Raw genomic sequence first — 262,176 nt, 5'->3', positions numbered from 1 at the left:
TTTTCTGACAGTGTCAGAAATTCAGTGTAATCAGCGCACAGTGTGTTTGCTGCTACGACCTACGACTATTGACCAGCCAATAAAAATGCATCATGAAATAAACGCGACATGGCGCTAAAACTTAAAACTGCTTACCTCAAGCTCTTTTCTCTTCTTCTTTCACCGCTTCCTTTTTTTCAGCACACATAAAAACTACAACTGCCAAAGTGTGATTCAACATGGCCTTTTGTTTACCACTATAGCACATGCTGATGACGTTGCATTCTTCTATAGAAACTTGCATCGTAGCCTTCGAGTCAATAGGTGTCATCATCGTACAGTCTACATGCATGTCGTACCCAAGTTTGATAGATCCATGTCACACAGTGTGATTTGTAATGATCTTATAGGATTGCTAAAATTGTGCAGTGTATCCCGGGCTTTAGTGGGAAATACTTCTTAGCAAACTTTTAGGGTGACCAAAACAATCACTCTAAGATCGGCTGAACAAGGTGGTCTCGCCCCGATTGCAAACGAACTCTGGAGCAATCCAACCCAATGGACCAACGAACCAAGCGGTATCATAATTCATAAAAGCAAATGTCTTATATAAAAAGCAGCAGTGTCTGATTCCATGAGTGAGCACATTAGTTATCGCAGTTGAGAACCAAAGAGCACCTCCTCATCTTAAAATGCTGTGTAATTGCTCTTCTCCATGCATTGCAAGAATGACAAAGCCTTGCTTCCCACTCTAACTGCATTATATAGACTATATAATAATGCGGGAATGACGACTACATTCGTTTAGTGTTTGCGTGTATGTCGACAGTCACAAATATATGACAATAAGCTTGTGCCTCGTGGACCGAACCTGTCAGTCATCTTGATGAATGATGCAGAGGAAACGCTGACCAAAAAGAGTACAGTTTTACTCGCATGTGACTTGCATAAACACATTTTGGTACATTTTGAAATGTTGCCTTGAGAAAGTGAACCGAACCAAGAAGAAAATGCAACATTGTAAAAAATTAAGTCCCTGTTTTGGAACAAAGTAAACGATCTACAGGTCTGAAAACGGCCTTAGTCAAAATGGTGTCGACTTGTATTGTTCTCAGGTGAAAGAATTCAAAGAGTAAAGGTTTAGCGGTTACTTTTGGTTGTTTTGCTTTGTTTGCAGTGGCTAAAGGCAGCAAAAGAAGTAATTACGGTAAGAACGGCGTGATGGAATATCTGAAAAACCTCCATGTTTGTAGTCAACATTTCATACTGGATGACCACAAATATAGTGGTTTATGTTGCCTTCGTGCACCATTAGAATTCGAAATTCCAGAATGGTTAGCAAGCTGACTATAGATATAGCGTGGTGAATGTTTCAATGAATGGGACGCTAAATATGTTTAATAGGATTTTTCCAATAAATAAGCAAGAATAAACCTGGTGTCCTCCATGATTTCTTTTCTTTCAACAAAGCACATGAATGTGACAAGCTCACAATCACAACTTCAGAAGTGGGAACGTGAATGCAGCATTAGGCCAAATGGAGGGGAATACTGAAAGAAACGGACGTTCTGCCAGTTCCGTCAAAGCAAAACGTCGTCGCATACAGGTAAGGTAATTTTCAGTGATAAACTTACCTTTACAATAACTGTTCTGTTAATAATTTTAGATCTTTGTCAATCTAACTGTCCGTGGGCAGGAACACAAAAATGCGGAAGCAATCTTCACGAAAGCCCTGGAGCTGTCAAAAGTCTTTTGCTGAAAAATAAACATGAATTTCTCGGTCCAGCTAACACAGAGAATGGGTAAACATTGTTCATTTACATATACTACTGACATTGTAACAAAATAGGATGAAAATCGGTGGTTACACTTTAAGTCAAAACATCTGACAATAATGGCATCATAAATTTTCCTTCTTTAGCTCAAAACTATATGATTTTCTAATAGGATGGTTCAACATTGTATTAGGTTAGACTTGTTTTATTTACTCACTTCAATTTTATGTCACAAAGTTAAATAGACTTTACACAATTTCTATGCCACTGAACTAAAAAAAAAAAGAAAGTAAATAAATAAATTACTTGTATTTTTTTTTTTTTTGTTCAGTGTACATGCATAATTGTGCCTTTCCAATCCTAAAAATAGTTTATGCATGAAAGCATATAAATTCTAATGAGAGCACATTAACAGAGATTTTAACAGCACAGTTTAGGATAAGTACACCCTTGCCTATAGTAAAATCGATTCATTCAAAGCAACGTCACATGTGCAGATGCACATTTGTGTACATTCTGTTAAATTTTTTATACTTTTGATTTGACTCATTAAGTGCCTTGAATTTATATTAATCTGTGGCTCAAATGGCTTAAACAAGTTGTGACACAAGAGACTAAGCACTCGTTAATTTCTCACACTGAGTGATCTTGACGACAGCCTAGAGGCATTCAGGACTTGTGTCTTCTGTGTGTGTGTTTAAATAATTTTCTCCTTCACTGCGAGGCCTTTAGTAATGTAGGACATCAAGGACACGAACCACATCATGTTCTGTGCGCTTATATAATAATTGCAATGTTCTTTGTATTTATAGAATAGGGAGTAATCTATTTATATTGCATAAACACCATGACTGATGAAATGGGTCGCAATTTGAATAAGCAAATGTAGCTGTCACCTATCAAGAAAAAAAGCAGAAAAATACCACTTTCCTCGAGCAAGGTTCAAGACTTGCATGCATAATATAGCAAAAAAATGGAAAGAAAACAAAAACAAACATTTAAATGTAAACTATGTGTTTTGCAGCTGGTTAAATCCTGTGTTCTCAGAACTATCTTTGTGTCCTCTAAATTGATTTCAGGTCCAGGAAAACAATTTGACCTTTTTCTCAGAGATTAAGCCTTAGATAGCTGTTTATTTGTTGCTGATAACAGATTAGATGATGTGTGAAATATTGATTCTTTTCTTTTAGGTCTTTGTTTGCATCAGTTTAACTCACAATGATGTCTCATTTGTACTGATGTACGAGCTTCAACTCAAGCTAAACCAAGAAATATAAACCAGCAAACCTCATGTAAATAATATGAAATGCATAAGAACAGTAAGAACACAATAAAAACAGTGATGAAAGACAACTTCAAGGTCTCTCCATCAAGGTTTTTACCACACAAATTCAGCTACAGACTTTTATACTGGGGGTCAGAAGTTTTTTAGAATCTTTTGACTCACTGTGGCTCCTTTTATAAAAGTGTGGGTGGATGTCAGCCAGCTGTCATACAGAGAAAAACATGAAAGGTTTTTCACAGCCTGTCTCCTTTTATGCAACAGATTAACCTGGTTCTGAAATAATAAGAGTAATAATGCCCATCATTGTACGTACTGTCAGGGTTATGTTCAGTTTTCTCTGTTTCATTGTGACCCAGTTTCTCAGCGTGTTTGATTGTTGTATTCAGTTCACCTGTTGTCTATTAATTAACTCATTAGTTCCTCATTTGTTTTAGTATTTATACTCTTAGTGCTCCTGCAGTCTTTGTCTCTGTCAGTGTTAAGGTGCGTTATGTATGTTTCCCTGAGTTTTCTTGAGTTTTGTGGATTACTCGTCTTTGTGAGCTGCTTTTATATATAAACACCTGTGACATATACATGCATTACAGAATCATTGTTATTTTTGTAATTTATCTGAAACGAACACCCACCACAATGTAATTTTCATCACATCTCGAAAGATGTATAAATCTGTTATTAGCATTGATGATAATAAGAAATGTTTCTTGAGCAGCAAATCAGCATATTTGAATGATTTCTGAAGGATCATGTGACACTGAAGACTGGAGGAATGATGCTGAAAATTCAGTTATGTCATCACAGGAAAAAATACATTTAATATATTAAAATACAAAACAGTTATTTTAAATTGTTATAATATTTCACGATATTACTGTTTTTACCATATTTAAAGAAGAGACTTCTTTCCAAAATATTAACCCTCAAACTTTTCAACTGTAAAAATGATTATGACTGAACAATATTCATATGATGAAATAATGATTTTTTCTGTTCCTTTCCATCTCTCTGTCTCATCCTCTCTTATTCTTGTCTTTCTCTCACCTTCGCTAGCACAAAAAGCCTTTTTCTGGCTCCGGCTCCTCAGGGAAGCTGTCAGCCTCATGTGTCTCTTTGCTCTGTCATCCATTAGCACCTCGGCAAGCACCAACCGTACCCTGTTCCTGACATCTCATAGTGATCTGTGCTGTTTGTGATCAAGCTCAACACTAGCTGAGGTCATTAGTCTGAGTCTTATGACATTGTGGACTTGGACAGATTTATAGTATGACTGGAGTGTGTTGTGTTCACAAAGCTTCAGCTGAACTTAATTCAGTTGTAGACAGTGGTTTACAAGCTTGAAATCTACTATCTAAAACCTACTCTATCATATTTAATATTCAAATTCCTATGGCCTCTAAATGATCATCATGATCAAAACTAAAACCTGTTGTACACAATCTACCACATGGCTTCTGTCATCTGATTGATTTTTATAGATTTTTATATAAAGTAAATGTTAGAATACATTTTATATTTTAAGATGAACACTTACTGAACTGAAGCAACTTAATTAATTAATTTATTTTTTAAAATCATGTTAACGTGAGTATCAGATATGATACATCAGGCTATTCAGGACCATCTCTCAAACATCACAGTATTGCATTGCATTATATGTTTTGCCTATAACCATTTGAATATTATAATAAGATATATATGATTAGGAGTGACAATTGATATTTATATGCATATTATGCAAGTAGTCTGCTGTTAAAGGGTTACTTCACCCAAAAATGAAAAATTGTCATCATTTACTCACCCTCATGTCATTCCAAATCCGTAAGACTTTCATTCATCTTTAAAACACAAATAAAGATCTGAGAGATTTCTGTTCCTCCATAGACAGCTACGCAACTACCACTTTGATGCTTCAAAAAGTTCATAAAGAGATTGTAAAACTAATCCATATGAATCAGGTGGTTTTGTACAAATTTTCTGAAGAGACTTGATCGCTTTATATGATGAACAGAATGAACTTAGGCTTTTAATCACATATAAACATTGATCAGCGAACATAAACAGAAGCTCAACCGAACCTACTTGACGCGCAAAAACAAACCTCGCATAGTTGTGTGAACTGTCAATGGAGGGACAGAATCTCTCAGATTTCAATATCTTCATTTGTGTTCCAAAGATGAACAAAATCTTATGGGTTTGGAACGACATGAGGTTGAGTAAATAATGACATAATTTACATTTTTGGGTGAACTAACCCTTTAATCTCATTGATTTACATTACAAGCATTTCAGAAATTAATCTTACTTTTTGGTCAAATAAATATCAGCAACTGTACTAAATAGCATAGAGTTGGAGACTCTGAATAAAATAAGGTGTTTTTTTCCCTCCTCGAGTAATAAGTGCCATAATCTCAACACATAATCTCCCACTATATGAGCAATAAAAGTCTGATGTATCAGATATGATAATCAAAAAAAAAAAAAAAAATCAAATCAAATATGATAAAAAAAAAAAAAAAAAAAGAATTGTCTAAAGGTTCAATAAACTGTTCCATTTGTAAAAAAAATATTTTTTTCAGCCATATGCCAGGCTTTACAGGGTTGAATTAAAATAGCATTTCAATTTAAATTAAATAGTTAACTTAAATACCTTGTGTAGCAGAATCCTAAAACTATTCCTTTAAAGTTACCTGTCTTTTATCTCTTTCTGACAGAGCTGCTAGCACTTACAAACACTTGTTTCTTAAAGTTTCTCACGTCCCTGTTCTTTTGTCAGCTGTGACATGATGTGCTACTAAATCTTTGAGCATGTCTGTCCCACAGTGCTCCACTCCACCCAAGTGACAGCTCTGCTCCACTAACCTCCCGTTAAATGAAAAGCACATTACACACTCCTCCATACTCACGAAACGACAGGAATTGTGCCACATTGGCAACACTGGAGTAGGAGGCTGATTTATGTGGAACAACTGAAGATCACAATATACCGAAACTGTCAGCAAGCTATCAGTAAGAGTGATAAAGCTGAATCTTGAGACAAATTCCATCCCCAGATAGCAACTTTGTGTCGGCCCATATCAAGCCCACATCTGCCATGCATGGTATGATGATCTGGGCCACATGTGGCGTGGACTGATGACACTTGGGCGGACCACACCTGTTTGCCAGATCTGAGCCACAAGCAGGCCATAGCAATGCCACATGTCAGCCAAGAGCAAAGAAATAAACCAGAACTGGACCTTATCTGAGCCACAAATCTTTATATATTATTTATAGAACCATCTCAGCATTTACAAGCCTGTTAACAAGCAGAATCACTGAAGGAAAGAAGAAAACAAAGAGACAAACAGAAACACAAGAGCTACAACTGACTTCAGCCACAGCCTTAGATGAAATGAACTGAAGATAAAAGACATGAAATCTTTCAAAATCTGATTAAACAACTCCTCAAACAGCATTACCATCTTAACTTATTACTAACCACTGACTTTATTTCTGTTAGAAATCTACAGTTGTACTTATTGAGAATGAACAGGGGTTTAAATATAATGTTTTTTTTTTCTCCATTTGAAGTTACCATAATGGTGATTAGTGTTTCCATTAGTTGGGCTCTTAACTCTAATGAGTTCATCTTCTCTGCCAGTGTGTTTGGCAAACACATTTGCAGTAGCAAAGAAAGACAAAGCGAAATCAGATGATGATAGTGATAGTGATGGTGATCATGAAATAGCATGAGTAATTGATGTCTTTTGTATCTAATAATTGTTGTGCAGTTAATGCATTTACATTACAAACCCTGCTACTGCATCACGTTATATTGCAAAAATCAGTTAGATTAAAAAAACACAAAATTATCTTAAGATGACACACAAAGACATCAAGAATCAGTACATGAATCTCAACAATGGTGACAATCAAAAGTGTCATTCCGCAATGCAAAAAAAAAAAAGCATTATATTTAAACCCCTGTTCATTCTCAATAAGAACAACTGTAGATTTCTAACAGAAATAAAGTCAGTGGTTAGTAATAAGTTAAGCTGGTAATGCTGTTTGAGGAGTTGTTTAATCAGATCTTAAAAGATTTAATGTCTTTTATCTTCAGTTCATTTCATCTAAGGCTGTGGCTGAAGTCAGTTGTAGTTCTTGTGTTTCTGTTTGTCTCTTTTTTCTGTTTTCTTCTTTCCTTCAGTGATTCTGCTTGTTAACAGGCTTGTAAATGCTGAGATGGTTCTATAAATAATATATAAAGATTTGTGGCTCAGATATAGTCCAGTTCTGGTTTATTTCTTTGCTCTTGGCCGACATGTGGCATTGCTATGGCCTGCTTGTGGCTCAGATCTGGCAAACAGGAGCAGTCCGCCCAAGTGCCATCATTCCACGCCACATGCAAGAGAAATTCTGGTTAGATAAAGTTGATTACTTATTTATAACTCAATCATTATGTAGTGATCAGAATCAAAAAAATTTACATTTTACAGAGTATGATTTAGGGAATATTTGAATGGCAGATTCCCCTGCCAGTCTTTGATCATTTATTTTTTTAACGATCATTAACTGTTATTTTCATTAATGGTAAATGTGTGGCACCCTGTGCTGCCAGATTTATAGTTGTAGAATAATAGTGCGGGCCCAGTGAGGGATTCCTGGTGGCTAAGTGAGGGCTGCCCATGCAGGGCCAGCGCTATGGGGCCAACGTTTTGCCAATAAGCACATTCTCAGGGGCCCTGCGCTGGCAGCCTGCTGGGGGCCCTTACGCTAGCCCTAAGTGGGCGCGTAAAGGGTCAGTGCAGGCTTGTTTGCAGGGTGTCCATCATTGAAAACTCAAAGTGAAATGAAACCAACCGTCACTAAAATCTTATAATGGAACAAAAACAATCAGAAAATAAATAATAAAATAAAATAAAAAATAAAAAAAATTCCAAGATGACACACAACGACATCAAGAATCAGCACATGAATCTCAACAAAGGTGGCAACCAAAAGTGTCATGCCGCAATGCATGCTGGGAACAATAGTACAAAACTCCCAGTATGCATCACAGCATGAATATATTATGCAGATGAATTGTCCTATTATTAGACTGTCAGTTTATTATTACAAAACCGACCGTCTTTGAAATCTCATAACAGAACAAAACCGACTAACACTGAAAACCGACCGTCATTGAAATCTCAATTGAACTCTTAAAACAAAACAAAACTACCCGTCTTTGAAATCTCGTAACAGAAAAAACATTGCCAAGATTTCGTAATAGAATACCGAAGCAGAACAGAACCAACCATCATTTAAATCTCATTACAAAACAAAACCATTGAGGTCTCGAAAAAGAACAAAACTGACTGTCATTGAGATCTAGTAAAGGACCAAAATCAACCATCATTAAAAATACGAAAAGAAACCGATTATCTTTGAAATCTCGTAAAGGAAAAAAAACCTACCATCATTGAGGTCTTGTAAATAAATAAAACCAACCATGATTGAACTCTCAACACGAAACAAAACTGACCGTCTTTGAAATCTCGTAATGGAAAGAAAAAAACAACAACCATGGTCGAGATTTCATAATGGAACAAAACTGATTGTCATTGAAACCGCCTAGGCTACACTAATTCGTGCTGTACTAAAAAGAACTGGTTCATAAGAGTTATTTGTTCAAATGAGTGACTTTGAATTTCCACCTGAAACAGTTGGTCTTCTGGGTACTTTTGAAATACTCATTTCAATATACTTAAATTTGGGACACACTAATTCTTATTTTGAATACTTTTTAGTAGGGTTTTAGTAGAGCTCCACAGAACATGTCATTTCCTTTCCAAAAATTGTATTCAGCTTCTGGCACATCCCTACTATATAGAATGGACAGTATGTGAATTGGGACTCGGCACATATCTTTGATTCACTAAAAAGAACCAGTCCATAAGAGTTATTTGTTCGTTATCGGAATACACTGCTCATGCTGTATGTTTTTGTTTCACTAAAAAGAACTGCTTGAGGCATTTGTTCGTGAATCAGACTTGTAGTGTGGAAGTTTGTTTTGTCCGTGAGGACAACTTAACTAGGCATTATAGCATTTCATTATTTTTATGGCATCATTCAACAGGCTTCAAACTCACATACACAATTCAGGTAAAATATGGTTTCTTCTGCCCATGGCAGAAAAAATCCAACAGCAGATGTTGTGGTGTACACATTAGTATTCTGACCATCGGTATTCTCTTTCATGAATTTTCCCAAGCAATTTAGTTAAAGTTAACATGTTCATAGCTAGCTACCTTAGAAAACATCTTGTTGCTCAGACAACTGAAGTTACTCTTGCATCCCCTTGAGTATTGTTAGAGTCACAGTAACACAAGAACACACTTTCAAGCATTTGTGTCTGTGTTTGCATACAAGTAGGCTATGTTTCTGGTCTAAAGTCTGCCTGCATTCAAATACACAATTGTTCAACTGTTGTTGTATAAAAACATGCACTAGGCAGATGTATCTTCAGTGTCTTGTGCCATGGCTGCCGCATTTTAAAGATCTTCAGACTGCATTGTATTTTCTTCTGCTGCGCTGAAAATAACGTGCTTTTTAACGCAAAAACGCGTCCTGTGTAAATGCACCCTAATGCTGTGAAACAGAAAGATGTGTTACCTAAAACAGCATTTTATTTTGTTGTAAAGGATTCACGCTTTTTGATTTAGGTTAGCACACGGGAGGATGATGAAAGGGTGTGCACAGGTCACTGGAAATATTGTGAGATATGGCAGAATAATATTCAGCAGCACCTCCGGCAGTTCAGCTACCTTTCTAAAAGTCAGGTAAATGTCAGGGAACAACGGCAGAGCAATTTCACTGACATGAGCTTTGTGTTCAGTGAAAGGATCCTTCAGCCCATGTCCTTTCTCTGATCACTCACTCCTGTCTGCAAATGCTATTTTATTTATGAAGCAGATGCAGTGATACTGTAAAGGAAGCCGTGATTTACATGTTTGTGGGTCAACATTCTTGACTAAAGGTTAAAGGCCAAACCCAAACCGTTCCTTTAACCTACCTAGAGAGAAGATTGGTTAATAATAGTGTGGTTTAATTAACACCAAACCTTAATGCTGAATTATGCATTATGATTTTCAAACAACATAAAAAATTGATTGCAATGTTCTTCCAGCCAGGAGGTGTTGATTTAAGAACACCAACCTTTCTGTAACACATACACTGAAATACTACAATTTTAATTAGTGCTGAAAATACTAAACTGAAATTGTATTTTCTTGTAAAATGTACTCTAATAATTTTTTATTTACAACTTCAAAAAATAATTTTTTACAGTATAGGCACTCACACAAAGAAAAAAAGAGACTTTACATGCGATTGATTTTAACAGAGTTTGTAATAATATTGCTAAGCTAAAGATGCAATTGTTGAATAAGCATATAAGCTACAGCACACAAAAAATGGGAAAAATAGTGAGAATTCTCTTGCTTTGTTTACCATATTGGATGGCTTTTTTCACTGAGCTCATCAATAGGAATTATGGGATTGACTTCTCCATGAAGGAAACACACAATGCTGCCAAAAATTGTACAAAAGTGGAAAAGTACGCTTATGATGCCTTATGATTCTGTAGAGCCTTTGTTATCAGACTGTATCACACAGGCAGGGGCCTGATTCACCAGCATGTGCTCAGTTCTGGAATTGGACACATGAGCAGAATTGTACATAATGAGTTTCCACTGATCTCTCATTGAATGACGGTGAATGAAATATGAATAGGGGTCAATGAAGAAACCCGAACTGGGGTTCATCATGCCAGTGATCCAATCAGCTCTAATGGCTTTGAGTCGAGTAGATCGACATTACAAGCAGGTGTGTCTGTGTATGTGTGTATGTAGAAGCAGAAGCAGATGTATCAGAGTGACCTTTGTTAGCTGATTGCTTATGTCTGAATGTTTTTTTTTTTTTTTTTGTATTATTATGCATTTATGCATATATTATGCATTTATGTTATTTTAAAGGTTTTGTCTTTTTAAGGGTTTTAATGTGCGCTATATGGACAATTTTTTATATTAATTTAAATATTTTATATATAACAATTTTATATAATATAATATAATTTTTCATGTTAAGTTAAAGGTGCATATGGAAGATGTTTTTATATTATTTTAAACATTTTATATTATATATAATATAGTTTTATATTATAAAAATGAACAAAATTCCATTATTATAAGAGTACATAAAAACATCAGTGTACCAATTTACTATGGTAAGCCTACAATAATGATTTATACATTTATCCAAAAAGAAGATCAGTGCCGCAAATAACTCATAATGTATTTTTCAACCATAGAAGGCGACAGAGGACAGAAAATCATACAACTGAGTGATTAGAATCCAAAAACATTTGAAAAACCTATGACAAATGATTTTCCTCTTTTGAAAGTTAATTTGGATAAAAGCATCTGCTGAATGAATAAATGCAAAATGGCAAAACTCATAATTTGACTGACATGAAAAGCAACCAATCACAACTTGTCTTTTTTTTCATGCCATTTAGGGTGGCGTTTGTCTCAAATAGTTCACTATGGAAAAAACTCGCATCAGTGCCAGTCCATGATTGGCTGTTCAGAAAACACTGAAGAAATCAGGAGCACTCCTGCAATCATTCAGGAAATGGAATGAATGAATACTGCCTTTAAAGAAGCCATATTATGCCCTTTTACAAAGTCTCTTTTTGTTTTTGGGGTCTACTTGAATAGGTTTTCATGCTTGAATGTTCAAAAAACACATTATCTTTAACATATTTTACATTGTTGCAGCACCTCTCTTTCCAGTCTGTCAGTAACGCTCTGTTTAGTTCCTGTCTCAATTAAGCTCAATGTGCTCTGATTAGTCAGTTGGACCAGTGCGTTGTGATTGGTCAACCGCTTCGAGCGTTTTTCGGAAATGTCTCACCCTTACCATAACCACGATTTTGGAGTGTTTAACTCCATTTTTAGACATACACTCGCAAACTTCCCCATAAGCGCTTCCCCTCAGAGGAATTCCTCCTGCAATTTTAAACTTTTAACCGCATAATACTTGTAGCTACCTTAAGCTAACTGTTTTTTTACACAGTTAGAGTTTTGTTTATTTTCTCCAACAGCCCAAGCAGACACGCAGGCCTATAGAATGGTGAGTAAAACTAATTTATATGAAAAAAAAAAAAAACTATAAATAATAAATCAGCTCCATAGCAGATTCCAAAATATCAAGGAATGAGGGCGTTCCATTTAAACCCATTACAAAGATTCTGCCAGTAGTGGGCACTTGTGCAACGTAAGCTGAGTGAACGAGATGGAAGGAAGTTAGTGAGTGAAGGGCATAAAAAATTGGACTTACACAGCCGCTACTAACGCAACTCAACCAGACCTCTGCCATTTTTTTGCATATGCCTTGGGTGGGAAGGAAGTATTTAAATGAGAAATATTGTGACGTGTTCGTTCTCAGAAGAAAACTCAAGACTACAGTGGAGGCATTTCAGGGAGTTCAGAAACAGTGCGCACTGATATCTTTGCCTGATGGTTTCTGCTGTTCTCATGTGTCAGGGAAGTTCATCTGGGTGTGAAGACAGCAAAGTGCTTTATCTTGTCTAGTTTTATCAGACATTCACGCTTTGCTCTGCTGTTTGAAGTCTCTGTCACCTCATGTGGAAAACAACTTCATAAAGGAGCAAAAGATGTTTTTGATCGATTCCGAAACACAGATATCTTTTTTTTAACGCTTGATCTCTCTCTGTCTCTTAGTGTTGTAAATTTGAATTTCCCTGTCCCCTCCGTCTCAGCTCAGCATCGTGGATTACATCCTCTCATAATTTCGTGGGGAACTGCCATGGAGCACTATTGAGATGCAGAGGATGTCTTGACATTAGGCTGATAATCCATACAGCACACTCCTCTGTCAGACTCTGTTCCCTCTGGAGGCATTGTGGGAATGATTTGCTTGCTCAGCTTGTCGGATTCAGTTCTATCTGCTGGAGAGCATAGTAATGAGGAATTTGCATGCACAGGCCCGATGGGTGACCTGTCCTTTCTGCATGCCAATAGTCCTGAATTGACGAGGAGGAAACCTTTCAATTTAATGCATCCTTACTAAATAAAAGTATTAATTTATAGCGATGAGACATGTCCATCCACTTTATTAAATGCCTTAATTAGCAACCATGTAACTGTAAATTAATTAATTTATTAATTTAATTAAAATAGCAAGATCACAGATGCTCAGTTGTTAATTTCCTTGTTTCTTTTGGTTTCTTGGTTCATATTTAATCTTTTCATGGGCATACAAAAAGGTATTTTCCTATCATTTGCAGGGCAGATGGTTAGGAGGTTCAAAATAATTACTGTGAGAGTCTAATCAGCTCTAAACCCAATTTCACAGATCAGCGATCAACAGGCAAATTGGGGAGTGTTGTGATGCAGTAAACTTCAAAGAGCGTCGGTTACATAGTTGAAAGAGAGCTAGGGAGAACACTAATCAAAAACAGCCAGGAATATATCATTCATCAAATATGCATCACTGCTTTTGTAGTACCATGTCTCAACACAAGGAATGTCAGATAACACTCACAGCACAAATGCCTTGTTTATGCAATTTTGTTGAAGACTTTTGACTGGGATAGAAATTAAATTTTGCCTGCATGGTGTTTGATGAAGTAGACTGCACTGTCAGGAAAAAATGGTACGTTTACAACAGCTTTTGGGGCATTATAATTAAAGGGAAAACTTTGTACCTTTTCTAGATGCATATTAATACCTTAGAGTATAATATGTACCCTTAAGGTACTACTGTGAACCTTTTAGGGGTAAATAAGGTACAAATATGTGCCTTTGAGGATTCTGCCACAGTGATAAGCTGTTCTAAGCAATATGTGATTTCTTGTCAAAACAGTAATTTGTGCCCTAATAAAACAATCAAAGCAATCTGGTGTTCTGCATTATAATAATGAAATAAAATAACAGCTGTATGATGCTATTGTGCTGGGTTGCCATTATTGTGATATTGAGCACATTATTATTCTGAGAGCAAAATATCCACAATATCCCATAAATCCCATCTGTGTGCAACCACCCAGCAACAGCCTGGAAACCAGCATAAACCTTAAATGCCCTTGCAAGCATACATATATAAACATAGATGCCTCATCAGCGGCTGTTTCTATGGGCCGCTATACGTAAGCTGTCCGCCATATTGAAACGGTCAAAGCCGATCCGTAAACATTCGAGAGCAAGTTGACTGAGCGTCTCATTTTAAGAGTGTATTTTATTTTGCATGCATATGTTTTTGAAGAGCCATCTTTATAGTATTGTTTAGATACAGTAAAACCTCTGAACAGAACATGCCTCACAGTGACTCTTGAAAACACTAGGCTTCCATAACGGATTGATTTACTGTATACAGCTCCCAAACGCGTAAAAAAGTTTTGGCTACAATCCTCACTAGCCATCATTAATGAGGGCAGGTGGTTCTGGTCAGGGAAATTGCTTCAAGAAATGCTGCTGAACATTGCACTGGGTAAAATATTGCTTTTAATGACCTTTAGATGTTTTGATTCTTCCTGGTTTGCTTGCAGGGTGCATAAACAGCATAATAACATTGCACCTTGTTGATTTAAAAGTGTGTTGTTTTAATCCCTTTGGAAGAAATTAAAGTCTATGAAAATCCAACATTAACAACAGGAATTCAAACATACCTCTGGAGTTTACTGGAATGACTAACACCCCTGACTGTAAAGCTATACAGAGACTGGTGTACAGTATAGTTGAGAAGTCGGTCAGGCAGAATACTGAACAGAGAGACCATCATTGATAAACAAGTGGAGCATTCAGGTGAAACATCTGTTTTATCACTTAGAAACATTCAGTTCTTAAAGCCGGATCTCTCTCCAGGCAGCAGCCCAGCAGAGGATTAACCATGGACAGGGATTAAAGATGGATTCCTGAAAAAGTGGTAAAACTGCTAAGCAGATTTGTGCCAAGACTCTTTGTCAATTCTTCTCCTGTGAAGACTATTGAGTCCATTAGAGAGATTTGACACTTACTGTTTTCTATAAATATGCTGAAAATATCTAAGCCTCCCTCTTAACAACACCCTCATAGTATTTGAAATCAGATTTGATTAATAAATAGACATTTTAAGTGTTTTAGGCATCTTAAATAAAATAAATATCACAAATTAAATCTTAATATCTCAATTATTTCACCTAGACGGCAATTAAATTGAGAACTTAGCTTAAGTCTCGTGCTTCTCTTCTGAAAAGACTCCAGTAATCTCATATGTGCCGCCTCTGTATATTTATTAGAGTTCAATCATGTCTTAAGCTGTGCTTAGATTATGAAGGATCCTAAAATTTGCATTTAAAAGTCAGAGATTTCAATATGAACTCACTGAACTTTCAACATTTCTTATCACATTCTTCCACAACCAAATTATCTATCCACATTTATGTTATAGCTCTTTACTCAACTGTCCCATTTGTCTGCATTTTAGGAAAGAGGTTTGAATTATAAATTGAATCACAAATAAAACATAACTGTGAAGTCTCCTGGGGTATGAAAAGGCAACCTTTAAGCAATGAAATCTTGCTCACTGTAATGCAGAGCAAGAGAAATGGTGACTCAGCAAGAGACAGATTTTCTCAAGGACAGATGCTTAAAGGAACAGTTCACCCCAAAATTAAAAGTTATTTTTTCTCATTATTCATTCACTCTCTTACATCCGTCAAACACAAAAAGAGGGTACTTGTAATTTTTCCCACATGAATTGTAGTTTTCAAACTTCAAAAGTGATGCAAAAGCAGTATAAAGGTTTTATTAGTATCCGTGCGATATTTTTGAAGTCGTCTGAAACCATACAATAACTTTGTGTGAAACATAGATGTTTCATTACAAAGACTCAAATGAATCTGAATGCTTTTTGAACTAACCATTTGAGTGAATGATTCAGTGACTCACTCATTAAGGCAGTCCATTGTTTCATTCATGATTGAATCATTATCAGTTGAGGGAATGATTCAATGGCTGCCTCCAAAATCACATACTTCTCTACTATAGTGGACATAACACAGTATGTGACAAAAAAAGTATGTCCGAATTCACAGTACTCATAAAAGAGTACGCAAAAATTATGTACTAAGCCATTTTTAAAGTGTGCATACAATGGAAACTTTACTATCCCATGAGGCCACGGCAGAGGATTTGTGACTGGCAGTTAAGCGGCACAACTGGTCAAACTGGTCATATGATAAGACAACATGGTGAATGTAGTACGTCAGGATTACATTCATACTACCCACATTCATACTGTATAAAGAACATACTTTTTAGCACTCACAGAATAGTTACTTATTCAAAATAAGTACCTACTGAAGAGAGTATGTGATTTCGGTCTCAGCCATTGACTCATTTATATTGTTCCTGAATTAATCTGTTTTTAAAAGAATCAAATGAATGAATGAATGAATCGATGAATCAATCAATCAATCATAAAGATGGCCATTGATCACCACCTAACTATGTAACCTGTAGAATGAGTCACTGAAAAAATATCTATTTTATGTTTCTTCTTGATCTTCACTCACTGGTATTGTTCTACTGGCATCAGTTTTATTGACTGAGTTAAAATATACAAAATATTAAAATTACAAAAAATAGCTTGAAATTAAACATTAGTAAGTTTCTTCACAAAGTTTAATCATTTTAAAGCATTTTATTTTGGGCTGCATTCTAAATTAATAATCAAATTAGCATCAGCCATTGTGCGATGATGCCAATGGCTCCACTGGTTTCGAATGTTAGAACTGTGATATGATTTATAGAAAATTTTAAAATTGCACAAAAAGGTTGACCCCCTGGGCTTAGATAGTATTCAGTTTTGTTTTTTCATGTGCAAATGCTGTTCTCTAACATGAGCACTCCTGCCAATGAGAAACACACAGAGAGAGAGAGAGATCAGAACAAGGTCAGACAAAGAAAAGAAAGATGAGATGGTCGGTGACAGATGCCATAATCCTTGTGCGTGCATGGACTGTACACACGTAAAAAAAAAAAAAAAATCCCAGTGTTATGACATGATATCCACATAGTATTACAGGGGTGATCACCTGTCTTTCTAAATGCTATCAGTCTGGAATACTGCAATAGCAAAGTTTGTAGTTTAGACAAATGTCATTGTCTAAATGTCACAAGGATGTGAGGCAAGAAGTGTTTGCAGAGGGATCAGGAAGCTCCTTGTATTCTTCAGAATTCTGCATGCAAACCTTAGTTTGGAAAAAAAGAAGAAGTGATATTTACAGACACGGCTTGAGCTGGAATGAAATAAACATGAGTGACATTTGATTGCTGTTTTCCCTCTGAGGGAAAAGATATTTTCGCTCTGGTAAAAGATTGTTTGTTTTGATAGGTACACCGTGGCTGTGATGTTCAAGAACTGTTTGTTCTATATAGGCTGTTCTCTAAAATGAGGTCCAGAAATTTCTTTGAACCATAATATTTCTGATAAAAGACATGTTTTGTGCTGACCACATTATATTTTTTTAAATGTTCTAGGGGGAGAAAAGGTCAGTGCAAATTGCCTAATAATAGCAAAAATCATTGCACCACACACTGTAAAAATATCCTGTTATTAATACAGAAAAAAAAAAAAAAACTGGCAGCTGGTTGCAAGAATAATTCTTTAAAAATACAGTAAAAATGTTAACATTTTTACAGAATAACTTATTTAAAAATTAATTTAAAACTGTAATTTATTAAACAAAAAAAAACAAACAAAAAACAAACAAAAGACAGCATAAATATTAATTTAACAACATAGGATGTAACATAAAACCCAATAATAACAAAAAAACAAAAGATTTTACAAACATTTACAGCTTTTCACCATAAATTATAAGATGATTTGTTCTTTTTTACTGTAAAACTTTATTTTATTTATTTAAAAATTTATTTTATTACATTAAATGTAGGTTATTATGTTTTTTCTATATAGTAAAGGAACTTACTGTTAAGTTTTTACTATAGCATTTTTAGTCTTTTACAGCTGTTCTTTTACAATCATTTTTTTTTTACAGAACACTAAGTCACTCTTGTGCTTTTTAACAAGAACAATTCTTATGTAAAAAATGATCAATTTTTTTCTCATAACAGCGTTGATGTATTGAAATGTTGAAGTATAATGGGATTAAACAAAAAGTGAGGGAAAAAAGGCACAAGTTTTTATAATAACCTCAAAAGCATTTATACTAATGCTTTAAATGAACATTTCAAAATGCACTTCATCTGTAAAACATGATCCTGTATGGAAAAATTTAAATGCGAAATTTAAACCAAATAATGATGTAAATGTCGATTTAAAACTCACCTGCACCTGTGGCCTTCAGCTAATGTGTTAAATAAAACACTTTCAAAAAATGCTTCGAAACGTGACATGACTGAATGAATTTATATGTGCCCTATAGTGAGCGTGGCGTGCTAAATTCTATAATGGGCGAGCAGGCATGGAAGATTTGATGATGCATATTTAATTGCGCTGTTTTACCTTAATGCATTTTTAAAATTCCATTTGGCTCTGGTCCTACATACAGCCATGAGATCTACCCCGAATAACCTTCAGTGTTTATTTTGTCCCTTTGAGAGAAAGAAACAAGAAAACAACAGAAACTACAACAATAACACATTCATTTTTTCATGCATAAAAAAAAATTAGTGCTACTTTTGAATTTTTTTCTTGAACATAGGTAATAACGAATTGTATGGATGAATTTTATGGGTCATTAAAGGGATAGTTCACCCAAAAATGAAAATTCTGTTATCAATTACACCCTCATGTGAAAACTCCCACTATAATCAAAAAAGCTGTCTACACTTAACAATGAATCTCTTATTGACATTGTGTTTACGCTTTTTGGTAATAATGAAGGGATTCACAAGGGTGCATAACTCTAACGGTTACATTGCCACAGAATGAACTCCACTCAGGGCCGCTGACAACGCTAAACTCCTTAACGCTTCTCCTTTGTGGTGTGTCTGTAGCGAGTTTTTAATCTGTTTTTTTTTTTTTTTTTTACACACGGGCAATATAATCATCACAAATATAAGCGAGTAGTTGGAAAGAGGCCATCTTTGTTTCCGAATTCCATAAAGATATGCTGGCAATTTTATAAACATTTGTAAAAAAAAAAAAAAAAAAAAAAAAAAAATTATATATATATATATATATATACACACACATATAACAACTACAAAGCATTTAATGTGTAAACAAGAGGATTTACGCACTAAATCCAGCATTAACTCCGGAACAACCTGCATATTTTTAAATGCGCTAGACAGACATCATTACATGAACCTGACAGCAATAGAGTACCTCAGAGATGACGTGTTTTTGTATGCAAAACCCGGAAGCGAGTTAGCATTTTAGGACTTGCAGTTCCATCGCCCTAAAGTCTATAGGGTTTTTTGAATGGGTTTTTGCTAAATCGCCTGAAATAAGGTCTGTGGTTAACAAAGCCTCTAAATATTTTCACGTTTTGATCTATGACATAAAACACACCAATTATAACCCGCTTGTGATTTTTTTAAACCTTTATTGTGTCTTAAAAACGGCGGTTGCTAACAAGTTGCTAAAAGGGACTTCTTCCTTTGGTGGGGACTTTAGATGTCATCATGACAAACAGGACATTTGGACAGCATTTCTCATGAAAAAGTGGATAAGTATTCATACACAGCGCAGATCATAATCAGCAAGCATGTTTTTAAATAAAGTTGTTTTTTAAATAAAGTTTGAGGAAGCTTGGTGGTGGTGACGTTGGTGTGCTGTAGTCCATTTATAGCCCACTGTTAGCTTTTTATATCTGACGACTTTATTTAGGCTTCAAAATGTATAAATGTTGTGTTAACTTGTAAAGATTATCTTGATAGACAAAACGTGTAAGTGTCATAACCCTTTGTTAAACACAGAGCTTATTTTGTGATTTTCCAAAAGTCTATGGGAAAAATGCATAGGCTTTCGATCGAGGGAACCCATGCGCTGCTAACTTCCGGGTTGGCCTACAAAAACACATCATCTCTGAGGTACTCTATTGGCTGAAGCCCACTTTGTTCGCTGTATATTTGCATAAAGTCGAGAACTGCCCAAACTTTTGACACTCTCAGCCGCTCCTTGTGGTCCTCTGTCAATCCCACAATTCACAGCGTGAGCGTGAATCTCAACTTCCATAGGAATTAATTGAAAATGCTCACTCTGCTACGCTTGCACTGCACCATATAGAGCACTCAAATAAAGGAAGCTCACCAAACTTTGTTAATTGACGAATTACTGCAAAAAAAAAAATTAAATCCGCATGTGCAACCTGGGCGTACAATTACGCGTGGTTACAAAAATCCGGCGGTGCGTGTAAAGTGAAGTATACTTTTGGCTTTAGTGAGTAGGCACTTTATTGACAGCTTTAGTAATTATAAAGGGAGCGTTCTTTGTTCGCTTTGTTTATAACCCATATACAATTTGAACAAAAAATGTTTTTTTCATGCTGCTCAGTTTACTGCAAAGTTTGAAGACTTTCCGTGTTTTCAATGGCATCTGCTGTATAAAGACACATTAAATAACAGTACAACCCACTGAAAAGATGTATGTATAACCCTCACAGCCTTGCTTTCATTTCAGGTAAAAATCAAAAATCGATAATTGAGTTTTCAAAGCAACGTGAGGCTAAAGACAAAAGCGTTGCTACCAAATTGTGCAGGTCACAACTGTGTGTGAAGCTGAAATTCTTTTCTATTACATTTCTACACCGACAGGATTTCTGTGCCCTACATTTCTGACAGTAATCGCTGTATGACGAGATGCTCACAGGCTTTAAATGCTCACAGATGATTCTGATGAAATTCTAAGCAGAGAAAGATCTCATGAGTACTGGCATGCAGATGTGTTGACATTATCTGCCAAAGAGATATTTTGGGTGACAGAATATAAGATTATGGGATGGAAAAATGGCTGACATGTGAGTGAAACCTATAGGAAAACATCTAGATTGTATTTTAGGCTTTGAATAGAACAGTTGAATATCATTCGTACAGTCTAAAATACAAGTTTCTACACAGTTGCTATGGGGACATGCATTTTTATTATGGCATGTATAAAGGTGCATAAAGGTTGTCAGGTTTTTGTGAAGTTTCCATCTTTCAACCTGAGAGTTGAGCAGCAAGTCTGAACACACATTCACAGTTCTTTAGAAAGTTGATTTTCTATCTTTTGCTTAGATGTTATCACCAATTCTATTTACAGTAGAACATTTAATTTAATTTCAGATCAAATCCGTTTGTTGAATGGATACATTGTCATGCAAATAATTAAGTGTGCTGGTATTAGATTAATTATTTGTTGTAGTCATTATATTTAGAATATGTCCCATTTCCATCTTCAGAGCTTCTGAACATGGAAATGGTTCAGCAACATTTATTGCTGAAAGTGCTGAATAAATATGAAAAGAACACATTAAAAGACGGAAATTGTTTTTCTCCAGGGGAATACTTGTGAGGTAAAATATGCACATTAAAATCTAGGACAAAATTCTAGGAAAAGGAATGTGTTTTGTACTGATGTTTTCCTCTCAAATAGCAGTATATTTTGGTTTGGTTTGACACACTTTCACTGACTTCATCTTTTGTCTGATTCCCTGCAAATTCACACCATGGTTTAGGAGTTGACTTGACGAGCCACTCTATCAAACTCAGCAGTGTTTAGAAAGCATTTAAATGCTCAAGATTTGCCGGGTCAACCTGACTTAGTTAACACCTTCTGGGTGCAAAAATCACTGACAACCATTTAAAAGCAAACAAACTGATGCACTTCAGCTTGCACAAGCTCTCATGGTTATATTTTCTGATTAGGTTTCCAATCCTGTACCTCATGTTCAGTAGGCTGCCTTACAAATGCATGATTTTTTTTTTTACATGTGCATCAATATGGTGGTAGGAATATGAATGGAGAAAAAACTGCAGGTGGAGAAGAGGGAGTCTTGTTTATACAGATAGAGAGAGATTTAAACTGTTTAAATCTTGTTAGGTCAATAGAGTGGTGCAAGGATGACGTCAAAACCCAGAAGATTAATTCACCAGTGATTCCCTCGAGAGTTTACTATGTTTTACTCATTATTTTTATGAGTAAAATAAAGCCTGTTGTAAACTTAACTTGACAATGCTTTGGCGTTTTGTTCTACAACGTAAACTGCAGACACTCACACCCCAAACTGCCTTAGTTACTTATTAGAAATATGTTTTTTAAAATATACATAACTGCTTCAAAATTCATGTGTGTTATTTACAGGTGCTGGTCATATAATTAGAATATCATCAAAAAGTTGATTTATTTCACTAATTCCATTCAAAAAGTGAAACTTGTATATTATATTCATTCATTACACACAGACTGATATATTTCAAATGTTTATTTCTTTTAATTTTGATGATTATAACTGACAACTAAGGAAAATCCCAAATTCAGTATCTCAGAAAATTAGAATATTACTTAAGACCAATACAAAGAAAGGATTTTTAGAAATCTTGGCCAACTGAAAAGTATGAACATGAAAAGTATGAGCATGTACAGCACTCAATACTTAGTTATGGCTCCTTTTGCCTGAATTACTGCAGCAATGCAGCGTGGCATGGAGTCGATCAGTCTGTGGCACTGCTCAGGTGTTATAAGAGCCCAGGTTGCTCTGATAGTGGCCTTCAGCTCTTCTGCATTGTTGGGTCTGGCATATCGCATCTTCCTCTTCACAATACCCCATAGATTGTCTATGGGGTTAAGGTCAGGCGAGTTTGCTGGCCAATTAAGAACAGGGATACCATGGTCTTTAAACCAGGTACTGGTAGCTTTGGCACTGTGTGCAGGTGCCAAGTCCTGTTGGAAAATGAAATCTGCATCTCCATAAAGTTGGTCAGCAGCAGGAAGCATGAAGTGCTCTAAAACTTCCTGGTATACGGCTGCGTTGACCTTGGACCTCAGAAAACAGTGGACCAACACCAGCAGATGACATGGCACCCCAAACCATCACTGACTGTGGAAACTTTACACTGGACCTCAAGCAACGTGGATTGTGTGCCTCTCCTCTCTTCCTCCAGACTCTGGGACCCTGATTTCCAAAGGAAATGCAAAATTTACTTTCATCAGAGAACATAACTTTGGACCACTCAGCAGCAGTCCAGTCCTTTTTGTCTTTAGCCCAGGCGAGACGCTTCTGACGCTGTCTGTTGTTCAAGAGTGGCTTGACACAAGGAATGAAACCCATGTCTTGCATACGTCTGTGCGTAGTGGTTCTTGAAGCACTGACTCCAGCTGCAGTCCACTCTTTGTGAATCTCCCCCACATTTTTGAATGGGTTTTGTTTCACAATCCTCTCCAGGGTGCGGTTATCCCTATTGCTTGTACACTTTTTTCTACCACATCTTTTCCTTCCCTTCGCCTCTCTATTAATGTGCTTGGACACAGAGCTCTGTGAACAGCCAGCTTCTTTTGCAATGACATTTTGTGTCTTGCCCTCCTTGTGCAAGGTGTCAATGGTCGTCTTTTGGACAACTGTCAAGTCAGCAGTCTTCCCCATGATTGTGTAGCCTACAGAACTAGACTGAGAGACCATTTAAAGGCCTTTGCAGGTGTTTTGAGTTAATTAGCTGATTAGAGTGTGGCACCAGGTGTCTTCAATATTGAACCTTTTCACAATATTCTAATTTTCTGAGATACTTAATTTGGGATTTTCCTTAGTTGTCAGTTATAATCATCAAAATTAAAAGAAATAAACATTTGAAATATTTCAGTCTGTGTGTAATGAATGAATATAATATACAAGTTTCACTTTTTGAATGGAATTAGTGAAATAAATCAACTTTTTGATGATATTCTAATTATATGACCAGCACCTGTATATTGTAGAACAAAACATCAATGTATCGTCAAGTTATGTTTACCACAGGCTTTACAGTATTTTACTTTTAAATGAAAAAAGCCCAATAGGAAACTCTCGAAAGATACATCCCTACTCCTACCACTCTATGGCTGTGTCCGAAATTGCATACTTTCTTGAGTAGCTAGTTATTTTAAATGATTACTTCACGACCACTAAAAAAGTATGTTTTATATTGTATGTTTAGTATGAATGTAATCCAGACGTACTACATTCATTGTTCTCACGTGACCTACTAGCGTCAGTTGTGTCGCTTCACTCCCATTCACAAATCCTCTCCTGTGGCCTCATGGGATAGTGAAGTATCCATCATATGCACACTTCTGAATCTCGCCGGAAGTAGTAGGTCATTCAGGTACTTTTTGCCTACTCTTTTATGCTGTGAATTCGGACATACATCTTTTGTCACATACTGTTTTTCGCATGTATGGGATTTCGGATGCACCCTGATTCAGTTGTATGATGTGCTGTAGCGACTCAACAGGAGCTATATATAGATGGTTAAGCCTCATGGTTGTTTGTTTTGTATTCTTCAATGAAATGTGCTGTTGTTGTTATGAAGATTCAAAATTTCAACTATCATGTATCATTTCCTTTCCTTTCAGTTTATGTGTTCTATTATTCCAGTCAGTGCTTTATTATTTTAACACAATGTGTAGAAAAAAAAAATATTCTGTTCTTTCTCAGTAGCTTTTGCCCTCTTTTTAATTCAAGTGTTAAAACACAGTTTAATCTTTGAATAGGCACCTTTTTATTTAATAGCCTAAATAAATTCCTCACAATACTTATCCATGTCTTCTTTTTTCTCTGTATTTGATGTTAAAAGCCACAGGAAAACACAGAGAAGACTTTGATTCTCAAATGCACTGTGCACAGTGAATCAAAGAAAAGAGCTGCATAATTTACCGAATACAAAATAAATAAATAAATGCAACAAATCCATTCAGTAGAGCTCTGTGTGAAATGACAAAAAGGCTTGTGATGGCATACTTTCATACTATTATTTTTGCAGGAAATTTAATATTTGCATGGAATACCAGAAAATCATTTGCAAACAAACTGCAGTACAACCAGAGCACTGCATGCAATAATGTATGTGCAATATGCTCAATTTAACCTTCCATTTCCAGTGACAGAAAGGAAGTAATATTTTGATCTCTTCCATGACTCGTCATTTGATCAGATTGCTTAATGTCAAGGCATTTTACATTAAAAAAAAAAAAAAAAAAAAATTCCACCCACATAATGATAACTGGAAGTCACTCAGAAAATGTTGAGGTCATGTGACTATTCCTTTTGTTTGACTCTGAACACGAACGTTTTGCGAGAGAACAAAAGCGTTGAAATATTTTTTCCCCTTCAATCATATTTTTTTTTTTTACTATCACCATGTCCCTTTAGGGGCTCCATAAAAATGCACCCTAAACTCAAGATATATTGGGAAAAAATTGCCCTAGTGTAATTTCAAATGTGATATTGATTTTAAACAACAGTTCAGTAAACAAAAAGTTAATATTACCTGACATTTTAGACGTAATATTGCCAATATTGTCTGTTTTTGCTCTATTTCTCCAACGAAAATACTTCTAAACAAGCCACAGCAAAAGAGATACGCGTCTCTGAGGCGAGCAACACACAGTGGTATTTCGTTACTAAACGAATCCGGGGTTTGGAACGAATCGGTTCAGTGATTCAGTGACCTGGTCACTTGCTTCCTTCCAGAATGATTCAGACATTTTGAACAAATCAGTGGAATGAATTCTTTACTCATTAAGACAGTGATTTGCCGCCACCTACTGGCGGTTTTAATTTCATAATTTCAAAAGCCTTATTATGGCTTGTCAGATTTTGTGTGGAGGCACTTGAAACATTTTCATTTTAGTTTAATTTTCTATCATAGAATAAACGAAAGTACTTTGACATTGTGTGATTTCACACAGAGTCACTGAGTCCATATTGGATTGCTTAAATGCAATATTACAGAAATAAGCACTAACAACAGCAAGCATGTGCATGCATCTTAAATGTATGGCATGAGGTATACGCGAATATAAATTATCAAATGTAAAACACATTATAGAGTTTTGAATGATTAACTTCTTTGATGATGTGGGACTACTATGAAATGTCATTTTGCCAAAAAAATGCATTATCAAATTTATAAAAAACAAAAAACAAAAAAAACAAACAAAAAAAACATAATATTATTTATAAAATAAAATATATTAATTCTATGTATATATTTACTTAAAAATTATCAATTACATTTATCAATTATTTTTGGCACTCGTGTTACAAAATAACATTTGTTTCATTATATTATTGATATAATTTGACCAAATGTAAAAATGTTATAGATGTCTCATTACATGACTAAATTTTCGGTATTCACCCAGATACCTCAAAAGACAAACAAAACAAACAAACAAACAAAAAAAAGGTTGCGTTATTTTTTTAATCAAATTACAGGCTTTAATTATATAATATAATTTATATCTTCTATTAAAACATGAGCAAATTATTGACAGTTATAGAAATACAATATCATGATCTTAGTAGCAATACACGTAATGTGTGTCAGTAAAAAAGTGCAATTGTATAATGGTGGAAAAGTAAAATTAACATGCTCATGTAGTTTCACACCACTGAGAATGTGAAGCGCGTTGTATGTTTGTACGTCTCTCCTGGTCTCAGCAGAGCATCAGGAAAATTAGGCTAAAGAGAGAACAGGTAGAACATCTCATTCATTGAGGACCATTATGCTTTACTCTTGGACTAAAGCAAACACATTACATAAATATAAACAAGTTCACAAATAGGCTCTGTATATGATATATAGTATAATGTGCACTACCATGTTTTTAAAAGAAGTCTCTTATGTTCACCACGGCTGCATTTGGTGATCAAAAATACAATAAAAACATACTATTACAATTTAAAATAATTAACTGCATGCCAATGCATCATTGCTAAAAAAAAAGTATTAAAAATGAAATCTTACTGACCCCCAAATTATCAATGGTAGTGTACATTGATCAAGTGCCACAACTTTGTTTTATTTAAATAAAAATGTACTTTTAATTAATTTACCTGGTTAACAGCATCTGGCCAGTTTTGGGTCTCTAAACAGAAGGCACTGTGTTTGGAGTAAGCAGCTCCACCCTTCCCTTTCAATGTGCCATCCAGGAAGTTGGAGGTGTAGAACTGAACCCCAGGCTGTGTAGTGCTCACCTCCAGGACACGACCCGTCCCAGGATGCACCACTCTACAGAGACCAACATGTACAGTAATATTAAGACACATTTAAGTGTTATATCATGAACTCAATATTCCAATACAAATGACACACCGTGCACATTTTCGCTCCAGTGGCGGTTCACCAGGTAAGCGCAGACAGAAGTTGTGATCAAAGCCTGGACCAGGCAGCTCTTTCAGTCTAGAGCCAAGGAGGACAGGCTTTCTCAGGTCAAACAGGGTCTTCTCAACAGATTTCACCTCCCCTGTACATAGTACAGAAACCACAAAAAAACTACATTTGACAGTTTCTGTTCTGGAGTGATGTAAGGTAAGGTTAAAGATGTTTTAAAAGATCTAATTCTCTAAAATAAACAATGTGATAATACCTGTGGGGATCATTGTATCATCCACAGGCAGGTATGACTCCGCTGAGATGGTCACCTCATGGTCATAAATGTCTGGTGTTCCCTGCAGAATGTGGGACATAAAATAGCATTTATTGATTGTAGGAATACACCTGTTGTGTCCACAAAAGACACTTTTTTGTGTGTTCAGGTGGCAAACTTAGAAAAGCATTTCTTATATATATATATATATATATATATATATATATATATATATGTGTGTGTGTGTGTGTGTGTGTGTATATATGATTTTGCCAACATTTGTCCCCAAGGACCATTTAGGGTTAAACAGACCTGAACCACCTAATCAAGGTCTTACTAGGCATACTAGAAACTTCCAGGTAGGTGTGTTGAGGAAAATATCCTCATATTCAGTTTCACTCGGAAATAAGTCACTGTACTGAAGTAAAGTTGGTCGCAACATCCAATTCACACAGACTTTAATCATGAAGTGTAAGACGAGGTTTAGAAACCCTGTGCATGTAGCCCTACCTGTCCAGCCAGGTTGAAGTATGAATGGTTGGTGAAGTTGATTGGTGTAGTGTGGTCAGTCTGTGCTTGGTACAGCACACTCAGTGTGTTCTTCTCCAGTGTGTAAGTGACACAAGCGTTTAGGTTCCCAGGGTAACCCTCATCACCATCTGGACTACTGTGATGCAGTTTCACTCCGTTATCCACAGCCTCTGTGGTCCACACGGCCTACAACACACAAATGTCCTTAAAGGATTAGTTCACTTTAAAATGAAAATGACCTCAAGCTTTACTCACTCGCAAGCCATCCTAAGTGTATATGATTTTCTTCTTTCTGATTAACACAATAGGAGTTATATTAATAAATATCCTGACGCATCCAAGCTTTATAATGGCAGTGAACGGAACCAACGAGTATGAAGTGCAAGAAAGTGCATCCATACATTATAAATGTACTCCACACGGCTCCGGGGGGCCTTCTGAAGCGAAGCGATGCGTTTGTGTAAGAAATATTTAACATATTTAACAAGTTAAATAGTAAAATATCTAGCTTCTGCCAGAACGCCTTCCATATTCAACTTACGAAGAAAGTGTAAAACTCTCGCAGTTCAAAATGCTTACGCTACGTACTACGCCTTCTGTATTAATATTATGAAAAAAGCGTAACTGACACAAAGTCAGTTACACTTTCGTCATAAGTTGAATACGGAAGGTGGTCTGGCAGAAGCTAGATGGCTTAGGATGGCTTGAGGCTGAATAAAGCTTGGGGTAATTTTCATTTTAAAGTGAACTAATCCTTTAATGAAACGCCTACAAGACAGATGCAACGATGTCTGCTGACTCACATGAAAGGGTAACACTTTAGAATAATGTTCTGTCATTAATGAATAACTATACAGGAACAAATGAGTATCACATTATTAACACTCTAGTAACTACTATTAACTAACAAGAAACTCTGATTAATGAATTAGTAAGTAAAAGTGCTCAGTTGAATGTGGTAGTTCACTATTAGCTAATCCGTAACTACTGTTTTTTCATACCTCCCAGAGAACTACTAAGAACTACTATATACAGGTTCATAATTAACATGAATAATGCATAATGTATAATTAATTCTAAAGTGAAGGTCATGGTAACCCACTAGTAATGAGAGAAGCATTACTAAATCCTTCAGAAGGAATTACTAATTATTTGGATCAGTATTCTAAAGTGAGAAACATGACTCTCTAGTAACTACTGAAGACACTGTAAACTTGTTTTGGACCAAAAAGGATATACATATATGTAATCATTTGTTTACCTTGTCAAATCCCTTCAGTCCTCCATGCAGAGCATTTGGTCCATTGTTTATAGCCAGTTTATATTCCTTGTCATCTATCACAAAGTGGCCCTTTGCAATGCGGTTTGCAACCCGGCCTACCACAGCTCCAAAGTAGCGAGGGTTTGAGAGATAACCTAGAGTGAAATAAAGGAAATCAATTATTATTTTCATTTAGTATCTCTGTAGTTATGTCTGGAGATAGATATATTGACAAGGCTGATTAATAGGCTGACATTTGGTTATTCTGAGATCATCTGCCCATAACTATGCCTGCTTGACTGATTACAGAAGTGGTTCTCAACCTTTTTGACTCCACTGTCCACAACAATATATTGACTCTCTTAGTTTCTGTAAATGAAAATGTCAAGATTCCAAAAGTTTAAGACCTAAATTAGGAAATGCTTAAAGGAATTGTTCACCCATAATTTACTCACCCTCAAGCCATCCTGGGTGTATATGACTTTCTTTCAGCCGAACACAATCGGAGTCTTGAATGTGTTCGGCTGAAAGAACAAAGTCATGTTATGGGATAATTTTCATTTTTGGGTGAACTATTCCTTTAAGGGTTCCCATTCTCTTTAACCAATGAATTTGCATGACTTTTACAGTTGCTAATTATTTACTGGATAAAATTTTTAAACATATCTTTATACCTAATAAAATATTTTAGAGCTTGGCATTGCTAGAAAAACGTATATTCTTTATAAAAATGGCCATGCCAAGTCCTAGTTGTTTAGGGGTCAAATTCAATTAAATAAAAAAATATATAAATAAGTCTTGATTTAAGTTGTTTAGCTCATTAAAAGCTTGTTTTGTCTTATTTTAAATCATTTTAAGTCATCTTGAGGGTCACTTAAGTAAGTTTGCTGAGGCCCCCTGGTCGAGAACCACTGGATTACAGAAATTATAGTTGTGTTTATTTCAAAATCTATAAAACAATCTTGGATAGAGCACATCTGTTTTCAATATTGTGCAATTGTTCAATCAGTTCCCTCAATTATATTTCATAAAGGCCATCAGCTACCCTGCTTTCTCAATATCTGTATTGGCTATTTTAAAAGCACAAATTGGGCAACAAAGTGAAGATTTTCTATTGGCCCAGCTTCTGCAATGCGGTTAAATATATGATGTATAACATTTTTAATTAGATTAATTCTGATAGTGGCTTTGCCTGCAATACACTGAACTTTCTTTTTCAAACAAACGCCTTGATTAAACTGCAAAGAGTTTTTTTATGTTTTACCCTATGAATGAAAGAATATAATAAGGACGTTTTAATCAGTTTGATCATTTTTTCCCCCAAAGACATTGTTTTATTACATTTATTTATTAGAACATTTTATTAATTACAAATGGCTTTTTCATAGGGAGAAAAATCTCCTAAATCCATTGAAATGAAACAAATGAGTCAATTGTTTAGACTAGAGTTAGAAAATGAATGTGGATTTAGCAGCTTAGATTATTTGGTCTTTGGGAGAATTTCATGAAAAATGCCTGACTACTGAGGTAGATTTTCCAAGTGGTACTCACTGCAGAGTCTATGAGGGCCAGCTCCACCTCTCTGGACATCCAGTGGGGTGGAGGGATATAACTCTCCACCTCTCTGGACGTTGAATGGGGTGGAAAGATAGAGTTGTGGGTAGGGTTAGGGTAGGATTAGGATGTGGTTGTACATTCTCTCCTCCTCGCTGGACGTCTAGCGAGGGGGAGCTAACGTAAGCTCCACCCATTTGCTCTGCAGCAAGCACTTTCTCACTCTGCCCGCAAAGGTTGATGCCTAAGTGTAACTACTCTGACCACATATGATGCCTAAGAATTATAGTTACCTGACTCCAATCAGAACCCTGCCTAAGAGTCTCACTCTGAGTCGAACGACGTCTCGTCCCTTTTTGAACACTATCACTTGGGAGTAAGGTCTTTAGTGTTCCCTAACTTGCTGCACAGCAAAAAAACAGGCAGACTCCAGACTATGCCTTAGAATATGCTTTATTCACAGCCAGAGGACCTCATATCAATCACAGAGAATCCCACCAGCAAAAAGAATACAACAGTTTATATAGGATAGGAGCATGGCAAAGTATTCTACAATATGATTAGTTCTTCATAGGTCAAACCCTTCTGTTAATAGGTAACGCAAGATCTGCCCAAATCATGTGTTTATTAATTCGTTGGTTACTCAATATCATGTTATATTTAGATAGTTGTCTAGTTGTCCCCAAGTTTCATTTCCCCTTTTGTTTTATTCAGATATGATTCAGACACCCACTGTCTTTGGCCCAAGTTTTGGCAACATTTAGGTTTCAAAAGCATATAAATGTTATTCCTGCAAGGAAAAAGAAATGTTAGTTATGATTAATTAAAAAAAAATCCATCACACTACATACTGAAATTTTACTGGATTCCAACTAGAAAACAGAATTAATCTTAAAAAGATCTAAAAAGCAAAAGCCTTCATTTGTTCTTCATTTATTCAACAATATCTCAGAAACAGTTGAGATATTAAAGAACCATTACTGTTCTTCTCATTTTCTTTTCTGTACTGAGAGGACACATCTGGCAGGAATAAGCAAAGAAATTGTTAAAACAGGTCAAGAAATTATTTTAGCTGTCTCTAATTAACATGTCAGTCGAAAATACCTGCCATGCACAATAAGAAAACGCTTGATGATAGAACTTGCCTTCTAAGTCATCGTATCCCAACACTATATCCGCACTTTGACCGCAGCGATCTGCTGTTTTGATGGACTTTATCACACAGCCCAGAGAGATGATCTCCACACACACACTGCAGGACCGCAGGATCCATTTTTCCACTGGACCCACTGCAGTGCCGAACTCCTCTTTACACACCTCGGTCATTATGAATTAAACTGTTTGCTCTAACGCTAGACAGGATTTACACGCCCACAATTGCAAAGGAAGTTACAACACGGTAGCGCAAATGAGTACACTTTGAGTTAGTTAACTACAAAGTACCGCCCACTAGTGATAGGTGCTTTCGAAAAAAGATTCGAATCATTTGTTTCGAACCAGTGATTCGGAGCACGTACAAACGTTCCAAAAGGTCACGTGATTTTAGTAAACGAGGCTTCGTTACGTCATTACTGTTTCGAAATGTTTCGAAATTTCAATGGTTCGCCGCTAGGGGGCGATGATCTTCTGTGAACCCACGAACCAGATTTTATCTGATCTCAATTTGTAGATATTTAATGACACATTTGTATATAATTAAAAGTCTCTTATTGATTAACCAAGCTCTACATAAAACAAACAAAACAAGCCCTGCAATTCAATAAAATAACATATTATAAAGACACTTTATATTTAATGGTATTAGATTATTTGTTTATTGCATCTAATACCTTTAATAAAACATTTGCAATTGTTTTGTAAAAGGGGATTTTATGTATGTTTGAGCCGAGATGCATTTACACCGTTCTGACCAGCAGCGTAAGACCTTTCGAGCGCTTCGAATCAGTGAATCATTTTGCGAAGCAATTGGTTCAATTGATTCAAAGTTACGAAAAGCTTCGTTTCTCCCATCACTACCATCCAAATTTCTTCTTTTGTATTTTGTTGGTGTCATACTGCCACTATCTGGATTGGGGCAGTACTGCGCATTTAAGTGGAATATTTGGCACATTTGATGCTGCTGTTCTGACTTTGTAATGTGCATTTACCAACCATTTTTAATTGCAATACTAAACGCTGATGTTAAAATACATTAGATTAATAAAATTAATAAAATCATAAAATTTTGCACGTTGGTGTAATATGTATATATGTAATATGTGTATATATGTGTATATATGTAAAAAAAAAAAAAAAAAAAAAAAAAAAATATATATATATATATATACTTTTTTTTTTTCATTTGCTGATGATTATCAGACATTAGTATGCTCATTCTCTTTTAAATGTCTATAAATTCATCATTTATTTATTTTTCAATAATTATTTTCTGACATTCTGATCTGGAGAGCAATGAAACAAGGCACATGTGCAAATGGATTTGAAATGTGTCAGTCTAAAAATAGAACAGTCCTAGATATGCTGTCTCTCTGGGGGTTCCTCCTTTAAATCTTTACACATCTTTTCTTCCAGTAATTTAGCTTCTCAGATAAAAATGCACTATGGTATCCTGTGGATATTGGGCTCCAAAAGTGTGAGATCACTGTAATGAAAATGCATGATTTAGCATTTCCCCCCCTCATGAAAACATGATGATCATGTTGTCTGGCATGATTTGAGGAGTATCTTGTGCTTTCGTGGAAGAAATCTGGTCATCTGTATAAAGAGTCACATGGTTAATGCCACAAATTTTCTTATTTGATTTGTGACATATAAATAAGGAATATTCCGTCTTCATTATATATTTTAATATATATTTTATTTTGTTTATTCTGTAATATATAATAGTTTATTGTAAGTATTGTATTGTAATTTTATTACCCACAAAGACAAACCCATCTTCGTTTGTTTCCCAAACATCTCTGATTCTCTGAATGAGTGCATATGTACAGTGAAACTGGGGCTGTTACGTCACGCAGCAAAGTTTCAACAGAACCAAGATGGCGGAAGACGGCGGACCGAGGAATCGGCATTTCTCAGCGAAGAACCGCAAGTGCCACAACTTTGATGAAGGTGACTGCCTCATTTCATATCGTGTGTGTATCATCGAAAGTCCGTTCTTCAGTGATTGTGTCTCACTGGTGCTTCTCTGTTATTTTGCGTTAGCCTGCGTTTAATGCCATGTTAAAAGTTAAAAACTGGACTTGAACTCGTATTATTTCTGGTCACGGTCAAATTTGACCAGGTGTGAATCAATTCGCGCCAGAAAGCGGATCGCCTCGTGCACTGAGAGCTGAAAAAGAGAGTTTTGACTAACATTCAGCTCTTGTTGACTCGGGTTACTAGAGTTAAAAGCCTCGTGAGACGCGCTTCAGAGAGTTGATACTTGTTATTGACACCACATCGGTTTAATGCGTGATATACACACTTTAAGCGCATGTTTATTGGTAAACTGTAGTGTTCTCGGTGAGTTCTTCAGTTATTTTTATGCTAGCTATTATTAGATGGCTTAATTTGCAACCTTGCAAACTTTGGAGCCAGACTTTTTTACTTTCTTGCTTTGTCATGGCCGTTCAGTATGCGTTATGTGTTAAAAACCAATATTATGATAGTTTGTGAGTATAATGTATTTCACAGTCATATTAAATTATTTTAGTATTTCACTGAATTCGGTAGTTTTGTGATTGACGAGCTCGGTTTTCAAAGAATTCGTGCGCAGCTAGAAACTAAATCAAACTCGCATTAGGGAAACTTTTGTATCCATATTCATCTCAAAAGCTGTTTTTTTTTTTTTTGGCATGAGTTGTGTGTTTTGCTTGCTCCCTGAAGCTTTAGGGTGGTGGATGTCCTGTATGCCTGTGTGTGTAGTCTCAGGACCTACCAGGGTAATTTGCCATGTAAATTTACTTTTACTTAGAGTTTCGCTGATGTGTCCAGTAAATCAACATGTTATGATGTTAAAGTGCACAGGACAATTATATTAAGTTACTTTTTATCTGGGCAAACACATCAGTCAGTTCATAAACTGATAAGATACATGCATGCAGGTGGTTGTTGTTTTAGATAATGGTGTCCTGTCTGTCTGATTTGTATGTCCTGTCTGTCTGAAGTTAGTAGTCCGCATCAATGATATTGGGCCTTTCAATAGCTAATACCAATGTCTACTTTACCTGTTAGTTGTTAAAACTAGCAACATTTTCACTTTGGAATTAATCAGAGTGAAAAAAATATATATAGTTGAAATATGTTGGTAGCATTAAGGTTTTCGTTTATTAACATCAACTTTAAATGAACAACACTTCTACAGCATTTATTATTCTTAGTTAACAAGATTATAGTGAGTCATTAAATCATTCAAACTGATTAAAAATTAAAATAGAGAAAGACTTAAAATAATATATTTTTTTAAAAATAGACAGAAATTAACATCAAAACTTATAGTAAATTACATGTTATTTTTTAACATGTAAAAAAAAAAAGTTGTATACAGATTCATAAGAGAATCGTGATCTCTATTTTAAACCGAAAAAAAGAAAAGTGATTCTCAACTTTTCCAGTATCGTGCAGCTCTAATGTATTATTACAAACAGTGTGTGTGTGTGTGTGTGTGTAAAGCAGTTCTGAATGAACTGTCCCATTAATTGTGTCCTTGGTGTGTGTTAGCTTAGTCTGACACTGCTTGACTCTGATCCAGGGGCTCTGTTCATCTGGCCGTGAGCCTGAGGAGACTAAAGCAAGGGGAGATGGTGTTTGTTTTGTGTTACATATGTCTTAACCAGAGGACAAAAATTACCAAATTTAGCCCTGTGGCTGAAGGGAACTAGGCTTATCACAGCTCATGGATAAAGTGCATGGGGTTAGAACAGAGACCCACACAGTCCTGGAATAGAAAGTGACCACAGTAATAAGCTGCTAGTTGAGTGCTTAAAAGCAAAGCTGCAAACATCAGAAAACTCATGTCTGAACAGCAAGGATTGTGTTCATTATGTACATTTTTCTTATCCATGCATGCTTTGTTTGGGCCAATATTGCACAAAATAAGTGCAGATAGTGACGATTATTTTTGACATTTTAAACAGTGACAAATTTATGGCTGAAGCTGCCATATATAGCAACTAAATGTATTCACTGTTTGGATTTACTGGTAAATAGACAAATACTTAAAGAGTCTATGACTGGATCATTATTGCTGTGATTATTATGTTTCTAGCATGTTATATGTTTGGGAACAGTTCTTTTACCCTGATTGGAGTGTGCAGATTTTCATTTCTTGAATGACCATGTAGGAAGATGTATCATGGCCATATTCAAGGATGCCAAAGCCAAGATTTATTAGGCTCAAAGTGTGAAAGAATTGTTGGGAGGGAGCATGAAGAATCATTTTCACACATGAATTGGCACCTCTGAGTCCAGACCATAATTTTCGGTCTTTGGGATGTGCTGGAGTAGACTTTACAGAGTGCTTGACTCTTGCATTGGCAATACAATGCAACAATTTTTGTTCAAGATCTTGTATTCACAAGAGTCATAGACTCAAAGTATTTGCCTATTTAAATCCAAACAGTGACTTTTTTTTGTGGCCAGGCAGTGTGTAAATAAGGGTTAGTTCACCAAAAAATGAAAATTCTGTCATCATTCACTTACCTTCATGTTGTTCCAAACCCATAAGACTTTCCATTCATCTTCTGAACACAAATGAAGATATTTTTAATAAAATCTGAGCCAGTTCTGTACTCTCCGTCGACAGCTACTTAACTGACACTTTGACGCTTCAAAACGTTCATAAAGAGACTGTAAAATGAATCCATATGAATTGAGTGGTTTATATGCTGAACAGTATTTTTGGCTTTTATTGACATAAACATTGATCAGCGAATATAAACAGAACATAAACCTGCTTGATGCACAAGAAAAAACCTCTTCCTGAAGCTCAAACATGCTGCATATCACAGAAGAATGAACCTCATTGGTTCTCGCACGTTAAGCAAACATGCTTGAGCTTCCGTTTATCATAGCTGATGTGTGAGTTGATGATTGTTTAGATGTGAATAAAAGCTTAAATCTGTTCAGCGTATAAAGCGATCGTGTCTCTTCAGAGAATTTGAGAGAACTTTTTCAATGGAGGGACAGAAAGCTCTCAGATTTTATTAAAAATAATTTGTATTTCGAAGATGAACGGAAGTCTTAAGGGTTTGGAACGACATGAGGGTGAGTAAATGACAGAACTAACCCTTTAAGTGGACAAATTACCAGTAATACCCTGCAAATAACTTTTTACTGGGTTTTTTTTTTTCCCTACAGTGATGACAGGTGTGGAAGATGTTCCATTGTGCCGGCCAGTTGAGGCATTGAGCTCATTGGAGGAGTTCAGCTCTGATACTAATGGTGTGGCACCATGTGCTGTAGCAGAAGAGCTTGAGCCGGAGGAGGACCCAGTTCCAGAGGGGGCTCGACCTGTTCAAATTGTGATCGCTAAAGAGGATGATCATAAGTTTGAGTTGGATACTGTTGCGTTGGAAAAAATCCTGATGCAGGAACATGTCAAGGATCTCAACGTAGTTGTGGTGTCTGTGGCCGGTGCCTTCCGCAAGGGAAAATCCTTCCTGCTGGATTTCATGCTACGTTACATGCAAAATCAGGTTAGAATGAACTCCCTTCCACTAATGTAAGCATATGGTAGTTGACAAATGGACACAAAGTAGGATTTTAGATTAAAATGGGTATATTTGTAAATAAGAACTTGTATGTTTTTAGATGCTAAAACTGGTCACCGTTAAATTATTTTTTTTTAGTCTACTTTTGATTAACCTAATTCTAAAACATTTAGACTTACATACACTGCAACCTCACAAATAAATGGAGCCTTTACTTCTAATTTTATACTTTATGCTCTCTCATTATATGGAGGCATCACACTACCCAACTGAAAAATTGAAAACATGAGTAGTTTCACATAAGCTTTACAAATTTAATTAATAAAAGGAGGTAAAACTTCAGCCCTATCTTAAAATCTTGAAATTTTCTTATTTACTTCCTGTTGGGGTTCTGAATATTTTTCAAGGGTCCTCAAAACATTGCTTCAACAATTGATGATAAAATGTTTGATTGTTTGTTTTGTTTGTAAATATGTAATTTCATTATCAGTCATTATTCAGTCATTTATGTAGTCCCTAATTAGTAAATAGTATTTCTATCCACATTTTTATTTGTTTCTATATTTCACAGTTCAATAATCCACCGGGAATACAGGATGCACTTATCCAAAACCCAAAAATAAAGTTTATTTATTAATCAAATTTATTTAATCAACACTCAAATAAAACTGAGCTGTACAATAAGGCAAACTTTTTAATAACAGAATTATGTTTCTACTCCAATTTGTTGGTGAAATATAAACATTTAAATGATAATAAACTGTAAATAACTTGTTTTCATGACAGATTTATTCAAACATATTTTAAATAATGAAGACATCACTAACAGGTTAAGTAAAAATTTAATGCAATATAGTGCGTATATCAAAATGCTCTTCTTTTTTTTTCTTTTTTTTTTCTAGTTAACTAACGAGTTTATGGTCATTGAATAGCTTTCATTATACAAGCTGTTCAAATGGTTGATATTTTTCCCCTTTGAAACACAGATTGAGCGATTACATGAGACATGATACATTTCAGTAAGTTGTACTGTTTCTTTCAACATACCTTCTGATGTTCATTCATGTTTATTTCATGCTATAACTAGTAGTAAAGAGGAAGAGATGATCAGTTCATGTGCTGCTTGAACTGAGGCGCTACAGTGATCTGTCGTGGCATAGTAAAAATTTATTGTTTGAATTTCATGACAGAATCAACAGAATTGGACATTTGCGCATTGTTATTTTAATATGAAACAAAATCTCAGCTTATTGCGAGTATTGGATGGCAGACGCGCTACAAAACCGAAAATTTGTTTTTGGTCAAACATTTTCGGTAGCCAAAATTTCGGTGAATCACTAAATATAACTATATACAATATAACACATTATTAAAATGTAAAATGCCCTTATCTCTGAGGACTTTAAATGAACATGTCAACTACCCTTATGCATTCAAATATGCAAGACATGAGAACTCCAACACAGTTAAAAATAAGTCTATCTGAATTATCATTCCTGAGAACAAGTTCCTGATGACTCCTATCATTGACATGTCTTAACATGTGGGCTACTTCCTGCATTTATAAAACCAGCTAGGTCACATGTGTGCGAGCATGCATGCTTTATTACATGCATTTCAGGACATTCATAAGAACGATTTCTTTTGTTTCTTTGTAGTCATCTGAGTCATGGATGGGAGAAGATGATGAGCCATTGACTGGTTTCTCCTGGAGGGGAGGCTGTGAGAGAGAGACCACAGGAATCCAGGCCTGGAGTGAGGTGTTTGTTGTGGAAAAGGAAGATGGAACTAAGGTGAATGGGCGTTAAGCTGAAGATGTGTATTATGTCACTGTCAAGATATGTTGACTGATAAGACTAATCTATGTGTGTCCTTAGGTGGCTGTGCTGCTGGTGGACACTCAGGGAGCCTTTGACAGTCAGTCCACCATCAAAGACTGTGCCACTGTTTTTGCTCTAAGCACCATGACCAGCTCTGTGCAGGTATGTAGAAGCACGTTAGTGAGGCTCATACGCTAGTAAAGGCTGTCATTACATGGGGCTTTGTCATTCATTGTAGGCTCTATCATATTATGTGACCCAACGACCTTGTTTGTTTTAGGTTTATAATCTTTCTCAGAATATCCAAGAAGATGATTTGCAGCATCTCCAGGTAGTAACTTTCTTTGTTGGTGTATATTGTTAGTGGTTTGTTAATAGTGTAAGTGAGATAGTAACATCATGTGTCTTTTATAGCTTTTCACAGAATATGGTCGACTTGCACTGGAGGAGATCCGTGAGAAACCATTTCAGGTAGAAAAGCTATTTCCATACTGAGTGTCTGTCATGGCCACAAATTAACTTAAACTCAGGACAAAAAATGACACACATGCCACAGATATTTAAAATGTTTCAGGGGTGACTTTACAACCATCATTGAACAATCAGATAATATGTTTTGATGGATTATATGGAATGTATTTGTGCTGTGTTCTAAATGGATAGAAAAGAAATATCCCCTCAAGAAATACTGAAACACTGACCTTTAAAGTGATAAGTTCAGACACTGGTGCCTATCATATTTAATATATATTATACATGTGTATATATGTACACTACCAAGTTTGGGGGCAGATTTTTTTTAAAAGAAGTTAATTTTATTCAGCAAGGACTTGATCAAAGTTAAACTGAATTAAATTAAACGGATCAAAAATGAGACATTGGACAAAAGATCGCTATTTCAAATAAATGCTGTTCTTTTGAACTTTCTATTTCTCAAAGAGTCCTTAAAATGATTCCACAAAAATATTAAGCAGCACAACTGTTTTCAGCATTGATGATAAATGTTTTTTGAGCAGCAAATGAGCATATTAAGAGTAATTTCTTAAGGATCACATGACACTGAAGACTGGAGTAATGATGCTGAAAATTCAGCTTTGTATTTTAATAAATACATTTATTTTAAACTAGAAAATTATTTTAAATTGTAATAATATTTCACAGTATTACTGTTTTTATATACTGTATTCTTTATCAAATACATGCAGTCTTGGTGAGCATAAGAGACGTATTTTAAAAAAATTAAAAAATTGTTCACAAAGTCTGATGTGATAAAACAACACAATTTTTTTTTCTTACCAGAGTAATTCCTAAAACCCTATGAAATCTGATAGTACAGTAGATTAATTAAAGACAGTTTTTTGATAATAGGATTATTTTCTTTATTCTCTGAAAAAGTTTACGAATGAGCTAATGACCTGAATAAATTGGGCATCGATTACAACCTAATCAGTCTCTGTGTAAGAGTTCATTGAGATGCATTTTGTTTGAACTAAAATATGTTTTTTTTTTTTTTCTAAATTTTTAGAAAAACAAAATGCATCTTTAGCGTCACTTCTCTTTTCTGTCTTTCAGAAATTATTGTTTCTGATCAGAGACTGGTGTTACCCTTACGAGCATGACTATGGGCTTATAGGAGGGAATTACTTCTTGGAACGGAGACTACAGGTGAGATGAAGCACAGAATAGATGAACACGGCATCAGCATGTTGAACAAAGTGTGAATGTTTTATTTGTGCTATGCAGGTGAAGCCGAATCAACACGAAGAGCTGCAGAATGTTAGGAAACATATTCACAGCTGTTTCTCCGACATAGGCTGCTTTCTGCTGCCACATCCAGGTCTGAAGGTGGCCATTAACCCTTACTTTGATGGCAGACTGAAAGGTCAGGACAGATTTCTCTCAGACACCGACATGGATGTGCACGTCTGAATTCTAGGCTCATCATTAACTTTTTTTTTTTTCTTCTTTTTGTTGCAGACATTGATGATTCATTTAAGAAGGAGCTGCAGAATCTAGTGCCTTTACTGCTGGCACCAGAGAACTTAGTAGAGAAAGAGATCAATGGAGCTAAAGTCACATGCAGAGACCTGCTGGAGTACTTCAAGGTCAGATTTGATTGCTTAGCTGCTGTCACAGCTGTAAACACAATCAGATTAGGTGTAAATTGTGTCAGGATTTAAGGGTGTGTTCACACTTGTCATGTTTGGTTCGATTAAAACGAACCCTGGTGCGATTGCTCTGTTAGTGCGGTTCATTTGAAAATATGTGAACGCTGCCATCCGAACCCTGGTGCGCACCTAACAAGCGGACCGAGACCGCTGAAAAGATGGGTCTCGGTCCGCTTCCAAACGAACTCTGGTGTGGTTCGAATGATATATGAACGCAACAAGGACCAAAGACATGTAATTGAACCAAAAACAGGAAGATGAGACCCTAAAGAAGGACAGAATCCTCACGCATATCGGTTTTTCGTCATAGCCGCGAGTTTGCCCATGACAGGCATCAGACACGCGTCTCCACGCAGAAGATCGTTAGTGTGTGTGACGGATGGATTCCCACCGCTGTTTTGACTCCCTTATACATTTTATAAGCTCTTTACGAGTTCCCAGCTGGCCAAAATACCATCATATGCAGGCTACGCACACACAACAAGCGCATTTACCTCAGCACACAGCATTGTTTTGGATGTTCGGTAAGTTCAGTCTCAGAATTGGCAATATGTCATAAAATCCGACCAATCAGGTTGTGAAAGTATCCGTATGCCTTTAGGTTCGGTATCTTTTGGTTCGGTAATAAAATTGCCAACCTGAACGCTAATCGGACCAGGACTAAATGGGTTTTTTTCTTCTTTGGTCCGGACCAAACGAACCGAACTACAAGTGTGAATGCACCCTAAATTGAAGAGGCTCTATTCAAGTGTTCCTGTAGAATTTGTGTGGCAAATGATGCAAGTCTTTATTGATAATAAGGCAAGAAACCTCTGTTTCATTAAGTAAATGATAATATAGTCAAGTAATATAGTGCATTAGCATGACAGTGGCCTGTTTACAGCTGTCAAGCAACATGAATGCATTAATGTCAGTTGACTTCAGTTGGTGACAACTGTGACTTCAGTTGGTGTGAGGTCACAGGTGTGCTTCTTTTTTTACAGTGCCACTGAACATGCCTCATCCAATCAGGTTGTAGATCCATAACATGTTCTGCTTTATGAACATCCAGTAAAATACCCATGTTTGCATTCCTTTATTTGTAGGCATATATCAAAGTCTATCAAGGGGAAGAGCTTCCACATCCTAAATCCATGTTGCAGGTATGTTCCTCTCCATCTTTAAAGTGACCTACACTGCTGTGTTTAAAAGATTTAGAATGGAATTTAAAAAAAATACAGTATAATTGTGAAATATTACATATTACATATACATAATTTATTCCTGTGATGGCAAAGCTGAATTTTCAACATCATTACTCCAGTCTTCAGTGTCACATGATCCTTCAGAAAAGTTCAACAGCATTCTTTCAAAAAAAAAAAAAATCTTACTGATCCCTAAACATGTGCCTCTTTTACTCAGGCAACTGCTGAAGCGAACAACTTGACTGCTATCGCTGGAGCGAAAGACACTTATAACAGAACCATGGAGCAGGTAGAGTTACTTTGAACCGCTATTATGACAGCATACATACAGACAAATAGGAGATAGTGTGAGCAAATGCATCCTGCATATCAAGGAGGTGCATTCAGTCAAGATTCTTCACTACTAAATGGATCATAGATGGAGAGGGACCTAAATTCTACTTAAATATAGCAGGAGCGTGACATGAGATGAGCTAGCCTATATAACTGAAAATAACTTGAGGCCGCTGCGCTAAAATAGTAGGTTTGGCCTAGATAACTCACAAAAAGAAAATGCCTGTTATGGTTTAGTTCCTGGCCGTTACCACCATAGACATTGAGGGGGACAAGTCCCCCCCCAATAATTAGAAATGGCAAAATTCCCCCCCCCCCCATGACAAAAAGGTTTAAAAGACACATTTTTAGCCTGGTGACTGTTCTGCCTCAGCGGTCTAACAGCGCTAGTCAATGTCAAAATGATTGAGATTGCCAATCAAACCAAGTAGGTGGGGTTTACTGTTCACAGAAGCAGAGCGTGAATTCCAGCACTAAGTGTCAGTTTACAGTTGAAAGAGAGCCAGGTAAGATGCAAATAATGAAACTTTGAATAAATGTCAGCTGTTTTGCGATAGAAATGTTAAAAGATCGACAGTAACATCCAGTAATGCAAACTACTCCTACTTTTTTTCTCAAAAATGGCCATAAACTATACGAGAGCGGATTAGAACCCGGAACCTCTGACACAGTTAACAAAAGTTCTACCACCAGACCATTAGGGAATTCAAATGCTAATTGCAGATCTATGTATTTATTAACTAACGTGAAGAATCTCGGGACTAACAATATTTTGTGTTGTAGATATAGTAGATGTAAGAATGAAACTGTCACAATAAAGATGAGTTCTCAGTGTACTATTAAAATTGATTTCTGGTCATCACAATGTTATTTTTTTTCTACAATTGTTCGAAACAATATTTTAGAATTTCCTTCACTGTACTGTTTCTTTACGCTTATGGTCTTGGTTTAGTAATATCTGCATCTGGTGATTAGAAATATTAGGAAATGTGTCTGAGCTAATAATTTTGTTTCGTGTATGTCACAGGTATGTGGAGGAGACAAACCATACCTCGCCCCAGTTGACCTCCAACGCTATCACGAAGAGTTTAAGAAAACCTCCGTTCAGAAGTTTTGCTCTGTGAAGAAAATGGGTGGTGTGGAGTTCTGTCAGCGCTACCAGCAGCAGTTGGAGACAGAGCTGGATGAAGTGTACACAAATTTTATGAAACACAATGAAAGCAAGAACATTTTCTATGCGGCGAGAACTCCGGCCACTCTGTTTGCTGTCATGTTTGTCACCTACATGGTCTCCACCATAACAGGTTTCATTGGTTTATCAGTAATCGCAGCTCTGGCCAATCTTGCGATGGGGGTTGCTCTGCTCTCGTTGTGTGCCTGGTCGTATGTCAGATACTCAGGAGAGTATCGAGAAGTGGGCGTGGCTATAGACCTCATAGCAGAGGCTCTGTGGGAACAGGTGAGTTATGCTTCCTGGATGTGCTTCTGCATGTTGGTTGGGACCATTCTACATTCTCTCCCCTGCCCCACACATTGTTGTTTCATTGTTGTTTCTTTTGTGTTCATCTTATCCTATAAACCGTCAAGCTCATCAAGTTCCTCTTTAGTATAGCTTACTCATGGAGTCCAGGGAAGAGGGGTTCCACCAATAAAAATGTTGTCATAGGACCCATGAATTTTAGAGCCAGTCCTGCTTCTAATGTCAGATTTACATCCTGTATCCTACTGGGAGTGTTGAGATAGGACTTGATTTATATGTGAATTCACATGGTTTGCTTTCATCTACATTAATCTCATCTGAAGTGCTTTTGAGTAGGGCTGTGACAATAAATCGATGCTTCTCGATTCGTGGATTGAATTTGAGATTTTCCGAATACATCGCTATTCTCTTTTGAAAAGATTCTGAGCTTAGTTTTTAGAAGCAGATTGCACTTTAGGCTAGTTTTTAACTGCACTCTTAAATGCTCATGAAGAGTGCTTGTGTGTTTGGCTGAATCTGAGAATGTACTTGCACCTCAGAATGCTTTTATGATGTAAGGTTAATGTAAACAGCCCACTGCAAACACCCTTGTAATTCACTTCAACCTTTTAGAACTTTGAATAATTTTATAGAAGGTTCAAGTGGTGTGTGTAAGGAATTGGAAGCAAGCAGAGTATGTCCGTTTCTAAAGCACGCAGTGCCATCTGCTGTTAAAAACTAAGCTCAGAATCGGTTCAAGAGAGAATTGTGATGCATTCGGAAAAGCTCAGAATCATTTCTCGATTCGCGATGCATCGATTTATTTTCCCAGCCCTGCTTTTGAGTTCTGAATTTTTCTGGGTATTAGACTAAAATAATATATAGGGTTTTGCATTTCAATTGCTTTTATGTATTATTACTATTGGTCTTTCTTTAAGGGATAGTTCATTCACAAAAGAAAATTGTCATTTTCTCACCATTGTCATTACACACCCATAAGATCTTTAAAACAGAAATTAAATGGATAGTTCACCCAAAAATGAAAATTCTGTCATCATTTACTCACCCTCAAGTTGTTCCAAACCTGTATGAGTTTCTTCTGCTGGACACAAAAAAGATCTTTTGAAGAATATGGGTAATCAAACATTTGCTGGGCCCTATTGACTTCCATAGTATGGAAAAAAATACAATGAAATTCAATAGGGCCCAGCAACTGTTTGGTTACCCATATTCTTCAAAATAACATCTTTTGTGTTCAGCAGAAGAAATAAATTTATACAGGTTTGAAACAACTTAAGGGTGAGTAAACAAACCCATAACCAGACCCATAACCAGACCCATAAGTCCAGGGTTCTCATGTTCTTGGAATTTAATTGTTCCAGACCAGAAAATATATAGAAGGTTTTACAATCTCATAAATTAATAAAATCAAGTCATGGACTCTTTTTTTTTTTTTTTTTTTAATGTAGTAAATATAATTTTTTTTCTTCAAATGCTCAACTTTCAAACATTGCTCTTCGTGTATGTACAGTAATTGCAAAAGAAGTGTTCCCCTTGTGGTTGTTATGGTGTGTTTTTAAAAAAAAAAAAAAAATCCATCAGATGTACATATCTAGAGACTTGTTGGTGGACTCCTTTTGACTTTGACCTGTAAACAACCACCCAGAACAGGCTAAAAATGTTCAGATAAGCACTGTTCACATTTTCTTCAGAAAAATCTAGTTCTTAATTGTTGCTGTTTTTTCTTTTTTGTTCATTCTAGGTGCTGAAGCCACTTACTGAGCAATACATGGAAGAAAATGTCCGACAGACAGTTGTGAACTCAATAAGAGCCACGCTAACAGATCAGGCGACACAAGCTACGAAGTTGAAGACCAACTGACAGTTTGCTGTGCCTTATCTGCCGTGTTTGAACAATCACCGCTTTTATGTTGTGTAGTTTTTGTGATGTTTGGTCATGTAGACTCTAACCAAAGTTTACAACATAATTTACCCTGACCAATATCCACACCACCAACATGCAGACTGACACTGTAACGGCAAAGAACATCATTAAAATGCTTATCAATTCAGGTTTAAGTCATCAGATATACAAGCAGCTTGGATTTCTCTTGGTTTGAAGGATTATCAGGGAAGCACTACAAATGTTTTTATAATCTGAAAGTTAATTTGGAAACTAGATGTTAAATCTCTTATATGCTTAACGGTTGAATTACTGCCGTCAGTGGATGAACTGTAGCATTTTCCATTTAGCCTTCTACCACATCCAGTTACTCAGTGTGGAAACGTACCAGCTTTTTTGCTGGATTTCTTGTGAGGTATTTTTAGAGCCTTTAAGGAACGCTGAAGTTGTAAATCCATCCAAGTCACCCCTCTACTGGGCCTTTTTCTGTACAGTGTTGTTTTAGACTGTATCATAGCCTCATGCATGTAAAGGAGTATATAAATATCAGCTGTAGATCATCTGAGGATTTAATTTACAATGTTTTAAGATGTGTATGAATGTGACGCTCTATTTGCCTTTTGTTGTACTTCTCTAAGTTTAGAGCACCTTTCATTGTGTCTTCTGACCAATGGGAGTGCTCATGAGATGACTTGATTTGTCAGTCTTTTAAGGTTATGCCATTTAATTTATTTTTTAAACAATTAAAATATTTAAAATTGGATTGTTGTCTGCATTGTTGCCTAATTGAGTTGCCTGAACGTACAAAGAAATTTTCAACTTGGACCCAGACATCAAACAGACTAGAAGTGTCAACTTGATCGCATTCAAGCTTTTGCTTATCAGTATTTTTATAGAAAGATGAAAGTGATTTTCTTCTCATCATGGGGCTTAAAAGTTAATTATGCCACACTTACGTGTTTACTACTTAATAGTATGTATGCTATTAACCTAGATAAATAAATGCCATGGAATTGTTGTTTATTGCTAGTTCATAATGCTTAATGCATTGACTAATTTACCCAGTGAAGTATTAACTATATAAATTAATTAAAAATAAACTTCAAAAGAGCCTACACAACTAATGTCAATTAGTTTTTTTTCTTCATTTTGTTCAAAATTTAGATATTTACTATTTTATTCAGCTAAATTTCACCAAAACGTGCTGGAATTCAAAAGTATTGCATCGCACCAGAGTGATAATAGATGCTTTTGTACCGGAGCTCTAATGTTACAGCCATTCAAGCGGAACTGGTTTGGTTCAAAACCATTTTTATAACGTCTTTTTTTTTTTTTTTTTTTTTCCCCAAGCGCTTAACGTTGCCAGCATTGGTCCTGTTACTATGGTGATAGACATTTTAAAACATTTTAAACAATGGGGATTGAGTCGCACAGTAGGCTTCTGTTGCAGTCCGTTTGGATGGTGGGAAGTAATGCAAGTAAGGTAAGGGTTTTGGAAGAAATGTCTCATTTTATTTCATTTCAGCATCGATAATGTGCTTCTTAATACAAGTAAAGCTTTGTTGCCTAAATAAGTTGCTTGAATGTCTTGCAGTACGAAAAAAATTTCAACTCAAATGGACCCGGATATCAAACAGACTAAAAGGTCTATGCGCAAGTGTAAACTTGATCGCATTCAAGACACACAGCAGGGCTTAGACAGACCAATTCCTGACAAGTTGGGCACCCATCAGCCAGAAGCCATCAGCAGTGAAAAGCAATCAAATGACAAAGACATGCTTTTTAGTGGATGGAAGAAAGGACAAGAACTCCCATGTGCTAAATCACAATATGCTGAAGTGGATACCCTTGAGAACAGGTTCTTCAAAGTGCGACAGAGTTTACAGCAAAATACAAATGGAAATGTCAATCAAGATTTTAATGAGGAGACAATGGAATCCCTGCACAGAATTCTAGCAGGAGCAGATCTGCTTAAAAAAGAAGAGGCTACGATGAGTATACTCGGGTCAAAATATGAGTTACAGATGGGTGATAACTCAAAAGCCTTACACCTGCCCTTCGGTTACTTGATTAGGTCTAATTCAACAAGATCTGTTGAATGTTCCTCAAATCCACCCAAAGTAATTTTGAAGGAAATATTAAAAGGCCGAGAAAGAAGCAGAGCTGACAAAAGTTCATCTTTCAAGGGCAAACATCTTGACTTCTTTGAAGTCGTGAAGGAACAACTGCAACAGAAGGACTTGGAGAACCAACATCTTGTCCATTTGTTGTTGGTCAAGCAACAAGAACTGAAAGACATGAAAGAGATATCAAAGCAAAAGGAGAGGGAAACCCAACTTATTACTGAAAAGCTGAAATGTGAGGAGCAGAAAAATACAGAGATCACCACCAGGTTTGATCATATCTGTGAAGATATGAAGAAGGAACTAGCTGAAGCCAAAAGTAACAACAAAACTTCAATGAAGCAGCTTAAAGCACTGATGGAGAAATATGAGCGCCTCAAAACACGTACCATCACGATGAAGGACCAGCTCAACCTGGAGCTCAATGAGAAAAAGAGCTGTCAAAAATCATTAAAGAAGCTTCAGCAGGTGTCTCAAGAGCTGCTAACCAAGCAGAAACGTCTAGAGGAACAAAGAGATGTAGCAGGACGAGATCTTGCTTTATGTAGAGAGACCTTGCAGATGATGGATGCTGAACACAAGAAGAACATCAGCATTAATCAGAGGCTTGAAGAGGAGGTATCAGCCATGAGAAGTGAATCTGCAAACCTCAGAGATCATTTACGTAAAGCTCAGGAGAAGAATAAAGAGCTCACTCAGACGACTCGCTCCAAAGAGTCTGACAATGAGAAGAATGTAAAGGAATTTCAGGACATGACTGAAAAACTGAACGCCGAGTTGGAGAAGTGCCAAACAGAAAGAGACAAAGCAAATCAGCAGGTGGAGACCATGAAATATGAATCGAAATTGATTCACAACAAGCAGAGAGTGGAGATACTTCAACTGCAGGAGCAGCAAAAAGCTTGTCTGCAGCAGTCCGATGGTTTGAGAAGAGAGTGCGAGACCTTGATGGAGATGGTCAATAAACTCAAGAAAGACAAGCAAGTCCTGACAGAGAAGCTGGAGAGCATTCATAAAGAAAAGATGGCGTCACAGATGGCAAGCATGAAGGAGGGAGAACGACTCAAAGAGGCCATTCGTTTGCTGGAGCGAGAGAGAGAGGTGCTGTTAGTTGAGATGGAAGATTTACGTAAGGATTATCTCGGCCTCAGCGACAGGATCACACAGAAAATGGGCCACATGGATGCAGCTGATCCTCCCATGACCATTACTGACATCACTACAAAACATCACAGAAACACACACAAGTTCTCACCTACTGATGATGGTATGATTTCCGATTCCTAACATATACAGTATACACAAGTCTGACACCACTAGTGATTTTTTTTTCTCTTCTATTTCAATGCGAAATGTATTGCAAATTATATTATCAAAGGATTTATGAATGTATTAGTATTTTGTTTGTCCCTCTTTTGCTTTAATTACAACAGCACAGGAGCTGCATGAACTCTGACCCTTTGTTCAAGGAGTTGATGTCACCATCATAAACTTTCTAAATCACAATTTAAGTAATAGGAAAACTCAAGTTAATATTTTGCACTAAGTCTTGAATTTTTTTGTGTATTTTTTATTTCCAGGTCTAAATGAGTGTTTTATATTAAAGACATTTATGTTAGAAAATATTTCTATTTCAAATAAACCCTGCTCTTTTGAACATTCTATTCATCAAAGCAACTTTGGGGAAAAAAAAAAAAAACAAAAAAAAAAACAACCTATCAGTTTCTACAATTAAGCAGCACGTTTTCAGCGTTTTAACCAAATGAACCGCTTAAGAAATGGCTGCTGAAAATTCATCAAAAAATCTGACTGACCTAGTACTTCTGAATAGTAGTGTACATGCCCATTAAGTAACAAAGACATTCATTGTAACTTGAATATGAATTCTGTGTTTGGAATGCAAATGTGATCTCATTGTGATTGTCCATTTTTCAAATTACTTGTTTCTTCCCTACAGTGATTCAGGATATAAGAAGAAAACTAGAAGAGGAGGACAAACAGCAAAAATGAACAAGTCATTTTGTCTTACTAATTGTGATGGACGTTAGCTTAGCTACTGGGGACATTTTTAAAATGTGACTGGCACTTATCTGTCAATGAGGCAGAAACTACATAGTAACTAACAAAAGTTAATGACAGAGGGAGCTGCAACAAATCTCAGTGGAAATTAACAGTCTGTACCAATGGTTGATATGAACCCAGAACCTTTACATGCCCTGTATCATCTGTGAATGGAAGCATCTGTTGGTTTTCTACCACCACAGCTATTGTACGCACATGTAAACTTTCATGTAACAATGCAGTCAGACTTCTGCATCACATTCTTCTGAATGCAAAAATTATAGCACAGATTTAAATAAACATTACAAATAACGAATACAAGATATTTATTATATTTTGAAGACAAAAACAATTGAAAAATAAAACAAAAACAAGGAACGTGCATGTTCTACAGTATTCTAGGGTCAAAGTGCTTTGAAGCGGTTAACAAGTATATGGATCCTATTCAGTCAACTACACATGAAATGTACAACAGTATTTACAGGGTGGCCAAAGTGGGGGATTCTTTTTGTTAGTGCAAATCCCCCTCCAAAAAAAAAAAACAAACAAAAATGAAATGTTAAAACAATGTTAAAATAAATTCATAACCAAGGACTGATTAAAAGCAGCAGTGGTGGTTAACATAAGTCTAAAATAGAAAAGATGTCAATCTTTCCGTATAACCAGCAGGCAGCTTTTATACCAGTTAATGTTGCTTGACGAGTTTAATCAGTGGTAATAACTGAACTTTGGCCTAAAGGCAAGCTTCAAGTGTCCATGCTCTCAGGACAGAATGATGTCAGCATTGTCATCTTTGGTCTCAATAACTTTAAACACCCTGTCCTTCTCTTGTTTCATACGCTTTTTGGCTTGATCTGAAAAGGGAGATTTGGTTCACATTAGAGGGGCATTACAATATCAAAAGTATAATTTGTATCACCACTATGCAGAGGACTTAATACACAAACATTAATAACGGCGATGTGAAGGACATCCACTTACTTGTTAAATCACTGCGGTCCAGCAGGATCTCCAGATCTTTGTCACTGATGACCTTTCCTTTAGTGCCTTTCACTGCCCTGCAACAGCATGAATCACGTCAGGACAGAGTCTATAATGATGCAACTTCAACACAAAGTATTGCCAAATTCTGCATTGTAAGATTAAATCTCTTGTGACAATTGAGATATACAGTATGAATGTCTGTACCCGTCATAGTCTCTGGACTTCAGCAGTTCTACAAGCTCATTTACATCCATGCAGCTCTTGGTCTGTTTGAGTTCTGCTTTAGAACCTTTAAATTTATCTAAAATGACAAATTAAGCGGGGAAAAAAAGTCAGTCACAACAAAAACTAGATCCTAAAAAGAAAAATAATTAAATTCAAAAGTTGGTAATGTGGCCATCTGTGCCATTTAATAGCTACATACTTTTGTGAATGACCATCTTCTCTAGCTTTCTCTTGGCGGAGGCTCTCTCCAGGATCTTCTCATCAATGGTGTTGGCCGTAATAAGGCGGTAAACCATTACAGGCTTTGTTTGCCCGATACGGTGACAGCGATCCTGTGCCTGCAAATCCGCCTGAGGATTCTGAAGATGAAATTCATAAATATGTGATGAGACCTTATTCACATAAAAATTATTGAAAGAGCAGAGGCTTTAGCCAACTTTAAATTGGTTTAAAAGCATGCAGAAAAAAAAAGGGAAGTCACAAGTGAACAAGTTTCACTTGTAAATTCATACCCAGTCACTGTCAAATATGATGACCGTGTCAGCAGCTGTGAGGTTGATCCCAAGACCACCAGCTCGAGTGCTCAGGAGGAAGAGGAACACCTCTGGATCAGCAGCAAACTTCTTCATCTGCATGAAAAATAGTCAACTGTACAATAAACAACCCACACTAACTAATACAATGGCAATTTGTATTAACCAAAAAACTGCTGCTTACATTCTCATCTCGGTCTGCGTAACTCATTGAGCCATCCAGTCGGCTGTACTCATAACCCCGGAGATAACAATAATCCATCAGAATATCCAATATGGAGGTCATCTGGCTGAAAATCAGCACCTGTTTAAAAAAAAAAAAAAGTTTTTATTTTTTTTATTTTTTTTGAAAGGCTGTGGAGACAATTAAGACTGTTTAATATGGTTACAACCAAAATAATAAATTTGATTTTATTTCAATTTCAAATAAATGCAGTTCTTCTAAAGTTATTCACTAAAAAAAAAAAGAAATTTTTATATTTTATATATTATATATATATATATATATATATATATATATATATATATATATATATATATATATATATATATATATATATATATATATATATATAAAATTTTATTTGTATTTTTTATTTTAAGCAGCACAACTGTTTTCAATAGATAAAGATGTTTCTTGCAAATCAGCATATTAAAATGATTTCTGAAGGATCATGTGACTCTGAATTTAAAGCATCTTTACTCATCTTCAGCTTTTCCCCCATCACAGGAATAAATTACATTTTCAAATAGAAATGTTCACACTTACTGTATTTTAGATCAAATAAATTTAACCTTGGTGAACAAAAGTCTTTCAAAAACATTTAAAAAAAATCTTGGACCAAACTTTTGAACTGTAGTGCAGATTCAAAATTAATGCAGAAAGCATTGAATATCTTTAAGAAACTCTATGGGAATATAAAGTTCTATACTGTGTGCATCATAAACATCCAATGTATCACTCAGTCCTACATATAATCAGCGCATACAAAAACTTTATACAGGCAATTAAATGGAGCGCACAATTGGCTTACAACCACAATGGATTTTGACACTCACTGATAGAGCTGTTAATCATTAAAATGCATGTATGAGAAGTGATCATTACCTTGTGCCCTCTTTTTTTCAGTTCAGGAAGCATTCGATCCAGGATGAGAAACTTCCCTGATGCTTCCACTAACTGCTCATCAATCTGTGCGCCAATGAGATGAAGATTATTGCACTCTTTCTATTGCAGTGCCAATGTGATCACTTTATACTAGATGTAAAATAATGTGTGGCGTACCTTGAAGTCTCCAGTGGTGGGGTCCAGAGGATACTCTATCAGGTAAGCATGGTTGCAACACCTCTTCAGCAGCATCAGTATGTTCTGCAGTTTTAAGTTGATTTGAGCATCAACCGGCACAAACACATCCATCACTGGGCTGGGGCTAAAGAGAAAGTAACCATGTCATGTCAAAAACATTTGTGACATTAAACAGCAGAGAATAGAGAAGAGGTCAAATTGGTAAACTGACCTTTCCTGACTCTCCATCTCTTTCTGAACTTTCTCTAGATATTTCTCAAGGTCTTTCATAGAGTCAGTGTCCTTTTCAGTATAGTCCACCACCTTCCTGGTCTTGCGTTTTGGCCGGCCACTGGACGTCAGCTGCACAGGTCCCGAATCATCCTTAAGTATGCGTAAGAAAAGACATTATTAATCATGAAATACCATCAGCTACAATCTAACTTTCAAACTTTCACTTAATAATTAAAAGGCCTGTTCACACAGAGATGAATTTTTAGCACATTTTAATTTGAATGAACGGCTGTTAATGTGTCTGTTCATTTAGTGCAGGGCTCTACGCTAACATTTTTCTTTAGGAGCACTTGTGCTCCTAATAAAAAATTTAGGAGCACAGTCAAATATTTAGGAGCACTTTCTGATCAATAACAGACACTAACTTTCCCATTACAGGGTGGTATTTGCCCCTTTAAATTAATTTCCACAGGTATTTTTACTATTATAAGAGCATTTTTTTCTAATCTTATTAAATGTATGCATTATATTTCATATTTAAGTTAATTTCTTAAAATAGAAAATTTGTTTTTAAATGTTAAACAATAATTCAGTTAGAACAATAAGAGCCAATCAGACTGTTACCTATCAAAATAAATCAAAAATTTTTGCACTGCAGAAGTGGCACAGAAGCTCCATCTGAAGTGGTTTTTAGACACATTTACATAGACTGCTTAATGCAGCTCATTGGTAAATAATGTTGTACGAATGTTTTTAAATATAATTTTGAATTTAGAAATATGTAAAAAAAAAATTAAACTTTCAAAGTTTGATATTTTAAGTAAAAACAGTCTATGTAAAGTGTAAATATGAAAATAAATGTATTTACATTTAAAAATCTTAATGTGCAAGTCATTCATTCAGTCTTCAAAACGCAGATTCATTCACTGTGGCTTGGAGATGCGCAACAGTTCTGGTGTGGTTTTGTTTAAATCTGTTTTCACGAAATAGAGCAAAAACAGACATTGTGTCTAATGTTAAATCACTTAATATCAACTTGTTTATTTTACTTCAATCAGATCATTAAGTATCACATTTGTAATCACGCCAATACTCGGAGAAACAAAAGTATACTCGCGTGATATTATTTAACTTAGGCTACATATTAGGCTTGCTGCGATCGACGGTGTTACCGGTGTTCAGCCGCAACACCGGTTATACCACTTGCCCACCATGACCGTGGCACCGCCCCCACCATCGTTTTTGATCTTTTAGTAATAAAAATAATTTAGTTTAGTTAGAGAACAGATATAGTTAAAAACTGAACACGTCTGCTCAATTCAGTGAGAGCTGAAGTAGTACTTAAAAGCATATTTAAGCGAGTTTGTCATTGTACTGTTTTGTTGTTGTGTTTTTTAATTAAGAATAATGAACTCACCCACCATTCAAGCAATTGCCGCCTCCGAATTGCAGCTACTTTAAAAGCGAAAGTAAAATGGCAGCACGGTATTCATGACGGTTGCGTGTGTTTTCATTAATTTTTGGTGGCATTTTTGCCCTCAAGCCCCCGTTAATTTCCGACCTTGCTTATGATAATCCAAATGTAGTATTTCCAGTTAATCTGGCTGAAACATCAGCAGCATGAGACTGTCTTGTAAATGCATTTCACCAGTTTCACCTTGAAAAAAATCTTTGGAGTGTACTAGTCCATCGCGCAGGTCTTTTGCACTTGCTCTGCTGACTGAAGCAAAGTCTTTGAAGGAAGGCATGAAAAGCAGCCGATTGCAGTGCGAAACATAACTGTTGTTCAGTGTAGATGCATTTTAGGAGGTGTACTTTTTGTTCCGATTGTATTATAGTTTTATTCACGAGAATCGATAGGGTCACTCGCACCAGTGCGCCTAAATATTTTTTTTTTTTCACACTCGCACGCAGTTATTTTCAGGTGCAAATGCGAGTGAAATGCTCGCACTGTAGAGCCCTGTAGTGTTAATGTGTCATGTATTTGATGTTTGATAAAGACCTTAACGAACACAAAAATCTAATTGGCTGTTTGAAAACATGTAAATACAGCAAGCCTTCCTTTCTTCTCTGTAACAAGCTGGTGTCAGAAACAAAGTTGCACAACGCTTTGTGTACTGGAGTAACCGGGTATCTCTGCTTTTCCAAAAGCCACACCAGAGTGAATTAGTATTTTTATTCAGCCATCTGTCATTTTTCACGTATTGGTCTGAACAAACTGTATACCAAATCAGACCATATTTTCACGCTGAATATTCGTGTTTGTGTGAACAGGCCTTAACACTGCATAAAACTCACCTTCTCCTGACCCAGCATCTTTGCAATAGTCTTGTTAACAATGGCCATGTAAAAGGCCTCCTGTTTGTTGGTGAGGGGTGCGTACACAACAATCTCTTTCTTAGGTGGAACCTCCAGTGTGACATCTGACTTCAGTCTTCTCAGAAGGAAGGGGGTGAGGATCTGAAAGATAAACATTTCATCAGAACCACAAGCAAAATAACAGACATTCTATACTTACAACAGTAGCTAGTTTACTTCTAGCTGAAGAGCATTTAAGATGATGTGTAGTTCCAGCAATGTCTACAAAACTTTATGAATGTCATGTGAAGATACCTGATGAAGCATGTGAAGGATCTTCTGCTCTCGCTCACTAGCCATAATATTTTCTGCATCTGAAGTGATGGTGCTAATGTCAAACCATGACTCAAAACTGAGGAGAAAAATGTTGCCAAACATTAAATAGTTTGCATTTACATGTTGAAAAAACAACAACAACAACAACAACACCAACACACTAGACTTCTATTCTCAAGAATAATCAGGTATCATAAATTCCCTTTGCATGAAAGGAGTCACATGTGACTTCTTACCTTTTCAGGTCATCAAACACATCTGGAAGGAGGAAGTTGAGGAGAGACCACAGTTCAGACAGGTTATTCTGCAGGGGGGTTCCTGTCAGCAGCAGTTTGTTGTCAGCTGGCAGCATCTTCAGCTCTTGCACCAGCCGACAGTTCAAGTTTTTAATCCTGTGGCCCTCATCCACAATCAGATAGTTCCAGTGGAAACGCTGAGGAGACAAACATAAGAACCATCCATTCATGCACTTCCAAACTGCTTTGTGTTTATCAGGATTAAATTCAAATTTATAAAATTCACCACTTTTTCATAAATCTTTAAGTGGCAGAAGGGAACATACAAAAAGTCTTGTCCTAATTAATTGTGCACAACAAGACTAAGGACCAGTGGCATAAACATAGTCAATGTTAACAGTGTCTTAACCCTAACTGCTAGTCGGTCAGACTAGTTAACTGGCCTTACTTTTTGGATTCAAATTAGGCTGGTCTATGTTTTTATGTAAATGACTAAGTAGTCTAAGTAGTTTATGAAATCGACTGCAATCGATTCATTTTTGTATGCAAGTGCCAAATATGCAACGGCAGATCTGTTTACCTGAAGAAATTTCCGGTCTCTCATGGCAATTTCAAAGGATGTAACAACAACAGGGCACATTCTGAGGGGACCCTGGTGCTGACGGATCTTTTTCACCAGGTTCATCCTCTCTTTTTGAGGACCATGATACAGCAGGACGGACACCTTAACAGAGCAAGAACAAAAGAGTCAATCAATAGTCAAATGGATGAAAGCTCTCAAATTGTTAGCTCTTGCCTTAAAGCATTAATTTCAATGAAGTTGAACTACAGTTAATGATTCACACCTCTGGGGTGAAGCGTTTAAATTCGGATATCCAGTTGGGAAGAGTGGACAAAGGAGCCACAACTAAGAAAGGCCCAAGGACCTTTTTCTCTACCATCATGGCAATATGAGCAATGCACTGTATGGTTTTCCCAAGACCCATCTCATCAGCCAGGATACCATTAATACCATTCTCCCATAACATCTGCAAAGCAGGCAGAACAGTTTATTAGCCATTATACAAACATATAAACATTAACAAGATCATTGTCTTGCAACTCACAAGTATAAGAGCATAAAGACAGATGGGTGTCGGGTTAAAATTTTATCAGCATACACACAATATCAAAGCATACACATATTCAATCACATATTGAACATCCAACCCTCTTCAGACACTCAGGACTACTATACTGCCCTCTGCTGGTCATCTGCTTATTCAGGACTGCTCAATGCCTCCAAGAAGCACTTACCCTGAGCCACTCTATGCCTTCCACCTGGTACCACCTCATCACACCCCCAGTGAAGAGTTTGGGTTGCTGTGCAGGTACCGGTTGGCCGTTCACGGTTCTGTCTGGATCCAGCATCTGCTTGCTGTTCTCCCGCAAAGTCTCAGACAGCCTGCCTTTAATATCTGAGTTTGTGTCACTCAGCTTCTCTATATCCTCAGCTTCCAGTTTTACTGATGTATGTGCCTCCTTTACAAGACAGATAAAGAAAAGTAATCTAGTTCATTAGTCTAACTGTAGTTTTTACATGGTTGCCAAGCAATGTTGCAACTTGGCCTTAATACAGACAGCACACTCAAAGGTGTGTTCAGTATTTTTACAACAGCTTCAAATGCTATTATTTAAGCAGAATTAAAGTCCAAAGTATACCCAAGTATACATTTTTTACACGTACGCTAGGGTATGCATATAGTGCTCATGACAAATTTTGTCAACAGCACAGTACGTGCACACTGTATGCGCACGTACTGTGCACAAGATGTTTTTGGCTTCACAGTCAAAGAAGTGGAGACAATAAATTATTACTGGATACCTCAAGAACAGTAAATCACCATGTTTAAGCACACTTGTGTGAGGGGGTTGAGATAAACACCACTGTAGTTTTTTAATCACTCATAACTTTGTCTAGTGTCTACACTGTTTCTCAAAGATTAATCTTTCTAGTGCATATTGACTAGGGCTGCCACCTAATAGTCAATGAGAAGAGGCTTAATAGACTAAATTTTAATTAGTTGGTAATGGCTTTAAGGGTTAGTTCACCCAAAACTTAAAATTCTTTCATTAATTATTCACCCTCATGTCATTCCACACCTGTAAGACCTTCGTTCATCTTCGGAACACAAATTAAGATATTTTTTGATGAAATACAAGAGGTATATGACTCGACCATAGACAGCAATTTAAACGACACTTTCAAGGTCCAGAAAGATACTAAAGGTCTGTGTTTACGTCCGAATGCTGGCTCAGTATTGGCCACGTGAGCAGCACGACGCATGCGTGTGATGCTGACGCAGGAGCCGGCCAATAATGTGTCGGTGTTTTGACAGAACCTGGGAGCGCTGGACGTAAATAACATATGAGAGTGACACAGAAGAGAAGATATTATTGAATAAAGTCGTTATTTTTGTTTTTGCACACAAAGTTCTCGTCGATTCATAAAATTAAGGTTGAACCACCGCAGTCACGTGGACTATTTTAACGACGTCTTTAGTACCTTTCTGGGACTTTAAAGTGGTAATTATATTGCTGTCTATAGACGAGTCAGATACCTCTCGGATTTCATTTCATTTCAATATCTTAATTTGTGTTACAAAGATGAACGGTCTTACTGGTGTGGAACGACATGAGGGTGAGTAATAAATGACAGAATTTTCATTTTTGCGTGAACTAACCCTTTAAATGAACAACTAACAGTTGACTACAAAAATCTTTAGTCGGGGGCAGCCCTAATGTTGACCACCTGTGTTTGTGCACGGCACGCTATTAAATGGAGTATAATTTGAAAAGCTGTATTTGACTGTGTGCACATATGCTAAAAACTATAACTTGGGTATAATTTGAGCTTTAGAGTTTGAACAGTGTTTTATAATACAGATTTTACAATGCCATAAAGCATAAAACTTTACCTCTTCCATTTTTGGTTTTTTGGCTTTTGACAGAATTTCCTTAAAGAGAGAAAAATCCACATCAGTAATTAAAATACGCCTACACTTTTCTGGTGTCATAAAAATCAAACAAAATTGAAGACTCACCTCTTTGGACATAACATCTGCGATTTTGTAATCCTCCCTTTCACGCTTCTTTCTCTCAACTTCACATGTAACAATAAACAGATTAATTATTGCACACCAAACACTGCATAAATACTTCTTTGAAATGCAATCTGAGGGGCCTACCTTTTACAGTCTTTTTATCATTGCCCTGCAAGAGACATAAAATTCAATAATTACAACTTTACTTATTTATTTAAATGGATCAAAATGTTGTAATAAAGCAGGATCACAAACTTACCTTTTGCTTCTGACTAGCAGCTTTCTTTTCCAGTCTCTCTTTTTTAAGTTTTTCCTATGTTTTTAGAAAAAGAAGTTTTTCATTTCTGAATCAAAATGGAGCAAAGTTTGTGCACAATGTTGATGTCAATACAACTGAAAACAAGAACTTTAGAGAATCATTAGATTTCTAAAATGTAGTGGATATCACACTTCAATAAAGAAACTAAAAAAAAAAAAAAAGGAAGCGGGTTTTAAATCTCTCCTGATCTTAAATGCCTTTAATTAAAGTCGCTATACAATGTTACAACAGGGGCAGGTGGTGCAGAGCAAAGACGGCATTTTATTGGCTCACAGTTCACTGCCCACAAACAACATCCGTACCAATCCGCCATATTACAATTCATTTCAGATAAACACCTTCATGTAAGATTTATATCCGGAAATCGTTAACCCCCCAGTGAGACAACTCTTTCCTGTCTTTTGAACAATACACACCTCTTGCTGCTGCTGTTCCATCTTTGTGAGCAGAAACTTTGAGTAAATGTTGCTTTTCTCCAAAAGGTGCTGAAGTCTTTTAAATCGCATCTCTTGAGAATCTTTTTCCCACGACTGTCTGGCCTGTTAAAACAGCATTATTATAGACCTTCCATGCGGATAAATTATGTTTAATTTTTAAAAACTGACTTTTATAAAAACACTGCAACAGATACAAAAGGCTCAACGGTCTAAGTATTTTTCCATTACATTTACAGTATGCTATTACTGGATAAGAACAAAATATCATAAGGATTGCACTCAAAGAATTAAATTTTGGAGTTGAACATAACTACATTTCCAAGCCTTTTCAGAATTTATCTAGACTTACAATCATAATTTCTCTTATACATATATATTTTGTGTGTGTGTGTGTGTGTAATATAATATATATATATATATATATATATATATATATATTTTTTTTTTTAACAACCCTAGCAGGAATCATATCGATATAAAGGTTATTTATATAACGGTTTACCTCCTCCATCATTTCTCTCTCTTTCTTCTCTCCCTCCTCCACTAAAAGCTTCTCCTCCTCCTCCATCTCTTTGGTAATAACCATGTCTCCAGGCTGGCTTTTTTCTGTAAAATGCAGGAGATTACTGAAGTTAAATCTAATGTTGCATGGACTTGCACAGACAGGTCTGCTACCATCTCTAGAGGATTTACTGTGAAGGTGTGTGAGATCCGTGTTTTACGTACCCATAGTGGTCTCTTCCATTGCAGTACCTTCTGGCTCTTCGGATTCATTAGGTTTGGGGCAGTGAGGGGAAACACTGCGTGTCTCTTCTTTGACAATGCTGCAACGTGAATGTGAAGTCAATTTTAAAGCATATGTCCCTGCCAACACCTCATTCTGCATGCACACCGAATGCACTTACCCACTCATTTCTGCTGCTTTCTGGGTAAACTGGGTGTAGAATTAAAAGTCTCTGAAACCTTATCAAATGTTTGTAGTGTAGTTCAGTACGTAAAGCAAATATGTCTAAATAACTACCGGATTAGCTAACATACAACAAAGCCTTACACAATAAAAATAGAACAGCGTTTTGTAACTGCAGAATAGAATGCAAATACCATAAATGTAACCGAATGGACGTTTTTTTTCTTTGCAAAACAAAACAAGAATTATACAAACACGCTTAAAACCACATGAGCTTCAGACACACCACCAACAGATTCACCGACCGCGAGCCTGTAACGTGAAACTTTGCAGTAGGGCGCGAGGCGTTTCGCGCCACTGTGGACGAAACCATTACAGTTCAAATTTGGAGGGGTGGACATCTAAACTTTGGTCGTTTAATGACTCGATATATTGCAATATTATAAAAAATATATATTGTTTTTAACCGTAGAATTACAATTTTGGAGACTCCTGAGGGCTTCTTCTTGTAAACAAGCTTCTAAACAAGTCTAAGCGTTTGATTTGTATTACCGTTAACCCCTTATACTGCGGTGCGTATGCAAACAGCCTAGTTGATATTTCCCGCGAAAGTACAGTTCATTCGGTGCAACAAAGTGGAGTTTGGATGTTGAGGGTGGCTCTATTGTTTGATCTATCCGCCACACACACACACACACACACACACAATTTATGTATAGAGCTGTTCAGCCCTAACACCCTGAAGAGAATTAGCTTTTTCAATCGATGAATCTGGCGCTTCAGATTCACTTTGTATGTATGTCAGTGTAATTTCTGTCGTTGAATAAAAGTGAAATCTTTTAAATTATCCACAAACCTTATTTACACATAAATTGAAAACCGCTATTCTAAAACCCATATGAAATTCCTGAGATAGTTAATGTGAATCATGATTGAAGCTCTTGGAAGTGGAAAACTCAAACCTGTTTGTTGTACAAAGATGTGTTGATAGTAAAAGTTTGAAGCACTGAGTTACCTTGGTCAAGTTCTGTCCGGTCTCACATTGCTCGCAAACATTTTATATTAATGTAAAATGAGCTATAGGCTGATATGGAGGAACATGGCGAAGGATGATTACTAAAAGCAACGAGAGCTGTTACTCCGCTTCATGTCGTGCCCAAAACACACTTCTCTCAAGGTAAATATCACTTACGTACAACCTCAAATGACGGCGGAAACAGCAATGTTAAAAAATCACCAATGTTCAATTAACAATTTTATTTATTTACAATAATAAAACAATTATTCCTCCCTTAAACAGACTTTTACGGTTGCCAAGCAACGTAGTATTTCGTTGGGTTTTTTTTTTTTTTTTTTGTCGTGACATGCGGTCACAGAAGTCAAACATTTTTGTATCGTCGCAAAGGCAAAAGTTTAAAATAATTTCTACATTGGATGCCCATCATTAAACGCAAACCTTACGATAGATAGATAGATAGATAGATAGATAGATAGATAGATAAACTCAGTATTTTGATCTTCAACAACTTTCGAAGAGACTTTGTGATCTCTAATGCTGTGGTCTGAATTAACCACAAGGTGTCAGCAGAGAGTCGATTTTTTGCTTTTCTTTGGTTCCTACTACTAGTTGAGTTCAAATTAGGTGAGCCTGGCCTTGGCTATTGAACCCATTTTATGTGTGGGCCAGTAGAGCATTTACAAGGAAACACCCTTATAAACATAATATACTTACTATTCTTGTTTTTTCTCATTCCGTAATTAATTGTCACCACTGCTGATCTGTATTAATTTAATTTTTTATTGCCCATTAATACTGTCCTTTTTCCAATGGTTTTATTCAGTAAAGTAATTTGAAGACTCTGCTTAACAATGTGTAACAAAGCGTGGATCTGGATATTAAACATAAATATTCTTTAAGTTAATCTAACATGTTCATTTAAAAATGTTTTCTGCAATCTTAGTAATGCATGATCAATGGACATAATTGAGCTTTGCTGAAAAACATGTCAACTCATGCTTTATTGCTTTTAATTTGATTTTGAGTGCACACTCAGTGGACTCTGAGCATAAGCCAACAGTAGTGAAACAAAGGTGGCTCTGAAATTCTTCACGCTTGATAAGAGCAGATCCATTTACAAAACAGCTTTTCGTCAAAGGAGAGGACTCCCTCTTGCGCACTGTCCCAGAGCAGTCTTATCTTTCCTTTGGGAGAGTGTGTGCTCTGCGTCACGTGTCTGCTCGGCAAATCTTCGGCCTTCCTTCCTTTCTTCCATCTTGAAGATTGAGCTGCTGCAGATGCCACACAGGAGCCTGAGGCCAAACCTGGCCAAATTATGCTTGAAATTCAATAGCTTCACAAGACATCCAGTGATATAGAAAGAATGTGTCTGGGAAGGTTTTCATTCATTCAGGTCATTGTAAAATGTAAAAAAAACAACAACAAAAAAACAATTGGCCCAATGACTTTTGATCACTTTACATTTCTTTTAAGTTAAGTTCAAGTGACAGCATATATGTGGCATTATGTTGATTACCACAAAAAAGAAAAGAAAAAAAAGAAAAAGTAATCGAGACTTGTCCAGGTTTACGATAAGATCTCATTTGTTAACATTAGCTAACATGCAATATTGAGTTAACTAATGTAACTACATAAAAACCTTACTGTAAAGGGTTACAGAAAAATCTGTACTATATATGCATCCAACATTACATAAAAAAAATTCATATTCTGACTTGGCAAACCTGCTAAGATGAATGTTACATTTAACAATATGGATTTATCACTCCAAAACAGTCAGTTTGAACTGAAAAACATTAAGAGTAGAATGTTGCGTAATGGGAAGCCCCACAGGACAAGCGGACAAATATATATATATATATATATATATATATATATACATTGTTACGAATTAACAATATGTTCTCTTGTTTTAGGGGCTGTTTACACTACACCGTTTTCAACTGAAACAGAAAACTTTTTATGCATTTTGGCCTTTCATTGACATGACAATGGCATCTTGGGAGCCTGAAAACACAAACAAGTTTTTGAAAATGATACGGTTATCGCTGTACCGTAAACTACAACACGTGAATTGTAAAAACGGTAACGTCATGCACATGCGTATTACATGTTCAGTCTATCGGCGCGTAGTGTTTCTTTACAAAGTGACATTGCCAACTACTGGCCTGGCAGCATAATACAGTGTTTTTAGTTTGTGGATCCGTGTGAACGGGTATCATTTTGACAACGTTGTCGTCTGTACGCGAAAAATGCAAAGTAAAAATGTAATGTGTTTGAGAACGGAAGTGAATGAGTAAACAAAATTCTGTCTCGTCTGCTTCATTACTTAGGCCCGGTGTCCTGACATTTCATTCTACCCGTCAGATTGTCCTACCTGAGCTTACTGCACGTGCGCACATCAATATTACATCATTTTTGTCATGATAAATAACACAAAATTACTGTATTTGCATTATTGTAAGGGTAGGTTTAGTGTTGGGGTAGGTGTAGACATTAATAAAGCACAATCTGATAAGTAGCATTTTTCGCTATCGATTTATACTTGTTCTAACGATTAATGTTATATCATATTGTGCTACCACTACTGTACTTGCATTATTATAAGGGTGGGTTTAGGGTTGGGGTAGGTGTAGATGTTAATAAAGCCATAAACCACGTTAATATCACGCTGGAAGCACAATCTGATAGGTAGCATTTTTCGCTGTCAGATTTTGCTACCCAATGTTTCAATGGGAGGTAGCAAAATCTGACAGGGTAGCACAAATTGTCAGAACACCGGTCCCAAATGGCACCCTAAACCCTCACGGTCTTCCTCTGAGAATGTACTTTCGTGACGTAATGCCGCTTTGACTGCCGGGTAAATTCCTCTGCGTAGCTCGCAGACTTGCGGGCTCAGCTAAAGTGTGCATCGAGGGAGCATAGCCTTAGGCTGAATCTCAAATGGCACACTTCTATGCACTTTTGGTCTTGTAGACTTACAATGGCTGCAATGGCACATTTTTGAACATAGTTTTTTTTTTTTTTTCACAATATTGACACAACCAAACAAAGACATATATAAAAACCTAATATTCAATGACTACGTACTGAAAAATTCAGTAGTCATTGCTATTTGCACTGAACAAACACTACATGATTTACATATTTTGGTGTAACACAAAGAACCTGACAGTGAGGTCAGCGGGTAATATCACCTTAGCAAATAATTGACTGAAATTTTAGGAGTGGCGATATCCAAACAATGCAGTGTAAGTGGAGACTTTCAGCTATGAATTCTTTCAGGATAATAACATGTATCGGTTGAAATGTGGTGGTCATACATGTGCAGGGCGTGTTAAGTTGGAGTAGTGGGGGATACATCCGGGTTATCAGGAAGGTTATCATGGACAGCTGGCTGCCCGTAAACATATGGAAACGACCTATTAACCCACTTCCTCCATTGCAGGTCTCTGTCTGCTATTTTAGGCTTTAAAGTGTGCTACTTTATTTTACTCTTCTCTCACAGATGTATAGCTTACAACCTTATATTTTCATTATGACCTGTAATGTGACATCTTTTGTTAAAAAAGAAGTACACTAGTACACTTTTATGGAAATAACATATTTAAAATATATACTGAATGTACTGTTTTTGCACTTTACATTTAAGTACCACTTAAGTACATTGTAATTTTAAAAATAGTTAAAAGTGTACTGGCAAATACTAACAAGCATGGTAAACTAAAATATACTATAATGCAATTGCACTAAAACTTGTAGGCCTATATCACGTAGCCTATTAAAATTTATTTGTAATTACACATTTGAAATGAAGTTGCAATTTAGTACATTTAAAATTAATTAAATTAAAATTAATATTAACTTTATAACATCAAATAACACCGTTAACATTATAATCAAGTACCTACTTGTGCTTTAAAGTACACATCAAATAAGTGTACTTTATAGCATGACAAAATATTAAAACATAATTATTTAAAATGTACTTAAAAGTAAAACATAATGAACTTTTCTAAAGTGTAATCAAATGTGTTAAGAAACAATCTTACCTTTTTTAAAAGGCTATACTTTACGATTTGAAGTACACTACAAGTCCAATCCAATAAAATTAAGTACACTTCTTTCTCACAAGTGATTCATTATCCTTAAAGGACTTTCCTGATGAAAAGTGGAAATGAAAGGGGGGAAAAAAAATCTGTATTAAAGACATCTAATTGCCTTTTTTCTTGTTGCATTTATCTCTGTTTAATGATGTGGAGGTGTCGGCCCACTGTAAGCTCACTTTGTTCCTTGTCTTCATTTTTTCTACTAGAGCGTAGCACCGCCATTGTCCTCATTGTTTTTCATTTTGTGGCAACAATCAGAGAGTTCACACGAGGGAACTTGTCTGAGTCTTTGTCACCAACACTTCAAGGTTTCCTGTACTCATCATAAATCATCCTGCTTAAAGACCGGCTTTATTGTCCTCTCATTCAAGATAAATATAGGTTTATTCACTGTTTAAGAGATCAAATGACGATGTGATGAAGACATGTGCTAATGCACGAGGAAAACATCATGCAGGTGTAGCCAGTGATGTCATCATTTTAAATGTGCATAGACAGCAGGGAGATTTTCTGAGATATTTTTATTTTCTCCTGTCTTTGTTTTATGAATGGGAGATCGTAAAACAGCTGCTCTTACCTTATTCTCTTTTCTGTGCTGTTGCCAACAAGGCTCAACTTGTTACCTGATAAAGACTTAATAAGTCCTGACAAACAGAGGTTAATAGTAAGGGCATTTTTTATCAGATAAGAACCTTATGAAATCAAAAATGGAGTTTTGTGGCTTTCTACATTGAGATCTAGTTCAGTTCTCTTCTAAATGCTGACAAAATTGCCAATGTTTTGCACTATTCTTAGTTTAATTGAGAAAGCTTAAATTACATTTATGTAAATGTAAATTGTAAATTGAATATATATATATATATATATATTTAAGGGTCTTTAAGGGTTAAAAGAACAATTGCCAAACGTATAACATGCTAGAAACATAATAATCACTGTAATAATGATCCATTCATAGATTCTTAAGTATTTGCCTATTAAAATCTAAATAGCGACTTTTTTTTATATAGTGTATATCTTTAATTTCACCAAGCTTTTGCTCACTAAAAAAAACCCACAGTCATCATGTTTTCAGGCCATTTCAAGTTTGAATTTGATGTGACAAAACAGTGGCTGAGTTGCTTACATACTTTTTAATTAGCCTTCCCATTAGCGCCATAATTTTGTTCATTCAGACACAAAAACAAGAGGCGGGATTTATCACACGAACCAATCATATTCAATCACAGCACGATGGAGGCATTGCCTCTTCTCATGTGACTTTCACCCATTCATTCTCAATTACCCCCATCAAACTCACTGCACTCAGTTTATTGGGGTCTGTTAAAACTCAGTGGTCTCAGGGGAGGCAAGAGACCCTTTTACTGTAAGTTTACCAGCTGGTGTCGCTGTTGGACAGTGTTACTTTAGAAAAAAACTAGTAATTTATACACTTTTAATGTCACATTTTGTAATATTTGCATTGTTTATATTTGTGGTATACATAAGTTTCTGAGGAGGCACTGCCTCCCTTGCCTCCTCAGAGGAGACGCCCCTGCTATTCCTGGTCAACATTTCATACGGTAATGTTAGGCAGTTTTGGTTTATATGCTGTTTAATGTTTATTGATTGTGTTATTTTATATGAGCATAAGCAATGCTTCTATCACTTGTTTCTGCTTCTTCTTTTCCTGTGTTTTGATCAGGAGATTCTGTACTATTTCAGAAAATGCATAATAGAGCCAACTACCATATACCGTAAAATGGAATACAAAATGGTTTCATTTTCCACTGTGGGGCTGATTACAGAGCTCTTTGGAATGTAATACAAACATGTCAGTTGTTGCCTTGGTAACGTAAGAGTTTACAGATGGTGTGAGATGTAAATAGCGACTGCATCACTACATGCATTCTACCAGCACAGTGAGAATTCCGGGCCGAGAAATCTGGTTTGTATAATTGCACCATGCCGAAGCTCAAGTGGAAATATAACTGGAACCATTCTTTACCGTTCTTAGAACTATTTGGCCCGACGGTGGAAAAGCAGCTATGGATTGCTGGAAAATTCTGTCAATGGCGGGGAAGCGTTGTGTCATAAATGACAGAAATTTCTGTCAATGGCAGGGAAAGAGTTAATATCTGAAACATATTTAAAAGAATAGTTCACCCAAAAACTGAAAATAAAAGGTTGTGAGCCATGCACATTACACTGTTTGAATTTATTCTGTGTAAAAGAGCAGCTTGGACATGCTGCACAAGATATTCTTTTATGTTCCACCAAAGAAAGAAAGTCATACAGGTTTGGAACGACATGATGGTGAGAAAATTTTATTTTCATTTTTGGGTGAACAAACAGCCAAAGTCTGATAGAACTAAGCAAGCCACAGTTATTTATAACACTTACTTTCAGCATTTTCTCAGCTTCAAGAGAGACTTCTTAGTTTGGGGAGAGATTGTTTTTCTGTTTTTTCACCCTAGAATTTCATGACGCTGAAGCTTTGGGAAACCTAATATTTTTTTTTTATCCATCAGATGCTATCAGAAAGGCATACAGACACGTTTATTAAAAGTGCAGTGTTACTTAAGATAACATAAAGAATAACTTAATAACTAAGGTCACAGATATCTAACAGAGTGTGTGAAGCCCCCCACCCCATCTGACCCAATTCCTGCAATATTCATGTAAACACTGGCCTGAAGTAAAGTCAACACCTCTGAAATGGAGGAAAAGCCAACTATAATCATGTCAGATTTGGGATGGCAGAAATACTGATAGCTCTCATGTTTTTCTTAGGAGAAAAACATCAAAACAACTACATTCCCGATCACCCAAAGTGGCAAGTTTTCTGGAAGTAAACTACCACTAATTTGGTTATTCTTGATTTAGGCAACATCCTCTTCTCTTTAATGTCAAGCACTTACACTGAAATTAGACTGATCTGAGCAGTTGATAAACATGTAAAAGGATGCCTACCCACAAAATAATAAAAAGGAAAACCCCAAATCGGGTAAACAAATCTCCAAAGAAGAAAAGTACATCCTTTCTGGCAATGTGCTGAAGGACATGTCACCAGAAGTAGGAAAAATCAACTATCAACTGATGCCCGCTTTCCATTTGATGTCTTTGTTGCACGGTCCTCAATTTGAGGAAATGAGATTAGAGAAAATGTTTGGGGAGTTTGGGGAAAAATGGTGTTTGGGGTGTGACGGGGGGTCTGTCCGGCTTCATCACAGCTGCAAAAGCCGAAAATACACTGTTCTGTCTGACTTCATCAAAGAAACTTTGATTTAAAGTCATGTGACAGAATATCAAACACAGTAAAGGTGCTCTGGGGCTGTATGAATGTTGTTGTGGAACATATCATTGGTTTTCATCAAAACAGGGAACACCTGAAACTGGACTATGAAAACCATCTGATACAAAGATAGAAAAATGGAAGTGTGTCAAACTGAATAAAAATTTGGACATCTGAATCAGATATGCCCTTACTATCAGCAAAAAAGTATTAATTCAAAAGATTGTAGGCCCATATGGTTCTGCTTACCCCAAATCTGCTTGGACTGTAATATTTAATAAACATGCCAAGATATACAGCTCTCAAGACATTTATAAACATCTCTGCTTGTTTTGCTCCCTGAGATGTCAGAATCTCAAGAGAATGATGGTCTTATACAGTAATAAACTGCTTTGTTGTTCCCACAAGGCGATGTGTGTGATTTGGAGAGAGATTTGAGATGATATGAACTAAAATCCTACATAAAGTCAGCCAACAAACGTTGTGAGATAAACAAGGACAAAATTACAATGTAATTTGGTCAAAACAATGTAATGTTATTTGAGATATGTTTAAAAATAATTTAAAAATATGTTTAACAGTATTAAGTAATTCTTGTCTTTTTATTATAAAAGCTATTTAAAGACCTCATATAAATTGAAAAACCTTGCATTACTTATACTTAAAAATTCAATTTGAATTTTCCCCTATTATGAACACTCTAAAAAATAACTGTAAAAATACTAAACAAATTTACACAGTTAAATACCATTTTCCATTGAAACAGTAATATATCGTAAAAACAATGCATTCTGGGTAATATTATTTGTCATTTTTGAGAAAATAGCCTATAGGCCTCTTTTCTTAAAACAACAAATATTACCCAGAATGTATTGTTTTTATGGTATATTACTGTTTCAATGGAAAATGGTATTTTACTGTGTAAATTTGTTTAGTATTTTTAGTTATTTTTTAGAGTGAATATATTTAATTTTTCCCAAACTGTAATTAAAACTATTAAGAAAATTGATTAAGCGTCCTTAAGCTAGAAGATGTAGAAAGTTTTTAAGTAATAGAAATCTGCATATTAAATATATGTTTTTGGATTATACAGCGGAAGTAAGCTAGTAAGAGCTTGTTAGAGTGCCCGCCCCTCATGCCAGAAACGCCGGTTCGAATCCCGCTTGGAGCGGGTCGAGTAGGACCGGTTACAAAAGCTGATACTATACTATACATTTTATAGATTTTAAGGAGTCTAAGGGGAGACTGTGCAGGTTGAAACAAGAACAAAAGATGACATGATTCCTCCCCTGTAATCTGTATCTCACTCCCCCTCTGACTTATTTTCCCTTTACTCTCAGTGATTATTACAATTATAAGCATCACACCTGTATCATATATCACCTTTTGATTTTTAGTTACACACTCATAGTTTATGAATCCATGAATCATTGTTAGTGACATTACCAGTGAAGCAAAACCAACATGTAAGAAAATATTCAATACGTCACTGCAGCAGATCTGAAAGTGATTAACCTCTCATACTTCCAAATGAACTTTCATATGCCCACCTCTACAGCAAACTAAGGTATGAAAATTACCAGAAATAAAGAACATATGTTACTCATGTGAGACTATATTGCTCATGCTCACCTTCCTTTACAGTTCAGATAATATCAAAACACAAGAAAGATTCAGACAGCTGACCACTTGTGTATAGTATTTTGAGTGAAATTCAATATTAATTGTGAAATCATAACTTAGTATTGCCTAATCATTGTGACCTTCTGGCTTTGAAAGGGCCCACCTGATTACACTTTAGGTTTCCATTAGGGAAATCCTACTCCTCTGCATATTTAATCTTCAAATAGATGATGTAATATAAGATCACTGTTAAAACATTCCACTCATTTTACAGACTCTCTCAGAGCTGTTTCTTATGACAGGAGTGCTTCTGTACCCCCATTGCGAAGCTATAGCCACACACCAGTGAAGCTCCTAAGCAGCATGAAATGTTCCACTACAATGATTTTCAAAGTCAGACTTATATAACAGTTCAAAATACAGAGCTTCAAATCTGGAGAGATAGATGTCTGCGGAATCCAAGACCAACAAGACATTGTAAAAATCACATTGCAGGTTCCCAAGTAAACATACATTTGTCCAACTTTTCTTTATTGTTGTACATCCTATCTGTGTGGCTCCATAAAACAACCAGATGTATTTGTGCACAGTCTACAGGGAGCATCTCACTTGAGACTTTTCAGAGATGTGTTCCGTGATTACATCTGGATTACGTAATCAGGTTCCAAAAATTAAGTACTTGTAATTAGATTACATTAAACTTATTTTTTTTCTCTTTGTATTTTTATATCAATATGGTACAATAATATCCTATTCAATTCAATGTGATAAATGAGTTAGGTCAAAAGTAATCTAAAAGTAATTAAAAAGTAGTCCGATTATATTACCTAAAATGTGTAATGTAATCGATTCAATAACTACAATTTTTTTTTTTTTTTATGTAATTTGGAATCAGTAATGGAACTTATAAGTAATCTACCCAGCACTGATTGTATGTTATTATTATTATGGTATTTTTTAATATATTTAAAGGGGTGGTTGATTATGATTTCACTTTTTTAACTTTGGTTAGTGTGTAATGTTGCTGTTTGAGCATAAATAACATCTGCAAAGCTACGACGCTCAAAGTTCAAAGCAAAGCGAGATATTTTCTTTTAAAGAATTCTCTGTTTAAGGACTACAGCAAATGGCAGGTAGGGACTACAACGAGCTTCTTCCCGTGTTAGTAACATCACTAACCCTAAAATTTACATAAACCCTGCCCCCGAGAACACGCAACAAAGGGGTGAGGCCATGTTATTGCAATACAGTACTTAACACAAATGCAATAGTATGTCATAAAAGCAAGATGACAACATAAGTTATAACCGTAATAAAACTAAACTATACCTGTTCTATTTTCATGCTGCATATATTCTCTGGCTCTGTAGGATCTTACAACAGTTCCCCCAAAAGAGTGATTTATAGATTATCATGACAGAATATGCTAATCAATGACTTTAAGATAGTTAACTCCACATCAGCTACATAAATTCATCAACTAACCATACAGAAATGTCCTGTTGCATTACATGTTGTCACTTCTTCTTGAGTGTCTCCATCATTGTCTGACTCAGTTTGAACATAAAAGGCTAAACAATTTCTGACACTTTCAGTGAGTCTGCGTGAGGTAATCAGCGCTGCTAACATGAGCTCTTGAAACTCCGCCCTCTTCTTGGGAGCTGAAACTCATTTGTATTTAAAGGGACACACACACAAAAATCAGAGCGTTTTTGCTCACCCTCAAAAAGTGACAAATTTAACATGCTATAAAAAATTATCTGTGGGGTATTTTGAGTTAAAACTTCACATACACACTCTGGGGACATCAGATACTCATTTTGTATCTTATAAAAGTGGCATTATAAAGTGCCACTTTAATATATTTATTTAAACATTTTCACATGTAAAATTACAATTTAATGAAAACACCTCAAAACAATGTTGTATTATTTGAGAAAATCCTTTAAAAAGTAGTTCTTTTGGACAAGTAATTTTTGTCTACTTTTTATAAAAGCTATTTTAAGACCACATATTATTTCAGAAACAAATTATTTGTATCTAAAAATTCAAATAATGATAGTCTATTGTAGATATTTTCAGAGTTGTGGTTTTGTTGTTTTGGAAAGTTCATGTGGGGTCAGGAACTAAAAAACAACATCTTTACAGTAAAAAGTCAAATTTTGTGTGATGGTTGACTGCATAACAAAGGTTTCTTGCAAGCTAGTGGCAATTAAATAATCATATTCAACAGGCATTACAAATCCAGGGAACCTTTCATGCTCTTCATTTGGTTAACAATGAGACTGCATTTGGAGACCTCAGCATTGTCCAGGCCTGTCTGAGGTAATTACCCATTCTTAGCTTCATCTTCTAGCCCAGGGCGATCTCTAACCACTCGGCTGTGCCTGTCACCCAACTAATGTCCTCACCTGTTCTTTACCAAAACAACTGAGAACAAGAATGGCTTCAGATGTCAGCAGCAGTGTCAGAAAAACAAACCTTATCTGTCATTGAAGATATAATTAGGCTGTAATAAACATTACAGAAATGTAACAAATTACTGCATTGTTTATTATCAGAACAATGGGACACTTCATTTAATGCTGCATTACTTTTCTAACTTTCCCTCCCACGTCTGAACTAAGGAGCGTCTGAGAAAGCCTTTCACTGTGACTGTGAAAACTGTAGTGTGTGGGTGCATCTGAATTCCATCTTTTTCTAGGAAAGGTTGGCCATATTTAATATTGGATAATGAAATATGAGCATTTTAATTATGTGTAACTTAGAAAAAGACACTGAGGTTTAAATAACCGTGACTGATAGTTATGTTGAGAGCAATTTGTTGATCAATTTTCTTTACATCTCAGTGTCTTTAATGTGCTCGAATATGTTTGTCTATTAGTGAGAAGACATTTTTCAGTTTCATGTTTCTTTGGTATTTTCTTTTAGTAAAATGTTGGCTTGTCAAAATCTTGTCTAAAAGTTTAAATAGGTTTAAAAAGCCCTAAAGTTTTAAGGTCACCCTTTAAAAAGAAGTAAACTTAAGCATACTTTGAAAATGGGTACTTATATATAATTAAAAACAATATGCTGTGCGATTTTGGCCACGATTTGGTCATCTGAGACAAATTTTGAGAATCCTAAAAGATTCCTATAATCCTAGGCAAAAATCTATAGTCTAGTTTGACATGTTCACCAACAGCCGATTAATGACCATTGCGATCAAATTTTATCTCAGACGAAATTCTGGCAGTGTCAGAAGATTTGGCGCACAGTCCTGCAGTGTGACTTCTCCTACGACAAACATCAAATTGTCTTCATTTTCAAGATAAGCCGCAATCAAAATTAACGCTATAGATTTCTTTGTTAGCCACCATTTCAGTCCCGCGTGTAATGCAGCTCACCGAATGTGTGTGGGTTGATGATGTAAAACTCCGGACAAGATTTCAAGCGCACGTCTGTTTTTAATGCATCTTGACTGTCGTACAGTCTGACATATAGGACAGCTGAGATTCCACAGTGTGACATGAGGATCATGATCGTACAGTCTGACAAGCAACAATCGTAAAGGACTATTATAAATCGAGCTTTAGTTTGAACTGAATATAATGTTTTCGGACACTTAAAATGTATTACAGTTTAATCAAACTTGTTCTTTTTGACCCACTTAAGTGTACATCTTTATTTGTAATTTCATTAATCTATTGTTTTTGAAATATGGTTAAGAAGTATATGTATAACAATTTCTACATCATAAAAAATTATTTTCATAATTTGTTATGACAACATTTTTTCTTTTGTCAAATCAACTTAAATAATTAATGTGGTTCAGATAACATAGTATTTTGAGTTTCTATTGATTAAACCAATCACCTTCATTGTATTAACTCCAATTTTTAATTTCAATGAACTCAAAATTTTAAGGGTAACTTAAGGTAACTTATTTTTTTTAAGTTAAACCAACAATTATTTTTTTTACAGTGTAGTTAAACTTGTATGTCATGTATTTAAATATATTTGCAATTACAGATTTGTAATGATAATGTTGCAATTTAGTACTTTTAAAATATAGTAACTTTAAATATATTGAATAACACACTAAAGTTACAAATTTTCAAGTACTTTACATGTGCTTTAGTATACTAATCAACACATCAAAATACTTCTATAAAACTTGACAAACAATTATTGAAACATAATCAGTTAAAATGTATTTTAAAGTAAAACTTCCAATTTGAAATTGTTATAAAGTGCACTTTTTAAAACGGTCATGAAAGTGTGGTCTTTTTAAGTACACTTAGGCTAATTGGCCTTTTCATTAATATTATATTATATTATCTGCAATGTTGAGCAAATTTAAAACCATTTGGATTTGAAGTACACCACAACACGTCTTTTTTGGCCCTATAGTGGCTTAAAATGGGGAAAAAACACAAGAAAATAAATGTAGAAAAAACAGAAAAAAGTCAGAGCAGACTGAAGTTCTGTGCAAAGTTTTGTGGATGTAGCTCAAAAGCAATAGTATGAGTTATGGGAATTTTTAGATATGTCCAATAATTTAAAAAGACAAACAGAACAGGCTGAAGGATTGTGCTGAGTTTAGTGGACGTAGATTTACCTCAAACCCAAGTTTGTACAGCAACAGTATGTGAGCTTTAATGAGGTGGATTCTTCTGAGAAGAACTCTTATTCATTGGTATATGATTGCACATTTTCCAACTTCTCCCACTATCTCTCCCTCTCTTTCTACACACACAAAGGTTTCCCCTCCCTCCATCTGGCAGTCCGTCACCCCTCCTCCAGCTGCTGATGGTCCTGCTGTAGGCAGTCCGCTCATTCTCCTCAGAGAGAGGACAGCACACACACTCCTTCACAACCAGCCTCCTTCTCTCACATACACTCGTGTATGAAACTATTCCGGCAATATGTTTAAAACAGGATATACCCAAAGCAGCACAGGTTTCTGGAACATTTGAACAGTTTGAGCACTCAGTTGAGGAGAAGAAAGATCAATCAGCATTACGGTATGAGGTGTGCTTGAATAAGCCACTAAGGAGGGTTTTTTCCTCTTGACACTGAAAGCTACTGAAGTTTTGCACATCAACAATGAGTCTTAAGAAGAGGAAACCAAGCATGGTGTTCAGCTGGCACAAGTCTTTTGCCATCCTTGCCCCGTGGAGAAAAGGTAAGTAGTGTGACTCAATACGCGTTCTTACACTTTGAATGATCATTGCTTCACCCAGTCGGCTCTATGCAACACCTGGATTTGTAGCACAGGTAGTAATTTGTCTGGCTGAGGTGTTGGAGGATATTTAGAAACCTGTAATTTGAACTCTAAGGTATTATCGGCTTGGTTGAACATGGCTAGGGTTATCTTCAGAAAAACATTCATCAGAAGAGTTCCTCAGGTAGTTGGACTGATGTCATTTCAATGACATCAAAGTTGAGCTCATATAGAAAACCCACAAGCTTTAGCCACAAACTTTATTACACAGAATGTTGTTTTTAACTACAGTTGTTAGTGTTGCTTTGGTGTTAACTGGAAAAACATGTGGCAGAGAGGCAGATTTGTGTTCAATTAGTAAGAAATTAAAATCAAACATCAGCTTAAATGAGAACCAATTTATAAGCCATTTGTTGTGTAAATTACAGAAGCATTTTGTCTGCAACTGCAACAGTTTATCAACAAATAACACAACCTATAAAATATCCATTACATAAATATCAACTTTTCAGTCCAGAAATGAATTGAATATATTTGACAGTTTATATATCGAGATATATATATATATATATATATATATTTCTGGGTCTATAAAGCACCAGTGTAGATGTAATTCAAAAGAATTTTTTTTTGTTAAACAGTTGTCTATAAAACCTTTTTGGTTGTAATTGGAACCCTGTAAAGCAGATATCAATGTGTTTGTCATTCATGTGATTGTTTACATTTTATACAGACTAAATTAGTTTAATAAGCCACTGCAATTCTCATTAAATAGCAGTTTTGATGCTCAGTATGTGTGTTACAATGAAGGAAGACAGTGGGAGGAGAGTGTCACACAGGTGTTTCAACCTCAAGCAAACCAACATTAGAAACAGAGTGATATCAGATGTGAATGTTTTAGTGGTGACAGATTCTTAAATGGGGCTCTTCTCCTCTACTTGAGTTATATTATACGTGACTCATAACTGCAACCAGGCACAGCTGCATTGAGTCAAATTCTTCATGCGTAGGATCAGCCAGTGTGCGAAACCACAGACACACATGACGCAGTCAGGTAATACGGATATGAAGCTATCCTGAAGGGAAAAAACTGAGAGGATCTTTCTTCACTGTTGTTGGTCAACTTGTAACTTGGTTGTGGTCATAAGTGTAAAACTTTAAGTAGAAAATCAAATCTTACTCTCAAAAATCTTTTTTCTCTGAAATCTACAATTCCATGGGTATTTTCAAAGCAAATGAAGGGAGAAGAGTGCGGTGAGTTTGCCTGAAGGCTTGACTGATGTTACTGCTCCCGCACATTCTTGCCTTATCCTAATGCTGTTAGATAATGAAAGACTGGCCCGTTCAGTTCACATTGATAATGTGCTTCTGGAAAGACTCCTTAGGGTCAAAACCATTGCCTTGGTGGAGCACAGGGAAAATGTTCTGGCATTGTGATGAGAGAGACAGAGAGGTGTGAGGCACTAAAGGTCTGCTGGCTTTAGATTAGGAAGAAGGGAGAAAAGGTGTATGGCTGTATTTCACACCTCATCAAACCTGACATCTGGCCTCTGTCACCTCCTTCAGCAAGGAGCAATTCAGGCAGAAAAAAGAAAAAGTCAAAGGAATTAACCTTTATTTACAATCTGGGAATTTGGTTTGAATATGGGTTTTTGCCCATAAAAGAGTCGCCTCACTGACGCTAGCAGTTTTTGGGTGGTTCTTAGGGTGTTGCTATGTGGTTGTTTAGTTTTTTAATGTGTTGCCCCTTGTGAAAAAGAAGTGCACTTAATTTTAGTGAATGTGCACTAACTTCAAATCTTAAAACTATATGTTTAACAAACTATACTTGCAGATAATATAATATTAATTAAAAAAAAAGGCCACTTAAAGGGGTAGTTTACCCAAAAATGAAAATTTGATGTTTATCTGCTTACCCCCAGGGCATCCAAGATGTAGGTGACTTTGTTTCTTCAGTAGAACACAAATGATGATTTTTAACTCTAACCGTTGCGGTCTGTCAGTCGTATAATGCTTGTCAATGGTAACTCCATCTATAAAGGTAAAAAAAAAAACATGCACAGACAAATCCAAATTAAACCCTGCGGCTCGTGACGACACACTGATGTCCTAAGACACGAAACGATTGGTTTGTGCGAGAAACCGAACAGTATTTATATCATTTTTCACCTCTAAAACACCACTATGTCCAACTGCCTTGCGCATCCGGTTGGTGAGGTCTGAAAACGTGTTCTGATGACGGAAGTGATGTCTCGCGCTTATACTTCAATGAGTGCGAGACATCACTTCCGTTGTCAGAGCGCGTTCAGACCTCACCAACCGTCAAACTCGTAAGACTTTCATTCATCTTTGAAATGAAGATCTTTTTAATGAAGTCAGAGATTTTTGTCCCTCCATAGACAGCTACACAACTGACACTTTGCTGCTTTAAAAAGTTCATAAAGGGATTGTAAAATTAATCCATATGAATTGAGTGGTTTAGTCCAAATTTTCTGAAGAGACACGATCACTTTATATGATGAACAGATTAAATTTAGTCTTCTACTCGCATATAAACATTGATCAGCAAACATAAACAAAAGCTCAACTGAACTTGCTTGGCGTGCGAGAACAAACCTCTTCCAGAAGCTCAAACGTGCTGCATAACACACGAGAATGAACCTCATAGGTTACGTAGCACGTTTGAGCTTCTGGAAGAGGTTTGTTCTCGCGCACCAAGCAAATTCGGTTGAGCTTCTGTTTATGTTCGCTGATCAATGTTTATGTGCGAGTAGAAGAATTTAATCTGTTCATCATAAAAAGTCTCTTCAGAAAGTTTGGACTAAACCATTCAATTCAGATTAGGATTCCGATCTCTTTACGAACTTTTTGAAGCGTCAAAGTACTGTACATCTTCAGATTCCATTCAAACATTCTATAAGTATAATTTAGCACAAAGTGTGAAAAAGAGGTTAAATGTTTAATATGAAAAATGAGAAATCGTAATACTGATGCTTGCCTTGAAAAATTATAGTATTTTATATTTATACATCCACGTAGGTGCCTGTGTTATGGCTTGTAAGGCCAGAGCTTCAAAACTTCAATACCATGTTAAAACAGTCCATATATGGCTTCTAGCAAACAGATTATTAGTTCATGTGCTCTCGAAGTCATTCAGTCTGGCCACCCAAGTGCTAACATGGCTCTGACATTCTCCTGGCTGTAAAAATAGAAGACCTGCCCTGGCCTGCCTCTGACCTCTCCACCCAGAATCACAATGGACGTGTCTGCAGACAAGACCATCCCTAAGCACCTATACTTATCCCACTGCATCCCCTAACAATATTGTCAACTAGCTTAAATTGATTTGAAAAACCACTGCACTTCCATTCAACAAAAAGCTATTTTTATGTGCTAAGAATAACTATTTTTTTGTTTACAAATAGACAGTTTCCTAAACAGAGCTCACCTACCACATTTAAGGCTTTATTCATGAAAGTAGACTAAATTAATGTATCCAAGACCATTGGATATCAGTCATGAGCAGTAAATTAATGAACGTAATGCACACCCTTATTATTATCATAGATTAAGATGTGGCTTTAATGGGTTTGAGAATACACACATGAAACTGAGATGTCAGATGTGATGATGTATATCACTACTTCCCATCACTACTGTCAAGAATGCATTATAGCTGTATATCAATATCAGCATACTGACTGATGATACTGATAATGTCATGCAGTCAAACTGAAAATATGGCTCTAATGTTGTGTTAGTAAAGCAGAACTCACAAACATAGCAGTGTTGAAATGTGGTAAACATGAGTGGGTGAGGCCAGATGGACTAAACATGTTCTTGTTGAAGCTTGTGAATTCTTCACATTTCATCCCTGTGAATGTTTCTATCGAAGGCCTTTAATGATTCTCGCATTCTTCATCTCAAATGAATAGCAGCAACATTTGATTATTGAAGCAGACTTTTCATTTCCCTTTCAGGACAGATAATTGACAAAATATGTTTTGAGTTGTTATGTTTCGCAGAAATTCTTCATATTAAATATTTAGTAGACTTGCCTTAAAAATATCACTGCCCTATAATATCCATCTGGGACATATCAGTGTTTTTAACCAACCAAATCTACATACAGCTGTAAAACACACTGGAGCAGATGATTCCAGGATTCTTGAATGTGAACGGAGTATTTTATCAGCTCAAAAATGTGAGGCACTTGCCAGTTGTACACAGTGAAAAACATTCTCTGCTGGTCTAGAAGAAAAACACTACTGCAGGTGGCATGTGACTAACAGTGCTGCTTTAAAAGAGAGAAGAAAAAAAATTAAGTGAATAAGAAAATATGCACAAAGCAACCTCTGAAGATTATGGAAGCTCATTTCCGCCACGTAGGAAAAAGAAATCATTCTTTGGTAAAAAATACTTATGACATTAAAGTACTACATACTATGTCATAATTTTGAGCTTAAAAATGAAATTATGGCATAAAAAGTCTAAACTATGAGATATGGGCCTGGTTTCACAGACAAGGCTTAGATTAAGCCTTTGTTGAATTAGGACGTTTAAGTAGCTTTTATAAATGCCTTAGAAAAAACATTACTGATGTGCATCTTGAGACAAAACAATGGCACTGACATATTTTAAGATAAGTCAGTGCACGTTGCTTTCAGTTAAAACAGCTCAAACATGTATTTTAGTCTAGGACTAGCTTAAGCCTTGTCTGTGAAACCAGACAACTAAGTCATAATTATGAGATAAAAATTATAACATAAAAGTCAAAGTTATCATACAAGTCAAAATAAAAAGTCTAAACTATGACATTAAAATTCAAAATGATAAATGATGAGATACTAAGTTATGAGATAAAAGTTAAAATCATTACATAAAAAGTCATAAGACATCGAATCATTAATAAAAGTCAATTATGACATGAAAAATCATATTTTCATGTTATGACTTTTGGTCTCAATTTCCACTTAGTATGTCATTTTTTTTTATCTCATAATGACTTAAAGGGTTATTTCACCCAAAAATGAAAATTCTGTCATTTATTACTCATTTATTACGTTTAAAAACATTGCTTCAGGAAGCTTCGGAGTGTAATGAATCAGCGTGTCGAATCCGCAGTTCGGAGCGCCAAAATCACATGATTTCAGCAGTTTGGCGGTTTGACACGCGATCCGAATCATGATTCGACACGCTGATTCATTACGCTCTGAATCTTCCTGAAGCAGTGTTTTGAAATCGGCCATCACTAAGTAAGTCGTTATTTTGTTTTTTTTGGCGCACCAAAAATATTCTTGTCGCTTTATAATATTAATATTGAACCACTGTACTCACATGAACTGATTTAAATATGTTTTTAGTACATTAATGGATCTTGAGAGAGGAAATGTCATTGCTCCCTATGTAGGCCTCGCGGAGCCATCGGATTTAAACAAAAATATCTTAATTTGTGTTCTGAAGATGAACTGAAGGTCTTACAGGTGTAAAACGACATGAGCGTGAGTAATAAATGACAGAATTTTCATTTTTGGGTGAACTAACCCTTTAATGTCATAATTTTGACCTTTTTTTACACAAATATGATACTATGTCATAATTTCAGCTTTTTATCTCATAATTATGACTCAATGTCATAATTTTGACCTTTTATCTCACAAATATGACAGTATGTCGTAATTTCGGCTTTTTATCTCATAATTATGACTTTGTGTCACATAGTTTAGACTTTTTATGCCATCATTTCATTTTTTAGCTCATAATTATGACAAAGTATTATGATTTACTAAAGCATGATTTTTTTTATGTGGCTTCCATAGAAGACTGTATGCAAAATGATGTGTCGATATTCCTATAGTGTTCTACCTGCCTTTTACTCCTGAAATAAACCCCCATCAGATATTTGCAGCCTCCCGAGTGATAAGGACCAGAAATATGTGGGGTTTGATTCCCGCCAACACTATCATTGACCTGTTTTTATTTTGAATGTATTATACACTGCAGAATGAAGGACCTTAGCATTACTTACATTCCTGGCTGCCAGGGGCTAGCAAGGGCTTTTTGATCTCTCTTTACAAGCGACCACGTCTGAGTGATGTTAATTGAAAACCGAGGGGGATTTAGATGCCGACTACTTGCTCCTACTGAGTGGCATCAAAAATGTCCCACCATCAGCAGTTCTGTAGTCTCAGCTGGAGAGCACGGGTGTATGAAAGACTGACCCAATGGGTCGGTCTAATTGACCTGTAGAAGTAAATTAGCTAAATTATTATTCAGGGGCCTCACATAGAGCACTCCAATTACTGTATGCTTGGGTTTCGTGTTGGGACTGTTTGTAGGCAATTATCGGAAAATATACAGTTTTTTCAGTCTCTTATGGTTTATATTTGCATGGCATGGTACAGAGTAGCCCACTACAGCAAACTCTGATTAGACTAAAATGCTGCTGTATCTCATGGATGTTTCTTCAGATATGTTTATTGTATATTCTTGTTTTCATCATGGACAGACACATTACTGTTCCTGGAAAATAGTTATCACGAAAAGGATTAGAGTAATACGGAACAGGACCTTTATGTGGTTAGATCGGTTTTTTTCCATTTAGATGAGAGAAAATTGAACAATGAAGTCTGTTTGTAGTTGATTTTACACAGGAGTTACGGGAGTCCAGGTGTTGTGTACACACATGGGCTTATGAGAAGGGACTGCAAAAACAAGGCACTGTTTTGAATGGAAAAAAACCTGGAGCAAAAGCAAAGGTGGTATGACCTCATGTAATTGAAATGCTATTATCAGTGTTTTCACAGTCACTGTCCAATATGAAAAAAAACAAAAAGATCACAAATTATTTTCTCTCAGAACACAAGGGAATGCTTATTATTAAAAGTGACACAAAAAACAATCTATCGACCTACGAGAGAGCTGGGAATGGCTAAAGTAGTTATTATTTTTATCTTTTTCAAGGCCTCATGAAATAACTTACCGTATGATGAGTCTGTCAAACTTTGGGGTCAAGGCTAGAAAGCTATTTAAACTCTTAATGTCTCAATTCCCTCACAGTATGTAAATTAGTGAAGCATATCCTTTTAAAAATATTCAGAATGAATATCCTGTGAATCATCTAATTAACCATTCATTTCCACTCCACTGAGAGCTTCTCGTCACACCTCTTTCTGACAATCAAGATAAAAGAGATGAGAAACAACTGCAAAAAAAAAAAAAAACAGCAAATAGAGAACTTATCTTCTTTCTGTACAGTACTCAACTGACATATGCATTTAAAAGTCCTCCACTTTTTCAGTTGAAGATGCAGGCACAGACGAATGAAGATATGATATGAATGACACCTGAAATGTACAGTATCAGATTTCAAATGCTATGAAAGAGCCGAGCCTCATAATACCCTGAAGCTAATGCACAGATCATTGTTCAGAGCTGGACAGAACTATATGACTCTTTGTAGAACACTGATGCTAAAGAATGCTTTATAGTGAGATAAGCTCTCTTCTTTCAGCGCAGGGAAGCATTTCTGCATACAAATGCTTTTAAATGATTTGAATAATGAGAGCTGAAGTATGCAGTGAAAATTCAGCTTTACTATTGTCTCTACACAAATGAGCATTTTTCTAATACCACTGCTTAAAAGCTGCAGATTGTGATTTTTTGTTATTTGAAATATTTTCCCATATCCCAGTTTAATGTTTAGAGACAAATATAGGTCCAGAAGATGGTTGGGTTCCCTGAGAAGTGTAAACATTGTGGCTCTGTGGTGATATTGTAATATTGCTGTTTGTTTGAGCATCCAGTCCAGCCAATAGAGTGAGTTTGGGTGGGGCTGTCTATTTGGCCCACCAATGGCAGACAGGGGGAGTATTCGGGGAAAACAGTTTCAAAACAATCATAATTGTTTTGCATTTCAGTCTGGTGGTAGTTGCGCAGAAAATACACACTTCAAAATAACTTCAATAGGAAAAATAATTATGGGATTTTATGAATTAATGGGATTTCATGATTTTTCAAATTGTGAAAGTACAAAATTATTAAAATCTTTTTATTTGTTTTGCAGGTAAAGGGGATATTGTTTTAGAGAATGAAGTTGTACTGACAAAAATGAAGCTCCTCAACAACTTCCCTGAGAAACTACTAAATGGTGAGGACTCCATTTCAACCATCTCCATTTCAATGTCTGAGCAGGATAACATACAGCCTCTCCAGGCTGATGAGGTGATCTCCATCCACAGCGCTGCTCCAGAGACAACTGTGACTGAATCAAAAACAGACTATCTATCTTCAATTTTTGCTGATTCTGAACTTCCAAGATTGTATAAATTTGAATCTGAGGACTCTGGGGTAGAGATGACTAGTGGAGCAACTTCCCCATCCACCCCAACTGGTTCAGAGCAAAGCTTTGTGGTCCACAGTAGAGAGTCTTCATGTGACTCTAGCAACTTGAACTCTCCTGTACCTGCTGACAGTCCTCTTGAAGACAGTTCAGTCTTTTTGGAAACTGAACAAATGTCTTGTAAATGTGCTAAACAAGATACTCTTACCATTCTGGGAGACAGAAGAGAGGATGAGAATGCTGATGATGATTTAATGGACCTCATAGCAGATTCAGAGAGGTCTGAGGACAGATCCCTGAGGAATACCATGGAGAACTGTAAAGATGAAATTGAAATTGTAGCAGCACAGGTGGAAACAACAGACAGTGCAATGGCTGAGGACATGATGTCAAGGAACCAGTGTGCCATTGAACCTTACGATGGCAAAACAGTACCTGAATTTCAGCAAAAGCCTTTGAGGAAAAGCACAACCAGCAACAGCCTGGATGAGTACATGGAAGAGTGCTGCAGGCTAAGTGAGGTATAGTCATAACAGTTTACATGTCTTTTATTGTTATTTACTTGACGTCATGGAGTTATATCTGCTTTTATATAAACAACAATGTTCAACGTTATTTAAATGTGTTATAAACAAGAACATTATGCTCTTTTTTTCCTCACTGCTATGCATTACACAGTATTCATTGGTAGAATTATGATTTTTATTAGCCTTTTCTAAGCATGATGTAATTTTAACGAAAATCAAAAACAAAGGTGTGTACTTTAAAAACAATAATAGATAGTAATGGAAGTAAATATCTGAAATGGTGTTTACCTATTTTACTGGAAAACAAGGCAAAAACACTGATTAAGAAAATGTGAAATGCTCTTCCTGTCAATCAAGTTCACAATGATCGTTTACCACTGCTAAACACAACATAATCAATAGTATGCTAATTGCATCTATAAGTTTTAAGCACTTCATTGACATTATGTGAACTTAAAAGTCCTGGGCTCTTACAGTGTTAGATGCAAGAATGTGAAATTAAGATGTTTGAGAGATACTTTAGTGAAGACCGTCAGTGAAATGTTTATTGTGAACATGGTAAACTAAATAGCTTCTGTTACAGTTTACACGCACACATCCTTTCTCATTAGCCATAATGAGGGTCTTTCCGTAACTTGACGTCATCAGCTCATCACTGAGCGTGTATACTATGACCAAAAAGGAAAACAGGATAAAAGCCTTCCTGTCAGCAGTGCCTCCGTCGCAAATGTTTTTTCTTTCTTTCTAAAGAAACAGCTTCTTTCAGCATTTTTGCTGATTTTTAAAGATTTTTCCCCCTGAAATGAAAATATAGCATATAAAAATTAGCACATCTCAGCTGGCTGCCAAACAACCCTTAATATTCATATTAAAGGTGGACTCAGTAGAATTTCAACTACACTGTTTGAAAGTTAGTCGGGCTGACACCAACAACAAACACGTAACCAATCAGCATTAGGGGGCGTATGACGGTCGAGGAGAGAGAACGAGCAAGAGGAAGATTTGAAAATAAGGAAAAAAAAAAACTGCAGAACGAGAGATGGGACACAATACAAAAGAGCTCAAAAGAATATCACTGGAATGAAGGTTTATGACTGGGCAAACACTTTAGGACCCGCGTTTATATTAGAAAAGCTTTCCAGCGCTGGAGAGAGCTAAGTGCGAAGGCCTGAAAACAGACGCAGAGGCTGCTTTGATTCCACTTCCAACACGGTTTTGATTGTCTGGAGCTGCTGTGCTGTTTGCAACTAACAACAAACACTTCGTATTTACTCTTGTGTACTGTACGTTTATTTTTTGTGCTTCCTTGTCATTCGTTCATCAACTGCGCTTTATTTTTCATGAAGCTTTTTGTTGCGCGTCAGCTGTGATAAACAGACATCCACTCGCATTGCGTGTGTAACAGTGGCCAGATAGTGAGTTTTGCAGTTAAACCACTGTGCACTGACAACAGCTAAAGAATGCAGTGTTTAGCGTCATTGTTAGTGCAATGGCCTTGCATGCCAGCAATGATCGGGCTGGGGTTCAAGACCGACTTGGAGCAGGGTGGTTGAGATTGGAGTGTGAGTTTTGGAGGCGGAGCAATGAAGAGAGGGGTGGGTTTGTTTGGGTTGATTTCAAATATCAACAGCATTGTTCAAAATCTACTTACTGCACCTTTAATATTATTGATATATTAATATTAAGTGATTCTCAACTTTTTTTTCGGACACAATACTGACACAAAAAAAGACAAAACAAATTTTTTAATACATTTTAAAATATATTGAATTTTGTTCAGATCATGCTGCTTTGTTTTGGAGACACTCAAAGCAAAAGCTTGTCTTTACAATTTGAGTGTTTGGTTTCTAAATGTCTCTTAAATTCTTTGTAAACTCTCAGCAGCCAACAGTACACCACACAAAACACATTGTGGTTGGCACAAACCTTGTTACGTAGGATTAAGTATTTTTTTTCAATGATGAGGGCATGTCACGCAACGAGTCTGTGATGGCAATGGAATAATTTAACATCAATAACAATTTTTTCTCTCTCAGGGGTCTGCTCTCCTCAACCCTATACCGAACCTATTCGGATTTAGATTTTTGGGTCACAACCCACCAGTTAAGAACTACTTTTACATGTTTAATTTCTTAGTTTGGTTGTTGAAATTGGCTTAACAACTGCAGTTCATGCTTTTAAGGTCAATCTTTTTTACTGTGGCAACCATGTTGCGTATCTAATGATGTAATTGCTGATTACCACCATAGCAGCCACAAAAGGTCATTCAGTGAGAAGTGTGTTACAGTACTGAGAGCTGAGAGGATGTACTGCGGGGTGCGCTACAGATCTCTCTTCTTTAACGTGGCCGCCACATCACACAGCACCTGTTCATCTGTGTTGAGAGAGCATGCAGATGGCTGCGGCGATTACAGCTGCAACAGTCAATGCCTCTCATCTGGACTGTTTCCCTCAGTCCACCATGCTCGTCCAAGCCTCCCTGGATGCATCAAACAGGTGTCAAATAGCTCAAATTACTCACATATTTATCCAAATAATGCCTCTTTGATAGCTCCTAGGTCTTTTGGTGGCCAGTGACTGGACTTTTTTTTTTTTTTGTCGAATGGTCAACTTTATGGGAGCTGCGATGACAGGTAGCCGGGGCGGTAAACTCGGCCCTCATCATCACCTGTCACCACAGCTAATAAGCTAATTCTCTTGCCTGTTAAATGGAGCTCTGTGGCCTGAGGAAGAGGATATTGAAAAGGGACTATGAGCTTTTTTTCCCATCCGCTTCAAACATGGCGACTTCAAAGGGCCTCTCTCTCCCTCTCCTTTCTAATCTGATTTGTTCCAAACTTATGAGGGTAGGAAGGACACAGAGCTACAGTGAAGATTTAAATATACAGCAGGTGTATGCCAATCACAATAGACTGATTGTTTTTCATATTTTCTTATTTAGTGGGAACATTTGCAGAATTCAGTAGAGTGGATTTAAACCTGGTAAAATGTGTTTTGAGCAAACAGTACTATGCTTTTAAAAGGATATTTTACTCAAAAATATAGATCCTGCCATCATTTAATCATCAATTTAAATACACTGCAAGTGTACATTCAATACAATTGAAAGGGATGCATTTTTTTTCTGGCAACAGGACAATTGTTTTTCCTATATATTTTTTTACACCCCACATTTTAAGCAGATGACGAAACATGCCACGATTGCACTTAATAAACCCTTTGTACTACAGCCATAACTCAAAACCCCTTATAATTTATTATTGATGGATGAAAGCGTAATCAAATTAGCCAAAATATTTCAGAAATTAATAAACAAGGGGTGGATGATGTACAACTTCCAGTTCTGTGGAGTCTTGTGAGCTCAAATGATGTGTGGCCCTGAGCAATCAGAAGGGACAATATTTAAAGATGGAATTGGGAATTATAAAACATTTAGACTCTTAAATGTTAATCAAATGCATGTGTTTGGCTGGTTGCCAGCTAGCTTGAATATGTTAGTCTCTCTGTATGTGGTATTATGGGACATTAAAAGGATTTTTGAGCCTCAGTTGAGCAGAGCGAAATATGGTATCAGGGAGGAATGAAGACAGCATAATTGCTGTTGCCCTTATTGAGCCTTTCAGCCACCCCCAGGACAGCTACAGCAGAGGAGTTGAATTCCTCAGCTGTAGCATATAAACACAGTCATAACGCGAACATTTCCATAATGTGAGTGTGAGGCTTTAATCTAATGATAGATGAGGCATGGAGACCTGCGCTGTGTGCACCACATCCAGCCTGAAACTTTTGGCTGACACTCCGGAATGTGATGTAACAGGTCGTGACACTTCAAGGATTTTCAATAGTTTTCAGATACACAGAAAAACACAGGATATCAACACATCTTCTTGGTCTAGCAGGACGTCTTTGGATAAATACACAAGGCTTGTTTTGTGAGACATCATATCAGCCAACAATATTAGTTCTCAGCTTTGTTTAAAGGCTCATAACCGCCAGTACAATAAATGAAAATATAGTGCTAACTTCAAGAAGAATACAAGCTCCATGTATCTCCCTCAGAATTGAACAGAATCACCTGAGGTCACTGTATTGGGTTGTAATGGGCCATAAATGATTCTTTAGAAGAAACTAACATTTTTATCCGATAAGAAGACATGCGCATAAACTATGATGGAAACACATTTACAGAATAAATCACTCGATATGCAACAAAAACTTGACTTTCACTCAACAGAGAATGTGATTGGATAACTGGACTAACCAGTGGACCAATTTCATTGCAAAGCATCTCAAATGTTGGTTTGATCATTCTGAAATGCCTGAGCCAAAGTCTGTCATCAAAACGATTTGATTTAATTCACTCCCAGAAGCGTCTCACACGATTACATTCCCAAAAACCAGGCATCTGAACGCAAGATAACATGACAGCGTTTATTGCGTTTCGGCTGAGTGCTCTGAGACGCAAGTCATTTATGACTTAGGGGAAAAAAGAGCAACAGTTTCTTTCCCGGTTGCAGCAACTTGCATTTTTATTACAGATATTATTCTATTAAAATAGCATCTAATCTGATTATCATTCCATTTCATATAATCAACTTCTATATCTATATGTTGAACTCGCTGTCATTTTCTGTGTTCTTGGTTATGACCGTAAAAATCCATATACCTTTTCCTATATCTCTGAATACACCCCACATCTGGTTCCTCATTCCTCTCCAGTAGTGTCACATTCAGTATTGCTTTAAAACAGACCCAGTGAAATATTTCAAATAATAAAGGATTATTTTCTCAGACACGCCTTAATGGGTTTATAATATCTTCCCTCATATTTGGTAATACAGAGCTTATGTAATTAGAAAAATATTGTTTCTGCAATCCAACCCAGAGGCATATGCACAATTGTTGTCCTCAGTTTGTTTTGATCTTCAGTGTATGGTTAAAAAACCACATCCTCACAGCAGAAAGAGCTACACCATCAATAACCACAACGTCACACTTAAGTGTTAACAGCTTTATAGAAAATCATCTCCATGTTATTTTGCGTGTGTGTGTATAGGAAAACATTCCCGTTTTGTTTCAGCATCTGTGCAGAAATGCACGTGAGAAACACAGATTCTTTATATTGAGAAAAGAAGGAGGGGGAGAAAGGGAGTGGTGCTTTCCCAAACCTTTGTGTCTTCCCTTCTCCTGGGTCACTGGGGATCCTGGGCAAGGGAAGCAGATAAGATCTGTCATGTTTCTGCAGTCATAAAGGCCTGGAACAATTACTTTCCTTTGGCTACCCCACATCAAGCATCAGTGCTGGTTGCCGCTTTTATGAGAAAGCACCTGGTTATGTGCCACCTGTCTGGCTACCAATACTACAAATGTGTAGAGAAAGACTGTTGGTAATTCACATGATCTAAGCAAGTCCAAGCCTGAAAGAGCCTCAAAGAGTCTTCTTCTCAGACAAGGATCTTTTTTCTTGTAGTGTAATATAACGTTCCTCACTCTGCAGATGAACAATTCCCAATAACTACACTAGTGGCTGAGTTTACTTTTAACAAGGTCTTGTATCATTTTTGGTGTAAAAAAAAAAGTTACATACAGTACAAGTGGACATTAGGGGAAAAAAAGAAGCAATAATAAAGAATCATCTTATATGACCCATTTAAAGCAAAGATGGAAGTTTGATAGTGCAGTGTTAATAGAGAAGCATGAGAAAAGTTCATGGTTAAGGGAGCAGGAGCGTGACCTGCCGAGGATCTCACACTCTGTCTGAGGAAACGAGTGATGTCAGCTCCTAGTATTTCATATCTCTGTCATGTCCTCTATTGTTTAGCCCCTGTGTTTCCATTAATGCTGGGCTTTGGGATTGGATTGGACGTAAGTGGCACGGAAAAGCTTTCGGGGTGGAAAAGCCCGAGACCTGAACTCACATCCTGCTTTTGTTGGGACACTTTTTGGAATGTTGATGATTGTATAAATATTTGTTCAATATTTCCTTTGAATTTTTTTGAAAAACGTGAGCATCTGCAACCAAAGATGGAAGGATGAGTCAACAAATAAACAATAGGAACTGGATCTAACACATTTCCAAACCAGTTACCTTCAGTTTCAAAGGCAAAAGAAAATTTAGATGCATTTATTTTCTCAGGCTTTCAGTTGTGTGGGGTCCAAACACTTGAGTCTACATTAGAATTCTTTGATTTTGTTCATAAACCCACACTGTAAAAAATTATTTTCATGATTTATCACAACATTTTTTCTTTTGTCAAATCAACTTAATTAATGTGGTTAAGATAACATAATATTTTAAGTTTCTGTTGATTAAACTAATCACCTTCATTGTATTAACAAAATTTTTTAATTTCAATGAACTCAAAATTTTAAGGCAACCAGGTAACTGACTTTTTTAAGTTAAACCGACAATTCTTTTTTACAGTGCATTTCATAATGTAACAAGTGTCAGTATTGGTGACAATTCCTCGTCTCCAGGAATGTGTCAAAGTGTTTAATGAAATGCAGCAGACCAGTTGGCAAACTGTATTTTAGACCATCTTGTTTGTCTAAATGTGTTTCCAGAGCTGTAATAAATCCTATTAACAATTCCACTGAGATGGTAAAAATACTTTTAGTGTTAAATAATGGGTGAAGATCATGGTGCTTACGTCATCAGTTTGAGAACCTCTGGTCCACCTGAACACATGCAGTCATTCTCCGGGAATGATCTTTATCAGTTACTGTGTGAACCTTTGCTTTGCTCATTAGCCCATCAAATGAGCCATTGACTTTCAAACAATAGGATGCAGTTCACACTGTTCTTGTTGACTTGTTCAACAAAAGTTGCTTAACCCCCTATAGTGTACATAAACATCTCTGGTAATCCCTTATTTAAAGCCTACCTATTGTCCAGAGAGGGGTGGAGGGGTCCTTAAGGGTGCAGTCCTAGTGTCCAGCGTGAATATTTTTACAGCACCCTTTTTTACATTGTATTATGAAAATTGAAATAAAATTAGTAGTTAACCTTAAGGATTTTTCTCTCTGTCTCTGTCTTGACAACCAGGTGAACCAGGCCAATCAGTCCAACCCACTGGGCTCTGGACTGGGGTACCTAGAGCACATCTGCCAACTCATAGAGAAGATCGGACAGCTACAGGAACACAACCTCCGACTACAGAAACAGATATGTGGCCTGCAGAAGGAAGGCCGAGTGATCAAGACTAAAGAGGTATTAATCGCCTGCCAGCATTCATCTCTATAAGCTTGGCCCAGAAAAAAAGGGTAACACTTTATTTTGATGGCCCCCTTTGAACATTCTGTTGACTATATGTAACGTTACACCTACGTGTCAACTAACTCCCATTAGAGTATTAATAGACTGTCTGCTTAATATCTGCTAACACTTTATTTTGATGGTCCCCCAACAGACATTAGTAACTTTGTAAGTACATGTCAACTTATTTTAACCCTAACCCTACCAGTCTACTAATATTCTACTAACACTCAAGTAGACATGTAGGGACCATCAAAATAAAGTGTAACCAAAAAATGTGTATGTAAATTTTTTGCAAACAAACCATACTTCTCAATTTGAAACTGGTTAAAGACACTGCTGTAGGTCTGGGTCAGAAAGATGACGTCTTAGAATTATGATTTGTTGTGGGTCAAAGCCCCATATTGATGCCTGGGGCAAGGATTATTGATTCATACTGCGTCAATGTAAATCCAGCTGTTTTGAGTGGGGTTTAGGGGTTTTCAGTCATGATAGATAAAAGTGTATTTAATAAACAGAGCTGCTGGGTTCAGCCCTTTTCGACCCGTACACAGATGGGGTATTCGTTTCAAAAGAACCTGGTGTCCCCTCACATGGATTTAGTTTGTTTTTATGTGTCCTATGTTGACATTATTCAGGACGAAAGTCTTTTCCTGTGTCTTTGTTTGGTAGGTCATTGAGAGAAGCTCTTTTGGTCATGAAATATGTTTTTGTTTGATAAAAGGCATGATAGAAAAGCAGATGAGCATCGATATGAACCTTACAAAAATAAATTTGCTAAACATAATATGCTTCAAAAATGGTAAACAGAAACGTTTATGTCATTTAGCAGTTATTTACTGCAAAATGCCAACATGTGAAAGAATTCTGGTAAATCATAAAGCTGTTCAGATTCAATTAAGTTAACAATGTGGAACCCATGAAAATCTGAACTCAGCACTACATGCTTGAACAAGAACAAGAGTGCATCTGGCTTGAATGTTATCAACCCAAAACCCCAGGAAAAATATCAACACGTTTTACAACGCTTTGTAAAGTTATGGATGTTTTTCTAACATGTCGCTCTTTGTTTTTCCCTTTGGATTTGTACCTCTCCTGAATTAGTAACATAACTCCAAAATGACCAGGAAGGCAGCTTGTCTTTGTTAAATGCGGATGCAAGTTAGAAAGCTGGGCGCGACCCCCAGAAATTGGATAAAGCCTATATTAACTCTTTCCCTGCCATCATTTGAAAAAAAAAAGAGTTTCCAGCCACCGCCAGCATTTTTGATCATTTTCATTGTCAAAATTTCATGGCCCCCAGAATATTTTGTTGTATAATATCTGAAAATACAATATTTTAAAAGAAAGAACAGAGCTTCTGCTTTAAAAAAAAATCTAGTTGCATGCATTCTTTTTTATCGACACTTGAATGTGGGTAAGTTTTATAACAAAAAACAACATTTTGAACAAAAAGCCGAGAAAATTTAGAATGATGATCAAAACATCATTTCCATCAACACCCCAAAGCTTCACAGTCCTAAACCTCTTCCTGGATCAACATTTCATTTAGTAACAGTTTTTTATTTATTTCCTGTTTAATGTTTGATGGTTGTGTTAGCTTACATGGATGTAAGCAATGCTTTTTGTTTGTTTTTGCTTCTTCTTTGCCTGTGTTTTGATCCGGATATTCGGTACTCTTTCAGAAGATACGTAATAGTGAAAACATGGATCGTCTGAAAATGTTGTCAATGTGTCATAAATTACGGAAAATTCTGTCAATGGCAGGGAGAGTTAAAAAAGAAATGAAAATGTCTCAAATTTATTCATGACATTAATTTATTTAGCTAAACGAATGAATTATTTTCAAAAATAATACTGAAAATATTAGGGAATACTTTCAATGCTGTGGAAGGTTTTAATGCCACTCAGTGTGTTCTTGCTTTCTTCTATTACGTGATTGAGAAATAAAGACATTTTTATAATTCCATCCTGAGTGAAATTTACTAACATATTACCCTCCCCTTTGCCAGTCCTTCGTCCCAGTCTCCTCTGTCCACTAGTCCTTTGCTTACTGACTAAATGCTGTGACAGTATATTGTGTAGACATCTTCCTGACCTCTGGACGCTGTGCTGTTGAATGAGAGCACTTTTTTTCACGGTTTTTCAGAGAGTCAGCTCTAAACTGGCTCTGTCAGGTCGGGCCCTGGGGCCAGAAAAGACTTTACATGGTCACAGTGAGTGAGCTCAGTGGGGGCCTGCACTTCAAAGTCATCAAAGAAAGCAGGAAAGAAAGAGAGGGAAAAGAAAGGAGGCCATTTTAAAAATGTTCTTTTTTACGGAAACCATGCATGTGTGCGTATGAATTATTTTTGCCTTAGTTTTAGGTTTGGGAATCACGTTTTTCTCAGAACTGGTTTTTTATTTATTTAACTGGTCAAAAGACTAAAAGATCCAACACAGTCTCACGACAGTGCATAACTATTTTGATTTGTTGCAACTTCGTATGAATCCATACAACCTTGTGTATGTTTTCGTACAATCTGCTCATCCCACTGAGGGGTACTAGGTTTATTTTCATCCAAATCCATACACACTTATTTTTCCCCATTAGATTGGGGAAGATTTGAGTGTACATACGCTAAAATCTACACCAACGTTCATATTTATGAAAACGGTCTTTGACGTGGAAAAGTGCAGCACCATGTCAGGGTTGGATTGACTGGTTTGGTTGACTGGTGCTCTTTTATATGTTAATGACATTAATTAGGTGACATTTACAAGACGGAGATCTGAAACCATTCAGCTGAGCACTGATCATTTGCGATTTATAAATTTCACTTCTGGAATAGAGGCGTATGCACATTTTTTTGTGTGTACGTTTGTTCTCGTAATCATTTTGTACGCAACATTTTATAAATGAGGCCCCGGGTTGATACAATCTGTCTTAAACTCATGAATTATATCTTTGAATCATTCAAACAACTTGTTCACTTGGTGAAATGCTCAGAGCTTTCGCAAAAGTAGAAGGAAATCATTAAGGAACCAAAAACGTTCAGTTGAATCTGAATTGTCAAATACTTTATTCCTTAAAATTTCAAGTAGAAAACCTTTGACACAGGAATTGTGTATGGACCACACTGCTTGATCTCCCTGGGTCTAAGCAACAGGCAGCAACATGCTGTTACACACATCAAAAGGCAGGGGAACTCCTGAAACGTGCCTCAGTCTCCACTATAATGGACCAAGCTGTCTCGCCAGTCTCCTCCCTGGCTGTTTTACCCACCCACCCCAAAACCCTCACAGCATGCTTTCATCTGTACTCATAAAAAGCATTCAGGACTCAAACAATATGCAGTTACCACCATTGTAGTGTCCTCTTACTCTTGTTAATCCTACATGTTGATCTCTTCAGTCATCAGCCGTGACCAATGCATTGAACAGATAAGCTCCACCACAGTACAGCAGGTTGAAGCATTTGGTGTTTTGGTTTATGGGACATTTAAGATGAATTCTTTCATCTTCAGTCCATGTTAAATGCTCATGCTTCTTTCTTCTCAAAAACATCAAAAATCTTTATGATGCACTGATACTTTCAGAGGAATCAGTGTTCATGCATGTCTTTGCTCTCAGTGGCAACAACAACATGAAATCCTCAGCAAACGGATCCACCATGGCATCATCACCTCATCAATCAGAAAGCGTTTACCATGCAAATATCAATGTAATGGAAACAATAGGATAATCTTGGATAAACAGAGTTTTGGGAAGCATCTTATCACTGAAAGGAAACAATGTCATGTGAATTTCAGAGACTTAAAACTCAAAGAAAATGGATCCTGTGCTTTCTCCTAAAAAGCATAGGTTCTTATTAATACACAATATTCAAAATATAAGTCGTATCTACAACACCGCACATCTGGTTTGGAAAAAAAAAAAAAAAAAGTGTCACAACAATAAGAATAATTGGTGGAAATGACACCAGCAGATTTCAGCTGTTGGATACATGAGGAAAATGCTTAAAACAATGACCCAGTTAAAGACATTTCCCATAGGAAAAGCAATTCAGGGTCATTTTGATTTTGTCTCACGATTTAACTATTGAGAGTGAAATGTTCCCCATAGGAATGAGAAATCACAAGTGAGATGTCTCTAATATTTGAATTGTTTCACCTAAATAGAGAGCAAATGGAGACTTGATTGTCAGTATGAACCTTTCTTATCAAATTCTTACAAGACCTAATTATCTGAGCTCTTATCTACATTCATTTTATAGCTCTGTACACATAATGTGTGATACAGCCATCTTCACTTGTCTCATTTTTCATTCTCATAAGATATTTTAGAAGTAAAACTTGATATTTAAATGAAATATGACTGATATCTTCATGAAAAGAGTAACCTCTGAGAAGCTGGATAAATCATGTCATGTAAGATAAAGAGAACATCAGATAATGTAGGATTATAAATTAACCCTATTTTTAATGTAACATTTATGTAGTAGCAAGGCTACCCAAAATATATTGAAAAAAAAGTGTGAAATAAAATTCTATTCAAATACATTTTTATCAGTGAATGGATGTGTTTGAGGGCTTCAGTAATTTTACACTTGTATAAATCTGAACCAGATGTCTATTCTACGGGCCAAGTATGTGCTATCATCCTTGACCCATGGGCGTGAACATCAACAAATTTAATTTAGATTTCATAAAGTGAACTATTTTAAGTGCTCTTCTATCCCAAATGACCATATTTTTTCATTTTGTTTTGGAGCATTTCATCTATACAAAACAAAGCTTTACAAATCTATGTGTACATTTACAATTTAGGCATATGCATTCATAAAATAGATGTGAATAAATAAAACTGCCTCAATGTTTGCCCTCTATGAGACAAGTTCTCAACTCAAACTCTTTTTCAGGACTTTTTCATACAGCACTGCAGCTGTGGTGCAGCCAGCCTGGCCTTCCAAGAGCTCAAGAGACACTTTCGCAGTGATCACTACAGCCCAACGGCATCAAGCGGCACGCTGTCTGACCTGACCACAATCCCTGAGGTCACGCGCATCCCCCTCAGGGCAGGCATGAGAGGTCAGTATGTAAACACACCTGGAGTCATACATACAGGGCTAAGATTAATCTGCGTTTACATGAGAAATACTGAAGGTTGGTTTGAAAAAACCATGGCTGAAAGGTCAAAAATGTTTTGAAGTTTGAATATTATATAGGATTATACAGACTGGCTGACAGACAGACAGACAGACAGTCTGTCTGTCTGTCTATCTATCTATCTAAACTCACGTAGCACTAAAGTCATGTTTTTCCTGGTTGCTTTCTTTCCATCTCATGTTGCATCAGGTGGGTGGGCGACCAAACATTAGTCTCTGGAGAAATGGGAAATGAATGCTTTAGCGATAGGTGGAATTTCTGGAATTCCATATAGAAAGAAGAAACATATCTTAGGGATTCTGGGACTTTTGGTGGGCGGGAAAACGGAGCTAATGTATGTTTTAGTGTGTTTATGCACCACACCCTTAAGAGTTTAGTCATAGATTACAAATTCTTAATAGTATATCAGTCATTTCCTCTCATAGAGAGAATTATATATGAGTATGTTTTCTCCTGTACAGATGGTGAGATGGGCTGCCAACCTGCTCTTCCTGTTTGGAAAAGGGGCCTGAATCGAAGAAGCTACACAGAGGGAGAGGCCAAGTACCTGAGTGACAGTGCTGAGGTCCTCTCTGCTCCTCACAGACGGGTGAGTCAGTTGAATTTTAACACAATGACTCACTTTGACAAACACATCTTTCAGCACTCAGGGGAAGGGGATTATAGTGAATGTTTGGTCAAGCCTCTCTGTCTCATGCATCTGTTTACTCATTAAATTACTCTAGATTGTGGTAGTTGAGTCAACAGAAAATGAAAATTAAGCTGTCAGGGATAGAAGTAGAGCCAGTTGAAACTGTTAGTCACATTAATGACAATTATTCAGCTTACTAAACATTATACTTTACCCCCAATATTAATATTCCAAAGTACTAAAATATTATACCTTTAAAGAACATAAAAAGGTGGTAAAGAAAAAGCCACATGATGAACTAAGAAGAAACATCAAATGTAAAGTGTCATTAGATATATTACAGTTTTTCACCATATATAATAAAACAAGTTTTAACCATATAATTTTTACAGTTTAAAATTATTTTATACTTTTGTGTGTCTGTAGATGAGTGAGAACTATACTTGGGGAAGAGTGAAGGAACTGGTGAAGAAGACCAAACTGAGGAACCAGAGCAGGCTGGGACTGTCTTCAGGCTCCTTGAAGAGATCGTGTCCACAGCTTTACCGGTACTCCATCCATGTTTTCATAATAATTCAGGAGTTTCAGATCATTAGCACTCAAAACACTGGTCAGATTTGATCTCCCTCTGAAGGCTCATCAGATGTTATTTTATAAATAAACAGAATATTTATTTATTATTTCTAAAAGCCCGATCAACATTATTTCACAGACCATTGGTTTTGATATTAAAAATGAATCAGAACAGAAATGATTAAGCTTTAGCACACTGACCTACAGTTGTGTTGTTCCCATTTGCACTACAGTAACTTCTGAGAAACCGTATCACAAACACAAGTAGTACTAATGGCTCTGCTCTTTTGATGTTATGACTCACTATGTGTCCATGTGATACAAGATAAGACTCTCATCACAACCGAATGCTGGTAAAATGCTGGGCATGCTAATCTCGTCTGTATGCTGCCTCCTCTTAAATACCTCAGCACTGGGCTCATGTGGTAGTCGGTGACTAGCACCACATTGTATGAATGAGCAGAGAGCAGAACACTGATTAGGTATTGGATCTCATTCAGTCCAGTAGTATTTTAGTGTTTTTATATATTGTTCTAGTATTTTGAATTATCTTTAATTATTTTAGTTTTAGTTTTCAATTATAGTTAAGTTTTAATGATTTTATGTGCTTTTGTAATTTTTATTAGTCTATTAGTCTTTCTTCAAATCTCCCTCTTGCTCACTCTCTCTCCTCCCCCATCATGAGTGGACACGCCCCCTCCTGCTGATTGGCTACAAGTGTGTTGTAGTGCTCAGTCAGGTCCACTTTAAACAGTGTTTCTCAGAAATTGCTTACTGCACCTTTAATTCATGCTTAACTAATGCACACAAAATCTTGAGTTCATGTATGACTCATGAAGAACTAAGCCATTCAATAATGACTGCCACATCAGCAACTACTAAAGAGTCTATCTGATTAATAGATTAAGATATATATGAATTGCCATTAATTAAATGTCATCAACGATATTGCTTACAAACATTTAGTATTAACTAGTGAAAATTAATGTGTTAATTACCATAATGGGTCAAAGCCATGTATTTTAACTTTGAGCTGTCTGCAACTAGGATACCAGATGAATAATCCTTCATGAGTCATACATGAACTCAAGATTATCTGTGCATTAGTTAAGCATGAATTAATGCATATTAGCGTTTTTTATTTTTCTATTTAGCTTTAATCTATTTTTATTTCAGTTTTAGTAATTTTAGTACTTGAACTTATATTATTTCAGTTCATTATTTCAACAATTCTAATTTTCATTTAAGTTTAGCTTAATTTCAGCTTTATATAAATTAATGAAAATTATTTTTTATGTTTATATGTTTAACAACCCTGATTCAGTCACAGAGCACCATACTTGCTGTTAGTACATCTATATTTTAACACTGAATTTTAATAAATCAGTTTATACTGCGACACTGTTTTTTATTCTGATTGGTAGACAAGGTGTTGATTCATTTTCTCCAAGGCTAGAAACTAGTTCCAAGTTTGCTGACCAAATTGCAGCTCTACATCACCTCCACATTCTTTCTGAACTAATAACAGACACTTTAACTGTGGCATAAGGAAGAGCGTTTTAAAGACGAACACCTTAAAAATGTGTTTTTCCTCTATAAAAACAACTTGAATCTCAACCTATTCCACAAGTTAGCTGTGATCCCACACACAGGTTGGCACAGACTCAGATGAATAGTTCCAGGGCTGCAGTGTCAGGTTGGAGGTATGCTGGTGGGAGTAGGAGAATTCCCCATGTATTTCACTCATTAGATGAGATATGGGAGCTATGCTAAATGCACTCTCCTCCCGAGAGCAGATATTTTCTGAGGAATATCCATATGGACCAGTAATTCATACAATACGCTGACTGTGAGAGAGACAGTGCGTAGACAGAATTTTTTTCTGTGTTTCTGCTTTCTCATATCGTAATATTCAGCGTGTTGCGTAAGTGCAATGCCATTTGAAAAATTAGGTCAGACTGTCTTCCATTAGTTCAGCCCAACATAATGAGGCATTAACATTCTCTTCGGTACTCTATGGAAAAGGTTATTCAAAACATTTTTAAAATATTTTGAGTCCCAATATTTAGCATGATAAGGAAAGCATGCTTGAAATCCACACCCAAACTGCGTCACAATTTCTTCACTATGATTAAGATTGCTAAAATGGTTTCAATCTTCTCCACAGCCCAGATGTGATGTCAGCAGAGCACCCCAGGACAAACAGAAACTCAATGATCGCTTTGGGCCATCAGAAAATGGACTACCTGTGGCCACAATAGTACTGATCAGGTAGGCCAAACAATACATCTTCTGCCAGTTCCAAGTACAACAACTATGAATATGAAGGTCAAAACTGACAGTTTAATAATTACATGTCTGACTAGTAAAGTAAATAGACAAACGTTATCTTGAATGCACTGCAAGTTGCTTTGGATAAAAGTGTCTGCAAAATGCTTTAATGCATTGTAATATAGCTGCCAGCAGCAAATTTGTGGCACATTATGTATGCATTGCATTAAAAAGACAGCAGAAGTATGATTTTAATGCCAATTATTGCAAATGTTATAATTTAACCTTAAATAGCTAACCAAAAAATTAAAATATTCGTCATTTATGCAACCTCATGTCATTCCAAACCCAAAATCAGAATATTTACCATCTACCATCTTCAGAATATTTTTAACATTTTCTCTTAATTTTCAGGTCGTTTAATCCAAGTCTTCTTAAAACATTTATAGAATGCTTTATATGATGAACAGACTTAATTTAGGTTTTAGTTCACATTAGGGTTGCAACTAACGATTATTTTGATAATCGATTAGTTGGTCGAATATTTCTTTGATGAACCGATTAATCGGATTTAAAAAAAGCCTAATTTTCTTTTTTATTGACAAAACACACTTTTCCACATCCTGCCCAATGCTGTCCTTCAAACAAATGTGCCAACTGAATGCTATGAAAACATACTGTGAATTTATCTATCTGTATCTATGCTATATGCAAAAGAGCTATAAAGCAAAAGGACAGTTTAAATCCCTATATTAAAAATGAAGATAATAATAAAGATAATGGATCACGTACCTTTCAAGCAGCAGGTCACTCTGTTTCCTCCACTATTTTTAGATGCATTTTGTCTATAGAAGTACGTTATTCAGTGCTTTAATTTGACGCAACTGGCGGAAGTTTTCCGTGCATGGTGGGCAGACGCGACCAATCGATAATGACATTCGTTGTCGATGATTTTCATTATCGATTATTATAGATTAGTTGTTGCAGCCCTAATTCACATATCAACAATGATCAATGCATACATAGAGCACATCAAATATGGTAAACGGAAGCTCAACCATGTTTGCTTGACTTTCAATGGTTTAATGAGAGAATATTAAAGAATATCTTTATTTGTGTTTCGAAGACAAAGCCTTATGGGTTTGGAATAACATAAAGCCAAGTAAATGATGACAGAATTTTCATATTTGGATGAACTATCCCTTTAAATTAGAGTCATTAGAGGCAGTTTCTATCAATAGGCCCAAGCGTAGTCGAGATATTGCCTCATTTTCTGTTTGTAGATGGCACTGTTGATTTCATTGCACTCTTTCTTACTTTTTTCAGCTTGGTGAGAATTTCACCTTTTGTAATGACTGGGTCACAAAATTTGAGTAGTAGTGACAAAAAATTAAGTTACCTAAGTAACCTAAAGGTCCAAGTTGGTCCTAAGTTGCTCATAGTACTATTCAGACACCTTAATCGGTGAGCCAAATTTCACAACTTTTTATATACAGTTATATATGGGCTGTCATGGACCCCCATGGCAGAGGAATAAGAAATAGAGGTCAGAACAGAAACAATACAAAACAGAAACAACAATACTCGGTCCCCAGGGATGTCCAGTGTCCATAGGAGGATTTGTGTTCCAGGTCGGTTGTTGTTTTAGCACTGTTTGGACAGTTAGGCTCTATCTCACGGCAGTGTTGTTTCAGTACAACTGATATCTCACACACAGAGAATGAGCAGCATGTTAACTCTCAGCTTTTGTTTTCTCATTAGACGTTGAGCAGATGGCCTGCGACGGGGCAGCTTTTCCAAAAAGCAAAGGACAAAGTGATGGTTTTTGCAGTTTGCAGATGGTTTTTCCAGAATGAGGAACAAAATGGAAGAGAAATGTACAAGAAAAAGATGAACAAGATTTGAGTAATGGGAGAATAATATTGGTATTGGGTGTACTGTATATAATACTAGGAGAGATGTTTATACGTTAATGCAAGTGTTAAGTTGTTGATGGAGCCTGTTGATGGAGCTTGTTTGAGTGATGTGACATTTCTATAAAGCACTCATTAGATTTGTCAGCTAATGAGGTACTATTAAAGACTATATAAACATGTGGAAAGATGCTTTAAAGAATGTGATTTCCGAAAAAGGGAATTACAGTTGATTCTTATGTATAGTGTAATGTAAATTTCTGTCTGGGACAATTTACCAGACACTGTCCTAATTGTAAAATACTTGAAATACACCCAAATTATAACAAATGTTGAACATGCATGCTATAAATTTATATAAATCATTTTGTACCACAATTATATAAGAATTGCCATGTGTAAGTGTGTATATACAGGCACAACAAATATGCATGTATGTATCCATGATGCATGGATCATACAGTATGTGTGGATAAGAGTGGGAGAGCGGTGCACCCACATGTGAATTCCTCCATCTACAGACATATATCGCTGTGATGACAGGGCTTATGATAACATTTGAATGACTTTATGGCAGTTCTGTACGTTGCTCACCTGTCTGATGTTATATAATGTGTGTAGCCTTTTGCCTCCCTAAAAATGAAGCAATGCCTAGAGTATGAACCTGAAATATCATCCTTAACTATGAATTAACAAGTGCTTCCTATGTGCCTGCCAAATTTCAGTACAAAGACATAAATAAACAGTATAAAGACATTAATTAAACCAAATAAAATGCAGTATACAGTGATCTAACCAAACTGAGCTGGATTAAAGCAGTATTACATACTGCAAATCGTACTGTCACATTCAGAACTCATTTAAAAAATGAAAACCAAGCGGAACAAATGGTTCCTGTGATTTCTGACATCAGAAACCCAAAACGTTACGCCCAGTAATGGTGAGTTAATGTAAGTAAGATAAATGCTGCTAACCCTAAACACCAGAAGAACTAATGATAGTAAAATGTATAAACGTTTGAAAATGGTTAAAATAAAAAAACAATAAAAAAGTTGGAAAGGTTCAATGGTCATAAAACTAAAGTTATAACTGGACCTCAGGGATAAAAATGAAATAAAAAAGTTATTAAATGACCCCTTTATAAACTATTACTAATAAAACACTACAGGGTGGTATCAGAGTGCAACAGTGCCCACCCCCTTTTTCAGTGGCGCTGGTTCTGGAAGATTTTTTTCCATTCAATTTTTCCCATAGGGATTTAAAAAAAGTCTTTATTAAAAAGTTATAAGCCATTAACCTAACCAACCAGCTACGAGGTGAATCACAATACTACAAACTTTGATTTGAAGCAAAAAAGTTTTTGATAAAGGTACAAGACTGTGAAAGAACTACAATCCTATGAAGCATTGTGAACAGCATAATCAAAAATGATAGAGAAATATAAAACTACTCATTCACAAATGTTGATGTTTTTATATATATATATATATATATATATATATACACGCACACACACACACATATATATATATTTTAAGTTTTATTGCAAAATATGCATATATATACAAACATTAAAGTATTTTGAGAGCGTAGAGAGATCGACTTAATTATGTCATTCGCAGTGCTTCATAGGAGTGGGTGGAGCTAAAGAGCTATTTTGGGCGGGTTGCTGTTTTCGACTCTCTGATTGGTGTAATCTTCCGTAAAGCATCATGGGTAATGTAGTTAATTCTGCTGTTAAACACGATTATTTAAAAAGTAAGCAGAAATAATGCAGGCTGACAGCTTCAGTAGAAGCAAATACCATGAATTAACAACATCCAAATGAATGGAGTTTTTACTGCCGGAACACGACTGATTTAGTCTATTGTTAATCCACAGTGAAAACAGCTGTCTTTGTTGACAGCTGGGTGGAGTGAGGTACTAAAATACTGATGTCTTAGATAAGGTCTGTTTTGCAGACCACTTGCAGCCTTGCGTGTGAAAGATGAAACATTTTCTAATCAAGCTTTTGTAACACGATATTGTTCTGGCCCGGAAAGTGTATTAAAAAACAAAGTGGCTTCCAGCATGTAGTACTGTCTTTTGATGTACGCTTGACCAATCGTTTCATAGTCACTGTTCTGAGTAATGATGTTGATCTGTGTGTAAAAATGAATGAGAGCTGATGTATGGCAGAATTTTTTTGTCTGTTAGGGACAAAGGACATGACAAGAGATTTTTACTTATCTTGTGTATTGTAGTGTACCAAATGGACTGAATAATTCATTATGCATATTGCATTGTTATTCAAATGTATTTTTAATAAATAAGATATTTCTAAATAAACATGAGTTGGTTTAAATGTGTTTTTCATCATGTACTGATTTTTAAAGAGGACCTTAAAAATTACAGTCATATACTGTACATACTCTGATTCTTATGAAGCCCCTAAAGGGACGATGGAAGGAGAGATGGAAGGAAAATGTTCGGAGGCACACCTTTCAATGTATGAGAGTTAATATTTAGTTTATAGGATATGCAGCGACTAAAGGACCAGGTGAAAAAACATCAGAATCCAGGTCATGAGGTCATTGGGAGTTGACAGAATGACAGCAAATATAAGCATTACTCTCAGTATGAAGTATCTCAGATTTCTCTCACTTAATACAGATGATGGCAGAGCTCAAGCAGTTGCTGCACAAACAAAACAGCTTAAAACAAATGGTTTAAATGTGATTTCACCACCACACATGTACAGTAAACAATAAATGTAAATTTATAGCATATGTGGGATTTGTGAAGTCATAGACTCGTAAAATGTATTATAAAATCTCAACACTTGAGAGTCAAGCTGTTTATCAGCATGGCAAAGTTGAGCGCCTCCCTCTGGTAGATAAGGGTAATGCATGAGTCAAAGTCAGTCAACTTTATTGTCATTTTTAGCACATTCTGTGGCATATATGATAGTAGTAATAATAGTAACAGTCTATGGAACATTTTACGAGCTAGGCCATATTATTAACATCAATTGGGGCAGTCTATAGAACTTGTTGAACATAAGAGCATAAGAGAAATATGAACTCTTTTAGTACCCTCAGAGGTTCAAGAGGGCTGGTGTAGCTGCACACATTCCAGCAACTCTAACACAATGGAGTCATAAAATATGTCATATAGGCCCACCCTCTGCATCTACAGATACCACAGAAACAGACGAATGACTCTGTGAAATATATAGTGGGATGTGTGCCAGATGATTTACAGGAACGCATACTTGTGCTCCAGTGAGGCAACACCGGGGTAGTATTTTTTTTTTGTCTTTTTTCTGTATTTTAATACAGAGGACATGCAAAAGTAGGTCACCGCAGGTGAAAAATCAAATAGGAAAACTACTGATCTGTGTTCAAAAAGAAGTCCATGACAAAACTGCAATAAATGTTGAATTCTTGCTGTATAACAACACATTATGCATGTGTTACGCATAGTTTTGTTATCTGCAATTATCTGCATTGCGAAACGCACTATGCAGTTACCATAATCGTGATGCCTTACTAATGCCTAAACTTAATCATTTTAATCACACTGTTGCTAAATGGCAAATGCCTTAATGTTGTGTAATTTGAAACAATATAATTACCACAAATAAAATAAATCCACATTTGCGGTTTTAAATATACAAAAAAAAAAAAAGAAAATGTTCAATTTATAAAATTAACCCCATAACAACACTGCAGCCAGATCTACAATGTCCTTTTAGTGTGTTAAAAGAGGTGGATGTTTCCCCCGTCCAGGGCACACAGCATAGTTCAGCAGGCCTATTTTTCATATCTGTCTTGAGATCAATTTCCTCCTTTGCAGGAGACTGTGATTCGTTCATTGAGCAGAACTGAGTCATACTGTGATTAATACACTACTGATTGGCAGAATAGTAGAAAGAGGACATACTTGATGCATCGCTATGACAACAGCTCACCCCTGCCTCTTGGCATTTCCTCAAGGATGGCTGGCCAGTTGGATGAGTTCTCCACAAATGTCACAAGCATCTCCCACTTCAGGCCATCACTGTCCTGAAACACACACACTGGCTGAGATCCAGCTGCAGACTGCTTTGGCATTTCATAGAGGGAGCAAATAAGGTTTTTCTCTGTAGCAACCATTTCCAGAAATATACACAGAGAATTTGTTGAGCTCAGAGTTAAATCCTCATTATGTAATGGGTCACTTATAATGTGACGTGTATTTATTTGTCTGCATTTGTATTTATTTATTTAAAAATTAATATTATGCAATTAAGTATAGTAGGCAGTGACATGAATATACCTCTCCTTTTCTATGATGAGCATGTTTTCAATTTCTTAAGTTATTTTGATATTTTTTTGTATGACATAACGCATTTCAAAGTGATTTACCTGTCTGGTGATCATAATTAAAATGGATATATGTAAGAACTGTCTGGTGATCATAATTAAAGTGGATATATGTAAGAACCTTCATGTATTAGTTTCTTTTCCCCAACTTCCTATAGGTTGTCTATGAAAGCCTGTAGACTGATTTTTATGAGAAGGAATTCGGGACGTTTTTGCCGGGAAAATAAAAAGGATGTGACGTTTATGCGCGCTCTCAAGAGCCTCTCTTCCGTTCTGTGACATATGAAATGATTGCTTAAATTTTCAGGATAATGCCGAAAAAGCTGTTCTGTACTGTAATGTCAATGTGTAATGCAAAGAAAATGGATTAATTAATTAGTTTGAATTAAAACGATAGTCTGTCTTAGATATACCCAGGCTTTAGTCTCAAACATAGGCTACTTTATAATCAAACTATTATACAGTGTAATTTTAATTACCTCACCTGTAGACAAGATGCCGGTGAATTGCAGAACTGGTGCAAACATATCCATATCGTTATGACCAGTTACTGCTGCTTTCTCACCGCTGCCATTTTGTTGTGTTTATTTTGTTATTGAGAGGAAACCGCGCAGCACATATTTACATATTCATCTAAATGTCGCTCTCAGCAACAGCGTGAAGAGCGTCGGGATGTTCGTTAACAATGTCGCTGCAAAGTTATTTCTAACTTCTTTTTACCCTAAGCAAAGAACCAAAATTAACTTATCGGGGCCTTGAATCACGTTCAATCTCTTGTACTTGCGGTCACGAAGAGCAGGAAGTTGCTGGCGCAGTTCACTTAACGGCCACCGGTGTCACTAATAAGGGTTTCTGAATTCTACATATATCTTTTTTGTTTTGTTTTTTGAAATAATAATAATACTCATATTTAAAATTATAGCCTAATATTATTAATGTATTTTTTCATTAAATGTATATCAAATGTATCACCATGCAAGAAGCCTTTTTTTTTTTTTTTTTTTTAGCATTTACAACAAAAACAAAACAAAACAGAAAAAATGGTATGAATGGACACCTGCAGGCCCACGTGTCAATAGGGACAAATATGTCAGCCAAATATTTACCTGATATTGACCAGCCAAATATTGTCCAAATATTGTCATGGTAGGCCTAAAGATAGCTTGGTTTGTCCAATGTCAAATACCCCACTTGGAATAGAGCACACAAGTCATTTGGTGATTTAAGTGGTGATTCCATGTCCTTTTTAAAGCTGAATTCTTCAGTCACAATTCATTTCAGTATAATGAAAAAGTGCAAACAGCACACTCTTTCCATTTTTTCTTTTCTGTAAAACGAAAGTAATTCAGAGATACTGTAGCATACATAGTGTCTCTACAGTGATACTATATTATACATGATATTTGTACAGTGATACTTACTCTATGAGTCAGCCTGAATAAATGTTGCTCTTAAATGCTGCTCAGCAGAATAAGTAACATGAGTAACTGTTGTATTAGTCCCATTAGTCTCCAGTGGTGGCGTACTTGACTGTAGTAAACATGTCATCTTTGCTCCGTGTCTCCCTCCTGTGGCGGTCCTGAAAGTCTCCAGTGCTCTGAGAGGATATTTCAACTAGACACATGGGCTGCATCCGAAATCGCATACTTTCCTTCTAGGAGGCAAAAAACAGTATGTGACAAAAGAAGTACGCCAGAATTCTCAGTACTCATAAAAGAGTAGGGAAAAAAAAGTACCTGGATGACCTACTTCTTCAGGGGAGATTCTGAAGTGTGCATATGATGGACACTTTACTATCCCACAGGAGAGGATTTGTGCATGGCAGTTAAGCAACGCAACTGACGCAAGTAGGTCACATGATAATGACAGTGTGGCGAAGTACGTCCAGATTACTTTCATGCTACACACATTCATACTATATAAAAGGTACTTTTTAGTGGTCGTGAAGTAATTATTTGTTCAAAATAAGTACCTACTCAAGAGTGTATGCGATTTCGGACGCAGCCATGGTCATATGAGTTTATGAATTTGGAGTTTAGAACAAGCATTGGCACATTTAAATGTTGTTTTTCTTCTTCTTCTTTTTTTTTTTTTAATAAATTGTAATAATTTGAATACTGCAATGAATATTAGTGTATTATTATAATAAATATTAATACTGTTCCAAAAAATATTTAATGACAATGCTAGTGCTTGTGATTGCAGATTTTAACCAATAGATGACAGTGTTGTTTTTCTCATTAGTGAAATACACTAATTTAGATAAACCACAATAAGTACAACATAAAATAAATGACTTACATCTGTACATTAAGTATTGTTAGTATTATAAAGTTAGCATTTAAAGAAACAGCGTTTCCATCAAAATAAAGTAACTATATTGTAAAATAATAAGGCCCACCTGTGTTTATTGTATGAATTTTTCCCCCATGTTTTTTTCTGTGCTTTACTCCAGTGAAAACAGAGATTAAGAACATCCAACATCAGCCAAATGAATTTGTTTCATAATCAAAACCTTTTTTCAAACAAAGGGAAGAATTTGAGTTTCCAAAACATGCTGTCCATGATTATGGTAATTTGTTACATCCACTTTCTTTCTTGAAAACACTATGTTTTAAGCCATATCCAACTCTACAACAAAATTTCAAGAAGAAAACAAACTCAGACTGATTATATAATGATCGGGACTGAGTATAAAAGCAGCTTCTTAAAATATGATTTGTGCACTAAAATTGCCAGCTGGAACACCTGAATGAGTACAAAATAAATCATATTCAAACACATCTGACTGATCTGTCAGGGATTTAATGACATATTAGGTCTTAAAAAATGAAGTTTAAACATCACAAATAGACAAATTTAAGGCGTCAGTGATATATCTATATAATGAGATATCACTGCAATAACCTTTCACTTCGCAAAATGAGATTTAACAAGATTCCTGTCCATCTGAACAAGTCAGTAGGTTGCACAATGCTCCAGAAAGCACATCGAGGTAATACTGAGACTTCTCCAGACGCTGTCCACCATCACTTTATGTGAGATCTTCTTTGAGCTTTTGTTCATTTATAAAGGCAAACTGGTCAGTGAAGCGGTCTGAAAATAGTTAGTTGAGAGCACAGCGATGCTCTGCAGAACAGGCTCATAGAAACAGCTTGTTTTTAGAAGTCTTTATCCCAGCCAGAGAATTCATCTGGAGGTTCTTCAAGCTCAGGGGGAAACATGTCGAAATGGCTGTGATCCAGAGGCCCTTTCAGCTGGGAAAATCAGAACAGAAGAAAATACAACAATGTACAGTAGGATAACAGGCTCTAATTTCTCAAGACATATGTAAAAACATAGGCTGCATCTTTACTATCCCACGAGGCCACGGAAGAGGATTTGTGAATGGCAGTGAAGCGACGAAACTGACGCTAGTACGTTACATGATAATGACAACATGGAGAATGTAGTGCATCTAGATTATATTCATACTACACAAATAAAGAACATACTTTTTTAGCGAAGTAATTACTACTCAAGAGAGTATGTGATTTGGGCTGCAGCCATTGTAAAACTGTTGAAGCTTTGCTTTACCTCTCTCCTCAGAGGAGACATCAGCTTCCGCCGTCTGAGTCCCTCCCAGTTGAAGCCTTGAAACCACCTGTGAGAAAACAATGGAAAAAACTAAACCTCCAGTTTAGAAACAGCATCCTCTCACATCTTCAGCCTCATCTGTCACTTTCCTTGTAGTGAGAAAATGTTTCAAGGGGACATATTGTACATTATTATTGTTCTATCCCCTGTGGTCCACTATTATTTTTAGAAAATGTTTCATTGCTCCAAAAACTAATTGAATTTTTATGCCCATTTCCACACTCTCACTGACCTTTAGAATTTAACGTGCCACTTTTTTGCTGCGGTTCCTTTAAAGGGATAGTTCACCCAAAAATGAAAATTCTGTCATCATTTACTCACCCTCAGGTTGTTCCAAACCTGTATCAATTTCTTTGTTCCTTTGAACACAAAGGAAGATATTTTGAAGAATGTGGGAAACTGAACAGTTCTGGGACACCATTGACTTCTACAGTATTTTTTTCCTACTATGGAAGTCAATGGTGCCCCAAAACAGCCTGGTTACAAACTTTCTTCAAAATATCTTCCTTTGTGTTCAGCAGAACAAAGACATTTATACAGAATTGGAACAACTTGAGGGTGAGTAAATGATGACAGAATTTTCATTTTTGGGTGAACTATCCCTTTAAGATGTATATGTAAGCGCTTTCTTCACATGTGAAATTAGATTTTTGCACTTTTTCACAAGCTGAAGGTTTGCAGTATTTTCTCATATAGTTTTTAACTGCTTCATAACAGCCTCTTTGCAGAAGTACAAAATGAGATGTTTTTGCAGTTTAATGGTCTTTTTGGACTGGGGAGGATGATTTGAGTTCTGCAAGTTACTGTATGTTTTCATGGACAACATTTTTTATGACCATCAAAATCTGAAGATACACTACCTTTAAAAAGTTTGAGGTCGGTAAGATTTTAAGTCTCTTATGCTCATCAAGGCTGAATTTATTTGATTAAAAATACTGCAAATACATTAAAATTGTGAAATATTATTACAATATAATATATACTGTTACAATATATACTGTTTTCTATTTTACTACATTTTAAAATATAATTTATTTCTGTGATTCAAAGCTGAATTTTCAGCATCATTACTCCAGTCTTCAGTCACATGATCGTTCAGAAATCATTCTAATATGTGATTTGGTGCTCAAGAAACATTTCTTATTATCACTGTTGAAAACAGTTGTGCTGCTCAATATTTTTGATACTTCTTATCAGTATTCTCTTTACGTGAAATAGATACTTTCACTTTCACTTTTGACCAACCTTGCTGAGTTTTAATTTGTAAAAATGATCTGACATTTGAACAGTAGTCTATGTCTCAGATCTCACTCGTCTGACGACGTATTGTTACCTGCACATGCATATTCATGCCTGTATCAAGAGCATGCGCCTTTATTTGCATAATGCTCTGAACATAATTTAGTGACATAATACAAAATGATGTTGAGCTCTTCTGTGCTTTGTGTGTATGTTACCTGAATCACCCCTGTGTGATAAGAATACTCAAGCATAATGAATATAAAAACAACAGCTTCTCAGTACAAACACACAAAGAGGTAGTAAAATAATAAGTGTGGTAAGTCCCAGTTGATTGTAATCAGCCCAGTGAGCATCATCAGTGCACATGCATTTTAGGTGCTATCACTCGTGTGACTGTTAAAGAATGGGCCCAGTGCTTCACCTTGCTGTCTGTGGCTTCACTGCGCTGTGGAAGATGGCAACAGCTGTGCCTCTCATTTTTGGTCACTAATTGCTCCCCCTGTGAATGCACTGGGACTAATTTGGCAGGCTGGCTCAGCTACCCATTGTGCTGTGACATACAAAGGAGCGAACAGACCTGCAGCAAAACACTCAACAATACACTACCAGTGATCAGACACATGGATTAGTGGTTTAGTGTACTCCCAGGTGAGTTTAATGTTCGTTAATGCAGAAAAATGAAACACTTACATGAGAATATGAGAGTGTAAGGCCTGCAGTTTACAGTCAGACAAATGAAGTTAATATTAACAAGATTTATGGGCAGGATTGGTGGAGTCATAGCATTGGCTACGGAGAATGAGTTATGACACTAACAGGTTCACAGGTTTTTCCTGGACTAAAATGCATGTTTGAGCTGTTTTAACTGAAAGCAACTTGTACTGACATATCTTAAAATATGTCAGAGCCATTGTTTTGTCTCAAGATGCACACCAGTAATGTTTTTTTCTAAGGTACGTTTATAAAAGCTACTTAAATGTCCTAATTGAACCTAGGCCTAATCCTGGCTTAGTCTAAGCCCTGTCTGTGAAACTGGGCCTAAACCTAATGAAATCAATATTATAAAACATTTAAGGAATAGTAATAATAATAATAATAATAATAATAAATAATATTTACTCATCCTTCCCTTGTAAAAAATAAGTACACTTAATTGTATTTAATCTGAACTTGTAGTGTATTTCAAATCTCAAAAGTATATTTTAAAAAACTGTACTTGCAGATAAAATAATATTAATTAAATAAAAAGCCACTCAAGTGTACTTAAAGATAGTACGCTTTCATGACTGTTTCTTAACACACTTAAGCACAGTTTTAAAAAGCACTCTAAAGTTCAATTCATTGCATTTTATATAAATTTAAACTATAATGCATTTTTATTTAATTGCAGTTAACAGTTTTAGAACAACATGAGGGTGAGTAAATAATGACAGATTTGTTATTTTTGGATTCTTTTAAGCAAAAATGTAAGCATCTTTTAATATTTGATAAAGTTCATGATGTAAGTTCGGGAGGAGCTTGTTCGTCCAAGGGGTATATAAGCATATATAGCTTACCATCTTTCGACAACATCACTCAAGCATCCCTCCTCCTCCACCTTCATTCATATTTCTATGTATTTTCTCAGGGGGGGGGGGATCTAAAAGCTCGATTTAAGAGCAAACCTTTAACCATGGACAGCATGCCAAACCTGTTTACCTATATTTTGCCACATGATTGTACGATCAAATGAACTTACGAATTGACCTACTTGTGTTTCTTGATGTCATTGATGCCATTCTTTTTATTCCCAAGCCGTTCTGCTGGATTGAGTCTGGAGACAGTGAGAAAGATGAGTGAGTTTCTGATTGCTCTCATACAGGCCAAGCAAGAGAAAAAGGCAAAACAATAAATATATAAACATACATTGAAAGGGACACATGGATACTGACACATGCAACCACGCAGAACCTGATTTCACCAAGTGCAACATTTTCATGGATCAACATATTTGATGATCCTGGAACAACATTCCAATCAACCAATCAGATTTGAGGGACAAGTTTACAGTTTATGTCAAGTTTAGGCTTAGGTTAGGTTAACCAGGGTTAGGTGCTTCTACATCAGTGTTATTCACCTATCATTTTCCTCTGATTTTAGGGATAACTTATGGGTAGGGTTAGATTTAGGGGTAGGGGTATGGTTAGGATAAAATTTTCTGACAGGAATGTTGTTCCAGGATCAACAAAATATGTTGACCCATGAACATGTCTAACTGCAAAATCAAAACGTGCTGCAATCACGGTGTAATGATGGGTCGGCAGAGCGGGGATCCATTCACAAGCTTTATTAAGAACAGTATTTACACAGGTAGACAGGGGCAAAGGCAGGTACATGAACAAGGACAGGCAATGGTCGAGGCAGGCGGCAGACAAACAGAATCAGGGTACAGGCAAGGATCAGGGCAGGCAGCAAACAATCACAGTCCAGGAAACAGGCAAAGATCAGGGCAGGCAGCAAGGGTCACAGAGAATAAACAATCCAACGGTAACAGGGTAAACAGTCCACAAGAAAACGCTCAGAGTTGATCACCGGGGCAAATCCAGACTTCGCGGTGAGGTGGTGTGTGTGTAAGTCCTTTATAGTCCAGGTAATGATCTGCAGGTGTGTGTGGCACTTGGTGATTGGTGTGGAGTGTGCATGTGATTGGAAGGGAGGATTATGGGAAATGGAGTCCAGGAACTGACAGGAACAGACAGTGATCGTGACACACGGTGAACATCAAATCTATTTTATTTTCATCAAATGAAAAGTGAAAAAAGTGAAAGCGTGTCTGGAGCATAGGATGACAGAGGCTCTATTCCAAAATCTACTAAACTGCCTACATAAGCCTACATTGGCAGCATATTAAGGCATCAACTGCACACTACAGACAAGACTATGCAAAATTATATAACAGCATTGCACATATCCTTCAAGCAAGCAATCCAGTGCGACAAGCTCAGAAAGAATTCATTAAAATTGGCGGACAAAGAGAGATGTGGTTTATAAATACTTGTGAAAAAGATGTGTGCTTAATGTGCACTTGTAGTGTACTTCAAATCTTAAAAGTATATTTTTAAGAAACTGTACTTGCAGATAACTTCCCACGTAAATATACTCTTTCATGACTATATTTCTTAACATACTTAAGTACACTTTTAAAATTTACATTTTAAATAATTGTTTTTATAATCTTTTGTTGTGCTTTAAAGTACACTTATTTTGATGTGTTGACTAACATACTAAATCACATGTAAAGTACTTGATTATAATTTTGATATTACATTTAAAGTTAATATATATTAAATGTACTATATTGCTACTTTATCATTACAAATATATTTAAATACATGACACAAGTTTAAACAGAAATGCACAATAATGTGCTATTATGCGTTTACAAAACCTCTGGTCAGTGAACTGCTGTGTATTTGAGATGAGTTTGAATGTCTCAGAACGAGAGAAACATACTTGCAAAGTCTCCGTATGAGATCCTCTGGACGCTTACTGATCCTCTTGGGAATGTCCACCTTCTCTATCCCATGAAGAACCATAGTGTAGATCCTGATCGGATCAGAGCCTGTGAATGGAGGGCTGACAGTCGTGTGGGAGAACAATCAAAAGTCATTTATCATGATTTAAGCCACTAAAACTGCTCAAATTAAACCATAAGACAGACAATACTTAAAATGTATTTCACTTTGTGAATTTCAGTTAAACATACATGATTAATGTCACAAAAATGCATAACTGTGCACAAGAATGTAAATTCATGCAGTAAATAAGCTATGCTAACAGTATGCATCAATAAGCTTTGAGAAGATGTAAACTTCATGTGGCATTACGTCATAAAGATTTTGTCCAGCTGGTTGATCACACTGCAACTGCATATATTACATAGTCCCATCCCCAATACTCTGTTGCTATGGTGATGCTGACTGAAGCTTGAGGCAATGGAATATAATGTGAAAGCCATGATGGCTAATCTCACACTAGAGGACCATTTGCTCTGGTCAAGCGAGCCCTGCCCTTTACAAATCGGATGTTGAACATGATGCAGAGCGTTTTGGCAGAGGCACAGGGAAGGCCGTGCCAATGCAGCAACAGAACTGATTCTCTGAAGGTCTGGGAAATCTGTGCTCTTTAAAGGTGAAACTAGTGGCACCAAACAGAATTACAAAACTGATTATTGCTTCCAAACACTTTCCATTGCTTGTGAAAATAATAAGTCCGTCCCAAACTCAAAGCATTGGTTGAACTAGAAGTTGCTTTAAAAGCACCACATATTCAGGCCAATATTCAGCCTACAAATTCAGTCCCGTGGAAGCATTTGGTGGATGAAACACATCTTATGAAACACACGTGATTACCTGCCGATTAGGAGCTCAAAGATGAGGATGCCCATGGACCAGCAGTCAGCTCCAAAGTCATGACCCTTATTCATGATGACCTCAGGAGCCACATACTCAGGAGTGCCGCAGAACGTCCAAGTCTTCTTACCTAGTCCGATCTTTTTGGCAAAGCCAAAATCAGTCTGAAAAATAAAAATAAAATAAAAAAATAAAAAAATAACAGCGTAGATAATAAGGATGCTCAATGTAAGACTAAGAAGTGGCTACATATTCCAGACTCCATGCATACTGTATATAGTACAGTGAGGTACAAAAGTCAGAGACCACTAGTGAAAATTATTGTATTTTGTATTACAAATAATCACAAATTATATTATCATAGCTGCGTGAAAAGTTTAATTGAAAATTATGAATTTGTTCTCCAGCATGATTTGAGAATGATCCAAAGAGCATCTTGTTTTTCAATAAAGTAAAAACATGTGGCCTCAGACTTTTGGACATTTCACCATGGTATTTAGTGGTGTATGTAAAATGACCATCTTGACATAGCCATCTCCATCCAGAAGAAGATTCTCTGGCTTCAGGTCTCGGTACACGATGCCTCTGCCGTGCAGGTAATCAAAAGCTTCCAGCACACATCCAGTACAGAAACGGGCAGTGTGCTCATCAAAGAAACTCCTAAATGAAATCAAAACATCATGAAATCCTAACTTAAGAGATTTATGTATTCTACATATCATTCAGCGATAGTCAGTAATAACCATGCAAGTGATCAGAATAAATGTTTATCAAAGACAGTGGGCTGTGATATGCAATATGCACAGTGTCAAAACAACCTACACTCACATGTCCCTTAGCACGCTCCACAGCTCTCCTCCCAAGCAAACCTCAAGCAGCATATAAACGTACTTATCATCCCGGAATGTTCGGAACAACCTGAAACACACAAAGGCAGCCGGAGACACTCGATTATTTGCATTCTGCGAAACAGAGTGTCTCTTTAGCATTTCTCACTGCTAGCGTTCATAGAGAACTAGACTTGCATGTAAAGCTGTGCTAGCTTTTCATCTACAAATGCCAGAGAGGCAATAAAATGAGCTAGAGCACACACTCCGACAGGAATATAAGCATGGTTTGAAATTCCCTGGGGAGTTTCCTAGAAACATGCAAAGTAGAAGCTGCTTTTCTGATACAGATGAAAAGCACAATGGCACTGAGACCACTGTGACAGATATAAGACAAACGTCTAGTGTGTCAGGATCTGACAATTCAGTCCTTCATGGATTTCTTGTATGACTCTGTCCGCTCTACAGCAACTACAGTATAAGTTTACTGAGCTCTAACACCACTGACCTTCAGTCGCCACACCTGGTATTAAGATGCGTTTTGGTCGATCGGATCACAAGTGGACGAGGGAGACACATTCCCGTTTACACTTGGTATTTTAATCCGTCTCTTTTGTCCACTTTTAACCACTTCTGTCCTGATTTCTTTGAGGGGAGGGTCTATGAGCGGGTATATGTATGGTCTTTTTCAGATCTTTCGATCTAATGCATGAGATAAGCTTGCAATAAGCAATTTACATATGAACGCGCATGGAGATGATGGAAAAACTAACAGAGAGCATCAGCTTTCGTTTCTGCTCTGACAGCCACAAGACCAGCCGAATGCTGTGAGTGCTAGAAATCAGGAATTGTGAGAGAACATTGTGCTTGGTACATTTTTCATCTTCAAACCAAACTTGGGTCATCAGTTGACAAAGTTTAAATCCCGCCAGGCTAGCGCGCTTCCCATAATGTTTATGCATTAGGTCAGTAGGCGGAGAGTGGGCGGTCTTTTGTGGCTGTCTGAACACATCCGACCACATGAGCGTCTACACTATGAAAGCAACCCAGTCAAATGTGTTTTCGACTACCTCTGGAAGTGGTCGAAAGTGGACAAGCTCTAAACATTTTAGACCCCCTTTAACACCTGTATTTAGTGTCATCCACTCGTGATTGGATCAACCAAAACACATTTTAATACTAGGTGTAAACAGGACCAAAGTGTCCTCTAAACAACAAATTTTAATTCCAGTGTGGACATTTAATTAATTAGATTAAATGCAGATTTAATGCATTAAGCACACTCAGCAGTTCCAATATTGTGTCTAAGATAAAGAAAAGAACAAATCTCAAGATTTTTATGGTTTAAAACATGTGCCAAGTTCGTAGAAATTTATCAATTGTCATGTTGAAAACTTTTATACCATTTTCAACAAAAGTTAATGGCTAATAAATGTCATGTGGTGTGACCATCATAAGTATATTTGCAAATATCATGAATAACGAATTAATAAATATCAGGAGGGAGGGTTGCACCATATTTAACATATGGTAACATTTAACAACCTAAACTGACCTTGCCTTGTCATAACACGTCAGATTTCGTGAACCTTTTTTTTTTCAAATATTTATAAAATTTTAATAATATTATTGCTTTTAGAAACAATAATCAAATATAATGACAAACTATGTTCATCAAGTGTAATTGAATGTATGAAATGCATGTTTTATGTATTTTTGAGTAAATTAATAAATCCAGACAAAAAATGAGCATCATGTCACTGACCCCTGAATGAGCATAATCAAAGTCAAGCCCATTTTCTATTTACAGCTATAATAGATATAAATAGTGTCTGTAGCCATAATGACAGTGACTAAAGTAAATATCAAAGTTGCCAGCTTCCAAAACACCGGAAAGTCTTATCATAATTGGTACAACATTATCTAATAAACAAGTCTAATCGAAGTACAAGTTCATCTGTCAGACCTTAATTAACAAACAACAACCAACAGTCTGTTTACCTACGTTTCTCCCATCAGCCCTGCAGTCTAGCAGCAAGCCATTCATTCAGTCCATTATATTGATTAATTAATTAATTAATTAATTTAGTGGCCATCAGGGGGAAAGTCTTGTTCTTGAGCCCAATCTGTGTACAGTAAATACCTTTATCACTCTTGAGGATTATATGAAATGAATCTAAATTGCATTATTATTCCTGTGTGTTTACACTTCTCCAATTAAAATATGTCAATATCTAACAGGAAGGATATGCTCATTAGTCTGACCTGACAATAAAGTTAGAATTGGTCTGTTGGAGGATGTCCTTTTCTGAATAGATGTGCTCCTGCTGCCTGGTGTCCACAATGTGCTTTTTCTTAATACACTTTAAAGCAAACGCAGTATCTTCTGAATCTTTAAGCTTGACCTAAGACACAAAATGCATGCAATAAACAATATAAAACACAATTATTTTTTACATGTCATTGCTGCAAAACTTTCCATTAGATTTATTCATGCATCAGAGTAAAATATATGCTGTATAAATGAAATCTAACCAGCTCCACTCGTCCAAAGCCTCCCATCCCTAGTGTGGCCACTACTTGAAGTTCTTTCAGGAAGGAGTTACTGGACAAACCAGATGCCTTCTCCTTCAGCCTCCTGAGCTCCGCTGCCTCAGGAGAGCGTTCGTAAAGAGGCGACTGAGGCCTGTAGGGAAATGATTGTGACTGTCATATACAGGAATAGAGTAGTTGTGTGCTGGCTTAGCTGTGTCTGTTTCCATTAGGTGTGTTCTTACATGGCATTCCTCCTCTCATCACTCAGAGAGAGCTGCTCCACATACTCCCTCAGATAGGCTTGTAGCTCCTCGTAGGTTCCCACCATCTGATTGAAGTTACTTTTGAAAACCCGGAGAGAGTGATTATAAATATCTGTTTTAGTTATAGGTAGAAAATAATTTTTCAAAGTTGTAAATAAAAAAAGATTACTTGAAAAATTTTTAATTCATTGTGTTACTTGCTATTTCTTTGTAATTATTTGTAACATTTACTTGCAATTCCTTAGTGAAAATTGTTTCAAAGTAAATCCTACACCATTTTTTTTGTCATTGTATGTTATTAGTAGGGATGTAACAGTAATCTATATTAAAATAAAGTAAAAAAATTGGTCAGTGATTCTTAATAATTATGACTAATCTAAAAGCTGTAAACAGCTATAAAATGTAAAAAAGCTATAAAATTATAATTTTAAAGTTACAATTTTCTATCTTTACCAAACAAACCATTTATTAGTGGCATGTATACAATAGAATAGAGTAATAACAATGACAATTACTTCTTCACATTACCATATTTGTTCTTTTTTTTTTACCTTTTTTCTTTTTTACAGTTGATTACTGCATTTTTCACTTAATTTGTATCTTTCTTCTATTGTTTTAAATTATTTGTTTTTTTGTTCTTTTATTTTATTACTGTTTACTTTATTATTTGCAACACAGAATGTTAAATATTAGCATATTAGTTTTTTTCTGTGGCATCAAAATTGGTATTGACAACTGAAATTATGATATGGTGATAACCCTACTTGTTAGTGTGGAAGAAACATCACTTACTCTCTATCCACCACCAAACACTGTGTGTCATTTTCCTTTGCAATGATATTAGCCGAGCGGACATCCTCACTGAAATGGAATTATAAGAAATATGTAATGATGTTGTGCCACTTTGGAAATATGGTTTTATATATATATATATATATATATGTAAAACTGTGACTGAAAACATCCTGAAAAACATCCTCCTTTGCTTCTTCCCAATTGAGAGTACTTCATCTGAGCTTTAAATGAATCTAAATCTTTATAACAAATTTGTGAATATGACAAGTGGCTCTACTGTGTCTAAGAGTGTGAGCGTCTCTGTGAGTGTGCTCTTTCACAATGGTACATTGAGAATGAACATCTTTTCAGATGACTGACATTCCACCTCCCACATCCACTCCTACAGAAACTTGTTTCTTACAGCTCTTAGTGAACAATGTGTAGACATTGTAGAGATATGTAACTAATCTTTTTCCTGGCCTACAGGAAGTCTACAATCACAAAGGATTCATTGTTGGTTGTGTTCAATATTGTTAAAAACAATGATACCATCTCCAAACCTTATGAGAGCCTTTTCCCCAAAGTAATCACCCACTCCAAGAGTCTTAATCTCCTGCGGTTCAGAAAAGCCCTCTGTAGTCTGTGTTACAGACACCTGGGAAAAAAACACACAAAAAAATCTTACTGTACATCTTACTTTTTGTTCGTTTGACTGACAAAATTATCCTTCATAACAACTGCAATTACTGTCCCACATCTGAAAGCTCCCTACTGTCACATAATGGTATTCAGGAGATGCATGATGCAGACTATCAATCAAAGATACTTTTAATAAATATGTAGAATGTCCACAGGCGAATACACAAAGAAAAATTTTACTAATCAAACATTAACATTAGACGTAAACCGACAAAGAACTGAATAGAACCTGTGGTATAAAATACAAGAGCAAACTAAATGAGACACAGATGATAATAATGAGTAACTAAGGAAACTAAGAGGGTGTAATTAAGGTCATGAAGAATGCTAAACTAAAAGGATATGCAAGAAAACAAGACACATGAAAGTAACACAATGAAACTAAACAGAACTTTAGTCCTCGCACTGTATGTACAGTATGTGCACAGCAGAGTAAATATCATAAATGATGATTATTTAAGCCGGCAGCTTAAGGGACCAAGGTGACAATGGTGACCTGGCAGAACAGGGCGAAGCCAGAGAGTGTGAGGACCAAGACGGAGCCAGAGGGAAGAAGGAACCAGTTGGAGCCGATAGGCTGACAGGCCGAGGTGGAGTCATGAGCCTGGAGGCCTAAGATGAAGCCAGGGTAACTGTCTTGTAGAGCTTGGCTGGTAAAGAAGAGACTTGATGCAGAGCCAGAGAGTTGGTGGGAATCTGGGAGTCAAGGAGCTGCGCAACACCAGTGGAGCAGGTGAGTCCTGGGGACTGGATGGAGCCAGTGATGAAGGAGATAACTGGGTGGGCAGGTGACAGGGTGGGAGTGGGTCATCTAAAAGATTAGGCAACCTAGACTGAGCCAGCAATGGTAACGGGGACCACGGAGTGGGCAGGTGACTAGAGAGAATGTGATCGTCTAGAGGAGTCTTTTGGACAAGTTCACAGGAGGGGACAAGGGAGGGAGATGGCTCTGTGGTGAGGTGGATGAGGCAGCGCTCTTCTACTGGCTCAGGAAAGATCCGCCCCCATGGTGCTGACTCCAGGTGGACCTGGTGGTTGGCTCTGGCCTCAGAATGAAGGAGGCTACCGGCTCTCCAACACAGACACATTGGTTGGCTCTGGCTCCACGGTGGATGGCGGGTCTCGCACATGGTCCATGGTGTGTGTTGGCTCGGGCTTAATCTTCGTGGCGTGCTTAGGCGTTGAACGTTCTGCAGCGGAAGATCTCTCATGCCATCCGGGACACTCTGGGCTACTTCGACTAGTCCTGTCTGGAGTGGGCAGTAAGATTGCTGCTGTCGATGGAACATGTGTCGCAGAGTCGAAGATGGTGTTGTTGTCCTTGATGACTCCCACGGTGAGAGAGGTATACTCAACAAACTAAGTGAAGGGCCGGTGTTCCTGATCTGGCCGCATCTTGCCAAGGATGCTCGTCCATCCCGCTCCAGAAGAGATGTTTTAGAGTTTCATCGTCCCAGCGAGCCTCGCTGTATATAGATCAAGGAAGCCCTCTACATATTCCTCCAGCGTCCGGCCATTCTGGAATAACAATCCTTCTCCATTATGGTTTTGGTTGGTTCATCTGTCGCATACACAGTGGTATTCAGGAGATGCATGACACAGACTATCGATCAAAGACACTTTTAATAAACAAGGAGATTATCCACAGGCGAATACACAGAGAACAATACCACTAACCAATGAACAAACAAGGGAACTAAACAAGACACAGTTGACAATAATCAGTAACTAAGGAAGCCACGAAGAATGTTAAACTAAAAGGATATAAGAAACTAAGACACATGAACAGAAACACAATGAAACTGCACAAAACCCTGACACCTATCATCCTATAGAGAAGCCAGGCCTCTCTAAAATACATGGATTGACAGCTCAATGTCCAATGTCCAATGTCCAAAAAAAATATTTTATCCCATGCAAGTAGCAGTCATACTCGTACAGGTTACTAATGATGTATGGTGTCTGGGTGGGACTCAAAATAATGCGTCTCCAGTCTCTTATCCAATTAAAATCAATCTTTGCTCCATTACAATCAATGGTACAAGTATCTGCCATAGACTCCCATTTAAGCACTACTTCAGTGGGGCTTCTATGGGCCGTTTGTCTGCTGACTCCTACAGGCATATTGATGTTGACTAAGCAGACAGAATGCAATCTGAACAGACAGTCTGAAAGTGCTACAATATTGAAATAAAAAAGAAAATAATATTTAATGGATTATTTGTAAATTAAAACTCAATGCAATAATGCATACCTCTCCTTTAGCTATGATAAAGAAAGTGTTTCCTTCCTCGCCCTCACGAATAATGTACTCTCCTTTGTCAAAATAATCCTAAAAAAGATTGAAACATAAATATGATCTGGTTATATTTCATTTCAGAAATAAATATGCATTACCAACAAATGACAATGCTATAGACACAATAAAATGCTGAAAACTTACAATTTCAAGACAGTCAATTATTTTGGCAAGTTTCTCCTCTGGTAGATCTTTCAACAAAGACACACTAAAGAAAAAATGTAACAAAATATTTAATCAGCTTTAAAGGAATACAGCATGCAATCGAATTTGTTAAAATGATATCAAAATTGTAAAAAAAAAAAAAAAAAAAGCACAGAAATTCTTCATTAACACATTTAACCCTTAAACCAACCAACATTATTTTAACAGTTACATTACAACATCGATTTATGATGAATTGATACACATTAGTGACAGATCTACAATAAGCATTTAAAACCACAACATCATAATCAGCGCTGAATGTGTGTTGAAGCAGCCAAGCAGGGAGGTGTGTGTTTATTTGTGTTGTGTGTTATTGTGTGTGTGAAGTTGACAACTGATAAATATGCACAAATGTTAGTGGCATGAATGTACCTGCGGAGGAAGCTGAAGTATTCCTCATGTCTGGCTTGAGTGGATCTCATCATGATAGTCTGGAACGTCTGCCGGTCCAGAGCCCAGATGTGGGACTGAGTCACAGCTAATGAAATGCAATCACCATCAGTTCCACTTCACAAATCTATAACTATGACACAAATCCAATATTTACAATAAAAGTAGGTCAACAATAATAGAAAAAAGGTCATGTTTGATATAACCCAATTGTTTGCAGTCTGCATCCAAATGTAATGCTTTGGACTTGTTTTAAAAATGCACCCATCAGTTTTTAGGTAACAGAAGTAAAATCATTTCACTGAAAAAAATAAATAAATGAGGATTTAATTATTACAATGTTATTCCAATTTTTTCCAACATCATTACCTACAGCAGCTTTTCAACCAGTATCACAGCAGCAGTCTACAAGGCACATATGCTAAAGGATCAGAACATGAGCACATCTATATGATGTTTTGATGTTTTAAACATTATGAACTAAACTCCTTTCACATTTAGCCAGATTTTCAAAGCAAAGCTGTCGACTCAAAAAACGAGCGTTTAAGGACTAAAAAGTGGATACAGGCGATTGAGACAGAGCGCGACATGTCATATTACTATGAGAACTACGCCCACTGGAGGGTAACGTAATCAGCGACAGGAAATATAATATATAAAACTGACATTTGGATATTTGACTTAACAGTGACTAAATGTTTACTGCACACGTAGGCTTACTGAGGCATACTGAGTGTCAGGATCCCAAAATTTACCCATTCTTCCTGCTGATGCTTCACGTCTTATTGCCTGTATCCACTTTTGTCTCCTTAAAGGCTGGCTTTTACGGTTCAGTAGCTTATAAAAACTTAGTTCTGGGTTTTTTAGCTTGTTTGCTGTACACTTTGTCACACAGCAGCTTTAAGGCATTGTTCTGTTTTTTGTTATAAGTCAGAAATGACAAGGAGGCAGCCTCACGCAATACAAAGTCAATGGAGACGGTTGGATTGTCTCTTCCCCCCCCCCCGGTGTGGCGTGGCCTAAATGCGCTCTGTCTCTATACAGTGAAAGACGATGTGGTCCTAAACAACACAGACACACTCATGACGGTAAGTAAAAGATGACAGAATTTTCATTTAATGAACCCTTAAAGGAATAGTTGTTTATCTTGCTGTAAACTATTAGTTTAAATACAAAAATACACCAAAACAGAGAGGAACACACACACACCTTTGACTGTGGCTGTTCTTTTACAGTTATAGAGAATGGCCAACTCTCCAAAGGCCGTCCCAGGACGCATCTGACCCAGGAGCTTTCCATTTTGAATGACCTCTAATAAACCCTCTAAACACAGAGAATCAAATCAGACAAAAAAATTATAAAAAAGTGGAGTGCAGTGGAATATTTGGATTTCAAAATTACGAAAGTATGAAAAGCAAGTAACAAAAACATCTGGAGTTTACCAGCAAGCACATAGAGGTAGTTCCCCGGCTCTCCCTCCTGAATAACTAGCTGCTCAGCAGCGTAGATTTTCTCGTACATGCAGTCCACCATCTCTCGAGTGTGCTGAGGCTCCAGCTTCTTCAGAAAATCATTGTTCATGATGGCTTCATTGATGAGTTTCTTAATGCTACAGGAAAAGAAGCAAAAAGAGTTTGGAGAATGTAAAACCCAAACACTTTACTAAAGCATACTTCATGCTGTCTGTCTGTCTGTCTGTATGTCTATCCATCTATCTATCTATCTATATGCAGTTTATGCAACTGAGTTTAATCTTAAAATCTCCTTTTATAAGACACTTCAATTAGATGAAGCTTTCTTCAAGGCAATGTCCATCAGTGCTGAGTGAAGTAAATAATTCTCTTGTCGGCACACTTCAGACTGCCTTTAATACACTGTTGAATTAAAGATTTCAAACCATCTTTATGGAGCACCCTTGAGAGCAAGTGTCACGAATAGCAACAACAATCAAGGGAAATATCAAGATCATTTGAGATCACAGGATTCAATTTTCAAGAAGAAATGTATATACCAGAGAGGTACTACACCAAGTTTAATACATGGTCCGACAAAAAATGAAAAAGTCATTATTGTGTTAGTCATTATCTACTCATCCTCAAGTTGTTATTGTCAAGCTCTAAAAAGTACAAAAAATCAACACAAAATTCATGTTTGACATGTTTCATAATTTACGAATTCTGCAATGTTATTGAACTGCATTGAATCGACTTTAAACTGATTTGAAGTGAATAAAGACACTATTGTCTTCTGTAGAGCTGCTTATAGCTGAAATGAACTTTCATAATTGATGAACTTTAAACAGTTATTGAACTGAAGTGAATCAACACTGAACTGAATTCAGTTCAATAATGACACTATTGCCTTTTTAGAGCTGCTTTAAAGCATAATTTGTATTTGTCTCATATTTGATGAAGTTTGCATCATTGAGTGTTATTTTCCAGTTTATTACAGTGAAGCTGCTTTGAAACAATCTGTACTGTATAAAGTATATATATACATGCTTTACATTCCTGTTCCTGAACTTTTGTGTGAGGAATAAACAGAAACTGAAATCTGCTGTAAGAATGTCTAAATATTATATGGCAGCGTATTTTTAATTTCGAACGTGAGTACAAATGAGATTTTTGAGATGAGGCGAATGGTGTAAGATGATCAGTGAGAAATTAAGGAATTCGTATTAATTATTATAAGAACAATTCCTATTCCTATTAATTCTTATTCAGTTTTGGTCGGTTTCTCACACAAAGCTGTAACATGACTTGGAATGCAGCACATAAATCATATGGGCAATTTTTTTTTATTGATGTTTTTTGACTTTTGTTTTTGACAATTTGGCACTGTATGTCTACATGTTTAAATAGTATAATGACCTAATTTTGGGAATTTTAATTCCTGGGTAAACTTACTTCCTATGGCATAACAAATGATACATTTCTCATTCTTTCTTTTGGAGGGCTAAAAAAACACTGGGGAACAAGTCTACGTTTTACATGTCAGTTTCAGACACTTTTTTGTCTTCAGTACTATACTATGGCCGATTCTCATTATCACATCTGAAACAGGAAGGTCTCTCCACTGACCCAAAATGGATCTTATGAATGAATTAGTGCTGGAGATTTGTAGACTGCCATCAAGAGCGGGTTTAATTAAAACAGTAATGATTCCTGTCCATGCATACAAATGGCCCACGCTTTGTGTTCTCTTTAGCCACTCCATCCCCTTCGGAGTGTGTTATGGTAATCCAGGCTTTCAAGCCCGCTCTGGGGTTGGAGACACTACAAAGGCTTGGCTAAACCTTACTCCTGTCTCCACCTTCCAGGGGAGTCAGTATTCCAGTGACTCCATAATGAAACAAACAATCCAGTGGTGCAGTCAGCTTCCGCACACTCACCTGGAGTCTTTGCGGATGCGAGATCTCTCTGTGGAGATGTGATGAACCCTGTGGTCGTGACAGAAGTGCCTCGATGTAGGTTCAGCTGAAACGCCCTCCTTAGCTTTAAGGCGTCGATGCACCTCCACAGCCACTCTGTGAAAGCGTGTAGAGCCCTGGTTGATCACACTCAGAAGTCTGCGGCTGTGCCTCAGTGGTGCCGGTGGTGAGCGCCCAAGGCTGTTATACCCGATTGCATCCTGGAGCTTATCAATCTGGGACACTTTTGCCTCTAGTTCTCTTTGAAGGCTATGTAACCGCTTCTCCTGTGCACGGAACTCCTGGTCCCTCCGTGCCAACTCTTCCTCCAGATGGGCGATCCTCATCTTCAGGGGCTCCACAGATTCCCAGACAGGGGCCTCTTTTATACTGGAGGCCAGGCACGTCTCCTCTAGTCGAGGAGCTTTGATCGAACCATTCCCCATGATCAGAGAGTGACTAGGAACCATAGAGAGGCCTTTGGGCTTTTAAATTAGTTCACTGGTTGGCCACTGCAATCAGAAGACAAAATACAGATTTTATGGATATCTAGACAGGGAATGTCCATTCAATCAACAGTACTTAAGTCTCATGCTTCTAAATAATATTTAATAAAATTATTTTAAAAAAGGAAGCATATTTATAAATACTATATTATGTTTACTTTAAAAAAGCAATTTTGTTAAATATTATTTAGAAGCATGAGACTGGATTTTTTACTGAATTTTGTGTAAATAAAAACTATTAACAATTTTACACTGTTATTATCCATTTTAAATACTAAACTATACATATGCAACATTTAAAACACACGTGACAACAAAAATTTGATATTAATGAAAAAAGACCATCAACAACATTACTGACTATGAATGGAAGATTATTCTTTGACAGCTGAATATGCTCTTTCAAAATTGAATTCATTAAGACTTCACCTGGCATTATCAAGTATAAACATCTGATTTAAGATGAAGGGACAATTATACTGTTATTTAAGACTATGAACTTGTAAGCCCCTTACAAACGTGCAAATTAAATCAAATATGACATGAATTATCAGCAAATTTGATATTAAACGAAATTAAACCTAGCAGACAGGCAAATGTTGAATTGCGGGCTACTTACCACCTGTCAGGGTGTAATACAGTTTCCACTGCGGTTTATTTGTGGATAATTCAGAAACGCTGCTTCTTCACATATGAGCGATCGGTCTGTGTCTCGCGCAGTGACAGGATGCAGCAGCAGCTGGACAGGCTTCACGAGACTGGTACTGAACAGTCGATTCTACTGACATCTAGCGGTGGCAGTGTAGCATTACACAGGACAGGGGAAACGTTTCATTGTAAAGGGTTAGTTCACCCAAAAATGAAAATTCAGTCATTAATTACTCGCCCTCATGTCGTTCCACACCCGTAAGACCTTCGTTCATCTTCGGAACACAAATTAAGATATTTTTGATAAAATCCGATGGCTCGTGAGGCCTCTATTGACAGCCAGTTAATTTAGACATTCAAACGCACAGAAAGGTACTAAAAACATATTTAAAACAGTTAATGTGCCTACAATGGTTCAACCTTATGTTATGAAGCGACGAGAATACCTTTTGTGCACCAAAAAAACAAAATAACGACTTTATTCAACAATATCGAAGCTTTACGAATCTTTCGTTTCGAATCAGTGGTTCGGAGCACAGCTAAAGTCACCTGAACCATTGAAATTTCAAAACACTTGTACGCAACGAAGCCTCGTTTACTGAAATCACGTGACTTTGGCAGTTTGAGATTGTTTGATACACGCTCTGAATCACTGATTCGAAACAAAAGATCCGTAAAGCTTCAAAGCTTCATGAAGGGGTGTTTTGAAATCGCCCATCACTAGATATTGTTGAATAAAGTCGTTATTTTGTTTTTTTTTTGGTGCACAAAAAGTATTCTCGTCGCTTCATAACATTAAGGTTGAACCACTGAAGTCACATGAACTGTTATATCTTCTTAAGTACTTTTCTGGGCATTTGAAAGTCTAAATTAACTTGTTGTCAATGCAGGCCTCACTGAGCCATCGGATTTTATCAAAAATATCTTAATTTGTGTTCCGAAGATGAATGAAGGTCTTATGGGTGTGGAACGACATGAGGGTGAGTAATTAATGACAGAACTTTCATTTTTGGGTGAACTAACCCTTAACTTTTAGCCATCATGTCATAAGATTAATGTTATCTCGCAATTTCTGATAGACGTTTTGTTTTGTGAATATATCATAAACATTTTTGAAACATTGTTTTCTTCATGATTTAAATAATTTTATGTCTCTGTCTGAATTTCTTTTTTTAACGCTTCTTATTGTGTCAACAGCCTACAGTCATCTGCCTTAAAGGGATAGTTTGCCCAAAAATGAAAATTCTGTTATCATTTACTCACCCTCAAGTTGTTCCAAACCTGTATGAATTTCATTCTTCTGCTGACCACAAAAGAAGATATTTTGAAAAATATGAATAACCAAACAGTTGATGGGCCCTATTGACTTCCATAGTATGGAGAAAAAAAATACTATGGAAGTCAATGGGGCCCATCAACTTTTTAGAAACTCGTTGTTTGAAACAACTTGAGGGTGAGTAAATGATGACAGAATTTTCATTTTTGGGCGAACTATCCCTTTAATTCTGTTTATTTCTTTAAAACCACCATTTGTTTGCCAAACAGAACAGTTCAGTCAGTGCATTTGCATTATTCCATTTCCTTTATTTCACTGCATGTATTATACAGTTCTGATGTCTTCTTGCAAAATAAACAAAAAGCTAGATAGCTACTCTTAAAAAATAAAATAAAATAAAAGACTGTGCCATTATGGAAAAAAAAGACATTAACAAAACTTTAAATAATAATATTGGTGTCTCCAAAAGCATATATTGAATCAGCAATAATAAACATTTACATATTCATTCAATGCTCGGTTCTGAACAATTTAAAGAAGGGAAATGGAAGGAAAAGAAAAATATTACCCTAAAGTCAAACAGACTGTAACATGTTAGTCAGACTGACACTTTAAATGTAAATGTATACAAGTAGGTGCATAATATCCATGCAAGTGGTTTCAATTCATCTTGCAGTTGCACTTCCTGTAAAAGCAGAGAAAAAAAATGCCCTCTTATCCATTTTCAATTACATACAACAACAACAACAATATCAAAGATATCACACAAACTGTCTGATAATTTGTTCTCGGTATGAAACACACTTGTAAATGATCTAAAGAAAGAAATCTGTGAGCAGCAGGTGAACAAAGTCTGAACGTCTCACAAAAGACAGCAGTGCTCACATCGGCAGTGTGTGATGTAGAGATCAGAATGATCCAAGAATGAACTGGCATCAAAAACTACAGCTGACAAGTTTGGTTAATGTTCCTAGCTGGGCTTGACAGCTGTTTTGAAAGTGTACTCCTCATTAAAGGTCAGTTAAGCCTAGAATATGGGAAATAACTGATTATAAAGCAATGGTTTAAAAAGAAAAATCTTATTTTACATAAATATCTTACAAACAAATGCAGGATCAAAGGTTAATCTGGACAGGTGTCCCTTTTAAAAATGCTGTGTCACAAATTTGAATTTAGTCAAGGTAGTTATACTGAATTGACACATTATTTGAAGAGTACACTGTACAAAGTATGACAATACGAGATCAAAACATTTGTCAACAGGGAAATGTGTAGAAAATACATGATTTACAGTACAAATATTATATTCTTGTTCAAGACATGGAAAACAATTCACACACACTTCAATGTGCAAAATTATACTGAGAAAAAGAAATGATGCCTTGTGTACAATAAAATGAAAACCACTTCATAACATGGCATGCCCTAAAGTTTAAAAAGCACCTAATGCTAATATAATACAGAGTGCATACGATCCGATTCATTCTTCTTTTCAACATTGTAAATTGAGCATTGTCTTATGTCAGTGGGTACAGAATGATTAGTAGGCTATTTGCAGCAAATATATGATATATACATATTATAACCGAAAAAAAAAAAAAAAAAAAAAAAAAACCCACATAGAAATACATGTTTTTAAACATACTGCTGTGAACACACTTAAAAATAAAGGTTACACTTAAGGGCTTTACAGGCTGATGCCTTAAACCAGCATGATTTACAGCCCGATAGGCTAATGGGATCTTTCACCCAAAAATGAAAATGAATTTACTCATCATTTACTCACCCTCAAATTGTTTCAAACCTTTATGAATTTCTTTTTTTTCTGCTGAACACAAAAGAAGAACTGTTTGGTTACCCATATTCTTCAAAGTATATATAATTTTCATTTTTGGGTGAACTATCCCTTTAAAAAAAAACGTTTTCTTAACATTTGCGCGTCGCGAGCGCAGCATGTCTGACAGAACAGGAAAGTTTTTCTGAGGTGAGAGACTTTTTATTTCATAACAAGCTACGAAAATAATGTTAGAATAATGACACTGACATATAGCCTGACATCATCTCATCTGACAGCAGATACTAAATCAGGACAACGCGTTTTTCTCAGGCACGTTACTTTAACTGCGTCTGACAGAACAGTCAATAGCGTTCACGCACGTCTTTCAAAATAAAAGTCTCGCATCAGAAAAGCATTTAGAATTAAGATTTTTGTTGTCGTTGTTTACACACTCTGCGATCCACCAGTTGAGAAACACTGACATAGTCGACTCAATAACCTTATAAAGTGAAAATGTGCTCCAATAAACCCATTGAAGAACCTTTATTTTTGAGTGTATCATTATGAAATGCTCATTTTTACACATATACACCTATATCACACAATGTCTTCAAAAACAAATACAAGTATATTCTCTGTAATTTATAACCCAATAACCAATATTACAAATAAACAAATTAATTTTCATTTCTCACTTACTTGACTTATCCCCTAATAGTGTTCAGATGACCATGAAAACAATGGCCTAGTAGTGTATAGGCCTACTGATAAGAAAATAGGTGTTTTTTAGGCTTGAACGAGTTGAATGGGAACTCATTTCATTTAAAAAATAATAATTACCTTGCTATCTGTATAACACCTTAAACAATTAAAACAAAGAATAGAAGATTTAATGAAACTATACAGTGGGTTTATATACAACCAATCTTTGCTTGAAACAGGTGTCAAAATAAAACGTAAGGAATGCTTGCATTAGGTTAAAAAAAAAAAAAACAGCTGCTGGTACATATGATACCACATCTAATTTTTCTTTTTTTCGATCTAGGTCATAATTATTGTAAGGACATTAGAATATTTCCCCTCACAAACCCCATTATGGTTGCTGTGATATTGTCATCCAGTACTCCATATTCTGTGAATTTGATAATAATAACTTGCATACTGGACAACCAAAAATAGTTTTCACATAAAAAAATAAAAATAAAAAAAAGTTTACTAATCAGTCGCAGCCATAAAAAACTTCAAATAAACAAATAGTTTATCTGAAGGTCACACGTGATGAACCAACAATAAATTAAACGGCCAATCAATGTGTCACTGCTGGTTAAAATTTGTTGCTTTAGCTGCCTCATACATTCTTAAAATTACAGCCGTTCTGTACAAGTAGATTTACCCAAACAAACTGCGCTCGGTTATTTTCATAGTTTGCAAAATATACAGATCAAGTCAGCACTGACATTTATGTTTACAGCAGTGAAATGCTACATGCATGTTGCAACACCATCAAATGCCCTTGTTGCAACTAGCTATTAATTTTTTTTAAATACTGTTTTTGCAAAGTAACTTTTAGGAGGTTTGAAAGTTGGTACATAGCATTTCAAAGTATTTACAGTGATAGTCCTTCATGTTCACTTTGTTTTTAGCTGTATAAGTGATTTTAAAGGTTGATCACTATGCTATGTACAAGCACAACTGTTATGTACCTACATGTTAAATAAAACGCATAGTGTAAATGTGTACTATGATTGAAATGTGAGGTTACATTCTACCTACAACTCTCAACAGAAGGCAGTGATAGATTGAATAAGGAATCATCAAAGATTTTTCTTTCTTTGGTTTGTCTGGAAACACAAGAACACCACATTTGCATGTTCAATGAGCTGCGCTGAATCCTCTGCTCACAAACATTAATAATTGTATTTAACATTGTCATTAACAAGGAACAAAATGTGCTAAATTGTTTCTTTCACATAGTGAATAATATAAAAGAGAAAGAAAAGAGTGTAAAACTTGGAGAAATGACAAGCTACTTCTGAATTATCGTCTTTTCCGTAGTTCAGTCAGTTTCAGTCTGTTCATATCTGCTGCGCCGCCCTCTGGGGCCTTCCAGTACTACAGGACAGTTATACAGGAAACAAAATCCTTCAAACAGCCACCAAAGAGCAGCCCAAACTCAAAGATCTCCCAAAACCTCTTCAAGTTTTTGTGTTGCTTACGAAGGAAATCAAACCAGAACCATGTGAATCTCACCGCTGGATTACTTCTTGGCTAGCTGGAACGGATTCTGACCCTTTTAATAAAAAAAACATATGTATTTATAATGGACCAACACTTTACTCCTGTAAAAATGACATGGAGATGGAGAAAGCCTCAGACAACATGCATGTATAGAATAACCAGTGTTGGGGGTAATGCATTACAAGAAACGCCAGTTAAGTAATCCGATTACTTTTTTTCAAGTAACTAGAAAAGTAACTTGTTACTTTTAAATTTACAACAAAATATCTGAGTTACTTTTTCAAATAAGTAACGCAAGTTACTTTGTTTTCCCATTTATTAACTGACAGCTCTCCTGTCCCCATGTTGAGAGAAATCAGGAGTAAGTGCAGAGGCGTTGTGTGCACTGCGTAAACATGATGGTTATAGAGTGGTGGAACTATGATGTCCGGTGTTGCCAAGTCCGCGGTTTTCCTGCGGAATTGGGCTTAACACTGTTGCCGCGGGTTGTTTTTCATGTCCGCGGGTTGAAGCGACTCCAAATAACATGATATTCAGTCCCTGGAATGTGAATTTTACCAGGGGAACCCTGCCAAAAATGCGGATTTTACCCACCAGAGCACGATTTTCCTGGGGGACCTGTCTTTTTTTTTTTTAAATTGCTGAAGTAAGAGTGTTTATTTTTCTTCTCATGTGTCCTATTCTTCTGTAATCCAGAATGGCAGCACAGCTGAAAGGTATGTTTGAGCTGCGCCCTCTACTGTACAGCCGTGAATTTGCATTCCCTTCAGCGTGAGGCTTATTAATTTCACTTTTGGTGTGAAAGGGCCTTTACATTTGCCAAAAACTTTTTTTTTTTTTTGTTATTAAAAACAAACAAGCAAGCCCAGCCCAGATGATAACAAATAACACAAAAGTAACGTAGCATTACTTTCCATAGAAAGTAACTATAACAAATTAGTTACTTTTTTAGGGAATAAAGCAATATTGTAATGCATTACTTTAAAAAGTAACTTTCCCCAACACAGAAAATAACTGAATCCTGAATCCTAATAATGCAGTTTTCACACTTTTCGTCAGATGCAAATCACGATAACAAGCAAACCTGCAGCATGTGAACATCCAGAGGGTGTTAATTTTTCAACATGTCATCACTATGCAAACAAACAGTTAAAAGTTAGTAAATATTCTTAGGATATCAAATCAAAGAGAACATATGAATAAATAAGACGTTAGGAAACGTTTTGGCTGAACTTTTTTACAGCCATTTATTGTCTTATATTCCTCATGTTGACAGCATAGCTTCTTTGACATTATTGTTGATATGTCTCAAAACTACTATGGCAGAGTAAAAGCATTAAGGCACATGTTAGTATGAGGTATTACAGACTGATAAAGGGTTTATAGACACTGATGATTACAAACCATGCTTAACTCAATATTAACTGGCAAAATGGTTCCCGAATAGCTTGTCAATGTAAGCAGCAGCAATCCTACACAATTTAATGACTTCAACACTGAATGAACACAAAACAAACAAAACAAAACCATTTTAGCTAAGGGCCTTTCTCTATGACCCTGATATTTCTTGGGAATACACATATTATAATGTAAATTGCATGTTTATAATACTAACTTTTATTCTTCATTTGTACTTGATAGTTGAGGTAAAACGGGACATACACTACTGTTTTAAAGTTTGGGGTCGGTAAGATTTTTTACGTTTTTTTCCTTTTATGCTCACCGAGGCTGAATTTTTTAAATTAAAAATACACTAAAAATAGTAATATTGTGAAATATCTGTAATGTAATTCATTCCTGTGATGCAAAGCTGAATTGTCAGCATCATTACTCCAGTCTTCAGAGTCACATGATCCTTCAGAAATCATTCTAATATGCGGATTTGCTGCTCATGAAACATTTCGTATTATCAGTGTTGAAAACAGTTACATTTACACAACTATTATATATATTTTTCAGAACTCTTTGATGAATAAAAAGTTCAAAGAACAACATTTATTTGAAATAGAGTGTTTTTGCAACAATGTAAAAGCCTTTAGTGTCACATTTGCTCAAATTAATTCATCCACGCTGAATAGAACTATTTTTTTTTAAAAATATATACAGTATATATCTTATTGACCCCAAGCTTTTGAACAGTTGTGTAGATGCTTATTAGCAAACACAAAGATGTGCTTGACACTGAGCAGCAATATATGAGATAAATTAAATAAGCACTAAATTCATTGCCCAAGTATGTAAATTGAATTTCTCTCTATTATTAAATCATCAGAGATAAGAATAGAAACAGAAAATAACTGCTGAAAGGGCAAGATTGTGGCATATTTACATAAAGCCCATGGAGGCAAAGCACTGCATGAAGATGTCATTCTTTTCCTTACATAAAGCAGTTGACTAATTTAGTTTTTGCAATAATATATTTGGCAAAAATGGCAAGTGAATATGGAGAAAACAGTTCGAAATGCTCACTAAATACATCATGCAGTGCAAATGTTTATAATTTATGCACTGAAACTCATATGAAACAACTGACTTGATAATTATACTGCATGTAGAATGGACTTTGAAATAAGTCATTTTAATTTTCAGTAAACATATGCAGTTACAGTGTAAGATCATTAGGTGTGGTGTGAACATGTCCATGTTATTCTCAGAGCAAAGGGTTTCTTCTTACACACAAGGCCAATTTGTAACTCCAGCCCCACTAATCAGTGCAGCGTGGTCCGACACAACACATTAAACACCATGATACAATAAGTTAATAGGCACGTATCAGTTAACATAATGCACAAATATCATGCATATGCTGCCACAGTATATTTCTTCCTTGATCAAAACATTTTGACATAATGCATAGGTACAGTATAAAGTCCATTACATAAAAACATTACCAGTAATAAAAATAAACATCTGTACAAAAGTCCTGCCAATATTTTATGGTTTGCTGTATTTTCCATCCATATAACAGATCAATGGCAAAAAAAGTACAAAAATAAATATTCTATTTACAATCACACATGGCATTCAGGAATTAACGTCACTGCAAGACAAGAGGCAGAAGACCAGATGTTATTTTCAAAGCACACATCTTTCAAGCAAATGGAGGCATAGAGTGTTTCCTATCAGATGTTGAATCACTAATAAATCTCAAATCATATTCTAAACAACTGGTCATGTAGCAGACTGAAAATGATAAACTAATTTGTATTAAATTATGATTATATTACAAACTGATTTTAGATGAGTTAATATACTATAGTAACTTTAAATCTATACCTCCATATCATGAATTCATAGCATGAGTTATATCATAGTAAGGATGGTATGGACGCAATTATTTCAAAAGCAAAATGTTAATATAATCAGTCAAGAGAACTTACTTTATTCCAACACCCTGGTACTGGCAGACCATCATCGCCCTAAAACAAAGAAGAGGAGTGGTGAAGAACAGTAAAAATCATTTCATTTTCTTGAGAAAGGAAACTTAACTGTATCCGTGCATATAGTATACATAACCGTTTCAGTAGCCACTTTTCAAACAAACATTTCCCCTCTGCAATCAATCAACCAATCAATCAAATCAATCACGACTGTATTCATTCACATAAACACTTACAAAGTGACACTCAAACAAACTTAAATATAACTAAAATAATAAATCTATAATACTATAATAACACTAATATAGCTAGCTCTCTATGCATAGATGATATACCTGTTTGTTTGAGGCATTTATATAGCGCTTTCATATATACTACTGTATACCCAAAGCGCTTTACAATCGTATCAGGGGTCTCTCCTTAACCATCACCAGTGTATAGCATCCACTTGGATATATAAATGCCTCAAACAAACAAACAAACATAGATGATGTACCTGGATGTTTCAAACCAAAGTGTTTAAATTCTTAACAATTCAATCAGGTAAATTAGTAACCAAGAAAATAATGACCAGTCAAGATGTCTGCTTTTTGCAACAATGCATTTCTATTGAACACTTTCTTTCATGCAGATATTTGTGGTGATCCAGGGTGCTCCATTTCACTGGATGAAAACAGACGTGGTGAAAAGGGTTATTTAGTCAATATGTAGGTTATTATTAAAACTGAATGCATGCATTCATGTTAAACATTAAGAAAATAGTAATGCTGGGTACACACTAAAAGATTTTTGAAAACGTATAAGATTTTCAAAGTGTGAGAGACCACACACGAGGACAAAAAAATCCTAGATTTAACCGTTTTGCTCCTATAGTGTGTTGTGTGCCATGATGTGACAAACACAGCACACCACACACAAACAGATTTTCAACGAGAGTCCCGACTGTGAACACGAGAAATCTCGCAAAATCTCGCGAGACTTCAGAATAAACATGACAGACGATATGCAGGAAGAAATTGCGTTGATAGTGTTTGGAATGATTTTGGTATGTTTTACAAGACACTTTGTATAAATACTTGCTGTTGCCACAAATCCTCAAGCTGATCCTCCATCTCTGCTGTCCAAATCCATTTAACTTTGTTGCGCCATGACTGCAGTTTGTGCTTCTGTCAGCTCGCTTTCTGATTGGATATTGTTTCGTTTCACGTCAGAATCTCCATAGCGCGCGCGAGTTTGTCCTCGGGGTTCCCCCCACGCTTTAGGATTTCTGATTTGCGATCGGGGCGCCACCGACATTCTTCCGAGCAGATTCAGCCACTCTTAACACACCTCACACCACAGGAAAATCTGATAAGATAATCTGTAGAACCATCAAGATAATCGGGACAAGTAGAAGCACCCTTTTGATCTAATACAGCCATGAGTCTTTTTGGGAAAGATGCAACAAGTTTTTCACACCTGGATTTGGGGATCCTCTGCCATTCCTCCTCTCCAGTTCTGTCAGGTTGGATGGTAAACGTTGGTGGACAGCCATTTTTAGGTCTCTCCAGAGATGCTCAATTGGGTTTAAGTCAGGGCTCTGGCTGGGTCTCATCAGACCAGAGAATCTTATTTCTCACCATCTTGGAGTCCTCCATGCGGGCTTTCATGTGTCTTGCACTGAGGAGAGGCTTCCGTCGGGCCACTCTGCCATAAAGCCCTGACTGGTGGAGGGCCGCAGTGATGGTTGACTTTCTACAACTTTCTCCCATCTCCCGACTGCATCTCTGGAGCTCAGCCACAGTGATCTTTGGGTTCTTCTTTACCTCTCTCACCAAGGCTCTTCTCCCCCAATAGGTCAGTTTGGCCGGACGGCCAGCTCTAGGAAGGGTTCTGGTTGTCCCAAACGTCTTCCATTTAAGGATTATGGAGGCCACTGTGCTCTTAGGAACCTTAAGTGCAGCAGAATTTTTTTTGTAACCTTGGCCAGATCTGTGCCTTGCCACAATTCTGTCTCTGAGCTCTTCAGGCAGTTCCTTTGACCTCATGATTCTCATTTGCTCTGACATGCACTGTGAGCTGTAAGTTCTTATATAGACAGGTGTGTGGCTTTCCTAATCAAGTCCAATCAGTATAATCAAACACAGCTGGACTCAAATGAAGGTGTAGAACCATCTCAAGGATGATCAGAAGAAATGGACGGCACCTGAGTTAAATATATGAGTGTCACAGCAAAGGGTCTGAATACTTAGGACCATGTGATATTTCAGTTTTTCTTTTTTAATAAATCTGCAAAAATGTCAACAATTCTGTGTTTTTCTGTCAATATGGGGTGCTGTGTGTACATTAATGAGGAAAAAAAAATGAACTTAAATGATTTTAGCAAATGGCTGCAATATAACAAAGAGTGAAAAATTTAAGGGGGTCTGAATACTTTCCGTACCCACTGTACCTAGGATTGTCGGAAGGGGAGAAATCGGCCCAAAATCAGCCCGATTATCTTGTAGTGTGTACCCAGCATAAAGTAGTTAAGCAGCAACTATCCTATTTAAGTAGTCTCAATATTTTAGACATATTTTACAGAAATTAACTTAAGTGATAAAAACTAATGTGTTGGTGAAAACAGTTAGATTTTTATTATTTTAATAATACAATAATTGTCATTTTTTTCTGAATGGTTAATAATTAAAGGGGTCATGAACTGTATTTTTCTAAAAAAATTATAATGTTCTTTGTCCACTTATAATGTAAGCAAGACATTATTTACATCAAAAAACATCCTAACTTATAAGTAATAATCTATCTTCCATCCTGTATTTACCTTCTCTTTGAAACACACTGTTTTGATAGACGCACTGCATATAAGACTCTGAAGTAAACGCAATAGTGACACATGGTAAAAACACTGTTATTCACACTTATGTGTGGCGACATTACTGTCAGATCCAATTTAGTCAGCACTGCATCATCTTTTATTTTCAGTGTCTCTGAAAACCCTGCGTGGAACTGTGTCTTGTTTAAAAATGAATCCGCAGTAAAATGAAGCGAACATGAATCGTGTCTCACTGACGTGTTCTAGAACTTCATTAAAAATAAAGTTAATCAACGCTTTCTTAAAGGATTAGTTCACTTTCAAATGAAAATTAGCCCAAGCTTCACTCACCCTCAAGCCATCCTAGGTGTATATGAAATTCTTCTTTCTGATGAACACAATTGGAGATATTTTAACAAATATCCTGACGCATCCAAGCGAGGGGTTAATAAAGACCTTCTGAAGCGAAGCGATGCATTTGTGTAAAAAAAAAAATCCATATTTAACAAGTTGTGAAGTAAAATATCTAGCTTCCGCAGACCGCTTTCCGTATACAAGTTACGAAGTAAACTGGCGTCGCGTCAGTTACGCTTTTTCCATAAGTTGAATAGGGAAGGCGTAGGACGTAGCGTAAACTTTTTGAACTGTGAGAGTTTTACACTTTCTTCATACATTGAATACGGAAGGCAGTTTGGCGGAAGCTTGATATTTGACTTTATAACTTGTTAAATATGGATATTTTTTTACACAAATGCATTGCTTCACTTCAGAAGGCCATTATTAACCCCCCCGGAGCCAAGTGGAGTACACGTTTATGATGGATGGATGTGGATGGAAGCACTTTCTTCAGCTCATACTCGTGACCACTGTTCACTGCCATTATAAAGCTCGGATCTCTGATTGTGTTTATCAGAAAGAAGAAAGTCATATACACCTAGAAAGGCTTGAGGGTGAGTAAAGCTTGGGGTAATTTAATGTTCTTGGGGTAAGCTTGGGGTAAATTCTTTAATGTTAGGATCACAACTTGGCACTGCAAAACATCTTATAATCCTCAGAGGCATCTCTATCGTTTTGTTGCTGGAGTAATCCTGTGTTTGTGTCTGTCTTGCATTTTCTACTACATGACATGCGAGGATCAGTGGATGGGGCTAAAGAGGCAATGATGTAGAAGAAGTCTTTCATCGCACTATGACATCATACTGAGACAAAATCTGAAAGAAGTCGTTTTAGGAGCTTGCTTTCAATAAAAGCTGTTTTTGGACTAACAAGGAAGTTTTGAGTTCTGAAACTTACATTGTATATATTTACAATGACCTTTTATATGTCAAAAATAAAATCAAGGAAAATTTGATTTCTCAATTCACGACCCCTTTAAAGTTTATAGATTTAACAGAGTTAATGATATTAAAGGGTTAGTTCACCCAAAAATGAAAATGTCATTTATTACTCACCCTCATGCCGTTCCACACCTGTAAGACCTTCGTTCATCTTCAGAACACAAATTAAGATATTTTTGTTGAAATCCAATGGCTCAGTGAGGCCTGCATTGACAGCAATGACATTTCCTCTCTCAAGATCCATTAATGTACTAAAAACATATTTAAATCAGTTCATGTGAGTACAGTGGTTCAATATTAATATTATAAAGCGACGAGAATATTTTTGGTGCGCCAAAAAAAACAAAATAACGACTTATATAGTGATGGCCGATTTCAAAACACTGCTTCAGGAAGCTTCGGAGCATTATGAATCAGCGTGTTGAATCAGCGGTTCGGAGCGCCAAAGTCACGTGATTTCAGCAGTTTGGCAGTTTGACACACGATCCGAATCATGATTCGACATGCTGATTCATAACGCTCCAAAGCTTCATGAAGCAGTGTTTTGAAATCGGCCATCACTATATAAGTTGTTATTTTGTTTTTTTGGCGCACCAAAAATATTCTCGTCGCTTTATAATATTAATATTGAACCACTGTACTCACATGAACTGATTTAAATATGTTTTTAGTACATTTATGGATCTTGAGAGAGGAAATGTCATTGCTGGCTATGCAGGCCTCACTGAGCCATCGGATTTCAACAAAAATATCTTAATTTGTGTTCTGAAGATGAACGAAGGTCTTACGGGTGTGGAACGATATGAGGGTGAGTAATTAATGACATTACTTTCATTTTTGGGTGAACTAACCCTTTAATACTGAGATACCATGCAAGCTTTTTTCCTGTTCTATTTTCTTATTTGTTCTTCATTCCGAATGGGCTATGCTGAAGCGTTAGGTTCAGGAAGGCAGGGAGCATGCGGAATAAGGAAAGGGATAGACAGCAGCATACCACAGGGCACGGGGCATCTAGCCCATCCAGGCCTGGCAGCCCCGGTTCACCTTTCTCCCCTTTAAAGCCTCGGAAACCCTGTTCATGAAATCAATCATATAAACATCCTGTCGTCCAGCCACACCCCCACAATGGCCGCTCTGTTCCAGCGTCTGATTGGTCCACACTGGACCTGAGACTGACAGGAATATGTTCACTGCGTCCACAGGGATGTAAACACCACATAGTTCAACTGATTTAACTAACTTATAGTAGCTCCATCCTACTGTGTTGAGCAGAACCAAATTCCTGTCAGTCTTAATCCTGAAAAGCAAAAATCCCATTGAGAGTTCTGGTGCCTAGTCATTTTTATTTCAAATCCCCATCTACAATAGTTCTAATGTGATGTATGAGTAAAATATGAGTCTCTATATACAGTACATTGTAATTCACAGGCTTAGACCAGAACTCTTCTGGGCATTTGTTAGTGTTTATTACACAAAGACATAAGGAGATGTGGCTTTCGGGAAGTCTCCTTTTGCCTTAGTGCTGCACGTTGAACGAAAGACATACCAACGGACACGGGGCATCTAATCCCGGGGCTCCTTGGTCTCCCTTATCCCCTTTGGCCCCCCTGTTGCCTTTCTTGCCCCTCTCCCCCTGCAAACAACAGTGCATTCGAAAAAAGTCAGACTTTAGTCCTCCTAGTCTACTATAGCAGTACTTGTAAGAAAAGCACTATCAGTAAGAATAACTGTAAGACACTTTCTAAAAGTAGATGTGCTTTTGAACTGAGCTACAATGAGTATTGGGCTAATTTAAAGGGATAGTTCACCTAAAAATGACAAAATTTTGTCATCATTTACTCACCCTCAAGTTGTTCCAAACATGTATGAGTTTCTTTCTTCTGTTGAACACAAAGGAAGATATTTTGAAGAATGTTGGTAACCAAACAGTTGACGGGCCCCATTGACTTCCATGGGAAACAAAATACTATGGAAGTCAATGGCTACCGTCAAATGTCTGGTTAATAAACATTCTTCAAAATATATTATTTTGTGTTCAGCAGAAGAAAGATATTCATTCAGGTTTGGAACAACTTGAGGGTGAGTAAATTATGACAATTTTCATTTTTGGGTGAAGTATCCCTTTAAGGAGGGTAAGTGGAGGGGTTAAGGAGAAAGGAGGTCAGCCAGTGTGGTTAGTGTGGGAATTTAAAAATATTTGTAAAAAGTATTACTAACTTTGTGTAAAGAATACTGAATGCACATTTACTAAATATTTAATAAATGTTTAAAAATGAATAAATATGGTTAAATAAGTTGACTGACTTATGAAACGGTCATACCCTGGGGAGCCATTTTTTTTAGCCTCAATTACATATACACTACCGTTCAAAAGTTTGGGGTCAGTAAGTCTCTTATGCTAACCAAAACGCATTAATTTGATCAAAAATGCAGTAAAAACTATTTTAATATACTGTATTTTGAAATGTAATTCAATTCTGTGATGCAAAGCTGAATTTTCAGCATCATTACTCCAGCCTTCAGTGTCACATGATCCTTCAGAAATCATTCTAATATGCTGATTTGGTGCTTTGATGTTCAAAGCAGTTGTGCATTTATAACTTAAATAAAATGAAATCTTTTATAACATTATAAATGTTTCTTTACTGTTACTTTTGATCAATTTAATGTGTCCTTGCTGAATAAAGGTAAATGTAGAAAAATCATGGCAGCCATTTTGTAGGGTCATGATGATGACTGAACATATGTTATTTTTGATCCCTACATCTAAACCTTCGAAGGGAAAATATCTTTACTCCCTGATCTTGGAATCAAAATTTGGCACCAGTAAGTAGACAATCTGTGATTGATTCCATATAGAACACTGAAATGAAATTACAAAGGCTAATGTACAAAAGCTGACGAGGCACTAAAACTGTTTAATCATCATCTCTCTTCTATATTACTAATTAAAACCAGCTTTACTTTTTAGAGTGTTTGATGATTTATCCTCAAGTCTGCACGCAAAGTTGAAGGGTTCTTTGGAGGAAACTATTACATTTAAGCTATATAAATGTTTCAAAGTGGGATCTTTCTATACTATAATACAGAGTTCTAACATTCCGAACGGCCCTCATCATGACTGTTATTCTAACACTTAATGGAGGAAGGAAAAAAAAAATCAAAGTAGGATTACATTATGAATCAACATGGAGCTCATTTTCTAATCCTGTTTGACAAATACTGATTCCTTAAGACTGTTTCTGAACTTTTGGCTCACATCAGGAGTCCTAAATACTCTCATCAGGATGCCAGAATGAGCTCTACATTGATATAATGCCATTTCCCACATTGCTTGGTTGTGTGCCTTTTCAAAATAGATCCAGATGTGGCTTTTATGGAACAATAAGAACTCTGTGCATTAGCATAATTGGGAGAAAATGAATGCAGGTTGGTAGGGAGGTAAGTGAAGGATATGAACAAAAGTAGGAGGTGAGGAAGAGGAGAAGTATTAACCCAGGCTACAACATTAGGATGCAGGAGGAGCAGGAGGAGGCCAGGGAGTGAGAGGGGGACAGAGAGGACGACCCGGCCCGACTCCGCAAAAAGAGCCACGGACACAGGCCAAGGTGCGGGGGGAGGAAAAGGGGATAGGAAGACCTGTGGAAAAAAAGAGAGGAAGACAAGGAAAGGACAAGAGTAAAAACAGCACCGTGTCCAAGGATCCTCCACAGCACCTTCCACTGAGCTGAGCATCAGCATAGTGACAATTTATCCAAAACCGTTCAATTCACCAGTGGAGGATGTTGGGAGGAGCACTGACATGTCCTGACTTTCAAGGTGGGAGACATTCAGTCATTAACTGAGGAAATTAGTGTTAATAGGAGACAGGCAAAAAGTCTAGGAGGATGAAAGCATAGGAAAAGCATGGTCAGTTCACATGTACTTCTATTTATAATAATAACTCTCTTAAATTTAGCAATTTATACTGTATCATAGGTCAGTTTTTGCGTTAATCATGCAAAAATATATTTTAAATATACTCAAAAATAAGAACTGCCAATAAATTATTAAAATAAATAAAAATAATTGCAAATATACAGACTGACAAATATACTGTTCTGGAGTAAGAATATATGTTTACACAATTCTATCATGATCAATGAACATATACAGCAGCATCCAAAAGACTATTTAGTATTTAATACATTTTCTAAAATATAAATTAAATTATTAACTTATCAATTTGACTTACAATTGAATAAATTAACAGGAATTTTATTTGTGTGTGTATAAAATATGATGCTCCATTCAGCATGATTTGAGAATGATCCACAGAGCATCTTGTGATTCAAAGGAAGCAAGAAAATCTGACAGATAATAACTGAAAAATAGTGCGGAAACTTACATTATTCCTTATTATTTATGTCATAACATTTCTGTGTTTTCTGTGTTTATTTCCAGATTTATTCATTTTAGATTTTTAATTTCTTATTTTTTACAGACTTTTAGACCCCACTGTATATATACACATATTTTCTAGCAGTGAGCTGTAGCCATTCTAATTTCTTACACCCAGCATGCTTCTGCTTGTGTCTTAAAAAAACAACATAATTACAATCAATAAAGCCGGGCTCAGCCTGCAGGAGTTTTTAAACCCTAACCAATTATGAAATCTTGTTGCATCACACACTAAGGAGAATCTTTACAGATTGTGTTCTCTCAAATATAAGCAAAAAGGATATTGTCTGTTCTTCAGTAAGTGAGATTTAACTGCCAATTTTAATATCTGTTGACAGTAGTATGCTAGCTAACGTTAGCCTCTTGAGCTAAAATGTTTACCATTGCTTGGCAACACCGTCAGCAGCAGCTTTCTACACTCAACCGGTACGTTTAAAACAGAGCTGTTCCCTTTGTCCGTACTGTTGTAGTACGTTTTTAAAGACATATTACACAGGCAGTCGTGTTGTTGCCACACTTCCACAAGCCGTTCCTCCATCTCCGCTGTCCAACGGAGCTAGATAATAATCTGGGCCGAACATTGTAACCGACCAAGGTACTGGACAAGATTTTCTCTTAGATTGTTGGGAGGGGTAAATCAGCCTAAAACTCCTGTAGTCTGAGCCCGGCTAAACACTGCATAATAATTGATAATGACAAATTAAATAACCACTGTTATTTAATAATGAACAATAGCAAATGCTTAAAAGTTTTGCAGATTCATGCTGGTTTAGAAATATCGTCCATCCCTTTATTTTAAGAAAGTGGACTCATGTTATTGTCCTTTAAAGTTACAATAACATATTCTGCAAACAAACTACGATCAAGAACGCATTTATAATCTTACCCGGTTTCCTTTTAATCCCGGTGGTCCTACTAAACCCTAAATGAATGGGGGAGAGACATTACTGATGGTCTATTTTTCAAATGAATGCACTTATACTTATACTTATGTTAAATTGTGCTCTGTTACAGCACTTACAGGGATGCCTTGAGGCCCAATTGGTCCTGCTACTCCCATATCGCCCTTTTCTCCCTGTATAGTAAAAACATACACAGACATTATATTGTATTACACTGAACTTTATATCTTATACAATCAGTGAATGTTTTTGATTGGTTGACAAGGGGCCGCTGAATTATTGACAACACTAGCAGAGCAAACTGTTGCATTATAATCTAATAATTCAGCAACTGATCATGAGTTATTTATCACTTAAGGCTGTACATTCAAAAATATTTAATTTGGTCAGCTGTCATGAGGATGACTTTCACTCCCACCGCGTCATAATTTTGCATAATATGGACTATTACTATAGGAACACCCATTTCTGGACATATTTGATTAACTGTTTTACAACCAAAAACAGCACTAACCATTTCTCCTTTTGGTCCTGCAGGCCCAGGCACTCCTGCTGGTCCTATCAGACCCTTTGAACAAAAAAAAGTGACATGTGTGAGCTTCAAAAGAGGGGACGGCGGTGGGTGACGAGGTCAGAAAGGGAGAGAAACTAGTCAGTGTTGAGCACCAATAGATCAACAAACTTTTTCAGAGTTGAACAAAAGCAGTTTTAAACTCCTAATGTATGTTTGAAAACAGCCATCTGAGATCCAATCTGCTGAGAAACCCGATAAAACTCCAAAGTTTGTTGATCTAAGGGGAAATAAACAGAAACACAAGTAAATATAACAGCGAATCCATCTTCCATTTTCCTCTCATGACTTGGAGAGGATTCAAGAGAAGGGCTGTTAGACATCTTGCTTTTTCAGGAGTCTTGCCTCTCAGCCATTTGTACAGTTGTATGCCATACTGTATCATTGTTCATGCAGCCGCATCCCATCATGCTCTCTCCTGGTATGACATTACAAGGTCAAAGCTTGTCTTGGAATAAAATAAAGCTCTGAAGCTTGGAGGGAATTAAGCCTTTGAAAGGTCAACAGAGGTCAGGCATGTTCAATATATATATATATATATATATATATATATTTATAAAGGTAAAGAGGGCTGCGACGGCATGAAATGTGAAGGGATTATTCACCGGTAGAGTACTAAGTACGTACTTTTCAAAGAAAGAGAAAGTGCGTTTCAGAGAGAGAGCGCGAGTGAAATGTTTATAAGTGTTTGGCCATGCTCCCCTTCACTCACTTGCGTGTTGACAGGTTGAGAAATAAACCGAGCGCGGTACCTCTGGAAACAGCAAGAGGCAACAGCCAAACAGGCTTAGGGACAAAGTCAAATCAAAGTCATACTCATGCCGATGCAACCTCAACAGAGATCTAAACAAGGCCTTGACCATTAGACAACACAGAAAAGACAGAAACACAGAGGACAAGCAAGCAACAGCTCAAGCAGAAGCAGACAGACAGAAAGAGTGAAGCAGGCAGACTGCGGAGTGGGAAAAGAGAGAGGGATGGATGGAAATGGAGGGGTGGATGATGGGAACGGGTCTTGCGCCACTCACCACTGGACCAGGCCTGCCGTCTAAACCATGAGCCCCCTGGACAGTGTGTAAAGAGTTACAGAGCGAGAGAAGAGATGGAGGTGGTGGAGAGGGAGGGAGGGGAGAAGTGTGGGGGGAGGAGAGGGTGGGTGAGTGAGTGAAGCAGTGACTTGTGTGCCACATAAAAACAACACTAGTTTTGATGGAGGGGTGACGTGTTGAAGATGACATGTAAGAGACGGGCAGTAACTCCTTTCATTGTGACTTTAGCTTCTTACAGTGTGACTGCTAATGAACATGACTTAAAACTGTTACAGCTGGTACAGTTTTCAATCATTCATTTCAGCTCTATGTATGGTGATAAAATAACAACAGGTGGGTTTTAAATTCCAGAAGAGATGCAAAAACTAAAAATAATACTTGTAAATAGTTGTTCGATTCCAAAACCTAGTAAGCTGCATTGCCGTCTACTGCCTTCTAAGGCGGCATGCTAACTGAAACGCAACCTCATAAGTGACTGAAGTGGAACACTATACATAGGCAGCAACTTTGCATGCCACACAAATAGCGCTCCACATGAGAAACGCATAGGAGAGTTGACTTAACAGGATGCTAAAGGCTTGTCCACACCAAGAATGATAACTATAAAGATATTTATAACAATAGCGAATGATATTGTTCTGTTTATTCTAAGTGGCGCGCTGCAGTTTTGTCGTCTGCCGCTTTAAATGCTCAAGCTCTTTAAAGCAGGATGCATTCTGATTGGCTGTCAATGTTCATCAGCTGGAAAAAAAATGTTCTGAAATACTGTAGATTCCAACAATATCTTTTCTCTGTGCCGTTATAGTTAAAGTTGTGGTATGGACTCTGCTATTCTTTTATATTTAGAACGATTTTAGAACTATATCTTTATATATAAGGCATAAGGTTATTGGTGCAGCCAAGTGTTTGTGGCAGGAGTGCACATATGATGCCTTAAAATGATATCTAGGTAGGCAGCTCACTAGGTTATGGAACAGAGGAACACACTGGATAAAATTTGCCCTTCCACACAAAAGCTTCCTTGTTTTTTTTCATATTCTTAAGTAGCATTTTATCTTGTTTTCCAGTAAAAATATGTAAACTGTTTTTATTTTATTTAAAATTTACTTGCCTGAGGCTCTAATTTTTAATTTTCTTTCCACATTGGTAAAATGTTTTCATCAATATTGTGAGGTTTATGCTTAAAAAAAAGAAAAAAAAAAAAGAAGATAATTTACCTAATTTTTTATTTTTTTATTGAAGAAGACAAAAATACTGATTAAAACCTTTTTTGCTGTGCATTCTAAAGGATTTTATGACATTTCAATTTCTACACTTTTTTAAAAGGAGTTACTGTGCCATTGATGATGTGACTAGAACAAGTTTATCAATGACTTTGACACCATAGATATACACCAGAAGTCAGGAAAAGACCCCTGAAATTCACAGTAACAAAACCTATAGCATGCTATTTAACAGAGCAGAAAGGAAACATTTTATAAACAACCACATACAGTATTTTGAAATAATAACATGGACGTCAGTCAGTTACAGTAATATAAATTCATCAGGAACTTGTTGGTAATCTATTAAAATGTGTATAAAACAATGTGACAAGATGATTACATGATGGCACTTGTATATATGATTGCCAAATGTGGACATCCACTGATTCATGCAATGTGACACTTAGCCATGAACCATGACGTCTAGTTACAAAGACACATGAAATAGCAGCACAATGATATTTGCATTAAGGGGGCTAAAGCACAAACCTTACACAAAACATGCTTTTCCACTAACGCTGCACTCGGGAAAGACAAGATTAATTAATATTATCAAATGAATTACTCACTGGTATAAAGTACTCATCCTTTATTCATCAAAATGACTGATTTAATGATTTGGACAGCTATTTTATCTTACATTGTTCTGACTGTAATTGCAATGCATGTTTATCAAGCATTAACAACTAGATTATAAGAATCAGAAATGTACTTACAGGGAGTCCAAGATGGCCCCTGTCTCCTTTTTCTCCTTTCTGTCCAGGTGATCCCTTCTCTCCTCTCAAGCCTATTCCTGGCTCTCCCTGACCCAGAAACAACATATGAGATTTAATGTCTTGTTTAGCATATGGCAGAGGCCCATAAAAGTTCAATTTAAGTTAAATAAGTTAAAGGGATAGTTCACCTAAAAATGAATATTCTGTCATCATTTACTCACCCTCAAGTTGTTCCAAACCTGTGTGAATTTCTTTCTTCTGCTGAAGATATTTTGAAGAATGATATTTTGAAGAATGATATTAACCAAACAGTCGATGGGCCCCATTGACTATCATAATATGGAAAAAGAAAATACTATGGAAGTCTGTTAAGCACTGTGGGAAATCAACTGTTTGGTTACCCATATTCTTCAAAATATCTTCTTTTATGTTCAGCAGAATATAGAAAGTTATACAGGTTTGGAACAATTTGAGGGTGAGTAAATGATGACAGAATTTTCATTTTTGGGTGAACTATCCCTTTAAGTTGGTTAAACTGGAATATAAAAGTGACTTAGGCTGGGATACTTACCTTTGGTCCTGACAAACCTGGAGGTCCCTGATAGGCACAAAAAATAAATATGAGAAATCAGTATCAAAACATTTTGAGTTGTTTAAAATTAGTTCCTCTTTATAAATGCACCATCAAATGGGAAAAAAAAAGCACTGATGCCCACATATACGCCTGTAATATGCCTGCTGTTATCATAAGCTTTTATGGAGTAGACAATGCCCTCACCACTGGCCCAACTGGCCCTGCAGGTCCTGGAGGTCCAGCAGGCCCATAGACCTGAAAGAACACAGATAGGGGAGTCACCACTAAGATACTTAATTCAAGATATTTCACAACTTAGGAAACCCATAGGCTAATATCTACTGAAACCCCATTACAACCTCGAAAATGTGCAAATTAAATGCTAAAAAATGTGAAACATACCAGCTCTGCTTTATCTCCTTTCTCTCCAGGTTCACCTTTCTGACCCTGAAGATGTTATGAAAGAGCAAAAAGAGAAGGAATACTCAACTTTACCATTCATTCAATAGAATTAAAACTGGCATGATGAAATACACTGCACCCCAAAGTCATGTGATGTCTTTTCAACAATGACGTTTGCTTGAGGGGCACCATTGCATACCATTGGGCCTGGCAATCCAATATGGCCAGGGGGCCCTGAAACCCCCTTTTCTCCAGTAGGGCCATCTAAACCCTACAGAATGAGGAAAGAATGTGAAATAGCAATTAAAATTGGCAGAAAAGTCAATTAGGGGGGACTGGGTTGATGGACATCACTTAACATCCTTAAAAACAAAATCCACAACCAAGAGACATTTGAACTCAAAGCATCCAACACGTAGGACTAATGATTAGTAAACTGTAGACTTTTAAGAATGCAATGCTGCCCACTCACCACAAACTCTTTCAAAATTCAAAAGCACTCATGATGATCCCACTTGCTCACATAATCAAAACTAAATTTACATGCAAATCATTTTCTAATTAAGGTCTATATTCTGGTGAAGCCTTTCATTTGAAAAAGATGCTGCACAATTATTGGAATATTTCAATGTTCCTGTAGTCAAAATATTCCAAACAAACACAAATACATTGTCCTCTGAAAATACAGAACATGCTTTCGTTTTATTCAGTTACAGTGGATATTCTGAATACATGAATCCGAACTTGCTTACGGCATATGCCTATATTTTTTTTATTAAAATTTCTAGAAAAACAAATATTGGCTTAATTTGGTAATGGCAATCTGGTTAATGCATTTACATGATGTTTATATCATTTGAATATTATGATATTTTGCTTAATATCAGAATATTCTTTCATGCAGGGGTTAAAGGTCACAAGACCCTTGTGATTATTTAACAACTCAGGTGTAGTCAGACAGACTACTTGTGATGGGAAAGCTGGTGCAGTCACTCACAGGTGATCCCGAGGGGCCCATGTCTCCCTTGTCTCCTTTTGGACCAGGGAAGCCCATGACACCTCCTTCTCCCCGTGGTCCCTCTGGTCCAGGAGGGCCGATGGGTCCCTGTTCTCCTGGCTTTCCTCTTGGACCCTAAGAAGTAAACAGGTGCAATCACTCAACATTAGAAAGGATCAAATAAATACATCCACCAATGGACTACTCACAGATTAGTGGCTAAAATAGGTTTCATTTATAGAAAACGTTAATTATTATTTACCTTTTCCCCATCAAGACCAGGTGGACCTGGAAGTCCAACATCACCCTGAAGAAAAAAAAGAAGTGATGTTTAATGCAAAAAAACAGGGTGGTCTACAGTGATATGTAAAATACTTCCTCAAATCTAACCAGAATTTAGTATGAATCTACTACCATTGTTAGACATCAAGGATAAAAGAGTTAAGAATGAGAGAAGTTGATCAGCTACCTTCAAACCGGGGGTCCCAGGAAGCCCGGGGGGACCAGGTAGACCAGGAGGGCCCTAAAATTAAAAAAACAGATCCTTAAATAAACACAAAACATTGTTCTCTGTTTATATGTCCAAATATTTAAACAAAATGTTAACCAGTTTCCTAACCACACAACAAATACAGAAAAGGCCTTTAGAGTGAAACTTACCATTGAATGCACATTGCGAATATCCTGAAAAAAGAAATGAACTTAGTGCCTTTACACATTACAAATGAATCTGTTGAAACTTTTACAACAAGGCAGAGAAGGGAATATGCAAAATAACCAAATTATAAATAAAGTAACATTTGTATACATAAAGGCATAGACATACATTTTCATTGTTGTTGATTAAAGTTTTTCCTGGCTCCCCGGTTGGACCTGGTGGTCCCTGTTGAGTGATGGAAGAACAATCAATCAATCAATCAATCAATATATAACATTACTTCTGATTATTAACCGTTCACATCAACATTTTCTCTGTCAGTGACAAACCCTACACTGTACACATGGCCTCTACTCACCCTTGGTCCAGATGGGCCTTCCTGGCCAGCTTCACCCTGCAAAGCAAAAAGCATTCATTTGTGCTATTGTTCTCCAAAGACGTATTCAAAATATAACAATCATACAAGATCATCTAGAGTTGCAATGTGTAAGCACTCATTTATTGTCAATTGCTCACCTTTATGCCTTGATCACCTTTGTCACCCTGCGAAAACACATGCGATAATGAACCTGAAATTCATTTCTTACTAAACCATAAGCAGATTTTGGTAGACTGGACATGTCATCATAACACTCCAAGAAAGCAATTTAGCAGCAGATATAAGGCTAATTAGAGCTAGTTGGTGGAGAATGCGGGCAAGCTACCTTGGGTCCAGCTTGTCCTGGCTGTCCTGGGGCACCTGGTTCTCCTTTAATGCCAGTTCCTGCAGCACTAGACTCGCCTTTTTCTCCCTAGCAATAAATAAAAATGTAGGAGTTAACCATGACTTGACTGATTCAAAGATTCAAGATGCAGCTCTATTTAATGAAAGCGTATAAATATTCTGGTGTGAGCATCTTGTTTCCATTTCCTTTTGAAGCATTACAGTTAGCCTCTTTAATTCACGACAGCTGTGGTACTTAAACACAGGGAGCGAGCATAAAGGTGTGGTCACATTAGATGAAATGATTTCAGAGGATATACTGCCACCTTCTAAGGCTTCTGTTTTGTAGAAACGCTAATTTAATCATAACATTTAAAAAAAGTTAAAATACTGTCTTCTTCCATTTCCTGCAACACTGTAAACCAAACCATGCAGATGTAATTCTTGTTTGTATTTGCATGTGCATAAATGAAAATAAATGGAAAACAAAGTTTGACCGCAATTTAAGCATGACGTATTGTTAAGCTTCAGTAAAGACAAAGTAATATTGACTATTAAAATGAAATGAAACACACAGTACGTTATTAAATAAATAAATACAGGTATACAAACATCATTGAGTGCAGACATTCAGCTCACCACTTCACAGATGTCTTTCAAACATGCATGTATAATTAAAGTCAAATCAACGCAATTCACCACCCAAAAATAAATAGCTGCTATTTTTATTCAGCCTCTTTTTATTCCAAACCCACATGGCTTTCTTTTTTTCTGTGGAACAAAAAAGGTGATTTTTTTGAGAAATGTCATTAAAATGATTAAAATGTTTTCGGTATTTCAAATAAAGCTGAAATAAAATAAAATATAAATATTAATGAAAAATGTACACTTTAATAAATTGAAGTCGAAGTAGTAAAATGACTAAAACTTAAATGAAAGTACCGCAACACTAAATAGAAATATGGGTAACACTTTAGTATAGGGAACACATATAAAATATTAACTACGACTTTTTCCTCAATAATCCCCTAATTTACTGCTTATTAATAGTTAGTAAGGTAGTTATGTTCAGGTATTGGGTAGGATTAAGAATGTAGAATATGGTTATGCAGAATAAGGTATAAATATGTGCTTAATAAGTACTAATAAATAGCCAATATTCTAGTAATATGCATGCTAATAAGCAACTAGTTAAAAGACCCTAAAATAAAGTGTTACCAAAATATGTAATAAAAACTAATAAAAATGACAAAAGCACACAACAATTTCAGGTTTGAAAATTGCAAAAGGGTGAGTAAAATTCACCCTCAATATTCAAAATCACATCAAAAAACACTTGAGGGTGTCAGAACAAGCACTTGTGCAAGACCATAGCCACAGCACACATTCAGGTGTACCTTGTAGCCCCGTTTTCCCGGGATACCAGAAACACCTGCCTGACCCTTCATAGTGACAGAAAAATGACTTTAAGAATTTCGTATGATCAGTAAATGTGTTAAAGATACAACCACACCAAACCAGGCCTTTACCTTTCGTCCAGGGGCGCCTGGGAAACCAGGCTCTCCCTGAAGGGTGCAAGATGTCAACATTAGAAAAACAGAGAAAGAGAGAAAAGGAAAACAGTGAGAAAAGACCTAAACACCCTCAAATGCTGACCTTTGAAAATCAACAAAGGAATCAACATCATATATTTTGCTTGAAAAAGTCATTCTTAATTTCAACGAAAGATTATTTCCTGTAATTATTTAACCAAACACTGTTTTCACCTATCGTAAACCCCCAAGGGTCTATCAGATGTCATAATTTCTATTGAAACAATTAGACAGCACGTGCTGGTATCAATATTTAGATTGGAATGTCGAAGTTTGTGCTCTCCAGGCACGCAAATAGCTGATCACTAGCAGCATGCCGCAATGAGCCGCCCCCACAATTGGTTTGTTATTAATAGTAAAGAGCACATGACAGTTATTTAATTCAATGTCTGTTATCTCAGACTAATGAGCAGACATGAAGGCAGTGATTTACAGACACAGCTGTGGCTGCGTGAGGACACTCAACCCATTGGGGTCGAGAGTGACTGGGGGGTCTGACTGCTTGTGGCACCATCCGTCTTTCTTCTGCCATCTCATTCCTCAAGTCTCAGACGCCACTTTACAGTGTCAGAAGGTGAGACGGTTATATGTGACGTGGCTGTATAATGAGCTATTAATTGCCCACTGGTGTGAAAGCAGTTCTACTTAAAATCATAACATATAAGATTGAGCTCTCAAAGGAGCATTTTAGCAAAGGAATGCTTCTGGAAGAGCATGCAGGGTTCTGGGAAAAAGGATAGCTCTTTATAAAAGGCTGGGGATCATGGGGAAGGGGATGGGGAAAGATATAGGCTGCAGTAGAAGTGAACTACCTTCACTCCTTGTTTCCCAGGCATTCCAGGCATCCCTAGCTCACCCTGTAAAAATTATCATCAATTACTCATTGTTTCAATACTTAAGAAGTCACACATTCACAAGCCAAAACCAAAGACTGCACTCATAGCACAAGCAAAACACTACTGAAAGACTTTTGCTTCAGCAGATTGTTAGGCATGATGACAAACGAGAATTGCCCAGCACATCTGCTCACTGCTGTATTGTAAGTTGTGCTTTGTATGCTGGCAGTGTTGGGATTTGTAACGCGTCACATAGGCACGTTAATTTAAGCAATGATTTGTTGTGGGCAAAAAGGTCCATTGTCAACAGTGTAGTTGATGTATAAAACACAGCTCACAGAGAAGTCTCTTTCAAACCAAGCAGCTTTCTTTCAGTCAATGCGGGAAATCCGTGACCAAAGTGAACCTGATGCGAAATTCCTGATTGTCCAGATTTCTATTGCAATGACTCTATTTTGACAGTAAACGAGAGTAAATGTGACCGCACATTCACTTGTTAAATTTACACCAAAACCTGAGATTTATGTTCTCAAAATGTCATACACCGATCAGGCATTACATTATGATCACCTTCCTAATATTGTGCCAAAACAGCCCTGACCCGTCGAGGCATGGACTCCACTAGACCCCTGAAGGTGTGCTGTGGTATCTGGCACCAAGATGTTAGCAGCAGATCCTTTAAGTCCTGTAAGTTGCGTGGTGGGGCCTCCATGGATCGGACTTGTTTTTTCAGCACATCCCACAGATGCTCGATTGGATTAAGATCTGGGGAATTTGGAGGCCAATTCAACACCTCAAACTCGTTGTTGTGCTCCTCGAACCATTCCTGAACCATTTTTGCAACAATGCTCAGGTAGGTGGTATGTGTCAAAGTAACATCCACATGGATGGCAGGACCCAAGGTTTCCCAGCAGAACATTGCCCAAAGCATCACACTGCCTCCGCCGGCTTGCTTTCTTCCCATAGTGCATCCTGGTGCCATGTGTTCCCCAGGTAAGCGACGCACACTCACCCGGCCATCCATGTGATGTAAAAGAAAACGTGATTCATCAGGTCATCTTCTTCCATTGCTCTGTGGTCCAGTTCTGATGCTCACGTGCCCACTGTTGGCGCTTTCGGCAGTAACAGGGGTCAGCATGGGCACCCTGACTGGTCTGCAGCTATGCAGCCCCGTGCGCAACAAACTGTGATGCACTGTGTATTCTAACACCTTTGGTCTGTTGGATCGGACCACACGGGCCAGCCTTCGCTCCCCACGTGAATCAGTAAGCCTTGGCCGCCCATGACTCTGTCGTTGGTTCACCACTGTTCCTTCCTTGGATCACTTTTGATAGATACAGACCACTGCAGACCGGGAACACCCCACAAGAGCTGCAGTTTTGGAGATGCTCTGACCCAGTTGTCTAGCCATCACAATTTGGCCCTTGTCAAACTCACTCAAATCCTTACGCTTGCCTATTTTTCCTGCTTCTAACACATCAACTTTGAAGACAAAATGAACAAAATTCACTTGCTGCCTAATATATCCCACCCACTAACAGGTGCTGTGATGAAGAAATAATCAGTGTTGTTCACTTCACCTGTCAGTGATCATAATGTTATGTCTGATCGGTGTATATTTCCAATGTATTTCTAATGTAAAAAATGACTGCAAGCCAAGAATTTCTACTGGAGGAACAAGATTTTCAGTCAGCTATAAGTAATAAATTGGCAATATTAACTCACCATTTTCCACCAAATGTACTAAAGTAACACAATTACTTTCTACAATAATTAAAGCAACATAGTAATGTGTTGCATTTACAAGCAATGTTTTCCCAACACAGTTAACTAGCAATACTTCACTGGTCAACCAGCTTGACTAGAAGACCACACTGGTTGACCATTTGCTGGTTCACCAGCTAGACCAGCAGCAAAGCACATCTAATCAGCATAAACCAGCTTAGACCACTACTAAGCTGGTTTCTTTAGTAGGTTTATCAAACACACAAACAAACAGGTAGATTAGTCAGTACTCAATCATTACATTACATGGTAGTGCCACAAGGGAAGCGTTTTACAACATGTCCAGAAAGCCTCTACAGAAAACAATGCATGACATTCAAAGACTGGTGGCCAGACAACAGGCAGCCGAGGTCAGAGGTCAAAGATGGCATGAAGACTCCAGCGAGTCTGAGCAGAGGGCAGGTGGCAGAGCCTAGCTTGGCATAACCCGCTTTGACAGGTGCAGTGGTCAGACCTTGGAGAGGGTTGCAGGTTATCAAGAGAGACAGACGCCAAATGTGTGCGGTTTGAGAGGGTATTAATGATCCAAGGCACTCTAGTGTGCTTTTGGGCCCGAGACTGCTTGTCATACTCAGCTGCTTTCATAAACGCCGACCAATCAGGGACCAGAAAGGGCAGTTGGGTTTGGACAAGAGAGTCGTATGGCAGAGAGTCGTATGGGAGTTTATGTGTGTTCCCAGTAGATGAAAGAGTCCGACTGCATGTAACTGTCCCGTTAAGGGATTGGAACAATGCAGTGATGGTTGATCACTTTAATCATGAAAGAGAAACTTCTTGGACACATGCTGAAAACAGGAAGTCTCTTTGATCATCTTCATTTCCAATCAACTCACACCATTCCATTAGGCCCCGCTGCCCATCATCATGTCTCCTTCAACCCCGTCTGCTTCTATTTTAGAGTGAAGAGTGCTTGGTGGGGCAGAGGCTAGTGTGTGGACAGACATAGGCTGCAAGTGATTTATGGGAGTGCTAATCTTCAGGCTAAAAATGATGAAGACGGAGCCTTTGGAGTTGAGGGGAACTCTGGGAAGGTGAAGAGAACAGTCATCAGCACTGAGAAGAAGTGGCTGCATTCTTTGCTGACAAACTTGATTCCTTCAGGACTGTTCATAATAAGTAATGACTTACTTTGGCTCCTATGAAATACGAGAGCATGGTAAACGTGCTTGGCCCGAGGTATAAAGAGAAAACGGGTAAAAGAAATTTCCAAAATAAACCTAATAAGTTCCATTTATATAGCGACATGCATCATATACTGCTCAAGTTCTTTGAGACACAAAGGATCCTTGTATGAAGAGAAAAACAACTAAACATTCAGTTCTGACTCTTAAAGACACAGTGTGCAATTTTTGAGGCACTTGCAGCACCAAGCGTAATTGCAGTCTGTTTAGCCGCATTTCCACCGTAGGAACTTTCCCCTAGGAACTAGGGACTTTGGGGTGGTACTTGGTGTGTTTTGACCGCAGGAACTAGGGTCTAAATGAAGTTCCAGGTAAAAATTTCCCTCTCAGAAAGTACCTGCTTGCGAGGTAGTATTTTTCAAAGTTCAGGAACTTTCGGGGGTGTGACTTGGGAATTGAACATGCTGATTGGTTGAGTTCACGCAGCATTTTGATTGGTTGACTCCACGCAGCATTTTATTTCAACCACCATTTTTAAAAGTCTCTTGCAGTGCATGCAATAAGAGTTGTTTGCTATTTGAATCAACAATGAGTTGATATGAATATGTCCGATGGACAGACGACAAGGTTCAGGCTTTATTAAGCTTATACGCTGAGGACGAAATCCAGCAGGAACTGGAAAGTTGCGCGCAGTCCTACGTCACCAGACTTAATCTTCATGATTCTTGAGACAAATTGTTTCGGGTAATTTCGATGGAAAGCGGCTTTTGATTGAACATTGGGACAGGACTGTCTGTTTTGCAGAACAATTATTTTTCCAATTCTTTTTGGTGCTTACATTAGATTTTTTTTTCTTGTTTTTATGTTGGATTTATGCTTAAAGCAATAAAAAGTGCACAGAACAAGTTCAAATAAATATATTTTTAGGATGTAAAGAAAAATTCAGATGCAGACATTTATTCTGTTGCTGCTGCTTCATGTAGTGCCTAAAAACCCAGTAAAATCACAGCAGTGCATGGCTTCTCCTGACTTATTGCTTTAATAACCCTTGGGCTCTCTATTTTAGCAATCCCGATCTGGAGGGGAGTGTGTAACTGAGAAGTTTTGTGAGAGCCAATGTCAAAGAGAAAGAAATAAAGCGGCTCTCGTTTGATCTTGGAGGTGCTTCACTGGGCGGTTCTTTAAATTCATGTCACGCCATCATCTCTCATTCCTACTTAACATAAGAATCTAATGGCAGAGGTGCAACACTTGTTACATGAGTGTACATCTGTCTTTTAATCTGTGTGTGTTTGCAAGTTTGATTGTTACTGTAAATGTGTGTTACATTTATTCCAGTTGGAGAGAAATACAGACAGTCTTTAGCAGCCTCACTTAATACAGATGAGGCTCACCCACTGTTGGCTGCAGGAGTAAAAGGAGTAAATTTAGTGTTTGCTTATCTCCTTTTTATCTCATAAATTTTCACTGGCTTTCACAACACAAAACCTAGTACTGACTATTAATGAGAAAGACAGATGTTTTAAGGGAAGACAGCAGTTTCCCCCAACAAAAAGGTACTGTGGCGGTACCATAGTAAGGTGATTGTATAAATTGCTAATACTGGGTATACAATACACACTGGACTCATTGACCTACATTATTAGGCTAAAATGCTTAAAATGAGCTCTCTAGGCAAACATCAATTGTGCCAACATAAGAATTTCTTTATGAAACGGTTTTTTAATGTATAAAGTGGACCAAATTGGTCAAGTGTGCATCATATCAACTATATTTGGTCAAATATAGTTACATGAAATGGAGTTTTGTTTAAAATTTTTAGCGACTATATAATTATTTTATACTATTTTACTATTTTATAGTTTTGATGACTTTATTTTATTCCAAAATAAATAAAATAATAACAATAAGAGTGCATAGGTTTGTCCAAATCTTTGACTATTATTACATGGTACTATATTTATGTACACGACACATGAATATACATTCAAAAGTATTTTTTTAAAAGAAATTAATACTTTTATTCAGCAAGGATGCATTAAATTGATCAAAAGTGACAGTAAAGACATTTATAATGTTACAAAAGATATCTATTTCAAATAAATGCTTTTTATTCATTAAAGAATCCTGTAAAAATGTCACGATTTCCAAAAAAATGTCATGCTAATACTTGGAAATGTTTCTTGAGCACCAAATCAGCATATCAGAATAATTTCTGAAGGATCATGTGACACTGAAGACTGAAGTAATGATGCTGAAAATTCAGCTTTACCATCACAGGAATAAATTATATTTTAAAATACATTAAAATAGAGATCAGTTCTTTTAAATTGTAATAATAGTTCACAATAATACTGTTTTTACTGTATTTGCGATCAAATAAATGCTTCTTTCAAAAACAAAAAATCTTATTAATCTCAAACTTTTGAATGATATCATGTTATACTGATACTTTCTGGTACTTTTTTAACTCTGCCTTAATTTGTAACATACAGTGTGGTGTTAAATGGCACAGTGTAAATGAAGAGTCATAACAACTACATGTAAATCCCTCAATGATATGTTCAAACAAGCAACAGCCCGGTTCCAAGCCTGAAACCCCAAACATACTGTCCTGCATTCAATTAGAGGCGGTGATCAAGTTGTATAAATATAATTGTATAAAAAACACTAAATATAGCACTGCTGCAGATGTGCTTATTTATGTCAGTTCCCCAGCTGGCATGTCTGCTGAGTCTGATTATGAAAACATTCATATACTTAAACAGACCGCTCAAATGCAGAAACACCAAGCACTGTCATGACAACAGACCTAACAATCGAAGAGTATGGCAGCATGTGTTTGGCAGGGACAAAGGCAGGTAGCAAAAATAAGTGTGCTAAGTCCATCAAGCTGTGTGTAACAGGGGACTCTCCACAAACAGCAAGGATAGAGGCCTGTAAATCAGACGCACAGGTGCTCAGATGAAGAAAGGAGGGAATGTCTTGTGCTAGCGGCCTGTTTTTCTCTTAGCGTGCAATCCCTCTGGTCTCCCAGCTTGACTCCGGTACTGAGTCATATGTCTTTGTGCACATCCTGGTTTCAGTTGCAAAGCATTTGTCCTGCCCACAGCCCAATGCGAGTCCTCACTTTGGTAACATAAGCTGGTGTCTACCAGTGGTACACGAGTCAATGAAGGTGGATGAGTTACAATAATGTAGGATGAACTCGAAAATGAACGAACGAACAGACCAGAATTTAAGACGTTATACACTAAAAACGTCTTGCCCACTTTAGTTCTTAATCTCAAGTGTCTTATATCGTGCAGCAGTATATATCCAAGAAGTTGCTGATCATGCAATGTCATGCAAATATCACGATAGTTAGATGTTTGCTTCATACACACAAAGCTAAATGCACTACAAGCAACATTTCTCAGAGTACCTTTTCCCCTTTCTCTCCTGTTTGCCCATCCATCCCTTGTTCGCCCTACACCAATGTACAGATGGGAACATCTTCAGCAGATCAACACATACTGTACACCACAAATACACACAAACTGGTGGAAGCCAACCGAAGTACATATGCAGAAATGGGATTGTGTAATCCTAAACAAAGTCATGAGATTAGAAAGTGTTTTCTTCTGGCACAATCCAAATAAAGAAGCCAGATCTAAAGTAAGCCTCTGACGTTGTGAGCATCAGGACGAATGACTATGGGATTCTAGGGTGGTCCTGAGACAGAAGTCGGGGGGAGGCGAGGATGTGCAGAGGAAATGAAAATTCCATCAAACTCAGGCTAGTAAAGGAGTTCGGTGGGACACAGTTCACATAAGATGTCTGGCCCATGGACTCAAGCCTCACTGCTGGCTTTAGAGGACAACATTCAGCATTAAGCAGTTAGACAGTCTGCATAGCAGTATCCTGTAGGGACTATTGGTGTATCAGCAGGTGTAAACTTTACGTGCGTCCCACTCCTCTTTACAGGCTAAAACTTCCCCAGTGACAAACAGTGTAATCACTCCAGCAGATGCATGTTTCAGTAGGAGCAATGCCTCAGACATGTGATAGTCACACAAACATAAATCTTTAGATGTTTAGATTTACTCTCTATAGAATACTGCTCCTTCAAGATGCTTTAGCCGGGGGGTGTCAAACTCAGTTCCTGGAGGGCCACAGCCCTGCAGAGTTTAGCTTCAACCTCAATTAAATGCACCTGATGCAGCTAATCAAGTCCTTCAGGCTTATTTGAAAAATACAGGATTGCGTTTAACTAATTTTTTATGCCTTCCCTCAGTAACTTCCCTCTGTCTTGTTCACTCGGATGTACGTCATTGCTAACATTGCACGAGTACCCCCTATTGGCGGAACCCTTGCAATGGGTTTAAATGGAACGCCCTAAGCCCGCGATGACTTGGAATCCGCTATGGAGCTGATTTATTATTCACAGTTTTTTTTCCTAAAAATTTGTTTTATGCACCATTCTATAGGCCTGAATGTATACTTAGGCTGTAGGAGAAAATTTTAAAAAATTGCTCAAATGAAAATGATAACAAAACAATAAACTATCCCCTGGTTTCACAGACAAGGGTTAAGCCTAGTCCCAGACTAAAATGCACATTTTAGCTGTTTTTGCTGAAAGCATCTTGCATTGACATATCTTAAAATATGTCAATGCCATTGTTTTGTTTCAAGATGCACACCAGTAATGTTTTTTTCTAAGCTGCATTTATAAAAGCTACTAAAATGTCCTAAGTGAACTAAGATCTAAGCCCTGTCTGTGAAACCAGGCCCTTAACTATATTCGTCAAGTTCGCCCACTTGAACGCACTTCAAAATGGTGGCAGGGATTATACCGAGGGGAAGTGCTTATGGAAGTTTGCGAGTGTATGTCTAAAAGTGGAGTTAAACGCAGTCCAGGTATGTGTGTTAAAGCAGGGCTGGAAATAAACTCTGAAGGACTGTGGCCATCCAGGAGTTAAGTTTGACACCCCTTCTTTAGCCAATTATAGGTTAAATATCTGGTTTGAACCTAACAAAACACAGATTTATGTTTATGACTTTAATGGTAACACTTTAAAATGAGGTTTCATTTGTTAACATTAGTTAACTACATTAGTTAACATGTAATAAGAATGAACAAATACTACAGCATTTATTAATTTTAGTTGATTAAATTTAAATAGCATAAATTTACTAATACATTTTTATCATTAAAAGTTGTGTTGTAAAGTGTTATCACTTTAATAAACCCCAAAGATGACATGATAATCAAAACTGAATGTAAATCTAAGAGGTACACAACAAAAAATGTGTGTGCAAATTACACGCAATTGCAAGTTGGTCAGCCATTGGTTAAACAAACAGTTAGCCCCACCTCCAAACACATGCTATTGGTTGAGTCAATGTTGCTATGTTGGGCTGGTCGAGATCAAACAAACAGATCAGTTTTTTTTTTGTTAAAACTTCCAGACATTATAAAAATGGCCATTTTTTTAAAATAGCAAGCAGAGCCAAATGCATTCCTTACCTTCAGTCCCTCGTCTCCTTTAATTCCCTAAAGAGAAACAAAGCAAATAAAGTTATTAATATGCTATGAAATGCGAAAACACCTTCTAATACCGGTAAGTCATAATGTCAAATGTTGACCTGCTTCTCCTCAGCCCAAAACAACTAATTTGCAACTAATTTACATCTATCACAGCAACAGGGCAACATTAAAGTCAGCAGAGTTTCAGTCCATGACATCATTTATCTAAACAACCAGTTCAATCTCCTGTGTAGTGGAGGAATTATTTGAGCAAACATTTCTTCTCTGTGCTATTTAATGCCGTATGCTGCGCTGAGTAAATAGCTAAACAACCATGAAGGCGACAGACAGTAATTTTTCAGAAATAAAGTCTCGTGGGAGGAAGACAAAGTCCGCTGTTGATTAATTGCGCTGGTAATGTGCCGAATAACATGTCTCTTCTGATTTTAACCTTTTAATTGTAAAGCCATTGACTTGGCTCTTTGCCTCTCTCACAGATGAATGGAAAGACGTCTCTTTTTTGAGTAGAAATGAGAGGCCAGACAGGAGACAACCTCAGCACACAGGGGAGACTGCATTTTAGCCTGCCTTCATAAATCTTTGGGTTTGTGAGTATTTATGAGCGCAACACTTGCCAGTATCCAGAAGGTGGTGCAGTTGTGCAAAATAATTGCTTCTCTGCTGTAGCACAAAACATTTCACCTGAGCTAAGATGAAAGTGAACATAAACCTAACTTCAGTCTAACTCTAGTATAGAGGAATTTTCCATAAGCTCACTGTGTGACATGCTTACTATCAATCTAGCTTTAGATATTGACTGGGTGCGTGTGTTGGACATGAACTACGTGGCTGATGGAAGAAAGCTCAAGTTCACCAAGGTAGATTGGATGGGAATCGATATGCAGGTCGTTCCAGAGTTCACATGGGTAAAAGCGTAACACAAATCCAAGATTGTGAACTATATAGGTTGTTTCAAAGCAAAGCAAATTCAATTTCACATGGAAAAAATTATATGTGGTTTTTGTGCCAACATGTATCCCTCGCAAAGTGTCAATCAATGCACTTGTAACTTCACATAGGCTAAGCTGTTTGACCCACTGTTCTGTGTTATTCTGGAAACCAGTGTGGAATGAAGCGGAAAGATTGATTGTGTGCAGGAAAGTATTCAAGAAAAAAGACCGAAAGATAGTTTTCTCTCTACAATATATTGTTACCTACTCTTCTGTTCAGTCCAAAAGTTTGGGGCCCGTAATTTTTTTTTTATTTTTTTATAAAGAAATTAATGCTTTAATTCAGCAAGTGCAGATTAAATTAATCAAAAGTGACTGTAAAGCCACTTGTGATGTTACTTCTATTTCAAATAAATGCTGTTCTTCTGAACCTTCTTATCTAAGAATCCTGCACTCTAAAAATTGCTGGGTTAAAAACAACCCAAGTCGGGTTGAAAACGGACAAACCTAGCGATTGGGTTGTTTTAACACAGCGGTTGGGTTAAATGCTCACCCAACGTGCTGGGCAGTTTTATTTAACCCAACTATTGTTGAAAAATTACTATATGGCTTAAAATGAACCTAAAATAGGTTGGAAATGAAAAATCAGACACATAGTTACTAGAGACAACAATAATAATCAAAAGGTGAAAATGTATTAATAAGCAATTTAATAGATGTTTATTGTTTAATTATTATTCATTAAATGTATTAATAAATGTTCTTAAAAAAAAAAAAAAAATTTTTAATAAATGTTAATTTCCAACATACCTTGGGTTCATTTTAAGCAAGCAATACAGTAATTTTTTAAACAAAAGTTGAGTTAAATAAAACTACTCAGCAGACATTTAACCCAACCATTGGGTTAAAACAACCCATTTGCTGGGTTAAAACAACCCAATGGCTGGGTTTGTCCATTTTCAACCAACTTGGGTTGTTTTTAACCCAGCATTTTTTAGAGTGTGAAAAAATGTATCACGGTTTCAATTAAAATATTAAGAAGCACTTAATAAAACTCTTTTTAACATTGCTGATAATAAGAAATGTTTCTGAAGGATCATGTGACACTGAAGACTGAAAATTCAACTTTTCCAACACAGGAATAAATTACATTTTTAAGTATACAGAAAGCAGTTATTCTAAATTGTAAATATAATTTCACACTATTACTCTTTTTACTGTATTTTTGATCAAATAAATGTAGCCTTGGTAAGCATAAGAGAGTTTTAAAAAACATTGAACATTTTTACTGTAGTGTGTTTTGTGCTTTTCATGGCGTTACACTAAGCCCCTTTTACTATCTCAATTCAATCTTTCATTACCTCAGGGATAATGCACTCAATGACTTTAGAGTTAAGCACATTGCTGAAGGGGAAGACAGTAAAACCCCAAACAGATGCTGTTATCAGCTCGATACTTTGTCTAAATCCTCTTGTGCTCCAGTGGTATTTAAACTGGTAACTCAACCAATCAAATTGTCGTCCCACTGGCTTAATCAAAACTGTATGTTTTGGGTATCTGATGTCACACCTACAGACGGTTTTAGATGAAATCCCACTCTCTTCTGTTGGAGGCCTGATTAAAGAAAGCATGTAATTTGAATACGCCTGTTTCTGCACCCAAACTTCAAGACTTTGATTGACAAAATAACGGGAGAAAGCTAATAAGCTTTGAATCAGACTCAAAGGGGGCTGTCAATCTGATGTATGGGATTATGTAATGGGTTGACCCAGAAGTGATGGGTGACCTGTGGAGCAGGTTAATTATTTAAGCTGCTTAAACCAGTCAAAGGTTACAGATTCTTACCTTGGGGCCTTCAGGTCCACTTGGACCTGCTTCACCACGATCACCCTGAGAGATAAGGAAAAAATCAGTTAGAGAAAGAAGGCCATGCATGAAGCAAATAGTTTGTTGAGCAGATGAATTGTGTTCTTTCTAATCCATTAATATTTTATCTGTGGTCTAGCATGACTTTAAAGTGATGTGCCAAGCTTCTTTCTCCAGTTTAAAACTTTTCATCTAGCATTGCGATTAATGAGCTTCACATTCAGGGCTCTGCCCTGTAGCTTAGTGGTTTTCAATCACTCTGCTGAATGATTAATTGATACGTCACTCCCTCACAGTTCTGCTTAATTCCTGAAGGTTCCTCAGAGAAGAAGGATCAATTTCTAACAGTTTTGTTTAAGCAATCAGCAGCAGTGCCACATTTCTAGTTCTAAAATGTGGGATTTAAATATAACACAAACAATGAATGTATACTCATGAACTTATATGGACATACTCACCTTTTGTCCAGGTACACCGGGTTCACCCTATAAAAAAAAATAAATAAAAAAAATTCAAAAACTATCAAATATCCATCCATTTGCTCTGTGGCTTTTATCGAGCAGCGTTTTTATTTGTTTAAAAGGGGCAATAAGCAGAGTGGTATTCGTTTATTGGGAACTTCGTGTCCAAAGGAGCAAGCTTCTAGTTACAGCTCTTATATAGACCGGCAGACAGTCTTTATAAAGAGCTGAAGTGTGCTCCTATAAATAAGGGACTAGTGTTTCTAAATGGAGTACAATTAAAATTCCCCAGTACAAACTCAGTGGCAATTAATGCATCAGGGGAAATACATACTTATCTAACAGTAACACGGTTAATCAATTATGGCGTATCCACCCCTTCTGTACTGGCAAAGACAGAGCAGACCCACCCTGTAGGCTGCTGAACTGTGTGTGAACTTCATGTGATCCTGTTTATGACTCGCCTGTGGAAAATACTATCATTGCAGTGCAGCTGGACAGCTGTGTGGTTTTTCAAGCTTACCTTTAGCCCTGGTAGCATCTAAAATGAAAGAAAGAGAAACATACTTTCAATTTGAAGCATTGTAGATGGTTCTGGTTTCATTTCAAGTAATGTTGAGTATCCATGTTAGGAAGGTAAGGATGACAATGCATGCATGTATTCAAATACTCACCCTTGGGTCTTTTCCAGGTTTTCCAGGTTCTCCAGGTTTACCCTATGCCAACAATGAGTAGGTAGATAGTTAAAACGCACACACACATGTTTTATGGGGAAACAGACATAATGATTTTTATACAAACTGTATATTCTATTCCCCTAATCCTAACCCTGACGCTAAACCTACCCATCACAGAAAACTTACAGTATTTTTACATTTTCAAAAAATACCATATAGTATGATTTATAAGCTGGTTTTCTCACGAGGGCTAAAAAAATGTTCCAACAAGGTCAAAAATTACTGGTATTACTGTATTTAGGTTTACCAGGGTTATAGGGTTTACCAGGAATAACATACAGCCATTATCGCACATGACACAGAGGGGTTTATTTTGCAATAATAATAATAAAAAATCCTGACTGTACTAATTGAGACTTACCGGAGGCCCACTAGCACCAGTTAGACCAGGAGTCCCCGGAGGCCCTGGGGGGCCAGGAGGTCCTGGTGGTCCTTGTGCTCCAGGCTCGCCCTGCTGAGAGACAGGAAGTTAGCATCTGAGATAATGAAACCATTTGGATATAATGTACAATTCATAACATCAATGGCAGGATCCACTCCGATTCAAATCCAGTAAGTCACAATAATCAGATATGAAATTATAGAATAAGCAAAGCTGTTGATGAAATATCTACTTAAAGTTCTTTATAAAATGTAATTTAGAAAAATATTTAAAATATTTATAATAATTCACTGATGAAACAATGGATTTGAAGCTGAGAGGAACCAAAGTTTGAAGGTTGAGTTTGAAGTTGAGTTTGAAGTCAAGTGTTAGGATGAGATGATTGATGTTATTCTAGTTTATAGAGTACCATGTTTGGAAAATAGTGGAGGGAAAAGATTTGGGAAAAAAGTTTGGAAAAAACTACAACTTTTAAGAACCTCTTCTGTGGCCCACTAGCCATTAGCAGATGCTTTCAGCTTAACAAACCGTACAATTTTGCTTGTGGCCTCAGATCTTCCTCAGTCAGGTCTACATCAGTGGTTCCCAACTGAGTTTGTTTCGAGACCCTATTTAGAACTAGACAGTGAAAGTGGCAACCCAAAACTGTTTGTTGTTAAAACTGAAACCTCAATTTTATCCTCACTGTAAGTAAACTCAAATTCCATGTAGTTCGAGTCATGTTTTTTTTTCTGGTGAATTTGATTGGATGCACAGCCTTTGACGCAAACAACTAAATATATGATAACATTTTTCTCCTCCCTTTGAAAGGCTGATAAGCCAATTAATTTTGTTGTTAATACTATTTATTTTATTATTCGCATTTAGCATATCTTTGCCCTGCTGTCTGCAATCCTACTGTTGGACCAGTTGAACACCACTGCTCTACATGATCCACTCACGGCTGTTTTAAAACTATTTCGGGTACTTCTCAGTTATGAGCAAGAAGAGACCTTCACCACAGAAAGAGACTAAACAAAATCATCTACAGGAAAGTGTCTAGTATTTACACAGCGAGTAGGATGTGAAAATAGGAAGTAAGACTGGACTAAACAATATCCTACTCTTCCTGAGAAGAAACCATGAGGAGAACTGATTAGTTCTGAAGAATTCTGCTGTGTAATTAATTTTTAAAATGTCTGTTTTCAACATTAAAGAGACTGCAAACTGAACATTTGGTGTTAGAAGTTCGAATAATTTTCCTTCCATTAACAGCATTTATTTCCAAGTCTGCTACTATAGACATAAAATTAAGACCTCCAACATGCTGGCAACCGTGTACACGACTGATTAACCACAAATAGAGCAGATACCGTGACAAAGAAAGCCCTTTCTTTAACACTGTCTCTGTTCAGTAGCAAAGTCTGAAGCTCAGAGAAATCCGGAACACATCCATCAGTTTTAGATCCATATTTTATCCATTTATTCCTTGACAGGACTTGTCAAGATTTGATTTATGAGGCCAGATGTAGATCCATTAAATGGAGACATTCCATGATCTCCATCCAATGCACAGACCCGACCCAATCTGGAGACCCAGCCAATCAGCTGCAAAGTTCTTTCTCTAACACTGTGGTCTTCTACAGTCTGTACCATTGTCTCCAAACATGGTAGCCTACTCAAAATTAGTGCGCATAGACTACACATCTGTAGAAATAAGATGGAGGACGGGTGCCAACCGTGGTCAACCTGTGCCAGGGGCACTTCCTAGAGTGGGCAGTAAAGGCAGAGAGCCTTTTCGACAGACCAAAGTTCCTTTAGGCAAGACTCACTTTTCTGCTAAATAAGCAGTCTCAATTTTGTGTTATCTTTTGACAGTCATTGTTTTTTTTTGTTTTTTAAACTTCTGTTAAAGATTTTCAAACTTCTGTTTGCTTTGTTAATATGGCTGGAGCCCTGCTTACCGTTCTTAAGGGATTTGATGAGTCATTGTAGAATAAAATATATACATTTTGAACTTTTAAACACCCCATGAAATGGTTTTGTTCACTTTTACAAAAACATTTTTAACAATTTGTAAAAACTAACACTTTATATTAATGTGTCCTTAATTATGCGTAATTACAAGAAACTAACACTAAAACTAAATCTATAGTAAGTACGTTAATTAATATTACTCAGTACTAATTTGCGTAATTACACTGTAACCAGGACACATTAAAATAAAATGTAACACTTTATTTTAGCGTCATTGTTACATGTAACATGCAGTTACTATAGTAATAACTAAAAATTATGCATAATTACATATAACTAACCCTAAATCAAACCAAACCCTAATCCTAATTCTATAGTAAGTACATGTAGCTACTTAATATTACTTAGTACTTAAATGTATAATTACAGTGTAACAAAGACTCCATAAAATAAAGTGTAACCACATAAAATGTGTCAATTAATACATTATGAACAAACATGAATTAACAATGAACAATAGTACATTCATAAATATTTACTTAGATTAATGAATGTTTTAAAATTTGTAGCTTTATTGTTCATGATACTGAATGCATTAATGTTAACAAATCGCAAGAATGCATTAATGTTAACCTAATGTTAACAAATTGAACTGTATTGTAAATGTTACTGGATAATTTAGCTTACAGACCTGGACTAAAAAAAAAAAAAAAAATGATTTCATGGGGTCTTTAAAATATTTTTCGCATTTAAAATTCTCTAGTAGTTGTATTAATCTTTTATTTCCAAAATAGCCAAAAAATCTGAAAAAGTATTACAATCTCTGATACTATTCAGATGACTTCTTGTCAGCTAAAAAATACCTGAACGATCCTTAGATTTGTCCAACATTATCATAGGACTAGGCATATAAGGACAATCCATTATGTATTTAGAGAATTTTATTGAGATAATGTCCAGTTAAAACAGATGGACAATATCTGAAAAGACAGAGAGGGCCTGACAGAAGTTCTTGCTGTGGGGTACAGTTTATATGCCTATAAATTTTGTGAATTGGACAAGAAGAGTATTTCAAGACAATGAAACTATTGGCTATGATAATTCAACCGCGGCTGTTTGCCTAGAGCTTAGTTGTTAATGAACTCAAATTTCCAACACAGAGATGTGAAGTATAGGGGCAACAAAAGGCCTGGCTGGCAGTCGGTGGATGGAGGTTGGCATCCGTATAAGGAAGGGGTGCGAGGGTGGCAGAGAGAGATGTACCTTGAGGCGCTTTAGGATTAGAGGGCTTATTGAGGGCATGTTGCGGACGGTGATGGGCAACATCTGCTGAGGTCACAAAGCACAGGTGGGACACGGTGCACAAAACCACCAGGCCACACAAGTTCACCAGGAGGCCAAAGGAAGGAAACGGGCCAGAGATAGAAGAGGAGGGGAAGGGAAAAAACAGAAAACAAATGTAAAAGAGAGTGAACAGTAAGGAAAAATCAAGCCAAGGGGATAGAGAGAGAGAGATGATGAAGAAGAAAGGAAAGACAGAGCCAAAAGGATTCAGCATCACTGAACAGAGTAACGGGTCCATCAGAGTGGAGTAATGTAGGTTTGCTATTTATAAATGTAAAAATTCTCAATATTAACACAATTATCAAATTAAATAGTTAAAAGAATATAAACTATGCCTTTGATTAAATGTTAATAATTTATAGTTGACTGACAGCCCTATTTAATTCAAATATATAACATTATCAATGATAATGTTTCTATGTCCATCTCCACTGTGACGGCACCTGTAACTCTGCAGCAATGCTGTGTAGATCAGGCTGGATTCAGTCTTGCTACAAAGAGAGTTTCGCAACAGACTTACTGCGGCCTGTCCTCCAGCACAGACGTTGACAATACGGCGTTTCTGTTGAGATCAGCAGCATTGCAAAGCAGATTGAAAAGTTATTGACCCATAGATATACCACTACTAGTTGATATTACCCTAAACACAACTTGCCTTCTTGTGAGATTTAGATGTAAAAATTTACATCTGCAATGATTCCAAAAGAACTGAAGACTACTGAAAATTATTCAATTTTGCATTCTAATTCTAATTTAAAACATTTTCAATGAGGTCTCAGACTTTTGGACCTTACTGTACATGGAATATACACTACTGTTCAATAGTTTCAGGTCTGTACATTTTTTAAAAATTAAAAGAATTATGTGGAATTATGATGATATTCAAAAGAAGTCTCTTACGCTCACCAAGCCTGTATTTATTTGATCAAAAATACAGTAAAAACTTTGAAAACATTGAAATATTATTCCAATTTAAAATAACTATTTTCTATTTTACTATATTTTAAAATGTAATTTATTCTTGTGATCAAAGCTGAATTTTCAGCATAATTACTCCAGTCTTCAGTGTCACATGATCCTTCAGTAATCATTTTAATACGCTTATTTGCTGCTCAAGAAACATTTATTATTATGATGTTGTGTTAAAAATAGTTGCGCTACTTAAAAATGTTTTTTTTTTCAAGATTATTTGATGAATAGAAAGTTCAAAAGAACAGCATTTATCTGAAATAGAAATCTTTTTAACATAAATGTCTGTCATTTTTTGATCAATTTAATCCTTGTAAAAAAAAAAATTATACTGACCTCAAACTTCTGAATGTAGTGTACATATTCCAATATATAAACATACTATATGACTATAAATATATAAGCTATATTTTTATATATTTTTATTTTTATATATACACAATCTATAATATCATATATACAAAAACACACTGATTGTCTCAATGAATTTCAGAGTAAGTGGAAAATACATACAAATAAAGAAAGAAGGCAAGTGTTTTAAAGTGTCCTTATCTCCCTGCAGAAGGTGTTTCACCAATTTAACCAGAATGTTACATTGTTTTAAGGTACTCTATGCATAAGGAGGCCAATCAAAATATAAAAGAGACATGGAATTTATGTATTTAACATATCCAAAAAAACATTTGGATGCATCTTGATGTCATATAAAGTTACAGTTGCATAGTGTACCTTAAAATGTTATACCACAACCATAAAAGTTCCCTAAGGCGGCCAAAGAAAAAGCAAGAAAACAGCTGTGTTTTAAGATATGTCATTATAAATTCCTACAGTGTTTTCAATCAGTTATAATAACAGGCACCTCTCTGCACCTCCAACAGTGCATGTGGATAAACTAGAGCACGGTTTTCAGCTATGTCTCTCTTTGCAGCAGGACTGTAACACACATATCGCGGTATTAGGGATGAGGGACAGAACAGCCCACAAACCTTCAACATCAGAGCCTGACTGGAGCGCAAAGCTGCCAGCGTTTTCATTGGGAGCCCCTGCTTAAAATGGCCCAACATATAAATACACGGACATGGATACGGATACATAAACACACACACGCACACACATTCAAGTGATAATACCCATTTTTGTTCCGTCACTGCAGGGTGTATCCTTTCAGTCTAGCGCAGTGACCTTTGGCTTTAACCCTAACTGCAAATAACCTACAGTACAACCACCCAAAAAGACTACCATATATGTGCAGTTTTCTAAATAGTCAACTGCCTCCCACGTGGCCTAGCTGACACGCATGAAGAAAGAATGACTCTGTTTTGATGTGATATATCTGTATGATATTCTGACTACACTTACTTGTACTGTACACAATAAAATCAGTGATTAAATAGTTAAAAAACAACTATCAACTGTACGTGTCCTGCTGCTGTTTCTGTTCTTTCTTTTCCAATCAAAACACACATTCAGTAGAAACATCTACTGCCAAGACTATTTTTCTGCTTTTATATTGCGTGTTGTTTTTGAGATTACATAATTGATAAAATAGCTTCAAAAGGCCAAAATTACATTTAAATAGGCTAGGGCTGTTACCAAAACCCCTTTTAAAAGAGAGTCTTATCAAATTCAATTCAGCAGGCTGTTGGTAAAATTGCTGTTTACATGAAACTGTGATTTTCCCGAGAGAGGGCTGATCAACTTTTGAGGCCCTGCCTTGGCATGTGCTCATGTGCTACCTATCTGAGACTATCCAAGCTGCCAATCCATTATTCCTTCCCTTTTTCCCTCTATGTTAATGTCTGTAAATTAACCGCAAAGCATGTTGTACATGTCTTTTTAAGGGTAAACAAGACAAATCTCTTTGACAAATAGAAGACTATCACGTAAAACTGGAATGAAAACATATGCTTGGGATTTTTCAGCACACAACACCAGACAACCTTTGAATCATATTTGGTAGCTTATTTTAAACCATAAATGAAACATTCACAGCGTTTATCTCATCACAAAATCAATTCAGTAAGTTTAATAAAACATTCACTCACCCTGTGAGTGTAGTCACCACATACACCCTAGAAAAAAGAAAGAAAAAAATCTATTGAGTGTCGTCCTCTAAGGCTATTTCACAAATTATAAGAAAATTAGCTGCTATTTTAGTGCATTTTATGCATGAATTCTACCTTCTCTCCTTTTGGACCAGGTTCACCCTGAAAAATAAGATTTGAACAAAACACTTAAAATCCATCCAAAACATAATTCATGCATAACATTCCATTGCCACGGAAAAACTGGAATTATGATGATACATTAATATATATTTAAGCAAATACTTACTGGTACTCCTTTGGGACCACGAGGACCCTGGGAAAATAATAACAATTACAATAAGAAGGTGTTACTGGGTTTTCCATAATTATCTTTTCCTGTTTACGACCAACAATGCCAAACCTCTCAGTCATAACAAGCACAAAAACAGTTCCTTATTAATTAAATTCTTATGTTGAAAAGGAAATAAAAAAAGGCTAATAGCTAAAAACAAACCTCTTTATTTTTTTAGCGTTTTACTAAGTTAAAAGTATCATTGTGTGCTTGTATGGAGAGCTTCAGTGGCTGCTTTTAATAAATCATGTCTTCTGAAAAACATGTAACCTGCAGCCTTAGAAATGACAGTTAGATTGATTCCAAGAAGTCATAATATTCATCCAGAAATACCAACAAATACATTTCTGTAATACTTTCATATAAAGATAAAAGCAAATGTGGAGCGTGAAGAACTTGAGCAGAAACATATAATATATATATATAAAATCCATCTTACGGTATATTTGTGTAAGCTATGTATTATTTTAAAAGCTCTGTGAGGCATGTTCAAAAGCTCAGCAGGGGCCGTTCAGCTCTGATGCTGTCTTATAAAGGTGTCAATTCGGAAAAGTGCTTCTCTTTTATAGTTTCTAAGCTTGCCGTTTCTCACGATGCTATAAAAGGGAGAACATAGAGGTTGTACTGTATTTCATAAGGAATGGTGTAAAGCGCACAGCCTGGGGGCCTAATCTATCTGCCCATTGTCTTTCATCACGTTATAGAAAACTCTTGACTACATTTTTCAAGTCACAGTTTAAGAGGACAGAGCCAACCCAATGTCCTTGTTTTAATAGCACAGGCAGCTAAAGTCATACAGATATTCACTTAAAAGTTACTTTTGATAAACCCCACTGAATGAAACGTGGCCTCTCATCTCTCTCTCTCTCTCTCTCTCACACACACACACACACACACACACACACACACACACACACACACACACACACACACAATGCCATTCAGTCACTCTACCCATAAATCAAACTACAAGAGTGTTGTTCTTGTGAATTTATATGGCCATGCTTACAGCCTAGATAAACATCACTGTAACAAGCCATCTTGAAAACAAATGGCTCAGCTGGTGAGTTTTATGGACACTGACAAATTTTGCTTTATGACATGTTTTACTTCTTTACATATTTCTCTTTATGACGAATGGTTTTTATTCCAATGGTATTTCATTAGTAAAAGTGAACATGACAGATCTCATTATGCGTGTCCCTTTAAACTAAAAGTATTTAGATTTGTATTTTAACACTTCAATTATTTCCAGCCAAGGTGTGTTTTCTTAGGATCACATTTATAGGAAATTGTTTATGCACTGCATCTCTCAAGCAAGTTAAAAATGATAAGTTAAAATGGTTACAAAAAATACTTACCATATCACCTTTTGGACCATTCTGTCCCTGTAAGATTTGGGGGAAAAGGCAAAGGAAAAATATCCATTCTCTTTAGTCTTTTTAGGTAGCACAAATTACTTCATTCTTTGTACACATATCGTTATTGATTTCATGTTCTGTCATGATGACGACAATAGTGAATTTATTATGATAATTGGCATAATTATTATTACCATAATTATCCTCTTCATTGCTGAAATGACCGTCAATTATCAATTACTGCCAAATAATTTGGTACAAGGGTTCGGAGGTTCCAAACCTGCACAAGTGTCAATTACTCAAACATTTGTAAGGAATGAAGCAAAACTCACGGGTTTCCCGTCCAAGCCGATGGGGCCCTGGAAAAAAGTGAACAGCAGATTGGCGATATTGTGAAGGCACAAAACAGCTCCAATTCTCCTGTCTAGACAAGCTAATATCACAATGTTTATGCAAAAAAAAAAGGTATTTCCTTGAGGGTCAGGTCACTAGACACACTGATGGTACTGTATTTTAACTCAGTACTCTCGATGTGTCCTGCTGAACGGTGAACATGCAGGGTAATACACACCTGAAAAGGGCCTTTAATATCCAGAGGAGATAAACAGCCTTTAGACAGGGTTCTAGGACATTTATATGCCTTACAGTGTATATACAGTCTCACATAATTTGACTTCTAGAATGGCATTGGCACAAGTCTGCTGTACATTTATTCTCACTTCCTTAAGTCATTTCCATGTGCATCAATTAAATAAGGGGCCAAGGAACCAGTAGCTAATTGGTGGCTTTTATAAATTCACAACTAAACTGGAAGTTTGTCCAGTTGGCTTCAGACAAAAGTCACTTACCGGAAAGCCTGGAAATCCTCTAGTACCGGGCTGTCCCTGAGGGGAGACAGAAAGAAAAAAGATAAGCAGTTATTTTCTATACGAAAAACATGAGGATTATGTGAACTCGATGAAAGGAGGTCTGTATTGAGAGACGGAGTATTGTTCCTCCAAACTCAGTTGTGTCGTAATTGAGGTTGAAGGACAGGAGCCTTCCTGCTCCGTAGGAAGCACTTTGTGTGGGATGAGGAGACAAAGACAAATAAAGGTCTAAAAACTGTGGGACACTGACTGAAATTCAACACTGGAAAGAACTAACTGAAAGACATTAGAGTTGTCCTTATTTAATTTGTTAGCCTTGTCTCATTGGCTCTCACATATTAAGTAAATGTCAGTAATCATTAGTGCTACATTCTCCTGTGAACAATACTAAGTTTGCTTTCCTGAAAAAACTTTTGCAGCCCTTGGGAAAAGAGGAAGTCATTCAATATGCCTGGCAAAAAAGACTGCATTGGAGCAAACTGAGAGAAAATTACAAGGAAGAGGTGAACGGAGCTAATGAAGGGGATTGTGTGTCTGGGTCTCAGGTAGTTATTGGAACATGGCTGATTTTCTCTGCCTTGGGAACCTAACGGTCTGGAATAATGGAAGTAGCAGCATGTGCCCCCTCAGAATCACCCAAAGCAGGACTGACAACATTCATTTTGTTGGCACAAAATGTAACAGAAAACAATTGAATACAAGTCCAGTCCAGCAAAAAAAAAATAATTCCTCTAAACCAAAAATCCACTATGGACGCAATCCATAACATTCTTCAGGAGTGACACAACATCAATTTTCTGACTGCAGTCTGATCTTGGAATTAAACCCAGATTAAATATCACTTTTCAGTCGTTTTCAAGACAGACACAATTTTTCAAAGTGTACCTTGAACAAAACATGACAAAAACAAGAAAAGACACCCAAGACAAACTGGAGTCCAGTGGTACTAAGGAATCTATAAAGGGGATTTTGCTAAATGTTTTTTTTTTCAATGTATATATAATTAATGTAATAATTGGCCTTTAAAGACAAATCATGAAATCATAGCAATAATCACAATTAACTAATTGTTTTGATAGCCTCAGCTTTTATCAGTAAGACTGCATGTAGTTTTGTAGAAAAAAATATATTTCTTCTTTCCTTTTGCGTATTCGAGAATAGTATGTTGTATCTTTATAACTTTAAAAAACCTTGGCCCTGACCTGATCAGCTAGGACAATAACTGTAAATGTAATGACAACTCAACACATCATCTAATGATCACTCTTTTTATTCCCTAACTACCCCACTTATGTGTGAGAAAGAAACTTTTACCGCCCTATCAGGTCTACCTGCCTGGCTAAAGCAGTCATTTCCGCTGGCCTCTCCACACTTCTGCCTCAGATCAACCTCTGTGACCCTTTTGGAGGTGAGGACAAAGCCTATGCTTTCAGCTCAACTGCTGAAGACATTCCCTTTGAGGCAGCCCTGCGATGAAACTTCACCTGTCACCAGTTCTCTATGCCTGATGTCCACTCCTGACGCCTTATTAGAGGTGATGGGTCAGAGGTATAGGAAAGTGTATAATCAGCAAGCAGAAAAACAGATGTCTGAACAGTCTGACGGCCCTGAGTGTGTTGGGATGAATGGGGAAACCACAGGACAAAGTTTTGCACGGCATAATCAGCAAGGAAATTGCGCTGCTGACTGCATAACATTACGATTTTGTCTTACTGAGAGGAATGCAAAGAAAGGGAAAGAGTGCCAGTTTGGGGACAAGCCCCATTTCACCTGATGGCTGACCACTCATTAACAGATCCAGCACAATCTGCACATTTAATGTCTGGATTATAATGACAAGGGCTGGGATGTTTTCATTCCTTCTTGCTAATGAAGATGAGATTCCTAATGGGCGTCATTACGTGGGAGTCATAGCCCCGAAATACACTGATGAAGTGTAAGTGCTTCCATACAAGCTGCTGTGGGATTCCTGTCCTGTTCGTGCACATTAGAGATCAGGTCTTGATTAGAAGAGATTCATTGGATTTGCTCCACATACAGTAGTGTGCTAGATGATGCTGATCCTGCTTATCTACCCTACACCATATACTTATCAAGCTCACTTTGGGGTGGTCTGTAAGTTAAGTGCGGGAAGAAAAACAATAGAACAACCCCTTGCCAAGAACTCTTGGAATCATGGGATTTAGGCCAAAAGCTGCTAAAATCTGCACCTCTAACCTGTATCTACTCTGGAGATCTGACATTAGAGGAAGATGATGAAGAGTTTAGGCAGTGACAGAGCAAACACTTACAGGAGGTCCTCGTGGGCCAATGATAGACAGACCTGGCTCTCCTGGCGCTCCCTACGGACAGATAAGAGAGGTAGAAAGACAGTGAGGAGAGGAAGTGACAGAAAAGAGAAAGAATGATATCCACTAAACTACACCTAGTACACAAAGCCAAATGTATCAGTGAATATATTGTATCTGCAAAATAGAACAACCCTTTCTGAAACACCCTATAACATCTGTTTAACATAACTCTTTCGCTAAGCCGCCTCACGGAGAGCGCTTGCATGTGGCTCAGAGGTGAAAACTGCATTTTGGTCTGTAAGTAAAATGTCAGCAGACCCTGGTTTTCGTTTCAGAGTCGTAGTTTACATCTTGACAGCGAATTGAGAGGGTCAGGGAGCACTGCTGAGTAAACAGCAAACGGCCCGGCGGGCTGGTTATCTGGCGTAAACTAGGTGATTTGCACAGTGTCGGCCTGTCCGCAGCACTGCACCAAACATCCAAGTGCAATCCCGCAACGCTCTGTGGTCAGACAGGAAAGCTCTCGGGTTTCCTGCACTTTCCCTAATTAGCTCTCTCATGTGAAACTCTATCAGGAAGACACCTTTGATGACTCAGCTATCCATCAAATTGTGGACAATTTTTCTGGTTCAATGCCCACTTTATCAGGGGACGAAGGAGTATTTGTTTTAGCACTTTTTTGAGTCACCTACAAAGGTTACTAGAGAGCGAAAGACTGATTTTCAGGTTGTGGAAAAGGAAAGGACTCCTAAGCTTTGCCCCCAAGGTTTATGGTTACCCACAGAATCTTGCAGAGATCTGTGCAACAGGACAACTGAAGATCTAGAGATATCCCTTTGAACAGGCTTACATTACAAGCATTTGGCAGCTAGGAATGGGTACTGGACAAAGAGTCCAAATATATTCAGCCAAAGCAGGAGCAAATTCTGCTGATATTTAAGAATTGGTCTTACTCATGAATGATACGATCTTCACAGATTTCATTTCATTCAACAAGTAATCCTTTCTGTCTAAAGAATACATTGTCTCAAGTTCTGCAGTTCTTGGAAAGTTCAACAAATCAATCACCAATTTGCCTGATTTTCGTCCGACTTTAGCTTTCCAACGCAACCACTTATGATTCAACTGAATTTATTTGCTTGAGGACTGAAGCGCTAAGGCTGCCAGTTTCAGGGCTAGCATGCCCATTTATCTTGAGGGGGTTTGTTTTGATATCTAATGAAGTGAAGTTCTTCACCCAAAATTTGTTGGGTCAAGACTTACCCTTGCTGGAAGGTAAAACATGACCACACTTAAAAAGAGAGGATAAAAAGTAAACCCCTGAAACAACAAGGGAAGCCCACTGATTATTCTGGACGAGAATCTGGTGGGTCTTTCCAAGGTCATATATTGTCTGCTTCTCTACTTGTCGGCCCGGTGGTCACATCACTATTTATTTCCCTCCTAAGTTCTTTCGAACCACACCGTTTTGCTGGCAAGTGAGGATAACTATCCAGAAGTTTCACTACTTTTCTGTGATGGTGAAGGATGAAGAAAATGTTTCTCCTCACATTGCTTGCTCGGCCTCAGAGATTACATATCATTCCAGCTTGATGAAGGGATGCCGCAGAACTGCTGGCTTGTACAAACACAGAGCGAAGCTGCCAAATGGGACTGGTTTAAGAACGGCTCAAACCACATTTGCCACAACAGGAACTGAAACTCAATGTACTAAATTCAGTTTAGAGTGCTCAGTCATACCAAATACAGACTTGAAGAGACTTCTAGTGACTACATAACATTTGGATAGTTTTGGACGTGTCCTGAAGTGGTAGGATTTCGTAAGCTGCTCCATTCCAAACATCTCTTTGTCTAGAGTGGGGAGTCTTAAAACTTCAGAGCGCTCCAAGAATAAACACAGGTAATCCAAGCATTGTGGGAAACGTCTTCCGAATGTGACCCCCAAGGCCTTTCAAAATAAAGCCTGAAGCCTTCCTGATATAAATCACGGTACCTGTGCACTTTGTGCAATGGATTCAAGTCGTCCCCCCCCCCAACCCGCATCAACACAGCCACCCACAGTGAGAGAGTCTCAATTTTGCACATGCAGGCCGACGTCCTGCACTTACCTTCTCCCCCAGGTTTCCCTTTAAGCCCTGGTCAGTCACAGCAGACACAGTCACATGCACAGTGAGAAGGAGAGAGACAGAGAGAGGAACCAGGGTTAGCGAGGTTCTGAGAGGACACAGGCATGCAGCAGCCTGAGACGGAGTGTTTGGAGGTTGGGGAATGGGACACACTGATGTACTGGAGCATTTTTGGTTGTTGAGGGGTGGAGGCTACAGGGGAACGGAAGCACTGGAGTGTTACACTGCTGGCCTGTGGGGAGTAATGGATAGTAGATGAGGGGGCTGCTAACTTTTCTCACAGACAGACTGGTCAGTGGAGGAGGTTGGAGGGGGGGAAGGATAAGCCATGAAGAGTGAAAAAACGCTTCCTGTGAGAATCTAAAGGAGCACAATGTAGCTTTACACTGGGTGAAATATGGAAAACTCGGCTTGGGGCTCACAGTTTGAGCTGAATGCTGCTGACTGCTTTTAGGTAGGGATTGTTTTTCAAGAGAAAGCATTAGGGTGAGCTTAGAGTATGCAACTATACAAGGGTCAAGACTCTGGAATGTCTCCTTTGAGGACAATGCAGTTTTATCGGTTTCTTAGTGAAAATGTTTAAGGAAGAGTAGCTGCTACGCTCCAGGGGGACATCTAAATGACTATGTGGATTTTGGATGACCCTGATTTCTGTTGCAACACATCATGCATTGCGCTAAACTGAAAAATGTGCAATTCCAAATGCACAAATCTTATGAATGAGGAGGTAAAATAGAGCTCACAACTGTCTGTGGTTTTCAAATCTGTTTCTCTCGTCTTGAATATATACATATTGTCTCTCTGTGGATATATATCCAAAACTTTTCTTCCAAGATCTAGGTTTGGCTGCAAATTTTACCTTCTCAGCATGTAGAGTTTAACTGATAAGAAAAAGTGATTTTTTGAGGTCTATTTTCTATTTAAAGTTCAACAAGTAAATCATTTTTACATGACTGAGCAGCCAAGACAAACTGAGTAATAAGGAGTGAGAATTTCATCAAATGCAGCCAGAAAGAACTCAGTTCTTCAGCCCTTGTTTAAATGTGACAGGGAAATATTTCAGACTTCTCAGTCAGACATTTCCTTAACTATCAATGGTGGCGATGAAGTGGAAACCATTTTCTGGCTGAATAAATAAGATGTAGTTCTTGGTTTATATAATATAGTTGTGCTGAAAAGCTGAAATGCTACATTTAACATTTGGAAGAAATTAATGTGAAAGCTTGTGAATGCTTACATTCACAGTGCAAGCTAAAACAGGTCAAAACGAATTAGGAAGTGCTAATAACCAATGATACTGGATGTTGTATATGATATACTTTAGCAATTAAATCAAACATTAATCTTATTCAATCTGACCTGATAGGATCAATATGGACTTTGGCATAAATGACTGGTGTAAAAGTAAAGGTGTCGTACAGTTAGCTAACAAATGATGGCATGCCACTGAGGATTGATGACCAATTATTCAAGACTACAGCTATATTCTACAGACTACCTTGTTGGGCTTAGTGCATATTATTAAATCACTCACCATTCTTCCAGGAATGCCCATTGATCCTTTGTCTCCCTAGTGGTCAATGCAAAGTCAAAAGGAAAATCAGGAACAATAAATCTGACAGACTGAATCTCTACAATCTGCAATTACTACCACTACCGCTAGTGACTAAATGACATTCAGCCACATGTTTACATGATATGGCTATGAAAAGTTAGTAATGTTAAGCTGACCAGTGTGACACCAACTAAATGTCTATATTACTAAACATTCACCTACTGGTAAATTGAAAGCTGATGATGCAGGCATGCCAAAGACTTCAAAAGCTAAAAGTGAACTACTTGAGAATTTGAAATGAAAGCAGTCAGACAACAAGCGTCATCAGTGATTACATGATCCCACTGAAAGCATGGGGTTAATGCAGCAACCTTTTGTATTAGGGCCATTTCACAGTGCTTGCATAAGATGATGTTTGCTATCTGACCATATCAATTATGATAAAGTGACTGAAAAAGTTTGGGAGCATGATAGTTTGTTTCCTGTTGGAAGGGTTTAAAGGAATAGTTCACCTTAAAATGAAAATCCTGTCATCATTTATTCAACAGTATGTCACTTTAAATCTGCATGACTTCCTTTCTTCCACTGGAAAACTTGGTTTTCCGTGCTTCTTTCCATGCAATTGCAAATGCACAGAATCTGAAGCCTTCAAGCTTTAAACAGGATGCAACAGCACCATAAAGGTATGATGATCAATGGAATCAACAATGAAATGTTGCAGAAAGCCTATGGATTTAGAACAACATGAGTCCTAAATGATGACAGGATTTTAATTTTTGGGGTGAAATATCCATTTAACAACAATGAACTATAAAAACAACCCATCCTATTATAATTAGCTATCCACACTGAAACATCCCACCACTTACTTTAACTATGGCGCAAATCCCCAGAACATATGGGAAATGTGTGAGTAGTAACCTGAGATCCTGATATAATAAACAGTCATAAGGATTCACCATTTGTAGTCATGGACTAATGCTTTTCCAAAAATTTTACACTATCTAACATGACCATAAACTCCAGCAATGTTGAAGTGACTTATTATGCAAGGCTGTATTCCTACAGCTGTTTTTATTTGCATTCCTAACGTTGCAGGTCAGTGTATTAGAAGGGCTGGGAGTGTTGACAGCTTGCTGACGACTCACTCGAGTAACACGTAATGGAAAAGGTGGGGGGGGGTCACAACTCAACAAAACATTTGCTAAAACAGCGACTGAGCTCATGGACCGTAGCTTTGCAGGTGCCGAGTTGTTTTATAAGTTTCAAAGCTGTTAAGATAAAGATTCCAACATCAGAAGTGTCCATTTAGTTTGGCCTTCAGAGTTAATTCGCTGCCTGCCGCTGAATGTCCCAAGAGGAAAGTCACTTGACTGAATTCTCCTGGCTCTGTCCAAGGTGCTGATTTGAGATAAACTTAATACTACCTTATGGCATTAATTAGTAATACTGTGAACTGTTAGTATAACTTATTTAAGTATATTTAAGTATAACTTATTTAATAACTGCAGATAGATAGATCTAGAGCTTTAAATTAGAAGTACGCTGCAAAAAAGAATTGCTGGTTTAACTTAAAAAAGTAAGTTACCTGGTTGCCTTAAAATTGAGTTCATTGAAATTAAAAATTTGAGTTAATACAATGAAAGCGACTGGTTTAATCAACAGAAACTCAAAATATTATGTTAGCTGAACTACATTATCTAAGTTGATTTGACAAAAGAAAAATTGTTGTGATAACAAATCATGAAAATAATTCTTTACAGTGTAGCTTGATAAAGTACAATACAAAGACTTTTCCAAATGAACCCTAAAGTACTTAACTACAAATCAAAAGTGTTAAACAGCCATATATACACGCGAATGTGCCTCAAAGCTTAAATATACAAACCACAAGTATCCCCTAATAGTCCAACAGAGCGTGAATGCCAATATCAATATTTTTTTGAAGAACTAATCTAATGGACACATTTTGTGTAAAATTCTTGCCACCCTCCCCTTCCTACCCCTACCTTCCATCCTACAAAAATACAAAATTTCATCTCATTTCCTTAGGTTGCAATCAATCAAAAGCTTTGGCAGGGGATCACATTCACATTTTGACCAGACCTGTCAACAATTTAAACAAAACGTACACAAAAAAGATTTTATGGCAAAGTTTCACAAGAAGAGCTGTCATGTGTGATGGGGGTTTGTAGGTTATAATTGGCAGGTAGGACTAGAGTTCACATACTGTATAAGATGGACTTCTTCTAACATGCCATAATGAAAGACAGATGTGTTTGAGTTTTAGTTTTAGTTAGTAATATTAGAATTACAGCAGAAATTCAGAAGAGTGGATCCAGACAGACACCAAAGGGCCAGAGAGAACACAATCATGTATAAAATACAACGAGTCTCATTACATTAAGTCTAGCTTAGCTTATCTGGTTTAGGGCAATGATCAGTGGGGTCCAAAAGTCTGAGGCCACCAGTGCACTACTTTAGAGTCATATCTAATTTGATGCTTTTTCTACATTACAAATTATACTATAGCTTAACAATGGAGTGCACAAGTTTGTGTAAAATATGATGATCTTGTTCTCCAGCATGATTTGAAAATGATCTAAAGAGAAAGATCTCAAGTGGAAGCAAGATCATTTGACCGTTTGTAAAAAAAAAAGGTTCACATTAACAATGTCATACATTTATTCATGTAATAAGTGAACAAACAATAGTGCAAAATCTGAAATAATTCATTTTACATCATAACTTTTCTTGGTTTCAATTTTTCCAAATTCCTAAATTTTAATATATATATATATAAAAAAAATACTGATATGGAATGTAGTCATATACTGAATGCTTTTTCACTCCACTGTATATTAGCAATATTAAGAATTAAAACAAGCTAAATATATTCTCATACTCTCAACATAATTCATTGGTTGTAAATTCTCAGTCCCTTGGTTAAAAGGTGGTCTCAGTGTGTCCTAATAAAGAAGCTGTATATGACATGCATTTAAAGAATAACTGCAACATAAATAATGTAGTATTTTTCAAGTGTTCAGGTGGAATTGTTTCAATACAGCTTCTTAAAAATAAGACACAACTAGAGAACGGTAAAGTGCAAGAAAACCAAACAAGACAGATGGACAGACAATAGGACACGTTATGAGACAGTTACCGGAAAGCCTGCTCGTCCAGGTGGACCCTGAAAAAGGGGTGAGAGAAATGGGTACAGAATAAAGAAAGAACCAGTTAACATCACTGATTAAGAAGAACACAACACCCTGCCAAGCCATAATAAAATTCAGTCTGCTTTTACAATGATGTTGATTTCAATATTAAATAATGAAAACAATTTTAGTGAGAAACTCTGATCCAGCATTAAATTTCATTGTGGCAAGGCTCAAAGGTAGCAGCAGGAAAACACTCCAAAGAAGCATTCCACAAATGCAAACACCATCAAATGCTTTTATATCAGAATTTTCTTTGGACCCCAGAACATCTTTTTTAATATAATGGCATGTTTGTTTTTATTTAATGACTTTTAACTTGCACAAAAAATCATTTTAATCTATATTTTTTTCCAGTACAAAATACAATATAAACATTCTTAAAACAAGATAAGTTACTCCAGAAGAAACAAACACTGTATAAGGTATTAAAACTGTTTTTCAGAGAATATATCTTTAATTAAGTTTAGTTTTTTTAACCCCACTGGCATTTTTTAAACATCATTAATTATAAATTTAGTGATGTTTATGCTTAAAGGAACACTCCACTTTTTTTGAAAATAGGCTCATTTTCCAACTCCCCTAGAGTTAAACAGTTGAGTTTTACCGTTTTCGAATCCATTCAGCAGATCTCCGGGTCTGGCGGTACCACTTTTAGCATAGCTTAGCATAGCTCATTGAATCTGATTAGACCATTAGCATCTCGCTCAAAAATGGCCAAAGAGTTTCGATATTTTTCCTATTTAAAACTTGACTCTTCTGTAGTTACATCATGTACTAAGACCGACGGAAAATGAAAAGTTGCGATTTTCTAGGCCGATATGGCTAGGAACTATACTCGCATTCCGGCGTAATAATCAATTACGCCGGAATGCGGAATGCAATTAAAAAATAATCAATATTACGCAGTGCCTGTGACCCCCTGCTTGCACAGGGAGCGAGCCCTGCAACCATGGAGACATTTGTGATAGACGCTGCATAATATCATTGCGCCTGCTGCAGCCATGGTACGGCAGCAAAGTTCCTTGATTATTACGCCGGAATGACAGTATAGTTCCTAGTCATATCGGCCTAGAAAATCGCAACTTTTCATTTTCCGTCGGTCTTAGTACACAATGTAACTACAGAAGAGTCAAGTTTTAAATAGGAAAAATATCGAAACTCTTTGGTCATTTTTGAGCGAGATGCTAACGGTCTAATCAGATTCAATGAACTATGCTAAGCTATGCTAAAAGTGGTACCGCCAGACCCGGAGATCGGCTGAATGGATTCGAAAACGGTAAAACTCAACTGTTTAACTCTAGGGGAGTTGGAAAATGAGCCTATTTTCAAAAAAAGTGGAGTGTTCCTTTAAAATAATAATAAAATACATGTCCATGACAAAAAAATAAATAAATAAAAATTATATATATATATATATATATATATATATATATAATATTGTCTTTATAATAGTTTAAAAATTCAATAATATTTCCTGATTTTTCCCTGTAAAATATCTTTATTAAGGTTTTATATAAGTACTGGAAAAGAAGACAAAATACTAATTTGTTTCATTGTGAAAGTCAATTCAGTTCATGTCATCACTAAACGCGATTGATTTCAGTGTATTTAATAAGCATTTAGTGCTAGCATGAACAATGAATAGTACCACATGTCTGATTAAAAAAAGATGTTCATTAAGAGGCCCGAGCATGCATGAAACAGTTTCACAGATGAAGGTGCTGGCTGAGAATCCTTTATATCATGCTTGACTTGAGAGTCAATTGAGGATTTCGCTCTGGTTTAAATCAAATAAGTCCACTTCATTCACTGTGCGCTATTCCACTGTGGAAAAAAATGATTTTTTTCATTACAGAGGTTTAGTGGTAAAAACCTGACAGCTGTTTGATCATTTAAAGAAAGATCCTTTCTGTTAAGACCACCGTGACACTCTTCATTATCTGATGATGCATTGATAGTTCATTTCATGAGCCTGTGGAAGTGCATACTAGTGTGTGTGTGTGTGTGTGTGTGTCTGCATGTGCATGTGATGGCTTTCCTCTTGGACTACAGTGTGCAGAGGGAAGCCATTTATCAAGCCTCAGCCCAGGGGAGGAAACTATTGCAGACGGACAAAAACATCCGTGGCACTATCTTCTGTCTGTACGCTTTGATATGACCATACACATTTGAAAAAAAATACAATTTCAAACTCCATTAAACAATTTAACAAAATTTTTGTTTCTTGTGTTGTTTTATTTATGCAGAAAAAATGTGTAAAACACATGATTGAAAAACCCAACTGTGTATGTGTGTACCTGGTAAACACTACATTATAAGGACCCCACAAGGAAAACTGCTTATAAATCATATAGAATGATGGTTTTGGAAATGTAAAAATGCAGACATTTTTCTGTGATGGGTAGGTTTAGGGTTAGGGGATAGAATATACACTTTGTACAGTAGAAAAATCATTATGTCTATGGAATTTCCCCATAAAACATGGAAACCCAATGTGCGTGTGTGTGTGTGTGTGTGTGTGTGTGTGTGTGTGTGTGTACCATTCAAAGTAAGATTTTTAAGATTTTTAAAATATTTAAGATTTAAGATTTTTAAAGAAAGTAATACTTTTATTCAGCAAGGATGCATGAAATTGATCATAAGTAACATCAACGACATTTTAAATAAATTCTGTTCATTTGAGCTTACTATCAAATAATCCTGATTTTTTTAATCACAGTTTCCACAAGAATATTAAGCAGCACAATTTTTTTAACATTGACAATAAAAAAAAAAATGGCACCAAATCAGCATATTAGAACGATTTCTGAAAGATCATGTGACACTGAAGACTGGAGTAATGATGCTGAAAATTCAGCTTTGCATCACAGGAATAAATTACATTTTAAAACATATTTAAACAGAAAATAATTTATTGCATTACTCCATTTAACTTCACCGATTTTTTACACCCCTTTAAAGTGTCCAAAAAGTGAAAAGATTACTATTTTGTATTTAAGTAACTGGGCAATCACCAAATTCCTGCTCTCTTTAAATGTAATGTGTATCACTGTTGAAATGTGCATGGGAAACAATGAAAGACCACTAATAGGATATATAGGTTCAAAGGTCATAGGCACACATGTAAGGTATATGGGACCTGGACGCAGCTGGAAGGTGTTTATAAGCGGCAGTGTGTAGAGAAAGGAACAGATCTCCGCTGGATGTAGCTGCCATTAGGAATGTGTATAGTGGTCTATGGTGTGTACGAGCGAGCTGGTTTACATGTGCCGTGTATATATGAACGTGTTGAAGTATGCATAGCAGGTCCAAGGCACAGACCCAGGTGGTGAGTGGGAGCAGGCCACTGTGGCCTGCTGGGCGCTGCTTAGGCCGGGCCCATAGGAGTGTCTGGCGAGGTCAGAGGTCACCCACCGGAAGAACACTTCATTTGAGATCCACGGTAGCAGGCTACATGTGGCTCTCATTTAGCCCACAGTGCTGCTGGGTAAATGAAGGGGCACCCCAGAGGAAAACAGGGGCGACCGCTTCCCTAGAGCCCAACATTACATGGATAAGAGATATTCAGCGGACAAAAGCCATTCTGAGTATGGAGAAATGCAGAGTTTATCAAGTACATCCCCAGGGAAAACTAATTCAATTATGCTGCTCTTTTAAAACAAAGCAGCATAAAGTATTGTGATATTTACATCCCAATACTGTTTCGATATTTCGAAGAATTTATATATTTAGTTTTGATATTAATATTTTTGAAGAGATGTACTATCTCAGCTCAGAACATGCCTACTTCCCTAGTAGAGCTGCATGATTTATCGCGAGGCAGTGATTTTATGCGCAGCTTGTCAGAGCTGTGCGGCTCTGTGATCAGTAGTAAATGCTTCTCCATCTGAAAGCCAGAGGGCGCTCTTGCGCAGAAACTCCAAATATGCCCTGCTGTAGAAGTAGATAACACAGGTCATTCCAGGAAATCCCTATGGGCATCATGTTATCGCTGTAGCTGAATAAACAGAAGACTGAAACGCTTTGATTGATTACACATCACTAATAAACACACGACTGCCTTATTCTGTGTAAGAAGCCACATCATCTCACAGAAGGATGCTCAACTGTTGTTATGAAGTGAGTTTGAAGTAAAAACATGTTATTAAATGTTGTCTTTTGTCGGACAAGATGTTAATAAATGCTTCTCATGTCTGGAAAGATGTTTGACACGTGTTGCATTTTCAAATGTACATTACTCAAACACGCAGTGCTTTCAGATGGATTAGCATTTGGAGCCATACTTCATTGACAAGTTCATTGAAAAACGCAGCCTTTGCGATTTCATAATCGCACTAAGAACTGCGTTTAAGCGTGATTTCAATGTTATTTTTTGTATGGTGCAAAAAATCATGCGGCCCTATTCCCTACTACTGTATATAGTAGGCAAAAAACAGTATGTGAAAAGAGTAGTACATCCGAATCCGTAGTATTCATAAAACAGGTAAAAAGTACTTCCGCCGACACTTTACTATACAGTGAGGACAAAAGAGAGAATGGAGGTGAAGCGACGCAACTGTCACCATAAGTCACATGACACAATGTCAGCATGGCGAATGTAGTATGTAATTAGATTCATACTACACTACTATATAACTATATAATTTTTTAACAGTCGCAAGGCAAGGCGCAAGAAGTACATACTCAGAGACTATGCGATTTCATATGGATTATTGTGGAGGTCAATGCATACTTGATTCTTTCTAATGGACAGCCAAACACAGACTCAACTAAGAATATAATCGCACAAAGTGCTGAAGTCCAATGCAGGTGAATAAGAAACAAATGTGTAAAGGATTGCAAAATCACAATTTGCATTAAACATAAATGATATAATACTGTATCACCAGGTCTCTGCCGATTCCCACCCATATTTTCAAGTGTTTCACCCCTAATGTTCAGCATGTGCTTGACATGACTATTGCAATTTTCCACAGAAGTTTTTCAACACACTAACGAAGGTGTTTTCTGTCAATGTAAAATGTCACTACTAATTGTTTAAGGCTGGGTTGGGCCAGCCGTGCCTCCAAAAGCAGGCAAAGGGCTATGCTCCTGTGAGGTGACCTGTGAAGAACCCCAGACTATTATGTATTTAAACTTCTCAAAGTATTCACTTTCAGCGCACAGGAAAAGGCCAATTTGGTGAAGTTTACAGTTGCCATCACATCAGTAAGAGTGTTGTCTTAGTGTTCTTGTTGGATAACCTAGAGTATAACACTCTTCTAAGAATTTCCATAGGTCAGTGTAATGGGACGGCCCTCTAGGACCATTGATCAGGGACCAGGCTTGCCAAACGCCCTTTACTGAAAACAAACACTGTAGTTAAAGACCTACTGACACTGATTGCCAATAGATCACCAAACTTGTTTAAAGAAGACTGACTTGATTAAAAGAATTCACTAACTATCTCTAAACATTCTTACTTAAACATTAAGTTGATACTTCTACTGTTGTCAAGTCAGTTAACATACTGTGTGCATTGTTTGACAGTACTTTCACCTGCCTTTCAGTTGTTCTCAATTTGCCTTCAATTTATGGGTAATACGAGCAGGTGTTGAAATGTTTGTATACTAATGTGTATTTTTTGGGTCCTGGAACCTGATCACCCATAGGGATATTTATTGGACAGAGATTTTAAAGATCAACCCAAAATCTAAAATAAAAGTGAGTGAAGGGGAGAGGGAAAACACTCATTCGAGCTCCAACAATCACACAAAAACAGCCTAAAAAGTGGGCTATTCGTGAAGACACGTAATGCCAGATTTGAGGTTCAATGATAATGAACAACATCACTGATTATTGAATATGTTACAACAATGAGTAAATGATGACAGCACTGTAAACCTGAATAAGCTGGCAAAACTCAAAAGTTGAGGTAATCAGCTACATCAGTTTTTTGAAATTCAAGTTGAGAAATTCAAAGTTTAAGTAAGCACAACTGGCAGATTTCAATTTTGTACTAATGAATTACTCTTAACTTGAAATTTTTGAGTAAGTAGATTCGTACATTTAACTTAAAATTATCATGTAATCGCAACATATTTTTAGCAGTGGAAATTTAGCTTCTGTAGCTATTACTAGCTAATTCAGCAAATGCTAATTGGTAACACAATGCTTTGATAACATTAGCATAGCCATTGCTGAAAGAGTATGGCAATATAGAACATTTATGATATACTTGTTCTAAAATAAGCTCATGCTCCACTCGTCATCATGATAGTGACCCCCCAAAAAACCCACATGACTCTTCTAAATTGGGATAGCAAAGCATTAAACACTACTAAATCACCCACTTAACATTAATCTTGCACAAAAAACATATAATACTTGAGGTAAATTTAAGTTTTTCTAAATTAAAAGAAACAAGTACATAAAACTCAAAACAATTAAACAATTCCGATTACTTAAAATGTGTCAGTTTTGTGAACTCAAAAGAAACAGAAAATTCTAAATTCCCATAAAAGTTAATTTGATTGAACTAATTTGTTTAATTTGAGTTTGCCCTTCTCAAATCAATTCATTATTTTGAGCGTTAGGGTTTACAGTGAGGGAGATTCTGGTCACACTTTATATTAGGTGTCTTTAAGTACTGTTACATAAAAAGGTAGGTATGTACTTATTGCATTCATATTGTATTGCAAAACACTTCTGCTGCTATTGAGGTGGGATGGTGGTAGGTTTAATGGTGGGTTAAGGTGTAGGGGAAGGGTCAACAGAGTAATCATACTGTAGATGTAAATACAGAAATTAATTACAGCTGTAAATACATGCAGGTATTTTTTTAATATAAGTACAATATAAAAACACAATAAGGGCATTGTATAAAATTATTCATTTAAATGTTACAACATAGTAGGTAAAGACATTTAATATAAAGCGGGACTGAGTTTCTTATTTGGGTGAACTATCGGATAATTTATGGAGAATCTGATCTAATGATTGCGGACTTCAGCATCTTGGCAAATCTGAGAGACAGTAATGTCTTCTAAAACTTTAGAGGAGAAATGTGAGATTACTGGAGTCTTTTTTCACAGTAGGTTTTAGCAGGAGTCTCTTCATTTACTCTCATTGATTTCTAGTAGCATGTTAAAGAGACAAATCTGAGAGACAGTAATGTCTTCTAAAACTTTAGAGGAGAAATGTGAGATTACTGGAGTCTTTTTTCACAGTAGGTTTTAGCAGGAGTCTCTTCAGTTACTCTCATTGATTTCTAGTAGTAAGTTAAAGAGACCTTATTTGTAATTTGTCTTTTCTGTGGGGAGTGTTTGTCTGTGGCTGCTGTTATTTCATTAATCACTCAAGCTCAACCTTCTCCCTCTTACTGCAGCTGTCCAACCGCACCTAATTTTATACCACCTAACTCTCTTTTCTCCTCTACTATATATATATTTCTCTTGACCTTCTTTCTCACTATAACCTCATTCAGCAACCTTAGCCCTCAAAAGACATATTAAGTTGAACATACTTTGTCTACCAATGCTGTCGTCTTCTATATTAGTGTCTGACCAAATTCCCAATGTCCAAGTGGCAGAAGAAAACATTGATGTGTCCAAGATAATGCCATGCAATTTAAAAGGTGAAGTGTGTAATTTAATTTTGTAGCACTACTGACACCAAACAAAATTGAAAAAATAATGATTGTTTTCACACAAGTCTCCTGAACACTCTCCCTCTATGTCATTGGTTGCGCAAACAGATAACCCCGCCCTAAACTCACATTATTGGTTGAATTAGTGTTGCCATGTTGGGCCTAAAGCAATCAAAGCATTATTTTAATAGAGCCACAGGATCTCTGCTAAAGAAATATGAGAAAGTACTGCAAAATCAAAAACTTGCACACTTCACCTTTAACACAAAACACGAGCTCTTCTTCTGACAGATGAAAGTGTGGGTGTGTTTATATGTGTTGCGGAAGGAAACGTAACTATCAGTTTCCATAATGTGAATGAAGTTGTGTAATCAGCACTCCATCAGCAGTGACAATAAGGAAACACATGAAAGATAAATTCACTCTCAAAACAAACACAAATACAAGGAAAGCCACAGAGTTTGGGTCACATTACCACAATCCAGTCAACAAAGGGACAACGTCTACTTACAGGAGGACCTGCAATAAAAACAGAGAGACACAGAGATTAGTCATTCTGAAAAACAAAAAAGAAAATCATCTTGTTTGGATCATGTGCACATTACATCAAACATTTTACACTGACTGATTTTATTTTACCAATGAACAGGAAAAAAACGTCACGCAAGTCTGAATTTCCGTAGTTCAACCAGAATCCGAAGTGGGTGTTCTGGCTGTCCAGCCCAGTCTGAACTGATGAACACCACCTTCAATTTCTCAGACCGTAAGACAATCTCTGAGGAAGATTATAGCTCACACGCAGGTAGTTTAACGAAGTGCGTCACAGCACTTAAATAAAGCGTTAAAAAATATGTTTATAATTTAGTAGATGACAGGATTGAAAAGCTCTCTGTGGAAAAATGCTGCTTGTCTCTAGCATAGGGATGAGCAGTCAGTCCACCAAGCAACAGACCACTGAGAACTGAGTGGGAGAATAAGCCACATCACTGGAAGACTGCCTGCGCAGATAAATCACACCCCTGTTCTGTGCATGCGAACCCCACCCAGACATCACAAACTGTCCATCTCCCTCATAACTAATGCTAAATCATACACTAGGAGCGTAATAAACAGTGGAAACAGATTTCATTAACATCATTAGTCAAAAAAAGGTTAAAAACAGAGTTTTCCAGAGTGATTCCAGTGGAAAATGCGGGATAGATTAAAACCTCTGGGAAAATATGTTAAATTAAACTAAGATTTCTACACTCTTATTGGTTGCTGAAAGCATAATATACCTCAGTATTTAATAAACGAACACGCAAGGGTGAGAGATGTGAGAATTTTGTGAACTTTGTGAATAAAGTTGTTCCAATTCTGTAGAAATCTGAGGTTGCATATTCCATGTGCACCTGGTCATGAAGTTTGTTGCATTGAAAGGTTTGGTTCTTTAATGTTATCATGTGGGCTTAGCAGGATATCTTGGCTTTGAACAAACAAAAGATGCAGGTTGATCAAAATTAGTTAGATAGCCATATGTTAATGTATTATAAAAGCATATTATAAGAGCACATGCATTATTATGATTTACAGCCTCTTTTACATCCTTTAACCAAGACACTTCAATCAAAGCAGAACTAGATCACTAGTGCAGAAACTTTATCAAGGAAGAGCAAACTCAAAATTGCTGATGACAAATCTTTTCCGTTTATGTAACTTAATATCTCCCAGAACTTCTCTTCTATAACTTACTATGTCTGGACAACTGCAAGAATGAAATCAGTCCGTCGAAGCAATTTGTTACTGAACAATATGACCAGAATCATAAGGGTTCTTTCCAGGACTTTCATCCAGGAACCTTTCTGTTTCTCTAAAGAGTTTGAAAAGTTACCACATCTCTCTTTCAAGGCCAGAAACTTAGGAGAATAACAGTTTTGAACTTTGACTTGAGAAAAAACAAAAAAAAGATAATGGATGCAAGAGAGAACAAAATTCCCTTTAAAACAATCGTTTACTGTTGGAGAAATGTCTCAAGAAAACATGAGCTATAGAATTCCTCAACAAGGAGAAGATCTACATTTAGACTGAGCTCTGTGGATCACCGTGAGTCCGAACTGTGCATTAAATATGGCAGCCTTAAGTAATGGTGCAGTCACACCGGTGACGAAGCTTTCCTATGGGTCCATCATTATTCTTTCCTTTCCTGTTTTGAGAAGTCTGTATTTTCTTAGAAATTAGAACCTGCATTTATCAAAGCTGCTGCTGAGACAGCAAGCCTTATTTTGGGCCTAAAAGCAAGAATAATGTCAAAGAACGAGCGAACAACACACACAATATATGTGTGGTCACGCAAGAATAGCTCTCTGAACATTCCAGATCAATCTTTGTCATCATAAACACTCTCATTTTACCCATGTGATCCCATGACTCTTTACATGAAACCACTTCATAAGCGCAAAATATAGAGGAATCTATAGGTCGTATAAGTAGCAGACTCAAATGGAGCACCTACAGACCGCTGACGGTTTATTTACATATTACTACTCTAAGGTACCAATATGTACCTTTTAGCGGTACATCGGATATAAAGTTATCCCTTTGAGGTTTCAAGCAGTAATAAAAATGCAAAGATTTTTGTACTTTTTGTATAATAATCTATTTCAGATAAACCCACCCTAAATGACAAATAAAAGCTAAACAAACTGTGATTGATCACTTTACATGTCTCTTCCTTTCTAAGCAGGCAGTGCTTTGCTAGCTATAGCTGCAAACAGTAAGTCATGTTTCAAATCAAAAAAGTCTATTAACTCCTACAGTATAATCGTGTGAAATAAAAACACCATCTTGATGGATGTGACCACAAACACCTTTCAGTGTTGCGTCCAAAGGTTTCTGTACTACACTCCTAATTTTGAACTAGGACTCAATTCATCTCTATATACTCTGTCGAGTGCTAGCATCTCTTAATGCTTTAAGATCTCCATGGAGGACAGTTTGTTTTCATGCTTTTCTTGCTATTAAAAGCACACACGTAGAAGCTTATACACAACAGCAGTCTATGGAGTTACAGGCACAGGCATATGCATACTGTAGACCTACCTGTAGCCCCATCACGGCCTTTCTTTCCCCTCAAACCAGGGGATCCTGATTGAAAAACAACCTACAATTAGTCCAGAGTTACATTTATGTATAGAATGTCTGAAGCAATAACTCCACACCACAGCCTTACCCTGTTACACTCTCAGAAAAAAAAAAAAAGTGCAAAAATTGTATCTTTAGGGGTACAACAGCTTGTCACTGGGGCAGTACCCTTAGAGAGACAACTTTATACCTTATCTACCCCCTAAAAGGTTCACAGTAGTACTTTAAGGGTACATATTACTACTCTAAGGTGCTAATATGCATTTTTAGGGGTAGATAAGGCACCGGTCTTTTAAAGGGATAGTTCACCCAAAAATGAAAATTATCCCATGATTTACTCACCCTCAAGCCATCCTAGGTGTATATGACTTATCTTCTTTCAGCTAAACACAATCGGAGTTATATTAAAAAATAAAATGAACTAATGAATAGGATGTAGGAGTAACATAAGCTTAGGCGCCTCTCGCGATTAAAAAAAATAGGGCCGGGCAACAAACTAAAGCTCCTCTTCTCTTATATCAAAATCCTCTGACATTTCTCTTTAAAAATTCTCATTTTAGACTTCTAATTCGTGGCCGGTGTTTTGTTTTGCTCTATCCTCTGCGCTTCCGTGTTCATCAATACGTCATGCGTTAGGTTAGGGTTAATCTTTCACCGTAAATCGATGCGTACAGCTGTCTGCCGGAAACTAGTTATTATAGTATATAAAGTTTTAAATATGGATATTTTTCTTACAAAAAACCCATCACTTCGCTTCAAAAGGCCTTTATTAACCCCCTGGTGCCGTATGGATTACTTATATGATGGATGGATGCACTTTTTTGGCCTTCAAAATCTCACACCCGCTATAAAGCTAGGAAGAGCAAGAATATTATTTAATATAACTCAAATTGTGTTCGCTTGAAAGAAGATCACATAGTCATATACACCTAGGATGGCTTGAGGTTGAGTAAATCATGGTGAACTATCCCTTTAAGGATACTACGCTAGTGACAAGCTGTTGCACCCCTAAAGGTACAATTTTTACACTTCTTTTTTTTTTACTAGCAGAGCTTGAATTGTATTGCAATACTTTATTATATAACTGTGTTGGTTAGCAATCATTTCATCACAGTTCTTTGAACCAAGCTTCCCTGTGGCTGCAATAATTAAAGGCAAAAACCGGGCTAAAAATACATCACTACAGAGTCACGGCAAGCAGCGGTAGCAAGAAGCAGATAACGTGTCAAAAACTGTGCCTGTGCAGCCAGCAGTAGGATGAGTGGACAATTTGGTAGACTGTATACTGGGTGTGGAGATCCTTAAAGCCCCAAAGTGAAAGCCGAAACCGAGCACACAGACACGTGGAAGCATGTGTTCTGATTCCTGACGCATTCTGGACTTGAGTCCACTTCCTGCTCTACAGACAACCTTCATCCAAAGGCGAATTGAGCCAGGGCGTCAAAAATACCCCATGTGATGATGCCTAGAGGGCTCTAAGTGTAAAACTATGCGTGTCTAGGGGAGTATGTTTGTGTGAGAGACCGCGTGGTGGCACACACAACAAACAACACTGAACTATGAACACAAGGAACATTTAATGCTTTCATTAATGTTTAGGCAGTGCTATGTCAGTTAAAGTATTTATATCAAGCCGCATATCACAACCACCTGTTACCGTCCTTATGCAAGAGGACTGGAAAGTGATAGGAAATGGAGATCTTCTGCTGAATGCTGACATGCAGGCACCCGAGTCACCCGCCCCACCTCTTTTCATAGTACCGAACCCTAAATATTAAACTCTGATGACCCAAATAGATTGGTATCATTTTCCCAAAAAATGTCTATGGTACTGGATCGACCTTTGGAAACCCTTTGTAAAGATTTCTGTGGCAGCAAAATGGTGCATTCATAGTAGGGCACACACACCTGTCTGTATCATTGTTTTTTTTTTTTTGGAAGACAACGTTATTGAAGATTTTCTTGTGCACCATATATTTGAATAAATGATACGTGATGTGTCGGTTATTTCTTTATGCCTTTTTGAACTCTTTTCTTATGTTGTGCAGTTCGCGAATACCTGTATTATCGATTTGTGTTTACCTGGTTCAGAATGTGCCATTGTTTTTATATGTAAACATGCTAGATGGACATCTTTAACCATGTGCTCGCATCTTTTGCAGCATCTCGCGCATTGACACAACGTTCTACATGACACTCAAGGTAAAAGTTCAACTTTTAAACTGTCTCTAGACCCGCGCCTCATGTTTGCAAAATCATCCGGCCCCTACTTTGTTTTGCTGCAATGATAGTTTGACAGGTCTTGCAAATTACCTAACTCTATGATATACATCATCTCTCCTGTATCCAAACTATTCCCAAACCACGGATGTTGATTTTTTTTTTTTTGGCCAAGTCCTTATCCTGCCCTGAATTCACCTTCCGTTTCTGTGCTTTCTTCCATGTTGTAACGGTAAATCCACTCTGTTCTGTTTTCGTGCTAGATTTAGGCAAGCTGCATTCAGATTGCAGAGTGAGGGAGCTGGGTTTAATAGTCATGAAAAACTATGAAATAGTTTTTCATTAATCGGACAGCCCTAATTGATAGCATCAATTATATTATGGTATTTTTATATAGACTATGGAACTGGAACATATTCACTATGGTTACCCAAAACGTATTGGGAATCTAAAAATGTCCAGATTACATTTAACCCCAAAATTAAAAGAAGGGGCAAAAAAAATTGCATTTAGAAAATGAAGCATATTTTTTTAAGTGGTGACTAAGTGACAATTAAAACACATTTTAAACATTTTTAGGCACACTGACTCAAGCCATCTGAGATACTATCTTAAGATGATCTGAGTACTGTTATATAGCTCCAGGAATAACATCAAGAATACCATACAACCCAAAATACCCATCCACTGCCAGCTCCACTCCCCTTATCATCTGCCAATTTCTCCAAATGCTCTGTCCTCTGATTGCCCCTGTACACATGCCATAGTGCCCAAGACTGAATGCTTCAGCTTCCAGACCTCCAAACTGCAAGCGCAGCACAGCAAAGTCCAAGCAGAGGATGAAACAGGGATATGAATAAAACAGCAAATGTTGTGCTAACAAAGTATGAATTACTTTTCAGACATGGACAACTTCAGTGCAAGAATATGGTACTGCTTCTGTGATGTGATATGGTGTCCTTAGAGGATTAGTGAAAATGAAAATTCAGTCATTATTTATTCACCATCAAGTAGTTGCACATGGATTTTAAGAATTCTTTTATGTGCCAGGACATGTACAATGTCACATTAATCACCAATAAACACTTTAAAATACACTGTACAATTCATTTTTTAAAAAAATTGAATCTTAAATCTCAGTAAATAAGCAGTAATTCAACAAGGATAAATCTACAATTTAGCATGTACACTAGTTCTGCTTGGGTTGTGTGACGGTCAGAGGAAAAGGAATGAACTCTTGCACTTTTGTTCTACTAAGATGAACTAAGCCTTCCCCACACCTTTTGAAATCTGGAAAAATCGCTGCACGCATTTCATGACTTTTCACAACTGTTATATATAACCTTGTCAAATGTAAGTTCTCTTGGTCTCCAAATAAAAATACGGTTATGTGGCAATTCCAGAAGGCCGAGAAGATTAGTTGACTTCTTTGAAAAAGCGATGTGGTGCTCCATGCACCTCCAGTATCCTAAGGGAACCAATAAACCTTAAACAAAGGCCCTATCAAGTTCCAATAGGTCCACAAAAGTTTCAAGCCTCGAGAAGCATACAGTCCATCACGCACTCCAACCCATGCTGAACCTGGTGCAATCCAGATGACTGACGTCTCGTTGAACAGCTCCCACTCCAAAGAGAGCACAGGCCCGGATACAGGAGCCGAACGGCAGTGTGTCTGCTCCCGTCTGCCCACTGATGACAGTTGGCCCATTCACGACGATCCCTCGCCGCTTTGTTGCCTCGTTAAACTGCAGTCACAGTTTGAAAAAGGATCACAGCACAAGTCGTTTTTCATTCTTGCTCTTGGCCCCTGCTGTACTAACCTCATACCATGATTCAGGATTCAGAAGCACACCAGCCAGTTCTCTGCTGAAAGAGTTTGGCAAACACTTTACTACACTTGCACCTACCGGTCAATAAAAAACATCTGACCTGCATACAATAGGCTCAAAAGCAACAGAGTATTTTGCTTGTAAAAATAAGAAAGGAGACATACAACATTAGAAGGCTGGGAAAATAACCTTGCAAGCTTTCTTAAGGGCATACAGTTCTAAGCCAAGTCAATGTGCACCTCACCCTCTCTATCGTACTTCTGGCCAATTGTAGCATTCCCAGAAAATCTGAATTGGTGCAGAGTTCTTATTCATTCTCATGCCAAGTTGTGGATAGGTGGAGAAATATTTTCCCCAACAATCCTCAAAGCAGAAAAAGTGCGCCATTACGACCGGGATTAAATAATTATGGCGAGTCACTTACAGGAGATCACTACAAAGACTCTTTTGTGATGATGCCAGAAGAACCACTATTACCCTGACTTTACCATTATTCTCCCAAATTGCTCCCAGGAGGAAAAAATATACATCAATATACATCGTCTCCTTCATTCTGGGTAGAAGAAAGGTTTCCTACTCCAATTGTACCGGGTGGTGAAGTGGAGAATTGGAGTGCGCCACATAAATCTTTCAGTGAATTTTCTTTGGCTGTTTTTCCATCTAAATGGGTGATTTAGATAGTCATCGACTGAAATTTGGCCCCAAAGAAATTCATTCATGATTAGAAATCTGAGAAACACCCAACAGAGGCATTACCATTGACTAGTCTGCTGAAAAGACCAGAGTAGATCAGCATGAATTTCCAGGCTTGTTTATGCTGGTTTGAGCTGATCAGCATAGTGAGGCAGTTGTGGCCTAATGGTTAGAGTCAGACTGGTAACACAAAGGTTGCAGGTTCAATTTTCAATATAGGCAGGAATGACTGAGGTGCCCTTGAGCAAGGTACCTAACCCCCCAATCGCTCCCCAGGCGCCATAGCAAAATGGCTACCCACTGCTCTGTGTGTGTGTTCACTACTCACTATCCCTGTTGAAAAAGTTTTGAAGCGTTTGAGCTGGTTTAAGCTGGTCCTTAGTTGGTCATGAGCTGTTTTAAGCTGGTCAAGTGATGGTCCTAAGCAACTAGCTCTCCAGCTCAGGACCAACTAAGGACCAGCATAAACCAGCTCAAACCAGCTGCCAAAACAGACCTAACCAGCATATGCTTTTTTTTTCAACAGAGATTCCTAATGTGTGTGCACTAACTTGAATGGGTTAAATGCTGAGAACAAATTCAGAGTATGGGTTACCATACTCGGCCTTCATATGTCACTTTCACTTAAGCTGAATATCCAAGGAAGTCTTGGGCTGCGAATGAAAGCTGACTTGTTGTCTCGCTGCCCTATCAGGCAATGACTTTGCAGGCAGTGTTTGCACACAAAGATACCTAACTAAACTGATTTCAGACAGACTTCTGAGGAAGCATAGCAGTTTATTGACCAACAACAAAACAGAGAGAGCTTTGGTGAAAACTATGCAAATATTTAATTATTACAATACTAATTTCTTGCTAGAAATTACATCAAACGTGGAAAACATTGGTCAAAAATGTACATTTAAACCAGGGGTGCCTACCTGCAGAGTTCAGATCCAACACACCTGTCTGTAATTAACAAGTACTTTTGAAGATCTTAATTAGCTGGTTCATTTGTGTTTGATCAGGGTTGGAGCTGAAATTTGCAGGAAGGTAGACCTCCAGGAACAGGATTGTGCACCCCTGGAGACAGGAAGCGAAGCTAACATTGGACGTGCCTTGATGCCGTTCCAGCTTGGAATGCATCCTCCAAAGGCAGCATTTTTAAGCTTTCAGACACGTCCAAATATGTCCAATTGAAAAGTACATATTTACAGTTTTATTTTTAAATTAATACACTCTTAGTCCTCCATTTTGTTTAAGCTGTAAATGTATATAAATGATACTACAACACCACACTCATTAGTTTAATTACCAGAAACAAAGCAATAGTGTTGGATGATTCATCAAGGGCGGATGTTCTTTGAGCTATGATGTACAGTAAAAGTGTGGTCAGGAAGTGCAAGGGGCATTTGGTTTAAATAGAGTTTGCCTTATTTCCTCTTTAATTGGCCAATTTGCCGGTCTGAATTGAGATCCACTGACATTTCACTTAAGTAGATATGGTTGGCTTTTATTTGCTCTGAACCTTTGTTGGGTCCTGTTCAATGAATCACCGAGGAAAAGCCAGGAGGACAAGCATTTGACTTCATTAGCAGAAACAGGATGGATTTGAAGCGTCAGGAATCTCAATAGGGCCATTGAGAACGGCTGAATTCCACTTTTTTATCCCCACCCATTGGAAAAATCCTCTGTTACTGGCCCTGAGGTCATCTTATCTACGACAAATAAAATGCAGATTATAAAGAGAGAATTGCATTAACACCTGCTGGCCTTCGCAGATGCTTAAGTCATTATACTTCAGTAGCAAAAGTGCTATGAAATGAAAAGAATGAGTGTGCGTGTGTGCTAGAGTCAAGAATATGTGAATAAATGTGTCTAAAGAAAAAAGGTGTTCACACTTTAAACTTTCACATATGAAACTTTATTAAGCAATTCTTTGAAATTATGATCAATCTTGCCTGTGAACTAACCAGGAGAATGCTGAATGTACCCAGTAACCTCAGAGCTGTTTGCAGAGTGTCAGATGCTCACTGTAACCGTGAGAAAGCATCAAACAGCCTTTATGGTGTGAAAATATCCAGTGTGAATTTGGATCTTTGCCCAATAAGCAGGAAGAGTATCGCAAGACAGGCTGTGTGGGTAGTAACAGTGGAGGAAGTCTCGTCTGGGCTTATTCAGCACAGCTAAAAATAACTCAAAATGCGAAATGATTGACAACAAACTGGAATCAAAAATTTTTGCAAGGACAACACTGGCACAGAGTAAAAGATCACGTTTAATCAAGATGAAGTCTGAAATCGGTATCACTACCTCACCCTACAGCTTAACTCATGAATATTAATTAGGTGACATGACATGGTTTTCTGCAATACAAATAAATAAGTGCTAGCCATATTTGGATAACTGTCTGTTGTTTTTGTGATCATTTAGTCCCCTGCTGATGCAACCGGTTGGCGTAGGATTTGACTGGTCTTAAAATTGCTGTTTTACACTGACAGCTACAATTGATTTGTTTGTACTATGGCCAAGCAAAGCAAAACACTTGATATAACAATAAAATGGTTATAACTCCAAAAGTGGGGGAAAAAATTCAAAAAGCTTTACAGTCTGAACGGACATAAATTTGTGTTGGTGGAGCGATCTGGATCTACTGTTTGTCTCATTTAACAATTGAATAGCTTTGCTTAAAAATCAGATGTGAATTGACCACAAAGCGCTCCGCAAAATCATGCAGTAAAAGAAGTCATGTTAATGGTAAGTAGTGTTTAGTTTACTCTTATTTATGTACTGCATACTGATTTACTGTTTGAGGAAACTATCAGAGTTGATTCAATTAATTTCAAGTGCCATCTAAGGTTTATTACATGAAATGTAGGCTGGTCAAGAACATGCAAAAAGGTGACACGAAATGGCCCCTTATTTATAGGAATTATAATGATAGATGCTTTTTTTTTTACATTTGAGCCCCTGCCTCTGAGGACCTCTCTGCATGACCCTGCACATATCCTCCAAAGCAGCAAACACGTTACTTGTGCAAGACAAATGGCCATCAGGGTAGGGTTAAACCAACACCTTTACTACTGGTGAACAGAAAATCTGACACTTTAGAGGAAACTTAAGGGATGTTTTATGCTTTTTCCTTGACAATTGTAATTGCGATGCATACGCTTGCGAGCCCACCTTTGACCTTTGGGAGCTTTGAATGCAACAACTATAAAAAAAATGGTGTTAAAAGGGCAAGATTGGTGCGTCTGTTTTGAAAAAAGATCTGACCTTGCAGTAAAGTACACTCGCTTGAAAGGGAAAAAACACAATTCATCACAATGAAGAAACAACACATTTATTAATGTTGACATCATGATTGCAGAAGGACAGCACAATTTCCTTTCATAAATACCGATCAATCTGTATAGCTTTGCTACTTACCACACATTCTTAAAAAGAAATTTAAAGACGGACTTAAAAAGGGGAGGTTTCACCCAACGTGGCGTCAGTTTTCTCCCGAGACTCGAGGCAGACAAATCCGTTATTGAGCTTTGTCACATCGGTTAAGCGAAAAACTGCAGACTGCTGAACTCCCATAGGACCTCCTCGCTGAGGGTTTTACCGCTCCCATTCACGCTGCGGCCAAGAGCGAAAAAATGAAGTGCGACGAGAGCTCAGAGAGCCGGCGTCTGCCGATATTGGGTTACTGAGGGTAAAAAGGCATGCCATGCCAAGAGTTATTAAAACAGAAGCCTGACAAGGAGATTTCAGTGGCATTGCTGAAATAAACAGGGAGCAGCTCAATGTCTTTACCATATGTGTTACAGGGCTGGCGTTTGGCCAGCGGCTCTCAACACACACCGTGGCTGGTGTGTCAAAAGTGGCCATCAAATAAATGCAGCCTGTCGGCTGATTACAAAAGCAGAACTGTTGAAATAAACATTACACAGCTAAAAACATGTTAAAATACCCATGCACTGGCTTTTCTAATGGGGCTAATGTTGGGTTACTAGGCAGGAGAGATCTTTATATTTCTACCATACCTGAAATAAGGCTACAATAAGGGACATATTATGCATGGCATTAAAAAAAAGTCTTATAGCACCTTTTTATACACACCCATGGTGATAATGAGGAAATGGAATTATGCTGCTTTCAAGTGCAACCGGAAAACGTACAAACTGGCCGGTCATTATTTAGACTTGCCATGGATTCAAGTTGTAAACAAAATATGGAAGTACACTCTTAAAAATAAAGGTTAAAAAGGGTTTTCACAGTGAACCATTTTGGCAAAGAACCTTTCAGTTCTTAACAGTTCTTAAAATAACCACTTTTTCTTAGTGTGAGGAACATTTTAATGATCTAATGAACTTTTTTCCATTATAAAGAACCTTTTGTGTAATTGGAAAGGTTTTATGGATATTAAAGACCATAGATGCCAAAAAAAAAAAAAAACATAAACAACGAATTTCTTTTCATGGTATCAAACAAATATTTAAGTAGTTAACATAACGCAAAACAAAAAAATGTGACTTTAAGAACTATAAGCATGTCCCTTTTTTTTTTTTTTTTTTTTTTTGAAATAAAGCCCTGAAATTGAAATAGCTAACCATACACTTGAGTATCTTCTGTCAGCCAATCTGGCAACTCAGATATAGCTAGAAGTCCCATTTTCCCACTGGTAAAAACATAATTACTGGAAACTTACTGGGAAAAAATGTCATTAAAATACCTAATTACAACATTTCCAAGTTCTCTTTATTACTTTACAGACATGCAGTTACAAAGAAAATCAGTTAACACCATTTGAACGAATCAAAAACTGACTTTTTTTTTTGACAAGAAAAGTTATGAGTCAAGTGAATGTTGCATTTTAGAAATTGGTGATAGTTTAACAAAAAGTCAGTAACTCAGTTTTTATCTAATGGGAAGAGTAATTATATCTGCAAAACTAATAAAAGAATGCTTTCCGGTTCTGAACTGGGGAAATAAAAATAAATAACTAAACGTATCTTTTCATGGTAAAATGTTTTTTGTGATAAGCTTAGTTCCCCCGATTTACATTTTGTTTCCCCCCTGATCTGAATTCCATGTGTGCCACAAAGGAAGTGGAGTACTTTCCAAATTGGGAATGTATGTGTATTTTAAAGTGATACAAAAAATAAAACATTAAGCAGATGTAAAAAATCTATAAAGGTTTGATGCAACTGTACACCACTTCACCTCTTATAGCAACCTCAAGTTTGTTCCCCAATCAGCAATATGTACAGATCTATAAACCAAACAGGATATCAAAATAAACCTAGTCTTGGTGAAGGATTACATGCCCGAACAAAGAATAAACCGGAATAAAAGGAAAAAATCACAAAGGATTGCGTTTCCGTTATATGTTTCTAACTCAAATGAGAGAAACAGGCACCGCCACAAACACGGAGCAGCATCCAATGAGTCAGGAGTGACTGAAATACCGACATTCCTCTGTTCCCCAGACCCAAAGCTGGTAAGTGTGGTGTTGTAACTCCAATTTATCTAGGATTTACATTTGGGAATGAAACTGAAGTGAGGCTAAACTGAAGCAAAAACCCAAACAATCAAACATGAGGCATGTGTAACGTGCTTGTAAATTGTTGCTGCGGTGTGCTCGGGTCTTTACAGCGAAGTTATGGCCTGTTGACGGGGACACAGAGAACTTTTCAACACCCTTCTCTATTACGCCTCAAAATAATATTCAGTGGCACAAAACCAGCATCCTTGGCTGCACTGTCACAATCTGTTTGGGTCACAAACATCACAAACTTTCATCCAGACTTGTGAGAAAATATGTGAGAAAACAGGGTTTACATGATTACTCACTGCTTCGGGCAGTTTCAGGGTAGACTGCAAGAACTGCATACAAAATTTTCAGTGAGACAAATCCAAATGAACTCAGTCCATATCTGCAATGGAATTAATGTGTTAATGGAACATTAATGCTGCCTTTACGTGCTATCAGAAATTTCGGTAACACTTTGGTATAGGGAACACATATTCACTATTAACTGTGTCTTTTGCCCCAATAAACTCTTAATTTACTGCATATTAATAGTTAGTAAGGTAGTTGTTGTAGTTGTTAAGTTTAGGTATTGGGTAGGATTTAGGGATGTAGAATATGGTCATGCAGAATAAGGCATTAATATGTGCTTAATAAGTACTAATAAACAGCAAGCTAATAAGCAATTAGTTAAAAGTGAGAATTGTTCCCCATACTAAAGTGTTACCGTAATGTCATACTTCCCACTTCTTAAGTTGTGATTACGAGCTCGTCACTTTCAAGTGCTTTGCTGTCGGAAATAATGGAGGACACCAGGGTTTATTCTTGTCTATTTCTTGGGGAAATCTTTTTAAAGGCAAAAATCCCAGTTATCTCAGAGTTTCCCAGTAGTTGAGAGGGCATTCATGTCCAATTTCCGACTAGGAAAACTATTTACAATAGTTCCAATAGCAGGCGAAGGTAGCATTAGCTATACTGATTTTACTGTGGTAGATATATTTGTATAGATAACAGTTGGAAAGGCTGCTCTGCATTACTTACATGTGAATTTCAGGGCACTGGCATACTAGAGAAAGCTGTGGCAGAGCATTTGATGGATGCTGGAAATTCATTTTGAGTATGTGAGGAAGTGTGGTAACACAGAAACTTTTTTCCAAAAGCACAGGAAAATCCACCTCTATTAAAATCCTTCTTGGTTACTGAAAAATAAAAATTTGGTCATCATTTACTCATGTTGTGACTTTTTCCTTCATGGAACACAAGGTGAATTTTTGAAAAAGTGAATATACTCTTGAATATATGATACTATCTTTAATATAATGAATGTGACTCAATGAGGAGGGCAAGATTTTCAGTGAATATCAACATAAAAAAGATAACTAATACAGTAACTATATTGGAGTACATAATGATAATGTCCTTAAGGAATTAGAACGATTATTAAAACATCATAGTTATCGCTACAGTGTGTGTGGTGTGAACTGCCATTTTCAGACTACTTTTGGAATATTTTATGATAATTTTACAATGCTTTAATGTCCTTTGTGAAGCCCAAAAATTCCAGACCCAATTGTTGCAATTGCATGGAAAAAAGTCATACTAATGGAAGAAAGTGATCCAGGTTTGGAACAACATGAGGAGAGTAAATGATGACATTTTTTGCTTGAACTATTCCTTTAAGATTTTATGCTAAATAACATCAAATGATGAATATAGCATTTTTACGCAAGCATGATATGAGAACTTGTGTGTATGCATGTGTGTTTATTTGATTTACATATGTTACATTGCCATGGAGATCTCAAGCAGGGGAAGTACTTAGTCTGAGATGTACTGTGCTTTGGAGAGGCTTGATTCAGCTCAGTTCCTGTCACATGCCGCAAGAACACACACACTGCCATTTCCCAGAACGCGTTCCAACAACACACACAAACACACCTCAACCCTATGAACCCCATCTTTTTCTTTTTTTCCCCCCACTAGTTTATCTTCCTCTCTTTGCCTGTCTAGGATCAGTGCTGTTCTTTCTAGACTGCCTTCTGTCCATCTGCTCATCAGATCCACTGGAAGAGCCGGCAATGTCCAGACGCTACTCACTGCTTAGCTGGCCGAGTGGTCACCCTACACCACTGCGTGCCAACCTGACACTGAAATCCAAACACGCTGTCTCACCGAAGGCATAAACCATCCCTGCCTGCACAACCGGCCAGGTCGTCCTCTCTCCACCAGACCTGGAGCGGGTGCCAGTGCCAACCGCTACTGTAGACATAGGCGTCAGTGTGTAGTGGGTGTAAAGATGATGGAATGAAATTCAACATTCCAAAAGAGCCAACAGTAACAGTTCACGCTCTCAGAGAATCATTATTTTTCAAACCGTTTTTTATTTTTTCTCAAAGTAGAAAAGGTAAAAATCTCATTAAGTTTTGGGAAGAACTGCAACACATTACAACCTGAACTAATCTAAAAAGATCAAATTGCCTGATGTTTTAAAAGACTTTCTGAACTTGGCACAGTAATGAAGGGTCTGGAAGGGTCTTTTTTATCTTGTATCACCCTGATATTTTTGACTTTATGAAATTTATTAATTCAGGAATATGATAATCACAGTAGAGGCATATTCTGGGTTTTATAAGGATACATTAAATTTTAATTTGGGTAACACTGTACAATAAGGTTCCATTTGTTAGCTGTGTTGAAAATCCTTTACCTGATGTGGTGTTCCGGGTCAAAAATGACTGGCCTTTTAAATTGCTTATAAATCAAAAAAAATTAGATGCATGAGCTCAGATCTATGAGGACTATGATCAATCAGCCTCAAAAAGAAATACAAAACCTGCGCTAACTGAAAGAAAACAAGTTGACAAAAAGATTGAATCCAATATTTGGCGATAACATTGCATAATGGGAGATTAATAAGCAGTTTTTTGTTGGCCGGTTATTTTAAAAACCACAAGTGTACCAAAATTCTCAAATTTTTTGCGGGAAATTGTTATACCAAAAAGCTAAATTATTAAATGAAAATTGTTAAAAGAATCAAAATTATCCCATCCAACTTCACAACATCCAAGTCATCCATTTCCAAAAATCTGCTTCCTTTTTTGTGTAACCTTTTGAGTTTTTATCAGCATACAGGCCTTCTTGACTCAACTAATCTATCCTTATAACACAAAATTTATTGCTTATGACGCTTTGAGTGTCTATATAACAGAAATAAAAACTCTGTGACCTCTTCTACATACACAATCTGTATACACACACTCAAAAAACCATTACACAACATAAATAAACAGGGAACAGGCCTTGTTTGTCTAGAGCCTCTCAGAGTTAAGCATATGGAGGCTCTCACATTTGGTGAGGAGAGGAATAGGCCAGCTTGTGAGGGGGCCCACTATATGTTTGCCCTCCAGGCATTTCACCAGTGGAGGAAGTCAGAAAGCTCTTCACAGAAAATAAGTAACCCGCTGCCTCGCCGCCATCCTAATGGCTAAATTGTGCCTGTATTCTTGACCACGCAATGTGTGATATACACACTGGCTGTTTCCAGATGTTGTCCTGCAGAGTTTGTAACTGAAAGATTGATAACAACACAACAGTTCTCTTAAATTCATATTTGGGTATATTTGTTCAGGCTGTGGTATATATTACATGAATTGCTACTGAAGGAGATCAGCGTTGACATTAAATTTAAGTAATAGTTCATTCAAAAATTTAAATTCTGTCATTATTTACTCTCATGTTGTTCCCAAACCACATAGGGATGCACAGATTTTCATGTTACGCTCTAAAAAATGCTGGGTTAAAAACAACCCAAGTTGGGTTCAAAATGGACAAACCCAGTGATTGGGTTGTTTTAACCCAGCAGTTGGGTTAAATGTTAAATGTTTGCCCAGCACGTTTTATTTAACCCAACTATTGTTTAACAATTACTGTATTGCTTGCTTAAAATGAACCCAAAATATGTTGGAAATTAAAAATCAGACACATAATTATACTAGGCAACAATAATAATCAAAAGGTGAACATTCATTATTATTCATTAAACTTATAAGAATATTAATTGCTTTCATTATTATTCATTAAACTTAATAAATGTTCATTTATTAATCATATTAATAAATGTTAATTTCCAACATACTTTGGGTTCTTTTTAAGCAAGCAATACAGTCATTTTTAAACAATAGTTGAGTTAAATAAGCACTGTAATGATTAAAGATAATCATTTAACCCATCCGCTGGGTTAAAACAACCCAATTGCTGGGTTTGTCCATTTTCAACCCAACTTAGATTGTTTTTAACCCAGCATTTTTTAGAGTGTAAGAATGATAAATGAAAATTTCATTCATTATGATACTGTATTAAATTTCTATTATAAATTATTTGTTTTAAAATAAATTTAAGATTAAGTGAGCGTTGACATCAGAATTAACCTAAATGCACAATTAAAAATCCAATATCAACCAATACCAAAGCCAATATCAGCCAATATCTAATTTGGTACAAAAAAAAAAAAAAAGTACTATAAAAGTACCTCAAAAGTAGCCCTTTGCATTCATTCAAATATGACATATCAAGACATGTTGCACCAGGTTTGATGTCAAAGACTCAAATGTCGGGTTCTTGCGTGTCTCAACATCAAATCCTAAGTTAAACCAACACAAAAACTATCATATGTCTTTGAAAGATTTGTAACATTGCACAAAAGTTAAATTGACAACTTTCATGGTGCTTTTCTAGAGCTCAAAGTTCCCATTTACTTTCAATGTTCGGAAAAGAGTGGTGTGAACGTTCCTTTTGTGTTTCACAGAAGAAAATCTTAGAGGTTTGGAGCGACATGAGTGTGAATAATGACAGAAATTTCCTTTTTTTTTTGTGAACAATCCCTTTAAATCCATCACTAAGGGACAGATGTGAATTGACATTTTATTCAAATACAACATCCTGAGTATGAATGGCTCTATTTTAAGCCCTAGTAAATGAAGTCCAGGAAAAATTAAACTTCAAAGCACTGAAAGTGCGTAGTGTGAACCTCGTAATCCAATAAAAACATCTAACTGTGAAAGGCTCCCGGCAAGTCTTGCTCAATTGCAGGTTCTGGATTCCTGCAGGCAGCATGACAGACAATATATTCGATATATGTGACGTCCAGCATACTCATGTCAATGTGTGGGTGTATGTAAGCCATATTGGCTCATCCACCATCTGCTGTTGGCCTGTTATGCACAGAACAATGTGGGCCCCTGTTCACATCGTGGCCTATTCTTTTTCTCAGTCCCTCTGATCAGCCATGCAGAACTCTGAACCAAATACCAGCAGTGCTGACCGGCTGCTCTGCACCCTCTACCTACAGCACCTCACATGCACAATGCAGGTTAGATGGGACGCCAATATATTCTGCTCAAGCGCACAGGCCCACCGCTGGCTCTCAGCGGAGTCCTCTCCAATCCATCGTCTGGGCCTCACACGTGGGGAAATCCTTCTTAACACACACCACTAATCACACAGAGACAGCGAGAGGTGGAGGTGTCAGCCATGACTGCAAATTCTCCAACTTCTAACAAAGACGGCAATGTTTAGTCTTCAGGAGTGAGGGTTTGTGTGAGCGGGCAGACTCTCGGAAGTCACTTGACTATAAACACAGCAGACTGACGGAGAAGGCAAATGTGTGTTGACATCATCATTTTAGCAGAACAAGTAAATGCGAGTGATTTTTTTTTGATCAAAACTTTGCTGAAAAATCTGTTATACCCAATCTACTACATGCCTTTTGTCATCTGATTGATAGTTTATACTTATAGGCCTTTTAGTATAATTCTAAAACTGTACACCTTCAGGGTTGTGGTACATGCATCTTTTTACTGTGAAATCTGTATAATAATGAGCCGGCATTCGGACGTAAACAAGGAAGCCTGCACTATGTATGACAACGGTTCAAACTGTTGAATAAAGTAGTTATTTTTGTTTTGTTTTTGCGCACAAAAAGTATTCTCGTTGCTTCATAACATTAAGGTTGAACCACTGTAGTCACGTTGACTAATTTTAACCATGTTTTTAACTACCTTTCTGGACGTCAAAAGGTGCAATGACATTACTGCCTATGTGTGGATCAGATACCCTCGGATTTCATCAAAAAATCTTAATTTGTGTTCCTTACGGGTGTGGAACGACATGAGGGTGAGTACTTGATGACAGAATTTTCATTTTTGGGTAAACTAACCCTTTAAGCAAACTGGGTTTGCTTGATTATCCATATATCATTTAAAAAATATTTTCAAATGTGAGTAACAACAAATCTGATCAGAATTTCATCTTACTTTTTGGCCATATAAATATCAGCAACTTCACCAAATTGCGTATTTTTGCTCAGTTTGGCCCTTAGATGAAGGTTCATGGTTCAATAAGCTGTTGTATTTAAAATAATATATTTTTTGGACTATTATTGCATATGTCAGACTCCAAATGAAATTCCAAATGGTTGTTGTTCCAAAACCATCTTCTGTGAAACACAAAATTGATTTTTTTTTTTTGTAGAATATTTACAATTTACAAGTGATCAGAAATGGTTAAACTACAAAAAACACACACACACACACACAAAAAAAGAGCCAAAAATACATACATTTATTATTCACTCAATCAATGTCACTGACACCAAAATACTACTGCTTCTATTTTTGTGATTCTTTTATGGTGTGTTTTTTTGCATCTCTGAAACTCAATGGCAAAAGCATAATGTTTCTTTAATAAAATTCTATGTGCTCCAAGAAAATATCAGTACAGCAGCTTGGAACATTAATTAACACTGAATTCTGGGGGAACTATTAATTTAAGTCCATGAAGATCACTCCGTCCATCAGAAAAGAAAACACATGGTCATTAGCAACTGTAGACATTGACATGAAGTAAAACTGCAGGTGTTTGTGTATCTCTTAAGTCTCTTGTGTCCATTCCATTCCCATGTCACATTTACCCTTGAACCCTAGCCAAACATTTTCGACAGTCTGTCGAAATTATTGCATCATGTGCTAAAAGACAAAGGTGCTGAGTTGCTTCTCTGCCTTCCAAGAACAGAGCATTAAGATGTTGCAATGAGACACTGCTATCAATGATTTGTCATGTTTAATACGGCAACTGGCAAGCGACAAAAATCAACTCATCCTGTACCAGGGCTACAAGATTAACGAGGAAAGAACTGCCATCCACCATTTCCATTTGGTGCCATTAGTGCAGAAACCACTTTTAAAGGAAACCTATAATGCCCCTTTCACAAGATGTAATATAAGTCTCTGGTGTTCCCAGAATGTGTCTGTGAAGTTTCAGCTCAAAATACCCCACAGATCATTTATTATTGCTTGTCAAATTTGCCCCTATTTGGGTGTGGGCAAAAACACACCGTTTTTGTGTGTGTCCCTTTAAATGCAAATGAGCAGCTGCTCCCAGCCACTTTCCAGAAGGTTGCTCAAGAACAACAAAGCTGGAGAATCTCACGCAGCCAAAATGACGATTGTCAGTAATGGTGTTCAGCCTGACATTGTTCAAACCGGAGTCGGACACTGATGGAGAGACTCAGGAAGAAGTTTTAGAATGCAACTGGACGTTTCTGAACATTTAGTGGATAAATTTATGTAATTGCTGTGGAGTTGACTCATGGACTAGCATGTGCCGTCATGTTAATCTTTTGTGCAAATTCAGTGTTGAATTGACCCTTGTTTGTGAAGCAGTCCAGCGTAAAATGACGGCATGGCAACAACACTCTACTACAACTCTTCCCTAAAAAAAGCAGCCCTACATGGCCTTGCCCCCTTTGTTGCGTGTTCTCGAGTCCAGGGTTTATGTAAATTTTAGGGTTAGTGATGTCACTAACCCAGGAAGAAGCGATTTCTGTAAAAGAAAATATCTCCCTTTGCATTGAACTTTGAGTGTCGTAACTTTGCAGATGTTGTTTATGCTCAAACAGCAACATTACACACTAATAAATCATAATCAACCACCCCTTTAATGTTACCATAGTACACAACACAATCAATACATATTTTACATATTTTTCATGATCTGTGTCCACAGCAGAGCATGTGAGCAGAGCGGTAATATTTCCTCCAGAGTTCTTTTTCGTTCTTTGGGTAAAAAAAAAGTTTGAAGTACCTTTTCAGCGTTATACTGTTAGTTAACATCCCGATGCCACCCACACTGCCGAGAGTGGCATTTAGATGAATATGTAAATATGTGCCGCACGCTTTCCACTCAATGACAGAATAAACACACTACAAAAATGACAACGGTGGGAAAACAGCAGTTAAGAAAGCATCTGATCATAGCGATGTGGATATATTTATACGGGCTTTGCAAATTCAGCACTCCAGTCAAGCCACGACACGTTTATTTATACCACTTTATACAATAAAGCCACAAATATCATAACTGTTATCTATAGGCCTACTGTAATTGAGACATTTATTCAAGATCAGTCCAAATTGTTTTGAATTCATTAAAAACAGAAAGAAGTATAGTACAAAGAAATTTCATGTCAGAACGGGATTTGAGCGGACTTCGTTTCGATTTTCCGTCTTTACCTTCAGTTCTGGATTAAGATCAATTACCAGGTTCCTGCCACAGTAAGAGCTGTAACTGATAGAAGGCAAACATGGGGATCTAGAGGGTTGGCACATAAAAAGAAAGCTGCAACACACATGCACACAGTCACTTTGTGCTCTAATCCTGGATTACTATAGTGCACTTTGGTTAGTTGATAACACAATCCCCACACTAGCTCATCTGTGACTGTGAAAGACCAAGCTTAAATCCCCTTCTCTTCCCCTGCGGCACTGGTCGGGCTGGGGTACAGTAAATATAGGTTTGGAGCCTGCAAACACGCTTGATTTTATCTGCAAGCACTCACAGTTTCAGACGGCAGGCCCCTGACTTAGTTTAGGGAGCCAAATGATGACATAACGGATTTACCTAACATACCACAAACAATACAGCAACATGATCTTATTGGATTTTGGACTCTAAATGCACTGTAAATTTTGGACCATTTAGTTTTAATATTTCTTTTTGAATTACAGTTAGGCTAAGTTGTACAGATACATAGTACTTTGTGAGGACATTATCTGCCATTATCTCTATCACTAGCATCATGTTGGAGAAAAAAAAAAGGTGTCAAAGACCAGGCAAAAAGCTCAAAAACCTTGACGCAGGTGTGTATGATTTATATAAATATTTGTATGCTCTCTGAAAACCGTAACTGTCCATAGTACTTTGTAGTCAAACTACACTTTACTGTCATAGTGTGTGGTTGTGTTACAGTGCTTATTTGAGGTTTGCTCTAATTTGCTGAGCATCCTGATTAAAGGGGAGACCATACTAAATACTATCCAGTCATTACACCGCCCTTTCATTATTCTATAAATGAAAAGAAAATGTAGTCTACAAAGCGTCTTGTGGTCAACAGGGCAAGTTGAGGTCAGTGTTGATGTATCTTGTGTATATGTGACTAGTGTACTCTGACCACGGGAATTGAGAACAAGGTTCTGACACTGTCCCACGTTTACACACACACCTCTGCTTGACAACCCAGAAAGGGGCCCCTCAGTAAAAGCCCGCGGCACTGTAAATAACCCTGTTTATCTTGAGGACATCAAACGGATGCTTCACAGCAAGATGAGCAAACCAATTGGGGCTCTGTAGGGGGAAGGTAGGATGGCTAAGGAGTTGTAGATGATTACACCCTCCCTGTTTCTCTGGCCTCTACATGTTTGATTGGTTCCCCCAACACACAAACTAAGTGGGCACTCACACTCCTGTTTCACAGCTGGGAAAATCATTCCCTAGAGTCCGTAGGGCATCATCAGATATGCCTTAACAACAGTGGCTTGATGAAGAGCTATAGCTGACCTTTGACCTCAGGTACAGAATGCAATCAAGCTGGAGATAAATCTGGAGTAAATACAACCAGATTTTTCTCAGTCTAAACAGCTCTTACCATAACCAGAAAATCAATTAGATACCAAGGCCACCAAATTAACTGAACAGAAGAAAAGCCAGGGGTGAATTATGAACTGTTTTTGACAAACCCCAGGGTTGTGTCACCTGGAGATGTTTACATACTGTAGTAAAAAGACTTCTAATTTTTAAAGTTTAAACTACTTTACTCACATGAGATGAAGGCTCAGTTATGTTATTGGCATAGAAAAACTACTTCAGCGGAAGCTCGATTTCACACACTGTAGCCTTCTGAAATGGGTCAGAGCAATTTATACATCAAGCGTGAGTTGTATTCTCAGTGTTGCCACAAGGGGCACTAAAATTACTTCAGTTTTTTCTTCCACATAAAAGAGGTCTGACCGCCACGTTGAGATCAGATGACATTTGAAGGTGTAGAACAAATGAATAACGGGTGAAAAATATGCCTGTGAATCGGGTTATTCAATAATAATAGCTGTATCTGAAAAACTCTGCTTTTGTGCAATGCTGCCTCCATGCCTATAGGTAGCAGTATAAACACCACTATCATACTAGTTGTTTAGGAAAAGATCCTGTGAAACATAAACAACATAAATTTAAAGCACCTTAAAGGTGCTCAGTTCCAGTGCAACTGATCTGTTGGCGGTTTGTCTAAAGTAAATATTTCGTAAACGAGTCTGAGAAAATGCCCTTTGACAAATTACATACCTAACTGGTTAGCATTAACAAATAGATTTTCCCTTATTTCAGCAAAGCAAACTTCTGTACAATTTGGCCGCAGTCGTATTTTCCTTCTTGAGTATTTTACGTAATTTCCCACAGAGTCTCTTAAAATTCATGCCGGTTGGCAAGATCCAAGGGTCTTATAAAATGAGTAAACGGGCAGATTTCTGGGAAGCCTAAAGCGTGTTGACAGCGCAGGAGGCTCGTCTGATTCCACAGCTTGTGAACTCAGTCCCTGTCTGGGCTATTGGAATTGATAAGTGTCAGTCATTTGCACAGTGAGATGGAGAAACAACAGGGGTGCGTGAAATGATCACACTCTGGCCGCATTTCGACCCTCCGCTGAGTTTGCATCTGTTTTGCTTCACTGGCAGTTCAACTGTTAATTGAGCTCTGGTGTGTTGATTCTCAAACAGGCACATTCACAAGCATCCATGTTGGATGGACAAATCACTTCACGTGGCAGTCTCAGGTCTCTCAATGCTTTGATTGAAGGTAACTGTATCTCAAAATATCTGAGGCAACTTTTTCCCCTCAGTCTCTCCTACTTTCTTTTCCTCAATGCTTTCTTCGCCTTTTTCCCAATCTCCCTGACCAGGAAGTCAACCAGAGGTCTTGAGCTTTTTGACGTTAGAGTGAAAGCTAAGTCAGTGTCCAGTCTCTCTGCTAAACACATATACCTCATTTTTGTGTCCTTCATACTCATCAGTGGAATTTTATAAAGTCTTTCCAAGACAAAAGTGGGAGTATTTGAAATCATACTTGAATAAAAAAACTCACTTAAAGCTTGTAGTTCCATATAACCGATGAACCTCCACCAAGGCTAAATTACTTGCTACTTTACAATTCAATGAATTTGGTAATCCAAGAAACCAGGAGCTCAGGAATCCCACAGCTCTTCTTCCAAGAAGAAAATTGACTCTGAGAATGTTTTTTTGCTTGTTTGGAGCCAATACATTCAGGAAAACAGAGATAAATACTGTCATCATCTCTAATATGTGAAACATACATGAATACACACATTTCTAGAAGTGGCAGCTCGATTTCACACATTGTAGCCTTCTGAAATGGGTCAGAGCAATTTATACGTCAAGCGTGAGTTGTATTCTCAGTGTTGCCACAAGGGGCACTAGGTCAATAACTGTCATTGGGAAGCAACAAGAGAACCTTGCATAAACAAGTTTATAGTTAGCAACCCGAATAATGACACATCCGGTTTAATGGCACAGACATTTGAAGGTAACTCTATCGCACCATTGAGTGCTGAGGTTTGGTACGGAATTCAAGAATGTGTTGGCCAAGCAAGCGTGTCTGCGTACTTGCTTAGAATATCTGGCCTAAAGGTTTAAAATTGATGTCTACTTTACATATTGAGTCACCCAACAAAATTAAGCAATATGACTAAAGAGTTATGGCACCATATAGTCAAAATAAAAATAAAAATATACAAATGCTTATAAATAAAAGTCAGATAAAAAGAGATTTTTTAAAAGACAAAAATGCTAATTATATTTTAAAGTAATAAAATAATGTATAAAAAATCAAATAATTTAAAAACAATTAAAAATAGTTTAAAAATGTGCTCGCTTTTGTTTCACAGAGTCTATAAATGCGTTTGAACTTTATTAAAAATGCCTGAAATGTCATGACTAATTGGTTGTGTTACACATAAAAAATATGTAGGTCATTTTATTGCTTACTGCTACCTATAAAATGGCAATGTCCTAAGGGTATGCTGATTAAAACATCAAAGACCTTCTAGAAAACCGTAGCTTTGTAGCAAATCACATGAATTGAACCCAAAAGTTTTTCTTTTATGATTCTGTTCTCGTTTTGACTTAAGGTTAGAAATATTCTTTAATATGTGCTTGCAAAAGATGGAGAAAAAAACCTGGTGAGGGGGGATGAAAGCAAAGCACAGACGAGGAGAGGGATTGAGAAAATGGCTGATTTAGGTAAACACAGTAAAAGACAATAGAAAGAAAGAAGGTGACAAAGCTCTCAAACTTGACAGGACAAACAAAGGAAAGGAAATGCTGCCTATCTGTTTAATGGGCCTAATTAGTTCCTAAGTGCTTTACGTGGACGGGGTGGGGGGCTGGATGGGGGCTGGACACTGTGAACACGGAAACACAGGCGACTGTTTAGAAACACAACACAGTATGGCAAATAAAGTACATGTAATCAGTACAAAAACAGGTCTTTAAAAAACTGTTGGATTTGTGTCGAGGTGACAATCAAAAGGCTCCAATGTCCATTCCAGTAAATACTTCACAGGGATTATAAGTAATCAGCATTGACTGAGGGGGGTGAGAGGTCAGAGGTCAATATGAGCCTCCAGGAGTTTCTATAGCCTGAAACAGATATTGTTTTACTAAATTAGCAGCAGTCTTTTGTGGTTATCTCCAGCCTTAAACCAGTGCAACATTAAACCTGTCACTTCGCTGTAATTTCGTCAATATTATTCTGGAACGTAAATATCCTATTACTGGCACAAAAAATACAGCAGAAAAAAAAAAACTTGTTTCACATTGACGGTCGGAATTGAGGGACAAAGGAAAATGTTAATGAATTGAGAAATGTTATATTAGCTAATCATATTCTTGGTATTCAGTGAACTAATTACGCTGTAAATAATATTGCATGGTACTTTTCAAGTGGATTCAAGTGGTAACACCTCAATTAAATAGTTTTATTCTGGTCAAAAATTGTGTCCTTTTAACAAAATTCACATGTAGATGAAATTAAATTTAGGAATAATGTGAAATACATTTGCTAGTAGTAAAAATCTAATTAACCTCATATTAAACTGACATGCCTTTAAATTAATAACTAAAAATTGCTACCTTCATGTGACCTAATCCTTTTTTAAGCGCCTCTCAATAATAACGCAGATGTACGTCACTGATCTAATGAGTTCTGGTTTCATATGAAAAGGCGATTCAGAACTTCAGAGGAAATGACATAAGCATGACTCCAAGGACGATTTACCGAATAAGTGCCTGATGTGGACATAAAAGAGAGAGGTAAGTCATCTACGTGCGTCTTTTCATACTGAGCCATCTGTTTTAGTCCTTATTAGCTTAAAAGCAGCACTGATGCCAAGGGTTTAGTCAGAAGAGGGCTGATTTCTTCATTATTTTGAACCATGCATGCTTGAAAAACTGGAGGATTAAGCATGAAGATTCTTCTTTCCTATGACAACAAATTACCTTTTCTTTTAACCTTTTCACATAGGGCATGTTTAAAATCCAGAGACCAGATCACGGAGATTAACATCTAGTAACAACGATCTTTAAATTCGAAGGTGCGCAGATTCTAACCTGCTCCGTCACTGAAGATCAAATTCTGTTAGTGAGAAGCTTGATGATATCAGATTTGGATCTGACTTGTTCTAGGTAAACACTTGCCTGAATCGCTCCATAGAGCAGGTGAAATAAAATCTGTACTTTGCATGTTATACTCTTAAGATAACTATAATTACTGACAAAGCCAAAAAAGCCATGTTTTATGAGTCTGTGTAGTTTTATGCTGACTGGAGAGATCCTGTGTCTCTCCAAAAAACACAATAGCTAAGCCTGTGCTTCCGTACCAAATAAAAGGTTGATGTCAAGCAGGCCGCTTTTCTATCTCAATTCTGGGTCACGACCACCAATTCATGCATATAATGCTTAATAACACGCTAACATAACAGTTAACAGTTCTTTCTAGTTCTCAAATCTGATTGGCTGAGAGCCGTGCGATATTCTAGTGATAACAGCACTCCTACCTTTTCACCATTTACTACACTTGTACTACGAACTATAGTTTTAAGAGTTTTCAGGCGAGAATGTGGTTGTTTAGACCTGAAATGTGTGACTCATATTTAATCATAGCGCCTATTTTACAATTTGTTTACACGTTTTCAGAGATGCGAGCTCCAGGCCGTCAGCGGCCGTTCAGTGCTCGTGTACCCGCCGAGAACAGCTTCATCTCGGCCAGTGCTTCGGGGGACTTTTGTAAACAAAGGATGTTGTTCTAGCGCTGTTATTGAAAATTCCCTTAACTGTAAAAAGGACAAATACAAAGATCGCTTTCCTCAGCGGACATTCAAATAGATTTTTATAATGATATAATATTATGGACATCGACCTGAAGAATGAATGTTATATCAGACACAGGTAACTAATGTTCACACAGGCGATCTCTCTCTCTCGGAAGGAAGTAGTTCTGCACAAAAGAGGGTTTTAAAGACACTTTGTTGTACACTCGTGCCGTCGAACTGTTGTATCAACGCAATATCACACTCATAGCCGTGCGATATGGCTGTATATCAGCACGCTGTGATTACCTTACTTGGCTGCTGAATCACAGCCGTGCTGATATACAGCCATATTATTTCAAATTTTGGGTCATATCAAAACCTTTTTTGAGTCAAAATATCTACTGTAACTAAATATTCATGATTTATTTTATTTGATTATTTTTTACTGATGAATAATATATTTGCACATGCACAAGAGTATCTAATTCTGTGAAAAGTCAAGCAAAAACATATTTTTTATGTCTGGAGAAGAAAAGAAATGCATCATGCTCTTGTGAACATAAATGACAAATATGAGTTGATAAAATACTAAAGTACTAAAAAGGCAGAGCAATACTTGGCAAGAGTGAGCATTCTCATTCATTTTTTGTTTATATTGTGCAAATTAATGGTAGGCTTATCATTTGAGCACAGCAGAGTGAGAAGTATCGTATGGAGGGGTGAATGCTTTCTGAATGCAGCATAAAACAAACTTAGAAATATTTGAAGGAGTTAAAGACTGAGATTTGCCTCTGAGCGGGAGGCAACATCCTCTTCTGCTAAGACTTTCAAGCACTTAATTAGTCTTAGACTCTAAAAGGTGACACACAACCTTTAGAAAAGTGCTACTACAATTTCAACTACCGTTAAGGCAATAGCCTGAGGAACAAAAATAGTCCAAAAGGGGATTTTTTTCTTCTTTCAAATTCAATAAAAACTGTTGTTTTTGGACGTCTGCCCAGAGCTGTTAACATAAGAAGTGAGCGAGCTCCCTCTGAGCAGAAGTGAGCGGAATGCACCTTGATGCCCACAGGAAATCTGCTGCAAGCAGGGGGCCTCGACTGATGATGCCAGCACACACAAGGCCTCAGGGGAGCAGGACCATGGATCACACACACACTGATACACATATGCACACAGACCACACCGGTTTATGATATCAGACTATCAGACTCCTGGACTGAATGCAAATCCTCCGTCTGTCTACAATGAAATTTATTGCTTTCCAGTGCTTCAATGATCTGGAACATAATGTAAATGCACTTTAGGTTTTGATTTTGCTGTGTTGGCTTTGCTAAGAGTCCCATTCAATAAATTTTCGATTTAACTCCTATCGTAAGGGACATTGTAGCAGTAACCACATTTTCCAAGAACTGTACTGTACCTTGCCAACTATTCTGACCTCAGTGCCTGATATACCAAAGATATTTATTCATAATTTAACATGCAATTTCACAAATATAAATGTTAATTATAAAAAATGAATAATGAAATCATGTAAATCTTGAAACCTTCAATATATATCCCATTCCTTGGCCTTATAGAAAAATAAATTTGCCTTAAGAAAGAGATGCATTTACCTAAGTCTGAAATAAACATAACATAACATAACATAACATAACATAACATAACTCCATGCATTCTCCAAACCGCTTGTATACTGTATGTAGAGTCAAAGGGATACTGGAACCTATCCCAGTGTTTATATAAGCAATATCACACGAGTAGCCGTGCGTTATCGCTCTATATCAGCACAACTGTGATTCGGCGGTAAATTCCCAAAGGACTGGCCGAGATGAAGCTGTTCTTTGCGGGTACATGAGCACTGAACGGTCGCTGACAGCCTGGAAATCGCATCTCCGAAAGCGTATAAACAAATTTTCAAATAGGCACTATATGTTTACATATAAATCGCTTATCTGAGGTGTAAACAACTATATTCTCGCCTAAAAAACTCTTAAAACTGCATTCCGTTACAAAATAACAGTAGTATCTATAAAAATATGGTGGGTTTGCTCATCCGCCATGACACTTGCTGTGAGAATGCTGAAAGCGGAGTGATTCAAATGGTGAAACGGTTCCTGCGGCGATACTTGTAGAATATCGCATGGCTGGATATATATTATATATTATATTATACTATATTATATAAAAAATGTAAGGTATAATTAGTGTGCAACAAAATGTTGTTTCTTTTATTTTTTAAACTATTAATGTACATTTTGATTGGGCTGACCAGGCATCTAGATGGACCAGTGTAAACCTGACCTTATGTTGCTTCATCACTGGCTACTGCTAAACAGCCACAAACAATTTCCCAACTAAAGTGCTTTTTCAGACTACACTTCTTTGGTTATGTGTATCTTCCAAAAGCTGAGTGCACAGTGTGTGCAACAAGTGGAATTCATCTAGGGACGCAAATAGACATGATCTGTTAGGAGGCAGAAAGATTTAGAAGATAGGCTCTCTTCAGGTTTCCAAAATGAAACTATTCCTCCAGCGTGTGACTAAACAGTCCTATTTCAAAAAAAGAGCAGTAGACCACAATGAGTTTGTGCAGCATTTGATATCATTCCTATGTTCAGCTGGGAGATTTTATCGGTTCAGTTTAAAGCTCATTTTTATCACCATCTGTAGAAATACTTAAAATGTCTCTGAATTTAAAACGTGGTGGGAAGATGTTTGTGTTTGTTGGTTCATGTCCATGTCGTTCAAAATATTTGTGAGAGATGTTCTGATAGAGAAATATGCACCAGTTGCACTCTCATTAATCCCTGAATCACAATTATTAATGTTTTTTTTTTTTTCCCAGAGACAATGTGCTGCTAAATGAGAGAGCATACTGGTGAGATGATGTCTGCAAAGATTTCAACACGCTGTGCTTACTTAAAGTTCATTCAAGCAAACCAACAGTGACACAACTGTTTGTAAACCACAATCACAATGTATGTTGTTTTCTGTTTGTCTTGAAGAGTCTATCTTTAGATACCTTATGTAGGATAAACAAGCAGATAGTGACTGATGACAATTTGGTAAATTATTTGCACTTTTGGTTTATTTTCTCATTGAGCTACGTGCAGAATTCTACGCTTCATTATCAGCCTTTATGTAAACCCAGTTCTAGGAAATGGTTTTCATACTTCTCAGGATTTTTCAATTGAGGGCTATTGTTATACCTCAAAAAAATATTTCAAGATTTCCAGACAAGCTTTTGATGTAAATTTTTTTAATCACAGACATTCCAACTGTGCTTTCATGACAGACCTAGTGGAGTTGGGTTTTTATTACACCCAATTTAACCTTCACAGATTCACTATCATGCATCTGTAGAAACAAAAATTGGTGCTCGTTTTTGGCCAACCACAATGGAACGACCGTGCATTTCCTCAAACTACTTATTCGAGCAACATTCACAGAATAAACTGGAATATTTTAGCTGAGACATTTAACCACTGAATTTTTATAATACATTTTCCTTTGTTGTCAAGTGAAGATTCCTCATGCCACAAATATTTCTACAACCAAGATTCAAACTGATTAGAATCAAATATACAATGCGAATATCTTCTGTGAGAACATCAGGAATAAATATCCAGCACAAGATGTGGTATGTGAAAAACAGACACATTACTCACTCTCACGAGTGTTAGCATTTCTCTCTCTTTCTTTGTCAAAGAGGTTGGGAATCATTTAGAATTTAACTTATAATGAATGTACAAGTAAATACAACATGTACATTGTACCAAATGATCAATTTAAATGTTAGTACATTGTAGTTAAAGACACTTAATATAAAGTGGGACCATATTTTTAATTATCCGAAACAGACAAACTTATCATCATTTGTTAACATACAAATCAACATCTATATATATATATATATATATATATATACACACTCAATTCAGAGTCACATATATGAATTCAAGCCAATTCTCTCATAGTCTCATCCTCTCTGCTTCCCTTACACTCTTTCTGTCCATCTGAAGATCTCTTGTCTGTGTCGGTCATGACTCACAGACTACACCTCTCCCGAGTAAGACTGCTCTCTGGCAGCTGCAGTGTAAAGTAATCACGGGTGAGGAAACAAGATCCAAAAGCCCCTCTTCCTGTCAGCAGACATGTCAAGGTGAACTTGGAACTCCTTAAATAACCAGCAGCACGACCCTTTCACCTGACCCTGCTGTGAGGATCAGAAGAAGCCTCTTGTTTACAAGAGCATTAAGGACATGCTGCAGCGTTTTTCCTTTCCTCCTTCTCTTGTGCTGTTCAAGTGATAGTATCAACTGGTTTTAATGTACTGGGTTAATCTGAGCACGCAAAACGTAGCTACTTTAAGGTTGCTGCTAATCTTTCTGTGTATTTTTCTCTCTCTTACCAACACACACCGCAGTGCTCTTTGATCCAATCCTGGGGGTCTGCACTGGTCTGTCAGCAGGCAATGCACTGGGTTCATTCTCTGAGTGCCCAGAATGCCATGTGCTGTGTGCACCCTGTCCCTGTGGGAGCTCTGGAGACGCTCTGACAATGTGTGCCATATCCAACAGCCATAATACAAGAACATAACACTGTATTCTAACAAGTGTGACACAATAAAGCAACAAGTCATTTCATCCCAAAGTTTTTGTACCATGACAACCAATGAGCTGCAGGACATTTTGTCCATTTTCTATTTCTTTGGGTAGCTCCGCCCACAGTGAAATCTGATTGATCCAAAATCCTGCTATACGTTTACCTAACATTTAACCTGTTCTGATTGTTTGTGTTTCTGTGTCACGGAGCATTTTCGCTTTCAGCTAAAACAAACAATCCTAAGACTAGCTCTGCAGACTATCTTTACTTCAGAACCAATTCGATACTGAAATATAAAAAATGTGAAGATACCAGCCTTTCTGCAATTCCGGTGGTATTGAGGACATTTGTTACCCGCTGATGAGTGGCTGCTTTCAAACACATGTATTTGTGTGAGTGCTCTGTAAAGAGTGTCAAATGTTTCTATTTACTAGGTGTTTTTGAAGTGTTGATCATTGTAGCCAATCACAGAAATCTATTGAGTGTTTAACACAATGACCAATCTGAGGTGTTAAAGTTAGTCAGAATCCACTCAATGCAGATCAAAATGAATTTTTTCGGGAGTTTTTGCAAAAGTTAGCTTGTGTTGAACTGAAGTAACTGACAGCTTCAGTGACTAAAAAGGGTTTGCTTTGCTTGCTATCTGTATATGAAACATTTAAAATGATCCTACCAAGTACACAATGCAAAGGTTTGGGAGTGACCTCTGTAACAGTGATAACCATAGCAATGGACAGGACAAAAAAAGTCTGATGTCAAAATAGACCTGGCTGTGAATGCTGTATGCCAATGTTATAATGTATTATTTACTTAGTAGGGCTGGGTAAAAAAATATTGATTTCGCGATTTTAATCGATTCTCATTTTTACGAACCGATATCGATTCTTAAATCCCAAGAATCGATTAGTCTAGTCTGTTTTCAGTTGATGAATGAACAGAACATGTAGCGCCTCCCATCTAATAAATCACAATAATCTTTGTGCTTTGTTACTTTTGATATGAAGCAAAGTCTCAGATTTCAAATCACGTCCATCTTATTATGAAATTCATAAAGTAAATACCGTTTTGGCGCAGTTCAATGTGGCGTGACAGATCGCTGTAGCACCTCAGTTAAGCGCATGTGAACTTATCCTCTCCGCTTTAATACCAGTTACAGCGCAAAATAAACATGAATAAACATGTTAAAAGATACAGTACAACTTACCGAAATCCGTATCATGTCACATGAAATCGCTCAGTGTTTTAACCGCGGTAAGATGTCAATAAAAGCTTGTAAACAATGTCACTTAACGTCACATTTACCTCAGAAAAACCATATTCAGTGACCATAAACTCGTTAGTCAGCTGGAAAAATGAACTCTAGAGAGGAGCATTCTGATAAATATATGCACCGTTACATATTCATTACAATTTTAAATGTTCTTCAATATTTAATGCATGTTTGAATAAATCAGTTATGACAGCCACAATTTAAATGTTTATATAAATTTATATTATGTAAAACGAATTGGAGTAGAAATATGATTATGTTATTCTAAACTTTATTTATAAAAAAACATCACTGAGTGTAATTTAAGTGTTTGTTTATAATTAAGTTAAATTTTAACCTTCAATATTATAGTAATGTAGTACCAACTGACTCCGATGTGTAGTTTACAGCATTAGTTGAGAGATTTTTTTTCCCTCTCGAACTGAAATCAGAATCGAATCGCAAGCATGTGAATAGAAATTGAATCGAATTGTGAAAATTGTGTCAATACCCAGCCCTATTACTTAGAATTATTATTAACATTGATAATTAACTCATTTGATTTATTTATTTACATTTTCAAATAGTTAATGAAATAGTAGTTCCAATAGTTTCCGTTATGGTACTGAGAGCCGTGAAATTTTACTGGTATTGTTACTGACTGAAATTTTGGTATCACGACAATTCTAGCTACAGCACTTAGTTACAATAAACATGGCAATATTTGACCTGCCTATTTAGGTTTGTTTTTGAGTTGTGAACTTTCTCTCCTACAATTATAACTCTTTAATATCTCAGTTGTTTCTCCTTGACAGAAACGAGATAAAATGTGGAGCAAATAGAGACTTTTGCTGAAGAGGAGATCATAATAATGTCTCAAACTGTGCTCAGATAAGACACCAAAATCTACAATCAAAAGTCTCAAATATTTCTCATCAAATTCACCCAGAGCTATGCTATACATCTGTTTGTCGACAATTGCCTAATATGTGTATTTTTATTTCTATTAAGTCATATTCGGAAGACATTTGAGTACTTAATTAAAGTGTAACTGAGAACTCAATTAACCTCTGAACACTCTTCCACTTGGCTGTGTTGCTGTGTTGCACTTTTAGGGATGATGAGGATGTTAAATATGGCAAATATGTCATACATAAAGTTCCCGGAGTCAAGCTCCGGTTACACAGACTAGATATGGCTTCTCTTCGGACTGCATCCAGGTAAACTGTCAAATGTCACTTCCTGAAGTGAAGCTTGGGGCTTTAGAAGCCTCTCACCCTTCCTGTTGTACTCGTGATTAATCCCCTCAGATGGGCATGCAATGAAACCCCTCATCCCGCTCTTCATGGCAGCCACAACAATCCAACTGAAGACCAACAGAGAAGCAGTCAAACTAGTGTTGGTGATGCACACATTTAAAGATAGCACTCTTACCCAATCCCTTACGACCCCTGGTGACACAATTAATGCTGGCCACCAATGCTGGCCTGCGGATCGGAATGTAGTCACAAAGACACTAAATCCTTTTGGGAATTGGGTCTTTGGTTTTTCAGAAATAAGAGCAATGCGAGTGTGTGATGCATAGAAACCAAGAGGGTGGCAGCAGTCTCTTTCTTTTTCTCTGTTTCCTAAGACTACATCCAAGAAAGTGCCATTCAGCTTCTCAGGAAACAATGTGTGGATTCAAGAGCGTTCTGGACGCTTGGGCCTGGATTCAATCTAACTGTCATGGGAGTTTTCCTGTACACTGACAAAGCTGTTGGCAGTAATAGCCTCTAGGATCATTTTTACAAATCTATGCTAGAACAAAGAGCATCATATCCATCAGCATGCCACAATTGTCTACACAGTTCATTCACACCTTGAGCAGCGTGCATTTGGTTTTCACGTCATTGTGACTCTTCCATACCAGGGCAGATAAACACACCATTCCAAAAACATTTTTTAGAGCTATAAATCACTGTCTTTATGTATACATACTACATTCTTGTTTTCTCTGATGACTAAATAGCGACAATGCATCAGTCACTGTTAACAGAACTGTCACACATCCAGCTATCTATGATAAGCCGCAGATGTCATTTTTTAATAATGATGTTTATATATACACATCTGTTCAAAGGGGCACAACTAAGCAACATGCACACTGAAAATAAACCTAAAACACTTAAAAATCACTGGTTCTTAACTGGTTTTACAAAGCAGCGATTCAAAAAACAAACAAAAAAAAAAAAAACTGTTTATTGTACAAAAGTAAACCAAAATCAAACACAGAAATGTATTTAAATATTTATTAAAGTATTATGGTAATTTCGACTGATTTGTTTGAGTGTTTGGTTTCTAAATGTCTTTTTCAATGGTTTCATGTTCTTGGCAGATAATAAATCACCACACAAAACCTGTTGTGGTCGGCACAAATCACATTTATCCTCACTTCAAGTGAACCTGTATTTAATGTTTTCTGGATCATATTTGCTTTTACCTCGCATGGATTTCTTCACGTCTTTAAGAATGAGGGTATGTCACGCAATCTGCCATGTTGGCATCTGTCTATGCTTCTCATAACAGTTAAAAATATCAAGCTTTAAAATTAATGAAAAATATAACATCAGAACATACATTCTTAAAGCAATGTTTCATATGAGTATGAATATGGGCATGCTTTGGTGAAGTATAGTTAAAACAATGCCACATTTTCTAATAACTAGGGCTGCACAATAAATAAAATCGATATTGCGATATGAATTTTCAAATCTCAAAAGCTGTGGAAAGCTGTGATCTGCATAACTATATGCGTGGCGGATTTCAGATTAAAATGTGACACTGTGTTCAATTTGCATGTGTGCAGCTCATGATCCAGTGTTTGTTTCAGAGTTTCAGAGCAACTTGGCACATTTTCTTTGAACTGAGCTGCTGAAACACTGCATCACAAGCTGCAAGTGTGTAAATGAAGAGTGCCGCACTTGACTCTGAAACATTTATTACGCTCTGAAACTGGCAAAACAAAAGATTGTTTAACATTTGAAAATGAAGAAATTAAAATGTAAATATTAGTATTAATAAACTATTAAATACTCCATTTTTATTTTACAAAACAATAGTATTATTACAATATATTATATGTTTCATATATTATTTACTAAATCACAATAAAAATCATAATAAATATGATTTTAGTGATATTAAATGGGTTAAAAACTGTGCAAATATGACCAAAGTGGAAAGATTATTTTAAAAACTCTGTTCACTTTATGAAAGAAGTTTGAGTTGGTTAGTAAACCCAGGCGTGAAGGCCCAATTTTTTTCAAGTTTTTCCAAATAAAAGGATGGTTCACACTAAAAAAAGAAAAAAAGAAAGTTAAAGCCATTTTTAAAAATCTTTTTATTTTCTATGCATATGCACTCCACAATCACTCCGACCATCCTAGAATTATTAAATCTTTCCAAATATAGCTATTCAAATAATCTTGTGAAAAGTCCTGTATTTTTTTCATATTGCAATATATTTCTGTCATGACAACTCTCGGAGTGTTTGGCATGGTAATGGATATGACAGCGTTGATATGTTTGGTCTTGGCAGAACAGATCTACGCTGCTGCTGCTGTTGGTTATTGATGCTGCTGCTGTTGCAGAGCAAGTACGGGACTTGCTACTGCCATTACATACACGACACACAGCTGTGAGCAAGTAAGACATGCAGCTGCTGTACAATAAAGCATACATGAATTACCCATAGCAGATCTGTACAGGTGGAGCTGGGGAGGGTGCAGGGTTTCTGAAAGCACGCTGCAACTGCTACACCAAATGCTGACCGAGTATTTGAAGGTTGAGCAGCGAGCTCATTGGCTACTGATACAGCAGGAGCCAATCAGCTGTGCCGTATAGAGAATGATATGATTGCAAGCAGATTGAGTTAAGAACTGCCTGTGCCATCTAGAGTTTCATGACAGAACTTTGTATATCACAGAAAAACAAAATATCATAATTTCCAATATTGTGCAGCCCTCTAATCCACACAGGCTTGTTCATCCCTGCAATGTAAAGATGACTCTGAGAAGGTGTTTAGTTTTCTTCATAGTAAGAATGTGGGCACTGTTACTGCTTCAGTGCTGAAATGTGCAGCACTGGGGGGTAAACAGTTGTGTGTATGAACTGACTCTGACTTTGTCCATAAAAACAAATCTTGGAGAATTTCCGAGAGAATGTGAATGTGCCAAATGGGTTTTTAAACACGAGCTGAGTGAATTTAACCTCTGCAGCCCCTTGGGATTTGCAAAATCAGAAAAAATAAACTCATTTGGATGTGTTGAAACATTCCCCAGGCCCATATGTGAGGTGTTTTGAGATTGTAGCAGTGCTGCGAGAGGAACAGGCTCAGACTAATAACAGTTCATGAGAGAGAATTAAAATTATGTATATTAAAGCCACCAGGTAGTCTTACAGACAGTCACACCACACATCATCTTCACTTAAACACACCGAGCCAAGAATAATAATACACTGTCCTTGGGCTGAACTGCACATGACAAACACATTGCATTCTTTATGGCGCTAACTGTACAATAAAGAACTATTTTTGTTGATGGGTTGAAACAATGATACCTTTGCAAGTAGAAAAGTTATTACTCCTCTTCTCTAGCTCAAACATTAAATCAATGCTATACATATACATGCGCTTGATGAAGGAGTCACAGACTATTGCCCACTGCTGAGCACTCAAAATAAACAATGGAATGGAAGCCATCTGAACACTGCGTGCTGGAATGATTGACAAGCAGCAGCTGGCAACATGGAGAACGACATATATGTGAACACTTCCTCACATACAGATAGTATTTATACACATTTATACACAATATACAAACTGTACTTTCATTGCACTGTATCACTGTACACATTTTATGCTGATCTTTTGCCTGGATTTCATCAAACGGTTGAAATGAAGTAAAAGCACAGTCTGTATTGCGAGATCAGACACTCTCCCACGGCACAGCAATAAAGACCAAACAACAACAAACACGACCATCATCGGGGATGCCTGCTGTTAAACGGTCTCCACACCTGGCTCAAAAGTGCCTATCCATGACATGTCCATCTTAAACTGGTTTCACTACGCTGTCTGAAGTCACTTCCCACTCAGTTAACACAACAATGACTAGTACTGACTAGCCTAATTAACACTGAGATGTCTGTACCATCTGGCCTGGTTCTCAGAGATGTGTAAATTCAAACACGCACACACAAGCGCAGGCTATAACACAAGAGGTTGTCTAATGACTGACATCTGGAGGTTATGTTAGGGAAGCAAGTAAAAATGTAGCTGCTAAGAAGCCACATTGTTATTATAAAAAGTGTGACGGACTAGTAGGCCATTTTTATTCAACCTCACATACATTTTAAAAGAATAATTAAGATATTTTTTGAAAGAAGTCTCTTCTGCTCACCAATGCTGCTTTTATCTGTGCCAAAATACAGTAAAAACAGTAATATTGTTACAGTAATAGGAACTGTTTTCTGTTTTAATAATGTTACAAAAGCTTTCTATTTCAAATAAATGCTGTTCTTTTGACCTTTCTATTCATCAAAGAATCCTGAAAAAATATCTAATCTAATTTTATGAATATTGAACATGGCTAGTCCTGTTAAACACACGGATGTGACTTGTTAGCTGTACTCTGCGAACCTTGCTGGCTGTTCCCTGCACTCAGGAACGTCCAGATGATGCCATCCCAACACTCCGGCTTGCATCACAAACCACTCAAACACTGAGTGAAACCAATGACTGCCAACAGCGCACGAAAATATGACTGCACCTGTCACCATAGCGAAGCCAGTCCGAGAGCACAAGTGGACAGCAAAGGGTTGGGGAGAGGAGAATCTTTTCACTCATGTACATTACATGGGAAATGAGATCTAGTCGACAGGAATCACGTCTCTATCCTATCGCCGGGGCAACAATATAATCTCTTCATACCTGCCGGCAAAAGCTTTTTTTTTTGCAAAAGGGAAGTTCAAAAGGCTTAACCGCAACATACATACAAATGCATATCAGAAGTAACAGGCGGAGCACAATGTCACAGGTGTGTTGTGATCAAGGAGTGGTGGGCTGTGGATGAATGGGGTAAATAGGCATACCTGGTGGACAGAGGCAGCTGTGAGGCGCATCCCGAGCCGCCCGGATCTTCGGTAGACGTGCAGCTAATTTCTGGAAATAAACAAACAGGACATTTAAAGTCAGCTGTGCAGAAACAAACCACATTGTATAATTTAAAAGTATAATTCAGATAGTATAGGTATAATTCAGAAATACAGTAAAATAGTACAATGTTTCACGGTGTACAGTTTTTTAAAACTAATTTATTCCTGTCATGTGAAGCTGAATTTTCAGCATCATTACTCCAGTCTTCAGTAGAGTTGGGAACCGAGAACCGGTTCTCATCCGGAACCGGTAGTGTTTTTTGAAAAGAACCGGAACCGTGCAAGATTTCTAAGTTTCGGTTCCTAAAACGGTTCTGGTGTGATGGGTGGGCGAAGTGCGGGGAGCGTATCCTTTAATAGAGACATCTCACATCATGAATATTATAGCAATGAATGCACTGAAAAGCCCTCGCGCTACTCATAAACGTCAGATTACAATGCAGAGAGAGAGAGAGGGGTGCCCAAAGCTGCACGATTAATCTTTAAAAGATTCTCGATTTCATCACCCACATGATCTAATTCCTAAATGACAACGATTCGCCCGTGTATATTAAACATTTGAACAAAATAAAAGCGTTCGCGCTGCCGTTGATCTAAAGAGAGTTGTCATGTGTAGATATAAACAGCTTCACAAACAATCTTTTCAAACGCACAGTATCATTATTTCTGTGTGACAAATAGGCCTATTCCAATTATGGTATACAAAAGCTTATTATTCAGATAGAAACGCTGATGTTTATGTATAATAAATTACTTTCTGAAAGTAACTGGACTTCAAATAACGACTGGATCGATTGCATTGTTACGCCACTAGGTGGCAACAAATTTACTGTTAAAAATGTGTCTATCACTGAATCATTCTTTCAGAAACAAGTCATGAATCCAACTCACAAAAATATTGTTTCACCTGTCTGAATCTTACATGTGTGTTCAAGCATCTTATCTAATTTGAGGTAACACGTTACAATAAGGTTCATTTATGAATTAACCACGAGCAATACATTTGTTACTGTATTTGTTAATCTTTGTTAATGTTAGTTAATAAAAATAGGCTACAGCCATTAATAGTTTGTTCATGTTACTTCACAGTGCATTAACTAGTGTTAACAAATACAACTCTTGATTTTAATAATGTATTAGTAAATGTTGAAATTAACATTAACAAAGATTAATAAATGCTGTAGAAATGCAGTTCATTATTAGTTCATGTTAATGTAGTTAAGTTATGTTAACTTATGAACCTTATTGTAAAGTGTTAGCGAATGTGTTGAGATTAACAGTCATTTTACAAGAATAATAAACACAAAAAGGACTGTTTGAGTCGAGTATTGTGCATTTTTCCCTTACTACTATTTTTTATTAGTTGTTTAATTATTTTAATGGAACCGGAACCGGAATAGTTAGGCAGAACCGGAATCGGAACCAGAAAATTCCCAACCCTAGTCTTCAGTGTCACATGATCCTTCAGAAATCATTCTAATATGCTGATTTGCTGCTAAAGAAACATTTCTTTTCATTATCAACATTGAAAACAGTTGTGCTGCTTAATATTTTTGTGGAATATATATATATATTTTTTTTTTTCCCCAGGATTTTTTTACATAAAAGAACAGCATTTATTAGAAATAGAAATCTTTTGTAATATTATAAATGTCTTTACTGTAACATCTGATAAGTTATGTCCTTGCTGAAAAAATGATTCAATTACATCATTAGACTTTTAAACAGTAGTGTAACATGTCTTAAAATATTTAAGCATACAAAATAATATAATACAATTTTATTAAAAACTAAATATAATTATAAAAATATATATAAAAAATATTTAAAAAAATTAAAAGATTCAACTCTGAAAATATATTTATGAATTAACCTTAAAAGCTTAATATATATTTGGCACTTCAACCATCATTAGAGTCACTATGTCTGTTGTCTCTGCATAGCTTTTGGAGCCGTTCGCTCTATTAGAAGCATCACAGTGACAGGTGCTGCAGTGTTGTTAGTTATTTGATTAACAATGTATGTGTGCATAGGTCAGTCTTTGGAACCAAACAGTTTTAGATGAACACCCCTGGGTATTGTAGTGAAGGTATCAAAGTGATCGATGAACTATAGATTAACTGAATTTAGAGAACAGTGAGTGACAGTAAACAGAGCTACTATTGCATTTTTATCCCAAACTTACAAAACACCAGCTATAATAGACATACCAACTGTATGTTATGCCATGTCACTGGTAGAACAATCATTGACCGGCAACATTTATGACCGAATTGTAAAGTCTGTCAAGCGTCTACAATGTGGTACTATAGGTCACGCCCGCCCTATCTAACATTGAAACACTCAAGCTAAATAATTCTGGGGCCACTATTGGACATTTTTCTTGCCCCAGTTTATATTATCCACCGATCGTTCCAGGGCTTTATTTGGTTGTTACTGGCAAACCCTCTTCCCAGCTGTAGAAGTCTTTACTCAGACCGCTCTCAGACACTACAAGCTATTGTAGAAGTTTTTCCACACTACTGAACTCGGTAGATATTGTAAAACAGAAAAAGAACTAATGGATGTTAAGAAGAAAAAGGAAAACCTGAAGAATGTTAAGATGAAAATATTCATACATGTGACAGCTGGGTTAACCAACAGACGTTTGTTCTGCAAGCACAAAAGCTGTGGAAAATGCACTACAATTTGGAAGAAACCTGTGCTGTGGGTAAACGGCTTTTCCACAGGAGCAATGTCCAGGGACAATGTACACGCAACAGAGTTTCCCAGAGCTTTAACTCATGATTTTCCAGTGCCACATTCCCAGGTTATGTTCAAACAAAAGGTTTCTTTTAAAAAATATATAATGTTTTTACATCAAACCATGGGAAAGTGCTCGCAAGACCCTGTTTCACTTAAAGCTAAGTGCTCTCGTAAACAGCAATGCAGTGTGACATCGAGAAAACAATAACCAGTGATGAAAAGTTAGCATGAAGAGTTGCATTGAACAAGAGCTAAAGAAACAGAGAGGAGTTACTGATGCATTTAATTCTGCTAGGGTGTGTTCCTTTATGCTCAAAATATAGCTGTTCTTTAAGTCAACATGAAATCAACAATGGCCCCATTTACCTTCTTAATACCCATCTCTCTGTACTTATTGTGCACACGATTCATCTGTGCATGTTATTCCAAAGAGAGAGAAAAAAATGTTTGTTTTTGTAATCTTTCATCAAAAAGTAATAACTTCCTCACTTCTGAAAAGACTTTGATGTCACAAATAGTGACATCAAGTGACATTCAACAACTTTTTGGAATGCAACGCCCACTTTCACAATCCAATCATTTCCAGATTGTTAAAATTGTGCCCTGTCCTACATTTTTTCTCATTAAAGACCATTTAATTTGAAAATGCATCACATTATGGAAGTAAAGTGGTTTGCGAACATATTTCTTGCTGACTTTAAGATGACGTGATGTAAATGGTAAGGTTGCAGTAATGACATGTGACAGCTGATGCCCCAGCGCTTGCAGGGATGGGTTAGGACAGGAGGGAGGCGACATTCTCTGCCTCCCAGCTTTAATGGTAACTCGATGCCCAGTATTTGATCTGGTTTTAACAATCTATTTTGAAAGGATGACAAAACGTTTTACAATTCCAATGTCCGATTACTACTAAGACCCCCAGACTTTGTGCCCGGAGGCCTAACTCCATCTCTCTTTCCATTTCTCTCATTCTCTCTCTCTCTCGTTTTTCTACTTTCCGCCTCACCAGATCTTGATTACACCCCTAAAGGACATTCCGGCACATTCTGTTATAAATTGTGAAATCGCCACCTTTCTAAACTTCAACAGGCACTTCCAATGTATATGTTTCTCAGCTTTACAAGACGTACATGCAATTTTATGTTGATGCTGAAATGTCAGTAGTCAATATGTCTATGAGAAACATTTGCCCTTGATAACAGAACACCCTTGAGATAACACTGGAGTTTATCTTAGCTTTTTGCTATAATATATATACTTTTTGCAAATTAAATTATTCTGAAGGATAATTCTCATTAGATTCTTATTCTTTACCAGTTTTTTTTTTTTTTTTTTTGCATTATCCAAATTAAAATGGGGTGGCAAAATATGCTTAATTGTCGTGTTATAATGCATGCAAAAAGAAAATTCACATTTCTTTCTTTGACATGTGTTTGACAGATTTCAGTGAGATTCACCTGTAAATGACTCAACATTATTCAGACACTGTAATCACACTCAACCTCAGATTGACTCACACTTTTCTGTCTCTACACCATTCTGCTTAGTCTCGTTAACACACTAAATATCCACCTGCATCATCCTCTGCAGACTCTATTATTTTATGAACCGCAGATAGTGAGATGGTAGCCTTTCCCCGAGCAAAATTATACCCAAGATACTTTTAACACTGCAAATATTTTACACGCAGCTAGGTGGTGATCCACCAGAGGCCAGTGTGAAGGGACCACGGCCGCAGGCAATGCACTGAAAATATATATATATCTCACTTTTCTTCACCTCACCACTTCAAGCTCAATCCTATTCTACACAGATGACGTGTGCTCAGCCAGTGCTGAAACTGGTGAGAGCCCTAACTGCTTGATTGTTGATGTAAAACAGGTGGTCGTATGGTGACACAATGTTTCTAGCAGGTTTTGCATGCTGCAAACAATAGTTTTACTGAACAGCAACAGTCATAGCTTACAGTAGCAGATTTCCTTATTATAACAACAGATTTCTTTTAAAATCCAATGGGTCAGATGCGAGTTATATGGGTTCATCTACCGGATCATATCAATTATGTGTCCTTTTATTAAGACAGTTACACTAATGGATGTGTCAAAATGGCAGAAGGAAATTTTGGCAATACGATTGTGTTATTTATAGACACTTGTTCTAGAGCAATGCTAAATAGGATGTGGAGAATTTGAGCCATGTAAAAGAGTCTGATCTGGCATCTGGAAAGCTACAGCATCTAACAAATGTAATTTAATAATCAGGATTTAATCATTTCCTACTCATGTGAGACACCTAATGACATTTATTGGTTGAAATATTAATGTTAACTAATAAGCTAATTAATATCATCTAGTAGTTTGTTTAAGTCAGTAGAGAGTTAAAACAGAAGTAGAAGTCAGTTTGTTTTATCGCAATTATATTTAACCAAGTATAAAAGACTAAGTGAGATAAAACGAGAAAAAAGTGACCTGGCACAAAAAGCACACAAATACATTAAAACGGCAATTTACTAAAGGAAATAAATAATGCCAAATAATAATTGATAAATAATAATAAAAAAAATAATAATATAAGCAAAAGCCCAAAAAAAAACTGGGCACAGAAAAAAATAATTATTTTGATCCATGTGCATGCGCGTTTGTTCAGTCCCCAGAGCTCAAATGTGCACAGTGAAAGTGCGTAAACAAACGAGGACAAGTAAACAAACTAACACGGGGACGAGGAGATTTAGAGCTTAGCTCGTCAGTTCCTTTAAATTCATATTTTAACACACCTGAACGTAATTCCAGAAATAAATTCCTCATCTTCAACCTCAAACATCTTAAACTTTCTGAGCAACGCTCTTCTACCTTTCGTTGGGATACAACATGTCAACAAGGTGGGATCACGAATATCTTCTCTTTCGCTCTGTACTCATGACTCATGCAAATAGCTTGTATAAAGTATGACTAGATATTATTACAAATATCTGAAGAATAAAGGTCACCGCTCACCTCCTCTAATATCTGATCCAGTCGACTCGACAGGACGGGCTCCACCTGTTCCAGAGAGATCCAACTGGAGATACGGGGATCTCTGTCCTTTTCCAAACTGAGCACCCTGGACTGCAGATCCGACGTCCTCAGGTAGAGCAACACACAAACTCCAAACGAGATCAAACACACGCAGATAGCACACACGTCCTTCCAGTTCGTCAAAATGCGCTTTTGGCAGGGATGCTGAACACAGGTCCTCTCCCGACTGGACTGAGGTGATACTCGCAATTTCATGTCCTCCATGTCTGTGAGACGTAGCTTATATATATATATAGGCAATGTAATGTTTATCCACCACTTTATAAGGCAGAGCAGGGTCTTGTTCAAATAAACTGATTAAAGTTTTCCTTTCAGGCAGTTAAACGGCTTTTCACGTGAAAATATTAATCTTCAAAGCGACCTCAACAGAGGCATGCTGCTCATTCAAGTGCATGGAGATATTGGTTCAGTGAGGTCCGGCTCTAGTGGGAGTCCGTGTGCTTCGGTCGTGCCATTTGACGGGTTTCTCTGACTGCTGCGCGCTTGAGTCTCTCTCGGAATGAAACCTGACACACACACTACACGGCTCTGCAGCGCTCACCACGGGACCCTTCGCTTCTCTGTCGCGGACAAGCCCCTCCTTTCGGTTTATTTAGGCTAAACGGTAGGGCGGGATTCACGGAGGAGCTGACCCCGGCTTTGATCCGGCTCTGGATATACGATATTTTTAGGTGCACTCACTGAATCAACGTGTAAAGTGGACATGATAACCACGGGGGGTTTCAAACAACGTTTCAGTTACCAAAACATTATTACAAATTAGTCAGAATGCATCATCTAGAATGTGGGTAACCAAACAGTTGATGGGCCCCAATAAGATGCGTTTACATAGAGCATTGTAATCGGTTTAAATGTCCAATCCGAATGAAAATGCTCCAAAGACCTCAATCGTAATAAAAATGCCCAAAACTGAATGAAATTGTAATCGGATTGAGAGGGGTGGGATAAACCGAACAAAATAAAAATTCTGCCATGTAAATGCATTAAACCGATTGCTTTGCGTCTATGTCATCACATCAAGAGGTCGAGGGTCGTCAGAATGCAAAATGGCAGCGGCAAAATCAAACTGGAGTAAAACTAAAACAACACATTTATTAAATACACTGAAGGAACTAAGTGTATCATTACTATGGACCTTCATCATGCGCTTCTGCTTTTCAGAGGAGGGAGGGGTATTATTGAGATGCTCCTTAGAGATGCGCAGCCACCAAAAAGGTCAGCTCCCTGCACCCGTCTTTTCCTCATAGCCTACCTTACAGCATAATATGCTACAAATTCACGCTGTTTCTTGATTAAGAGCAACACTTTACATAAAAATGGTGCACATAAGAAATAATGGAACTCCATGTTGACAGAAATAAAAAAGGCGGCAAACAGGAAATAGGCTATTGTGCACGTCACAGACTCATTCCGATTGAAAGCGCCGGCGCATGTAAACACCATATCGGATTAGATAACGTCTCATATAAACAGTCCACCGAATCTTTCAATCTTAATGATTTTAATTGGAATGGTCAAAAAAGTGTACATGTAAACATGGCTATTGACTTCCATAGTAGTGAGAAAATACTATCGAAGTCATTGGGGCACTTTAACTGTTTGGTTACCCATATTCTTCAAAATATCTTCTTTTGTGTTCAGCAGAAGAAAGAAAGTCCTACAGGTTTGAAACAACTTGAGGGTGAGTAAATGATGATAGAATTTTCATTTTTGGGTGAACTATCCCTTTAAGGGATCAATCAGTCAACAATCTAAAACTGTTTGTTTTAAACTAGGTTTCTTTTGTAGCCAGAACACAAAGTAGGTTAACGCTGCTAACGGTTATGTCTGATTTCCCGTCCCTCCTTTTAATGAATGCCTTGGATACAAGTAAGTAGTCATTTTAGCAGACATCCGTTTATCCGAAATGACTTAGCGTACACTTATTACAGGGACAATTCCTCTGGAACAACCTAGGGTTACACAGCAGTGACGGTTCATTGACTTTATGATTCTCAAACCTGCAACCTTTTGGCACGGGCATAAATTCATCTAACAGCTGGGGGGGGGGGGGACAATAAACATAACATTTCTCAAGAGAAATTTTTGAAGGGGACACAAATAATACAGCCAAAATTGTACTTGTAAGGATATGTGTAACACAAAGTGATAGCTGTTTAAATATGAGTTCATAGGTTCACCACACGGTCATATTATAATTATTAAATTATCTTGTGTACTCCACATAGTATTTAAGGTTTCGTCTGGGACAAAGGACGTCTCTTACTTAGATATTCAACTGCAGCAAGCCCACTGATCTGCCACTTACCATCATGTTGAGCAAAACCCAACACAACGGTAGATCTGTTAGCCTAATATCAGTTCACACATCTGAATACTGAATATTAAGTCTCCCCAACTAAGCAAGCCAGAGGCGACAGTGGAAAGGAATCCAAACTCCATGAGGTGACAGAATGGAGAAAAAAAGCTCCTTTCAAAACATTCCTCTAGCAATTTGTATCTTCTTGACAGTTGGCTGTAAATTCCTATTGAATCTGGTTGATCTGTTTGAGAAAACTTTATCAGCAAGAGGTAAAAAAAAACTAGCCTCCCCCTCGTCAATCTTTACCACCTCCACCACTAACTCTTTGATTATTCTCTCCTTTCATCACAATCTGTGTTGAGTGAGTTGGAGTGAGTAGGAAAGGCTCTTTATTTGATAAACAAACAACAAATTGTCCCACCTAATCAAAGTCTGCAGCTAAGGGACAAAGCTAAATTGCATTTTTATCACCAAATATCTCTCAAGAAGAATGTTTCTAGGCTAAACCAGAAAGAAGACACAAAAAACAGGAGCCAGAACGAGGCAGTCCACGCACAAGGACAAAAGGAGAATTGTCCTCTGTCCACAAAACACATGTGAGTTGGCTGTCAGGGGAGTATTTGGCTCAGCACAGCTACTGCAAAGGGCTGACAGAGTGTACTGAATGATATCTAATTCTGCTCCTGACGCAAAGACCGCCCGAGCGCAGGGATGTGAGCGTTGACTTTCTGTCAAACTGGCAGCTCAGAGTGTGTTTGTATTTTTTGCCAGCCATATATTTATGTGTAGAGGCTTTTACATTGGTTTCAAAATACCTCTTTTAATAGCTTTTCATTAATCTGTAAATTAAAGGTCATGCCAGTCATAATTACTACTTCATTTGTTTGCTGTTTTGCTGTCTGTAGCAACTAGGCCTGCGGTTAGCTGAGCAGATGAGCTTTGGACCTTCAGAATCAAGATCGCCGACCTCAAGCAGTGGCTGCTTTAATTACATTTACAAAACCACACGGGCAGATTAGATTATAGTACGTTTTCCACGGGCCCACAGAAAGCTTTAAAAAGCTAATAGAGAATTTCCTGGCCCAGGTTGTGCAGCTGTGATTTTAGTCAAACTAAGAGATGTCCTTCCACTATCAACCACATCTGAGGCTCTGATGGCCCCACAGAGGTTCATTACACGTGAATTGGAGAGTGTCCAAGCAGCCGAATGAACTGAATGTAATTGCCAGCTGATTTTAGGAATGAAAAATTAATCTGGAAATGAGTGTGATAGACTGCCTGTTCAAAATGATCTAATATTGTTGTGCAATGCATTGCACAATTATACATACCCTGCTGAATATATACAAGAAAGAAATCAATTTGGAAGAAATACTGACTAAATGTGAACACAAACTGTCAGATACATCTGTGACAGATTGTGGAAACTTAGAAAATGTCTTTTAACAGACAGGTTAAATTCTCAACATTGCAGAGAGTATCAGTGCATGAGGAAACAGCCCCTACTATTCGTTTTTTCTCACAAGTACATCCCAGCACATTCTTAAAGCAGAGCCATTTCATCTGGTTCACCATAATGTAAGGGCATCTGGACACAATTTGAACATGACAATTTTCTGGTCAACTACTTAGTAATCATGCAGTGAGTTCAGTGTCCTTGTATGGGCACTGACAGTGAAGGATCTTTAAAGATTCAGTGTGTTCTCGCTCTAAATTTAGATGATTCTAAGAAATATGGTCACTTTGGCCCATCTGTCTATCTATCTATCTATCTGTCTGTCTACAGTATCTACTTGTCTGTCTGTCTGTCTGTCTACAGTATCTACCTGTCTGTCTGTCTGTCTACAGTATCTACCTGTCTGTCTGTCTGTCTGTCTGTCTACAGTATCTACCTGTCTGTCTGTCTGTTTATAGTATCTACCTGTATGTCTGTCTGTCTACAGTATCTACCTGTCTGTCTGTCTGTCTGTCTGTCTGTCTACAATATCTACCTGTCTGTCTGTCTATAGTATCTACCTGTATGTCTGTCTGTCTACAGTATCTGTCTGTCTGTCTTTCTGTCTATCTATCTACAGTATCTACCTGTCTGTCTATCTATCTATCTATCTATCTATCTATCTATCTATCTATCTATCTATCTATCTATCTGTCTGTCTGTCTGTCTACAGTATCTACCTGTCTGTCTGTCTACAGTATCTACCTGTCTGTCTGTCTGTCTGTCTATAGTATCTACCTGTATGTCTGTCTGTCTACAGTATCTATCTATCTGTCTGTCTGTCTTTCTGTCTATCTATCTACAGTATCTATCTACCTGTCTGTCTGTCTATCTGTCTGTCTGTCTGTCTGTCTATCTATCTGTCTGTCTGTCTATGTACAGTATCTATCTATCTATCTATCTATCTATCTATAGTATCTGTCTATCTATCTATCTATCTATCTATCTATCTATCTATCTATCTGTCTGTCTGTCTGTCTGTCTGTCTATGGGAATATTTGCTTAACAGATTGGGAGCTTTGGATTTTTGTACATCCCTTTTGTTTTCCTCACGGTCTTGATGGGATTTATTTTCTGTTAGAGCTGCAAAAGTACTTCTGAGGATGATGCAATGTATTATGAGTGAATCTTTCCTCAGCTGTGTTCATTTATGATCCATAATTTCTCTTGCACAGTAAAGAAGAATGTTTTAGTGTCTTGCATTCAGCTCGGGCCTGCATTATTTCTTTAATATTATGAAATAAATTAAACAAAATTCTGTTTTCAGGGTCAGTCCCAATCCCAAGTAGTTTATCTATCTAATACCTAACAACACCCTAGCAAACACCCAGAACACCCTAGCAATAGCCTAGAATCATCTTAGATCTATTATTTAATCTACAGCACCTTATCAACCAGCCAAGACACCCTAACAACCAGCCAGTATACTTTAGCAATTACCTAGCAACACTAGAGCAACCACCAGCCATTCTGAACACCTTAGATAGCACATAGAAAGACCAATATAATTTTAAATCTTTCATCATACTGTCCTAGATTAACTACACAAGGCTTATAACCTTCAATCTTCAAATCAAGTTCCAAACAGCCTGTAATCTTCTAGGCCAAGGCTTTGTTAGAAAAAAAAAAAAAAAAAAATCTCTTTTTATATTTGTTAAGAGTGACAGTATTTAACCTATTACGCTATTCTGAGAGTACAGCACGTTTTCCAGCAGTAATGATCTGTTGAGTGAAAATTTTATTGTGTTTATACTGCATTACCATATACAAGAAATGTAGCTTAGGTACATACATCTAAAGGGAGACATGTGTTTTCCAGATTTCTCATATGTACTACAATTATTTGCTGCATCATCACATTTTTGAAGAAGACAGAAATATTGTTTCATAAATCTTTTTCTCCATCCTTCTTGTGATAGAACAGGTTATTCGTTTACTTAATAGGCATACTTGTCTTGGTCACATTTGCGTTTGAACGGAAAAAAAGATTTAGGTCCCTAAAGACATGTTTGCCTGCTAAACTAATACCTAATACTAAACAGTCTGCTTCAAGATTACTCCGTTGATGATTGAGAAATCAGAACTGTGGTGCATTTATCGTGTGGTCAGGAGATCTTTTAGAGTGTGGTGCTGAAGGATAAATATTATGGGAAGTGATTCTCAAAGGTTTTTATGCCTCCAACTTCAGCAGTGACTCACTAACCACATATGCATTTGATGATGTCTTATTAAAATGTAATCACTTATTACGCTGTTAAGAATAGCTCTTTGTAAACACAAATAATGGCCCATATGGATGACCTTAAAAAATTAGTTGTTCAGGTCAACTAACATATTTAACTCAGTAGGTGGTTTTTCTTTTTTAATATTCAGTTTTAATGTTTAAAAATTCATATTCAGTATCTAATGATTCTGATGCTACTTACAAGGGAAAAATAAAAGTCTTCAATCATGCTTTATTTAAATATTCTTATAATATATAATCTCTCTCCCTGACTCTAAATGAAATGGCCCTTTTTGTGATGTTGTGCCTTTAAAGGTAGAGTAAGCAATTTTTTTTAATAAACACTTTTTTCACATCCTGATAGCAATTACTAATAGAAGTGGTTGAAATATTTAAAAATGTACACATATCTTCCGTGGAAGTCTCAGAATCAAAACAGTCCAAATGCAACTATACGGCGTCCTACCTGCCTGTAATCATGTGTATTTCCGAGCTGTGACTCAGATTTTTGCATTTTTATGTTAATTTATTTATTATTATTATTATTATTTTGAAAAAGTGAGAGGTGAGATTACATAACAGGAAGCCAGTAGGCAGAACAAAAACAAAACAAAAATAAATAAATAAATAAAATAAAAAGGAAAAATATATATATATAGAAAAACAGAAATACAGAGAAATAGAGATACACACATACCTATACACAGATATCATATATCATATATTAAAGTGCAAAAGTTATTCCACACCCTTTCAGTAAATGTAGGAAAAACAGGTATATATTTATAAAAAAAAAAAAAGTATATATATATATATATATTCTATCTATATTCTAGGGGATCTATATTCAAGCATGAGGGTTTTTTTTTTTATGGTGACCATTATTTTAGAACATTTTTTTTTAGAACGTATTATTTCCTTGGCGACACTATGACTTTTTTATTCAAAATATTCACAAATTATTATCATGAATTATACAATATATTCTGATTGACAAATAGGCATATGTAGAAGTGAATGTGTTTTGTCATTTAAACACATGGCGTCTCTCGTGATGTTTTGCAGACTGCTTTGTGTGTTCATGTGTTTTGGAGGAGACGTGGCTTTGGATCTCATGCTTTCAAAGCTAGCTTGCTATTGCTAGCCTGTCTGAAATTGCCTACCCTACCTTTAAAGGGGTGACCAAAAATTATTCAGCAAATTTTCGCAGGTCATTTCAATAGTAATCCACCATCCCAGTCTTACAGTTTGGAAAGTTCATGTGAGGGTGAAACATTTTCCCATGCATGCAGATTCATCAACAGTTAGTACAGATTCGCTGAGTTGACCATCAGAAAGCCGCTTGGTTTGAAAGTGACTTCTATGTGATCTGTGCTTCATACATCACTGCACTATTGACAATATACAATGAACCTTTTTGACAGCGAAATCTTGCTAATGTGATTGTACTTTAAGAAACAGTCCCTTTGTTTGAGAAATGAGCTACAGTGCTGAGTGCTTTTTCGCCTGTCCTCTTGTGATCCATTGGATTGCGTTGTGGTACTTTTACTGTTTTTTTTTTTGTTTTGTTTTTTGTCATTTTAGAAGCTTGACACCTCATAGGCACATTCATTTTCATTTTTATAAGTGTATATGTCAAAGATCAAAGAAAATCTGATTCCTCGTGACTCCTTTGAACTTTTCGTGATGCTGAGTAACCATCATGCAAAACATGTTGATCTTCCTGGCTCTGCGTTTTCACATGACTGCTAACCAGCCTATCAAACAGCTGCGGCTCTTAAATATCAAAATTACTACCTCGGCTTCCAGCTCTGTATTATTACATGTTGGGACTGTTATGGGTTGCACGTGTTAAAAGAGTGTCCTAATCCCTGTGCAGATGTTAATGAGTGCAAGCTTTTCTGCACGCCTTTTTCATTTAATTTCCCCTGCCTCTCCGCAGTGAAGACAGGCCAAAACGCAGAGCTGCCCTCTTTTTTAAATGACATGAGGTGCAAAGGATGGTTGGTCCTGGGTTACAGTGGTTAGCTCAAGCCTCAGGCCCCTTCTAGTCTGTATGGCTCTCTCACACTTCTATAATTAGGCCCCCGGCTCCACCCTCAACTTCTTTTCTTTTTGGATATTAAAGTATTGCTGACATCCACATCAAATAAATTACAGGCTGTAGAGCACTTATGGTCAGGTAATTTCGTCTTTTTTTCATTCAAAGGGAAGAGGATTTTGTTCATTTTCATCAGCACTTTACTCACTATATGAACGCACCTGTCTGCCTTTGGCACAAGCTGACCTAAAATAATGATCCCTAATACAGTCTGCTCTTAATCTACTGTACAAATGAGTGCGCTCTGAACATTTGCCAACTTCTTTTGTGCAAAATAGAAGAGAGGGTCGACAGAATAACTAATAGGTGGACTCAAAACTCATCTGGAGGTTTTGACTAAATGCTCTTTGGCACATCTATCATGTTGGAAACTACTGTAAGAAAAAGACTGGGGGGGGGGGGGATATGACATTATTCACATGCTTCCTTTTCATCTGAAGCACTTTAATGGCCATATGCATATTCAATCAGATCCTATTATTTTATTATTGTAGTGTGTGACTTTAAAGACCATTTAAATGAACCTGTTCATCTTTCTTCATCTTTGCTGGTGCTCCGTCATTCTGGTTTTCTTACCCTCCCTTTTGCAATTATACTGTTGGGTCTATTTAGGTCTAGTTGTCTTTAACCCTATAAAGCCTACTGTGTCATATTTGTATTAGCCTATTTCCAAGGCCTCTAAATTATCAACATGATCAAAATCTGTTATACATAATCTTTTACATGCCTTCTGTCATCTGATTTATATTTATACTTTTGTAGCAAGTAATAAGCCTTTTAGTATAATTCTGAGGGGTTGTTTTCATGACACCATTTTCAACTAAAAACGGAAAACTTTTTATGTGTTTTGGCCGGTCATTTACACAACAACAGCGTTTTGATGTCCTGAAAACACAAGCTTTTGAAATTGGGTTTTTGAAAACAATACTGTTATCGTCTCCATAACTGTGACGTCATGGGCATGTGTATTATACTGAGCCCCACACATGAAAAATTGTGAGCACGATTTACTAATTCGCTCCCTCGATTTACTAAATCGTGCGCACAATGTACTATTTCGTTCCCTCGATTTACTAAATCGTGCACACGATTTACTATTTCGTTCCCTCGATTTATAAATCATGTGCATGATTTATAAATCGAGGAACGAAATAGTAAATCATGCGCACATTTTAGTAAATCGAGGGAATGAATTAATAAATCGTGCGCACGATTTAGCATGTCATGTCCGGGGTTCCGCAGTATTGCATGTTCAGTCTATCAGCGCGTAGTGTTTCTTTACAAAGTGACATTGCCAACTATTGGCCTGGCAACATAATACAGCGTTTTTAGTCGTTGGATCCTTGTGAACGGGGGTCCTTTTGACATCGTTGTCTGTACACGAAAGTAAAAACTTTTTCGTTTTTTGTACATCGTTTTCATGTAAACACCTTAAAATAGTCCACCATTACTAATTTGTACAATGTAAACATAAGAATACATTTTGTATTGTTAGTAAGATTTAAAAAGGAACACTTTCATGTTAAAAAATGATCAAATATGATACATAAGTCTTTTGAGGAATGTTTATCTCCCTATTATCAATGTACTGCATTAAAGTATATGTTTTGAACACTAGAATTAAAACTACAGAGCTTTAATCATTAAACTAGCATTTAAGTATCGTCTTATTTGGGAGATATAGTGACATCTGATATTTATATGCATTTTATGTAAGTAATCTACTATACAGTTATAAAGATCTCATTGATTTACAGTACGATAAGATATCAGAATTTCATCTTACTTTGTCTATATAAATATCAGCAACTGCAACAAATTGCATATTTTTGCTCAGTTTAGGCTCAGTTTTAATAAAATCATTGCATTTTTTTACAAGTATGAGCTCCATGTTCTCCTAAATCATAGTATATGAGAAATAAAAGACTGATGTATCAAATATGATACTCAAAACTATATAAAAAACTTAAAAAAAAAAATGCTGTATATATATTTTGCCTAAAGGTTAAATAAACCTGTTCAATATTAGGTCTATTGTTTCATGTCAGACTTTACAGGGTTAATAAAGTTTGAGTAAGAACAAATTAGAAACAGGTACACATGCAGATGTGGAGCACTTGTTACTGTAAAGAAGAAAAGACAACAAACAGTGGAGTGAAAATCATTTGAACATGATCAGTGTGTTAGTTTAATGCTGCCGAAATCTCTCATGCTGCGTATCCTTTATATTAAGTCAAAGTGCATCCTTTGAATCACTTTGCTTATTTGTCTGGTAACATGTGATCTATGGGCTATTTTCACAGCTGTAATTTTTCCTCCAATCTCTCACCTCCTTGCTCCACCCCATGAGTCCATGTCCTTTTCTTGCTGTTATTGTGCAGTTAAATTGCCAGTTTACTCAATGCTAAACACATAGGGGTTATGAACTGCAGGTGATAATAGATTATGTTTCAGGTAATGTAAGGTGTCATCACATCAGCTCTGGAAAAACTGACATCTACATATTATAAAATACATAAAATAAAAAATAATCAAATAATTACACATTGATCCTAGATCTTTTCTCAGAATTAATTTAAATAACTTTTCTGAGATATATTTGAAATGCCTTGGATGTATGAAGCCAGTTCCTCTCACTTCACTGGTGCCTTGGAGAAATAATGGTGTAGTTCATCACGTTAACTATCAACATGAACTTGTCTAAGACACTTTTGACTTAATTTTGAACAGTATATCTGTTTTTATTAAACGCTTTGCTCGGGGGGAAAAATCTGCCTGAGCAATCTTTCTTTAAAAAATGCCACTTTGTTTGACATTTTGTTTTCTAATGCAACAATAGTCATACATTTATGCCTTTCCATGGGTGGTTCGTAGCTGTTCAATATTTTATATCTAAGGCAATGACGTTTAGGGTACATTTACATGACAACAATATGCTTAAAACGTAGAAGTTTTTCCTTTGAGTTTTCCACAGATGACACCATTGTCAAAACAAACCCCAATTCATACGAATCCATGAAAATAACTAAAAACGCTGTATTCTGCTGGCAGGCTATTAGATGGCGATGAAACGGACTGAACATGTAATACGCATGTGCATGACGTCATCGTTTTCACAGATTTGTGTTTTTGTTGTTTACACGGAGACCGTTTTCAAAAACTTGCACTTTGAAACCCATTTTCAAAAGTTTGCGTTTTCAGGCCACCAAAACGCTGTTGTCGTGTAAATGAATGGCCAGAATGCATAAAAAGTTTTCTGTTTTTAGTTGAAAATGGTGTCGTGTAAACAGCCCCTCAAACATTTTCCCCCGGTTTCACAGACAAGGCTTAAGCCTGTCCCAGACTAAAATGCATGTTTGAGCTGTTTTAACTGAAAGTAACTTGCACTGACATATCTTAAAATATGTCATTGCCATTGTTTTGTCTCAAGATGCACACCAGTAATGTTTGTAAAAGCTACTTAAATGTCCTAATTGAACTAAAGCCTAATCCTGGCTTAATCTAAGCCCTATCTGTGAAACCAGATCTTAAAGTGACCAAAGTTGTTTGCAAACCTTTTTATGACTGTTGAGCATTGTTGGGAAAAGTCATCATCACATTTCTTCACACTAACAATGATTTCTGCGCTTTTCTCCCACAGCAGCTGACTTTGTAATACACATTTTCGCATTAGAAACATTAGATTGTCTCTTCCATGGTGTAATAAAATGTTCAGCCGTGCGCCAAGCACATTTCTCTCCGGCCATGTTAATGACCAGGTGTGAAAGGCATTGGCTTCCAATCAGTGAAAGGAGAAAAAGAGAAGACACTGAGAAGCTCTCTCGTGCACACTACACTGTCCATATGCAATGTATTAGCTGACCTCCAGCTAACATAGCTGTGTGTGTGTGTGCATGTGTGTCTGACCATGTGTGCTGCTTTCCATCAACCTGCTGCTGCTCAAATCATCGGCGCTGTAGAGAGGAAGCAGTCTGAACAGGTGTGGAGAGGGGGAGGACAGAGAAATGGATGCTTCCGGCACTTCCAACATTAAACTTCATGATACGTGAAGCAGACAGCCTGTCATTCTTCTGACCGATCGTATCCCCCTTAAAGGAAGAAGATGGGTCCAGTGTAGGAGTGTTGGCTCACTATGGGCCGGCCGTGTCTTTCACAAGAAATGACACATGTTTGAGTGATAATAGATTTCAAAGATGAAGTGAAGACTTCTCTGCATCTCTGAGCTTGACAGCTGTGAGTTGAACAAAGTTCAGCTGGAATGGCCATTGAAAGCTTTGTAACTCTACACCGCTATCTGTCTATTCATAAAGGGGAACGACATCCCTTTTGTTTTCCTCACCGTCTTGATGGGACTTTATTTTCTGAGAGCTGCAAAAGTACTTCTGATGATGATGGAATGTTTAAGGAGTGACTCTTTCCTCCACGGCGTTCATTTATGATCCACAATCTCTATGGCACTGTAAACAGCAATGTTTTACTGTTTCATTCAGCTCGACCATGCATTTTTTCGATATTATGAAATAAAAATAATTGAAAAAAAATAGGTTTTCAAAATGACTATCAAACTAGCAACAGAGTTATCTCAACTTTTGGAAAGCAAGTAAAACTCCAAAAAGCCCATGCAAAAAAGAAACTAAATATAATGAGTTGAGATTTTTTGTACAGTCTTATGAAAAATAAGTGTGGTTAAAGGGTTTGTTCACCCAAAAATGAAAATTATCCTATAATTTACTCACCCTCAAGCCATCCTAGGTGTACAACTTTCTTCTTTCAGTCAAACAATCTGAGTTATATTAAAAAATATTGTCTCTTCCAAGCTTTATAATGGGAGTGAATAGTAGCAGATATTTTGAAGCCAAAAAAGCACATCCATCCATTAAAATCCATACGGCTCCAGGGGGTTAATATAGGCCTATCTGAAGCGAAGTGATGCCTTTTTGTTAGAAAAATATCCATATTTATAACTTTATAAACTAGAATCACTGGCTTTTCCGTATGCGAATGGATTCCGGCAGAAGAGTGAACTTTGACCTGACGCATGACGTATTGTCGTACGTGGAAGCGCAGAGGATAGAGCAAAACAAAACACTGGTCATGAATCAGAAGTCTAAAATGAGAATTTTTAATGAGAAATGTCAGAGGAGCTTGAGCTAAGCTTGCGCTACTCCTACATCCTACGTCATACGCTGGAACTCGACTCTCTTGAACGTGCGGATGGACGTTACCAGAAGCTAGTGATTATAGTCTATAAAGTTATAAATATGGATATTTTTCTTACAGAAATGCATCGCTTCGCTTCAGAAGGCCTTTAGTAACCTGTATACTTTTAAAATGGATGGATGCGCTTTTTTGGATTTCAAAATATTGGTTACTGTTCACTCCCATTATAAAGCTTGGAAGAGCCAGAATATTTTTTTAATGTAACTCTGATTGTGTTTGACTGAAGAAAGTCATATACAGTACACCTAGGATGGCTTGAGGGTGAGTAAACTATAGGATAATTTAAATTTTGGGGTTAACTACCCTTTAACTGTAATGTGCACTTGTAGTGTACTTGAAATCTTTAATAAGAAAATGACTTTAGAAAGATGGCAGCATCGTTATTTTATTTTTTTACACATAGATAGGTAGGTCTATTAGTAAATTCTGTTGTCTTTAAAGAGGTCCTCAACCCTGCTCCTGTGGACCCACCATCCCAGAGTTTAGCTCCAACCCTAATCAAACACACCTGAACAAGCTAATCACGCTCTTCAGGCTCGCTTGAAAATACACATTCAGGTGTACTGAAACAGGTTGATGCGCGAGAATAAACCTCATTGGGTCTTGGGGAAGCTCAAACATGGTGTGTAACACGAGAATGAACCTCATTGGTTCTCACATGTCAAGCAAACATGCTTGAGCTTCCTTTTACCACAACTGAGTTGATCAATGTTTATATGTGGATAAAAGCCTAAATTCAATCTGTTCATCATATAAAGTGATTGTGTCTCTTCAGAAAATTTGACCTGAACTGCTCAATTCATGTGGATTAGTTTTACGATCTCTTTATGAACTTTTTAAAGTGTCAAAGTGGTAGTTGCATGGACTGTCAATGGAGGGACAGAATCTATGAGATTTCATCAGAAAGATCTTCATTTGTGTTCCTAAGATGAACGAAAGCCTTACGGGTTTGGAACAACATGAGGGTGAGTAATTAATGACAGAATTTTTGGGTGAACTAACCCTTTAAGTGTCTAAAAACTTTACATTTAGTTCACACCTAAGTAAATTCTTTCTAATTACATTATTGCCATAAGTACTGTTTTAAGTAAAAGTAAGCTGCTTCTTATTCACAAGGGCTCACCCCCCACAGTGCATGTGTGTGTATTTTTTTTTTTTTGTATTATTATTATTATTTTAACTAATTCACATATTCCTTCAGCAATTAATAAGAGTGTAGTCAGTGCCGTGTTACCATGTTTAAATCCATTCCTCAGATTTTCCTCTAAAAGCAGCACAAAGAATATAATAAGAATCAGGGCCTGGTAAAGAGATCTCCCACAGGATTTAACATGAAAAAACACCACAAATTTGCACATAAGAAAAGATTTCCTTATGCAAAGTTACACAAATTGTATTTGGTAATGTGAGGTCACCCTGTAGTCAGGATATATAAGAAGAAATTTAAATATCCACACATCAATATACATGTGCCTTAAAGAAGCACATTTAAAGTCAGTTTTGGCAATATAAAATTAAATGTTCTAGAAACCAAATACCAAACCCACCTCATCCCTTAACAGGCACTGAACAACAATGTTTGTGTTTCGGGGAGAAAAGGGATTTTTATAGCAATTAAAATAAACAAATGTCCTGGCCACTTTCACCCACCTTTTGTAGCGGCAGAGACAAAGGACACATTTGTTCCCAGCTGGTTTTGAGATCATGGCCCATTCTAAGCTTTTGCTCATCAGTTTGGGTGAGGAGGAGGACTGAGTCAGGGGAATAGAGGAGTCTGGGGCTAGTTGTCACAAAGGAAAGTTGCAACATTAATATAAAAAAGTCAAATAAACATTATAACAGGATAAAGTTTTACACACTGTAAAAAGTGAAGAAATTAGTGAAAATTCACTTTCCTCTAATGAATACATCATGCTAACAGAAAACACTACATTTAACACAATGCACTCTATAATGTAAGGTTACTTAGCATTATAAAGTAAACATGCCCCTTTACAGAGAGATAATTCAGGTTAAATGTAGTTGTTGAATGCTGGGCCATGTTTTTACTATTAGAGGGCAGAGGATGTCTAATTACTAGCCTGCAGCTAGATACGACTGACTGTCAGCTGAGAAAACATGAGAGCTTTACTTGTAATCACAGCAATTCAAGGGCTAATCAGACGCCCTGAGAAACAAATTAGATTGGCGGGGATCAGTGAAATACCGGCATATAGCCATTCACCCTGACCACATTTATCCTCTGCAACACTTTGAGTTGTCATAACTATTTGTTATAGAGTACATTGTGCTAAGATGTGTTGTTTAACTAAATTACATTACATTTTTGGCAAATGTAAAGGCCCTTTCACACCAAAAGTGCAATGAATAAGCCTCAGGCTGAAGGAAATGCACATTCACTCCTGTACAATAGAGGGCGCAGCTCAAACAAACCTTTCGGCTGTGCTGCCATTCTGGATTTTTAGAAGAATAGAGTCGTGCCAATCGATTTTGTAGGCCACTTTGTAGGCCAATCGGCTGTTAGCATCGCACTGGTTCCCTCGACAAAAACCCAATAGGATTTTTCCATAGGCTTCTTGGATTGGATCGCAAAAAATAAGCTCTGTGATCAACAAAAGTTTATGATATAAACCAACTACACCACAGTCCCACGATTTCAACGTCACCATTTTCCCTGAAAGTTTGAGTTAGAATAGTTTATAAGAACACGATTATAAGCATAACAAGGCTGTAAAACGGACTGAGCTTACCTGTTTGGCGTGATGATGTTTAATGTTCCGACAGTCTCAGTCCCATTTAGCCACTTGTTAGCAACCGCCTTTTTCCAAGACACGTAACAGCTTTAAAAAAAACAGATGTGTTGTTTAACTAAAATCATTTTTGTTTATTTATGTGGTTGAATTGCAATGAAGGTCAGCAGCGAACACATTGATTAATAAAGTGAGATTAAATACATAAAGTATATTTGCATTATTTAACATAGTTGATTATTGCAGGTTTGCGTAATATTCTGAGTTTGAATTTTACTGTTTTTATTCATTTTGAGGATGCCAACGCTATCTCACAACCAATTCGTACGTATTTTACGAGGTGGCTAATTCGTAAGAATTCAAATGATTTGTCTAAACAAATCAGGGGCGGGGTTAGGGGTAGGTCGTTTGTACGAATTTATATGAATTTGCCAACTCGTAAAATACGTATGATTTAGCAAAAAACATACTAATTTCTACGAGTGAGGTTGTACGAATTCATACGAATTAGCCACCTCTACAGTAGCCATCATGTTCACACAGCGCACACAACACCTCTGCTCATACTCATGATTTCTCTCAACATGAGGACAGACGAGGTATCAGGCAATAAATGGGAAAACAAAGTAACTTGCATTACTTACTTGGAAAAGTAACTCAAAAATGTTGTAATTTGTTAATGCATTACTTTACCCGTTACTTCAAAAAAGTAATCTGATTACATAAATCACGTTACTTGTGTTACCCCCAACACTGATGATTTGTGACATAAAAATAAGTATTCGATTGAAGCAAACATTCTGTCATAATTTACTCACCTTCATGTCATTCCAAAACTGTTTGACTTTATTTTTTCAATGGAACACAAAAGGAGAGTTTTTGAAAGACATAAAACATATAATGAATAACAACTTAAAATTTAACTCTGGTCTTCACATAAAGTTATCACTTGACTTATAATATAGCGCATAAGTCTTATGGACCACGTTTAGTATACATTTATGGTGTTTTTGTTGTTGTTGTTGTTGTTGTTGTTGTTTTGTGATTTTAGACACTATAAACAGTCATTGTGTTTCACACAAAAAATAACAGCATATGGGTTTGGAATAACATGGGTGAGTAAATAATGACAGAACTTTCATATTTAGGTCAACTATTCCTTTAAGTCAGGTAGAAATATAAGAAACATGCACGGTTCAGGACGGTGTGATTCCAAACCATTCCCAGCCAGGTGCTGGTGAAATGCCTGTAGTGATGTGATAGTTTTATAGTGTATATTACAGTATTTTTACAGTATCTACATGGCTTTTTTTCAGCAAGGTACATAGCTAACTCATTAAACCACATAATATGTTGCTATATTACACATAATACTATGTCTATAAATGTCCTTTGTAGCTAGTTTGGTAACTTTTACCTCTCTATATGATGTGATCATTTTTGGTGGCACTTCTTGCTCCAGTGTTTACCTACAGTATATCACATTGTCTCCAACTCTTGAATCAAATACGCACTGTATTTCTTAAAACAATGAGAACCGTTTGGCTTGATGGTGGAAAAGAGTCTTATATGTCCAGTACAGCTATATACCTTAGCACTACTGTCGCAGTTCATATAACTATATAAGAAGCAGATGCGTAGATTGTTTGTATTTTCACCCCCCTGCCATCAAGACTTTAAAAAAGAAAATAAACCACTATTCTGTTGTGTAACAAGCAGCTGCTCTATAAATTTCCTTTGCCCTCAGAACACCCAATTAAAGGCTTTGTTAGTCTTCACGTGGCATAAATCAAATTCCACACAAACTCCTCGAAGCACTCTCTCTATCTCACCTCAGCTGTCACTGTTTATATTTAGTGTTGAGGCAAAATAAGGGCAATGTCATAAATTTGTAGCCCAGAGAAATCCAACCTGCTGGGTTCTTCATAGCTCAAACAGCACTCCCCTATTAAAGCCCAGGTGCTGTGAGCTTTACTGCTCTTAAGGTGTTTCTCAGTATAAAGTTCCTCCTCAACACACTGTTGTTGCTGTAAAGTCTGGTCCAGTAATTGCTCAAAACACCCTCCTGCCAACCCATCTTACCGTATTTTAAATTCACATTCTTACAATACAACTCTACACTGTCCCTTTTAGTATCGTAATGAATAATTATCCTTCAACTGGCCAGAACATGGGAAACAAACAAGACTTATTTAAGTAATCTGTTAATTTCGGTATCTTTTACTAAAATGGTTCTTCCTTTGCATCCTATTTGATAACCTACTTAGGACTCCAAATGTATCCATTGTATTATTCAAGGCCATAGTGATATGAAGTATAATTGCCATTTATTTAGCAAATTCAAGCTCTCTCTCTCAGAATTTCTCTTATTCTATTTCTGTGGAGGGCAAATTCCATGAATACAGTACAATCTTAATAATTAAATAATAAGAATATTATGAAAACCTGCAATAATTAAATATGTTAACCGGTGATTTTGCTACTGACCTTTGACGCTTCAATTTAACCATAAGAATAAGCAAAAAATTACTATAGTTATTAGTTGTTAAAATGTATTTTTAGTTATTTGTGTTTCTTTCTTTCTTTTTTAATTGCTGAAGTAAGAGAGTTGAACTTTCAGTAACACTTTATAATAACTCATGCTATGAATCAGTAGTTAAGCATTAGTAAATAGTTAATTCATCATTTATAAAGCATTGTCCCTACATTAATAGACATTAGTAAGCAGTTTATAAGCTGTAAATGATTTATTCTTGATTTATAAGCATATCTATAATGTGTTTAATAATTTTATCTTTATACTTTATTAATGATCAGTTTATCATTTCTAAATTAAGTTATTTAGCATTATTTAGTTATTTAAATGATTTACAAACCAGTTATTTAGGAGTTGTCAGTGGTTCATAAGATCATTTAGAAAGTGTAAGTAAATGATTAATAAACTATTTAAATGTACATTTATAGACATATTGTAATAGTAACTCAGTGTGTTAATAAATGCTTTATTAACACGTATTCCTACTGTAATTCATGATTAATTCAGGTGGTTATAAAACATTTAGTGGTTGTCAGTTTCTGTACTAATTTTAAATACCAACGAGACCTTTTTTTTTAATAAATTGTATTTATTTTGATTACCAGAAAGTAACAAAACTGTAAGCAGTTTTTTGACAAATCCCAAATAGCAAACTTCATTTATAATATATGTAAAATAAAACAGCTAAAAACATTTAGTTTCACCTCCTGAGGCTGATGATCAATGATGATCAAGAGGATCATCACACCAAACACAGTGAATGGGTTAACCAGGCAATATGCCGGGACTTTCCCGATCCCAGATGGCTTTTACACTCCTTTTATTTAAGGGTGTGGACAAACTGATGACTGACGACTGTCTTGCACAGCACAGAATTGTAAAATGAAAAGCTAAATGTATCTTAAAAGCTCTATCATAAGTGAACAAAATGGCTGTCATTTTTCTATAAATTATCAGCACAATGTCTTATTTGACCCGTTTGATCTTTGTCACAGTGGTCAAGTGAGATATATTCATTTATTTTATTTAGGATAAGCAGTGCTGTATAGAGTAGTCAGTGCTCTGAACTGCTCTGACGCTCCACTTGAATTTGCAGCAGTAGTTGGGTCATTGAATCTCAGCATGTCCGCAGGGATGGATGCGGTACCCAACCTGGGTCAAAAAGAGGGTTAAGTGTTTTCAGGGCAATAAACAAAGAATTTACACATTCCACCAGTGCTTGCAGTGTGGTGCACAACGGGGCCCATTTGGCAAAGTGGGTGGGATGCTTTTGGGGTTTAGGGGCAAGACATAATGAGATTTTAATGGAACACAAAGACTTAATTTTCCCAAAGCTAAGCAGCATCAGTGCTACTGTGCAGCTCCGGTTACCTCATCTTTAATTCAGTTTAACCACAACGAGAACCAACTTAACCAAGCAAGTATACAACAGAGCCAAACAGAGCTTAGGGCAGAGACGAAACCGGGTGGTAAGAAAATATTAAGAATCTACCCCAAAATCAGTGAATTATTGGACCCCAGAGGGCACAGGAAGAGGCCCGAATCAACACAGAGAGGAAGTGCAAAGACTGTATCATAGGTACACCATCGGGGCAGGGGGAAAAGTGTCGAAACATGGACACAAAGAAGTTCGTGTGCAGCAGAAGTTCACAAGTTCAGTTCAGGATATACCTGCTAATGTTGATCATACTGTAAAGGCTTACATTAAAGGAAAACTTTGAAAAAAAGTGTCATATATTCGCTCACAGCAGAACTTCCAATGGCACAAAAACATTTTATGATATGACATTTATTGTGGCACTTTATTGTGTAAAAATTCTGTTGTTTTTTACAGAAAACAAAAACAACAACTGGCAGCTGTGGTTGCCAGAATAATTTAGTAAAAATACAGTAAAAAATGTAAACATATTTACAGGACAACCTGTAA

At 36.9% G+C, this 262,176-nt stretch overlaps 7 protein-coding genes across 35 annotated transcripts; 3 read left to right on the top strand and 4 right to left on the bottom strand.

Moving 5' to 3' along the window:
- Positions 1-26,457: 26,457 nt before the first annotated feature.
- Positions 26,458-32,471, bottom strand: galm (galactose mutarotase). Its single transcript, XM_051917820.1, has 7 exons — positions 32,131-32,471; positions 29,432-29,586; positions 28,150-28,356; positions 27,640-27,721; positions 27,366-27,516; positions 27,107-27,281; positions 26,458-26,731 (listed from the first exon to the last, which is right to left on the bottom strand). The coding sequence occupies exons 1-7, from the start codon at positions 32,309-32,311 to the stop codon at positions 26,654-26,656; spliced, it is 1,029 nt and encodes a 342-aa protein (XP_051773780.1). The 5' UTR covers positions 32,312-32,471; the 3' UTR covers positions 26,458-26,653.
- A 1,457-nt stretch (positions 32,472-33,928) lies between these two features.
- Positions 33,929-47,305, top strand: atl2 (atlastin GTPase 2). 2 transcript variants are annotated; one of them, XM_051916935.1, is made up of 13 exons: positions 33,929-34,096; positions 37,325-37,662; positions 39,336-39,470; positions 39,555-39,659; positions 39,778-39,828; positions 39,912-39,968; positions 41,070-41,162; positions 41,241-41,379; positions 41,475-41,602; positions 42,751-42,807; positions 43,067-43,138; positions 44,210-44,641; positions 46,404-47,305. In XM_051916935.1, exons 1-13 carry the CDS (start codon positions 34,024-34,026, stop codon positions 46,521-46,523), a joined length of 1,800 nt encoding a protein of 599 aa, XP_051772895.1. In that variant the 5' UTR covers positions 33,929-34,023; the 3' UTR covers positions 46,524-47,305. The 2 variants fall into 2 exon arrangements, with proteins under 2 accessions (XP_051772895.1, XP_051772896.1); XM_051916936.1 differs by lacking the exon at positions 33,929-34,096 and adding an exon at positions 34,324-34,489.
- Positions 47,306-47,455: 150 nt separating this feature from the next.
- Positions 47,456-51,308, top strand: si:ch211-250c4.5 (coiled-coil domain-containing protein 110). 2 transcript variants are annotated; one of them, XM_051916933.1, is made up of 3 exons: positions 47,456-48,027; positions 48,139-49,934; positions 50,625-51,308. In XM_051916933.1, exons 1-3 carry the CDS (start codon positions 47,927-47,929, stop codon positions 50,675-50,677), a joined length of 1,950 nt encoding a protein of 649 aa, XP_051772893.1. In that variant the 5' UTR covers positions 47,456-47,926; the 3' UTR covers positions 50,678-51,308. The 2 variants fall into 2 exon arrangements, with proteins under 2 accessions (XP_051772893.1, XP_051772894.1); XM_051916934.1 differs by having other exon boundaries at positions 47,456-49,934.
- Positions 51,038-62,758, bottom strand: hells (helicase, lymphoid specific). Of its 2 annotated transcripts, none has more exons than XM_051916932.1 (23): positions 62,621-62,758; positions 61,425-61,522; positions 61,201-61,304; positions 60,678-60,800; positions 60,202-60,255; positions 60,087-60,111; positions 59,943-60,001; positions 59,817-59,855; positions 58,156-58,380; positions 57,705-57,887; positions 57,440-57,583; positions 56,860-57,056; positions 56,603-56,699; positions 56,288-56,449; positions 53,988-54,139; positions 53,756-53,900; positions 53,579-53,662; positions 52,655-52,774; positions 52,450-52,566; positions 52,137-52,296; positions 51,917-52,013; positions 51,710-51,786; positions 51,038-51,582 (listed from the first exon to the last, which is right to left on the bottom strand). In XM_051916932.1, the coding sequence occupies exons 2-23, from the start codon at positions 61,441-61,443 to the stop codon at positions 51,491-51,493; spliced, it is 2,475 nt and encodes an 824-aa protein (XP_051772892.1). In that variant the 5' UTR covers positions 61,444-61,522; positions 62,621-62,758; the 3' UTR covers positions 51,038-51,490. The 2 variants fall into 2 exon arrangements, with proteins under 2 accessions (XP_051772892.1, XP_051772891.1); XM_051916931.1 differs by lacking the exon at positions 62,621-62,758 and adding an exon at positions 61,604-61,928.
- A 13,666-nt stretch (positions 62,759-76,424) lies between these two features.
- Positions 76,425-105,821, top strand: si:ch211-250c4.3 (uncharacterized protein LOC100535981 homolog). Its single transcript, XM_051917790.1, has 8 exons — positions 76,425-76,796; positions 84,901-85,697; positions 92,749-92,913; positions 97,859-98,027; positions 98,567-98,694; positions 99,163-99,284; positions 101,477-101,580; positions 103,342-105,821. The coding sequence occupies exons 1-7, from the start codon at positions 76,718-76,720 to the stop codon at positions 101,568-101,570; spliced, it is 1,554 nt and encodes a 517-aa protein (XP_051773750.1). The 5' UTR covers positions 76,425-76,717; the 3' UTR covers positions 101,571-101,580; positions 103,342-105,821.
- A 3,866-nt stretch (positions 105,822-109,687) lies between these two features.
- LOC127525555 (cGMP-dependent protein kinase 2) lies at positions 109,688-129,753 on the bottom strand. The gene is made up of 19 exons (XM_051918178.1): positions 129,640-129,753; positions 128,497-129,026; positions 126,548-126,714; positions 126,315-126,428; positions 125,088-125,193; positions 124,653-124,716; positions 124,464-124,541; positions 122,071-122,165; positions 121,526-121,594; positions 120,713-120,811; positions 120,471-120,621; positions 120,201-120,340; positions 117,937-118,026; positions 117,627-117,768; positions 117,109-117,272; positions 116,210-116,332; positions 114,468-114,530; positions 111,416-111,482; positions 109,688-111,096 (listed from the first exon to the last, which is right to left on the bottom strand). The coding sequence occupies exons 2-19, from the start codon at positions 128,982-128,984 to the stop codon at positions 111,001-111,003; spliced, it is 2,316 nt and encodes a 771-aa protein (XP_051774138.1). The 5' UTR covers positions 128,985-129,026; positions 129,640-129,753; the 3' UTR covers positions 109,688-111,000.
- A 6,423-nt stretch (positions 129,754-136,176) lies between these two features.
- col13a1 (collagen, type XIII, alpha 1) lies at positions 136,177-242,175 on the bottom strand. 26 transcript variants are annotated; one of them, XM_051917116.1, is made up of 43 exons: positions 241,541-242,175; positions 235,740-235,809; positions 196,154-196,197; positions 187,997-188,023; positions 184,813-184,848; positions 183,261-183,287; positions 181,153-181,203; positions 178,841-178,876; positions 178,325-178,351; positions 177,993-178,019; positions 176,587-176,613; positions 176,433-176,459; positions 176,298-176,324; positions 173,203-173,268; positions 169,963-170,055; positions 169,539-169,580; positions 169,388-169,405; positions 168,862-168,888; positions 168,383-168,427; positions 165,588-165,614; positions 157,149-157,193; positions 156,274-156,309; positions 156,142-156,186; positions 154,746-154,832; positions 154,558-154,584; positions 154,400-154,435; positions 154,210-154,266; positions 154,044-154,067; positions 153,853-153,906; positions 153,646-153,690; positions 153,384-153,518; positions 152,586-152,657; positions 152,387-152,431; positions 152,189-152,239; positions 151,982-152,008; positions 151,411-151,497; positions 149,409-149,444; positions 148,324-148,377; positions 147,929-147,982; positions 147,794-147,829; positions 144,014-144,100; positions 138,340-138,378; positions 136,177-137,999 (listed from the first exon to the last, which is right to left on the bottom strand). In XM_051917116.1, the coding sequence occupies exons 1-43, from the start codon at positions 241,823-241,825 to the stop codon at positions 137,997-137,999; spliced, it is 2,211 nt and encodes a 736-aa protein (XP_051773076.1). In that variant the 5' UTR covers positions 241,826-242,175; the 3' UTR covers positions 136,177-137,996. The 26 variants fall into 26 exon arrangements, with proteins under 26 accessions (XP_051773076.1, XP_051773084.1, XP_051773092.1 ...); XM_051917124.1 differs by lacking the exon at positions 149,409-149,444; XM_051917110.1 differs by lacking the exons at positions 136,177-137,999; positions 138,340-138,378; positions 144,014-144,100; positions 173,203-173,268 and adding exons at positions 143,290-143,539; positions 175,239-175,295.
- Positions 242,176-262,176: the final 20,001 nt, after the last annotated feature.

The sequence above is a fragment of the Ctenopharyngodon idella genome, chromosome 13, assembly GCF_019924925.1.
Source record: "Ctenopharyngodon idella isolate HZGC_01 chromosome 13, HZGC01, whole genome shotgun sequence".
NCBI lineage: Eukaryota > Metazoa > Chordata > Actinopteri > Cypriniformes > Xenocyprididae > Ctenopharyngodon > Ctenopharyngodon idella.
This window is presented reverse-complemented; position numbering and strand designations above follow the sequence as displayed.

Coding starts and splice junctions, on each gene's coding strand:
- galm (XM_051917820.1), bottom strand. CDS start 32,311: ATGACCGAGGTGTGTAAAGAGGAGTTCGGCACTGCAGTGGGTCCAGTG. Junction 28,357..29,431: donor GACTGAAGGGATTTGACAAG/GTAAACAAATGA, acceptor TGTGTGTTGTAG/GCCGTGTGGACCACAGAGGC. Junction 26,732..27,106: donor GGCCAGATGCTGTTAACCAG/GTAAATTAATTA, acceptor TTCTCTCTTTAG/CCTAATTTTCCTGATGCTCT.
- atl2 (XM_051916935.1), top strand. CDS start 34,024: ATGGCGGAAGACGGCGGACCGAGGAATCGGCATTTCTCAGCGAAGAAC. Junction 41,380..41,474: donor CTTTGATGGCAGACTGAAAG/GTCAGGACAGAT, acceptor TTTTTGTTGCAG/ACATTGATGATTCATTTAAG. Junction 42,808..43,066: donor ATCCTAAATCCATGTTGCAG/GTATGTTCCTCT, acceptor TCTTTTACTCAG/GCAACTGCTGAAGCGAACAA.
- si:ch211-250c4.5 (XM_051916933.1), top strand. CDS start 47,927: ATGGTGATAGACATTTTAAAACATTTTAAACAATGGGGATTGAGTCGC. Junction 48,028..48,138: donor TGGGAAGTAATGCAAGTAAG/GTAAGGGTTTTG, acceptor AATGTCTTGCAG/TACGAAAAAAATTTCAACTC. Junction 49,935..50,624: donor GTTCTCACCTACTGATGATG/GTATGATTTCCG, acceptor TCTTCCCTACAG/TGATTCAGGATATAAGAAGA.
- hells (XM_051916931.1), bottom strand. Junction 60,256..60,677: donor TGGAACAGCAGCAGCAAGAG/GTGTGTATTGTT, acceptor CTAAAAACATAG/GAAAAACTTAAAAAAGAGAG. Junction 57,888..58,155: donor AAGGCATAGAGTGGCTCAGG/GTAAGTGCTTCT, acceptor CCTGCTTTGCAG/ATGTTATGGGAGAATGGTAT.
- si:ch211-250c4.3 (XM_051917790.1), top strand. CDS start 76,718: ATGAGTCTTAAGAAGAGGAAACCAAGCATGGTGTTCAGCTGGCACAAG. Junction 85,698..92,748: donor AGTGCTGCAGGCTAAGTGAG/GTATAGTCATAA, acceptor CTTGACAACCAG/GTGAACCAGGCCAATCAGTC. Junction 98,695..99,162: donor TCTCTGCTCCTCACAGACGG/GTGAGTCAGTTG, acceptor GTGTGTCTGTAG/ATGAGTGAGAACTATACTTG.
- LOC127525555 (XM_051918178.1), bottom strand. CDS start 128,984: ATGGTTCCTAGTCACTCTCTGATCATGGGGAATGGTTCGATCAAAGCT. Junction 124,542..124,652: donor TAATTGACTGTCTTGAAATT/GTAAGTTTTCAG, acceptor AATCTTTTTTAG/GATTATTTTGACAAAGGAGA. Junction 111,483..114,467: donor AATGACATCAAGAAACACAA/GTAGGTCAATTC, acceptor GTTTTCTCACAG/GTGGTTTCAAGGCTTCAACT.
- col13a1 (XM_051917106.1), bottom strand. CDS start 241,825: ATGGAGGACATGAAATTGCGAGTATCACCTCAGTCCAGTCGGGAGAGG. Junction 178,877..181,152: donor TTGGCCCACGAGGACCTCCT/GTAAGTGTTTGC, acceptor GTCTCCCCTCAG/GGACAGCCCGGTACTAGAGG. Junction 153,519..153,645: donor CTGGTCTTGATGGGGAAAAG/GTAAATAATAAT, acceptor TTTACTTCTTAG/GGTCCAAGAGGAAAGCCAGG.